This window comes from Bos taurus, chromosome 23, assembly GCF_002263795.3.
Source record: "Bos taurus isolate L1 Dominette 01449 registration number 42190680 breed Hereford chromosome 23, ARS-UCD2.0, whole genome shotgun sequence".
NCBI lineage: Eukaryota > Metazoa > Chordata > Mammalia > Artiodactyla > Bovidae > Bos > Bos taurus.
This window is the reverse complement of record NC_037350.1, coordinates 49,585,155-49,873,512: the sequence shown is the minus strand read 5'-3', so window position 1 is coordinate 49,873,512 and position 288,358 is coordinate 49,585,155. Positions and strand designations below refer to the sequence as shown.

Below are 288,358 nucleotides of genomic sequence, written 5' to 3'. Positions count from 1 at the left end.
CCACGAGGCTAACCTTCGGGAGGGACCCTGTCTGATCCGTGTGGGCAGCGTGGAGGAGGCTGCTTCCCGCTCCTGCCCCTCTGTGTCCGCCGCAGCCCCTCAGGGGTGACTCCCAGTCTCTTTGTGTCCGAAGCACCTCTGTTTATCAAGTGTGAGATGGAGGAAGTGACACAGCACCCCTATTCCTGACGCACGACTAGGGGAGCCTCACCTGACATCCCTGCAAGCCGCACTTACAGGATTCTTATTGGAGACAAACCACGGTTTCCAAATTAAAGACAGCTCTGCAGTCCCTACCCTCAGAAGGGAACATGCGCTCCCGAAGGTGGAGAAGGAGGAGGAAGAAGATGGGGAGGAGGGGAGAGAAAGAAAAGGCAGGCAGGGGAAGCAGGCGGCTAGAGACATCCCCTGGGGCAGCCAGAGGCTCTGCGGGCACCCGGGGCAGCGGAGGGCAGGGCCGGGCTGGGCACCTGTGCGGATTCCCAGGGGTCGGAGGGGTCAGCGGGGAGCTGGGGGTCCCTCCTGCCAGGAGGACACGTTACACGTGATGCTGGATGGAGGGCAAGGTCAGTCAACCCCTCCCCAGGACTCGGGGCCGGGAACGCAGGCCGGACTCCCACCTCCCTCCCGCTGGAACTGAGGTGGCGGCGAGCACACACGGCTCCCGCTGTGGAAGGCGGACGTGGGCTGGCTCTCCACGCACAGAGGCCGCTGCTGGTGGGGCCCGGGAAACCACCCCGGGAAGCTCACTTGAAAGGGCTCCGACTGGAGGGCGGGAGGAAGCCCGTTCCTCTGCAGGTGGCTTTCTGACACCCACACGCGAGGCGCAGAGGACTTCCCGGGGAGGCAGCTCCCCCAACAACCAGCCCCTGGCCCCGCCGCCCAGCCCCTGCCGTCCATCCCCCTGCCTCCACGTCTGCACCCGTCCGTCTCCCCGGGGATGTGGCAGTGACCGTGGTGGGGCTGACCCAGCCTGGCGGCCACTTCCCGACCCAAAGGAGGACCTGCTGGGTGAGCGCCCAGCACCCAGCTCCAGGGCCTCTCCTGGAAGGTGCCACCGCGTCTCCTCATTTAGGAAGTGTTTTCTAAAAGGAGCGAAGAGCAGGTCTCCTGGCAGGCTCGCCCCATTCTTGCTGTCCCCACGACTCGACGAGAGACGGTCAGAAGGCAGAGGGGCCAACAGGTCCTGAGGGGCCTTGGGGACAGGATCCTTGCTGGGGTGGGGCCACCTCCCCAGGGCGGAGGACGTCCCTGGGCTCAGTGTCCTAGTGGGCATCCTTTCCTGGGCACAGAACCCCGAGGCCCTGCTGGCAATCAGCCCTGTTCTCAGTAGAGAGGCCCAGCATCATGGCACCTCTGGGTCCAACCTCACGCCTCGCCGGCTGAGGCCAGAGCTCAGGGAGGGGGCCTGGGAGGGGTGACCACTTGCGGACCCTGGGCGTAGAGGGACCCGGGCACCAACACGCTCAGCAGATGCCCTCCTGCAAACCCACCCATCGGAGACTCCTCTCCCCCGGGACACAGTCTGAGGCTGCAAGGTGCTCATACCTCGTGCCCTCGGCTCCGGTCAGAAGCCCCCGAATGAGACCTGTTAGTGAGGGGCGGGGAGTAGAGAGGGGTCTCCTGGGGGAGGTTCCCACCTAGAAAGGGCAGGGCCCTCCTCCACCGCAGGTCTGGACCCCCCAGGACCCAGGAGAGGAGGGCAGGTGGGCAGCTTGCCTCCAGGTCTAGCGTGCCTACGTAGTTACCGCGAGAAGCTGGGCTGACATTGCCAACACTTGTTCGGGGGGTACGTCTCACCTACCCCCATTCAGACCCTGTCTCCTCAGGTAAGTGACGCACCCACACTTCAGTCCAGCTCAAAAGTGAGACCCGGACCAAGCTTCAGGGAGAGAGGGAGGGGTGGACAGATGTCTAGTCTCTGGGCATTTTCATGGGGTATCATTCAGGAGTCTTCAGAAAAAAATAGAATGAATAGGATGTGAATGTCTATACTTATATCTGTAGGGTCTATATATGAAAAGGATGGAGAGAGACTTATTTTAAGGAACTGGCTCACTTGATCATGGGGGCTGGCGAGTCCTAAATCTCCGGGGGCAGCTGGCAGCCTGGAAAACCCGGTGAGAACTGAGAGCTCAGGCTTGAGTCACAGGGGGTCTGGGAGAAGAACGCCTGCCTTCTCGGGGAGCCTTGGTCTTTCCCAGCACTAAACCAAGAATCACTTTTGCATCAAGTAACACCCAACCATAGCTCCCAGAAGCAGCCCTCAAACCTCAGCTTGGCGATCGTCTGTGCAGCCGAAGAGCAGAGAGCCTGAGCGATGAGGCGTGGGGTGGCGACAGTGCAGGAGAGGCAGGCTCCATCCCTGGGTCGGGAAGATTCCCCTGGAGGAGGAAGTGGCAACCACTCCAGGATTCTCGCTGGGAGATCCCACGGACTGGCGGGCTGCAGTCCGTGGGGTCGCAAAGAGTTGGACGTGACTGAGCAACTAAACAACAGCCACTGGGACAGTGGCTCCCACGCTACCCACTTGACCAGACGGCCGAGAAGTGCCCGTTTCACGAGAGACGGGGCACAGTGCCCGGGGCAGAAAGGGCCCTGCTCACGCTCTTGAGATCCACCTGCCCCTTGACAGCAGCATTTTCCAGCCCTGCTCAAACGCCAGCCTTCTGAACACTTTATCACCGGGCAGGAGTTCTCTGCTCTCATCACAATAAATTTTGAATTAAATAAAAAGCCCGCCTGGGCTTTCATCCTAAGTGAAGCCGCTCTAAGGGTGGAGGAGACACAGCGGCTCTGGCTTGAGTCTGTTTGGCTTCTGCCCGAGGCCTCCAGGGCTGGCACAGTGGGTGTGATTGCCGACGCATTGCCTGGCGAAACAGGGGTCCTTCCATCCACCCTCCGTCCCTGGGGAAGTGGGGAGAGCTCGAGGCTCAGGGAACAGGGGGTGCTCCCAAAGGTGCCCAGATGTTGAGATTTTGGCCCTCAGCCCTCCCCAGCCTGTGGGTCATGGTGGAAAAATCTCAGAGTCCTCACCACAGGAAGGGCCACGGAGTAAGTGGGTGTCAGGACACATGCATGGGACACTGTGCAGCTCCAGAGGCGGGGCCTGGACCCTGCCTCCACGCGCCCGGGCAAGACTCGCGCCTTCAGCTGCCTCACTGCGAAAGGGGGAGACGAGTAACAACCCCTGCTCTGGGTACCAGGTGGGACTGACAGTGACCATGAGCAGTAAGGGCTTGGTCCCCTCTAATGTACCTTGCAAATAGCAGGTGACGCTATGAAGTTGGAATTTTTCCCTCTTTCCTTTCATTTTACCGTGTTTCCTCCATCCTCTGTATGGAAATTCAAAGTCATAACTGTAACGTTTATAAAATTGAGGAAGCAAGACCGCATGTCACCAGAATGCTGCTCAGAGAGCATCCCCTGGGTGCCTTCTTGAACCTACCCCCCTGCTCGTGCCCACACGTCCTTTTGATGCTTAGGACTTGGCGGCAACTATGGGGATAGGGGGCTTTGGAAGGAGGCCAAGGAGTTAGAGGAGAGTAGCCCCACCTGGAATGCTGCCTGGGATGGTCCCCAGCCCCATCCATTTCCCTTGCCCTGACCCTCCACCTGGAGCCCCTCAGCTGGCAGGAGAAAGGATAGCATTGATGTGTGGTTACAGGCTGCATCAGTCAGCGCAGGCTGCTGTAACAAGCACCACAGCCTGGGGCCTTAACCACAGAACTGTGTCCCCTCACAGCCCTGGAGGCTGGGTGTCCAGGGTCAAGGAGTCGGCCTGCTTCCCCTCAGGCCTCTCCCCTGGGCTGGTGCACGCGAACTCCTCTCTGTCTTCACCAGGCTTTCTCTCTGTGCCTCCCAACCCCATCCTTTTATGAGGTCCACTGTCCTACCAAGTTAGGGCCCACCCACATGACCTCATTTTAAAAGAACCACCTCTTTGAGGATCCCAAATACTGAGGCCCCAAGGGTTCAGGCTTCAACACACGAATGTGAAGGGTTGCACAGCTGAGCCTGGGCTTCCCTGGTAGCTCAGAGAGAAAAGAATCTGCCTGCGATGTAGGAGACCATGGAGATCCCCTAGAGAAGGAATGGCAACCCACTCCAGTATTCTTGCCTGGAGAATTCCACAGACCGAAGAGCCTGGAAGGCCATAGTCCATGGGGTCACAAAGAGTCGGACACGACTGACCAACTAACATACACACACACACACACACACACAGAGTTAAGCCTGTAACAGACGTCCGGAGAGGTGGTAGTCTCATCAGAGAGGCAGTGTAGGCGTGGGAGGTAAGGGACAGACTGCCCTCGTCCTTACAAAAGCTGTTAGAAGGAGTACATCAGGTCACACATGTTTGGTATACGGTCACTGAACAGGAATTAGAGCTCTGCAAAGTCTTCCGGCTTTTCCTGTTGACGAGCTGGTTTTTCTTGCTGCCCCCTTCCTATATCATTATGACCCCAGGAGCAGGAGCCAGACCTGTTTAGTCACCAAATTACAGAGCACTCACTTCACCGCTGCTCCTTGAAGATGATTGTATCCCCAGCCGAGATCTTTATCTCTGCAGCAAATGAACCAAGGGCCAGAGTCTTCTCACCACCCGAAGGCAGGACCCTGGTGGGTGGGCCTGCAGAGAGGGGAGCGGGGCTGATGGGGAACCCGAGAGGGAGGAGGGGTCTCTTTCCGGCCATTGAAGGAAGCTGGTGAGGGGCCCACAGATCACAGGGAAAGACCGAGGCAGCCTCCAAGAGCCTCTGGAGAGGACACAGGCCTTCACTGCAAGGACCAAGTTGGACAGGGGACTCCCAGGGCTGGGCCAGAGGGCCTAGGAGGGTGGGGTGACCATGGAGAGAGGTCCCTCAAGGCTGGAGAGGCAAGTCGTCCACTCAGGAGCAGAGAGTCAGGGGGCTGGGTGGACGTGATGTAGAAGGGGGGCACAGCAGCTGGACACAGAGAGGGCCGTGCCCCAGGCTCCTCACCCTGGTCTCTCGGGCTCATCTGGTCCGGAGGAGGGGAGGATGGGCTGGGTTCAGGCCTGAACTCCTTGTGGCTGCTCGGGACAGTGGGGTCGGGACTGGAAAGGGACCTCTGCACACACAGCCGTGCACACGCCTTGCACTATCTTCTTAGTTCCTTGTTAAGAGTCTGGTTTTATTTCAACTGAAGAGAGACGGAAACCTGCTTCATCTCTGTTTCCGGCGGGCTGGGGTTGCTGTGGGGAAGGGTCAGTCCTGTTTTGTGGCCCCACAAGACGGGGCCCCGATGAGCGCCTGTGACAAGCGCATCGGTGGGGTGAGGCGGCAGGATCCAGGGGCAGGTGTCGGAGCCTGGGCGCTTCCGGGGCAACCGGCGCCCACCTGCCGCTTCCAGGGGGACCAGTCGGAGTAGCACTCCCAAAGGGCAGACGCTCCCAGAGGGCCCAGTCCGTGTGCAGCCCCTCACAGCCCAGCGTCCCTGGGGCTCGCCCTTGTGGGAGTGGGTGTGTAGGAAGGGAGGTGAAAGAAGGACCCTGGAGCCTCCTTGGAGCACAGGCACCGAGGGGCTCTGGGGGCCACAGAGCAGTGGGGCCGCCAGGGCCCCGGAATGAGGAAGATCAGGTACCGGGAGGTGGGGGTGGTGAGCGGAGGCCCACCTTGCCCCGCTGGCGAAAAGCCCATGTCCAGCAGGAAACCCTGGTTTTCTCCTTCATCAACTCAGGAAGTGGGGCACCCAGAGGATGGTCGTTAATTAGAAACTGAGCCCCAGACAAATCTGGTTTCAAGACCCCAGGATGGCCAGGACCCAGAACCCCACAAGTGCCCAGGCCATCTTTTTATGAGCCTACAGTTGGGTTGCTGGATAAAACGCAGAATGCCCAGGCAAAGCTGGATTTCAGATCCTCAAGGAGTCGTCATTCAGTGTCAGGATGTCCCGTGCAACATTTGGGCTTCTGTGGTGGCTCAGACGGTAAAGAATCTGCCTGCAACGTGGGAGACCCAGGTTCAATCCCTGGGTCAAGAAGACCCCCCTGGAGAAGGGAATGGCTTCCATACAATACTGGGGACATACGTATGCTATAAAAATCACTCATTTCTGCATCTGAAATTCAATTCAGCTGTGCATCTTCTGTGTTTACTTGCTAAATATGGTAGCCCTAGCCTACAGGGTCACCAGCCATCATCATTTTTAAGCTGGAAGAGTCGGATGTGGGCTGGACAGGCTGTTGCTGCAGGCGGCCAGACAATGTGACATCACAGATGGTTAGCAGGGCTGATCCAGGCTCGCTCAGCCCTTCCTAAATGTAGCGATTCTCTTGGCTGCCATTTATAGAAGGATGTCTGATTCAACCAGTTTAGATAGAAGGGCATTCACTGTGCCTTGTAACTGGGAATCCAGATGCAGGGGATCAATGGTGTGTGACACGAAGGACCATCAGCTTGTCCGCTCTGCCCTCCTCTGCGCTGACCCTACCCCGTGGGCTCAGAGCGAGGCGGGGGCAGCAGCCCTAGTATCGGCCCCAGACATGACCAGGCCCCGTCATCATCGCGACTTCTAAGCTGCAGTGGAGGAACAGGGTGAAGGTAAAGGGCTTCCCAGGATCCCACGATGCCCCTGAGCCCTGTGGCCAGTGAAGAGCAGGGCAGTAAGGCCAGAATTGAGTTGGGGTCCACATGTCAGCTGGGGGAAGTTATCTGACATATGTACTCACCTATGAAGAATTACAATAAAAGTGGGAGGGACTCCCCTGGTGGTCCAGTGGTTAAGAGTCTGCCTTCCAACGCAGGGGGAGTCGTGGGTTTGAACCCTGTTCGGGGAGCTAAGAGCAACTAGGCCTGAGTGCCCGAGTGCTGAACCCGGGTGCCTCAGCTTTGTGCTGCAACTGGGACCCGATGCAGCCAGAAGGGAATAGATATTTTTTAAAAAGACAATAGAAATGGGAGCAGCAACTACATTTAAAGATTGCCATTGACTAGAGAAGAGCGTAAGAAGCAGGATGCTACCGGGTGGTGCCAACAGCATCCTTACCTTGGTTTCTAAAACAACACAGGACTCCCATAGAATGGACTGAAACATTCAGTCTGCTGCATCCCACTCTGGGGATGTTGCTGACAAACGCACCGCGTTCCAGACTCAGAAGTAGTCTCCGCTTACAGAGGAAAGGAGTGCAGGCGGTTTATGGAAATGCTTTCCTGCTGGGTCGTCTCAGCAAATCAGACGCCACGTGAACTTGGCCCTCACGCACTCTGCTATTTGGTCTCTTTTTTAAGTCCCTTCAGAAAGCAGAAGACTATTTGTCTAAGAACAGAACTACGCGAACAGTGTAGATGCTGCTCAAATGGCAATTAAAAGCGGTTATTTGAAAAATATTCCTGAAGCCTCCACATTTTAACACAGTGAGAGAAAAGACACACTGGCTGTTGTGAAAATGTTAGCTGCTCAGTCGGGTCTGACTCTTTACGACCCCGTGGATTGCGGCCCTCCAGGCTCCTCTGTCCATGGAACTCTGTCCAGGCAAGAATACTGGAGTGGGTAGCGATTCCCTTCTCCAGGGGATCCTGCTGACCCAGGCGTCGAAGCTGAGTCTCCTGCATGTTGGGCAGATATTCTTTACCATCTTAGCCACCAGGGAAGTCCAAAAGATGTTGTACCCCCCAACTTTTTCTTGACTTCTCTAATAATAATAACAAATATATGGAAGACCATGTCAATTTTTGAAATAACAAATCTGAAGTCAAACTTATCAGATTTGATTTCCAATTTTCTATGAAATAAGAGGGCAGAACTAATTTAGAAAGTAAATTCTAAACAAAAACCCTGGTATTTTATTATCTCTTCATAATAACATAATGAACATAAATATATATTCTTCTCTAACATAAATATCCTTCTAAGAAGCTCACATTTATAGTAGGACATACACGATAAAAGTAAAACCATTGTAAGTGTCTTTAGGTACCTTTTCTCCACCAAATCAGTCAGAAACCAGTATTTATCTAGATCTTTGCGTTAGATGAGTTATCAAATCACTTCCAAAAATCTTGAAAATGTATTTAATCTCAATGTACTTTTTTTTAAGATTTTTTTCTTTTGATGTGGACCATTATTTTAAAAGTCTTTAATTTAATTTGTTAAAAATATTGTTTCTGTTGTTTACATTATGTTTCTTTTTTTTGGCCATGAGGCATGTGGGATCTCAACTCCCCAGCCAGGGATCAAACCCATAGCCTCTGCAGTGGAAGGTGAAGTCTTAACCACTGGACCGCCAGCAAAGTCCCTCACGTGTCATCTTTCGATGGTAACATGGCGGGGAGCAGGAAAGAAGCATCCCGGCCTCCCCAGGGCTGGAAGATCACGTCTGCACTTGCTCCGTGTGACCTGGCACCCCAGCCTCACTTGCCCTACGTGCCAGGGGCCTGGGGAAAGGCGTCTTTCCCTGACACTCTACAGCCCCCAGTGAAGAGGAAGTTCAGCTGGGAAGGTAGGAGAGGGAAATGGGTGTTCAGTTGGCAAACAGCAGCGCCCACCGTGTGCCTCAGATGAAGTAAGGGTCCCGAGCGCTCCGATTCCGCGGCTCGTCCATCCCTGCTCTCCGCGGATGTGGATGGGAGTGTCCTCTCTCTGCACTGCCTTCCAGGTGCTGGCAGGAAGCACAGACTGCCTCAGACAGAACTGGCAGGAGAGTAAATCCTGACTGCCTGGACCGCTCGCCCTCGGCTGGCTCTGGACAAACTGGGAGCTGAAACAGAGCGGAGAGCTCCCTTTCTCCTCTGGTCCCAGCACTAGCAGACGACGGGTCTCACCGAGGCCTGAACTGGAACTTCTGTCTGTTACTCTCTTCTCCCTTCTCTGGCTCTGGGCTTTAGAAAGCCTCCCCTCTCCCGGGGTCCACGAGCTGAGGGGATTCCTCTCGGAGGAAAGAAGATGGGATCACAAGTCCAGATCTTTTGTGGCCCATGAGGCAGACCTGCCTCCTTCCACCCATCTCCCAGGGGCAGTGACTTAGCAGGAGAGTTTTCCAGGTGGCCCATTTCTATATCACTGTTTAAATAAAAGCTCAGTGGAGAACCCGGGGCCCTTCACCTACTGCTGCTGCCCAGAGCCGGCTTTCCAGGCCTTCGGGAAGCTCCAGGAAAGTCACATCCTGAACACCCAAGCCCTCGGGGCTTCCCTGGTGGGCCAGTGGTTAAGAGTCCACTTTTCAGAGACACATGTACCCCAGTGTCCATCACAGCACTGTTTACAATAGCCAGGACATGGAAGCAACCTAGATGTCCATCAGCAGACAAATGGATAAGAAAGCTATGGTACATATACACAATGGAGTATTACTAAGCCATTAAAAAGAATCCATTTGAATCAGTTTTCTAATGAGGTGGATGAAACTGGAGCCTGTTATACAGAGTGAAGTAAGCCAGAAAGAAAAACACCAATACAGTATATTAATACATATATATGGAATTTAGAAAGATGGTAACAATGACCCTGTATGCAAGACAGCAAAAGGGACACAGACGTAAAGAACAGACTTTTGGACTCTGGGAGAAGGCGAGGGTGGGATGATTTGAGAGAATAGCATTGAAACATGTATATCACCATATGTGAAACAGATTGCCAGTCCAGGTTTGATGCATGAGGCAGGGTGCTCAGGGCTGGTGCATTGGGATGACCCTGAGGGATGGGATGGGGAGGGAGGTGGGAGGGGGTTCAGGATGGGGAACACATGTACACCCATGGCTGATTCATGTCAATGTACGGCAAAACCCACCAGAATATTATAAAGTAATTAGCCTCCAATTAAAATAAATAAATTAATTAAAAAAGAATCTACCTTTCAGTGCAGGATACGTGGGTTCAATCCCTGGTCGGGGAACTAAGATCCCACATGAGGCGAGGCAACTGAGCCCATGCACCTCAACTAGAGAAGACCCAACACAGCCAAAAAATAATTCATTTTTTAAAACTCCATTTATACTAGCACAAAGAAATTAAAAAGAAAAAGAGGACCCACGTCCTTACACGTGCTGATTTTACTTCTGGGAGCTAAGCTTAGGAAAAATCATTCCAGCTGTGGGAAATCTTCGTGCACGAAGATGCTCACTGTGGCATCTGCTGTGAGAGCACGCTGGGGAGACAACCCACGCAGTCAGTGACGGGAGCAGGCAGGGGTGCCCTTCCTGAAACACAGCGCCAACTGTGGCGGTCACAAACACCAGTGCTCATCAGGAAAGAAGCTTCCGTGAACGTGGAGGTGAAAACTGCAAGATGCAAACTCAGAGCTAACTTACCATTACAGCCCTCAGTATACACACAAGGAAGAAACACTTTAAAAATGGTCATCGTGAATAAAGGGTTATACGAATACGGTGGTCAGATTTTAAAAGACTTGTTTCTCATTAGTCTTCAGATGTTTATGGATGCTTCTAGGACTTTTTAATGGAAAAAATAAATTCATAATTTGGAAAGTGCAGGGAAATTGAAGGCTTTGTGACACACTTTACCTTCTCTACTGTGAGAGATAAGTTCTGAGAACACATAACAATCCAGTAAGCAAGTCTTTTCACTGGTACGGTTTAGGAGGAAGATGGTAGGAAGAGATAGAAGCAGAAAGGTAATGCTTTTCCTGAATTTTACCAAACCTGAGAGGACTCACTTTTTTTTTTTTCCTTAACCAACTCTGAGTAGTTTAGAATTTGAGAAAGCTCTTTCCCTCTACTTAAACTCCTAAATTCCAAAGCCCATTTTTCTGCATAGAGCAGACTATTACAGTGACAGCCTGGATCTGCAGGCCACCGCTGACTTCCTCTGATTCATTTGAACAAGCAAAGCAAAATATTCCCTTTTAAGCCAGCTGCAATTTTATTTTTCAATGGAGAACAGGTTTTACCTGTTTTACCCTTTCTCTTTTCACCAAAACTGCCTCAGCAAAGCTAGCCAATGAGTCTGCAAGCTGTGTTACTTCCACACTTCCCCAGCCTGCCCCAGCCTGCCCCGGCGATCGTGCACAGAAGGGAGGCTGTCCCACCCGTGGATGGAAGTCAGCTCAGCCTGCAGGCATGGGGGCCTTAGTGTTCCGAGTCTCCCCTCGATTCCACTCCCAAGTCAGCCCACAGAGTGACCTTCTCAGCGTGCTGCTCTGATGAATCAGGAAATCGGTTACTTGTTTCCAGAACACCTGCCTGGTTCAGAGATCTGAGCCCAGCCTCCCACTGTCGGGACACAAGAATGGTGAAGCCCCTGCCTTCAAGGGGCTTACAGTCCAGTCAAAAAGGCAGACGGCCGCAATATATCACACACACACAAAACACGCAGCCACGAAGAGGAGGAGCTGGCTGGGGAGCTAAACATGGGCTGGCAAGAGACTCAACCTCAGGGCTTTAGGTTCAGACACAGGAGACAGAGCACAGACCACAAGGGACAGTTTTCAACCCCATTCTGGAGGTCGTGTCCAGGACGTTCACAAATTCTCTATATCGAAGCATCTAGAGCAGTGGTTCTTGGAGTGGGCAGGGGAGAAGGCTGGACTCTGAGAATCGGATGAGTGTTATGGAGCACTACCCCAGGAAAGCACACGCCCTAGACGCACAAATACGTGCGCATGATTCCAGAAGATTCAGACTCACCCTTCCAGCACCGTCTATTGGCCTCCAGACAGCACAGGACAATGCCGATGAATGCTGAGCACTTTTTGTATGTTAGGATCTGAATGCATGCTGTGCCTACATTCTTTCCTTCAATCCTGCAACAAAAATAAGACACACGAAGCTTTGTTTCAACAGTATACATGAAAAACTGAGGCTCAGAGAAGTTACCCAAATTAGAAGGCCGACTAAAGGGAAGCAGCCAAATCTGTGCTCTTTCAAACAACAACTGGCTGAGCAGATACTGACTGTCACCCACCTCCACGACCACCACTGTTTTACAGAAGACGAAACAAGTCTCGGCAGGGTAACTCCCCCATCCCAGGCCATGTGGACCGCGAATTCAGAGCTCTTGACAAAGAAGCAGGACGAAGGTCAATGCTCTGAAATCCCAAGTGGGGCGCGCTTGTAGGGAAGCTCTTGAAGCACACAGCATCACATCTGGTCGCCTCCAGAGCAGATGTTTCTCCCTGCTGGGATGCAGAGGGAAAGAAAGCTGCGAGGGACCCTGTCCCATCCCTGTGGCCCTAGAGCGGCCTGCGACACTAGGGAGGCCCCACCCCCAGCCAGAGTGAGCCAGAGGGAGCCGGAGTGGGTGCCCTGTGAGAACCACACCCAGCCTGGACGTGCCGGAGCTCAGGCAGGAGCTCAGTGCCCCGTTTCAAAGGACAGAAAGAAGAGAGCCGGGCAGGGGCGCTCGGATCTGCTGGAGACGCCAGCGCGCCCCATGCAAACCATTCATCAGGGCCCTGCTCAGCGAATCTCCAGGCTCTGCCCGCCACAGGGGAGACCAGCCCCTACTCCAGGGCCAGGGGTGCAAAGATGCTGTGGGGACGTGAGGAAATCATCGCTCCCCGGGACCGTGCCCACACCTGCAGGGTCCCCGCACGGCCGGTGTCTCCAGAGCGTCAACACGCCCTTCTACTGTTGGATAAAGCATTTCCAAAGGCCTCATTTGTAAACAATTCTGAGCCAGTACTTGGATCTCAAAACGTTAATTCAGACTGAAAGTGGGATTAACCACCACATTCACCAAGCTCGGTGCCAGGATTTATGCTGTCTTTAGAAGTCAGGTTCACTAGCAGAGGATAAACATCTCCAACCTCAAGGACAGTTGAAAAATACAGCTCTGAGAACAAGAGGTTGCTTCCCATCAGAGCCATCGGAGATGCCTGTTTTTATTAATACTTGGGTTACCAATACTATCTCTCACGTTAAACTGAAAGGAGTCAGGATACAGCAGTGCTTAAATGACAAGCTCTGATAGCAAAATATCCCTGTCCAGTCTCTGGTTGGTTATGTAACTTTGGCCACATTCCTGCAGGCTCAGCTTTCATTCATAAAATGGAAGTAACACTGATTATTTCAAAAGTGTTGTTGGGAGGATTCAGCACAATTTTGTGTGCCAGACCTGGCACAGGACGAATCCTCAACAAAGTAGGAGCTATTATTATTACTAAAAATTTTGAGAATGGGCATTATGCCCTCAGAATGTGCAGGTCAATGCCAGACACTCACATATCTAAGAATAAAGACATTATTGTGCAACTTAGAACACTTTCTCCCCCTAAGTTATATTCTTTTGGTGTATCCATTTTAGCAACAGCCTAGCACTCAACTAACCAGATTTTTTTTCAAGCCAAAGAAAACCTTGTGACTATGATAGGATTATTCCTGAACCTGTTTGTGTATGTGTGTGTGTGTGTATGTATGAGGGCATTCTGTGACGCTCAGAATTTGCAATTATTTCCAGTGAAAGCAGAAATGAAACAAAATTCTTTCCTGGTAGCAGAAAGAACACTCCGAGACATTCTACCAGCTTTCTTTTTGTCTTGTTTTGATCTCATCAAATACACAGAAAAGAAAATAAGCAAAACAGAACACTTCAAACGTCCCATTGCCGTGGACTCCAACTGCGGGAAAGCCTGGAGTGGAACAGAACGTGGTGCCTCCTCGTCCAGCTCTTCTGGGGAAAATCATTTGGAAGCAGACATCACACAGCTCCCATGATTCTGCGTCCCCAGCACCCAGCACAGTACCTGCCCAGGGGGAGCCCCAGCACATGACCTGGGGTAGAACCTTATTATTTAATGGCCGTGCTTTAACAAGCAGTGTATGGTTTTTACGTGGAAAAGCCCGGGGAAGCCAGGGCTAGCTTGCTCCTGCCTTCCCCTCCTCCCTGAAGCACTCTCCAACCACAGCAAGGTAGCCAGCAACCGTCTAGGTTTGTCCTACAAGGAAAGCTCGGCAGCATTCCCCTGTAAGATCTCAGTTTGTAGAGACTGGGGGTTCCTGGCTCCTCCTCCTTCGTTCAGAGGGCCTGCTCTTGACAAGATGGACCGTTCTCATCCTGCATGCATCCCTGGGCCTTCAGAAAACAGCCTGGAAAGTAGATGCTTCTGCCGAGGGGAAGTGGGGTTTCTCCGACAGTAGGGCGCTGCTGTGTGTCTTGTGTATAGGAAAGGGGCGGCTCTGTGTGGGCCCACCTTATGGTCACTGACCCTCGGTCTGAAAGGCTGAGCGTCTCCTCTGCGAGCACAGCACCTTTGTCTCTTCTCAGCTTCACTCGTGTTAATCTGTCTCCGGGTCCCTAAGCCCCAAAGCCATTTAGAATTCTAAACCGGCTGGATCTCTGTTCAAAACGAACGTTCAGCATAACCCCCATCATGCCCCCACCCCTCTGCCCTCTCTCTGCTCCAGGTGCCAGCGTCCCCAGACTGGACTGCGGCAGTAGCCTCCCAAGCTGTCTCTCTTGCTCGTCGCCCAAGGCCAGTGCCCACACAGAGGCCCCGGCAGTCCTGTTCACGTGTTAGTGGGGCCCGTCTGCCGCCTGTATGGTGGGCCTGCCCCCACAGAGGTGATGGTGCCTTTGGGGGAGGAGAGGCAGTGATGTTATCCGAGGGCCTGGCTAGCTGCAGGGGACGAGGACATGATGACAAAGGGGCCCGTGGTGAAGGCGATTGGAGAGGGCCAGTGGGAGTGGGTGCTGAGCCTAGGCAGAGCCCCCAGGGTGGACGGGAGGCTGCAGTCTCTCCTCTCACTGGGCCTGCAATCTGGGGACCCCCACCCCCTGAGTGAATCAGGTATCAGAGGCTGAGCCATCTTTATTAAAAGATCACGCAGCGCCGTGATGGGGCATCTCTCCCAGGACCCACAGAGACGGCTGGGCAAGGGAGGCTGATGCCTTCGTGGGCACAGCACTGCTGACCTGGCCCCGATTTGTGGGGGAGGAGGAGGGACGGATGGGCAGGCTGACTGAGCAGGGATGTGGCCCTGCCTGACCAGCCCCCCGCCGCCCGCTTCCTGACTCCCTGCTGCTGGCCCAACAGCCCCAGGAGGTCAGCCGCATGCTGGGCGAGGCCCCGAGAAGGGCAGAGGTTCCGTCCTTCCCCGGAGTCTATCCAGATCTCTGAGTTTGGGGTAAACAGGAGCCACGCCCGACACTCGCCACCAGCTGTGCCTTTCTCCTCAGGCGCCTAGGAGACCCTGCTGCCCACGGGGGGCCTCACTTAGTCCCTAGACCCCCAGTGCAGGTGTGGCGGCACCCAGGCCACCCCAGCCAAGGCACGGTGGGCGATAGACAGCCTGGAGCCCCCAGCATTCCCAGAGCCCCTGCAGCGTCCCTTCCTGTGGTCAGAAGGGAACCCGGATGACAGAGGCTCAGAGGGAGAGGCCTCCGCTATGGAATCCCGCAGCCCACAGCCCAGCGACTGCACAGCGGAGTCCACGATGCCCCCAGCCCCCAGAGGGGCCTCGCCTGCCCCCGCCCTCTGGGAGACAAGGCGCAGACACAGCTTTGCCTCCAGGTCCTGACTCTGGTCCCCAGGCTGCCGACCGGGAGGCACCCCCTCCTTCCTCGTCTCCGCTGGACGCAGACCCCTGTCCAGGCCACAGACCGAGCAAGGGCGGGATTCCCATTCCCTCGGGAGGCCCAGTGGGGACGATGGGTGCTTCGATCTTACTGGTGGACAGACCAGAAAGTGTGCCATGTAGACCCAGCAATTCCAGAGGTCTGAGCTCTGGGGAGAGGCCCCCAAGTGTTCTGGGAGACAGGCAGGGAAGGCTGGTAGGAAAGTGGTTTGTAGCAGCAAACACAGGGAACCTGAAACACGCCTGACCAGGAGAGCAGAGGGCACTGGGGGGCAGAAGAAAACATGCATAACAGTTCAAAGACGAACCCGAAGATGCGTGGTGAGGGCATGTGTTTGCAACAAGAGTAGGGAAGCAGGCAGGACCGAGACCACCGCCTGGAGCGTGGACTCGTGTCGGGCAGGGAGAGGACAGGATCGGGAGGCGCCCACAGCAGCTTGCACGGAGTGGAAACAGAGGGCTGCTAGGCAGGCCGGTGTTCTTCACGCTTTACCATCCCCGAAGTCAGGACAGCTTTTAAACTCCTGGCAGCTAGGCGGATGTGCTTGCCTCGCCTTAGAAAGACCTCAGAATCTCTTGACATTGATGCCAGCTTCTCCAAGATAGAACATTCTGGAAAGAAGAAGACTCATTTCAGTGAAAATCTCACGATCTGCCTAATCACAGTCCAACCTGATTTTCAGAATTGATTTCTTGATCACACTTAGCATCGCCGACTAGAGAGGAGCTGACAACTGACGCCTCGGTGGGGTGATCATACCCCACCTCCCTGGTGTTCGTGCCAGAACCGTTTTGCTTGACTCTCATCATGAGGACACCACCAGATAAATCCAGATCGTGATGCATTTTATGAAGCAACTGGCCAGAGCGCTTCAAAAATGTCAGTATCGTCATCAACAAGGAAAGGCGGGAGATGGTTCTAAACCAAAGGACAGTGAAGCAGCCTAATCACAAACGCAGGGAAGGAAGCTTGGTTCAGCTCTGGGGGAGAAATCTACAAAGGGCCACCGGGAGATGATCCATCAGGAATGTTTGAATACGGACTGCAATTGGATTACATTGAATTAATGGATTTCTGAGGTGTGATCCAGGCATTAAAGGCACATAGGAAGCAGTTAGTGCTTAGCATATACGTGTAGAGGAGGAGGGAACATCATGATGGCTGCAATTTTCAAATATCTCAACAAAATAAAAAAGGGTTGGCGGGGAGGGGGAAGCAAACGTGACCAGCTGTTAACAAATAAGGAATCTGGGTAAAAAGATGTTTCTTGTATTAGCTTTCCAAATTTTTATGTTTGAAATTTCTAAATAAAAAGTTTTAAAAAATCAGTTTCTTCTATATCAGAGCAAAATATAAACCTAAAAGGAAGATTTATAAACCCAAGAAATATTGTGGCGTTTGTAGTATTCTTAAATAGCTCACATAATTTGAAGAATAACAAGCAAAGTGAATGCCACAGACGCACAACATGTTCCCTCCGAAGCTGACAGACGAGGAGAGTGAGGAGGGAGACGCCGATAGGACTCTGATGCCTGATGTCTGAGCGGGAATCCCAGCCTTTCACCTAAAGTCTAGTCTGACTCCCGTTCAAGCACTACAGTTTACTTCCGGCAAGAGTCAGCTGAATGAATACATTTATAATGCTTTGCAGCTATCAGGATCTTTTTTATTTTGCCAATATATGCTTCCAGTAGAAAACAAAATGACTCAACATTAAAATTTATTTTAAAACTACTTAAGGTCTACAATGTTGTAAGAAAAACTGTAGAACTGGGCAACCGTTTCTACATTTCAAAAGTACTGAAACTAGTAAGCACTGAAAAACATCCTTCAAAAAATGGTTTCTATGACAGCAAGAGTCGTAATGATTTTATAACAAAATATTTAAACTCAACATTCTCTATTTATTGTGATTTAAAATATGAACTACCATGTCATATGTAATACTTTTATTTGTATAATTCATCTAGGATAACTTTGCTCTAATTATTACTAAGAAGAAATAATATACTCCTTTTTTCTTACTTAAAAATAGAAGAAGGACCTCTGTTTTATCCTTCACACAGTATCACTCTATTGTTATCAGCCCTGGCTAGATTAGGTGAGTAAAGAAATAATAACTGCAAAGAGAGTGGCAAGAGTAAAATAGAGGAATAAAAATACAGACAAAGGAGTAACAGACTCAAACCGATGTTATAAGCACATTGATATCCATTTTAAAATCAAGTACCAATTAGCTTTATCCTCTTTGAAATTCTGCATGTTTTATCTCCTCAACCCAATTGAAACAACCAAGAGTACTTGATAATATTAGTCTTGTGAGCACCTAAATTAAATTTGCAATCAACATTTAACTTTGGGGGAAATCAAATTTATTAAATTCATAAGTTCTTTTTCATTTAATCATTGTGTGACTGGTGTCTGAATATTAAGATGGAGGTTGATTGTTTGAAGATTAATACATTGGACATTCAACAAAATAAAAACAGCATTGGGTATGTCTCTCTGTGCACAAAACACCCGAGGAAATTTCAAGTTCCACCGAGATTCACCACATTCCAGGATGTGATGCCTGGACTGCACGTAAGGGGCTGGTCTAGGCCTAGGAGGGTACCTGGCGTGGGAACCCTGCCCAGGAGGCACACTCGACACTGAGCAGGGACTGGCCAAGGCACTCAGTCCTCCCCCTGGAGTCTGAGACAGAGTCGACTGTCCATGTGGAAAAGCAGACAGCAGCAGCAGAGCAGAGAGATGCTCTGCAAGACCAGGGAAGCCCCTGCAGTGAGCACCCCACCTTCTTGCCGGGGAGCAGCAAGGAGGCTGCTGGTAGGTTCCCAGCTCTGCTGGGTCCAGGGCTCCACCACCTCCCTGGGGAGTTCCTATGGGCTCCACTCCCCCGGTTACCCCCGCAGTGCTGAGCAGGTTCATGACACCCGGTGGGGTCAAGTCGAACTCAGCCTCCAAGCCAAGCAGGAAACACGCAGGGAGCGTCTGTCTTCGCCGCCGGTGCTGGTCTCGGCGCTGAGGGTGAACAGAATGCGCCCCATTCGATCTCAAGACACTTGTAGTTTAGCAATTGAAATACAGCCTCCAAGGGCTTCCCGGGTGGTCCAGGGTTAAGAGCCCACCTTGCAACGCAGGGGACGCAGGTTCGATCCCTGCTTGGGGGACTAAGATCCCACATACTGGGAGGCAACTAAGCCCAAGCCCCACAACTAGAGAGACCTTGGGCCACAATGCAGGTCTCGTGTGCTGCCTAAGACCCAATGCAGACAAATAAATAAGACATACATAAATATTTTAGATGTATGTATAAATGTAACACCCAAAAGGCACCAAGAGCATCTAGGAACTAAGTGCACAGACGCCACCTAGAAGGGAATGATGGAGGCCTTGGAAGCCTGAGTAGGAGGAATTAAGGATTAGAAAAGTCTCCAACAGGAATGGGACATTTGGGTTGGCCTTGAAAAGAACAGTAAGGTATTTTACCAAGATGCAAAAACTGGGAAAGGGATGCAAACCAAGAGCACAGGGCAGTGTAGTCGGGGCGCCAGGGGACAGGCTGTTCAGTTGCCCACTTTTAACACCTAACCTCACAACTTACTACCTGTGTGACTTGAAGCAAGCTACTCGCCATCACTCGTTCAGTTCAGTTCAGTCACTCAGTCATGTCCGACTCTTCGTGATCCCATGGACTGCAGCACACCAGGCCTCCCTGTCCATCACCAACTCCTGGAGTTTACTCAAGCTCATGTCCACTGAGTAGGTGATGCCATCCAACCATCTCATCCTCTGTCATTCTCTTCTCCTGCCACCTTCAATCTTTCCCAGCATCAGGGGCTTTTCAAATGAGTCAGCTCTTCGCATCAGGTGGCCAAAGTATTGAAGCTTCAGTTTCAACATCAGTCCTTCCAATGAATATTCAGGACTGATTTCCTTTAGGATGGACTGGTTGGATCTCCTTGCAGTCCAAGGGACTCTCAAGAGTCTTCTCCAACACCACAGTTCAAAAGCATCAAGTCTTCGGTGCTCAGCTTTCTTTATAATCCAACTCTCACATCCATACGTGACCACTGGAAAAATCATAGTCTTGACTAGACAGACCTTTGTTGGCAAAGTAATGTCTCTGCTTTTTAATATGCTGTCTAGCTTGGTCATAACTTTCCTTCCAAGGAGCAAGCATCTTTTAATTTCTTGGCTGCAGTCACCATCTGCAGTGATTTTGGAGCCCCCAAAAATAGTCTGTCACTGTTTCCATTGTTTCCCCATCTATTTGCCATGAAGTATTGGAACCAGATGTCATGATCTTAGCTTTCTGAATGTTGAATTTTAAGCCAACTTTTTCACTCTCCCCTTTCACTTTCATCAAGAGGCTCTTTAGCTCTTCTTCACTTTCTGCCATAATGGTGGTGTCATCTGCATATCTGAGGTTATTGATATTTCTCCTGACAGTCTTGATTCCAGCTTGTGCTTCATCCAGCCAAGTGTTTCTCATGATGTACTCTGCATATAAATTAAATAAGCAGAGTGACAATATACAGCCTTGATGTACTCCTTTCCCAATTTGGAACCAATCTGTTCTTCCGTGTACAGTTCTAACTGCTGCTTCCTGACCTGCATATAGGTTTCTCAAGAGGGAGGTCAGGTGGTCTGGTATTCCTATTGCTTGAAGAATTTTCTACAGTTTGTTGTGATCCACACAGTCGAAGGCTTTGGCATAGTCAATAGAGTAGAAATAGATGCTTTTCTGGAACTCTCTTGCTATTTTGATGATCCAGCGGATGTTGGCAATTTGATCTCTGGTTCCTCTGCTTTTTCTAAAACCAGCTTGAACATCTGGAAGTTCACGGTTCATGTACTGTTGAAGCCTGGCTTGGAGAATTTTGAGCATTACTTTACTAGCGTGTGAGATGAGTGCAATTGTGCGGTAGTTTGAGCATTCTTTGGCATTGCCTTTCTTTGGGATTAGAATGAAAACTGACCTTTTCCAGTCCTGTGGCCACTGCTGAGTTTTCCAAATTTGATGGCATATTGAGTGCAGCACTTTCACAGCATCATCTTTTAGGATTTGAAATAGCTCAACTGGAATTCCATCACCTTCTCTAGCTTTGTCCATAGTGATGCTTCCTAAGGCCCACTCAACTTCGCATTGCAGGATGTCTGACTCTAAGTGAGTGATCATATCATCATGATTATGTGGGTCATGAAGATCTTTTTTGTACAGTTCTTCTGTGTATTCTCGCCACCTCTTCTTAGCATCTTCTGCTTCTGTTAGGTCCATACTGTTTCTGTCTTTTATTGTGCTCATCTTTGCATGAAATGTTCCCTTGGTATCTCTAATTTTCTTGAAGAGATCTCTAGTCTTTCCCATTCTGTTGTTTTCTTCTGTTTCTTTGCACTGATCACTGAGGAAGACTTTCTTATCTCTCCTTGCTATTCTTTGGAACTCTTCATTCAAATGAGTATATCTTTCCTTTTCTCCTTTGCCTTTTACTTCTCTTCTTTTCATGGCTATTTGTAAGGCCTCCTCAGACAGCCATTTTGCCTTTTTGTGTTTCTTTTTCTTGGGGATGGCTTTGATCCCTGTCTCCTGTACAATGTCACGAACCTCCGTCCATAGTTCTTCAGGTACTCGGTCTATCAGATCTAATCCAGTGAATCTATTTCTCACTTCCACTGTATAGTCATAAGGGATTTGATTTAGGTCATACCTGAATGGTCTAGTGGTTTTCCCTACTTTCTTCAATTTAAGTCTGAATTTGGCAATAAGGAGTTCAAGATCTGAGCCACAGTCAGCTCCTGGTCTTGTTTCTGCTGACTGTGTAGAGCTTCTCCATCTTTGGCTACAAAGATAATCAATCTGATTTTTGTGCTGACCATCTGGTGATGTCCATGTGTAGAGTCTTCTCTTGTGTTGTTGGAAGAGGGTGTTTGCTGTGACCAGTGCGTTCTCTTGGCAAAACTCTGTTAGCCCTTGCCTGCTTCATTCTGTACTCCAAGGCCAAATTTGCCTGTTACTCCAGGTGTTTCTTGACTTCTTACTTTTGTATTCCAGTCCCCTATAACAAAAAGGACATCTTTTGGGGGTGTTAGTTCTAAAAGGTCTTGTAGGTTTTCATAGAACCGTTCAGCTTCTTCAGCATTCATGTTTGGGGCATAGACTTGGATTACCGTAAGACTGAATGGTTTGCCTTGGAAAGGAACAGAGGTTGTTTTTCAGATTGCATCCAAGTATTGCATTTCAGACTCTTGTTGACTATGATGGCTACTCCACTTCTTTTAAAGGATTCTTGCCCACAGTAGTAGATACAATTGTCCTCTGAGTTAAATTCACCCATTCCAGTCCATTTTAGTTTTCTGATTCCTAAAATGTCGATGTTCACACTTGCCATCTCCTGTTTGGCCACTTCCAATTTGCCTTGATTCATGGACCTAACATTCCAGGTTCCTATGCAATATTGCTCTTTACAGCATCGGACCTTGCTTCCATCACCAGTCACATACAACTGGGTGTTGTTTTTGCTTTGGCTCCGTCTCTTCATTCTTTCTGGAGTTATTTCTCCATTGATTTCCAGTAGCATATTGGGCACCTACCGACCTGGGGAAGTCATCTTTCAGTGTTGTATCTTTTTGCCTTTTCACACTGTTCATATGGTTCTCAAGGCAAGAATACGGAAGTGGTTTGCCATTCCCTTCTCCAGTGGACCACGTTTTGTCAGAACTCCCCACCATGACCTGTCCTAACTCCATCGCTCAGTTTATAATAACAGTATTAATCCTTCCTCAGAGGGGCTTCCCAGGTGGCTCTAGTGGTAAAGAACCCACCTGCCAATGCAGGAGACATAAGAGATGAGGGTTCGATCCCTGGGTGGGAAAGATCCCCTGGAGGAGGGCACAGCAACCCACTCCAGTATTCTTGCCTGGAGAATCCCATGGACAGAGGAGCCTGGTGGGCTACAGTCTGTGGGGTTGCAGAGTCGGACACGACTGAGTGACTGAGAACTAGTGCCCTCATACAATTATTTTGAGGATTAAGTGAGTTACAGCATGTAGTGTCCTTAGATCACTGCTTCACCTGTGATCAGCACTCAGTACCATCAACTACTATTTCCACATCCCGTGCTCACATGAAGCCGCCAACTCTCCCTCCTGCCTTCTGCTCTTGGTGACTCTGAGCACACTTGGTGCTCTGTGTTCAGCCCTTCTAGGTATGTATGTTTCGGCATGGCCCGTTCAGGCCACCTCCGCCCAGGAGGGCAGTGTGCTCATGCGGGTGTTCCTGGCTCTCCTGTCTACATGCATGAGACCCTGCATAGACTCGTCCCAAGCCTGGTCCTCCACCAACCTTGGTGGGTCAGAGATACCTTCCAATGGGAGCTCTTGGTCTTGAGTTGGATTCAAACCCAACTTTATCCTTGGCTCCCTTGTGCATATTAAACTCTCCAAATCTTTGGTCTTTTGTCTGTAAATGGAGGGTGGCAACACCTACCTCACAGGTGCTACTGTAAGGTTTAAGTAAAATGAGGTAAGTATGCAGAGCTGTTTGACCCAGTACCCAACACAGAATAACTGCCCAATAAGCAGAAGAACTGAGTCTTTCGAACTGTGGTGCTGGAGAAGACTCTTGGGAGTCCTTTGGACTGCAAGGAAAACCAGTCAATCCTAAAGGAAATCAACCCTGAATATTCACGGGAAGGACTGTTGCTGAAGCTGAAACTCCAGTAGCTTGGCCACCTGATGTGAAGGTGGCCGAATCATTGGAATAGACCCTGATGCTGGGAAAGATTGAAGGCAGGAGGAGAAGGGGACGACAGAAGATGAGATGGTTGGGTGGCATCACCAACTCATGGACATGAGTTTCAGCAAGCTCCGGGAGACGGTGAAGGACCGGGAAGCCTGGTGTGCTGCACTCCATGGGGCCACAAAGAGTCGGACATGGCTTAGCACCCGAACAACAACAGACGAGCGTTAATACACAAACAATAGCCTTGCTGTGGTGCACAGGTTGTTAGCATTTGCTCATTGTTTTCAGAAATAGTCATCACTTTTATCAGATTATCAAAGAGGTCCTTCTTGCCGTCTGGTGTCCTCACAGCGTGGAGGGACTCTGGCTCAGACTGGAATGTGTAGGCTGTTGTCATTGGCCAGGACTCCCCTGAGTGTATAAAACACGGAAAAGAAAGCTTCCCTGGCCTCGTCTTTGTTTGTGGAGTTATCTTCCCAGAGGGATTCAGGGAAGACAGACGTTTCTATGGAAAATAATTGGTAAGCGAGCTGAACGGGGCGCCCACTTCTCCTTTCTTCTTCTTCACACCCTTACCCCCATTCCCAGGGCACCCAATTTGGCCAACTTCCTACACCAGCTGCACTTGTTCCAGACAAGGATCTGAGAAATTCGCTGGTACTGAGGCCACGATGAACAAGAACACAAGAGTCCCAGGAATACCTGCCTTTGATCCATTGGGCGAAGCTAGAGCCAAAGGGAAGAAGGTCTAATTAGGGGATCACAGGGCTCGGGAATGCCGGGGAGGAAAATGCTGTTACTGGGAGGTGTTCCCAGGACACGAGGCCTGTCCCAGGCATGGCAGCTGTGGCTGGCCTGAACAGGAGCGCAGGAGGCAAAAACACAAACGGGTGCCTGTTCCAAACATCCTGTGTGTGTGCTGAGTCGCTCTCAGTCATATCTGACTCTTGGTGACCCTATGGACCATAGCTTGTCGGGCTGCTCTGTCCATGGGATTCTCTAGGCAATACTGGAGGGGCCGCTTCTTTCCAACCCAGAGATTGAACCCGAGTCTCCTGCATTGTCAGGCAGATTCTTTACCGCTGAGCCACCAGGGAAGCCCCATACATACATGTAGATTTGTGCATAAATGGAAAGTTCCAGAAAGATACAGAGCTAATTGGTAACTATGGCTATCTCTTTGGAGGAAGCCTTGGAGGGTTGGAAACCTGGAGTGGAAGAAAGGTTTGTTTCTACTGATACTTTTTACCACTTCTTTTACATCGCTTATTTTTTTAAGCATATGTATGTATGACTCTTTCAATTTAAGAAATAAATATGAAAAGTCAGTGTGAGTAAATTCGGTGAGCTATGAAATCTTTTGATAAATCCGACAGCATGAAATATTACTTTTAAAAATTCACAAGAGACCACAGTTAACAAAACAGATGCCGTAAATCAAGCCCACAGTCAAAATATTTGCTAGGATTCAGAATTCAGGTAAATTCTGTGATGCAAAGTGTCCTTGAAGGTGACTGAGGATGTACTAGGAAAATCGAGAGAAATAGGCCCGATACTGGAGCAGGCTTTCTTAACAACGCGGGTTTTTACTTTAGAAAGAACATCCATCTCCACACCTATTCTTGAATGAAGAGAAAGGGTTTCAGGAAGTTGTGTTCTTCACTAGTTAAATCAGCCCCCTCCCCATAAGCCTGCTTTGGTTCTGAGCCTGAGAACCACACTGCACACACCAGCTGACTCAATCCTTACAGACAGCATTCTCCCAGGAAGCTTGGAGTGGTCAGTATTAAGGTGGGAGGCCAGAAGCCACGCAACGTTTGGGTATGGAGTGGGAATCAGGCCTGGGCGTCACGCTCCGGCTTCAGGGCCCCTCTGAGGGTCTTTGCTCGGTTTCTCACGCTTCTGCTTTGGGATTTGATGATTACGTTTTTCTGACAGAGAAAAACAAAACTAAAGCCCCACAAGTCCTGAAAATTAGAAGATCTCCCAGTGGAACATTCTGTTAAGAAGGAGGAGAAAAATATTCACATGTGCACCAGCCAGGCACCACCATCAATCCCCAAAGGCATTGAAAACAGCAAGAGAAAGTGCTCCTGCAGAAATTACAGAGGCATATTCTGCTTCCCCAAGTACTTCACAACTGAAAATAAAGTAAAACAATTTTTTTAAGTTGGCTTTGGAAACACACTAGTAACATCCAAAACACTCCTATGCTCTAGTAATCAGGAAAGCAGTGTATAAATCTGTGAACTAAAAAGGCAACTGACGAACAGAGAAAGGCAGATGGGTCTACGAAATCACACGGAGGGTTCCACGTTACAGGCGGTTTCCTGGTGCGTTTCTTTAAGCATGTTGGCTCAGACAAACCTCTGACATTTGTTAAGAGAGAAAGATCCAGAACCAGATTAATCTGCCAGAGTCTCCTGTATTTGGCACAGTTGGATGTAACAGGGAAAGTCTCCATCCTTAAGGAATTACTTCATTTAGAAAGAGATGTATAAATGCATAGGATTAGAATAGCACCATAGTGTAAGTAAGAGCAAAGTGAAAGCCGATTTTTTCACATTAACATCTATAAACAGTTTACAGTGTGTGCCAGGCAGTATGCTTCCTGCCTCGAATGCATTATCTTGTTTAATTCTCACCCACCTGCATGAGGCAGATGCAACTGCTGTCTCCACGTTGCAGATGATAAAACAGAGGCTTACTTAGAAAGATTGGTAAGGACCAGCCCCAGAGCCCAGGCCCTTAACCAACCTGTTCTATTTCTTCTGCTCATCTCATCAGAAACAGTTAACAATCAGCGCGGCAGAATGCCCAAGCCACACATGTCCAGGCACCGGGTCTGTCTTCAGTTCTCCGTCAGCATCAAAGGTCAACTTCCTAAACTTGCTCGGTTTCCTATGCTCTGTCGGCTGTGCGTGCGGCTGTGCCACGGCTGGAACTGCCGTGTGAGTCCTTCTCAGTCGCTTTAGAAACAGTCCTGCTTTGCTCGTTTTGGCAAAGTAAATAAACGGCCCGACGGACAAGGCACAGGAATCGGAACCAAAGCCGCTCTGTGCTACCAACATCTCAGAGGTCACTCTTGTAACACTGAGGTCATATAAATTTAACTTCTTCCTTGATTCGAAATGTTCCCTTACTTATACAAGAAAAAGTAGATCAAACCAAAATACGTTCATCTCCTATAATGAATGTGTTTCGAGAAAGTAATGTATAAACAGAATTGTGTGTTAAATACACAAGGGAGAATTGGCTATTGGAAAGAAGTTGGTAATGATTCATTCTGCAAGAAATCCTTTTGTATGATTTATTTATCACGCACCCCATACCAAACCCATGTTTCAGGCAGCTTAGAAAAGTACACATAATCCCAGATAAAATAAAATTTGAAAACAGTAATGGATTTAAGGCAAATGGAACATAATGACAGCCAGGGGTAAAATGAGTGCACAAAATCCACAGGATCTTGGGCCTTCACGGGGCGGGCTCCCTGGTAAAGCCCTAAACTGTCCGGCGGCCAGTGTCTACACGGAAACACCATCACTCCCCAACTCTACCTACGTGGCAATCGCTCTGACAAAACTGGCAGATGTTTTCCAAATGGTTCCGGGGCCGCGCGACCTTAAGGAGACCCCTGTCTGCTCCCGCACCTGCTTCCCCGCAGCCGCCTCCGCGAGGCTGCTGTCTCTCCCGAGTGGAAGCCACCCTCAAGCTACTCTGTTCTTTCCAGACCACTTTGCAAATACACTTTGCAAAAGCTTCTGCTGCTATCATCATCTTCCAGTGCCCGCTCCCTTCCCCTCGCCCCTCCAAGACCGCCCCCTCCTCCCCTTCCTCTCAGGCGCCTGCACGCATCATCCGATGGGAGTGGTGGCCGCCCGCCCAGCCCGCCCTGTTGCCTTCCTTGCCCTGCCCCATCCCGCCGCATCAGCCATGCACTGTCACCTCTGCACCCCGCCTTCCTCGTCCTGCCCCTGGGGGCCCCCACATCCACCTTCCAGGGCCGGTTCCCCCGCCCGCTGCAGCTGCAACCACCGGGCCCCGAGCGCCTGTGCCTGGCGCCTCCAAGAGTCTCGAGTAACTGACCCAGAGCAGGGCCCAGGCGTCCGACCATTCGTAGAGCGTAGTCCAGCAGGCCACCTGAGCTGACGCTCCGGCGCCGGGCCCTGGCTGCCGTCAGCTCTTCTCCCTGCTTCGTCCTCTGACTCCAGGCTCCTTCAGTCCTCTGACCCGTGTCTGCTCCCGCATCACCACCGACGCCTCTCCCCCTTCCCGCCCTCATGCCTTTTCGCCTCCTACCCAGTCCTAATCCCATGCTACCATTTCTCTCTGCCACTCTTTTGCCAGTGTCTTAAACTCTCTTGACCTATTGTATTTACATAGCAACTACAGAAATAAAAAACAAACAAAAAGCTCCAATCGAAATGAATTCAACTATTTCCTTTCTTAGCGCCTGCAACTTCTGAGCAGTGCTTGGAGAAAAAAAAAATCAATATTCTTCATGTAAATTAAAAGTGAAAAGAAAAATCTTAGCAAATTAAAGATAGAAGAGAACTTCCTTAATTTAGAAAATGGAATTTGCAACAAACATTTTAAACAGAAAAGCTCTAGATGAACTTAGGTTAAATTATTACAATTAAAGAACAAACTTTGCAAATTTTCTGGACAGACTGTTGTTGTTCAGTCACTCAGTCGTGTCCGGCTCTTTGCAACCCCATGGACTGCAGCGCGCCAGGCTTCCTTATCCTTCGCCATTCCTCAGAGCCTGCTCAAACTCATGTCCATCGTGTCGGTGATGCCATCCAACCATCTCATCCTCTGTCGTCCCCTTCTCCTCCCACCTTCAATCTTTCCCAGCATCAGGGTCTGTTCCAGTGAGTCGGTTCTTCCCAACAAGTGTCCAAAGTATTGAAGCTTCAGCTTCAGCATCAGTCCTTCCAATGAATATTCAGGACTGATTTCCAGACTGATGGACTGGTTGGATCTCCTTTCAGTCCAAGGGACTCTCAAGAGTCTTCTCCAATACCACAGTTCAAAAGCATCAATCCTCCGGCGCTCAGCCTTCCTTATGGTCCAGCTCTCACATCCAGACATGACTACTGGAAAAACCATAGCTTTGATTACACGGACCTTTGTCAGCAAAGTGATGTCTCTGCTTTTTAATATGTGGTCTAGGTTTGTCATAGCTTTTCTTCCAAAGAACAAGCAACTTTTAATTTCATGGCTGCAGTCGCTGTCCACGGTGATTTTGGAGCCCAAGAAAATAAAATCTGTCACTGTTGCCACTTCTTCCCCCATCTATTTGCCGTGAAGTGATCGGACCAGATGCCATGATCTTAGATTGTCAGTGTACAGAACTCAGTTGTATTTTTCTATTATAGCAATGAAGAGTTTGAATATGCAAAAATTAGGATGTCATTTATTTCATCAAAAGATATCATGAACTCAGAAATAAATATGACATTGTTTAAACTGCCCAACTGAAATGAGAAACTTATATTCACAGAAAAACCTATGCATAAAATTTTATAGTGGCTTTATTCATAACTGCCAAAACCTGGGAACAACCCAACCGTGTCTCCCGTGGAGAGTGGATAAACTGGGATACACGTTTCCAACAGACACTTACTCAGCAGTGTAGGGAAATGAACTCCCCATACACGCACAGGCAGGGGTGACCCCCAAAGGCACTGGGAGAAATACAAGCCAGACCCAAAGACTGGTTTTCATTTCCATGACATCCTGGAAAAACCAAGTTATACAAGGTGACTGCCAGAGGCGGAGGTGGGAAGAAAGGTTTACTAACTTGTTAGGCAGGGGGATTGCTGGGACTGTTCTGGATCTCGAGGCTTTCTCCTAGCTTTATTGTTAACATGCAATGTTATGTATATTTAAGGTATACAGTGTGATGATTTGATAATATGTATATATATTACATCACAATAAGGCCCGTTAACACATACATCGCCTCACCTTGTGTGTGTGTGGTGAGAAGCTTGAAGATTTACTCTCTTAGCAAATGTCACGCATACAATGCAGCACTGGCAACTGCAGTCACTGCGCTATGCCTCGTCCCCAGACACACTCGTCTTACAACTGGGCACTAGACTCTGCCACCTTCACGAACTCCCCCACCGTCCATGCCCTGCAACCGCCAAACTACTCTCCATTTCTGTGACTTTGGGGTTTTTTTTTAGATTCCACAAACAGATGAGATCACACAGTAATTGCCCTTCTCTGCCTGACATATTTCACTCAAAGCCTTCAAGCTTTGAACACGCTGTTGCAAATGGCAGGATTTCTTCCTTTTTATGGCTGAATAATATTCTCCTAGAACTGGACTTGGAACAACAGACTGGTTCCAAATAGGAAAAGGAGTATGTCAAGGCTGTATATTGTCACCCTGCTTATTTAACTTATATGCAGAGTACATCATGAGAAATGCTGGGCTGGATGAAGCACAAGCTGGAATGAAGATTGCCGGGAGAAATATCAATAACCTCAGATATGCAGATGACACCACCGCTATGGCAGAAAGTGAAGAGGAACTAAAAAGCCTCTTGATGAAAGTGAAAGAGGAGAGTGAAAAAGTTGGCTTAAAGCTCAACATTCAGAAAACAAAGATCATGGCATCTGGTCCCATCACTTCATGGGAAATAGGTGGGGAAACAGTGGAAACAGTGTCAGATTTTATTTTTCTGGGCTCCAAAATCACTGCAGATGGTGACTGCAGCCATGAAATTAAAAGACGCTTACTCCTTAGAAGGAAAGTTATGACCAACCTAGATAGCATATTAAAAAGCAGAGACATTACTTTGCCAACAAAGGTCCGTCTAGTCAAGGCTATGGTTTTTCCTGTGGTCATGTATGGATGTGAGAGTTGGATTGTGAAGAAAGCTGAGCGGTGATGAATTGATGCTTTTGAACTGTGGTGTTGGAGAAGACTCTTAAGAGTCCCTTGGACTGCAAGGAGGTCCAACCAGTCCATCCTAAAGGAGATCAGTCCTGGGTGTTCATTGGAAGGACTGATGCTAAAGCTGAAACTCCAGTACTTTGGCCACCTGATGTGAAGAGTTGACTCACTGGAAAAGACCCTGATGCTGGGAGGGATTGGGGGCAGGAGAAGGGGACGACAGAGGATGAGATGGCTAGATGGCATCACCGACTCAATGGACATGAGTTTGAGTGAACTCCAGGAGTTGGTGGTGGACAGGGAGGCCTGGCATGCTGCAGTCCATGGGGTCTCAAAGAGTTGGACATGACCGAGCAGCTGAACTGAAATGATTTAAATTATTTAATAATTTAAATTTATTTGTATTTAGATTGTCCAGATTTTTAAATTTTCAGTTATTTATTTAAATTATAATTTACTATAATTACAGTTGTGACTTGTTTGAAGACTAAAGAATAAACTAAGAGAATATACTATTACATCAGAGGTTCCATTTGGTAGTTACCTGAACTATACCTTTGGCACACTGTTCAGATTTATCAACATCGATTTCTTACAGAATATTTTTAAAGGATTTCTGTGACTATTTCCATATCTGCCAGTTCACATGAAAGGAAGGTTTGAAATTGAAATTAACAAAAATATTTTCAACCAATCATTAGAGAAGATGGATTTTAAAATGTAGCTACACTATCTTGAACATGGGTATACTGAAATCAGTTTTGACAGCCATTGACAAGTCTGCGGAAGGGCTGAAAACGGGCGGTGGGAAAGGATGGTCTTCTCCATAAATGATGCCTCCCGTGTTGGAGCACATTTGCCTGCCCACGCCCCCCCACCCCGCCTTGTGCCTAGAACTTACCACCTCCCCACACTCCAGAGAACGGGCGCACTGTATGCACTGTTGGCTGCCTTAACTCCCCGTGAGAACGTAATCTTTCTCCTCGAAGGCAGACGTCTCAGTCTATGTGGGTCCCCTGTGTGTCCTGAGCGCCTGGAACGCAGCTTGGCAGTGTGTAAGGCCCAGTGAATGTCTTTGACACAGATGAGCGAGCGAGCGGATGAGTTGTGGGTGTGAGACAAGCTGCAGGGCAGTCGTGCGAGGCTGAGGGTGAGAGCTGTTTGTGCGGAGTCCTGTGAGACGAGGAGTCCCTTTGAGCAGGGGACCAGGTCTCGAGAATTCTGGCTATGAAGTGACTGCGTGCATGCTGGGCCGCCGCTGGGCCATGAAGTGCCTTCTGTGTGAACCAGAAAGCACGGCCCTCCTTCCCAGCTGTGTGCTGCTGAGGGGCTGTAAAACAGTGTAGCTGCGCTGGAAAACGGTATGGCAGGCCCTCAAAAAATTAAAAACAGGATTACCGTACGACCCATCAGTTCCACGTCCAGACGTACGCCTGAAAACATGGAAAGCAGGGCCTTGGAGAGGCATGTGCACATCCGAGTCTGCAGCAGCAGCATTCACAGCAGCCCAGAGGCGTCCACCAACAAATGAACGGATAGACAAAGTGTGGTCAACGCACGCGATGCAGCATTGCACTGCATCCCTTAAAGAGGAAGGAAATTCTCAACACAGGTGCTTGAGAAACCTTGAAGACACGATGCTCAGGGAAACAGGTCAGTCACAAAAGGACAAATACAGCGTGATTCCACTTCCAGGAGGCTGCTAGAATATTCAGGTCCTTAGACAGAAGGTACAATGGGGCTGGCAGGGGCTGAGGGGTTCGTGTCTAATGAGGATGGAGTCTGGGTTTGAGAAGATGGAAGAGGTTGATGGACAGTGGGGGTGGCTGCAGAGTAATATGAATGTGCAGGTCACAACCGAGCTGCACTTAAAAAAAGCTGAGATGGGTGATTTTATGGTATGTGTGCTGCTGCTGCTGCTAAGTCGCTTCAGTCATGTCCGACTCTGTGCGACCCCAGAGACAGCAGCCCACCAGGCTCCCCCATCCCTGGGATTCTCCAGGCAAGAACACTGGAGTGGGTTGCCATTTCCTTCTCCAATGCATGAAAGTGAAAAGTAAAAGTGAAGTCGCTCAGTCGTGTCTGACTCTTAGGGACCCCATGGACTGAGGCCCACCAGACTCCTCCGTCCCTGGGGTTTTCCAGGCAATTGTGCTGGAGTGGGTGCCATTGCCTTCTCCGTATGGTACATGTAGTTTACCAGAATAAAACAAAACCTGGGCGAAAACGGCCCTCTGACTGAAAGAAGACAGCTCTGGCCTGGGAGAAAAGGGAGGTGAGTGCACTCCAGTTTGGCCTCATTTTGATGAGATGCAGGTATTTTCAAAACCTAGTCTTCAGTGTCACAAAGGAGTGAAGAAACGCAAGGCCGGCAGTGTGTCCACTGTGATTTCCTTCCTGGAGGACAGCGAGGAGGTCCTGATGAAAGGTCTCACACGAGCACGACCCCGGATACGGTAATCGCACTTTTAGGCGCTTTACTGCAAGAAATAATCCTAGATATTCGCTAGATGTATCTGCAAGGATGAACATTTGTTTACAATATCAAACGACTAGAAAGCACTTAAAAAGCGGGGCACAGTAAACAAACGAGCATGTAGCACTGTCCCCACACAATTCATAAAAACCCTGCTGCCAGAGAATGGTTAGTGGCGTGGGGAAATGGTCTCAACAAACCACTAAATGTGAAAAAACTTACACAACAGCAAGACCGCTATGCCGGAGAAGGCGGTGGCGCCCACTCCAGTACTCGTGCCTGGAAACTCCCATGGACGGAGGAGCCTGGTGGGCTGCAGTCCATGGGGTCGCGCTATGCCGGAGAAGGCACTGGCACCCACTCCAGCACTCGTGCCTGGAAAATCCCATGGACCGAGGAGCCTGGTGGGCTGCAGTCCATGGGGTCTCGAAGAGTCGGACACGACTGAGCGACTTCCCTTTCACTTATCGCTTTCCTGCATTGGAGAAGGAAATGGCAACCCACTCCAGTGTTCTTGCCTGGAGAATCCCAGGGACGGGGGAGCCTGGTGGGCTGCCGTCTATGGGGTCCCACAGAGTCGGACACGACTGAAGCGACTCAGCAGCAGCAGCAGCAGCAAGACCGCTATGCATATACTTTTGCTGAAAAACTTTACTCAGATAGGTAAAGAGAAAGACTTATAGCACAGCTGATTTTGTCTTCATCTTTCTAATTTTGTTGATTTTCTAAATTCTTCATACTGTACATGTATTCTTTATGTGACTGGAAATAAAAACACTGTGTAAATATTTTCAAGTTAAATCTGAGTCTCTTTGTTTCTAATTGGTAAACACTGGGACCAATTTAGGTTGAAATTTACCTTTGTCAGATAAGAAAGAAGAGGAGGAAAAAAATGCCTCCTTTTTTTTCTTTTTATTGCCCTGTGTCAGGTTTTACTGTCAAAAACCAGACTGTAAAAGAGGGTTTAAAATATTTAAGGGGATAAATTCTGCAATCACTCGAAAAGCACCTGTTTGCATGAAATCCATTGGTATGCAAATCGCCAATCACTCCTGTCTTATTCATTAAAACCCGTCACCCAAGTCTCTTACCAATCAATAGCTGATGCGGGTGGGGAGCGCAGAGGAGGAAAGAAAGGAGAGGCTCCAGAACCTGGAAGTAGAACTGTTGCTACTGCTAAGTCGCTTCAGTCGTGTCCGACTCTGTGCGACCCCATAGACGGCAGCCCACCAGGCTCCCCCGTCCCTGGGATTCTCCAGGCAGGAACACTGGAGTGGGTTGCCATTTCCTTCTCCAATGCATGAAAGTGAAAAGTGAAAGTGAAGTCTCTCAGTCGTGCCCGACTCCTCTCGACCCCATGGACTGCAGCCTACCAGGCTCCTCTGTCCATGGGATTTTCCAGGCAAGAGTACTGGAGTGGGGTGCCAGTGCCTTCTGCAAACACTTCTTCAACACCAGTGCTGTATCTGAGACTTCAGATTCTCATTTCCACGACTCCATCGTCCGCGATGTTCACCCCGTAACTTTTGTGCAGCCGTCTGTGTGGGTCTGCCGGCCCTGTGCATTTTTTCTTCTAATTTTTATTGGAGTGTAGTCGCTTTACAATGTTGTTAGTTTCTCTGTGCAGCCAAGTGAATTAGCCTCACTACACCTGTACCCCCTCTTCTTTGGATGTCCTTCCCATTTAGGTCATTTAAGTGGAGCTTCCTGTGTTGAACAGTAGGTTCTCATCTGCTGTCTAGTTTACACGTAGTATCAGTAATGCACAGTGTCAATGCCAATCTCCCATTCATTTCACACACCCCCCTCCCCCTTGGTAACTTTGTTTCTACCTCTGTGTCTCTATTTCTGCTTTGCAAATAAAACCATCCTACCATTTCTCTAGATTCCACATATATGCACTGACATGTATTTGCTCTCTTTTCTAACTTACTTCACTCTCTTTGACAGTCCATGTCTCTGCAAATGGCCCGGTTCCATCCTTTTGATGACCGAGTAATATTCCATTGTACAGATGTACCACTTCTTTACCCATCCCTCTGTTGATGGATATCTAGGTCACTTCTGTGCCCTGGCTATTGTGAACAGTGCTGTAGGGAACACTGGGGGCACTGGGCATGTTTCATTTGTCACAACCCCAGCGTGGACTGGATTAGGGAGCTTCATTCCAGTGCGCCTTGCCAGACAGTACCTGGATGCTGAACTTCGGTCCCTGCAGAGGGACGAGGTCAGAGAGGAGGTGCAGAGACTCAGCAATGCTTGCAGCTGAAGGTGTACCGTCACAAACGCCATTACCCAATTTTGAGGAGTTTCAGCTTTTGTGTCTTCCGGTGTATCCAACTTAATGGATTTAGGTTTGTAAAGGAACAAGCCTTGATAAGGCAGTGTTCTTTCAGGGCCTTTGCTTTATCTGTTCTGTGCAGCCTGGACTCCAGAATTTTGTCAGAAGTTGTCCCTTAGGCGCAGTCTGACCAGGTATCCATGCTTAACAACATCCAGAAAGTCCTGTTATGAACTGAATTATGTTCCCCCAAATTCATGTGTTGGTCCTAACCCCATCCCTTCAAACCGTAACAGGAGACGGGATCTTTAGAGAGGTCCTCAAGCCACAGTGAGGTCAGCTGGGCTGTGTCCTCATAAGAGAGGAAATAGGACGCACACAGAGGGACGGCCCCATGAGGACACAGCCCGGAGGCAGAGTCTGCAAGCCGAGGAGGAAGACCGCGGGAGAAGCCAGCCCTGAGACACCTGGTCTGGGACCGCAGCCTCCAGACCGGGAGAACACACGTTTCTGTGGTTTAAACCCCCAGCCTGTGGTCTGTCCCAGCAGCTCTAGCTGACTAACACAGGTTCTCTCCCAAAATAAATCACTGAGGGACGACTGAACCTATACAGGAAAAGCAGGAGAAAGCCATGCAATTGACTAAAGCATAAGTTTTCACCTATCAAGCCACGATGCACACAGCAGAGTTCTGTGACTGATTTCTAATTTTCCTCTCTGGGAAATTGGACCCGGCTGGGGTAAGCACCTCTGCCTTGGTTTGGCTCAGATACATTAATCCTCTCCTACCGTCTGGCGCTTCTCACAATCGGGATTTTTAACAACTGTCACAGGACACCTTTCATTTCATCGTCTACCATTCTTCAAAGCTCTGTTTTTAAGTGCCCAATTTCCATCACTATCTGTCTAGGTTCTGGTGAAAGCAAGACCCATGCGATGCTGAAATGCTCAATGCTCTGAGATCGCTTCTCCTTCCTTCAAGGGGTCGGCTCCTCCCCGATCTAACGACGCAGTCACAGCTGCTTGTTCGCTGGGAGACTGAGTCTCTATTCACATGTCTTGCTTGGGCCTGTGATTTGGGGGTGGGGGTGGGTGTTGAAATACGACGCCAGAGTTTTGGTGGGAAGAAAGAAACTTCCTGTTTTCTGTCTGTCGCTGACAACTAGACAACCTCCCACTGTACCCCAGGCTTCCTTGACTCCGTCGTGTGTCTTGCTTGTCACCTTGCTCCGCCTCCAGTCTGCTCCCCCGCTGGGGTATTTGACTGTTTACACCCCCTCTGCACAGGCTGCAGGGACTTTGTCAGACCATCCTTGCTGCTTGTTTTAGAATCAAAGCATTTGCTGGAAAAAAAAAAGGAGAATCCGGTGAAGGAGGGTGGGGGAGCCTGGTACAGCTGTTGAGGGGTGGTCTGCAACAGTGACCAGATGCCCCCACCTCCTTCCTGCACAAAGCCTGGACCTCTCACTCATCATTGAGGGGGACGTCATTTAAATAAATGGGTCATAATTACCAAAAAGAATACATTAGAAAGATAAGAATATATTTTGTTTGTAAAATAAACTGTCACAGATAAAAATCTAGAAAGTTCAAAAAGTAATACCTAGATGGCTTCCCCAGTGGCTCAGTGGAAAAGAATCCACCTGCAATGCAGGTGACTCAAGAGGTGTGGGTTCTATCCCTGGGTTGGGAAGATCCCCTGGAGAAGGAAATGGTAACCCACCCCAGTATTCTTGCCTGGAGAATTCCATGGACAGAGGAGCCTGGCGAGCTATGGTCCATGGGGCTTCAAAGAGTCGGACATGACTGAAGTGACTTAGCAGCATATGCTAAAGCATCATCTCAAAAGGATAGAACAGAGTAATTTCATCCTTTTAGATACAACGTTTGCTAAAGGAGGAGGAAGTGGCAAATACAAGAGGAGGGGAGGACCCAAGGGCCTGGGGCTGGAAGAACCCCTCTTGGGGGACCCGAGGGGCTGCCTCCCCGGGACGTGTCTGAGGCCCAGACGCCAGAAGGCAGCAGCATCCGAGGGGCATCGTCCCCGTGGACTAAGGAGTCCGGTAAGCCTGGGGCCGTTCTGAACGCTTTCCCTGGGGCCCGGCTCACACGCAAATCCAACACGCCGTTGGCAGGAAGGATGATTCCTCCTCACACAGACAGGACACCCACCAGAAAGGGGTGAGCCCCCAGAGGGGCTCACGGGGGAGCTGTAAAATCTGCTGTCGGGGCCCGTCCAGGAGAGGGACACACAGACAGCCCGGGAGCAGGGATGCACGGACAGTCCAGGAGAGGGGCACACGGACGGCCCGGGAGGGGGGACAGGCCTGTGACTCAGGAAGTGCTTAGGCTTCAGGAAGAAGGGCTCACGGCCGCGGGTCTGGGCAGGCTTCCGGTCCTGCCCTGTCCCTAAGCGGCCATGGGGCTCTGGGAAGTCTGCTGCTGCCTGCGTGTCGCCGCGTCCTCTGAGACTGAGGGTGAACCACGGGGCTCTGAGCTCACCCCTGAGTGCCCTGGTGTCGGCCCAGATCCACGTGCTCTCCTCAGTCTGGTCCGGGCCACCCCCGCACAGAGCAGGCCTGCGTCCCGCCCTTGGGCCCTGGTCCCTCGCAGAGTGACTCCCAGGGCCCATCCCGTCCGCCCAGCGGGGCAGCCTCACCGCAGGCCGAGGAGCGAGGCAGGACCCGCAGCAGCTGAGGTCAAGCGCGGTGGGAAGGCCCGGGCCTGGCCAAGGAGGCCAAGCAGAGGGGAGCTCAGGTGGGACTCAGGAAGGAACCTGCGGGGCCCGGCCAAGGACGGGGCCTGGGGGCAAAACTGCGCTCGGGGAAGGGCGGGCCCCACGAGGGACAGGGCGCTTCTGGAGACGCCCGTGGACAGGATCGGGCTGTCGGGGCCCTGGCTGCAGGATGAGCCCCGCACACACACTCTGACCTGGGTGCCCCTGGTCGCGGTCACCACCGAGAAGCCCGCCTGGCCTCCCTTTGAAGAAGGACGTGCCGCTCGGCCACGGGCACTGGGTCGGCGGAAAGGCCTCCCTGACCCTCAGCCTTCGGCAGCTTCGGCGCTGGTCCTGAGGCTGACCCAGGCCCGGCCGTCGGTCAGCCCGGAACACAGGACGACCCCGAGGGCAGCAGACTCCTCCTTCTGCCCAATACTGCCTCCCCACCCACTCCGCCCCTGTGTCCTGAGAACCCGCTCTATCTCTGAATGGCCCCCAGCTAGTGGGCTGCATCCCCTGGGACCCCCTCCACGAGAGGTCTCAGATGGAGGTGAGCTTCAGCTGGCGCACATCCGCTCTCCAGCCGCATTTCTTCCAACTCTGCTCCATGATGGAGGCTGGGAGCCTGGCATCGGCGGTGGGAGCAATCACACCGTGGAAGCTGGCAAACACTGCAGATCAGGGCTCTTTTTTTTTTTTTTCCTGGAAAGCTGGTTGTTAACCATTCAGCAGCACACCACTACTCCTGAATAATAGCGGGGCTAGACTCTTCACGGGCTTCCCTGGTGGCTCAGACAGTAAAGAATCTGCTTGTAATGCAAGAGACCCAGGTTAGATCCCTGGATTGGGAAGATCTCCTGGAGAAGGGAATGGCTACCCACTCCAGTATTCATGCCTGGGAAATCCCATGGACAGAGGAATCTTGCGGGCTATAGTCCACGGGGTCACAAAGAGTCGGATGTGACAGAGTGACTAACACTGGATGGAGACTCTTTACAGAGACTCAGATTACTCCATGGCGTGATGATCAGAGAGCAGAAGTTTGGAGAGGAATGAGCGTTAGAGGAGATGCCAGAGAAAGCTGCAGATGAGTTCTTCCAAGAGCAGATGTTCTGAGGGGGACTCCTGGGTGCCCTGTTCTTACGGGGGTGGTGCTGATCTGGCAGCAGGTCAGAGCCCCGAGCGTGGGATGTCCACCACCTAGAAGAAGTCTGTTCCGGTTCCTGGCATCCTGAGTGCAGCGGGCAAGACTGACTGACTCGGCGGACTGAAGACTCCAGCGCAAACCTCAAAGGGCGCTTGTGAGACTGTGCCCCCAGCGCAGAGCCAGACAGCCGCCAGCACACCCAACACCCTCCTGCTGTCTTGCGAATCGTCGTCTGGCCTCCCCGTCCTGCTAGCAGGCGGACACGCTGGCTCCTTCCCGGTTTTCCATCCCTAGCAGTTCCAGGAGTCCTCCCACGCCTCCTGTGCGACTAGGGAAGCTAGGTCTCCAAGTTGGCATCTTATTTGTAAAGTGTTGCTGACCTAATATACTCCAATACGAGACTGCCGAGCACAATTTGTAGAAAGAAAGTCGATCCTTTAAAAGTCTCTTCAATGAGGAATACATGTTTATTTGACACATATCTATCCGGTGCCCACTGCAAGGCATTTTTGCCAACACACATTATGTGAAGGGTGATGAGAGCTAGCCGATGGAGGGCTCTAACTGGCTGGGTCCAGATGCACAGAAGACAACGAACCTCTAGGCACTGGCCAAGGGGCGGATATATTTGCAAATACATTTGCTGTCCTTTGAATAACTGTAAGAGTTGGCCCATAAATAAGGCTGAGTGCCAAAGAATTGATGCTTCCAAATTGTGGTGCTGGAGAAGACTCCTGAGAGTCCCTTGGACAGCAAGGAGATCCAACCAGTCCATCCTAAAGGAGATCAGTCCTGAAGATTCACTGGACAGACTGATGCCCAAGGTGAAGCTCCAATACTTTGGCCGCCTGATGCGAAGAGCTGACTCACTGTACAAGACCCTGACGCTGGGAAAGACTGAAGACAGGAGAAGGGGTGACGGAGGATGAGACGGTTGGATGGCATCACCGACTCAATGGACATGAGCTTGAGCAAACTGAGGAGACAGTGAAGGACAGGGAAGCCTGGTGTGCTGCAGCCCATGGGCTGCAAAGAGTTGGACATGACTTATTGAGCTCAGCTGGTAAAGGCTACCCACTCCAGTATTCTGGCCTGGAGAATTCCATGGGCTGTATAGTCCATGGGGTCACAAAGAGTTGGAAACGACTGAGTGACTTTCACTTTCACTATCCACTGAAGAGCAACAAGGAGAATAAAGTGGTCACGTGGCCCAGCATAGCAGGGGAGTGCACAGGCTCTGGGGCCAGGTAGCCTGGGTGGGAGCCTGGTCTGTGCCATTAGGACCTATGAGAACTTGGGCAGGTGGAGGGGCTTCTCTGAGCCTCAATTCTCTTATCTTCAAAATGAGGATAATAATAGGATCTTCTGCAAAGCTTCGTTTGTGTGAAGTGAGTAAATATTTGCAAAGTGCCAGGTCCAGAGCAAGGGTTACCTAAGTTCTAGATTAAGATACGTACATAAGACGCAGGGCTTTCCCTCATGGCCCGGTCACCCCACCCTGTCAACCATGACCAGTCTCTAGTAGACATCTGCATGTTTGGTGCAGACTTTTCCCAGAGCCCAGCTGTTTGTTTCCAACTGTCTATCGGTTATCCTGACTCGTCCCACCAACACCTCAAGCACAGTACGTCCAAAACTGAATTACCCTGCCCCACCAGTCTGCTTCTCCACCCGTGTTTCCTTCTTGGTCATGAGCATCACTGTCCACCCCAGGAGAAGCCCGGAGTTCAGAGCCCATGTTTCACCACACCTGCCCAGGCCCCAGCTTCCTGGGGCTTGGTAACTAGGTAACCTGAGTCGGAGGTCCTCTGACACACAGCTCCCCCTCCCAGCAAGACCAAACCTTGACTACTCTTCCCGCCTCTGCACCTCTGCTCTCCACCTCCTCCACCATCCACGGCCTGGGTCCAGGCCTCTGCGAGTCCCTCAGGAGGATGAGGCGAGGCTGGACGCTACGTGAGCAGGAACAGTGTCCACCGAGGAGCAGTGCAAACACATCCCGTCACTGAAAACAAAACAGCTCTCAGCCCAGCAACCGCATCCAACTGACGGCAGGTCTCTTGCATCATCTTTGCCTTGATGGGAAGCACAGCTCCTTGGTGCTGGAGCCAAAGGACGACGTAGTCTGACTGCTGAGAGAAGACGGATAAAATAAACAGCCGCCATGAGCAGGAGACTATGGGAACAAGGCTTTTGGAGTCAGGCCCGGGGCTTACGTCAGGGCAGGATAAATATATTCTGAAGTCACCACCTATCTCAGTCCCCCTTCTGTTTGCTCTTTCCCATATAATGATTTGAGTTAAAATGTATGTCAGCTTAAAGTGCTAAAGATGTCAACAAATTCCTATATCAAAGGGAGAGATTTTTCACTCCCACCAAAATCTTGACAGATTCAAGTTTCTCCAAACCTGAGCCAACATTGGGTGCCACTGGACTTAAAAATATTGCCAATCTGACAGGTGTGATCGGCACACTTCTTCGTTTTGATTTGCATTTCTTTAATTGCAAATAAAGTTGAACATCTTTTTGTACCGTTATTTTCATTTTTTCTATGAATGCTTATTTACGCCTTCTGTCCACTTTCACTCATTGAATTGGTTGATCTCTTTCTTACTGATTTGTAAGAGCTCTTTGTATATTGAGACAATTAACTCTTTGTAATATGAATTGCAAATATTTTTTTTCATCTTGTTTCCCCCCCCCACCTTTTTTGTGGTAGATTTTTCCAGAGAATACTTTTTTGTTCCTATGTTATAAAATATAGTAATTCTTCTTTACAGTGCATTGGTCTTATCTTTTACTTGCTGAGGGCTTTGAAGATCTGAAGAATTAAAGTCTGTCATCTGCTGACTCGGTAACTAATCCACCTGCAATGCAGGAGACCCAGCTTTGATCCCTGAGTCGGGAAGATCCCCTGGAGAAGGGAATGGCTACCCACTCCAGTATTCTTTCCTGGAGAATCCCATGGACAGAGGAGCCTGGGGGGCTTCAGTCCATCGGATCCAAGAGTTCACACAACTGAGCGACTGAACCAGCATCACAGAGAACGGAGCTGTAACCGCTGCCCTTCCGGTTCCTCTGCCCGCCCCAGCAGCCCGGCTCCCATCCCCGTGATCTGCACTTCCTCCAGCAAGGCTGACACTCTGGGTGATTATTTCTGGGAATTCCTTGGCAGTTCAGTGGTTAGGACTCTATGCTCTCACTGGCAGTGGCCTGGGTTCGATTTGTGGTCGGGGAACTCAGGTTCCACAAGCCACACAGTACAGCTGACAGAGAGAGAGAGTATTCCTTTGTCGTAAACTGAGAGTCTGTCAAATGCCAGGTGATGTTTGACTCGGACAGGATAGGAAGATTCAGAGATGAGTTACAACTCGGTAGTGTTGTTTTCGAATTGGAGGCAGTGTGAACTCATGGAGACTGGTATCAGATCAGATCAGTCGCTCAGTCATGTCCGACTCTTTGCGACCCCATGAATCGCAGCACGCCAGACCTCCCTGTCCATCACCAACTCCTGGGTTCACTCAAACTCACATCCATGGAGTCGGTGATGCCATCCAGCCATCTCATCCTCTGTCGTCCCCTTCTCTTCCTGCCTCCAATCCCTCCCAGCATCAGAGTCTTTTCCAATGAGTCAACTCCTCGCATGAGGTGGCCAAAGTACTGGAGTTTCAGCTTTAGCATCATTCCTTCCAAAGAACACCCAGGGCTGATCTCCTTTAGAATGGATTGATTGGATCTCCTTGCAGTCCAAGGGACTCTCAAGAGTCTTCTCCAACACCACAGTTCAAAAGCATCAATTCTTCGGCGCTCAGCCTTCTTCACAGGAGACTGATACAGATACAGATAAAAATACAGATAAAGATGTCAGCATAGAAGTACAATAAATGCAGATATAAATGCAGGTATACAATCCATGGTCAGGGAACTAGATCCCAGTGCCGCAACTAAGACCCAGTGCAGCCAAATAAATACTTTAAAAAACTATATCATAAACATAAAATATTTTTTAAAGGAACTTATTTCCATATTGTTTGCAGTAGCAGGAAGTTGGTCTCCCAGGTATCCTTCTCTAAGGGAGTACATGAGTGAATTTTTATAAATACATAGTATGGGATACAATGCTGTCCATCAGAAGCAACTTACTGATGTGCATAGAACTAGGATAAATCCTTACAATACAGCATAAAGGGGAAATAAAAGTTACAGCACAATGCCATTAAAATATGTATTAAAGCACATACACATATATATTACACATACATATGTATGTACATTGGAGAAGGCAATGGCACCCCACTCCAGCACTCTCGCCTGGAAAATCCCATGGACGGAGGAGCCTGGTGGGCTGCAGTCCATGGGGTCGCCAGGAGTTGGACACAACTGAGCGACTCCCCTTTCACTTTTCACTTTCATGCATTGGAGAAGGAAATGGCAACCCACTCCAGTGTTCTTACCTGGAGAATCCCAGGGACGGGGGAGCCTGGTGGGCCTGCCGTCTCTGGGGTCGCACAGAGTCGGACACGACTGAAGTGACTTAGCAGCAGCAGCATACACCCCAGGATACAGCCCTCACTCTGCCCGCTGAGAGAATCTAGAAGCAATACACCGAGCAGCAAGAAGAGTACTTCACATCCAAATTTTGATTCTAAATATTATTCTGGACTAAATGGAACCAGGGATTCTTGGAGAAATGGCCAATTCAGTGATCCAAGCAGAGAAAGAATAATATGAGTCTGGAACATCTTATTCTATCAGAAAGTAAGAAAGTACCCCCCAGTTAGGAGACATTTCAAAAAGATACAGAAAATAAATTAAAGGGGTTCCTACTGACCAAATCAGGGATAATCTGATCATCAAAACAAATAATGATAATTACAGATCACAGGGGATTGAGAAAAAGAGAAATTCATGAGTTTATACTGATATAAATATACAGATAAATAAATATTCAAAATTTGATGACGTGGTATATAATCACACTGCCTCAATATACTTCCTACAAAATACTTATTCATTACAAAAGAAAGTAAAGTACCTCCGTGGTGGAGAAGTCTGGCAGACACAACTTTAATCCAGTGATCAAAATAAACACCTCCAATGAGTAAACAAATGGAGACCATGCAGCCGGTGACCGGGCGCATGAAGAGACGCAGCATCGCAGCTGTGCTGTCCTCATCAAAGACACAAGGCCTGAATCCAACGAGGAGACGCCGAAGAAACCCAAGATGAGGCACCTCCTATAAAATGCCGGCCTATTCACTTTGAAAATGTCAAAGTCAAAAAGTCAGGAATTCTACAAAGGACATTATTGGGACTCATAGCAAAACCTGAATAGAGTCTGTGCATGAGAATTCGCAGGAGAATGTGTTTGTTCATAGGAAATATACACTAAATTATTCTGGTGAATGGAACTTCAGGGTTTTTTTTTTAGCTCTCCTATAACTTTTTTAAAAATTAAAATTTTAATTTTGAGATAATTATGAATTCATACGCAGTTGCAAGAAATAACGCAGAAAGACCCTGTGTACCCTTCATCTAGTCCTCCCAATGGAGCATCTTGCAAAGCTGTCACACAGCATCACACTCAGGATACTGGCGAGGATACAGTCAAGACAGAATGTTTCCACCACAAGGACCCCTGTGTTACCATTTTATAAACACCCTACCCCAACCTTCCCTTCCTTCCCTCCCTTTCTTTCTTCTTCTTTCTTAGAGTTGTTCATTTCTGCTGCACAGCAAAGTGATTCAGCTACACATCTAGGGGCTTCCCAGGTGGCACTAGTGGTAAAGAATCTGCCAGCCAGTGCAGAGACTCAAGAGACGAGGGTTCGATCCCTGGGTCGGGAAGATCCCCTGGAGGAGGAAATGGCAACCCACTCCAGTATTCGTGCCTGGGAAATCCCACAGACAGAAGAGCCTGGCGGGTTACAGTCCGTGGGGCCGCAAAGAGTCAGACACGACTTAGGGCTAAACCACCACCAGTTCAAAGAAGAAAAGGGTTTTATACTGTTTTGTTTTGTTTTTTTTTTTTTGAAGATTTTCTGAGAGTCTGTTTGTGTCAAAACAAACAAAAAGAGAAATGTAAGCAAAGAAATAAAAGTTTCTTTAAGATACTAGGAGACAGGAAACTTTCAGCAAAGTTCTTTCTTCTCCTGCAGAGATTCTGGAAAACATTTTTCTTTCTCTTCTGGATACTGTGAGGCATTGAGGTGGGATCCAGAGCAGCGTGGTCCTCTCAACCACAAGGCTGAGAGGAAGCAGAGCCCAGAGGATCACACGCACATGGTCCAGAGTTCCTGAATTAAGTCAGCCTGGGACCCAGCCTTCCTCTGACCTTCCAGCTGCAGGCATCGTTACAATTCCTCGTTAGTCTTAAGCTAGTCATGCTGGGTTTTCAATTATTTGCCACCAAAAGCTTCCTGAATGATTCAGTCATTGAAAAAAGATACCAGAGCCCTCTCACAATAAATCCCACTCCAAGCATAACAAATGTTATTGCTCCTGGGTGAACAAAATGTCTCTTGTTTACCAGCATGGACTGCGGGGAAATACACACGCGGTGTCTCCTAGAGACGGTTCACTCTGACCCTCAGATTCCAGGTAGAAGGCTGACCAGGAAATGAAGGAATGTGCTTGGTTTATCACAGACGGAGCCCAGTAGGCCGGGAACCAGAATCGAGAGAGCAATTGTGCAACTAAGTCCTGAATCAAGACAGCTTTTGTGAGTCTGCAAAAAGTACTCCTGGTCTTCCCTTTTCTACCTAAAACCTTATGTATTTCTATTTACATTTCGATTAGTTTTTCTCTTCTGGTTAAATCTTCTTATTCTTTATTCAGTGACCTTGAATAACTCAACAGTACCTGAAAGAGAAAGTCTTTTATCTCATCCTAATATTCAAGGAAAGTGAAAGAGGAGAGTGGAAAAAGTTGGCTTAAAGCTCAACATTCAGAAAACTAAGATCATGGCATCCGGTCCCATCACGTCATGGGAAATAGATGGGGAAACAGTGGAAACAGTGTCAGACTTTATTTTTTTGGCCTCCAAAATCACTGCAGATGGTGATTGCAGCCATGAAATTAAAAGACACTTACTCCATGGAAGGAAAGTTATAACCAACCTAGATAGTATATTGAAAAGCAGAGATATTACTTTGCCAACAAAGGTCTGTCTAGTCAAGGCTATGGTTTTTCCAGTAGTCATGTATGGATGTGAGAGTTGGACTGTGAAGAAAGCTGAGCACCAAAGAATTGATGCTTTTCAACTGTGGTGTTGGAGAAGACTCTTGAGAGTCCCTTGGACTGCAAGGAGGTCCAACCAGTCCATCCTAAAGGAGATCAGTCCTGGGTGTTCATTGGAAGGACTGATGCTGAAGCTGAAACTCCAATACTATGGCCACCTGATGTGAAGAGTTGACTCATTGGAAAAGACCCTGATGCTGGGAGGGATTGGGGGCAGGAGGAGAAGGGGACGACAGAGGATGAGATGGCTGGATGGCATCACTGACTCCATGGATGTGAGTTTGAGTGAACTCCAGGAGTTGGTGATGGACAGGGAGGCCTGGCGTGCTGCGATTCATGGGGTTGCAAAGAGTTGGACACGACTGAGCGACTGAACTGAACTGAATACTCAAGGTGCTTCCTTGGCAGACCCCGAACCACTGTGCACATCTGTGCTGTCTCTCAACATACCGCGTTCTCCAGCCTTACTGTCCACCTGGGGCTATGCTGCAGGCTGAGGGTCTGTGTCCCCCACCCAACCCTAAGATGCATGTGTTGAAGCCCAATCCCCAATGTGACAGTCTCGGGAAGTTGGCCTTTGGGGGTGATTAGGTCATGAGGGTGGAGCCCCCATGCAGGGGTTGATGCTCTTATTAAAGAGGTCCCACGTGTAGAGCTCCTCTCTCCCTTCTGCAGTGCGGGGACCCGGTGGCATGACTGTCTATGAACCAGGAAGTGAGCTCTCAGCAGACCCCGAATGCGCTGGTGCCTTGAGCTTGGACTTGCAGCCTCCGGGACAGTGGGAAATAGACATCTGTTGCTGATCCGCCGCCCAGACAGGCGTAACTACCATGCTGGTGGTGTTGTTACAGCAGCCCAAACAGATCAGAGACTCCATCCCACCGCTGAAAAGGGAGTCACAAATAGGGAAAGGGGGAACACTAGACTGAGCCCTGAGGGCCTGGTTGGGATCGAAGACAGGAGCAAATGGGTCGATTTCGGAATGTGCAGACGGACAGACACAGAGGCGCAGACGTGAACACAGGGGTCCATCAGGAGCCACTCCCCGTCCACCGAGGGACTTAGAGGCAGTGATACTCTGGCCGTCGAGAGAACACCTCCTTCACAGGCGGCCTTTACTCTCTCCAGATGCTTGTCTGTGCCTAACCGTGAAGTTTCCTACCTTAAAACATCTTCATCATGCTCTATCAGAACTCCCCTGACACGGAATCACGGCATGTAAGCACTGCGTGTCTGTCATCAGTGAGGATGTATCCCTGCCTCCACCAAGGACAGGACAAGGACGAGGCAGAGCACACAGGACTCAAACGCCTTTTGGGTGAACCAAGTCTGAATATAGACATAATGATGTCCAAAAGTGATAGTGAGGGTCGCTCAGTCGTGTCTGGTTTGTGGTGACCCCGTGGACTGTACAGTCCATGGGATTCTCCCGGCGAGAATTCTGGAGTGGGTAGGCAATCCCTTCTCCAGGGGATCTTCCCAACCCAGGGATCGAACCCAGGTCTCCCACATTGCAGGCGGATTCTTTACCAGCTGAGCCACCAGGGAAGCCCCTCATGCCAAGGTCGGGCTCAGATGTCGTCTCTCCCGTGAAGCATCCTGGAATGTGCGGCAGAGAAACACCCCGTCTCTGCACGGGGGGACCTTCCACACCTTGCTGTAGCACCAGTTCATCCTTCCTTCCTCTTGGGCTCATCTCCCCACTCCACTGTGTTCATCCTTCCTTCCTCTTGGGCTCATCCCCACTCCACTGTGTTCATCCTTCCTTCCTCTTGGGCGCATCCCCCACTCCACTGTGTTCATCCTTCCTTCCTCTTGGGCTCATCCCCCACTCCACTGTGTTCATCCTTCCTTCCTCTTGGGCTCATCCCCCACTCCACTGTGTTCATCCTTCCTTCCTCTTGGGCTCATCCGCCACTCCACTGTGTTCATCCTTCCTTCTTCTTGGGCTCACCTCCCCCCTCCACTGTGAATATTTGTGGGCAGGATCTGACTCTTTTTCTTGGCCCCCAGCCCTCGGTTAAGGCATTTTGGATTAGATGGCGTCTCTCCATGGACCGCACCGGCCTGCCTGCAGAGCTAATCCCTGCCATTGGCATCGTTGGCTCCAGGCTCGACTGGTGGAAGCCAACCGTTCACAGGGAATCCAGAATGAAAGCAGCAGAGCCCTTTGTTCCAGCCCTATTTCTGCAGAAGATGGTTGCCCTTGGCTAAGCAGGAGGCAGTCTTCAGAGAGGTGACTCACCTGCTTGATAGGTCTGTGTCAGAAACGTTTAACTTGATGCTTTGCTTTTGGTGCGAAAGAAGCCCGGCTCTACTTTGCAGCTGGAAGTGGCGGGCTCGTGAAATGAGTGTTTGCCTGTTTCTGACGGCTTCCCTGGAGGCTGGCTGGGCAAGCTCCCACAGGGCGATGAAATGGTGATGATCCGGTGCACCAGGAGGGCTGCGGAGCTCCCGACTCGCTGCTCTGAGGAGGCACCCACGCTGGCAGAAAGCTGCTGTGAGAGAGACGAAAACCCCGAGCTGTAGGCTCAGAAGTTTCCTCACAAACCACGCAGACAGGGGCGAGCTGTAGAGAGGCGCTTTGCCGTTGAGAAACTTGGCTAGAAGAGGAAACAGCAGATCTTCCCAAAGGCTCCGACCTCGACAAAGCCCAGCGTTCATTTTTATTGCTGCCAGAACAAATCACCGCAAATTGAGTAGCTTGAAACCACACCATTCCTCATTTCACAGCTCTGCAGCTCGGTGGTCTGGGTGCAGCGTGGCTCCACTGGGTCCCCTTGCAGAGGCTGCGGGCTGGAATCAGCAAGGCTGCAGTCCTGACCAGGGCTCTGAGCGGAGAGTCTGCGGCCAAGCTCGCTCAGGCTGCTGGCCAGGTGATTGTGCAAGTGGGGGCCCTGCTCTGTTGCTGGCTGTCAGTTGGGGGCACCCTTAGCTCCCAGAGGCCTTCCTGGAATCCTGGCACAAGACTCTGACTTCTCAGAACCAGCAAAGGAGCCCTGAATCCCTCCCGGGACTTGAATCTCCCTGACTCCCCTTTCTGCCGCCTTCCCTCTAACTCCATCCAGAGAAAGGTCTTTGCTTTTTAAGGGCTCAGGTAATTAGATGGATAATCACAGCCTTCCCTGGTGACTCAGCTGGTAAAGAATCCGCCTGCAATGTGGGAGACCTGGGTTCGATCCCTGGATTGGGAAGCTCCCCTGGAGAAGGGAAAGGCTATCCACTCCAGTATTCTGGCCTGGAGAATTTCATGGACAGAGGAGCCTGGTGGGCTACAGTCCAGGAGGTCACAAAGAGTCAGACATAACTGAGTGACTAACATGTATATGAGCACCGTGGCCCAGCCAAAGTGACACATAAAATTAAATATCACAGCTTCTAATTAGGATGCCCTCTTTCCCGTCATTGTCAAAGGCTTCGGGACCGCTGGCTTTCCTCCCCTCTCTGTGACTGTCCCACCTCTGGGTCCATTCGAGTCCTTCCGCCTCTAGGCCTGGCTGAAGGAGGCCCAGCCTCCTCTGCTCGCTATGCTGAGCGCAGGCATTCAGGCTTACTTTCCGTGCATGGTTTTCCCAACCAATCATGACAGAAGCAAATCAGGTGTAACAAAAACTACAAATGAGAAGGTTCGAGGCTTAGAAAATTATGCTTTCTTCCCATCCAGCACCCAGGTATTGATCTCCTTTCTGAGATGGAAATTGGAAATGTCAGGCTCTTTTGTCCATATATACCATTGAAGGTAGATCTCACCCAACCCCTGGTCTTTGAACATTTAAAGTTCCAACAAGGCGAAATAGAAGGCGCTTGCAAAGGCCTTTAATCTGAAGAGGATTGTTTGCATTTCTGAGGAAGTTTTAACTCTCCGCTTTGGCCCTGTTTTTCAAGAAGGAATATTCCCTTGGGCATAGCCTCCCTGGAGGCTTATATCCCTAGAGAGGAATTTTTAAGATCTTCAGAACACTGTGTAACCATTTCAAAAAGCCCAAGTGGTCAAAGTTTTTAACTGGGCAGGGAATAAAAAGTTATTATCTTTCCTCCTTCCTCCTCGTCTACCTCTCACTTCCCTGGTGGCTCAGACTGTAAAGTGTCTGCCTACAATGTGGGAGGCCTGGGTTTGATCCCTGGGTTGGGAAGATCCCCTGGAGAAGGAAATGGCAACACACTCCAGTACCCTTGAATGGAAAATCTCATGGACAGAGGAGCCTCGTAGGCCACAGTCCACAGGGTCAGAAAGACTTGGACACGACTGAGCGACTTCACTCTCCTCTTCAACCTCTCACCCCACATCAGAAAAATCAGGAAGCCCCACCTTTTCCAAAGGAAAGAATCACGTGGCCATGGTGCCAAGGCCCTCAGTCTACGCTCTGGGCCAGCCTGCTCGCCAGCCACGGCTCTGTGCCCCCCACGCCCTGCCCCTCCTGACTTCCCACCAACTACTCCACAGCCAAGCCAGATGGTCAGAGGGAAGCTGTGGCCTTTTCTCTACTTCTTAACTGTTTGGAAACTGTTAAGGACTTTTCCTGTTGTTATTCTGGAGAAGGAAAATATTGGCCGAATCTTTTGTTTAACTGTATATACTGATTGTACATTTTTTTGAGGGGGTGGTGGTCTAGTTACAAGACACAGGATCTTTGGTCATAGTGTGCAGGCTTCTCTCTAGTTGTGGCTTGCAGGCTCCAGAGCTTGAACAGGCTCAGCAGTTGCCCTGCACAGGCTGAGTTGCCCCAGCGGCATGCAGGATCTTAGCTCCCCAACCAGAGATCAAACCTGCATCCGCTGTGTTGGAAGGCGGATTCTTAACCCCTGGACCACCAGGAGCATCAGAAGTGCCGCAAGGTGAAAATGTCTGTGGAGCATCTGTTTAACTCAGTCCACCTGACCGTGCCCATCTCATTACCATGGTAATGAGCATTAGCGTGCTCATCTGATGGCAGATGAGCCTAGAACCGCACCATCTGATGCCTTCACGACCCCAGTTGCCCCCTCACTGGCCTCCATCTGACTTATAAATCCTGTACCCTTCAACCATGCTCCCTAGGACTCTCAGGCTATTCCTTCCTAAAACACCCCCCTTCACACAGATACGTTCCCCCTTCGAAATGTTCAGTGGGTTCCCAGTTCTCGCCCAGACCCTCCACAATCTGAACATAACCTGCCATTCCCAAGACATCCACCCGCTCCCCCATTCATTCATGCACCTGATGGCCACACCAAACATCTGTTCTGTGCGGGCCCTAGAGACACAGGTCAGGCTGAGCTAACTTGGACAGTCTCTGCTCTCAGGGGCTTACTACCCGGCTGGGGGAACAGAGGCCTCAACAAGGCGTTCCAGTGAGCGTGACGAGATGAGGAGGAGGAAGACCCAGTGCCGCCGTGCCCGCCCACGTCCACCTGGGCTGACCCTTGGTTCCCACTTGCCGGCTTCCTCAATGACCACTGAACACGCACGTTCCCTCCCTCCCGCACTGGCTCAACCACCCTATGAAACTCCCCCGCCAGACCCCTCTGTCCTTCAGGGGCCAGTCGTGTCCGCCTTCCCTGTTTTCCTGATCCATGCAGCCTATGAGGAACTTTCCTTTGTCTCCACGGCCAGGTGCCAGGCAGCATCTTCTAAACCCTACAGACTCTGCCTTCTGCATTCGTTTGTCTTGAGAGGGGTACTTGTCATCCTCTCAACCCTGGTAGCTCACATCAGGGACACAAGAGACCCCACAACCCCACCCACCCGTTGTCCAGCCCTCAACACTCCAGCTCTGTGCAAATGCCGCCTGGGTCTTCAGAGCTGCCCTGCAGGGGTCTATCCTCCCTGCTTTCATGGTGGGATGGCGGCATGGCGGGGGGCGGGTGGGGGCGGGTGGTACTAAGGCCGCCAGGGTAAGGTAACTTGCAGAGCTCACCAGGCAGTCTCCCAGCCTGCTGTAGGACAGGACCCCACCTGTCCCCGGCAACTCTCACCCCTCCCAGCAGCACCCCTCCCTGCTTGGCACCCCGAGGGTCAGGGACTGGTTCCCCTCCCAGGGGCAGGAGCACAGGGGGAATCCCAGGGCCCCAGCTTGCTGCCTTTCTCATTGGCCTGCAAGAAGGCGCGGCTTTCAATGACCCCTCCAGCCCCTGGGCTGTAAGAGACGGGCCGGGTTCTCACGTCAGGAGGGTAAAGGCTCAGGACTGCTGTTCAGGCTCCCCTGTCCCTGGGATCTAGCCCGCACTGCCACTCATCTCGATTCAGATGCACTCAGCACAGCCCGGGGCATGGCCGCGGGGCCCCCAGAGGGTGAAAAGGAGCGGCGGCCCGGCGTGGACCAGGGCACAGGCAGCGGGGACGTGGGGCAAGGGTCAGGCTCGGGTTCCAGCCCGCTTCCCGTGTGCTGAGAGCCGCCCTGTACGAAGGGCTCGAGTCTCAGCGCTGAGCTCACCTCTTCACACGTCCTGCCTCATTCAGTCCACTCGTCACCGGGGTCTGGCATGAGATGAGGAAGCCGGCGCCTCCAGAAACATCCTACTCCACCCGGTGCCCGGACGAACACTTCTCAGCCTCCCTGCAGAGCCCCGGGGTCAGGCCGTCAGGTGCCTGCCCAGCCCCAAGTCAAGGGTGAAGAAGACACGTCACTGAAGGTGAACCACCGTCCAGGGGCTCCAAGCCACGACAGAGGAATTCTCTCCGCCTCTTTCTAAAAATACACACACATGCCACCAACGTCGCCTGCGCCCTCCACCCGGTCTTACAGCTCTTAGCTGCTTCCACATCTTCTTCATTATTCTGTGAGGCCCCAGAGAAGGTGGGGGTTCCACCCCAAGTCTACATGTGCACATGCATCACATGGACGCACGCACACACACGCACACGCACGCACACACACGCGCGCACACACGCACGCACACACGCACACGCACGCACACGCACACACGCATGCACGCACACGCGCACACGCACGCACACACGTGCACACACGCGCACACACACACGTGCACGCACGCACGCACACGCGCGCACGCACACACGCACACACACGCGCGCGCACATGCACACACGCACGCACATGCACACACGCGCGCGCACACACACGCATGCACACGCGCACACACACACGCACGCACACACACACTTCATCTCTCAGAACAGCAGAAAGGGAACACGGGTGGGATCTTTAGAGATGCTCTAATGGGAGCCATACCAAAAAATTCTTCCTATCAAGAAGTATTTCTCCTGGACACTAATCCATCTGCAAAAATAAAATTGGGAGTTTGTACTGGCCTGTCCTAAGGCTGTGTCTCTCCTACACTATAATCTCTATCTTCCCGCGAGTCTCTGAAGGCAGGACGATGGTTTATGCTTCTTGCTAAAGCGTTATAATCTGGGTTTCCCTGGTGGTCCAGTGGTTGAGAGTCCACCTGCCGATGCAGGGGACATGGGTTCAATCCCTGGCCCAGGAGGATTCGGCTCTGGAGCAGCTAAGTCAGTGCGTCTCAAGTACTGAGCCTTTGCTCTAGAGCCTGAGAGCTGCAACTGCTGAGAGCCTCCCGCCCTGGAGCCTGTCCTCCGCAACGAGGAGCCTCCACAGTGAGAAGCCCAACCGCCACACAAAGAGTAGCTCCCAGTCGCGGCAACCAGAGAGAGCCCACACACGCAGCCAAAACAAATTTTAAAAAGCGGTATAATCTACTTTTCACATCCATCGTCTAACTCTAGAGAACTAGCCCAGCCCAGGAGGGCTTTGCCAGTTGAAGGGAAGCCCACGCCAGGTACCACTCTGCCTCTTACTACCTCTGGATTCAGGATCGGCTTTTATTTTTTCCAATTTTATTGAGATGTAAGTGACAAATAGAATTGTATATTTATCGTATATAGCATAATTGATTTATGTGTACATCATGACATGATTACCTCAGTTAAGATGATTGACACATCTATCAGATCACACAGTTCCCATTGTTTGTGTGTCTGGGGGGTGATGATGCTACAACTCTACTCTCCTCGGTTCAGTTCAGCTCAGTCGTTCTATCGTGTCCAACTCTTGCAACCCCACAGACTGCGGCACGTCTGGCTTCCCTGTCCATCACCAACTCCCAGAGTTTACTCAAACTCATACCCATTGAGTCAGTGATGTCATCCAACCATCTCATCCTCTGTCGTCCCCTTCTCTTCCCACCTTCAATCTTTCTCAGCATCAGGGTCTTTTCCAATGAGTCAGTTCTTCTCATCAAGTGGTCAAAGTATTGGAGTTTCAGCTTCAGCATCAGTCCTTCCAGTGAACACCCAGGACTGATCTCCTTCAGAATGGACTGGTTGGATCTCCTTGCAGTCCAAGGGACTCTCAAGAGTCTTCTCCAACACCACAGTTTAAAAGTATCAATTCTTTGGCACTCAGCTTTTCTTTATGGTCCAGCTCTCACATCCATACATGACCACTGGAAAAACTATAGCCCAAGAATACTGGAGTGGGTAGCCTATCCTTTCTCCAGGGCATCTTCCCAACTCAGAAATCAAACTGGGGTCTCCTGCATTGCAGGCAGATTCTTTACCAACTGAGCTACCAGGGAAGCCCATAGCTTTGACTAGACAGACCTTTGTTGGCAAAGTAACATGTTTGTTTTTAAATATACTGTCTAGGTTGGTTATAACTTTTCTTCCAAGGAGCAAGCATCTTTTAATTTCATGGCTGCAGTCACCCTCTGCAGTGATTTTGGAGCCCAAGAAAATAGTCTGTCACTATCTCCATTGTTTCCCCATCTATTTGCCATGAAGTGATGGGACCAGATACCGTGATCTTCATTTTTAGAGTTGAGTTTTAAGCCAGCTTTTTCACTCTCCTCTTTCACTTTCATCAAGAGGCTCTTCAGTTCTTCACTTTCTGCCATAAGTGTGGTATCATCTGCATCTGGTGTCTTCTGAGGTTACTGATATTTCTCCTGGCAATCTTGATTCCAGCTTGTGGTTCATCCAGCCCAGCATTTCACATGATGTACTCTTCATGTAAGTTAAATAAGCAGGGTGACAATATACAGCCTTGATGTACTCTTTTCCCATTTTGGAACCAGTCTGTTGTTCCATATCTGGTTCTAACTGTTGCTTCTTGACCTGCATACAGATTTCTACATACAGGAGGCAGGTGAGGTGGTCTGGTATTCCCATCTCTTTAAGAATTATCCACAGCTTGCTGTGATCTACACAGGCAAAGGCTTTGGTGTCTCTATGAAGCATACAGGAGGCAGGTGAGGTGGTCTGGTATTCCCATCTCTTTAAGAATTTTCCGCAGCTTGCTGTGATCTACAGAGGCAAAGGCTTTGGTGTCTCTATGAAGCAGAAGCAGCAAATCTCAAATGTCCATCACAGTGCTGTTAACTACAGTCACCATGCTGCCCGTCAGATCCCAGAACTTACTCGTTTTGTAACTACAGTTTGTACAGGTTGACCAACATCTCCCCATTTTCACCCCTAGCTCCTGTCTACCTTCATGCCACTATTTCTACAACCTTGACATTTTTATTAATAAATTTATTTTTAACTGGAGGATGATCGCTACAATACTGTGTTGGTCTCTGCCACACACCAGCATGAATCAGCCATAGGTATACACATGCCCCCTCCCTCTAACCCTCCCTCCCACCGCCACCCATCCCAGCCCTCTAGGTTGTCACAGCACCGGGGCTGAGCTCCCGGCGTCATACAGCAAGTCCCCACTGGCCGTCTGTTTCACAAACAGTGATGTACATGTTTCAATGCCACCCTCTCAGTTCGTTCCGCCCTCTCCTTCCTCCACTGTCTCCACAAGTCTGTTTTCTATGTATGTGTCTCCTTTGTTGCCCTGCAAATAGGTTTCTAGATGCCATATATATGCATTAATATACAGTATTTGTTTTTCTCTGACTCACTTCACCCTGTATAATAGGCTCTAGGCTCTTCCACCTCATTAAAACGGACTCATACATGTTCCTTTCTTATGGCTGAGTAATATTCCATTGTATGTACATACCACAACTTCTTCATCTATTCACCTGTCAATGGACATCTAGATGGTTCCCATGTCCTATCTATTGTAAATAATGCTGCAATGAACGTTGGGGTATATGTGTCTTTTTCAATTACAATTTCCTTAGGGTATATGCCCGGTAGTGGGACTGTTGGGTCTACAACCTCAACTTTTTTCAGTTCAGTTCAGTTCAGTTCAGTCACTCAGTCGTGTCTGACTCTTTGCAACCCCATGGACTACAGCACGCCAGGCTTCCCTGTCCATCACCAACTCCCGGAGCCTGCTCAAAGTCATGTCCATCGAGTCGGTGACGCCGTTTTTAGGAAGCCTGTTTATTTATTTATTTGGCTGCAGGTGGGGTCTCCGTGGCGGTGCACCGATTCTCCAGTTGTGGCGAGTGGGCTCCAGAGCTCGCGGGTTCAGGAGTTGCAGCTCGGGGGCTTTTAGTTTCTCGGAGGCAAGTGGGATCCTGGTTCCCCAAGCAGGGATTGACCTGGTGTTCCCTGCATTTCAAGGCAGATTCTTAGCCACTGGACCACCAGGCAAGTCCTTAAACTCCAACTTTTTTTCAGATCCCACCTATAAGGGAGATGCTACAGGGTTTGTCTGGCTTTTACTCAACTGAGCATAACGACCTCCAGCTGGAGGAACGTGGCGGAACCTCTTCCTTTTTCGTGCTGAATAGCATCCCGTTGTGCACACGTATCACTTGTCTCCGTTCATCCTTCGAGGGGCATTGCGGTTGTTGCCGCCTTCGGGCTGCTGTGAACTTTGCTATGCAGTTGTCTAAAATTCTGCTTACCAATCCTTCGGGTGTACACCCAGAAGTGGAATTTCTGGATCCTGTGATACTTCTGTTTCATTTTTTCAAGCATGCTGTACTTCAGTATTTGGTTTTCATGTGAAGATTGTGTAATTTCAGAAAACCTGCAAGCCCCCAGCCCATGGGCTCCAGTCGTGTGTGCCATGCTGTTCCTTGGGTTCCTTGGAAACTGGTCTTAGAGCCTAGAGGGACCTGATGCCAAGCGGGGAGAGGCCCTGGAGGGTACCAGGCCCCTAGCCTCACCGCGCGGCCCAGAAGGGACGTGTGACTTGCCTACAGGCACGGCCTCTCGGGAAGACAGCCTGGGCGGAGCCTGGACCCAGACGGTACAGCTGAGGAAGGGTTGCGAAGCCTCCATCGTCACCAGGGGCGTGCAGCCCCGCGGAAGCCCACGCTTTGCATCGAGCCTGCCTTGCCCAGCCTGGCTGCAAGGCTAAGGTCTCGCCCCTTGCACAAGTCAGCTTCCCCAAGGCCTGGGTGCTCTGCCCTGTCAGGCACACACCCAGGGCCACCTGAGACGCTTGGTACCAGCTAGTCCATCCACACGAGGAGCCAGCTCAGCTCGAACCTGTTTCCTTGTTTTCCTTCTGGGCGTCTCCTGCCCTGCTGGCGGGTCTGTGCTATTCTTGTCGGTGGCCCACCCTCCTGCCGAGTCGGGAACAGGCACACGGGGGCTGGCGGACGGTTTGCTGTTCTTCACCACCCGTCTCGGGGCTGGCTGAGCTGGCTCCTGGCAAAACTTAGGAGAACTGAAGCCTGCCTTTCCCACCTGGTGGTCTCTCCTCCACACTCACCTGCCCTCTCCAAATTCCCAGGCCCTGGGCTCGCCCTCAAGACCCCAGTAGCTTCACCTCAGCACTTTTCTCCTGCAAACTCTGCCCCTCACCGCCCGCCCACTGCAGGAGAGGAAAGCAGGTCCACAGATTTTCCTCCACTAACAGGAATGAACAGCTCACACAGCGTCAAATGGGCTTCTCTGTACAAAAATCGACTTCTCGCCTGCCATCGCCAATGATCCCAACCGCAGTCCTGTAGAATTACAAGGGGAAAAGATGGAAGTGTTTGCTTCTTTGATGAGAACACTGATCCTCGGGAAGGTGAGTGACCTTCCCAAGGGCACACAAGTGCAAGTCCAGACCTCAGAGCACGTTCTCACTTTACCTGGGGCTCTGCAAGGGGTCCTATGCAAAGTTTAAAGTTCACGGCCAGAAAAGGGACCCTGAGAAATCTGGGGTGCAGCGCCTTCAAAACACCGCTCCTCCAAAGCAGCCAACCAGAAGCTTCTCTGCTCCATCTGTTTGGGGACCAGTCTCCAGCAGTTCATAAGAGCACCTCACAATCAGAAGGGAAAGTGCAGATAGCACTACCCCGTTCTGTCTGCCGCTGCAGAAGCAGGCGGTCCTGTGTGCCTGTAGGGCGGTGGACCCTCCTGCCCTCAGCCCCCACTTGGAGCCCTTCCACCTCAGGGAGGGGCGTGGCCCGACTTCGCTCCAGATGGTGGGAAGCCTGGCGAGTGGTGCGAGGCTCCGGCTTCCGCTGAGCTGGGAAAATGAATGACTCTAATGTGAGTCTCTTTAGCCATTTGACTCTCTGCCCCTTCCTTCATTCTTGACGTCCGGCCAAGATACCCTCCTGACTCTCCAACCATCCTTCTGTAACAGCCTAGGAAATCAGCTGTCTTCCACTCACCAGAGCGCATGCAAGTTTATGCCTGATGAGTGGAAATGAGTGCTGATTTCATTCCCTTTTCAGGGAAAATGTGCAGGAATGAGGAGTCAATTAGACCTGCTGAAAACCCTTGCAGGCCGGTCATTTCTGAGTCGTACGTACCTGACGCTGAATTGCCTGGTTGGGGTTTAATTGCACAGCTTGGCCTGCTGCCTCTATGGTTGGCTCTGTTTGATGATGGAGGCCACAAAAATAATGATCAGTAGCCACTGCAGATCAGACCCAGGGGCAGCAAAACGAAGAGGAAAGCAAGGGGCCATGTTAACCACTAAAATAGCCAGCTCGATGCTGTGTGGGAAACGCAACCTGTAGAAAATCCGGGAGATCGATTCGTTTGAAACATGAAATCGTTCGTATTTGACTGCTTGACATTGTTTAAAAATGGAGGGTTTGCATCGTTCAACCTCATAGCTATGTCCCCTTGATCGTCACCTCATCCCTAACTGGACTTCTCAGGATTGGTCGGCTGGGAGTCAGGAGAAGGAACTAGTCTGTCTCTCACCGTGGTCCTGACATGTTCTTCTTCTCAAATACAGTTTAGAGGAAAAAAAAACTTTGGTCTAGGAGTCGGGAGACCTATATTTTAGCCCCAGTTGACTTCCGATATGGCTGTGAACAAGCCCTTCTCCTCTAAGCCTCGTTCTTGCCAACTGAAGCTATCCCATAAACATTATCATGACACCCAAATGAGCTGATGGATGGGAACGTGGTTTTTTAAACGTGAAAATTATGCCGTAGATCATTTATAAAGGCTGCACACACTAACCCTATTGATATGTGTGTGTGTGTACTCCCTCCAGAGAGAATAAATTTCGAAGGCAATCGTAGCCGATCACCCTGTTGTTCCAGTTATTTCTGATCGCAAACAATGCCAGGATGGTAACAACTTGCCATTGTATTTTCCATTAGTCATCAGAGTGTAAAGATTTGATAAATAGTGAGAAAACCCACGGACTCTCGGGGAGGGGGAAAACCCGAGTTATTGACAGCAGCAAATTACGTTTCTTTGAAAAGGACGGTGTCACAGTTCTTGGGGATTATTTGCTTGACATGAGGAGACCCCGAGCGGCTTCTGGAGGCCCTGCCTGCAAGATGAGCGGCCCGGCATCCCCTCCTGTCCCCTGGTTCCAGCGTTTGCACGACACGGCTGGGCAGCTCCTTGGGATGGCCCGGGGCCTGTGTTGGGGTGGGGGCAGGAGAGGAGGTTCGGGGTGCTGGCTCCACATCCTCTGCTCCCGCCCCCGTCTCTTCGTCTCTGCAGCTGCCTCCGGTCCTCCTGCTGCGGCAACAGCCTGGGCAGATGGCCCCTTGGAGAGGCTGCCAGCCCCACTCCACTGGCAGCTGCTGCACAGCCCCGGGGGAGCGGCGTGACCACGGGCACCCACCCGTGAGCAGACACATGTGCGGCGCATCCTGCCCCTGGCGCCAGGCCTGCGGGCGCAGCTCCCTGCCATCCGGAGGCCTCCAGCTGGCTCAGCGTAACACGGCCCCCTCCCTTCACCAGGGAGATGCGGGCCTGCGAGCGTCCACCTCTGAGATGTCCGTCTCTGCGGTGAGCAATGCAGTGTTGCCCAGATACATACGTGTCTTTAAAACATTCGTATTAGAGAATATGTATTAAAATTTTCTTGAGGATCTTTCCAAAGTTTAAGCAGGTTAACCCTCAGATGTTAAGAGGAAATGTTATTTTAAAGATGGAATAAAAGGGTACCAAATCTTTGAGGACATCACGCTCGGTGGGATAAACCGGTCACTGAGAGAAAAGCAAGGGGTGACTCCGCCTCTGTGAGGCTCCTGCAGTCCGAGTCAAGCTGACGGAAGGTAGATGGTGTCTGCCCGGGGCTGGGGAAGGCGGGTAGCGGCTTCCGTCTTACAAGAGGTAAGAGTTCTGGAAACTGGTTATACAACAGTGTAAACACGCCCGACACTACTGCACTGCACACTCAGAAATGGTTAATGTGGCCAGTTTCCTGTGCATGATTTAATTTCTAAAAGAATTTTTTACAGAATCCTAAATCTGAAGTAATGAAGTTCTCGGAGTTACATATCCCAGAATGGCTAGAATCCACGAGATGTAAAAAATAAATAAAAACAAAACCTTCAAATAGAAATGTCCATTATCATCCACAATAAGAAGTTCCATCGTTACCCACTGGAAATTTTCTCTAGGAAATCTGCTATTTCTAATTGCGTTAATAAAAACGGTTATAAACACACAAAGTCAAAACGTCGGTGGACGTCGGACTTCCCTGGTGGTCTGGTGGAATTAAGAATTCGCCTTGCGGTGCAAGGGTGCGGGTTAGATCCCGGGCTGGGGAGCTAAGATCTCACGTGCTGTACCGAGCCCAGGCCACAATAAAAGATCCGTCACGGTGCGCTGAAGGTCCTGCATGCCACGACTAAGACCAGACGCAGCCGACAAATATTAGAAAAAAAAAGAAAACAGTAGGTAGATGCTGTGGTCTCAATGCTTGTGTTGCATGTTGAAATCCTAACCCTCAGAGGTGATGGTGTTGGCAGGCAGAGACTTTGGGAAGTGATGAGGTCATGGGAGTGAAGGCCGTGTGGTGGGATTAGTGTCCTTATTAAAGAGACCTCCCCAGGGCCCACAGCCCCTCCACCAAGGAAGGACATGGAGCGAGGTCTGTATCACATCAGAGGGTCCGCACTGACCCCGCAGAGGCTCCCCCCCACACCGCCCCCGGTCTCAGAATTCCCACCTGCAGAGCTGTGGGAAGTGTCTGTCGCTCACAAGCTCTCAATAGCAGCCCAGACAGTCTAAGAAGGCATCTCATTCCATCAGCGGACACCTGGAGGGGGAGAAGCATCAGACCCTTCTCCACGGCTGCTTCTCCTCCCCTCCCGGGGCGCAGATTAAGAGACCGGCTCCAGGAATCTGACTCCCGATCATTGTTCAACTTGTACCAGGAAGCAGCTCCTCATTCACAGGCCAGATTAAAGGGGGGCCTCGCTTCTCATCTAGCTCTGCTTCCCTCGGGATCAAAATTACAGCTCTTCTCAGTGTTGGGTCGAGTCCTTTCATCTCAGTCTTGACCAAAATGGAAACCAGGATCACGAGAATTCCTCGGGGCCAGTGTTGAAAGGAATTTCCCCTGCTCTTCTTGCCAGAGTCTCGAGGGGGGCACTCTTCCCCGGGTGAGTAATCGCAATTCCATGTGACGGAACAAACAGCATCTCCTTTTCAAAGGAGAAGGACATGCAAGGAAATCAGCCGAAGGAAGTGGAGATGAAAGCCTGTCTGGACGCAGCGTCCGGATGAGATGTTGCCTCTCGACATGCAGAGATCTCTCAGAAGTGACTCCAAAGCCTCGAGTCCCCTCGGAAGTTAGGAGGACTTCTCTGAGTCCATGCTCCAGGAAATAAACTAAACAAAACCCCAGAAAAGGCTCAGACTCCACCCAGATGAGTGCCAGACCTTCACTGTAAACCCCTCACCAAGCTCAGCCCTGCCCAGGGCCCAGCCTCCGCCCCTGGTGACCTGTGTTTCCAGACGCCTCTGCCTGGCGGTGAGAGCACGTGGGGCCATCTAACCAGGCCAGGAGGCCGCTCTGTGTTCACAAGTCTTCCCGGACGAGCGGACACTTCTCTGCCCGCTTCTGGTCCTCTCCACCCCCTCAGTCCTCCGGGACCTCTGTGGCCCTCACTCTGGCCCACAGCCAGCTCTGTGCCCGACCACACTCCATCTCTGGAACCTGGCAATTAGGCTTCCATGTTTCCAGACTCAGTCCTCCCTCTGCCTTTTCTGAAGCCCCTGCCTTGCTGTGATGAACTTGGTCCCGATTCTATGGACTAACTCTGCAAATATGACCGTGGCTCATGGCTTCATGTCACACAGAGACAACAAAAATGAAGAGAGAGAGAAGAGATGAGAGAAAGAGGCCCCACGATCAAGTTTTTCCCTAAATTCATAGCTCCAGTTGGAAGTTATTATGAGCAAATAGAGAAGGAGCAATCAAGACTTAGTTCCAAGAATGAGCACCAGCAACGAGCCACACCCCTCATCCCGCCCGGGCAGTGAGCATCACCCAGAGCTCCCACCCACACTGTGCTCTTGTCCCGTGATCACCGGTTAACCATCAGGCTCTGCGGTCCTCCTGATCAACCACCTCCTGGTGAGCCCAGCACATCCACAGAAGGTGACACAGAGGAGCCGTTCATCCAACACTTGTCAGCAAGGCGACCGTGGGCAGACTGCAGGCCCAGGATGTGTCAGTGCCAAGCCACTTCTATCAGAGCAGGGCCTCGGGGTCCCGGCATCCTAGACCATGGGTCCAGGCCACCAGCAGATTTTGCAGCCACCGTTTTCCAGTGAACAGACTGAGTGCCTGCCTGCCGTCCTCTTCCTCTCTGATCTCACCCACACTTGCTCCGTCCTGCTGGTGTTCACTGTGCTAACTCAAGAGGATGGTTTATAAAGTGAGATTCTTCTCCAAGCACAGAGCAGACTCTGGGCCTGTTGCCTCGATGAGTGTCATTCATGAAACGCTCCTTGGGCCACACCGAGAGGCAGGGGGCTGAGGTCCTCTCCCGTTCTTTCCATTGTGAACACTCACTTTCAGAAGTTTTCTATTCATCCAGGTTGGGGTTTTGGAGGCAGTGTGTTGTTCCTCCACTTTAGCAATCTCTTACCCGGGACCGGGCATTTTCAAAGCCCCGCTCTGGGGGTGCAATGGAAGGCGGGGGTGGGGGTTGTGGCTTAGATGCTGCCATGGGCTAAAGTGCGTCTCCTTCATTTCAGAAGGAGCTGCCAGAGGAAGGAGGACTCAGAAAAGGAACTGTGACCTCGTGGTGATGGCATCTTAGAATTATTGCTCTAGAGAATACAGAGGGAGCTCATAACTTCTCATAGATTGCACCCCATGCAAATGAGCACTCGGATCACCTGTTCAGTGACTCTGAGACCCTCCCACGGTGGAGCGCAGGAGTGAGTCAGCATCACGGTGAACACGGACTCACCATCTGAGTTCAAGTCCTTCAGGCACATTCTGCAGACTCATCACCTAAGCCAGGCAACCAGCTGGAAAACACTGAGGCAACACCAAAGAGCATTCCAAAGTGCCGCCCTCTGCAGCTCAGGGCAGGGCATCCAGCTGAGTCAGAAAGAGACACGGGAAGGCTCAGGGCTATGGAACCCTGTCTTCCCAGAACGGAGCCTCTGCCCAGCAGACAGCAGGGCAGCCAGTGCTCCACCCACAGCCGTGAGCTGGCCCCCTGCTGGGAATCTTGGCCTGACCTGAAGTTTATCTCCCTCTTCTTCCCCGTCACCCAGACCGTGGCCCAATGCCTCTCATTCTTCCTGTGGCTGCCCTAGAATGCTGATGTTTGAATTCAAGCAGAGCGAGGTACCTGCTGAGAATCAGCTTCAGGGGGCAAGGGATGGATGCCCAGCAACGCTTAGTCCCGGGCCCGGTCTCGAGGGCGGGTTCTGGGCTGCGGTCACTCATCCCCTGGCTTCAGGGAGTAGCACCGTGGGGACCCCAAGGCTCACGGACATTTTGTTAAAATTCCGGTTCCATGATGTTTCCCCCATGGTTGTTGTTCAGTCGCTCAGTCGTGTCCAACTCTTTGCGACCCCACGGACTACAGCACACCAGGCTTCCCAGTCCTGCTCTATCTCCCACAGTTTGCTCAAACTCACGTCCATTGAGTCGATGATGCCATCCGACCATCTCATCCCCTGTCGTCCCCTTCTCCTCCTTCCCTCAGTCTTTCCCAGCATCAGGGTCTTTTCAAGTGAGTCAGCCCTTTGCTGATTTCCTTTAGGATTGGCTGGTTTGATCTCCTTGCTGTCCAAGGGACTCTCATCAGTATTCTACAGCACCACAGTTCGAAGGCATCAATTTCCCCTTATCCTAGAATGTTCCGAAAATGGAGTCCTTGACTGATTAACTTAGGGCCCTGGGGTCACAAAGGGTCAGACACAACCATGTGACCGAACTGAACTGAAAGACAGTCCTCAGGGAAGACGTTCTGTGTCCAGAAAGCATTAAATCATAAACCAAAATCTAGTAATGCCGGGCTGGATGAAGCACAGGCTGGAATCAAGACTGCCGGGAGAAATATGGATAACCACAGATATGCAGATGACACCACCCTCATGGCAGAAAGCAAAGAAGAACTAAAGAGCCTCTTGATGAAAGTGAAAGAGGAGAGTGAAAAAGTTGGCTTAAAGCTCAACATTCAGAAAACTAAGATCATGGCATCCGGTCCCATCACTTCATAGCAAATAGATAGGGAAATAATGGAAACCGTGACAGACTTCATTTTTTTGAGCTCCAAAATCATTGTAGATGGTGACTACAGATGTGAAATTAAAAGACACTTACTCCTTGGAAGAAAAGCTATGACCAACTTAGACAGCATATTCAAAAGCAGAGACATTACTTTGTCAACAGAGGTCCGTCTAGTCAAAGCTATGGTTTTTCCAGTGGTCATGTACGGATGTGAGACTTGGACTATAAAGAAAGCTGAGCGCTGAAGAATTGATACTTTTGAACTGTGGTGTTGGAGAAGACTCTTGAGAGTCCCTTGGACTGCAAGGAGGTCCAACCAGTCCATCCTAAAAGAGATCAGTCCTGAATATTCATTGGAAGGACTGATGCTGAAGCTGAAACTCCAATACTTTGGCCACCTGATGCAAAGGGCTGACTCACTTGAAAAGACCCTGATGCTGGGAAACATTGAGGGTGGGAGGAGAAGGGGACAACAGAGGATGAGGTGGTTGAATGGCATCACTGACTCAACAGACGTGAGTTTGAGTAAACTCTGAGAGATAGCGGAGGACAGGTAACCTGGCATACTGCAGTCCATGGGGTTGCAAAATGTCAGATGTGACTGAGCGACTGAACTGAACTGAACTGAATGCTGCCATAACAAAGCACCACAGACCAAATGGCTTAAACACGAGAAACTTCACTGTCTCACAGTTTTGGAGGCTAGAAATCCAAGGTCGTTGGCACAGTCGGTTTCTCCCAAGGGCTACAAGGGGAAATCTGTTGCATGCTCCCCTCCTGGGCTCTGATGGTTTGCTGGCAGTCTCGGCATTCCTTGGTCTGTAGATGCATCGCTGTGATCTCTCTTCTTTGTCACATGCATTCTCTGTGCATGTCCATGTCCAAATCTTTCCCTTTTATAAGAACACCAGTCGTATTGGATTAGGGCACACCCCACTCCAGTATGAACTCATTTTAACTAATTCTTTCCGCAATGACTCTGTTTCTGAATAAGGTAGCATTCTGAAGTGTTGTGAGTTAGGTCTTCAACACATGAGTCTGGAGGAGACACAATTAACAGCCCACCCTCTGCATAGTTAATGCACGTCCTTCTCACATGCAAAATATATTCACTTCATCCCCACATTTTCAGAAGTCTTAAATCATTACAGCATCAACTTGAAGTCCAAAATCTCATCTAAATACCATCTACATCAGATATGGGTGAGCCAGCGGGGTGTGTCACCCTGGGGCAAAATTCCCTGTATCTGTGAACCCATGAAACAGACAAGGCGTCTACTTGCAGAATACAGCAGTGAGGTAGACCCAGGATAGACATTCCCATTCTGAAAAGGAAAAACAGACAGAAAACAGAATCATGGGTCCCAAGAAGGTCTGAAACCTAGCAGAGTAAACCCCATTAAATTTTACAGCTTGAGAATAATCCCCTTCGGCCTGATGCTCTGTGGTTGATCCCAATACTGGGCAAGGCCGTTTCCCTTAACAACACACTCTGTTAAACCTATCAGGAAAATCTCGGGTTTTCCAAGCATTCACAGATCTTTTGTTGGGCAAGCTGAGGAATCTCAACATATAACCAGTGCTTTTGACACTTCCAGAGAATTCTTTTCACCTCCAGAATCAGAGTGGGAAACCATGGCCGTCTGAAGAAGCAGGTTGCTATTTTTTTTTTTAATTAACTTTATTCTTTGAAACCACTGGATCGCCGGGGAAGCCCCATTTACTATTTTAAATGGTGTGAAGTAGATCTGTGCTCTGCTTCTCTTAAATTCACATTCAAAGATGTCAGGGCCTCTCTGAGATGAAATGGATACCTTTCCACGGACATAATATCCTGCTGTACACTGATCACCGAGCCTGATAATTGTGGTTCAGAAGCAGCTGAATGTACTGACGGTATACTGCCAAGTGGAAGAGGAAAATGTTCATCACCTGCGGGTCTAGCCTGGGGTTCCCAGAGGTGTTCCACAAAACAGCTGCAGCAGAATCTCCCAAGCCGCATACGAACAAGTGAAAAGTGTTCGTCACTCAGTCGTGTCCGACTCTTTGCGACTCCACAGACTGTAGCCCGCCAGGCTCCTCTGTCCACAGAATTTCCCAGGCAAGAATACTGGAATTGGCTGCCATTCCTTCTCCAGGGGAAGTTCCCAACCCAGGGATCAAATCCAGGTCTTCTGTGTTGCCAGGCAGATTCTTTACCATCTGAGCTACCAGGGAAGCCCAACTGCAAATGGAAAATGTATGTTCCCTGGCCCTCCCCCAGGTCAACAGGAGCAGAATCTCTAGAGTCAGTGCCCATTTTAAACCAGCTCCCAAACAACTGTAGAGCTCATGCTAAGTCGCTTTCAGTCATGTCTGACTCTTTGAAACCCCATGGACTGTAGCCCACCAGCCTCCTCTGTCCTTGGGATTCTCCAGGCAAAAACACTGGAGTGGGCTGCCATTTCTGGCTCCAGGGGATCCTCCCGACCCAGCGGTCAAACCCCTGTCTCTTGCGTCTCCGACGTTGGCAGGTGGGTTCTTTACCTCTAGTGCCACCTGGGATGCCCTAAACACCTAAATAAAAGTAAACTAGCTCCCACTGACTGGTGATCCTTATGGGTGAATCAGCTTGAGAACCACGGGCCTTTTAACAGTCCAGCCTTTAGTGTCAAACCAGCTGAGGCCTCTGAACCAGCTCTGCCTGTAAGTAACTATATACCCTTGAGAAAATTATGTAACATCTATGAGCTTCAAGTTTTTTTCAGTTGAAAAACAGGAATAATAATATGTGGCCCAGAATTCTCAAGACAGTTAAATGAGATAATGCATGTGAATGATAAAGAAATACGTTGTCAAGAGCATCTGAGAGTCATCAGACCATGGTTTTATAGACTGCTTCATAGGGCTGTTTTCAGAAAGGGAGATGAGGCGCGTGCAGCATTTCAGGGCTGCAGGGATGGAGTTTTGCAGAACCTACCCCAGGGGACTGTTCCAAGAAGTAAGTGAGACACGGCCAGCAGAGCTCTTACACAGCATCTGGCACACTCAGATAGATGATAGTGGCTCAGTCGTGTCCAACTCTTCGCGACCCCATGGACTGAAGCCTGCCAGGCTCCTCTCTCCATGGGATTCTCCTGCAAGAATACTGGAGTGGGTTGCCATTTCCTTCTCCAGGGAAAGTAAATGTTAGCTGTCGGTGCTCCAGCCGCCAGCACTGCGAGGCCAGGACACCAGCGAGGGCCCCGCGGGGGCGGAGGCAGCATGGCCATGCATGGGGCGGGCCAGACAAGGCGACTGCAGGCCAGGCATGGCGAGTGCGACAGGACCTGACCCGGAGGAGGCTGGGAGATCAGAGGAGGCTGGGAGATCATCGTGAGAGTGTTCGGAATCCCCTGGCGTTTTTGAGCATAGGAATGATGAGATTAATCTGGCAGAAGGAGATATGAGGAAAAACTCTAAGGTAGAAAAGCTAGGCTAGGAGACCAGTGTATAAGCCAGAGAAGTTTGGAGCTAAGCAGTCAGTCCAGGCACAGCTGGACACCCGTGTATGAACTCAGAAAAAGATTGCCCCCTCCAGGTGACGTCCCCTGGAGGTGTGCAGGCCATGCCAAGCACAGGGCCTGGAAAGGACAGCAAAGGTGAGCCTCTGCCCAACTGCCCTGCTGGCCAGGGCCCTACTACAGCGATGAACAAACATGACCACACACTGCGGCCTCAGTGCTAGTAAGACCAGAAAGAAGGAGCAAACATTTATTACCATGCTAATCCATAAGCCCTTCACTCTTACACTCCCGGAGCTACCAGAACTGCCTCAGGGACCTCCCTGGTGGTCCAGTGGCTAATAACTCTATGCTCCCAAGGCAGGCGGCCCTGCTTCAATCCCTGATCGGGGAACCGCATGTCTCAACTAAGAGTTCAAATGCCACAACTAAAGATCCTGCTCCTGCAATGAAGACCCCGAGCAGCCAAATAAATAAGTATCTCAAAACGTGTCTTAAATTCTCATCTTAACTCTGGCATACTGACATACAAACTCTGACATTTTAAATGACTGGACGTTGTCCTCCAGAGGAATACGCACGAACTAGCTCCTTCCTAAGGAGCTCGACACACTGTAAGGGCTCCCCCTGGCACAGGATGAAGTTAGCCGATCAACAAGCACTGTGTTCCTCCAGTTATAAGTAACCACCTTTCACATCCCGCACAAGGACACAGAATACACGTGAAGCTCCTGCCGTGGGTCTAACGTGCCGGATGCTACAAATTCATTGCCGGTAGGAGGGGAGAACCCCTGCCTTCAGGCTTGCAGGGAAGACAATGAGCAAAACCGTGAGTAACCACAAAAGTGCGGGAGCCAGGCAGACCTGGTGGGAGACTCGCTGTGCCGTGGGCTGTATGGCTGCCAAACCCAAAGGTCTTTCCTCCCTGTCCCCTATGGGAAACGTGTGCCCACCCCTGATTTAGAGGGTACCTTTTCTTGGAAAAAGTTGGTAATTAATTAGCCATCTGTCTTCCACGTGCTTTAGGTAGACAGGAAGCTTTTCCAGGACATAGTTTGGAAAGTTGACTTTTTTCCCTCGCTGTAACAAGGTCACTGTTACATGCAGATATACAACGGATCCATCGGATACTACTTAATACAAGTTTTCCCATTTCTAAGAAAATTATTTGCAAATATTCACATGCAAATACATAAATGATTCCACTTGGAATACATTTAAGATTTCTAACCATGGCTTCCATGTCTCAGCAAGACTCATTCTTCTATTAGTTTATCCATTGATTACAGGATTCAGCCTTTCCGATTTTTTGACTCTCAGACTCCTATGTGCTTTCTGACTTCTGAATCTGCTATTCCCTTTCCCTGGATTGCTTCTTCCTCAAATCCTTTAATGATCGACTCCCTTTTATCATGCAAAATTCAACTCAAGGGTCATCTCCTTAGAGAAGCCTTCACTGATCATAGTAGGTAGAGAAGTCGACTTTTTAAAAAATGAATATGTGAAACCAAAATGTAGTGTATGCATACAACGGAACAGTATTCAGCCTTAAAAAGGAAGTCTTGGGGAAACGGAGCAGGACCCTGTGGTCCTTGCCCGCTTAGTGTCCTCTGCTTGCCTTTTGCTGTTGAAAACTTTCAAGAGTAAGTTTAATCAGAGAAATGAGAAGTGCAGCAACAAAGGAAAACAGTCAAGGGAGACCAAATAATAACGCAGTCATCAAGCATAGTCAAGGACCTTCAGTTCCTCCCCCAGGACTACAGATAATATTCTGAGCCATAGCCTGTGAGCTGTCGTGTAGGTGCTACACCAGGTGGAAGAAGGGGACCACATGATGGCCAGACCGCGCCCAAGATGTGAGCTGCCCCATTCCCGAGAACCGGCCTCAATGAAAGGGGACAAATGGACCCTGGAACTGAAGACTAACTGTCCCTAAAGCAAGACGATGCTGGTCAGACCATCGATGATCAGTCTGAAGATGACTGTCAGAGCTGACTGTGCTGTGAGCTCTTGCCCACTGGTTGCCCGTGGAGAGAGTCGGCCTTTGGACAGATGTCCACCCCCCAGTTGCCCAAATCTGAAATAAAGTAAACTTCCCTTTCCACCAGCCTGGTCTGTTTATTGGCTGTTGAGCAGCGAGCAGCCAGTACCCACACCTTTCTGTAACATGGGCACGTGCTGCAGCACAAATGAACTCTGAGGACATTAAGCTGAGCGCAGTCAGTCACAGAACGAGAAATATCTGATTCCACTAATTTGACGAACCCAAAGTGGTTCAATTCATAGAGACAGAAAGCGCGATGGTGGTTTCCAGGAGCTCGGGGAGGGGAACTTTGGGAGTTGTTATTTAACGGGGATAGTTTCAGTTTTGCAAGATGAAAAAGCTCTGGAGATTTGTCTCGCTGCAATGTGAAAGTACTTACTACTGAGCTGTGCACTTTAAAATGGTTACAACGGTAATTTTTAAAAAGATTACTTTAGTGAGACCAAAATCAGGTATGGTGATGTATTGAAAAGACACGGGACTGTGGATTTGGGGCTTTCCATTCCAGTCTCGGCTTTGCCGCTTATTTACTGGAAATGAGGGTGGTCCGCTGAGGTCAGGGAAACACCAGGGGTGGGATGGAGCAACAGACCACAGATGACCTGTGCGGCCTCCCCTTCTCCTCCTCCTGGTCCGTGTCTTCCAGAGTCAGGAAGGACAGTGGTTCAACTCTGCAATTAAGAGCATCGAGGTTCCCCTGTTAGAACCTCCCTAAATCAACTACTGAACTTGTTTTACAATAGACTCTTCCTGTTGCCATCTCCACAATAGTTGTAGCAAGCCTGTGGACAGGCTTTTGGGTTTTGGGGTTTTTTTTTAACCATCAATTTTTTAAAAATTGGTTTTAGTTTAAACGAATTTCTGGAACCTGGAGACAGGATACTAAAACATTTACGTTTGTTTAGTGTTTCATATGAAGCATCAAGCTGAGTTTGACGATTTCTTCTCTTTCTGGATAATTTATCATGAAAATTGGATGGAGAAATAGTAATTAGATCTCTCGATGCTCTTGCCAGAGATGCACACAGTTATTACAGAGTTGCATTCGCAATCATAATCTTCATCAGCAAACAACGCCTCGGTGTGACAACCCGCCCAGCTGTCCTGGACGAGGCTGGCCGGGCACCACCAAGCCTTTCCTGGACACTGTCTAAGTTCAGCACTGACCACTGCCCTTCCCCGCAAAGGGCTCCCTTCTGCTCCTGGCCCCGTGACCCACGCCCTCCCAGGTTTCCACCTACTGCTTCAGCTGAGTCCTCTCAGCCTCCTCCAGTTGTTGGTGCTTCTCAAACCCAGACATTAAGCTTGTGGTCCCCCGAGGCTCCGCCCTGACCCCTCCTCTCTCCCTCTGGACGATCTCCTCCACACTCTTTCCTTATTCCTACCTGGTAAGAGTTCTCAAACTTGGGACCTCTCTGGTGCTGCTGTGGGTGAGAAGCTACAACGCAAACAATGCAGGTTCGATCCCTGGTCGGGGAGCTGAGATCTCGATCTCGCAAGCCACGGGGCGACAAAGGCCGTGCTGCAACTGCTGAGCCCCTGCATCCCAGTGAGAGGATTCACGGGCATGGACAAAAACCCATGTGCTGCCACGGAGACCCAACATGGCCAAATTAAAGATAAATAAATAAATTTAGAAAAAATAAGAATTCTCAAACTCCTGCCACTTTTCCAGACTTTCCCTCTGAGCCCCAGAGTCACGAGTCCAAATGCTCATGTGACATCTCCCCACGGATATTAGGTGAACTAAGACACAGAGAGACCCCCGAGGCCATGTCTTTACAGAGGCGTAGCTCCCCTCACATCACAGATGACAGGCAGCCGACCTGACGGAGGCTCCCAGCTCTGGGCCCAAGATGGTCATTCCTGCCCCATCGCCCGGCCAGCAGGAAGGGCCCCAGGGTGAGGGGACGCCCTCAGAAGCTGTGCACAGCGCCTCCCCTGGCCAGAAGTTAGGCTTACGGACACACCCAGGGGCAAGGAGCGCTGGGAAGTGGCTTCTCCAACAGCAGCTTCACCCTGTGCGTGGTGAGATTCGGGAGGGCTTCCGATCAACAAGCAGCCGCGGCCATGTGGTACCCGTCCCTGCGCCACGTGCCTCAAGGACTTCCAGTCTGACATCCCCGAAACCAGAGTCACGATCGGAAACCAGAGTCATGATCGCAGCCTGCGCGGCCTGGACCTCTATCGGCGCGGGGTGAATGGCCCCGGCGTCTATCCGGCCCGCTTCAGAAACCCCCGCAGGGGCCTGCCCCCTCCTGCCCTCACCCCGAGACCCTGCCCACCACGCAGCCCTGCCAGCTGTGAACCGTGAAGCCTCCTGAGCCCCTATCCTGCCATCCTCGGCCTCACCTGGACCGAGGCCCAGCCTCCTGAACGGGCGCCTCACGGTCACCCCGGTGGCCTCCCCTCCTCTGCGGATGCCACGGCTGGTGCAGGGGCCTTCCCTGACGCCGGTGGTAATCCAGTCTCCCCGTTAAAACCTTCCATTGGTCTCTGTTTGTAACACAACCTACAAAACCCTGCGTGGGGCCTCTCCCTGTGCGGCAGCCCGCCCGGCCCGGACCCTGCTCCGCCCTGAGTCACACCCAGCTGCTCGCCCCTCTGGGCAGCCGGCTTCTCCCAGCACGGTCCCTGGAACCCGCCTCTGCTGGTCAACGCCCAGCTTCCCTCAGGGCGCAGGGCACTGGCCACTCTGGAGGGAGGCCTTTGTCACCCTCCCCACTGGACCAACGGCCCCTGCGAGGCTCTCACGAAGCCACGTGGCCACTCCCTGCGGCGTTTCCTCTGTGCCGCTTGTACTGGGGGCCTGAGTCCCTGAAGCCTGTCCTTCCTGTAGGACCTTCCGCCACGTGGGGCCGGACGCTGAGTCTCCCCCTCTCTCCTTTTTACCATTCCATTCCCACGCACATAGCCCAGTACCTGGCAAATAGCAAATTCTTAAAAATACTGGATGAATGAAAGCCAGAATTCAGCACGACTGGAAGAAAGTGGGTCTGAACTGCCTCATCTGCATCTCAGCATTTCAGGGAGTTCAGCAGCTTTGCTGATGAGTACAAGCTCCTGAGTTGACGACACGGGGCTACACGAACTGCTTCTGTGTGCTCAGAGTTGCTGAAATACTGAAGTCTGGGAGGGGAATGGGAAGGGGGCAAGACTTGGTCTCTGTTCCCCACCAGGACTCGATGCGATTCACAGAGCAGTTATAGCAAAAAGCGAAAACAAAACTCATAAAATGGTAATTTCCAAAAGACAGTGCATGACTCAGAGAAACGCTCACACAGAATCTAGTGGAGTTCAGATGCAAGAAAGGTCAGCACAGCCCAGAAGATCCGGGAAGTCTGTGAACAAGGTCATGACCCGCAGCGGACCGTGAAGGGCAGGGTGGGGGTTAGGGTGATGACATCCGAGGCACTTGGCAGGAGCGGGCCGGGCACCCATGTTGGGGGAACTTGGTCCTTGGCAGGCATGATGACTGCCCCGTTTTCAGGGAGGGCACAGTGGGAGCTGAGCTGGGGACCAGGCTCTAAAGTCCCGTGGAAGCACGTTTGTTCTTTATCCAGAGGACGGTGAGAAACTTCTAAATTTGGGAGTGAAGTGGCTGAAAAGAAAGTTTGAGAAGGACTGGTCCGGAACGTGCAACGTGAGCTGGAGGCTGCCACCTGGGGTTTCTCAGCTGAGAACTGTCACCCAGCGAGGAGGCACTGTGCCAGGCTGGCCTGCTCTGCAGGATTGTGTATCCAGGGGCAGGGAAACCACGCCAGGACTCAGGCTCTGGCTGAGAAGGGAGGGCTCTGTCTTCCCCAGAGACTGGGGGTGGCACTGGCATCACCGACTCAATGGACATGAGTTTGAGTAAACTCTGGAAGTTGGCGATGGACAGGGAAGCCTGGTGTGCTGCAGTCCGTGGGGTCGCAAATAACCAGACATGACTGAGCGACTGAACTGAACTGACTTGGGGGTGGCAGGAGGGGTCATTTATGCTGCCAGTGTCCACCTTCCAAGCGCTGACCTCTAGAGCTGAGCCTGGGCGCTAAGACCTGGGTTTCTGGGTGAATTGTCAATGGACAGGGAGAGACCTGCCCTCCTTCTCAGCGGACAGGGTCCTGGCACACAATCTCAGGCCAGTTCGACGCACAGAACATCTGAAACGTAAGCCCTTACTTCTTCCAGTCCTGGGATGCAGCTGTGTCCCATGGGGACTTTTGTAGATGGACAATTCTTTTTTTGTATTTCCACCGAATGTGCAACCATTTATTATCAGTCATACGCTGGCTGATTGTGACGCTCCAGGGAATCTGGCCTCTGGCCTCCTGCCTTCCTACCAGAAGCTGCCATGGACGGAGCAGTTCTGGGGGGAGGACAGCTCCGGTTGACTCAGGAAAGACACACAGAACTCCATCAGCAGTTTCTCTTTAAATCAACAGCAAAGCACACAGAGACGCAACTTCTGTTTCTAGATGAACGATTCTTGAGAAACGGTCAGGGTTCTGTAATGAGCATGAGGACACTTGGTGAAGAAATCAGCCCTATTAATAAAGTTTCTCAGGAGTCCGTGTGTGTGTGTGTGTGCGCTAAGTCGTTTCACTTGGGTCCAGCTCTTCGCGACCAGTATGGTCTGTAGCCCGCCAGGCTCCTCTGTCCGTGGGATTCTCCAGGCAAGAATACTGGAGTGTATCCCTCCAGGGGATCTTCCCGACTCGGGGATGGAACCCGTGTCTCTTACCTCTCCTGCGTTGGCACCTGCAAAGCCCCTTCAGGAGCCCACCAGCCTCCAATTCAAACACGAAAAAGGATTAGCCAGGGCTTACAGTTACAGAAGCACAAGAAATACTTGGGATAAATAACTGAGACCTGATTCTATCTCTAATGAACAGAATTTCTTCCTAGGCACTCAGGCGCCATGTGGCAAGGTGCTCTCAGCAATGAAACTGATAAACTGCACTTAAGCAACCAAACCACTGAGCACAGTGTTTGATTTCTATAACCTTATTTGTATATTTTCATTTTTAGGTGAAGGCGTGTCTGAATCATAAGAAATTTATGTAAAGTCAGAAAGCAAGAACTTCTTTTCTGATAACTCTTGACAGTTTATAAATCTCCAAGAGACTTTACTTTTAAAGGGTGTTAGGGCTTGGGGGTTATTTCAGAGAAGTTCATTCAATGACTACACCATGTTTCTTAAATCATCAGATAGGTGAGAAGGTGACTAAAGTAATTTTCTAATAGGAAAATAGGCAAAACACAAAACCCTGTAAGGCATTGATAGGGAAATTAAGTCCTTTAAAGAAAAAAAACAACCCATAGGAAATCTGGCAAAGGATACAAACAAGTGATTAATAGAAGACAAAATTTAACTCCCAAAAAAAGGATGCTCAACACCTATAGTAGCAAGAGAAATGGAAATTTAAAGGAGATATCGTTTTTTACTGGCAAAAAGAATGATAATATTCAGTGCTGATCATGATGCAGGAAAAAGATATTCTTGTATATTGCTGGCAAGACCACAGGATATCTGAGTAGGGCTGTCCAATAAGATCAACTATCTTTAGCTTGTGAAAGATGAATTAATCACCAAATTTAGAATAACCAAATGTCTCTAAGCAAAAGCCCTTGGGACACGTATGTTATTTCTGCCCACAGTCTCTGAGCACCCATCATGGGCAGACACCAGGCTTCTGAGCCAGGCACACCATACAGGGCACAGCGGGCTTAGGGATGGACACGCTGTTGAGGGACTTCCCCGGTGGTCCAGCGGCTAGGGCTCCCAGCTCCCAGTGCAGGGGCCCAGGTTCGATCCCTGGTCAGGGGCCTAGAACAGGCCGCAACAAAAGATCTCACATGCCACAACTAAGCCCCACGCGGCAGCCAGATAAATACATAAATATTAAATAACAATAACTTTTAAAAAAAGAGCATGCTGAACTAGGGAGAGAGACTGGGCCATGTCTTAAGTCTGCTTGAGCTGCAGCGGCAAAATACCACAGACTGGGCAGCTTCAAAAACAGACCCATTGCTCACAGTTCTGGAGGTTGGGAAGCCCGTATGTAGGTACCCCGGATTTTGTTCTTAGGGAGGACCCACTTCCTGACTTGCAGGGGGCCCCCTGCCCACTGAGTCCTTTCATGGCAGAAGGGGGTGAGACCAAGCCTGTTGATTCCTCCTCCTCCTACAAGGGCTCTAATGCCCCCCTGGGAACTCCACACAAGACTTTTTCTAACTCTAACTACCTCCCAAAGGCCTCATCTCTTAACACCATCACAGTGAGGGTGAGGGGTCGAACACAGGAATCTGAGGGGACACAAACATTCAGCCCATAAGCGTTCAGTCAGCTGTGGTCACTAGCTAATAAACGGATAATCTCAGATACATCATCTGCATTAAAGGGTACTCCTCAAATGTTTAAGCCCTCTTCCCAAGTCTTATCTACTCTACTAATTTATTTCACAAACCCTGTCTTAGCAAATAATGCAAACAGGGAACTTAACAAGAATAAGTGAAGTCTAAATTAAAGCAAGTTTCTTCCATCAATTTTTATTTCCATTTTTTCAGATAAGGCAACAGAGAGTCATATGCAAGAGTGCGGCCATGAAGAAAACCAACTGAAGATCTAACCGTCTCTGATTTTCTTGAAAACGAAATATGGAAATATCCCCATTTGTGGAGAAATAAGTGTGGATCCTCAGAAGAAAATAATCAATTAGAAAATCACTTAATATTGATTGAGGGTTTAATATGTGCCAGATGCTATGCTAAAGCAGGCTTCGTGCACTATCTCGTTTAATCATCACAAAACATGAGGCTTTATCACAAGGCCCACCTTACATATGTGGGCACCAAAGCTCAGAGAGGTTAAATAACTTGTCCAAGGTTACCCAGCTAAATACCGAAAGAGTAAAGGTTAAATAAAACTCAGGTCTGAAAGCTCATGCTCTTAATCAAATGGATAGGAATAAGAATATAAATACAGCTGTCACTTACTGAGTGCTTACGGTATGCCAGGAGCTGTGTCAAGAATCTCATACTAAATGAGTCATTATCTTCTTCAAAGTTCTCTGACATTCACTCACTGGAGCCTCTCCATTAAATCTGAGGACGACAAAAGGAGTGAGTCCAGGAGAACAGGAAATCCGTGGACAGAAACCCTTGACTTGATTCGGTTATGGGACTTTAGGGCATTTTGTCTTAGCTGCTACTTTAACAGCACATCTTTCCATTAAGCTGCATTCTGTTACAGAAAAGAGCAGGAGTTTCATCCTACAAACCACGAAATGAATAATCAAGGGCAAAGGGTCCCCGACCTGTCTGAGCCTCAGCTTCTTCATCTGTAAAATGGTGCAACAAAAACACCCCCACCACTTCCCTCACAGGTGTATTGTAAAAATTAAAAGTGACAAAGGCTGAAAAAGCACTTTTCAGTTCAGTCGCTCAGTCGTGTCCGACTCTTTGCGACCCCATGAATCGCAGCACACCGGGCCTCCCTGTCCATCACAAACTCCCGGAGTTCACCCAGTCTCATGTCCATCGAGTCAGTGATGCCATCCAGCCATCTCATCCTCTGTCATCCCCTTCTCCTGCCCCGAATCCCTCCCAGCATCAGAGTCTTTTCCAATGAGTCAACTCTTCACATGAGGTGGCCAAAGTACTGGAGTTTCAGCTTTAGCATCATTCCTTTCAAAGAAATCCCAGGGCTGGTCTCCTTCAGAATGGACTAGTTGGATCTCCTTGCAGTCCAAGGGACTCTCAAGAGTCTTCTGCAACACCACAGTTCAAAAGCATCAATTCTTCGGCGCTCAGTCTTCTTCACAGTCCAACTCTCACATCCATACATGACCACAAGAAAAACCATAGCCTTGACTAGACGGACCTTTGTTGGCAAAGTAATGTCTCTGCTTTTTAATATGCTATATAGGTTGGTCATAATTTTCCTTCCAAGGAGTAAGCATCTTTTAATTTCATGACTGCAATCACCATCTGCAGTGATTTTGGAGCCCAGAAAAATAAAGTCTGACACTGTTTCCACTGTTTCCCCATCTATTTGCCATGAAGTGATGGGACCAGATGCCATGATCTTCGTTTTCTGAATGTTGAGCTTTAAGCCAACTTTTTCACTCTCTACTTTCACTTTCATCAAGAGGCTTTTGAGTTCCTCTTCACTTTCTGCCATAAGGGTGGTGTCATCTGCATATCTGAGGTTATTGATATTTCTCCCGGCAATCTTGATTCCAGCTTGTGCTTCTTCAAGCCCAGCGTTTCTCATGATGTACTCTGCATATAAGTTAAATAAGCAGGGTGACAATATACAGCCTTGACGTACTCCTTTTCCTATTTGGAACCAGTCTGTTGTTCTATGTCCAGTTCTAACTGTTCCTTTCTGACCTGCATATAGATTTCTCAAAAGGCAGATCAGGTGGTCTGGTATTCCCATCTCTTTCAGAATTTTCCACAGTTTATTGTGATCCACACAGTCAAAGGCTTTGGCATAGTCAATAAAGCAGAAATAGATGTTTTTCTGGAACTCTCTTGCTTTTTCCATGATCCAGAGGACGTTGGCAATTTGACCTCTGGTTCCTCTGCCTTTTCTAAAACCAGCTTGAACATCTGGCAGTTCACGGTTCACGTATTGCTGAAGCCTGGCTTGGAGAATTTTGAGCATTACTTTACTAGCGTGTGAGATGAGTGCAATTGTGTGTTAGTTTGAGCATTCTTTGGCATTGCCTTTCTTTGGGCTTGGAATGAAAGCTGACCTTTTCCAGTCCTGTGGCCACTGCTGAGTTTCCCAAATTTGCTGGCATATTGAGTGCAGCACTTTCACAGCATCATCTTTCAGGATTTGGAATAGCTCAACTGGAATTCCATCACCTCCACTAGCTTTGTTCGTAGTGATGCTTTCCAAGGCCCACTTGACTTCACATTCCAGGATGTCTGGCTCTAGGTCAGTGATCATACCATCGTGATTATCTGGGTCATGAAGATCTTTTTTGTACAGTTCTTCTGTGTATTCTTGCCACCTCTTCTTAATATCTTCTGTTTCTGTTAGGTCTATACCATTTCTGTCCTTTATCGAGCCCATCTTTGCATGAAATGTTCCCTTGGTATCTCTAATTTTCTTGAAGAGATCCCTAGTCTTTCCCATTCTGTTGTTTTCCTCTATTTCTTTGCATTGATCCCTGAAGAAGGCTTTCTTATCTCTTCTTGCTATTCTTTGGAACTCTGCATTCAGATGCTTATATCTTTCCTTTTCTCCTTTGCTTTTCGCTTCTCTTCTTTTCACAGCTATTTGTAAGGCCTCCCCAGACAGCCATTTTGCTTTTTTGCATTTCTTTTGCACGGGGATGGTCTTGATCCCTGTCTCCTGTACAATGTCACGAACCTCATTCCATAGTCTATCAGGCTCTCTATCAGATCTAGGCCCTTAAATCTATTTCTCACTTCCACTGTATAATCATAAGGGATTTGATTTAGGTCATACCTGTATGGTCTAGTGGTTTTCCCTACTTTCTTCAATTTAAGTCTGAATTTGGCAATAAGGAGTTCATGATCTGAGCCACAGTCAGCTCCTGGTCTTGTTTTTGCTGACTGTATAGAGCTTCTCCATCTTTGGCTGCAAAGAATATAATCAATCTGATTTCGGTGTTGACCATCTGGTGATGTCCATGTATAGAGACTTCTCAGGGACTTCCTGGTGGTACAGTGGATAGGGATCTGCCCGCCAGTGCAGGGGACACGGGTTCAATCCCTGGCCCAGGAAGATCCCACATGCCTGTGGGCCACAGCTACTGAGCCCACGAGCTGCAGTTACTGAAGCCCACAGGACTCGAGCCCGTGCTCCACAACAGGAGAAGCCGCCCAATGAGAAGCCCGCACACCGCCAGGCAGAGGAGGCCCTGCTCTCCACAACTACAGACAGCCCACGCGAGCCACGAAAGCACAGCACAGCCGTAAATAAATAAACAGCTACAAGTTTAAGCCGAAGGCCCAAAATTGATTCATCATACTGTGATATGTACGTGAGCTTGACCACTCAGATGCTATAAACACCATGTATAAGAGTGGGCATTAATAATTAAAGCGCTGGTGCTGGCATGAGAATACAGAGCACATACATGGATGGAGGGACAGAGGCTGGAAACAGACCACCCACATATGGGGATTTGGTGGATGATAAAGCAGAATTCAAACCGCTGGGGGAATGAAACACTTCAGTGAGTGTGTCAGAACAACTGGGCATCCAAGTGGAAAAAGCGTCAGTGTGACACTGACTTTATCACTTATTTTAGCAGAATTTCCAGATGTTCCAAAGATTTAAACATGGAAATAATCGAACTGCAAATCCCTAGGAGAAAACACAGGAGAGTTTACTTATTTTTAGAAATGGCTATCTTTCCAAGGAAGACACACAGGTACAAAAACTATAAAAGAAAAGATGTCCAAATTTGACTGTATTAAAACCTCCTGCAAAGGAAATAAATACCACAAACAATTTCAAAAAGCAGATGCGAAGTTGGGAGAGAATATGGCAACATATATGACAGACGAGGGACTAAATCCCTTAGTAATTAATTAATAAACTGACAAATGTTTAATGAGCAACTCTTACATGCCAGGCATCATTCTAAGCTTTTGGGGATTCAAACCAATTAAAACTTCCTGCCTCTTTGGAGCTCACATTCTGTGGGAAAGTCCACAAAGGGATCTTGGATATTAGTAGAAAAAGAATAAAAAATGAGCAAAGACCATAAAGAGTTTGCACAGTTGATTATACAAATGGTATTTAAACATATGAAGTATTTACTCATCCTCATAACAAACGAGATACCAGTTAAATTTTAATAGGGTACCATTTCATCCACCAGATTTTTCAAAATCAAAAATGTGATAATTTACGTGTTGACAAAGGCACAGAGAAACAGGCACCTTCTTGTTTTAGGTGGCAGCGTGATTGGTCCAAGGTCTTTGAAAAGCATTTTGTTGTCGTACGTGATCATCCAGGGGGGTGGGTGCTCAGTCACTGACTCTTTGCGGCCCCCGTGGGCTGTAGCCCGCCAGGCTCCTCTATCCATGGGGTTTCCCAGGCAAGAATACTGGAGTGGGTTGCCATTTCCTTCTCCAGGGATATTCCCAACCCAGGGATCGAACCCACATCTCCTGCACTGGCAGGCGATTCTTCACCATTGTGCATCTGGGAAGACTGCTTTGTCATTGTCGATCACAATTACAAATGCACCCACTCTTTAGCCCAGCAATTCTGCTTCTAAAAACTGAGGCTACGGGTTTATTTGTGTATGCATGCTGTGGCATGTATATAAGAACGTTCGCTATAGCATTGCTTCTAAGAGTGAAACTCACAAACAGCCTAGATACCGATCAACAGGACCGTGGTTAAACAAATATTAAGTGAAAGTGGAAGTCACTCAGTCATGTCCACCTCTTGCGACCCCACGGACGGTAGCCTGCCAGGCTCCTCTGTCCATGGAGTTTTCCAGGCAAGAATACTGGAGTGGGTTGCCATTTCCTCCTCCAGGATAAACAAACATGGAACACATCTAAAACAGCACAAACTGTTAAAAAGAATATAGTTGCGGGAATTCCCCGGCAGCCCAGTGGTTAAGACTCTGCTTTTACTGTCCGGGGCCTGGGTTCAATCCCTGGTTGGGGAACTAAGATCCTGCAGGTTGCAAGACTTGGCCAAAAAAAAAAAAAAGAATATAGCTGCTGAAAATAATGTATGAAAGATTCTTCAAAATACATTGTGAATAAAAGTAAGGTTCTAAACAGTTATATGCAATGCTGAGCTGATAAATGTTTAATAATGTAAAAAAATGTATGTTTATATTATATAATTACAAATTATACTAAACAAAGGATTTTCATGTACAGATAATAGGATAAACAATATTCTTCATTGTAAATACCATCCTTTAACACCAATGAGATGTGCTATTTCTTACAAAATCTATTGTCAGTTTTATAAATCTATCGCCAATAATCACGTCACAAAATCAAACCATGAATAAAGCTTGAGAACTATTCAGTCAGCAAAGAAATCGTTCAAATTGAGAATGCGTTCAAACATGACGGTCAGTTGATAGCTCAGTTTTATTTGTGAGGAAAACAAACAGGAAACAAGTGTGTGTGTTGAAATTCACCATTCATCAGCGACGTGGGCCACTCGGCCCAATCAGGTCACAGTTTCTGAAAATTAAAGAATATTTCCTGGGGCTTCCCTGGTGGTCCTGTGGCTAAGACTCCACGCTCCCAACACAGGGGGCCCAAGTTCCATCTCTGGCCAGGGAACTAGATCCCATATGCCACAGCTAAGACCCAGGGCAGACAAATAAATTAAATAAACAAATGAACATTTTTTTAAAAAAAGAATATTTCCTCACCTTTCTGTTCTTCACAACATAGCAGAGTCATACCCAACACTCTTACACTGAACCTGTATCTCTACCATTTTCCCCACGGCTGTCTCAAGTCTAGAACAGGAGTCAGCCAAACCCTTGAGCCACATCCAGCAGGCGTCTGTCTGCAAATGCCGTTTGGAGCACAGCCCCTCTGCATCACGTACCTCTAAGGCTGTTTGTGTTCTCCAGCGACAAAGTTGACTATTGCGACAGAGGCTGTGTTGCCACAAGCGCTCGGATATTTACTATCTGGCCCTTCGAGAGAGCGTGTGCAGACACCTGGTCTAGATCTCCAGCAGAGCAACAAATAACACTCTGATTTGCCGTGTCTGCTCATTCCCAGGCTGTAAATATTCCCACCATGACCAGTTCCGAGCCAGCAATGCATCCTCACAAAAGGCAGAGTTGGGAGAGTATGTGTGGCCTCTCCACTGTACAGACAACAGGGGTCAATGACCTCAGGAAGGCAGATAACAGTAACACGCAGTAAAATAATTAGGAAGCCATGAGTTGTAAGTATTTGTTTTAATATGATTTCCTTAATAATAAGGTCACACAATTTACTTTTTGATAATGGCTGTGTTTGACAACCAGCTCACCAAATTCCTGAAAATGGAACAGTGGTCTCCTGTGAGCCGACAGGGCTGGCCCCAGCACACCGCTGGACTGGTGCACAAACGTGTGAGAACGTGTGAGCCAGGGCACGGCCTCCCGTCCTTGTATGCTTCTAAGTGCACAGAATATCTGAAGATGCATGAGAAGCTGAGGTGGACCACGGGTCCAGGAGATGGAGTGATGTGGAGATTTATATTTTTACTGTAGCTTCTTTCTGAATTTTTATGCCTATGTGACCCCTAAAACCCCAATTTGTTGTTTTTCGGCGGGCTATTAAATCCCTATTTCCTGCATCTCCCTTCGACCCTGGAGAGTTGGCACAGCTGGTGGAGCCCTCAGGCACAGCCACACCCCCGCTGGGACCGGAGGGCAGCCTCCCTAGGTCCGAGTGCACCGGAGCGAGGAGCCCTGGAGGCCACGTGGCAGCCTGTGAATCAGCACGTTTCCCAGATGAAAACCCTGCCGGAAAGACATCTCAAGAGCGCCGGCCCCACTGCGTTGCCCTGACTTCTCAGTCTCTGTCTCTGTTTGTTCATCTTTCCTGGAAAAAAAATAAGCAAGCTTTTCCCCATCACCAATTTCCCCGGCGTTTTGCAAGGCGGGCCACGGCGCCCTGCCTGCCAGCTCCACCCCACATGGCACAGCTTCCTGTCTGTATTTACTCCATGATCCAGTGCCCTGGGCTGTGTCTGCGCCTACAGATGAGCAGGCGGGGGCATCTGCCAGCCCAGGTCCGCCCTCCCAGCTGGGGCCCCCGGGCATCTCTGCTGGGAAGACCAGCCTGGCGGTGCCTGGAGCTGCGTCCTCAGGAACCAGCTGGAAGACTTAGCCAAGAAGAGGAGAGGTCGCCTCAGCCCATGGGGCTTCTGAGGGGCTCTCACCGGCTTTGCCAGCTTCCTGACTCCACCTTGAGCTGGCCCCTGGTGCTGGTCGCCGGTTCCTTTTTGTTCTCTGGTTTATGAACCTCTTTCTGCCTCACCTGGTCCTCACCTGGACACCGGCCTCGTGGTAGAACTCCTCCCGTGAATCCCACGTGGACAGACCGTCTCCTCCCAGAGGCCCACCTCGGCTCCTCGCAGTCCCTGCCCCGTCCTCTGCCCCCTCGGTCCTGGCTCCCTCTCTCCCTTGACTCCATAATCAGGTCACCTCACTCGCCAGCCTACTGACTTGGGGCCAAGGACACACCCAGGTTTGTTTCCCAGGGGAAGACTTGCTCGGGGATAACATGACAGGCAGCAACAAGTGTGACTACGCACTCCCTTCCAGCTCCTGGAGATCCCTCCTCTCAGACCCAACGTCCAGGCTAGATGAGGCTGGGGGTGCCTTAGTTAGGCTCCCCTGAGGCTGTGTGTGTGACCAGGGTTTACTGGGCTGTGTTCCCCAGAGACGTTGGTGGGAGAACGAGAATGGAAGGAGGCCAAGCCAAGCAAGAATGCAGCGCTCTGCGTTCCGGTTTCTGTCGCTGAGTGACAGGCATCCAGCTCGGTGGCGGAAATCAGCTGCTCCTCCCTCGTGCCCACAGACTCCGCGGGTCAGGAATGTGGACACGCCAAACGGGACAGCAGCTGGTTTCTGCCCCACGTGTCTCGGGCCTCAGGTGGCAACACTCGAAGGCTGGATGGCTCAGTGAACAGGGACTGGGTCCATCTAGAAGCTGCCGAGCTGCAAGTGTGGCTGAACTGGGATGTGTCAGCCCAGGGGGTCCACACATGGCTCTGGGCTCCTCACTGCATGGCTGCTGGGTTTCGGGAGCAAGCCTTCCAGAAGGCGAAGTCGAGGAGAAGAGTTGCAAGAGATCACGGCAAACGCTGCCAGACTTGTTCTGACCCGGTTCCAAGTCAGCAGCAAAGTTCTGCTGATTCAGCTGCATTCCGTTGGTCACAAGTTATCACTCAGCCCAGTCCAGATGCACGGAGAAGGGACCTGTGTCTAAGCAGCAGTGAGCGTTAGACAAGATCACACTGCAGAACACGGCGTGGAGGCACTCTGTGCTCATCTTTGAAATGGCCATCTCCCATGCGCTCCGAGGGTGCCTCTGCTTGAACCCACGTGAGGAGCTCCGGAGAGACTGCAGGTCACACCTCGGGGTCGCCCAGTCTGGGGCTAGGGACCTAGACCGTCTATACCCACGCACTCATGTGCCATTGGCCACAGGCCGCCCTTGGGAGAGCACAAATTTCCAGACACTTCTCTGTGAGCAGAAGGAGCAGACTGGCAGGCTGCGGGCAGCCCCCATGACCGTATGTGTGACAGAGACGCAGGCACTGGCCTTGCCATTGAAAGCAGCATAAGAACAGATGAGCATAAACTGGAAAGGGATCCCCGGTGGTGGGGGCAGGCTCCATCCTTTCAGCTGCTGTAACAAAGGACCCTGCACAGTGGAGACAGGAGAGGGGCTCATAGTAGCAGAGATGTCTCAGAGTCCTGAGGGCTAGGAGTCCGAGATCAGGGTGCCAGTGCCGTCAGGCCGCGGGGAGAACCCCGTTTCAGGCGCAGATGGCTGTCTTCCGGTCATCCCTCAAGCGGCCCAGAGCACAGAGGGGACATACCCTCTCTGTGATGTCCGTCCGGCATAAATCCCCTTCCGAGGGCTCTGCCTCGAGACCTCATCAGATCCTAGTCACCTCCCAAGGGCTTCCCCTTCAAACATCAGCACAGCGGAGGGTGGGGCTTCCACACCGCCAAGGGCTAGCTGGGCTGGGGCCTCGGTGCAGACCCCACGCTCAGGAAGCAGTGTGGAGTGGTGGTGCCCTGTGAGACGGCTCCAGGCGCCACTGTGACCACTGTGCAAGCTCTTTGGTAACACAGGGGTAATAAGCGTGCTCACTGCACAGGACGGTGGTAAAGATGAAACGGCGTTGCGCGGCAGAACCATGAACGCAGGGCTTCCGGCACCCGGCGAGGGCTGAAAGCGCCGACAGTTGGTCCTGTTATTTTGGTAAAGGCACAAGAAAGGGAGCTATCCACCCAGCGGGGAGTGGAGCAGGGGCAGACCGCGGTCCCTTCATGAAGATCTGACAGAGCTGGGGTGTGACGGCGACGAGACGCTGCTCCTTGGGGTGCTGACGAGGTGTCGGCGCGCCTAACGCGGGCGCGGAGCCGGCTGCGAGGGAGGCCCGCCGGCCGAGGCGGGTCGTCCACGTCCGCGCCCTCCCAGCTCAGTGCAGCCGGCCACCCTCTGGCTTTCTCCGGTCAGTCCTAGCTTTTCTTCTTTTTAAAACTTTATCTATTGTTTAATTGGTAGAAAATTGCTTTACGATTTTGTGTTGGTTTCTGCCATACAACAAATCAGTCATAATTATACATATATAATTATGTAATATGTAATATACATGATATATAAAAGTAAGGTGTGTGTGTGTGTGTATATATAAGCACCTGTTCTTGCTGTCCCATTCATTTCCCAGCTGCCAGGAAATGTAACACTTGCATTTCTTTCTATTTATCTGGTCACAGTTGTTTGGGGTTTTTTTTGTTTGTTTGTTTTAATAAAATAGTTCCTAAATACCAAAAATGTGTACTTGTGTACATAACACAGATTTATAGTTTTTTTAATAATAAAATTAGCATACAGGTGCTAGATACCGAATTAAAAATAAATAGGCAAACCACCAGCAGCATCTTTAAGGTATATGTGCTCCCCTGACTAATTTCTTCTTGTCTCCACCCAAGAGGTTACCATCATCCTGAAATTTACACTGATCATTCTCTTGCTTTTTCTCCATAGTACATTGTATTAGTTATCTACTGCTGTGGAATAAATTATTCCCCAACTTAGCAACTGAAAACAACACACGTTTATTATTTCTTAGGTTTTGTGGTCAGGAATTTAGAGAAACTTAACTAGTGGTTCTGGGTCCAGCTCTCTCATGAGGTTGCCATCAAGACTTCAGCCAGGGAAGGGGCCGTCCCTGGAGGGCCAACGGGTAAAACTCCACACTTAGAATGAAGGTGCGCAGGTTCAATCCCCGGTCAGGGAACTAAGATCCCACCTGCCAGGCGGTGCAGCCAAAAATTTACAACTCTTTGAAACGGACGTCAGCCAGGGCCAAGTCATCTGAAAGCCTGGCTGGAGCTGCAGGTACATTACCAAGATGGCACACTGGCATGGCTCTTGGCAAGCGGTCCTTGCCACACGAGCTTCTTGAGCGTCAGGACACCTGGCTTCCCCAGAGCAAGTGACGCAGGCAAGGGCATGAAGGAAGCCACACAGTCTTCTATGACCTAGTATCCAGCGTCACACACTGTCACTGAGGCTTTATTCTGCTCATTAGATGTAAGCCATTGAGTCCAGCCTATATTCAGGCAGAGGGAAATTAAGCTCCGTATTTCAAAGGAGTGTCAGAATGTAAGAATTTGGCGTGTCTGTGTCTGAATGTGCCTGTGTTCCTAAAATACGTATGTCTTTTTTTTTTTTTTAATTTTTACCTAAATGGAATCACACTGTTAGTGTTCTGTGGTTTGCAATTTTATCCAGCCTTCTGTTTTTGAGACCCATTCATATTGGCATTGTATTAGTAACTAGGGCTGCCATATGAAAGTGCCATCGACTGGGTGACCTGCACAGCCGAATTTGCTTTCTCAGAGTTTTGGAGGCTGAAAGTCCGAGATCCAGGTGCCGGTGGGGCCGGTCTCCTCTGCGGCCTCTCTTCCTGGCTTGTCGATGGTTGCGTCTCCGTGTCTTCACGTGGTCGTCCTTCTTCGTGTGTTTCTGTCCTGATTTCCTCTTCTTACCAGGGCATGGGTCACACTGGAGTAAGACCCACCCTAATGATCTCATGTTAGCTTAATTTCCTCTTTAAAGACTATATCCAAATACTGTCACACTCTGAGACACGGGGTGTTACAACTTGAACATATAAATTTGATGGAGCACAATTCAAACCATAACATACATAGCGTTGCTGTTTGCTCATCCTCACTGCTCTATAGTATTCCATTGCATAAATAGACAGAAATAACTTTTTCTATTCTACTACTGATAGATATTTTAATTCCAGTTTTTGTTATTATAAACTATACTGCCCCACACCTTCTGGCACCCTTGAAGATATAAGACAACTTCACATTTACTAAGCTAATGCCAATATTTTTTCCCAAAGGTTACACTAATTTATGTTCCCATATCAGGATATAGAGTTCTTCTTGTCCCCATTCTTTTCAATATTTGATATCGTCTCTAAATTTCCTAGTTTCATGGATGAGAAATTGCCGGGGTCCAGCCCCGGTGGATCCAGGGGTTTCGAAGGGGAGACGGCTTCGGCGATCAGGAAACAACAGCTTACTTAAATGTTAATTAAAGATGTAAACAGTGGTTAAATAAGGATAGCTCAGTGAGGAAATTCAGTGGAGAAAAGAGGCTGAATAATTCAGCCAGAAGGTGCGAGAAAGAACGACATGGGGGGAAGGGGTAGAGTCATGCAGTAAGCCAGGCTTTCTTCCTCCAAACTTACCATATGCAAAAGTTTAGGTGATTTGCATCATCTTCTGGCCTGGAGGCCTGTTAACATTTTAAGACCCTTTCTTCAGAAAACTTATTTTTCTCTAAAGGTGATTAGTCAGGCGCCACCCTCCAAAAGCATTAAAGTTGCATTCCTATAGGGCAAAGGTGTGGTGGGCTATAACAAGAAAAAGAATTAACTCAAGGGTCCAAGGTTACAAACATTAAAGCTACTACTTACACCAATCATATTAATCAATACACTGCCAGGGACACAGCAGGTAAGGGATATGGAGACTTAGCAGCAAACATTGGCCCAACAAGTGAAAAACCCTTCACCAATACAATTTCTAATCAATCTTTTAACTGCTCAAAGGAATCTGTATTTAGACAGTTTAGAACATCTCATGCCTCTCACAGTTGGGAGGCTCTGACAATCACATGTGGCCGGAAAAACCTATTCAGACAGGCTAGAGGACTTCCAAAGGAGTTTGTAGGTTGAAACACTATCACACCCAGGAACTTTATTAACTGGAGCTGTAAGTTAACTCTTTTTTCAGAGAGAGGTAGTGGGGGACAGCCCCCCATAAAGTCAGAGGTGTAGGTGAGAGCACAAAGCAGAAAGTAGGCAGACTCTGGTTTTGGGGGTAGATGCTCGAGAATTTCCAGGGGGACTCCTGAGGCTCGATCCCACCTTTGCGTATGCCGAGCCTCCTTCCTCATGACCTTTGCCACGAGTGGAGCTCCTCACCGCCGGCTCCCGTCAAGAAATGATATCTTTTGTGGCTCTATTTAGCATTTCTCAGATCACCAACGGGGTTGAGGACCTTTTTGTTTGTTTATGAAATGCCTTTTCCCTTCTTTTGTCCGTGTATCCATTGGGGGGCAGGTATTAACTTTTACTGTATTGATTTGTCGAAGTTCTTCACATATTAGCACCAGACCTAGTGGCTCAGACAGTAAAGAATTTGCCTGCAGTATGGTTTGGTCCCTGGGTCGGGAAGATCCCTTGGAGAAGGGAATGGCTACCCAGTATTTTTGCCTAGAGAATGCCATGGACAGAGGAGCCTGGCGGGTACAGTCCGTGGGAACGCACAGAGTTGGACATATTGGTAATGTACGTACTTTCTGCCAGCTAGGGCTTGTCTTTTTACTAATGTTTTCTCTTACCAAATTGCATACGTCTGGGCTCTTCTTCTTTCACTTGCCTCTTGCTTGTGTTTCTCTCAGGTCCTGTTCTCTCCTTGTTCTACATACTGTCCTTAGTTAATCGTCCGAGGAATGAACTTGTCATCTACAAATGTCACTGAATCCTAAACTGCATCCTCAGATAGCTCTGCTGAACATCTTAAAGTTCACTGAACACTGCATGCCTTTTCTAACTTGTGAGCTCTGGCACATGCTTGCACTCAGTGGAATAACACCTGCCAGCTTCCCCTGCACTCCTCCACACACCTTTTTCACTAACTCTTACTAACCTTCGAGTCTCAGTTTCAGCTTAAGGTTCTTCTCACTGCGCCCCCACGGGGGCCACACAGTTGCCCTGCCACTGCGCTTAGCACACGGTATTACAGTTTATCTTTTTACTTAACTGTCTCCCGGACCGGACTATGAATCCCTATGACACTGTGCCTAGGACTGTGTTTCTGTTCATAACTGACATGCAATAAATACTGTTAAACTAATTAATACTTTTCATTCATTTTCATGCTCAATAATACAACTGACATAAGTATGTAGAGTCATTTGTTATTAAAATATGAACATAAATTTTACACATTAATCATCAAAATAAAGCTAAAATAACCTCTGAACCTTGGTCCCTCCCACCAAATAAAAGTATAGTAAACATGTACAACAATAGGTTGATCAACAGCTTCTGTTCAGCCAAGACCACGACCGTGGCAAGAAAATCCATGTTTTCAGGATCCTTCAAGATGTCACCACAGCCCTCTGTCCCTCCCCAGCCTTGGCCAAACTAGCTGCATCTCCTCCAGAGAGGAATGGGAACTGGAAGGATTGCCTAACCTGGTCACACCCGGGAAGGTGGGAAGTCGTCACACACCCAGGGAAAAATTAAACAAGTTACCCGGATGACAGTGCTTCTTGGCAGGGGTTCAGTGGCGTGCCTTCCCTGAAGCCATTTGTTTGGCATTGATACCTTGCATAGTCTTCTGTGTATCCTTGCCACCTCTTTTTAATATTTTCTGCTTCTGTTAGGTCCATACCATTTCTGTCCTTTATTGTGCCCATCTTTGCATGAAGTGTTTCCTTGGCACCTCTAATTTTGTTGAAGAGATCCCTAGTCTTTTCCATTCTATTGTTTCCCTCTATTTCTTTGCATTGTTCACTTTCGAAGACTTTCATATCTCTCCTTGCCATTCTAAAGTTGCCCTGTGTTTTGCCCCCTTCTCACATAAGGGCTGCTCAATCAATAGATTATTTTAATAAACAGAAGGCATGAGCCCATTGAGCTGAATGTTTAGAAATGATTCTCTTCTAAATTCGGCCTTTGTTCACACGGATCATTTTACAGCCCTGCTCAAAAGTGGGGAGTGACTCCCATCAACAGAAAGTTCACATTCTAAGCCACCTATTTCAGGAGCCCCACAACCTGGGTTTGGAAACTTTGGGAGAATTATGCTAAGCAAAGACAGAGGTTGGACATTCTAGGAGAGATGGCATTGGCAAAGGTGGTGATGAAAAGGGGAGAGACATTTCCGTGGGTGCATAGACCATGGCAACGGGAGGGGAGAGTTTCTACCCAGGAGCATCCGAAGATTCGCTTTAGCAAAGACCCACTCACACCACTCTGGGGACCCTTCCCTGATCTCACCAACCCGCATGGCTGTGCCTGCCTCTAGCTTTCTGCCAACTTGTGTTTCCATCTCTATCGTCACAGTTAACTGGTAGGAAGCACTGCTTCCTACTGCTAACCCCTGTCATTTTTGCGTAGTATCTATAATGTATTGTTTCACTTCAGTGGTGAATCCCTAAAGAACAGTAACAGTATCTAGGGCAAAAGGGTACACAGAGCAGAGGCTTGGAAAGTTTAAGTTGAAACAACTGATTCCTTAGAAAACAAGGAGGGGTTGCCCAAATTAGATAGTTGGGTTATATTCACCTCTGGAATGAAAAAAGTTGGCTAAACTTAGTTGGAAATCACTTATGCTGATTAGCAGCCAAGGAAATAATATAGAAGTTTATCAGCTTTACTCAAAATTTAATTTAAAAACCATTCTATTATCCAATTAATTTAACAGTCTGGTGGCATTGGAGTAGTTTTCACACTAAGTGGGGAAAAAACAATGTTCCTTTTCTTGGTGGAGAAGATAAGACCAGACAAATGCCTGCAAGTGGTCACACGCATGTGATCGTCTGAATCTAGATCTAGCTCTGGATTAGAGCCAATGTCATTTCCCCCGAGCCCCGACCAGTCACATTCCACAGAGAACAACGTGTGTCTGGACTCCTTACTTTGCAATCTCACAGTGACCTTTGAAATAGCCTCTTATTATTGGATGAAAGCTGCTTTGCAGCAAGGGACACTGATTGTAAATGCCATGTTTAGGAACCAGGCCAAGTTCGTCTTCACAAAAGTTCTACCATATTGTTGACAAACACGAAATAGTTGCTGCATGTGGCCGCTGCAACCAGACGCGCGCCGGCACCCACATCCGCGGCGGGGTGGGGGGCCTGTGTGATTAGAGGGGCCCACCCGCACCCACATCCGCGGCGGGGCAGGGTCTGTGCAATTAGAGGGGCCCACTCCACGCTGGCAACCCCACGACTGCACTGATTCCAGCACTGTCCTCTGAACTCCTCACGGCTTCTCCAGCCTCTGGGCTTCTCCAACCTCTGGGCTGGACTCCTTCACCTGCAAGATCTTCTCTTCACAATTATGGCACCTCAAGACATTTGAAAGTGAGTCAGTCTCCCTTTAGAACATTTACATGTTTTTTCTTTTAAACAAACAAATGTAATTGTTTACTTTTTCAAACAATTAACCAAAAATGGCAAAGGTAGGCAAATTCATGAAAGAAATAATAAAGGGAAGATTAAAGAAAATCGGTTGAAAACTTTCAGTGGACAATTACACACATTCTTCCGTTAGTTTGTTTTTATGCCAAAAACAGATTTGAGGCACTTTACAATAAAAAATATTAATAGAAAGTAAATTTTAAAATGGGCCTCCCTGGTCCCTTAGTGGTAAAGAATCCACCTGTCAGTGCTGCACACACAGGAGACGTAGGCTTGATCCCTGGTCGGGGAGGTCCCCTGGAGGAAGATATGGCAGCCCCTCCAGTATTCCTGCTTGGAGAGTCCCATGGACAGAGGAGCCTGGCAGACTGCAGTCCATGGGTTGCAAAAGGGCGGATGTGACTTAGTGACTAAATGACAACAACAAATTAAAGAACAAGAGATGAAGCATGAAAGGGAGTAAAAATTCTAATAAAACCCTAAGTAAAAGGAAGTATCTTAGCCCATTCCAGTTGCTAAAAGAGAACGCCACAGACTGGGAGGCTTGTAAACAACAGAATTTTGTTTCTCACAGTTCTGGAGCTGGAAGTCCAAGCTCAAGGCACCTACAGCCTCAGTGTCTGTTGAGAACCCTCTTTCCTCTCGCTGAGTCCACGCCTGGTGGACGGAGGGAGAGAGCTCCCAGGGTCTCTTATAAAGATAAAAATCCCATTCATAGGGGCTTCGTCCTCATGGCCTATCGCCTCCCGCAGACCCCATCTCCTAAATCCGTCACATTAGGTATTAGGCTTCAACATCTGAATCACGGGGCACAAACATTCAGTCCACAGCGGGGAGCTGTAACTGACCGTGAATCTCAACTCGGTGAGGCCAAAGTATCTGGGCACCCGGGGAAGGTAAAGAGCCCCAGGAGAAGCCCCTGAGCCCCCTGTGCTGCAGATCCACAGAGGGAGGGGGCACTTCCAACACAGTTATCTGACCCTCCCTGCACTTAACTGAATCAGAGTCCCCAAGCAGGAAGCCCAGATGTCTGTCTAATAGAAGGAACCATGAAGAAAGACAACCTTTTTCTTCGCTCTGAGACTATCCATGACAGATGGTTCTTCTAAAGCCCACGGGACAATGAAATGCACAGCGTGGATCTCATGGCTGTTCCTCACGCTGACCTTCAGCAGAGGTTGAGACGTAGCCTGATCACAGCGGGTGAAAGATCCAGGTGCATCTCACCGGCGAGGCCCCTGGACCAGCAGAGAAATGGTGCACTCGGGTACGTGGCCTCTCCTTCAGGGGGCGGTGAGGAGCCAGTAGGGCCATGCTCGTGTGAATGTGTGTGCTGACTCAGTCGTGACTGACTCTTTGGGACTCCAGGATATAGTCCTCCCAGGCTCCTCTGTCCATGGGACTTGCCAGGCAAGAACACTGGAGTGGGTTGCCATTTCCTTCTCCAGGGGATCTTCCTGACACAGGGCTCAAACCTGGGTCTCTTGTATTGCAAGGGATTCTTTACCATTAGTGCCCCCTAGGAAGGCGTGCATGGAGCCAGTCCCCAATAATAAATGTTAGCAGTTTTTACGGTTATCCTCAAAGGTCACTGTTCTTACTAGACTCTGGCAGGGGCTGAAAATGTCAGATAACCAACAAGAAGCAGCAATAAAAACCATCCCTGCTCTCACTACCCCTTTGTAGCACTGTCGCCTGCAAAGCCTGTTACTAATTCCTGGGGAAATGAAGAGAGAACCTGGTAACAGAGGCAAAGCTTCTTCTCTTGCCCTCTGTGCTGAGTGCAGCTTCACTGGCTCACAGCGGAGCACGTGCAGAGGCCTTGCAGCGGGGCCTCAGACCAGGGTTCCTGGTGGGAATGCCAGGGTCCACACCTCAACTGAGGGCTTCCCAGGTGGCTCAGTGGTAAGGCAATGCAGGAGACGCAGGTTCGATCCCTGGGTCGGGAAGATCCCGTGGAGAAGTGGCAACCCACTCCAGTGTTCTTGCCTGGAGAATCCCATGGACAGAGGAGCCTGGTGGGCTACAGTCCATGGGGTCGCACCGAGTCCAATAAGACTAAAACGACTGGGCGCACACACACACACACACACACACACACCTCAACTAAGGGTGTGGGCAGAAGGGCCACCTGAGACACCATGATTCAAGAGGGCGGCACGGCGTTGCAGCGGGGCGGGAGGGGGTCCTGAGAGCCCCGCTCCGGCATCTGGAGCTGGAGCAGCACAGCCCAGCCCCTCGCTATGAGGCGGCCCCGCCCACCAGCTGATCGGGAAGACAGCACTTTCCTTTGTTCAGAACCACATTCGGTCTGGTTCTATTGGCCCCAGCGACACTGGGCAGGAGGACCTTGATGGGGACCCACTCAGGAGGGCGGGAGACAGTACCACCAACAGCACAGAGCAGGGTCCTTATTTCCCTCAGTTTCACAGCCACCCTGTGAGAGGCACCCACTTTACAGATCGAAAGACCAGGAACGAATGGGTTCAGAGTCATCACTGCTGCATGACGGAACCGAAGGTCCACCTTCAGCACGGACACTCTGCTCTTAAGACCCAGTTCCACAGCTCCGCCCGGGGAAGGGCTCAGGCTGCTGGTTGCGGGGAAAGCCATACGCTGCAGGCACTTGGAGGGACATGTCCAAACGGCGGCTTTGTTGTAAAAATTAAAGCCTGAGCTACATCACCAGAGTCCCTGTATATGCGGCCAAACTTCTCAAAAAACAACTTGAATGGGGTCAAATGTTAAACTGGAGAAGACTCTTTAGAGTCCCTTGGACTGCAAGGAGATCAAACCAGTCAATCCGAAAGGAAATCAGTCCTGAATATTCATTGGAAGGACTGATGCTGAAGCTGAACGTCCAGTACTTTGGCCACCTGATGCAAAGAGCTGAATCATTGGAAAAGACCCTGATGATGGGAAAGATGGAGGGCAAGGAGAAGGGACGACAGAGGATGAGATGGTTGGATGGCATCACCAACTCATTGGACAAGAGTTTCAGCAAATTCTGGGAGCTAGTGAAGGACAGAGGAGCCTGGCGTGCTGCAGCCATGGGGTCACAGAGTTGGACACAACTGAGTGACTGAACAACAAAATGGTAAGAGACGCACAGGTCTCACTGTGATCTTGCCTGGAAGACTTTAGGAACAGGATTTGTCACGCGTCCACATCTACAAGGCAGAACCCGTCAGAAACCCTCAGCTGATTCCCCGGAATCTGAGTCATTGGGTAACCTCATCCACTTTCCCCTTTGTTCGGAACATGGCCAGTGACATCCTTTTTTGAAAATTTCTCAACTCTTTCTAAAGGGCAGTCACCCCTGAAGTCATTTGTTTTAAAGTTTCACATTCAAGCCAGCATAAAAGTGGAGAATGAAACGCTGTGTGGATCTCTTGAACTTGAATCCAGATAGTGAGAGCTCATAAACTCCCACTGGGGTGACCCAGGCTCCCCGGGGGCGGGGGCGGGGGCGGTGGGTCCTAGCCTGGCCCCCAGAGCACAGCCAGCTTCTTGTTCGGTTCCTGAACCTTCATCAAGAGCCAAACACTCGCGAAGGAGGCAGTGGTGTCGGTTTGCGCATCACCTTAAGAGGAGTAGGTGCCCAGGGACCAATCAGTCACCGGGGAGCATCTAGAAGAACCGACACCCCCTGGACATCCTCCCGGATAGAGAGCTTGTCGACTTGGAGAAGGATGACATTTTAAGACCGTAGTAAGGTGAGATGTGAAAGCATTTGAAACTCTAGGGCCCTCGGAGCAGCTGCCGGACACCGAACTCGAGAGCCCTCGGAAGAAGCAAGCTGCCTGGGGATGCAGGGAGCCACGCTGCTCCTCCCACAGCTGTCGGAGCCAAAGCCGGCCTCTCCCCACCCCCTCCCATCTCCGGGAAGAGCAGGAGCTCCGGAAAGAACAGAAAAGGCGAAAACACGGAGAGACGGAACTCAGGAAGGGAGCCTCGGATAGACCCGGATGGACCAGCAAGGATCAGAAAGGGTAAAATTGAATCCAGCGTTGGCTTTGGAGATGACTCTTAGGCATAATGAAAGGCAAAGTTCGAATGCCATCTCGGGGTGTGAGATAACAGCCGAGTCCCTTTTGAATCTCTGTTTACAAATACGTGTAATTAAAACGGTTTTGACAGCAATAATGTCCTCAGGAGGTCGTGTTCAAGGCTGGAAAGACTGGCAGCGAAACCTCACCTTTAAAAGGAGCACACTTGCTCTCATCCTAAAATGTGTTGGCTCCCAGGCCTGGAGAGAATGAAGGGGCACAGCGCTATGGAAACCAGATGCAAATTCCAGGACACAAGTGGCTGACTGGTGCTTACAGAAATTCCGGATCTAGAGACCACTCCCCTGATGTCAATGCCAGGAGGACTGCCGAGCATCTGGGAAGAAAGGATCTCCAGGAGCCGGCGTGGAGCAAGTCACATCAAACTTTTTTCAATCATATTCTTTTTTTCAGATTATAAAAGTGGTATCATCTCACTGTTTTTTATTTTCTAACTGGAGTTTAATTGCTTTATGATGCTGTGTCAGCTTCTGCTACACAAAAGCATGACTCAGCTGTATGTGCACATGTATGCCGTGTCTCCCTCTCCTCCCACCCTACTCCTCTAGGTCATCATCATTATTTTTTTTAAAGCGCTAAAAAAACAAACAGGTGAATGGCCCCACCATTATCCCAACCCTCAGAGATGACTACCATTAACTGATTTATCCACGTTTTTCTCTGCATTTATACTACTGTACAAAAAACAGGACTTATACAGATGTAGCTCGATTCTCACAAGATTCCTGTTCCTGGAAAGGTGATCTCCAAAAGCAAACTAATACTTAAATAATTTCAGTTTAACTTTGACATTCACCTACCCACGCGTCCTCTGTGAAACTGAGTAGTCCAGTAGGAAGACTTAATGTCGTCCTTCTGATAGTGGGTCAATACTGCTGTTCCCATATACAAAGTGTGGATCATTAAATAGCTTCAGTTATTTGCATAGCTAATGAAAATTATCATACTCAGCTGATACTGGGCTGAGGTTGAGAGGTGGGGGTTGGGGGCACAAAGTATCTGTTCCAGAGGGGCCAAGTAGCCAGGCCTTACCCAGGGCAGAAGCCCACAGGGCGGGCTGGGGGACACTCTGGACCAGAGCTGTGCCACTCTCCCTTTGCCCCTCTGGTGAGGGAGAGGAAGGTTGTGGGCTGGGCCAAGTAGCTACCCTGTCCTGCCCCATCCCATCCTCGGCCGGTCAGAACGGCTTTGACGCCTGCTTGAGGATGAAGCCTCAACACTCGAGTGTCTTCATGATGTTGGCCACGTTCCTGCAGTCATCAATGCCGCTGTGGGGCCGGCCTGTGTATTGCAGGCCGAGGCCCTTGTTCATGTCCAGAAGTCCGTTCTTGGGCCAGCAGCCCATGGCGAAGCTGTAAGCCTTTTTCAGGTTAATCCACTGCTTGAAGTAATCTGCTACTGGCAAGCCCCAGTACTGGCACTGTCCTGGGAGCATGACTTTTAAGTCCCAGTCTCCACAGGCGACAAAAATTCACCTGACGTTTGGATCGAAGAGGCCTTTCTTCGCCGTCCACTCATCGCCCCTCTCCAGCACTTGCTGCAGGCTTGGCTGACCATCCACCATGGCTCGGATAATCCCAGTGAGCTCTGTACAGAAGGGAGTACACTGTGGATGGACTACGGGCTGGACATACGTGTGAAAAGTAGACTCAGTCTCCATGGTCCGGCCATTTAGCTTCAGGATGGGGAACTCTATGATTTCCTCCGTGCACTCTGACCCCCTGTTAAAGCATTTTATGTATGTTAACTCTTAAGAAAACCCTATAAGGAAGGTAATCATATCTTATTTCAGGTGGAGAAAAGGAGGCTCAGATAAATTGATGTTCCCAAGGTCAGACAGCAAGCGATTGTGATGTCACTTGTTCAAACCTATTCAAACCAAAGTCAATGTATGTTCCATCCTACTGCCTGCCATCCAAGTAATCAGGTCACGGTTACGCATATATGCGGGTCAATAAATCAACATGCTCAAAGTTGTTTTGTGATGTGACTGTGCATATTATAGAATAATTAGTAGAGGTAGTGAGTTTGGAGTCCATTCTCTGGCACTCAGCACCGGCATGATCTTGAGCAAATCTTTTAACATAAACTCCGCGACAAACTGAAGATCCTATCCAAAGTAATAACGGCCTCACAAGGCGCTCAGGAATGGAAGAGGGAAAATGCCATAGATCCTACAAATATTTTAAAAAATTAGTAAGGAAAGAGTATGAACAAGACTATGTCTCCCAAAAGGTAGGTTAAACAGTAACATTCTTAAAAGATACAGATTACTAAAACAGACATGAGAAGAAATAGAATGTAAGAGTAAGTCCATATTTATTAAACAAATGGAATTGTAATTAAAAACCTTCATAAAAATACATAGCCAGGTCTAGATGGCTTCTCTGACAAATTCCATCAAATATTTAAGAAACAAATAATACAAATCCTACACAAATACTTTCAGAAAATATAGGAGAAAGAAAATTTTAATTTCACTGTATGAAATCAGCATCACCCCAATACCAAACAAAGTAAACCGCAGTAAAACTATGGCAAATACTCTTCATGAACTTAAAGGCCCAAAGTCCTAAAAGAATATCGGCAAGACAAACCAAACAATATTTTTTAAGTGTACTACATCATGTTCAAGTGGGACATTTTCAGGACTTCAAAGTGAGTTCAACATTTGATAATCAATCAGTATACTTTCTGTAAGAAGGGAAAGAGTTGAACAAACACTTTAGAAAAATATGTTATACAAATGTTTACAAGCACATGAAAAGATGCTGAACAAATCACAGAAGCATATGCTGAAAAGATGGACACCACCAAGTGTTAGCAAGTACATGGAGCAGTTGGAAGTTAAGCGTTTTTGATGGGCATGTAAAATGGTGTTCATTGTGGAAAACAATTTGATAATTTCTTATAAAATTAAACATATACTTACTATGACCCGTCAATTCTACTCCTATATATTTACCCAAAGGAAATGAAAACATATGTCCACATAAAAGTCATATTCATCAATGTCCATAGCAGACCTCTCAAAATTGCCCCAAACTGGAAACAACCCAACTTTTCCTTCACTGCGTGACTAGACAAACAAACTGTGGTACATACACACAGTAGAACTCTTCAAAGCAATAAGAAGGACTGAATTACTGGTGGATGAATCCACAAACACTATGCCAAACAAGAGACAAGATCCAAAAGGCTATCTACAGTATGATGCCGCTGATGTGAGATTCTAGAGAAAGTAAAACCGCAGTGATAGGAAGCAGAGCAGTATTTTCCCTGGTGGCTCAGACAGTAAAGAATTCGCCTGCAATGCAGGAGACCTGGGTTCAATCCCTGGGTTGGGAAGATCCCCTGGAGGAGGGTATGGCAACCCACTCCAGTATTCTTGCCTGGAGAATCCCCATGGACAGAGGAGCCTGGCAGGCCACAGTCCATGATGTCACAAACAGTGGGACACAACTGAGCGACTAAACACAGCAGGATGTAGAGAGAATTAACTGTAAAAGGGAACGGGAAACCTTCTCAGGTGAGAACTGTTCTGTATCGCAATTACGGTGTCAATTACACGTCTATTTTCAAAGCAGGCCTTTGTCAGCCCTGGCTCTCCTGACGTTCTGGGCAGCATGGTTTTGGTTCTGGAGGCATGGCCTGTCCATTCCTGGATGTTCAACAGCATCCCTGGCCTCTGTCGCACTAGATGTCTGTAGCTACCCCACCCCTCAAATTGTGACAACCAAAAGCGTCTTCAGACATTGCCAGATATCTATACTGGGAGGCAAAATTGCCTCTGGTTGAGAACCACTAGTCAAAACTCATTAAACAGTAGACTTAAAATTAGCTAATGCTTTTGTACATAAATTGTACCTCCTTAAAGCTGATTTTTAAAATGTAGGTGGCAGTTTGGGACTACATGCCTTACACCCAGGAGATGTGATTTTATTTTTATGCGTTTTACATATCCTTCAATATAATCATTTGAATCTATCTTACTGAAATAATTTTTCTCCAGATTTTTTGAAATGTTATCTAATATTCAACATTGCTACTGAAAAATCCGGTACAATCTTAATTTTTTTTTAACCTTTTGGCCACACCACACGGCCTGTGGGATCGAACCTGGCCCCCTGCGTTGACACTGTAGTCTTAACCCGCTGGGCCATCAAGAAACTCCTCAGGTGCAGTCTTAATTCTTGAGCTTTTGTGACCTTTTCTATCTCTCCGAAACTTTTTACCCACTTTTTGTCAATCATTATGCTAGGTTCTAATGGGTTATTCAAACTGGAAAATTATGTCCTTCCGTTCTAGAATATTTCCTAGCAAGATGTATTTTTAAGATTCCTCCAGTCTGCTTTCTCTATTTCTTTTCCTAAAACTCCAGGAAGATAGTGAACTTTCCAAATACAGACTTCAATTTTCTCATCTTATCTGTCAGTTGTTCATCTTTCTGTCTGTTCATTACTTTCTAAAAGACTCTCTTTATCTTACAAGTCTTACTGGAAATTTGGTTTCGTTTTCAAGTTTTTTATTTCAAAGAGCTCTTTCTTGTTCTTAGATTGTTTCTCTTTTCTAAGGAAATTACTGTAATGCAACTATTTTTTCTTCCAATCTTTGCAATTGTGTCTCCTCTAGAGACAATGTGAATTTCAGTCTCTAATAAACAGGCTATCCTCAAATGTGTAGTCATCCTTAGCTGTGGTTGCATCAAATAATAACAGTTTTAATCCACCAAGAAGAGAGCAACTTTACATAAAAATGTACGTAAAATATTTAGATATAATTGTATAGAACAAGGGTGAATTTAGCAAGGCTTTTTCAGTTATTTGGTCAAAAAGAAAAATCTAGAGTATGGAAAGTAGGCCCCATTCAGTTCGATTTATGACTCACTTAAATAACATCTAACTGTAGAGTTCTTCCGAACATAAAGAATATACATTTTTTTCTCAAGCACATCTGGAATATATACCAAAATCTGATCATGTATGGGCCATTTAGAAAGTCTCAATAAATTTCAGTCTCTATTATAAGCAGACTAGCAACTCTGACCACAATGAAATTAAATCAGAAGTGTAAAATATAAATTAAAAATGTCCACATATTTAGCAGTATTGCTAAATAACTCATGAATTAAAGGGAAAATATCAAAATAAAAAGATTTTAATATCTAAAACTATATATTAAAAAATCTTATATTAAAATTTCTGGGATGCAGCCAGTGTATATACATTGAGGAAAATTTATAGCTAAATATTTACATTAGAATGGAAGAAAGTCTCAAAATGAGTAAGTTAAGTGTTCTTAAGAGCTTCAGGGAACAAAACAAAACAAACACAAGGGAATTAAAAGGAATTCAGATCAGATCAGATCAGTCGCTCAGTCCTGTCCGACTCTTTGCGACCCCATGAATCGCAGCACGCCAGGCCTCCCTGTCCTTCACCAACTCCCGAAGTTCACCCAGACTCACGTCCATCGAGTCGGTGATGCCATCCAGCTATCTCATCCTCTGTCGTCCCCTTCTCCTCCTGCCCCCAATCCCTCCCAGCATCAGAGTCTTTTCCAATGAGTCAACTCTTCGCATGAGGTGGCCAAAGTAACGTAACAATGGAGACATAAATCAGCAAAATAGAAAACAAAAAGACAATAGAGAGGAGACAAAAAGGCAAAAGTTGGTTCCTTGCTAAAACTAACAATATAAGTTTCTCAAAGTTTATCAAATAAGAAAAAAGTTAAAACAAGCAATATTATGAATTAAAGAGAGAGTGAAAGTGAAGTTGCTAGGTCGTGTCCGACTCTTTGTGACCCCAAGGACTATACAGTCCATGGAATTCTCCAGGCCAGAATATTGGAATGGGTAGCTGTTCCCTTCTCCAGGGGATCTTCCCAACCCGAGGATCAAACCCAGGTCTCCCATATTGCAAAAGGATTCTTTACCATCTGAGCCACAAGGGAAGCCCAAGAATACTGGAGTGGGTAGCCTTTCCCTTCGCCAGTGGATCTTCCTGACCCAGGAATCGAACCGGGGTATCTTGCATTACAGGCGGATTCTTTACCAGCTGAGCTATCAGGGAAGCCCTCATGAATTACAGGGAAGAACACGTAAAGTGTACATAATAAATAACCCAACTATGATCAAAAATGATATGCCAACACTTTTGAAAACAGAGAAACTTCTACAAAAATATAACTTTCTAAAACTGACTCAAGCAAAATGTTTTAGTTATGTGATTATCAAAGAAACTAGCACTCTGGCTAGAATTATTTCCCCCTAGACCGAAAGCACCTGGCCCAGATGGATTGACAGAGGAGGTCAAACGTGCAAGGAACAAATCATCTCAAATTGATACAGATTCTTCCAGACAACAGAAGAAGATTGGAACTTCCTGGGAGGTCCGGTGGCTACGACTCTGCACTCCCAATGCAGGGGGCACGACTCTGCACTCCCAATGCAGGGGGCACGGGTTGATCCCTGATCGGGGACTGAGATGTCACGTGCTGGGCAACGTGGCCAGCAAAGAAGGAAGAAAGAGATTCCCCCCTAGCTTGTCCTCCAGGGGAGACGGAGGAGGAGAGCGGGCCGTGTAAAAAGGGAGGGCGCAGGTCGCTCTGGTGCAGCCTCGGCTCCAGGGTGGGCATGGGAGGGGCACGAGCGTGGTAGAGGATTGCTGAAGGGAAGAATAAACCGAGGGAGACGAACCGGAACGGCTCGCATGGTTTAAACTCGGGTGGGCAGGTAGGCAGGCCTCCCGTGTGAAGACGACCTGAAGGAGGGAAGTAAAGGCTGATGGGGGAGGCGTGGGGCGGTCAGGGAGCAGACGTGCAAAGGCCCGGTGATGGGAGCCTGGCGGCGGTGTCCGAGGGGTGAACGGGACGCAGAAACACCCTCAGGACTGGGGGGCCAAGGGGGAGGACAGGGGAAGATGAGGGCCCAGCCCAGGCTTCGCCTCCAAGCACTGGGGGAGAGAGAGTTCAGGACACCCCTCTCAGGAGAGCAGCCCCCCAGAGGCACTCAGGAGGCCCCGAGGGGCCGTTCTAGGCGACGCAGAAGCAGCGTTTTCAGGTGGGCGTGACGCAGCAAGTCAGCAGAGACTGCCCACACGGCCAGAAAGCAAGGGAGTCGAGTTTGACGGTATCCATATTTTAATTCTGTTCACAGAGATGGACTTGCAAGCTGCTCAGTGAGGCTGGCCAGGCGGGGGTGATCAGGCTAACTTACAGATGGGAGAAAGTGAGGTTCAGAGAGGTGATGTGACTGGCCCCAGGTCACACAGCTGGTGAGCGCAAAGCTGGGGCAAAGCCCAGCTTTTCTGTGTAGGGCTGCACCCCTCTGCGGTGCCCCCCAGCTCAGAGTCTACAGGAAGCACCCCTCAGAGAGTGCCTGTCTTCTCCTATGAATCAGCATTCTCCCTCACTTCCCTCCCCCCCCCTTTGCAGTTGGTTTTCCCAGCCCCTGGTCTCGTGTTTGCTTTTACACGTAGCCTCAGTTAACCTCCATAGCTATGCTTTCACTGACAATAAAAGAGCTTTACCCTATGAGCCTCTTTCAACTCTGAACCTTTATTTGTTCAAACTAACATCTTCAGCAACCCAACCCTCCTAACACAAAATAAACCACAGCCACCAGCTACCTGGGTATTTGAGGGTCAGCCTGTGGGACTGGCTGTCTCTGACAGGTAGGCACCCACCACCCCCGACCCTGGGCAGAATCCTGGGAGGGAGGGAGCCCCCACTGAGCTGAGCTGGACACTTTGCTGACTTTATAAATAGCCCTTCCTAGGAACAGGCTCTCAGATTAAGTTCCTGCCAACCTCCTCTTGGTGGCTGTATTTTATTTTTTTAACCTACAGCGGCCACCCTGAACTGACCCCCACCCCATCCTAGAAAAACTCCCATGTGGGACGTGTAGTCTTACAGCCCTCCCCCCACCACCACCCCGACGGTCCCATCTTTCCTCCCGTGCGAGCTGATCCAGCGGCCTTGCCGGGTGGGCATGGGACGCTGACCAAGAGGCCCCTTTGTAGGGGGCATGGTGGGGGGCGGCTCCCAGCCCCTCCTTATCAGTCCTCCCCGCTCCAAGCATATCCACCTCCTGCAGGGGGATCCCATCTCCCCACCCTACATCCAAAGCCTGCTCCTGAAAGAGGAGGGGCGACGATTTCCACAAGGAAAGGTAACACCTGCGTTACAATATTCACGTTTATCCAGCTCACACACAGGGCCTCCGCAGCCCCTGGGACAAGCCAGGCACCATCCTGGGCTCACCAGGGCCCTCGAAGGTCGGTCTTCCTCCCAAGCTCTGGCCAGGCCTCCACCGAGTGCTGATGTGATGGGCAGTCCACCACCGATTCAAGCAGCCTAATTCATCTGCAGACAGCGCTCCCCACCAGAAAGTTCTTTCAAGGAAGCTAGTCCTCAGACCTCATCTGGGCCCCTCGGGGGCTTCTGCCAAGATTCAGGCTCCCCAGCCCTACCACGGTGGCCCCTGGGTCTCAAGAGGAGGACCAGCGGGCGCCCTGCTCCATCAAACATGTCTCCGGAGTCTGGGTTCTGAGCTTCGCACCTGGTGCTCTCTCCTGTCTCCTTCCCCGTTTGTACCGAGTGAGCTCCTCTGATTTGTTCCATCACGAGCTCCCGGCCATGGGCATCTGCCCAGCCCGGAACCTGAGCACCTGCTTGTCCTGTGTACCCATGCGGGGCTCCCACCAGCTCCGTCAGCGGCGGGCTAACCGTCTCTCCACCCAACAGCCAACAGCCGAGGTGGGCGGAAGCTCCACAGTGAACTGGGTAGCCTGACGGCAGAGCCAGTGCCCGGCGCTGAGAAAGCCCAAGGATGTGAAAGAACCAGAAGTAGCAGCATCGGCAGCTACAGAAGGTGAACCCTAAACTCCGAGTTCCTAGCCGGTGGAGGCCATCAAGAGAGGCATGCAAGGAGTGCCCCTGGAGATGGAGTCAAGGATGCTTTGGATTCCACGTGGGTCAGGCAGGCTCCAGAAAGAAGAGACAGAACCAGCAAAGGCACGTGGGGTGTGTCCGGGGAACATCTGCCATTTGAACAAAAATGCAGGAAAAGGATAAACCGGGAGATCGGGTTGGACGGAGCGTTCTTTGACGAATCCCCACAGAAGTCTTGTTGGGCTGGGCTCCCCCCTGCCAAGGCCAAGGTCACGGGTTCTAGAACTCTCGGGGGGTCTGGGGTAGCGAGCAGGTGATGGTTGGCTGCACACTGATTCACCCATCCTTGCTGCCCACTCGTCTGGCCGCCCGGGCAGGAGTCTCCTGTCCCACAGACCAGCAGCCCACCCAGGACATGCCACCCCGTGACAGCAAGCTGGGAGCAGCCCAACAGACTCCCTGGCACCAGCCCATACTTTTCATTTCCTCCTTTTTGCCTCAACTCAGATTAGTGCTGATAAAACCCCAGCCATGAATAGAACAGATACATGAGAACATTTTTACTGCTGAAATAATGTCTTGAATTCACATTCAAAATTGAGGGTCACAGGCCAGCAATCAGCCGACTAGAAACACCATCCCTGGTTGACCTGTTGACAAAATAATTCACAGGCCGTCCTCAGGCCTCAGCCACGGAGCTCTGAACAAGCTCCCGGTTGCTGAATGAACCATGGCAGACGCCAGATAAAACTATTCATCTTAAAATCATCTCAGGACCCGGGAATGCCTCTCAAAGCAAGTTCAAATGGCCACACGCTAGAACAAAAGGCCAATCCTAGAACACCACGTCTCTGCTTTACTGAGTTTTTATACTCTTTCAGCAAGGTGTCTTAGGCCCTGCCGTGTGGCTGAGAGTCTGGGAAGGCTGGTGAGAAGGTGGGTCCACCGGGGCCCCAAGGAAGTGTCACCAGCCAGCGCTGCTGCCATGAAAAGTCCCTCCAAGTTCCTGTCTTGCTTCGTATGTGACGATGCGGTTGCAGTGCTTCAACTGCCTCCCATGCCGGCAGGATTCGCTGAGCCTCTCTCACTTCTCCAGGACATGTGGAAGAGCGTCACCATCTCACAGGTCAGCCACTCCATCCGGGACTTCTCAGGACACACCTCCTGATTTGGGACGGTAGAACCCGCCCTTCCGGGAGGTGTGGGGTGAGCAAAGGTAACTGCGTACTCACCCTGCCCTGCCTGTGTGTGCAGCCCACAGAGGGGATTATGGAACTGTGACGACTTTCATACAAGCAGAGACCAAGAGAGACGGGGTCTGAGGCAAACAAGTAACAGGAGGGAAAGAATAATTGCAACTCAGGAGGGCTCCGGGGAAGAGACGCCCTTTGCCCGTGGCTTAGAGTGTGAGTGGGATTCCCGGAAGTAGGGAGGGGCTGGGAGAGGAGTGTTTCCGCTAGAGGGGGTGGGACTGTGCTCGGCGCACCTAGGGACCCTAGGCGATGCTCCCCTCGGCCTCGGCGTCAACCACCAGGAAGACGGACCGGAAGACGGGGCTGGGTTTCACTGTGCGACGTCTTCAAGGCCGGGACCACCAGAGCCTGGAAAGCTTCTCCGTTCCCCCGTGACCCCGCTAGACCACCCCCCAGAGCCTCCCTCGGAGCCAAGTCCCGCCACATGACCCAGTTCTGCCGACAGAACACGGAAAAATGACGTAACGTGCACGGTCCAGGCCGGCCCGAGTCCCGCCTCTTCAGGCCGTGGCCGGGCCTCCATCCGGGCACTTCCGCGGGCTCTGCCTGTTTGGACGGCAGTGTCCGCGGCCACGTGGAGCCACACCGTGGAGACGGCCGGACCTCCGCCACCTCCCCTGCCCGTGATGCGGGTCATGACACCCCACCCACCCTGCCTCTGTCCCCAGGGCTGGGTGAGAGGCCCCCGCACGCGGCGCTGGGCCCCGGGTCCAGAGTGGGCTCTGAAGCCAGCGTCTCTCCAGCGGGGAGGCCGGGCCTGGGGGCGCGTGCTCCCCTCGGCCCCGAGAGCTGGGCTGAGGGAAGGTGGCGGCGTGGGTGCTGCTGTGGACCCAAAAGGAAACCACGGCAGACGCCTGGCTCGGGAGCTGCTGAAAGGCTGGCGAGGGGGTGACTGACAGAGGGAGGGACGTCGTCCGCCGGCTTCCTCCTGTTCGCTGCGCCGCCCATCTACGGGAGTGGGCCGTGCCCAGGTCTCTGGTCTTCTCTCTTCGTTAGCATCGGACACCGCTGACCCTCAGCGCTTCGCCGCTGTGACCGCCCCCTTCCCGCCCTCTGCTCCCTCTGCCCCCGCCCTTCCCACCCCTGGACCCTCTTTCTCCCTCCACCCGCTCTTCTTTTTGCACCAGGCCCTCTACACGAGTCAGCCGGTGGCTTCCGGCTTCTCTCATCCGGACGCATGGAGCCCCTGGGAGTCTCACTCCCCCATCTGGTCGCTCCCTTCCCGCCCCACGACCCCCGAGCTTCCTCACCAGGCCCGGTTTCCCTCCTGAGCTCCAGATCAAGCTGTCCAGCGCGCCAGCCGAGCGGCTGCCTGCCCGGGACAGAATCCCGTCCCCATCTGTGCAGCTCTGCACTCGCTGCTCCCTGGGCACAGCTGCCCCTCTGGCTGTGGCTGTCTGAGACCAGGGGGTTGGGGCCAGCGAGTCGTGAAGAGTTTAATCGTCTCCCTGAAGGTCTCACTTCCTTCCGCTGCAGAGACAGTCACACTGTGCCTCCCCTGCCCACCTCCACGTCCCTTCTCTTCCCTGACCCAGAAGGCCACCCTCTTTCCTCTAGAAACAGTAACAATAACAGTAATACCCAACACTTAGGGTTGAGGCAGCTTTATATGTATCCATGCATGACGTCCCGCTATAGTTCTATGGGACTTATTACTATTCCCATTTAACAGACGTGGAAACTGCGGCCCGGGGAGACCCAGGAACCTGCCCATGTCACAAGGCAGTCTGTAGTGAGCCTGCGTGAGAACCCTTGCTCCAGGAAAGGGGTGACAGGGCGTCGCTGAGGAGCTGCCAGGCTTTCGGCCCTAAGCGGTCAGGCAGGTGTGGCGGGCTCTTGATGAGAGGACTCTGCTCACAAGGGGACCGGGAGCACTTCGATGTGGAAGCCAGACCACCCGCTCCTGAGGGCCATGCAGATGACCGCACCCAGGCCACCGCGAGCCCTGCCTGTTCAGTCTTCTGCTCCTGCTACTGTTTCTCTCGTGATGAGAACTTAACTCTGTGATGACGCAGCCGCCCGCCGACCGCCTGGGTACGCTGACCACAGCTCCGGGAGGACAAGCGGCCTCGGAGCGATCTGACTTTCCCCGCAGTCTTCTCCCAAAATTTATTTCTAGGTGAATGACTAACGTCAACTTCCCTATGAGGTTCAGCAGTAAAGAATCTGCCTGCAGTGCAGGAGACCCGGGTTCATTTCCTGGGTGGGGAAGATCCCTTGGAGGAGGGCATGGCAACCCACTCCAGTGTTCGTGCCTGGAGAATCCCATGGGCAGAGGAGCCTGGCGGGCTACAGTCCCCGGGGTCGCAAAGAGTCAACACGACTGAGCACACACAAGGAATGGCGGAGCGTGAGAAGGAGGACCTGTTCGAAGGGCAGTAGATTTACTAAAACAACACATGGACGGAGGGAGTTTCTGCGGGTGGAGAAATGAGGGGGATGCAAGAGGGAGCGAGATCCTTCTGTGGCTGGAGGAAGCCCCACCCAGGGAGGGAGCAAGGTGACTGAGGCGCATTCAGGACTCGGAGGGATCTACCTGAAATTTCCTGTCTCACCTTCCCTTCCTCCAAAAGGTGGTTTTCTCTTTTCCGGACTAGTTCCTCACACCTCAGTCTCTTCCTGCCAAGTTGATTTTGTAACTTCAGCCTGTGCCAGAGGACATGACGCCCTCTCAGCCTAGGCCTCCCGCTTAGCTCCAGGGTCCAGCGGGGCCGCGGGGTCACAGACGCGGTGGGGAGCACGTCCTGGGAGTGCGACCCCTCAGCAAGACACAAATCCAGGGGAGCGCCCGGAGTCTCCAAGCTCGGTTACCTTGGCAGCACATTCAAAGCTCAGTGCCTAGATTGCATTTTAATGGTCTCAGATTAGCACAAAGGACTTTTTCCCCCTGTGGTGAATAATTAACCCAATTCTCCCAGGCACCTTTTTAAAACTGCGGAAACCATTCGTGTTCATTCAAGGTGACAGAAAACCATCAGGGCCCTCAAATATTGCAGTTTCTTTATCTTCTTGCTCCACCCCTGTAACCTCGATGTCGGGACAATGTACACCTCATGCGGGACATCTGCCAAGACCGGAAGGAGGCCAGCCCCCTTGTAACCTCCAAAGCGCAGAAACATCCCGCAGAAACCTCGGGGAGGGGCTGCTCAGGGTCAGCAAGTCTCAACCAGCAGGACTTGTCATGGAATTACAAAGGGAGAACACAGGGCGTGTTTTCTGTCTTGTCTTACTTTGAGATTTGCAAAGTGGAAAATTTGCAAGAAAGAAAGGAGCGGGAAAGCAGAGCTGAGGACCAGAATCCCGGAATCTCCCAAAGGAAGGAGGAAGGGATGGAGCGAGGAGGAGGGAGGACGAAGCAGGGAGGAGGGAGGAGGGAGCACGCCTTGACTCAGCTGGGCTTTGCTTTTCTACAGTATCTGTTCTTTAAGATTTTTTTTTGGTGCAGACCATTTTTATAGTCTTTACTGAACTTGTTACATTGTTGCTTCTGTTTTAGGTTTTGTTTGCTTGCCATGAGGCATGTGGAATCTCTGCTCCCTGACCAGGGAACCTGCACTCCCTGCATTGGAAGGCAAAGTCTTAACCATTGGACCACCAGGGGGGTCCCTCTAGTGTCTGTCCACTTCCCAGGAGCTTTCCTGTGCTCATCACGACAGCCTTACAAGGTCATAAGGGCGAGGAGACAGATCCCTGGTCACAGACGACCCAGCAAGGTGACGAGACCTCTCCCTCAGCCAGGCTGGCGCTCGCCGGTTGTGGCCTTGGTTCTTAGTTGACACGTCCTCTGTATAAGCCCCGAGTGACCCACTGCAGCCCCACGTTCTTCAGGACTAGCGAAATAAGTAATTTGTAAATTTGAACGGATGGATAATGATGGATTTTAAAAAACATTTTGTTGAGGAAATTTTAAGCTTATAAGAGCTGGAGAGACTAGTGTGAAGAATTCCCTTGTACACAGTTTCAGCCATCAGCTGTCTTCCTTACTAGTTTTATCTACCCTCTTCAACAAGCACTCACCCTTTTTTCTGGAGCTTAAAACACATGCCAGCCACTGCACCATCTCGCCTGAAAGTACTTCACTGTGCATTTACAGCCATTGCCCCATTCAACAAAAGCAACAGCAGTCCATGTTAAATTTCCCCAATTGTTTCAGAAATATCTTTTTCCAGCTGGTGGCTGATACTCAGAGGAGTATTGACTTTCTGGAGAATCAAAGCAGAAACAAAAGGTTTTGCCTTGAACTTCTTGGCTGCCTGTCCATTCCTCCCGACCTCTACCCTCCCATCACCCTCTAAGCAGAGCCAAGGGCCAGGGTGACACTTTGAGAGTTGGTGAGCAGGTGTCCCAGAGCCGTGTAGGTAGGCCTCGGAAAGGTGTGGTCCTGACACCAAGTCCTCCTCCAGGAGATCACCTCCTCATCAGAAAAGATGGACTCTCTCCATCCGCACTCTCCACGTGGGGCCAAGAGGTCAGAGGTCCAGCTTTTCCTGAAGAGCCAGAATCCACTGCAGATCTCGTGACTCCACATGGACTGCAATCAGGAACCGGGTTCTGAAGGGTGAGGGGAAGGGACACACTCGATTGTTCACAGGAGCGAACGCGTAACTACCCCACTCTGAAACACTTAGAGCGCTCTGTGTGTGCAGAAGCACTTGGGCACGAGCCTCAGAGCAGACGCCAGGGGAAGACGCCAGGGAGTCAGGGACTTCCCTGCCACAAGCAGAGGCCACATGCGACAGATCCCAGGGGGTTCCTTCCTGGTGTTCTGTGCCCTTAGTAACCAGATCTGCCTTCAAGCCACGAGTTCTAATAGGAATCATACTATGTGTTAATTATAGGTTTAAACAAAGAAAGGATTTTGTATAAACTTGACCAGCTCATCTGATAAAAATAGTTCTTGACACTTCAGTAAACCTCATTTCCAGCCTGTTTGCTTCCCCACGTATGAAAAGTTAACTCATCTGCTTACAGATATTTTAGGAATCCTCCCCATTTTTATCAATGAGCTCTTGGTTCCAGAGGGATAAATCCTGAAGGTAGTATTACTGGGGATTAAACTCAAGGCTCTGGGATCGGATGCCAGCACCGATGCTCCTAACAGTCCTTTCACCTCGGACGATCTAACTAGCCTCTTTGGTGTCATTCTCCTGCCTACGAAATGAGGCCAAGGTTATTGCCACCCCACGTGACAAGATAACACGTTCTCAGTCAACAAACCCTTACTGAGTGCCAGGCAAGGTTCTAGGTGTCAAAGACACTCCCGTCAACAAGTCCCACGGGGTCTTGCGCTCTCAGAGCTTTCATTCTGGTTGGGAAAGCAAAAATCAAGAGAAAAGGAAATATCAGAATGGGCATGAGCTCCATTCTGACAATTTTTTGAAATGCTGTGCCATAGAGCAGGTCTAAGTGACCCTAGGGAGGCTTCATCGAGGTGGTGGTAATTAAACAGAGACCTGAATGATGGATGAGGAGTCGGCCATGCAAAGATCTTGGGGAAAAGCATTTTGGGCAGAGGGAACAGCAAACTCCAAGGTCCAAGGGAGGTGCAACTTTCGTGTGCGGAGAAGCAGAGACCGAGGGGCACGGTGTTCCGCGTGTGGACGGCGAGGAGGGCGGGGCCTGACTCGGAGTCTGCAGGACTTCAGGAGACCGGACTCGCTCTGTCACCCGAGCCAGGAGGAGGCTTGGAGCACCATGTGCTGCTCTGACTTACGTTTCAAAACGATCTGTGTCTGGTACAGAGATATGTTGGGGAAGGGGAGGACTGGTCAGGAGAGTGTTGGAGCAGACCAGCTAGGAAGACAGTGGCTTTGACTAGGATCTGAGCCTTGCTGATGGGGGAGGTGGTCAGGTTTGAATATATTTCTGAAATAAATCTGCCAAGATTAGGTGGCTGAATGAAAAGAGCCAAAGAAAGGCATCAAGAATGATTCCTGTGGGAAACATTTGTTTCAAAGTTATGTGTGTGTGTGAGAGTAGAGTTATGTGTGTAATGGGTTCCTTAGAGAAGATCATTACCAAAATCTTTAAAAAGGATACGGCTAGAAGTAAAAAGTTCTTAAGATCATAAACAGAATAATCCATTTTGCCCTAATTTTCATTTATTCTGTTAAGTGCATTTTTCACTGCTTCAATTTGATCAATTTAAATGCAACGAACTGTGGATATTTCACATGTGCAGTCTGATGTTTTAGCATATGATTATAATAACATGCTTTGTAAAGATACTTAATAAATAGTACATGATCATTTGTTTACCGAAAAAAGAGAATGATTCCCGTGAGACCTCCCTGGCGGTCCAGTGGCTAGGACTCTGAGCTCCCACTGCTGGGGGTTTGGGTTCTATCCTTGGTCAGGGAATGAAGGTCCTGTAAGCCACATGGCACAGCCAAAAGAAAAAACAATGATTCCTGGGTTTGAGGCCCCAGAGAGTGGGATGGAGGTGCCATTTACTCAGTAAGACAGAGAAAACCCAGAAGCCACTGTGAAAGGGTAGAAAAGCAAGGATTCATTCTGGCCACCTGAGTCTGAGATGCTTAAAAAACACCTCTGCGTAGGTGCTAAGTTGAAGAAGGAAATGGCAACCCACTCCAGTATTCTTGCCTGGAGAATCCTGTGGACAGAGGAGCCTGGTAGGCTGCCGTCTATGGGGTCGCACAGAGTCAGACATGACTGAAGCGACTTAGCAGCAGCAGCAGCAGGTGCCAAGTGAGCAGGAATCTAAGACCCGGGGGGAAGTTAGGCTACTGGGGTCTTTGATGGGGTCTGTCGGTGGTAGAGGAAGTCAAGACTGCCGATGAGCTCATTGGGGAGAAAACAAGGAAAAGAGAGGGGTCCCAGAGCTGAGTCCTAGAATATTCTAGCATCTAGAGGTCACACACACACACACACACACACTGAGAAACAGCAGCCAGCCAGGTGTCAGGAAAGCCAGCAGAAAGGGATGGGGTGGAAGCTCAGAGAAACGTTTCCAACAGGAGGGTGTGGTCAGCCTTCCAAACACTGCTGAAAGGCGCAGTACAAGGAGGACAGCATCAGACCACCGGGCTCGGCAGGTCAGAGGTCTCCGCTGACCTTGATGACGACAGTCTCGGTGGTCCAGAGGGGCTGGAAGCCGGAGGAGAGGGATGGGGAGAGAGGGAGGTAGACAGGTGGAGCAGTGAGGTGGCGTTTTACTGGGAAGGAGAGCAGAGACGTGAAATGCTTGTGAGACCAGCATGGAGAACACAGGGGAGCCAGGAACATGTCAACGCGCCCCGGGGAAGGCTGGGCATGACGACGCTGGACGGAAAGGGCGTCTTTGCAAAGATACCATTTCGTTAATAATTTGGGATATACGCATTTATTTATTTAAATGTATTATATATATATATACATATATATATATACACACATATATATATACACACACACACACACACGCATATATATAGCCACACTGCACAGCTTGTGAGGATCTTAGTTCCCCAACCAGGGACTGAAGCCCTGCAGCCCTTGGCAGTGAGAGCAGAGTCCCAACCACTGGACCGCTGGGGAATTCCCTGTATGCTTTTATTTATATTGTTTATTTCGCCTAGGTATGTTTTTTAGCTTAGAGAGTATTTCTCTGGTTACTAATATAGCACCGGAGATATATGAAAAAGTTACCCTTTTTAATAGGAAGACTATCTAATCCTCCATTTGTGAGAAGATGCCCCAGAGGACTGGTTTAATTGGATATATGAGAGCCTTACACATGGAAATTCTCACAGCCCTAAAATTATTCATTTCCAATGTTCTCTACACACGACAGATAACACGCGGTCACTCCCATTTACGACCCAGCCTCTGACAAGCTGAATTACTCCCAAGTCCCTGAAGGCCGCATTGTTCCGGGCTGCTGTGCCTTGTCCCCTCACACCCCCGCGGCATGTCCACCCCCGGAACACCCTCCCGTCACGTTCCTGGAGAAGCCTCCCTCCCTTGGGGCTGCGCTAACCCCTGCAGGCTCCTTGTTTTCTTTTTGTAAAGGTAACGGGGGTCCCCAAGAGAGTGTTCCAACCAAGGATTGCAATTAAGCCAACTCTGTGAAACAGAGGTCCATTTTTTTAAAACACAATAATGATTTATTTAAAAAGAATTATGTGCATGCTTGCGAAACATACAAGCAATACTACAGCAATGAATAAAGAAGGGACAAAAATCCAAGTAAGATCCCACCCTCAGAAACAACCATCATGACCATTTCGCTCAACATCCCGTAGACTCTGTAATCCCCCCTCTCCCGTGTAGCTGACACCCGTCCAGGTGGAATGACTCCTGCTGGATCTGTCTCCAGCTTACTGACATGACTGCCTCACTCCAGTTTCTTTTGTATTCCCAGGGTTTAGCACAAACCCTGGCACCACAGAGGACTCATGCACACCTATGGAATTCATGAATAAGAGCATAACAGGCTGCAAAATAGCAAGAGCAAGAATGATGCCTTTCCCTGACATCACTGACCGATGAAGACATAGAGACTCAAAGAAATAGGGACTCACCTGTTCTGAGGGGGAGCACGGTATACTGAGAGGTTCATGGTCTTTGCTCCGAAATATCCAAATAAAAGTGATGCTTCAAGTCAATGTGGAAATATATAAAATAATATTGTTTAAATAAACAGTAAATAAGAAAAAGACTCAAGTTAGAGCATTATTCCATGCCTTATGAAACCATGTAAGAACTAAAAGACCATGTAGGTAATAAGCACAGCCTTGGGGTAAGAACAGAGTAACAAAGATATAGATATACAAGAAAGAACCAACTGCCTAACAGCACAATATGAAAAAGATCTTTAAAAACTGAAAGGCAGCAGGAAAATTATTTTGAAGTACTGTGTCATAGCCTTGATATATTCTTATGAATCAATAAAATAAAAACACTAATTGGAAATAGGCAGAAAAAAAGAGAAATGTAATTCAGAAAAGAAGAAATACAAACTGACAGTTCACACCAGATTTTATAGGATTGTGTGTAGTATAGGACTTGAAGTCATTAGGGTTTGTGTGTTGGTTGCTCATTCCTGTCTGACACTTTGCAACCCCATGAACTGTAGCCTGCCAGGCTCCTCTGTCCATGGAATTCTCCAGGGTTGCTATTGCCTCCTCCAGGGGATTTTCCCCACCCAGGGATCAGACCCAGGTCTCCTGTATTGCAGGTGGATTCCTCACTGCCAGAGCCACCAGGGAAAGATTTAACAAAGGCAAATTTAAAGGGGACACGTTTTTTCCCCCTCAGTTTAGTTCAGTTGCTCAGTCGTGTCCGACTCTTTTCGACTCCATGAACCGAAGCATGCCAGGCCTCCCTGTCTATCACCAACTCCTAGAGCTTTCTCAAACTCATGTCCATTGAGTCAGTGATGCCATCCAGCCATCTCATGCTCTGCCGTCCCGTTCTCCTCCTGCCCTCAATCTTTCCCAGCATCAGGGTCTTTTCAAATGAGTCAGCTCTTCCCATCAGGTGGCCAAAGTATTAGAGTTTCAGCTTTAACATCAGTCCTTCCAATGAATACCCAGGACTGATCTCCTATAGGATGGACTGGTTGGATCTCCTTTCAGTCCAAGGGACTCTCAAGAGTCTTCTCCAACACCGTAGTTCAAAAACATCAATTCTTCAGTGCTCAGCTTTCTTTATAGTCCAACTCTCACATCCACACATGATTACTTTTTTCCCTACAAGACTGCAAATGTTTTTTTTTTTTTTTGCAAATGTTTTAAAAAGAATACTAACCGTTGTTGATGGCAACATTTAAAAAATAAGTGCTGGTTGATTGCGTATGGCAATAACTTTTCCTTGGGTCACCCTGGCTGCTGCTGCTGCTGCTAAGTCGCCTCTGCTGCTGCTGCTAAGTTGCTTCAGTCATGTCTGACTCTGTGTGACCCCATGGACAGCAGCCCGCCAGGCTCCCCCGTCCCTGGGATTCTCCAGGCAAGAACACTGGAGTAGGTTGCCATTTCCTTCTCCAATGCAGGAAAGTGAAAAGTGAAAGTGAAAGTGAAGTCGCTCAGTCGTGTCTGACTCTTCACGACCCCATGGACTGCAGCCTACCAGGCTCCTCCATCCATGGGATTTTCCAGGCAAGAGTACTGGAGTGGGGTGCCATCGCCTTCTCCGGGGTCACCCTGGCAATATATGTCAAAAGTCTTTAGCATGCACATGCTAGTTTATCCATCATTTTCAAAACTGAGAATTTATTGCAAAGAAGTTATTTAGAGTCACATGCAAAGGTGCTAACTGTGGTGACCTCTGATGAGATTTGGGAAGTGGGGGAGGGTCCCCTTTGTCCTTTTCGTTATTTTCTAAGTGCTCTGAATTGAACTTGCATCTCTTAATTTGAGATTAAAAAAAAAAAAAGGCCGAACTTCCCTGGTGGTGCAGTGGGTGAGAATCCGCCTGCCAGGGCAGGGGACACTGGTGCCATCCCTGGTCAGGGAGGATTTGAACGTGCCCAGGGGCAACCAAGCCCAGGTGCCCAGCTGCTGCCTGAGAACCTCAACTACCCAGGCCGCTCGCTGCAGCTTCCGAAGCCCACACGCCCTGGAGCCCACGCACCCTAGCAAGAGAAGCCACCACAGAGAAGCCCAGGCCCCGCAAGGGAGAGCAGCCCCACCCACGGCGGCTAGAAAGATGCCTGGGCGCAGCCAAGAGGACCCAGGGCAGCCATGAATAAACAAAAAATGAAAGTTTAAGTGACGACTTTCACTTAAGGATGACAGACTAAACGTTAATATTTACTTCCATTTCCTCCCTAAACCTAAGTAACGGTAAAGTGATCTTCAAGGCGTAGACCCACGAGGACAGAGGGGCTAGGGAGAGGCAATTTTGGAAGCTAGAAGGTGAAGGAGGAGAAGACACCGATTTAGCAAACCTGAGCCACTGCGGGGAGAGTCAGGATTCACACCACAGACCTGCAAAAGGCTCAGGAGCGGCGCCAGCGTCCTTTAAAAGTGGAGGAAAAGATGGGGCTGAAGACAGGTTTGGTTGCAAGGCTGCTTGAGACTTTGGAATCACGTGTGGGTTCAACTACCAAGTATATTGGTCACTAGCTTGTGTGACTGTGGCCAGCCCTCAGCTTCCTCATCTGTAAACAGGAATGAAAACAGCCAACAGCCTGGGGCGGTTACAGGATAAAGTGAGCCAATACCTTTACAGCAGAGTCACCTCATAGTTCCTTTGCGAGTTCTCCACATTCTTTCAGCAGTTGGCTCCGATCTCCACCTTCAAAAGTTTGGACTTTGAGAAAACCATCTATGTGTGTAGGGTAATTTAAGAAATAAACTCACACTTTGTGTTTCAGAGTTTTAAAGGAAAATTTACAGATTTGTGGTTTAGTTCCCTGGTTTCAGATATTCAGCGCATCCAAACAGCATCTCACGGCTTCAGTAACTTCATCCGTTTCCTGATAATTGCCTAGTGCCTGCCCTACCCAGCCCTTCCCTGGCTTCAACACCAGAAGGCCCCCAGAAGCCCCAGTCCTCGCACTTACCCACCCTATTAACAAAACGGAATTCAAGAGCCCTTTTTGCTCACAGATAAGCTGGAATTACGGGCTTCTCAGGTGGTGCTAGTGATAAAGAACCCACCTGCCAATGCAGGAGACATAAAACATGTGGGTTTGACCCCTGGGTTGGGAAAATCCCCTGGAGGAGGGCATGGCAATTCACTCCAGTATTCGTGCCTGGAGAATCCCATGGACAGAGGAGCCTGGTGGGCTATATTCCATAGAGTCGCAAAGAGTCAGACACAGCTGAAGCAACTTAGCATGCCAGCAGGAATTACAAGGAGAAAAGGGAGATTTTTTTTTTAAACCATTTGCTCCTCAAGGGGGCAATTAAAAGAACAGTAAGAAAATGTGTGGAGAAGAGAGGGCTTTAGAAGATATATGGAGAGTTCTGAAAAGGGTTTTGTGTTGGCGACAAATATTAAAAGACTTTTCAGGCCGCCTATGGGATGTGATCGGAGAAGGCACTGGGGACCCACTCAAGTACTCTTGCCTGGAAAATCCCATGGGCGGAGGAGCCTGGTAGGCTGCAGTCCATGGGGTCTCGAAGAGTCAGACACGACTGAGCGACTTCACTTTCACTTTCCACTTTCATGCATTGGAGAAGGAAATGGCAACCCACTCCAGGGTTCTTGCCTGGAGAATCCCAGGGACGGAGGAGCCTGGTGGGCTGCTGTCTACGGGGTTGCACAGGGTCAGACATGACTGAAGCGACTTAGCAGCAGCAGCAGCAGCATGGGATGTGATGGATCCACCACTGGCCAGCACCTGTCAAGTGTGATCTCACTGCTGTGTCTGAACCTTCCATGACCTCTCCACCGCAGTTAGCACAACGGACCACTCTCTTCCGGCAGCACTTCCTGTCCTGCCTTCAAGACGCGCAATCCCCTGGTGACCATGCCTCATGTCACACTGTCACCCCCACCCTAACCTCAGTCTTAGCTTAGACACGGCAGGAGAAGGCTCCTCGAGGCTCCCAAGGGCCATCCTTGATTATCTCTGGTCCGTCTCCACTCAGCAGGGAGCGCTGACCGTTAAACACATAAACCAGGGCATGACCCCCCACGACGGTTTCGAGCTGCAGTTAAATCAAAGCCAAACCTCCTACACCTGGTCGCTCTGTGATCTGTGCCTTCCCCTCGGACCCCCTCCCACGCCGTCACACTGCTGGTACCAGATCTCTGTCCCGTTCTAAAAGAAGCCTTCCCAGCCACTGGCTACAGAGGGCCCCCGCCTCGTGGCTGACTCTCACGTCACCCTGCTCTGCTTCCTTCATGACATGTACACAAACTGACATTCCTGTTTATCTTGATCATTTCGCCCTCTTCCCTACTGTGCAAGCTCCATGGGGGTAGGCACCTAGCCTGTCTTGCTCAATGTCTGGCTCAGCGAAAGAACTAAGTAAATATCATTCTGAACAACTAACTGATATTTAGAGGGGGAAAATTAACCATGCAAGAGAGATGGAATAAGATGAACAAAAACAAGATACCTAGAGGAAGCGGGTGGTATAGCAACAAGAGGAGAGATCTTCAGAACTTTCTAATCAGTATCTCAGAGAAAAGCAGCACGTAGAAGAGGACGAGTAGGAGGAAGAAAAGTTGGAAGGAGGGACAGAGAGTGGAGGAGGGGGAAGAAGCAGCACGGCATGCTCACCCCAAAACTCAGATAAGAAAAAGGCCTTGAATTTGAAAAATATAATCGACAAATAAAACATTCGATGGAAGGGCTAGAAGACAAACATTAATATCTCAGATTATAAATTAAAAACGCAGAGATTTACAAAAAATACATTCAAAAGGTTAAGAGACTTAAGGAGATAAATTCAGGAAGTCTGACATCACTAATAGATGTTCAAGGGAAAGAACAAAAAAACATACAAGACAGGAAATTGTTAGCATTTTCCAGAGCAAAAGAAAGATACATCATTTTGCAGACAACACCAGGTTATGAAAAGGAAAACCACACAACCACACAGAGACACACACACATGGCCCTAGGGCAATCGTCCTGAAATTTTAGAATGACAGATAAAACGTTTACGGAAAGAAAGAAAAAGTTGCCTACAGAGGAACCAGAATCATATTGGTATCAGATTTCTTATCAGCAACATTTAATGCCATTAGACAATGAGTATTGTCCTTAAGTTTTGAAGAAATTTTTTCTTAAACATAAAAGGTTGCATCTTCCTGAGTTTTCAGTCACTGATCATATAAACTCTAGATGTTATGCGTGTGTGAGGACTCAGTGACTTATCACACAGTGACCTTCTCTGAAAGTATTCAAGCAGGTGCCACAGTCAAACAACAAAGAACTAGAAAAAGTGACAGACGAGGGCTGCAGGGAACTTAACCCGGAAGAGAGCAAGAAGAAACCCCAGGATGACAGCCATCCAGGAGGCTTGGAAAGTGGCGGGTCCAAATCAGAGCCTAGAAAAATTCAGCACGTTCTTTAAAAAAACGTGTTCATACAGAAAATTGGTTCCCTGTAGGAAATTATATAATTAAAAAGCTGGATAATTTTATTTATAAGATGGATGAGTAAGGTAGTGATCAAGGTAAGTAGTTACAATACGCTGGGCCTCTTCACTGGAAATCATTCTTCTGGCCCGTTTTTGAGAGGTTCCTCCTTTAAGAACCGGCATTGGTTAACATCAGGTTTCATCTGCTTCTCTAGTTTAACAATCACGTTTATATTATCTTAATAATAAACTCTGGATAAATTATAAACACTTGGCTTTCAGTTTTTAGAACCAAACTACAGGGAAAGCATAGAGGACATATATGGTTATAGAACAGAATCTTATGTTATGAACCAAGACACTGAAGTGTAATGGTATGGATGGCGGGGGTTAGGAGACCGCTGGAGGTGGGAGAAGGAAGCCAAACGTGGAGGGACCAGTCTTCTCATCTTATGTGGTGAGAACTCCAACCGCTGGAGGTGGGAGAAGGAAGCCAAACGTGGAGGGACCAGTCTTCTCATCTTACGTGGTGAGAACTCCAGGGAAACTCAAATCGATAGGTCAAGATCCAGAAGTTCCAAAATGTTCCTTGAATATCTCATATTATTAAATATTATTGATTTATTATTAATGATAGTGTTAAATATCAATATAGTGGTAACCAAGAGAAGGGCTACAAACAAAATGTGACCAGCAGACAGTGGAGAGGAGTAAAAAAAAAGGTAAATTCATCACTGTGGTGGGGAGGCAACAGATACTGTCTGCAAAGTTACAAATCAAGAAATAGCAGTCCTGTAGAATTGTGGCAGGGGGTACCAGAAAGATTGAAAAGAGAAAGTTTAAAAAGTTATCTCTAAGGAGAACAGGCTGAGGTGACCGGAGAAAAAAAGAAAAAATTTTGTGTATGTGTGTACAACTCTCGTGTCGTTTAAAATCCCTCCTGTCCCTGTGAGAAGGCATTATATTTATAAATCAAAACCCACATGCAACAGTTAATGTCAAGCTTACAACGAAGCTTCCAAATCCCTGGCCTGAATTCATACCTTCTTGGCTGCGGTTCCCCAGTGACTGGACGTGAGCCCTGTCCAGCCCTGACAGGCGGTGATTCAGTGCCCTGGGCCCTCTTGGAGGGTCTGAAGGAGAAGTTAGAAATCTGACTTCAGAAGCTGCCAACACCTTCTCTTCTGGAAGCGCACTGACAGTGCTTCTGCCCAACCCAAGACTTTAGCGGAAGTCTCCGAGAGCATTTCCACGTCCTTCCTCTGATTTCTATACAGTATCACAGAGGGATGTTTCCCCAAAGCCAGCGTTGGCAGGCATTACCTTCCCTATAGGATTTACACTGCACTTTGGCAGGAAGTATCCCGTTCAATGCCCGCGGCAATGCAACAACCCTCTGAGGCAGGAAGAGTATGTACTGCTACCTCCCATTTAACTGATGGGGTGAATCCCAGAGATGCAAGTTACCAGCCCAAGAGCTCTCAGCTACTAAACGGTAAGAAGAGAGCTCAAGCATGTCTCTGACTCCAAGTGCTGGGCTCTCCACTAAGCTGATTGGCTCTAGCATCTGTAAAGACCCAACAATCCAAACCTATGCCAAGTAGGAGACTCAGGCTCAGTCCCTGCATCAGAAAGATCCCCTGGAGAAGGAAATGGAAACCCACTCCAGTGTTCTTGCCTGGAGTATCCCATGGACAGAGGAGCCCAGCGGGCCACAGTCCACGAGGTCACAAAGAGTCGGAAACAAGTTAGCAACTAAACAGCAACAAAGACCCAACAATCCAAACTTATGCAAACTCTTTAGAGAACAGGAAAAAAAGGAACACCTCCCCGACTCAGGCAAGGACCGAACTAGAGAAGAAATTGAAGATCAATCTCATTCACAAACATGAACGCAAAAGTCCTGAGCAAAATACTAGCAAACGGAATCCAGCAACTTAAAGAAATGAAAATAAATCATGACCAAATTGGGTTTATGCTGGGATTGAAAGGTTAGGTCAGCATTAACCCTAATCATGATGGTGTGATCACTCACCTAGAACCAGACATCCTGGAATGTGAAGTCAAGTGGGCCTTAGGAAGCATCACTATGAACAAAGCTAGTGGAGGTGATGGAATTCCAGTTGAGCTATTTCTAATCCTGAAAGATGATGCTGTGAAACTGCTGCACTCAATATGCTAGCAAATTTGGAAAACTCAGCAGTGGCCACAGGACTGGAAAAGGGCAGTTTTCATTCCAATCCCAAAGAAAGGCAATGCCAAAGAATGCTCAAACTAACACACAATTGCACTCATCTCACACGCTAGTAAAGTAATGCTCAAAATTCTCCAAGCCAGGCTTCAGCAATATGTGAACTATGAATTTCCAGATGTTCAAGCTGGATTTAGAAAAGGCAGAGGAACCAGAGGTCAAATTGCCAACATCCTCTGGATCATGGAAAAAGCAAGAGAGTTCCAGAAAAACATCTATTTCTGCTTTATTGACTACGCCAAAGCCTTTGACTGTGTGGACCACAATAAACTGTGGAAAATTCTGAAAGAGATGGGAATACCAGACCACCTGATCTGCCTTTTGAGAAATCTGTATGCAGGTCAGGAAGCAACACTTAGAACTGGACATGGAACAACAGACTGGTTCTAAATAGGAAAAGGAGTACATCAAGGCTGTATATTGTCACCCTGCTTATTTAACTTATATGCAGAGTACATCATGAGAAATGCTGGGCTGGAAGAAGCACAAGCTGGAATCAAGATTGCTGGGAGAAATATCAATAACCTCAGATATGCAGATGACACCACCCTTATGGCAGAAAGGGAAGAAGAACTAAAAAGCCTCTTGATGAAAGTGAAAGTGGAGAGTGAGAAAGTTGGCTTAAAGCTCAGCATTCAGAAAACAAAGATCATGGCATCTGGTCCCATCACTTCATGGGAAATAGATGGGGAAACAGTGGAAACAGTGTCAGACTTTATTTCCTTGGGCTCCAAAATCACTACAGATGGTGACTGCAGCCATGAAATTAAAAGATGCTTACTCCTTGGAAGGAAAGTTATGAGCAACCTAGACAGCATATTAAAAAGCAGAGACATTACTTTGCCAACAAAGGTCAATCTAGTCAAGGCTATGGTTTTTCCAGTAGTCATGTACAGATATGAGAGTTGGACTATAAAGAAGGCTGAGCGTCGAAGAATTGATGCTTTTGAACTGTGGTGTTGGAGAAGACTCTTGAGAGTCCCTTGGACTGCAAGGAGATTCAACCAGTCCATGCTAAAAGAAATCAGTCTTGAATGTTCATTGGAAGGACTGATGCTGAAGCTGAAACTCCAATACTCTGGCCACCTAATGGGAAGAACTGAGTCACTGGAAAAGATCCTGATGCTGGGAAAGATTGAGGGCAGGAGGAGAAGGGGACGACAGAGAATGAGATGTTTGGATGGCATCACCAACTCAATGGACATGAGTTTGAGTAAACTCTGGGAGCTGGTGATGGACAGGGAGGCCTGGCGTGCTGCAGTCCAAGGGGTCACAAAGAGTCAGATGTGACTGAACTGAACTGAAACATGGATCAGTGTAATTTCTATTGTTAGTAGGAGAAAAACTACATTGTGACCTGAATTGATATGGGATAAGCATTTGATAAAATTCAAAAGGGCATTCGTGAGGAAAAAACATTTTTAATTTCTTTACAAACTAGAAAGAGAAAGGAATGTCCTTAATGCTCTCTTCAAACTAATAATGCAAATCTTGTTCTCAGTTGTGAAGTATTAACACATGCTCTTTAAAATCAGGAGTAACAAAAGGACACACTGTGCCCACCTGTTCTCAGCTGGGCACTGGAGATCTGAGCAGTGTACTAAGCAAGGATGATACAGGTTCAGAACAGAAGGAAACCAAACTGTCATGAAACCAAAATGTCATGCAAACATTAAGTTCTTCATAGAAAACTTCCAATTATCTATAAACTCCTAGAATTAACAAAAGACTTTAGTAAGTTTGCTAGACATAAAATTAATATATGGGTCAACTGCATTTCTACATACCAACAAAAAAAAAGTTAGGAAATGCAATTTGTAAAAATATCTTTTGCAATAGCAACAATAAAATAAGGTACCAATGAATAAAGTTAACAAAAGATACGCAAGACCTTTTTGGAGAAAGTTATAAAACTTTGGTGGGAGACATTAAATAAGACCAAAATAAACAGAATGACAAAATTTTTCTATGGATAGGAAGATTGAATAGCTTCAGGATCTCATTTCTATCCAAACTGTTGTATAGATTCAATGAATTCCAATAAAAATCCCAAGAAGAATGTTGTGGAGCTTTGTGATCCAGAATTCTAAAAGGGCCAAGAATAAGTGAAAAGATGAGCCTGTTCCACCAGATTAAAGGCGTATCATAAAGCTTCAGTGATTAGGATGGTGTGTTACTAACACAAGGATGGAAAACAGACCAACAGAAAAAACAAGAGAGAGAGCTCAGAAACTGACCCACACTTAAAAGAGACACATGATCGACCAGGCATTGCAGACCAGAGGGGTTACCCATAAATGAAAATGGATTCCTGTCTCACACCATACATAAAAATCCATTCCAGGCAGATCCGGAAGTAAAATAAGAAAAGTAAAATTTTGAAGCTTTTAAAAAATAATAATAAATAATATCTTAATTATCTTTTTAAATGAGTGAGAAAAGCACAAATCATAAAGAAAAAAATTGACAACATTGATTAACAATAAGGGCTTCTGCTCAGTAAAATCACCACTTGAAAAGGGAAAAGATCAGCTTCAGTCTGAGACGTTATTTGTGAAACACAACTCGCAAAGAATCATTATTCAGAAGGATCCCAGTGAGTAAGAAAGAAAAAGAGCAGGAAATACACAGCAGACATAAGCCTAGCTGTGAAAGGGAACAGGAATGGCCAATATATATGAATACGTATATGTGAAGACACACTCAACCTTATTATTAATCATGGAACCACAAATTCAGATTACAACAAAGTAGCTTTTCAAAAACAAAACCCCACAAAACCCAACATTGGCAAGAATGTAGAACCACAAGTACTCCCCTGCTTTGCTGGCAAGAGACGAGACTGGCTCCACCCCACTGGGAAGCAATTCGACATTAACTCTGAACTAATTTGCTCTATGTTCATTCTGGCCTCCTTCTAGGGTGCCATTCTGTATTTCAAAGCACAGAAAACTGAAGTCAATGGTTCCGAGACGCCCTGGTCGCCGGGCCCCTGGCTGTGACGAAGCCTTGGCCCGTCCCGTGCGTTCAGTGAGACCTGAACTCCACTAAGTGGGGAGCGAGGCAGAGCTTGGGGCCTTCGCTTTACTGGCAGGGATCATAATGGTGGCTTCCCAGTTATAAAAGTCAGTTTCAGGCCAGAGGTAGCCTGGTTCTGGAGCCAGAAGGTCTAAGAGCGGCTTCCTGATTTAGCTGAAGTGGCTTCCTAATTGTACGTGGCGCTCTGTGGCTTTGCAGCCAGAACTACCCTGGCAGCTTTCCAGCCCGAAACATCACTTCCTGATGAAGGGGCAAGTGGCAGCCTTTCCGGGGGCCCGGTCGTTTGGTGTGGCTTTGGGAGTCATTCCTAGAAGCTCAGCCTAGAGTCTGTTCCCTCAACCCTGCCAACACCTCTGCAAATGATCAATAACCTATACTAAATCCCTTTCTGTCTTGATGAGCTAGGCTCTTGTGTTCTTTGTAATGTACCTTGACTGACCCACCTGGCAAAGGTGTACTCGCAGACGCCATCCATACCCCTGCAATTGCACCCTAGACAAACTCCTGGACAAGCAGACCACAAATATGCAAGAAGGTATTTCCTGCAGTACCATCTGTAATAACAAACATGGACAAAATCCAACGTCAATCAAGAGTAAGTGTAAGCAAGCGTTAGTCACTCTTTGCGACCCCGTGGACTGCAGCCCACCAGGTTCCTCTGTCCACCAGATTTTCCAGCCAAGGATACCGGAGTGGGTTGCCATTTCCTTCTCCAATCAAGAGTAGGATGAATAAATAATGCAAGAGAATAGGACACAGACATGAAAATGAATGACCTGTAGCTTCATATAGCAATTGGAAAAATTGCAGAATCAATGCTGAGTGAAAATTATGATTTCATTTATACAAGCTTAGAGCTAAAAAATGTATTACTTGGAGGTATGCATACTTACGTGATAAAACTAAAGAAAACACAGGAAGTAGTCAACACAGCATGTAGGATAACAGAAAAGGTATGGCGGGTATTGGAAAGGGGCACGCAGGAGGTGTCAAAGACACCAGAAGCGCGTTGTCCGATGGCATCAGCTGTATGGTTCTGAAGCTACGAGCAGCGTGAAGGGCACCACATCCCCCATGAGGTGCTGTTGCCAAACATATTCAATTGTAATCGAATCAAGCCTTTGGTTCCTTTTCAGTTCCAGATGCAGGAAAATCAGAGGATAGAGGAACCAGCTGAGCAGGACTGTAAGGAGACCATCCGGCAAATCCAGACTGTGGACATGCAAAGGAAGAGGTCCAGCCGCTTCAACAAATCAGTGTGTTTGGGAGGAAGAAGGGGAGGGGCAATTATTCTAGAAAAAGAGGGATGTTCTTGCCTGGATCTTGTTTTGAACAAACCAGATATGCAAACTATGTGGGGAACAACTGAGGAAACTTAAATACAGACTGTGAAATTATTCGTTGAGTTAGGTGTGATACTGGTATTGCAGTTATGTAAGAGAATGTCATTTTTAGAAAGGAGCACTCAAGTATTTAGAGGTGAAGCTTTGGGGTGTATAAAATTTAACTTTTAAATGGTTTATAAATATATTAAATACTATTATATTTAATATGTATATATAAGGCTTATATATAAAGCAAATATGGGAAAATATTAAAATTATTCAACCTAGGTATATATTACGTGTACCTGTACTTTTCTATTACTTTTTAATTATAATTTTTTACTTTTTTCTAATACTTTTTTAGTATTATTTGAAATTTTTCATAATAAAAGGACAAAGTAAAAAATGAAGGAGAAGAACACAAAATGGATAAAAGTGCTAAATAGTGTTGTCAACCGTTGTTTAACAAATATTTGACACCTACCCATACAAAACATTTTCAATGTTAAATAAAATTTGTCCTAGAAAGAAGGCTTTCAGATGGAAATTACCTCGATGGAGTCGCTGGAGGGAAACATTTGGAAACCACGGCTCTGGGTAGAATACTTTCTAGATCAAATCAAAATAAGGGAGTGCTTGGCCCACGCTGATGGTCCCTGGAAACCTGCTCGTCTGGGCCAAGTTTGTTGAGAGCGCCTCAGCCCCACGAAGGATGCTACAGGCAGCAGCAGGTGATGACCGCTCCACAGCTGGCAGAGGCATGGTGAGGGCACATTACATCACAGAGGGGCCTTCTGTGAGGCAGGGTCCCTGCCCGGTGAGGGACCAGGCAGAGGAGAGGCTGACCAGAGGCCCCGGGGCAGGGACGCACGCCGGGTTCAGTGAGCACCGGTTCCTTGAGCAGAACACCTATCTCTACCCAAGAGCATTCCTCCTGGAAGGCGATGAATTTCCAACGGCAGTCTCTTCAGATTCATCTCAGGGGACCACGCAGGTAGGTAGAAAGCAGGCCGTGGGGTGGCGGGGGCAATGGAGAGGAAGTCAAACCCCACCCCTGATTCACCCAAGATCTCCACTTTCACAGGCTTGGCTTATGGAGCCCCCCCACGCTTTGAACAAAAGATTCCGTTTGAGCAAGGGTTTTGTAGCTTGACGAGAGTTTTAGAACTACCATTACGGGGAGCAGAGTGTGACATAGAAGATGGCAGAGAGACCACAGAAGGCCTCAAACTCAGGCTTTCATGTCAGGTCAGCGGGGACTCCCTGCCCTTAATCTTAGCCAAAAGGCCGGGAAGCGATTGGTCAGCGGGGAATCCCTACATGACAGAGGAAATAGGAAATCCCGAGTTTCCTCGGGAGGCACAGAATAGTGAACACGGAGTTTCAGAGACTAACTCGTAGTTACAGGGCTTGGGACGAGGACCAGAGCTGGGAGATAAAACTGGAGCAGCAAAGGCTCCAAGAATCACATATAAGAAGGTCCTGAATTAGAGGGAAAAGAGAGGGAAAGATGCAAGGGACATTGCAGAGAGAAGATTGCAGAGAGAAGATTGCAGACGCGGTGCCTAATGTGACTAGAGGGTAGAAGCAAAGTGGAAGTCCCAAAGTCCATTCAGGTTTTCAGTGGAATGACTGGCCAGTGTTTGGTCGTGAGCAGGTAGCGCTGCCCTAGGAGAACAACACAGCCTGGGTGGCTGCAGCAACACGCAACTGTCTCTCGCCAATCTGGAGGCTGGAAGTCCAAGACAAGGTGCAGGCAGACTCAGTATCTGGGGGATGGGGTTCACGTCCCGGTTCATAGACCATGTCCTCCTATAATGGGAGGGATGAGGGAGCTTCTGGAGTCCCTGTTTTAGGGGCAATAATCCCACCCATGAGGGCTCTCCGCCTCATGACCTCACTGCCCCCCAAAGGCCCCACCTCCTAACACCATCACACTGAGCATCGGGTTTCAACATTTGAACTGGGGGGACCAGGCATTCCTCTCTAGGAAGCCAGAGAGAGAGACTCAGAGGACTATGGGGACCAGGCATTCCTCCCTAGGAAGCCAGAGAGAGACTCAGAGGACTATGGGGACCAGGCATTCCTCTCTAGGAAGCCAGAGAGAGACGCGGAGAACTACAAAGAACTCCGTTTGGGGCCTGGGGTGACGGCAAGACACAGCGGGCACTGCTTATAGGCCGTCAGTCAATCCATTGATTCCCGCCATCGTTTCTATTGATATTTCAGCACCCAGGACTCTCGACTCAGCTTCCTCATTACCTGGCTCATTTCTGTCTTCAGTACGTCCCATGGAGCTAGCCACCGCCACCTCTCACCTGAACTACACCCCAAAGCACACCGACCCTTCTCTGGCTTGTCCTTAGGGCTTCCCAGGTAGCTCAGTGGTAAAGAATCTGCCTACAATGCAGGAGACAGGGGTTCAGTCCTTGGGTTCAAAGATCCCCTGGAGGAGGCAATGGCAATGCGCTCCAGTGTTTTTGCCTGGAGTATCCCATGGACAGAGGAGCCTGGCGGGCTACAGTCCATGGGGTCACCAAGAGTCAGGCACGACTTAGCAACAAAACAACAATACAACTTGTCCTTCCACAGTAGCCACGTCATGTTTTTGGGCTGAAAATCTAATTTATTTTACCTCTTTTTGCATTTGCATTAAGAAGGAACTCTAGATTAGGAAATGGTTGTTGGTTCCAGGCTCAAAGATCCAAAAGGCAAGATAAAGCTAGCCAACTCTTCCCCCAGCCTTGGCCCCAGGGGGAGCTAAGCACTCTGGAGCCCGCAGCCAGCTGGAAACCCCTACGCTTTCCTGACCTGCCTCTCCCAGCACTGCCCGCTCCCCAGAGCCGCCAGGAGGTCACAGAAAGCCAGGAGTCGCTCCTTAAGACACAGGTCAGTAAGTAAGGGCACATTTATCTCTGTACAGAACGCAGGGCCTCCTCCGAGCAGGCATGAACCAGTCTTCCTGTGGATGAGTCAACAAACACCTGGAACCAGTCTCACCACTGCCCCCTCTGAATCTGCCCCCACCTGCTGCCCACACACGGCTCTGCACACGCTGTCTCCCTGATCCAAAACCCACGTGGCCCCCACTGCCTACACTGGTGACCCGGCCTCAACCAGGACACTTCTCCAACGTGGCGAGACTGTGGTCCCCCCTGGAGGATTCTGATGGATAAGACAGAAAGTGAAGCCACAGCCCTTACGTCTCTCTTACATGCCAAGCATTTCATGTCCAGCACTTTATCTGATCTTCCCATATTCCCCTAAAGGCTTAGTCCAGTCACCTTTGACACTGAGACTCAAGTAATCTGTCTAAGATCACATCACATCATTACCAAAGCGATGGAACTGTAATTCAATGCCAAACCTCTTGATTTTTTTTTTTTTTTGCATCATGTGATCCCTGGCCATCCACATCCCTTTCCTGAGCATTCAAGAGCTTAAAAAATCTGACTCTTAAATGGGTGCCTTGTTTTGTACACAAGAGACACCTTAATTTGTAATAGTTAATATTATCCTCACAACACTTAGTTTTTTGATGACTTCAGTATACCCGTCATCCACTTTGCCCACCAAGCCTTACACACACACACACACACACACACACACCCCCACCCACCCCTTAGGGATCAGGCTGCTCCTCTGCCATTCTTGACACCCGGCCGTCTCCACACCTGACGGTGTGTTTCTCTGGGCCCTCTGCCTCAGGCCTGCCATCCACTCTCCACACTGGAAACACGCTTCTGGGCCCTGCTCCCCCTCCCCCAGGCTGGGAATGAACCAGGTCCTGGGCTCCAACTGAACACCTCATTACTGCTTCCTCATTTTCTGAACTTTTGTCTAAGACGTTATGGGTGTGTCTGTCTAATAGAGCGTAGGTCACTTGAAGACGAGAACTACCTTCGTGTCATCCTTACGTACCCCAGCCTATTAGAAAAGATAAAGAAAGTCAGTGATGGAGGCAATTCTTATGGTGTGATGTGGACACAATTCCTGTGACCAAAAATGACAGCTTTCCACCCTCCTGATGGCATGCTCAGGTCCTTGGCTTGCTTACTCCTTAATATATTGTAACACTTCTTGCACATCGCAGGAAAGCAAGATACTAGATACTCTACAAGACATCTATTGTGGAGAGGAAGAGCAGGTCTGACAGCTGTAGGCACCTTTTCTTTATCATTTTCAAGGCGATGCTCCTTCCGACGCAGTACTAATGATGCCTGTAGCCCGAGCACAGAAGCCAGGCTTGCTCTCCATCCGGACCTCAGGAAGAAGCGACATCCTAGGAGCCTCTGTTCTGACCTGGACTTTAGTAAATTCCTTTTATCGGGACTGTAATTGCAGGTGGTGATCAGAGGCCACAGAGACCACGGAAGAATTTTATGGCATTCCAGACAGGACACAGGCCAGCTTGGAGGAGGAGCAGCAATAAGACTTGGCAATACAGGGAGGGCGTGGAAGTTATTTCCGAGGAGAGACAATGGTAAGACCAACTTAACTGGTTCTGGTGTAGGAGGGCAGAATTCTTAGAGGGGCACCTTTTATATCAAGACAGTGATTTCACTGGTCTGAACTCAGAAGTTGTTCAACACCAGCATTCTGAAAACCAAGCTCTCCTCTTCTTCCGGTACCTTTACATCTTCTCCCATCTGGTGTCTCTAAATTAATTTTTTTGTAGCCAGAACTTCCATTTTATTGCAATGGCTACTTTCGTGTCTCTTACTGCTGTCTTTAATAACTTTTAATGACCTAAGAAATAGTTGGCTGAGTTCCGTTTTCCACTTCCTCCAAGGCCAACGATGGTGCATCCTACGCCCTGTGTGTACAAATAGAGGAGGCAGCGCTCATTCTCCCTGCCTCATCTTCACCCCAGCATGCCTGGACTCTTGACAGGGCAAAACAGAGTGGGAAAGTGGTTTTCCACAGAAATAGCCGGCAAGTCCAGATGTCTCGAGAGCTCCCAACCTACAGAAGTCATCTGTCTGTTGCTGCGTGTACTTCCTTGTTCAGTACCTCCCATCAGCAAATCACGGGGCAGGGTGACTCATGGTGGACAGCCACGAATGAGACAGACCATCTCAAGGAGCTCTCCTTCTGCAAGGGGAATCAGGCAGGTGCTCAGATCTCTACACGACACAGGTAGCAGGAGGTTGATGCCCCAAAAGAGGCAGACAGGGCTGCGGAAGATGGAATGAGAGAGAGATTTTATCCTATCAGGGAAGACTTGGTGGAGGTCCCAGTCAGTCTGGGGGACGTCGAGTTTGCAATCAGTTTGCAAGCAATTCAAGTGCAAGGACTCACAGGCAGTAGGGACATGGGCCAGAAATCAGGAGGAAGAGGGTGTGTCTGGGAAGTAAAGAGCCCAAAGTTATGATGGGAAGAGTTCATTCTCAGTTCCCCAACTTCTGTTTTGACTACAGTAAGCCCACTACATATAACTCTTCAAGTTTCAAACTTCTCAAAGCTGTGAGCGTGCGTCCACATGTCCAACCACGAAAGTTTGTCCGTGTGTCCGGCTTGCGTTGTCGCACGCCTGCACCCTCTCCAGGCGGCTGTGCTTTTGTGTACTTTGCGTGAGCACAGTAGACAGTAGCTGTATCTCAAGCCCAGGACGTCCAGAGCAAGCAGAAAAGCAGTAACGATGCGGCTGGTACTACTGGACTTTTTAAGGAACTGTAGCATAAGCTTTGCTGCTGCTGTCCAGCCGCTCAGTCGTGTCCCACTCTTTGTGACCCGTGGACTACAGCACGCCAGGCCTCCCTGTCCTTCACCATTTCCCGGCGCTTGCTCAAACTCATGTCCATCGAGTCAGTGATGCCATCCAGCCATCTCATCCTCTGTCGTCCCCTTCTCCTCCTGCCCTCAATCTTTCCCAGCATCAGGGTGTTTGCCAATGAGTTGGTTCTTCACATCAGGTAGCCAAACTATTGGAGCTTCAGCATCAGTCCTTCCAATAAATATTCAGACTTGATTTCCTTTAGAACTGACTGGTTGGATCTCCTTGCTGTCCAAGGGACTCTCAAGAGTCTTCTCCAGCACCACAGTTCAAAAGCATCAATTCCTTGGCGCTCCTTGGTGGTAGTTTGGTCGTTAAGTCGGGTCCGACTCTTGCAACCCCATGGACTATAGCCCGTGAGTCTCCTCTGTCCATGGGATTCTCCAGGCAAGAATACTGGAGTGGGTTGCCATTTCCTTCTCCAGGGCGCTTGTTAAAAACGTTTTATTTCTGGGTTCATTCTTTATATATTATTTGTGTGAGAAGTATTATAAACCTATTAAATTACAGTATTTATAACCGATTGTGTTAGTTGGGTACCTAGGTGAACTCTGGTGGAGTTGACACACCAGCTGGACTCACACATGCACTCTCAGAATGGAGCTCCTTTGCGTGTGGGACTCACTGGGGTGGGGCGCCCTCATCCAAACCCCACGTGCAGCTGGGGCTCTTCATTTCCCAGCAGAGAGTCTTCCTCCTGCAGCTGAGATCAAGGACTTCTGCCTAGCAAAGTTGCAACTCGGTGTTTAAAGTGAAAGCTTTTTTGTTTGTTCTTGTTTATTTCAGATTTTTAAGGTACTACCTTTAGTTTCTTTTTTATTTTAAAAGTACAAAATTTCTTCTAAACAGTCATTTATATCCCTGCCACCCAGCAATGATACGCTTCATAGTACCAAAATTCTCTTTTTAGTTAATGCAACTAATGCAAATTAATACCTGCATACTGATTTTTTGTTACTTGCATATTTTTTTAAAAAACACCTAGACACTGGTAGTCATGACTTTTGGTATTATTTTCTCTTTAAGTAGTATACTGTGTCCTTCTTTGACATACACATCTACAGCGCCATTTTGGATTTCTGTAGTGTGTTCTATCTCCTTATTGACAGATATTCAGGCTATGTCAACTTTTATACTGCTTTTGGAGAAGGAAATGGCAACCCACTCCAGTATTATTGCCTGGAGAATCCCAGGGACAGAGGAGCCTGATGGGCTACTGTCTACGGGGTCACTCAGAGTCAGACACGACTGAAGCGACTTAGCAGCGGCAGCAGCAGCTGCCTTTAGATGACGCTGTGATAAACATCCTTGGATGTGTACCCCTGTGTGTGTGTCTGGACATTTTTCCTAAATATAAATTTTTAGAAGTAGAATTACACGGTCCCAGAGAACACAGATCTGTTTAATCTGTATCAAACAGATGTGTTTAATACAATTGAACACACCTTTAATGAAGGAAATTAAAACATAATTAAGAGAATTAAAGGCATGTTTCACTGTATTAATGCACACTGTCCTTAAAATTTAACACCAAGTGGTGTAAGCATTGGTCTCATCTCACTTCAGTTTAAATACTTCCCACCAATCATGTGGCCCCCCTCCCCATCCATACACCCCTCTTGAACCCCCGATTCTTGCAAGGCCTGAGCTATTGGCTAATCTCTTTAATCAATAAGAGACTCACTCTGCACGGCATTTAGTGGCCCATTTTCAGGCACACTAGGATGATGGGTGAAGCCACAGGAATGGCGATGTGACACAGGCAACAGAGGCAGGGAACTGTTACGAGGCAGCCCCCAACTGCCAACCCTCAAAGCGGCCCGTCCCCACCCAGGTGAGGCGTTCTCAGTCAGAATCCGTTCATCAGTGTGAAATATTCTTCATCTTTTATTAGCATAATCTCTTCATTAAAATGGTCACCAGAATTTTCACTTTGGGGCGTTCTTCCCGCTTGCCCTAGTACACCTTCTTTTGCCATCACAGAGAAAGGAAATGTCTCTGCCACCACGGAAACAGAGTTGGACCAAATTCTGCCCACTGTTGGGCCAAGTCACAGGTCCTTTGGCCTCTATCTTCCTTTCTACTGTGCATTTCAGCTCAGGATCAGTTCAGTTCAGTTCAGTCGCTCAGTCGTGTCCGTCTTTGTCGCTCTTTGCGACCCCGTGAATTGCAGCACGCCAGGCCTCCCTGTCCATCACCAACTCCTGGAGTTCACTCAGACTCAGGTCCATCGAGTCAGTGATGCCATCCAGCCATCTCATCCTCTGTCGTCCCCTTCTCCTCCTGCCCCAAATCCCTCCCAGCATCAGAGTCTTTTCCAATGAGTCAACTCTTCGAATGAGGTGGCCAAAGTACTGGAGTTTCAGCTTTAGCATCATTCCTTTCAAAGAAATCCCAGGGCTGATCTCCTTTAGAGTGGACTGGTTGGATCTCCTTGCAGTCCAAGGCACTCTCAAGAGTCTTCTCCAGCACTACAGTTCAAAAGCATCAATTCTTCGGCGCTCAGCTTTCTTTATAGTCCAACTCTCATATCTGTACATGACTACTGGAAAAACCATAGCCTTGACTAGATTGACCTTTGTTGGCAAAGTAATGTCTCTGCTTTTTAATATGCTGTCTAGGTTGGTCATAACTTTCCTTCCAAGGAGTAAGAGTCTTTTAATTTCATGGCTGCATTCACCATCTGCAGTGATTTTGGAGCCCAAAAAAATAAAGTCTGACACTGTTTCCACTGTTTCCCCATCTATTTCCCATGAAGTGTTGGGACCAGATGCCATGATCTTTGTTTTCTGAATGCTGAGCTTTAAGCCAACTTTCTCACTCTCCACTTTCACTTTCATCAAGAGGCTTTTGAATTCCTCTTCCCTTTCTGCCATAAGGGTGGTGTCATCTGCATATCTGAGGTTATTGATATTTCTCCCAGCAATCTTGATTCCATCTTGTGCTTCTTCCAGTCCAGCGTTTCTCATGATGTACTCTGATGGCGACCCCCAAATTACTTGGTCCACTGAACTCAAACTCTGTCACATTATCAACCACGAACATTACATCCTGCCCCATCTGTGGCAAGCTGCAGAAGTCAGGGAGAGTTTATGATGAGAGCCTGGGATCTTATTTCATGCCCTTGCAGCTCACTGAAGAAAAAAAGACTTGTTACTTTTAAATGCTGAGTCAAATTCTTACAAATTTCACAAGAGGACAAAAGAAAAAGATAATTGAGTCTTAAAAATTTAGCCTAAAAAATATATATATATATGAGTATATGTAACGTAATATAACTTTTAAAAACCTAACCAAAATGAGTGGCTGCTGACTTTTTCTTTCCCTGAGTTTGATGTTTGAATTATTACCTTCCCAATGTCAAATTTTATTTTCTATTATCCCCTTACATGCAGTGGGTATTCAATAAATGTTTATTACAGGGGACTAAATTCAATACACTTAGGTCAATATATTTCATGCATTTCTAGTGGTTGTTTATAGTTGGAAAACAATATTAACGACAATCATTTCAGTGTAGCGATAATACCAAAGAGAGCAATCCTGACACACCCAAGGTGAGTTATTAAATTCTAATTTTACCAAAACCAATATCACAAATTTGTAATAACTCATCCAACTCTTAGAAGGGAACAATGATTTGGGAGCAAAAGTAGATCAAGAAAATTGATATTCAAAGACAGGGGTAAAAAGATACATATGTGAAATTCCGGCTCCCTACAGTGAATAGTCAAAAGCTCTCCTACCAGAAAATAATACTTTGAATTGAGAAGCATTCAAATCACAGTAAATTTCTAACCCAATTAAATTTCTTCTCCCAGGTAGCCTATGTACCAGAGCAGTGTGACAGCTGTTAATACTGTCATTCAATAAACATTTCTCTAATGGAAAAAGATAAAATAATAAAGCTATATTCCAACATGTAAACAAAGATTTCTTCTCAAAATGTTAGCTTTGTTTGTAGTTGCTGGGGTTTCCACTGCCCCCCCAAAGTGGTCTATCTCTTAGGAATTAAAATATTACCAGTAAATACTGGCAAACGTATCAGTAAATATGCCAGTAGGTAGTGACACAAAGAAATGAAACATGCTCTTCGTACTTGTATCTTCCTATCTTCTCCACAACACACTGGAAGGACAGGGAAACAGGAAGCGATCAATCCAAATGCCTGCAAGTGTCTTTGAAATCAAGAAGAACTATATTCTAGAAGCCCGGTTTTCCACTGCAAAGCTCTTTGCCACTGTCTTCTTTTCCAACTTCCTACTAAGCCCTACACATTGCTCCTCGGTTCTTACAGTTCCTCAGGTGACTTCCCCTGGAGAGTAACCAGACCTGAGCAGACAGAACTCAATAAAGCACGGTCTCTCCACGTTACACGCTTTGCCTTTAAGAAAAGCATTTCAGACAGATTTTCTCAGAAGTGGGAAATATTCTATTATTTTTAGTAAAACAACTTTAGCTTAAATATCATCACAGAAATCTTTTGAAAGATAATGATCTTCAAAAACCATTTAGAAACGCTACAAGAGTCCATGCCACCGTGAGCACCTCATCGGGTTTGCCCAGAACTGTCCTAATTTGAAGACAAAAAGCCCCAAGTTCCCTCAGGGGAACAATCGAGGACAATTAGTCAACTTACTATAAGCCATCTTTGAATGAAAATATCAGAAAAGCCAGACAGCTCCATTTAATGAAATTAAAAAGCCTTTTTCTGTATTAAATAAAATAGCCGGTGGGAATGACGCAGGGAGCCCCACCTGCGCTCTGTGACAGCCTCGAGGGGTGGGATGAGGCAGGAGGTGGGAGGGAGGCTCAAGAGGGAGGCGACGTGCGGATACCTATGTCTGACTCTGTTGGTGTATGGCAGAAAGCAGCGCAACATGGCAAAGCAATTATCCTCCAATTAAAAATGAGTAAGTTTTCTTAAAGCCTTTTTTCAATGTCCTGCTGTATATAAAGAAGGGGGCTGAATCAGTCAGGGTTCGGTCAGGGTCCAGACAGGAGACAGATGGCACAGCGAAACGGGGTAATTTGAGAAGAGTTTCATTAAAAAAAAAAAAAAAAAATTTTACCTACAGAGCTGTGGGCGGAGTCAGGGAAACCTACAGGATGCGTCGTCTAGTGTCTGGGGTGGCCGGAGACACCAGCACCTGGAGAGGCGGGGCGGGGATGGTCTGCAGAACCTGGAGACCCCTGGGGTCCCCTCCCCCTGCAGGCAGGGGCTGGCTCCACACTCCCTGCGACCACCCTGAGCAGGGCATGGCCGGCAGTATCAGTGCCTCCCATTGGCGGGTCCCCCTGGACGGCAGAGGAAGGGGTCCTGTGGACGGCAGTCCGCCACCCTCAGCATCCTGGCCACTGAGCAGAGTGGCAGCAAGTCTGGAGGGGCCCAGAGAGACGCAATTTTAAAAATGGAAGAAATTTTAGAGCACCCGTTTGTTCTTGCTCAGTTGCTAAGTGGTGTTTGACTCTCTGCGACCCCACGGACGGCAGCACGCCGGGCTTCCCTGTCATCCACTGTCTCCCGAAGTCTGCTCACACTCGTGTCCACTGAGTCGGTTACCATCATCGAGTAGCCATCCACAAAGACATGGGATGGGCTGGGGCAAATATGGTAGCCTGATACACCCTCGGGCAGTGGGGCGCGGTGGAATCCTCCGTGTTTACAGAGAGGAAATCTGAGAGCTCCTCTCACACTCAGCAGCAAGACCCTCTTGCCCATTCGTAGGGGGTTCCCCGGGGGCAGCCTTTTGCAGCCCAGCTGCTGTGGGGAGCGTGAATTGAGACAGAGCAATGGTGTCAGCAACCAACTCATCCCTCTTCACTCAATCTAACCAAGTACTCTTTGCTTTTTCCAAGCCCAGTTTTGTTTTGGGCTCTATCCATCCTTATCCTTCAGCACTGCCAAAAGAAATTAAGATTTTTCAAGTACCTCCTTTTGATACTGCGTTTAATGGAAGCTCTGACTGGTCACGGATTCTCCTTCTTGAATGTTCACTGACAAACTGCTTCCAGCTGCCCTCTCGGGTGGGAGGCCACCACAATAAAATGCAGTGTTAGCTGGGGATTTCAGCTGCCACCTGGGGGCTAGAGGTTCTCAATGGATGCTATTTAGCAAGGCCGGTGATGAAATGGTGACAAATGGTATGCTGGCTTTTTTTTTTCTCGAGTCTGTGGTTTAGGACTGGTTGGTTTCAATCTTGCTGGCTCTTTTTTTTTTTTCTGTTACCAATCTTTTCCACATTTAAAATCCGTTACTGCCTCTCCTACGGGGATATGGCAGCAAGCTTGGTGCTGTCGACAGAAGCCATTTGTTGGTGAGAAGGTTCATGTGTTTAGACTCCTGGCAAGTACTGATTTTTAGAGTTAATCCACACTACAGAATTTATGTTTATTTTCTTATTTTATTTTTCAACTCACAAAATAATTTTCCTTCCAATTGTTATCACTCCACTGACATGAAATGACCTAGACGGTTGCTTCTTTTATCTCTGCTCACAGCCGGTCAAATTAGGCTTGTTGGCATCTGATTAGCCATAGACGGTCCGCATCTGAGCCCCTTTTACTCTCCAAACATCCCTGCCGGCCTCCCTGGCTGGTGGGCCTTGGCTTCGGGCTCTGCCCCCTGGCAGTCACCCTCCTCCCCACTCAGAGCCGCTTCTTTTATTATATTTCTTTTCACACTTAAGCACTTCTTCATTAATACTATAATTTAACACGTCAGCCTTGATGAAAGTCCTCCACACTGTCCCCAAATGTCATTCAATGTTCCGTTACTGTTATTTTTTTATCGGAGCGTCGTTGACTTATGATGTTGTGTTAGTTCAGGTGTTCAGCGCGGTGATTCGGTTACACACATTTCCTGGCCTTCCGCCTTGGCCAGAGCTCTGGAGGCTCCCTGGCACAGCCTTCCGCCTGCATCCTTCCTGGTTCTAGAATACTTCTAACCTGTGCTGATCACTGGCTGAGCTACAAAATGGAAAAAGGAGGGGAGCTGGGCAGAGAGGCCATTGAACTAAACCGTCCAAAGGTCGTGAGAAAGGATGGTCTCCACTCCACGCCTGATGAGAGGCCCCGGACTCCCGCTTATTAAAGGGGAAGGAGGTCAGTGTCACTGGAGTTGCGGCGAGGCTGGCAGAAGATGTCTGGTGCTGGGGTAGCTTTCTGCTTCTAGCAGCAGAGAGAGCTGAGACCATCTCTCCTTCAAAGAGACGTTGTGGGCTCAGGGCCCCTTCTGTGCAGGTCATATCCTGTCCACCCCAGCCCAACAAGGCAGCTGCCATTTGAAGTGGAGAAACGATTTTGCTACAGTCCAGAGCTACTGGGGTATAATCCAAGGGCAACTTAAACTGTTTGCACCACGTCCGTATCTCCGGACCATATATCCTTTTGCCCATCTACCCAGACAATGGCAATCGCATCACATTATATACATGTATTAAATCAACACATGCGTGCATGCTCAGTCACACCCAACTCTCTGTGACCGTGGACCATAGTTACCAGGCTGTGTCCAAGGGATTTTCCAGCCGAGGATAATGGCATAGGTTTCCACTTCCTCCTCCAGGGGATCTTCCCCACCCAGGGATGGAACCCGCATCTCTTGCATTGCTAGGCATATTCTTCACCACTGAGCCGCCTGGGAAGCCTGTGATACACCTTAAACTTACACAATGTTGTAAGTCATGTAGGTTTCAATTTAAAAATAAAGCGAAAGCCCAGACAGAGTAGGGTTGCTCCTGGGTCGTTCACTCTTTCAGAGGAGGGAACAGTTGCCACACCGAGACAGGATCTGACAAAAGCGCTCTCTTAGTCGATGTGCAGAAGGCTCGGTCCTTACACAGTGAGTGACCCCATCACTTTTAGACCGTAAGGGTCACAGGCTAGAGATGGTGATGTAGGTGACCTGAAACATCCAAAGATCCCAGAGCTGCTTCTCTATTCCAAAGGCATCAGGTGACTGCCTTCAGCAAGTGTATTTTTCTGATGATGTGTGATTGAGTCATTTTAGAGTAAACCCCGGGAGTCTGGAAAATGGTCAAGGTGACTTCTGGGTGGCACAGTGAACCGACCCAACCTGAGATGATTAAATGTGTCTGATCATGGAAACCTATTTTTGTGTTTTTCTGAGGCTCTGTGACAGATAATGTACCGTGTGTGCTCCCAAGTGACGGAAGGGGGTGCTTGGGGAGACAGAGCTCCGTGGTTTCAGTAGCGGCACCAAATGTCTTCCTGTTCAGCAAGTCAGTTTTGAGGTTTTGTTCGTGAACTGAGCGGGTGGAACACACAGGGGCTGAAAGTGATGAGTCAGGGACACAGCTAGCATTGGTTCCCTACGAACAGGCGAATCAGCATCACGCATCTACACCGCGTCTGTCCTGAGAGGGAGGGACAAAAAGGCACAGGTTTTCTGACCTCAAGGCTCTCAGGGTCTCAAGGACCTTGGCGGATGGGGATGGAGAGGAGCTGGGAGAGAGCAGCCACTTCAGGAACTGAACCCTGCAAAACCCAGGGGATGTCTGCACACACCTCCTTTCCACGTCAGCTCTGCAGGTCTGCCCCAGCCCCCACCAACCACGAGGGCCCGCGTGGTCTCTGAAAGGACCCTGGAGCTGGGCTCCCCCCGCCGCTGCAGTTAAGCCCCTCCCCCCTCCCCCCATCCTGGCCGTCTGCCTCCTTGCACAGTCTGGGTCACTGCCCTTCCTGCTTTTCAGGTTCTGTTTGGCAAATACGCTGGAAGGACATTCCCAGAAAATGTGCTGTGAATGTTTGGAATGGCGCAGTTACCAGGACAGGCGTTTTCTCCTCCAGTGCGTGTTCACCGAGTGTGGGCGTGGCCCAAGTGTCACTTGGGCCGTCTGACCAGGGTGTTCAGGTGTGAGCGCAGCAAAGCTGGTCTCCCATGTGTCTGGAATGCCACACTTCCGGTTACACAATCTGGACGGTGCTTGTCTTCTCCAAAACTACCTCATGCGTTTGGCTTCAGCAAATCCTGTGGGTCCCTAAAGCCCCCAGGTCTCTTTACATGAAGTGTTGCTAAATCACGAATGTCCCATCCTATCTTCTTCTTTATGAGGAGTTAAGGCATAAATTCTTTCTACAGCAGTAAAGGGTGCCAGTGCGTTAGACTAGTCTAACCAGCAGCATGCCTTAAAGGGAATCACTATGACCTAATTCAAGTGGTGAGAATCCCAGGGAGCGGGTCAGGCCTACCTCTAAAGCGTGTGCTTGGTGAGCAGAATGGGATTTTGAGATTTCTTGTTTGCTCATTGGTTGGTTTACCGAAGTATATTTGATTTAATAATATTGTGTTAGTTTCACGTACACAGCAAAGTGATTCGGTTATTTATTTTTGCTCAGATTCTTTTCCCTCATAGGCTTTTATATGAGATACTGGATGTAGTTCCCTGCGCTACACGGTAAATCCTTGTTGCTTACCTACTCTATGTATAGTAGCGTGTATGTGTTAATCCCGTACTACTCCTAATTTGTTCTTCACCCCACCTGCCTCTCCCCTTTGGTAACCACAAGTTTGTTTTTATGCCTGTGAGCCTGTTTCTATTTTCCTTGTATATAGACTCATTTCTATTTTTAGATTCCACTTATATACAAGTGATAGAATATTTGTCTTTGTGTTGCTCCACTTGGTATCTAATCTCTAGGTCCGTCCATGTTGCGACAATCGGTGATCCTTTCCTCTTTTTGGCGGCCGAGTAGTCCTCCGCTGCACACACACACTGCATTTTCTCGAGCCCGTCATCCGACTTGGATGCTCAGGTTGTCTCTGTCTTGGCTGCTGTGAACACTGCTGCTATGAACGTTAGTAGTGCTGCTCATTCGGTCGTGTCTGACTGTGACCCCGTGGACTGTAGCCCGCCAGGTTCTTCTGTCCATGAATGAAATTCTCCAGGCAAGAGTACTGGAGTGAGTTGCCATTTCCTTCTGCAGGGAACGTTAGTTTGCTCGTATCTTTTTGAACTAGAGTTCTCCAGATGCATGCCCAGGAGTGGGATTGCTAGATCATATGGTAGCTCTACTTCTAGTTTTTTAAAGATCCTCCATACTGTTTTCCCAGCAGCTGCACCAATCTGCATTCCCACCGGCAGGGTAGGAGGGTTCCCAGAAGGACAACTTTGACTACAGTTCCTTCTGCCCACTGTCCTTCCATCCCAGATTCACAAGACATTTCTTGGAATATTACCTCCTGCAAAAGTTAGCATGTAAGAAATTCAAAGTTGTGATAAGCTGTGAAGGGGAGGGAGGGAGATGCTCGTGGTTACTTCTATGGGGTATCAAACACAAGGGGACTGTTTTATTTTATATCCTCTAGTATGCATGAAGTACTACATGATAAAAATTTTAAACATATAATAATTTTTAAAGGAATATGTGAGGTTGGTTTAAAGTGGGGAGAAAATGCTCATTACTTTTTTGAGTTTTGAGTGAAAATAAAAGGTAACGGAGAAAAATGAGGAGAGAGAAAGTGTTAAATAAGCGAAAGGAAGGGGAAAAGATGGAAGACCAAGAAGGAAAATGAAAGAATGAAAGTGATCAGAAAGATGCAGGCTGGAGTTGGATTGGGGGTTGGCGGCTGGGGAACACGGGTGGAACAGATGATGGGGTGGGGAAGGTGTGCAGGACACTTAACCCTACAGGTGGGGATATGGGGCCTCGGGAGCGACCTCACACCCCCAAACCTCGGCAGGTCTTCCTACCCACCGGCCATCGGCCTCGGCCCTCTAAGAGAGCCACCCTCCTCCGTGGTCCAGACAGGGGCCCGTAGCCAGGGGGTCCTGCCAGGCCTGCCCCACAGCCCTGAAACCCACAACCCAGACTGGGACTCGAACCCACCATCTTTATTAAAAGATACTTTTCTTACTTATGTGTTCATGGCTGTGCTGGATCTTCCTTGCCTTGAGTTCTTCTCTCCAGTTGCAGCAAGCAGGAGCTGCTCTTTGCTGCGGCGCTCAGCCTCCTCATCGTGGTGGCTCCTCTTGTTGCCAAGCAGAGGTTCTAGGGCGCACGGGCTTCGCTAGTTGCAGCAGGGTAGTTCAGGCTCCCGGGCTCTCGAGCACAGGCTCAGGAGCTATGGTGCACGGGCTTGGTTGCTCTGCAGCATGTGGGATCTTCCCGAATCAGGGATCAACCCTGTGTGTCCTGCATCGGCAGGCAGATTCTTTACCACTGAGCCACGAGGGAAGCCCAGACTCACTGTCTTCCAACAATCCCCTCCCCCCTCCACTGTCTTTTAATTAATATCACACACCTGATCTCAGGATTTAATGAAACTCAGGTTCCTGATATCTCATTGTAGGAAGAATTCAGTGAGAGATAGTGACAGGTAACATGTGGATTTATTCAGAGAGAAACACTCCCCAGACAGAGTGTGGGCTATCTCAGAAGGCAAGAGGCCCTGAAATATGGTGGGGGGGTAGTTTTCATGGACTGAGTCATTTCTGAGGCTAATGAGTAGGAGAATGATTCCAGCTATTTTGGGGAAGGGGCAGGGATTTCCAGGGCTCGGGCCATTGCCCACTGCTTGGCCTTTTAGGGTTCGCCTTGGCATCTGTGGGCGTGTCACTTAGCCCGTGTACTACAGCACGTGTATAATGAGGCCCAAGATGCACTGGAAGTCGAGTCTTCTGCCGTCTCGGACGTAATCAGTTCTAACCGGTTATTGCCCTATCGACAGTGGCGGTGTCATTCTTTAAAAGGCTGTGCCCTGCCCCTCCCCTCCTAGTCCAGCTCTGGTACAGATTCTGCATAAACAGTGGGTGTCCCCATGTGACTGGTTTGTCCGTCCTTCCCTCCCCCAGGGCCTCAGCAGCAGCCTGGCGCACTACAGCCCACCAGAGCCAGACCAGCCTGGGAAGGAAGAGCGACTCCCCCCCAGGGAAGCCTGCAAGGTAGGTGTGCAGGGCCTGCCTGGGCCTGCCTCGGTCGCTCAGGGACACCTGACTTCAGGGAGAAGGCACGCTACCCTCTACCCACCCCCTCGTCCACAGTATGGCAAAATCCCATTGGTGTTAAAAAGTGACATTTTCAAAAAATGAAAGTGTAAAAATACACTTGACTCAGAGAGGTAAGTAAAAAATATAAGTTCTGTTTAAAGGAAAAAAAAAAGGGAGAAAGGGATTCACGAGTACAGACCAGTACAGATGGGTGGTCTACAGTGGCAGGGAGTATGCGAAATGATGATTTTTTTTCAACCGCTGTCTTCAAATCTTCCTTCCTTGTCTTGTCTTGACCCCTCGGGCTGAGCACACAGCACCTTAGTCTCTGGTTGTAAAAAAGTAGCCTCGTTCTGGTCATTAAGATTCTACTTCAGGTTTTTAAAAGTCAGGCCAGGCTAAGCTGAAGACGGACTTCATGTCCGTTCAAGGAGTTTCCCCTGCGTCCATCTCAGGGGGAACCTGTAGCCCAAGGGTCCTCTGGGAGGAGATAGAGGCCACTTTGGCCTTGTGCTCCTCTCCCTCACCCCGGCTGCTTCTCACCCCTCAGGGCTTTGTGGATGAAGGAAGCAAAAAAGCAAAAACCAAGACAATGTATTTAAAAAGGAGAGACATTACTTTGCCAACAAAGGTCAGTCTAGTCAAGGCTATGGTTTTTCCAGTGGTCATGGATGGATGTGAGAGTTGGACTATAAAGAAAGCTGAGCACCGAAGAATTGATGCTTTTGAACTGTGGTGTTGGAGAAGACTCTTGAGAGTCCCTTGGACTGCAAGGAGATCCAACCAGTCCATTCTGAAGGAGATCAGTCCTCAATATTCACTGGAAGGACTGATACTGAAGCTGAAACTCCAATACTTTGGCCACCTGATGCAAAGGGCTGACTCACTAGAAAAGACCCTGATGCTGGGGAAGATTGAAGGCAGCAGGAGAAGGGGATGGCAGAGGTTGAGATGGTTGGATGGCATCACCAATTTGATGGACATGAGTTTGAGTAAACTCTGGGAGTTGGTAATGGACAGGGAGGCCTGGCGTGCTGCAGTACATGGGGTCACAAAGAGTCAGACACGACTGAGCCACTAAACTGAGCTGATTTTTGCCATGCGTGTTCATGGACACTGTGAATTCTACCCACAAATCCCCGAGGACTCTGGATCAAGAACCCTATCCTGGAAGATTCATTGTTCCGGGGAACCCTCCCCCGACAGCCTTCCTGCCTCTGCTTGTAGGTCAGCAAGGGGAGAGGCGGGGCGGCGGCATGGCCGGTGTGGTGGCCTCTTAGTGAAGCCTGCGGCTCCCAGCAGACTGGAGAAAAATGTGAAACCAGTAGTCCTCAGCTTTGAAACATGCAACTCTGAGACGACAGAAAAAGTGCCCTGAATGACCTGCTGCTGTGAATTCATTTTCTCTCCTACATTCGGGAAAATACACTGGAATCAATACCCGAGAAACTGTTAACATTGATTGGCTCTGAGGAGTGGAGATGGGAGGCTGGGAAGAGGGGAAAGGAATTACTATTCTTGCTAAATTCTTTTGTACTATCTGAAAAATAATAATAACAATAAAATATATTTTGTTTATATAATGGAAACAAATTTTAAAGAACACCTGAAAAGTTTTTCTGAAGGAAACTAGATGTGATTTTAACTGATTCAAGGCTAGTGAGGCCAGCTTTCTAAGCATAAAATTTATAAAAGAAATGATGGGGAAGGTAGGTTTGATTATGCAAAAAGGTATGTCAAACAGTGATATCACAGACAAAGCTAAAAGAGGAAAGTGACAAGCATGAAGAAATATTTGCAATAAAGATTACCGTAAAGGAGCTAATAGTCTTGCAGCAACTTTATAAATCAATGAGAAAAAGAATAACACGCCTCATACAGCTGTTTTGAAGTTTTCAGTACCCCTCTTCCTTGTTTTTGTTCTTGATTCACCATCTCCAGAGAATAACTGGGTAGCAAAAGGGAGAAGGAAAATCCTAAACGTGCAGATGAAATCCCAGGAATCTGTGATGGCTGAGGCCACATCACTTCACTTTTCTTCCCAGTCCAGGTAACGTTCTCTTACTGACCACTGTTGCTTCAGGCCACATGAGGCTTGGAGGATCCTGTACCAAAGTGGACCAGAACTTCCAGAACTTCCTCCCACACTGGAAGAAAAATGAGTTAACCTCAGAGTCTCCATTCAAGCATATCCTTAGAGATACATGATACCCTCACTAAGGATGCAGGAAATTTGCTTGAAAAATAGAGCGTTATGTTCATTTGCACAAGGCCTTCTGTGACGGCATCGTGCCACGTGGGAAGCAGCACGGACTTCGGAGACCAAACAAACGTTTCACTCTCATAATATTAGGAAAAATTAAAAATTCAGTAATACCACGTGTTGGAGAGGACTGTGTGGAAAATAGCTTCTCTGCACTGTTCCTCGGAATGCTAACCGATCCAATCACTTTGAGAACAGTTTGGCGGCACCCAGGAAAGTGAAAAATGGGCACAGTTTCTGACCCAGTAATTCTATTTCTGAAGACCCCATTGCATGTGGGTGAAAAGAGACATACAAAGATGCTTACTGAGGCGTTACTTCACAATAGAAATTAACCAGAACCTGCCCAAATGTCCATCTGTACAAGGATGGGTAAAAAAATCATAGCCCATTTATACAATAAAGACCACACACGAGTCAAACTAAATTAACCAGATTTGTATGTCACAACATGCAGGGATCACAAAAAATACATAATTTTAAGTAAAAAAAAAAATGTTGCAGATGGTTTCATACAAAACGATACCATTTATGTAAACATTCTTAAAAATGCAGAGGAACCCTAAGTGTTGTTTACAGATGATCTTCGCACTAAAAGTATGAAAATCAAGGCCTGAATATACACCAAAATTCAGATGGGAAGGAAATATAGGAGAATTGCTATTAAATTTTCATATACGCTTTTTGAAGCACATTAATCATTTTATTTGAAATACAGCTGATTTACAATATTGTGTTAGTTTTAGGTATACAGCATAGCGATTCAGATATAGATAAGTACACATACAGATAGAAATACATACTGTGTTGCTATTTAGTTACTTAGTCGCGTCCGACTCTTTGTGAATCCATGGACTGTAGCCCCCAGGCTCTTCTGTCCATAGGATTTCCCAGGAGAGAATACTGGAGTGGGTTGCCATTTCCCTCTCCAGGGGATCTTTCTGACCCAGGGATCAAACCCACATCTGCTGCTTGGCAGGTGGATTCTTGCCCACTAAGCCCCCTGGGAAGCCCCGTGGCCTTTATTGCTGCTGCTGCTACTAAGTCGCTTCAGTCGTGTCCGACTCTGTGCGACCCCAGAGACGGCAGCCCACTAGGCTCCCCCGTCCCTGGGATTCTCCAGGCAAGAACACTGGACTGGGTTGCCATTTCCTTCTCCAATGCATGAAAGTGAAAAGTGAAAGTGAAGTCGCTCAGTCGTGTCCAACTCCTAGCGACCCCATGGACTGCAGCCCACCAGGCTCCTCTCCATGAGATTTTCCAGGCAAGAGTACTGGAGTGGGGTGCCATTGCCTTCTTTGGTGGCCTTTATTAGGTGCCTGTAAAACTACGGCTCTGGATACTTTCCATCCAGTAGAGGTAACCAGAATGTATTCCTGTCCTGCCTCCTGATGACACCGGCTAGTGGCTTCTCCCCGCCTAGCACACCAGCTGGCAGCGGGCTCTGTCGTCTTCATGCTAACAACATGAAGTTAGTGTGTTGAACATCATTATTTGGCCAACGGTTCTCAACTAGGGACACTATCCACCCCCAGGGGGCACCTGGCAATGTCTGGGGACATTCTGGTTGTCAGCACTGGGATGGGGGCATTGTTACCGACGTAGAAGGCTGAGCCGGGGAAGCTGCTGAGCATCCTGCGAGGCACAGGGCAGCCCGCACAGCAGAGACCCATCTGGCAGAAACTGTCAGGAGTGCTGAGCTTGAGAAACACTGTGGAAAGCCCATCGAAGGCAAATATCATTGAACTGAATTTAGTAGGGTAAATTTGACTATTTTCCCAATGAGTCCTTCCTCTAAATTACCAGACATGAGAAACCACCCGTTCTTGATAACAGTGGGCACTGGGGCCGGATCAGAGAGAGTGGGTGACAGAGCTGCTCCCACTCAACCCTGACCCCTGATTCTTCCCTCTGCCTCCACACCAGGCAGAATGCCGTCTGCCAGACAGGGTGTCCGCTCTGTAATCACTTTAATTTGGCAAATCACTGTGGAATCTTTTCTGATCCTGAAAATGTTATCAGGCTTGCATCTTAATTCAGTCTAACCCTGACTGTTTCCAGGGCTAAAGGAAGAAGCATATACTTCTTTCCAACCCCCCAAGCAACAGTTCAGCTCACCAGTGGACCAGACCTCCAATCCACATCGCTAATCAACTGCCCCTGATTCTTGAAGTTCAATTGGTCAGATCCCACAGAGAGCATCAATCATGATGAGATTCAGCTTCCTGCATTGGAGGAATTCAAAAGCCTCCAAATACAGTGGTTTAAATAAGATAGAGCTTTATTTAGCTCTCGGTTCAGTGACATCTAGAGGTGGGCAATCCAGGGCTGGTTTGGTAATGCCACGATGCCATCACGCTTCCTGAGCACTCTGCGGCCCGCGTCCTCACGGTCCAAGATGGCTGCTGAAGTCCCTGCCAGAACACCCAGGTTCAAATCAGCATCACGGAAGAAAACTCCCTTGCCCACTGTTCCCACAGCCTTTGGCTATGCCCTCTAGAGGGTCCTTCCTTGTCTGCTTTCCTCCATGGCTCTCTGAGCCGCGGGCACCGAGGATGCGGTCTTCTCTGGAGCTGGTTTCCATGGCCAACTTCTTGTGCAGGTGCAGAGACCCAGGGGGCCTTTTGAGAGCTGAACAATCGTAAGCTTTTGCTGGCCAAGCTGAGGGCTTCTGTCCAAATATAGTAAGCCACCAACCCGTTTGCTTCCAGTGGGTTCCAAGTGTGAATTACCTCAACCTAAAACTGTGTCTAGAAACAGTCTTTAAGCCCGAAGTCACTCATCGTTCATTTTATTTGGAGCCCTTTAAGCCCTGCTCATCCCTTTCCTCTCACATCGACATTGGCTCTCCTTGAGATTGTCAGAAGCTAAGAAAGAAAAGCTGGGTGGGATGCAAGCCCCTCCTTCCATCTGATCTTCTGGGCTTGTTTCATTGTCTGGAAGTGAGTCCCAGGGAAGACGGCTGAGAAGGGCTGGGGGCCGCCTTCTCCTCTCCTGCCAAGGCTGATGGGCTTGCAGCCACTGACTGCCGCCTCAGTCTGCATCAGGTAGTACTGTCAGCCCTCCATACCCACAGGTGCTGGGTCAGGGATTTAATCAATCCCGGATAGAAAATATTTGTTTATTGGAGTGTAGTTGCTTTATAATGTTGTGTTAGTTGCTGCTGTACAACAAAGTGAATCAGCTATATGTATAAATATGCTGCTGCTGCTGCTGCTGCTAAGTCGCTTCAGTCGTGTCCAACTCTGTGTGACCCCCATAGATGGCAGCCCACCAGGTTCCCCCGCCCCTGGGATTCTCCAGGCAAGAACACTGGAGTGGGTTGCCATTTCTTTCTACAATGCATGAAAGTGAAAAGTGAAAGTGAAGTCGCTCAGTCGTATCCAACTCCTAGCGACCCCATGGACTGCAGCCTACCAGGCTCCTCCACCCATGGGATTTTCCAGACAAGAGTACTGGAGTAGGCTGCCATTGCCTTCTCCAATAAATATGCATAAATATATATACATGTACACCTCCCTCTTGAGCCTCCCTTCCACCCACCCCATGCCCCACCCCTCTAGGTCATCAGAGCGCTCAGGTGAAAAATTCCAGAAAGTAAAGCACAACCATGGGTTTGGCACACTCTGGCAACGATTTGCATAGAATTTACGTGGTGCTGTATTAGTTGCAAGTAATGCAGAGTTGATCTGAAGTTCATAGGAGGGTAGGCACAGGCTACATGCAAATACCAGGCCATTTTATAGAAGAAAACTTGGGCATCGGCAAATTTTGGTATCTTTAGGGGGTCCTGGAACCCATCCCCGTGAGGAATTAAGGGACAATGCGTTGGATTTTTCACCCCTGTAAGACTCCCAGGTGTAAGACTTGGTCCATTCAGACCACAGGCAGAGACATCACTTAGCAAAGGCGTTTCCCCACCCGTCTGTGCCAGCAGGAGGGACAGCTCCAGCCCAGGTTCCTGTCTTGGCTAAAAGTCACAAGAAGCAACCAACACAAACCACCATTTTATAGGTGTTCCCTTTCCCCCTGGCTGCATGGTTTTTTTGGCTGCTTCAGCAGGCTATGGTTGGATCAAATGTTTGCTAAGCATCACAACATCACCAGGGCTTCCCTGGGGGCTCAGACAGTAAAGAATCTGCCTGCAATGCAGGAGACCTGGTTACAGTCCCTGGGTGGGGAAGATGTCCCTGAAGAAGGAAATGGCAACCCACTCCAGTATTCTCACCTGGGAAATCCCATGGACAGAGGAGCCCGACGGGCTACAGTCCATGGGGTCGCAAAGAGTCAGACACGACTGAGCAACCAAAACTTTCACAGCATCACAGGGGTCACTAACTTCCCAACTAATGAGCTCTATTTCATGACTATTCAAGTCTTGGCTTTCTCTACAAAGCCAGTGCTACTCTTGGATTTTGTTATATCACCCAGCTCCCAGCTGTCACGTTTCCTATTGACTAGGATGAGGTTTAGCTGCATCGGGGCTTCCCTCGTGGCTCAGCTGGTAAAGAATCCGCCTGCAATGCGGGAGACCTGGATTCGATCCCTGGGTTGGGAAGATCCCCTGGAGAAGGGAAAGGCTACCCACTCCAGTATTCTTGCCTGGAGAATTCCAAGGACTGTATAGTCATGGGGTCCAAAGAGTCAAAGACAACTGAGCGACCAGCTTTCACTTTCACTTAAGCTGCATCAAATATGAAGATGCAGAATAATAGAGGTTTAAACATAGAACAAGTCCTGATAACCAAAGATGTGGCTAGTCCGATGACAGAATAGGCAGAATAGATGATAAGAAACTCATGCATGTTTAGGAATTGTAACAGTTCTAGTACCGAGCACTTAGGACTTAGATGAAACGCCCATGAGCGTGCGTGATAACGGTGCCTTTCCCAAGCTGGAACAGGATTTGAAATGTTGTTTCTCACAAGAAGAGTTACACAGATGTCATGATTGTATTCATCAAATCCTGATTCGGAAGAATTTTGGAACTAAATTCTTTACATATCTTAGTATATACCATTGTATAGATAAGAAAACTAAGACCTAAAGAGGTCAAATAATTCACCCAAGGTCACAGTAAATGGCAGACAGAGACGTGAACTCAGGTGTCTCGGAGACTAAATTGTTAGTTGCTCATTCCCGTCTAGGACTTCCCTTGTGGCTCAGACAGTAAAGCATCTGCCTACAATGAGGGAGACCGGGGTTCAATCCCTGGGTCAGGAAGATCCCTTGGAGAAGGAAATGGCAGCCCACTCCAGTACTCTTGCCTGGAAAATCCCATGGACAGAGGAGCCTGGTAGGCTACAGTCCATAGGGTTGCAAAGGGTCAGGACTGAGCAACTTCACATTCACTCTCATCTGATTCTTTGTGACCCCATGGACTGTAGCCCACCATGCTCCTCTGTCTGGCAAGAAATTCTCCAGGCAAGAATACTGGAGTGGGTAGCCATTCCCTTTATCAGGGTGTCTTCCCAACCCACGGATCAAACCCAGGTCTCCTGCATTGCAGGCAGATTCTTTACCATCTGAGCCCCCAGGAAAGCCCTTTAAGCAATGTGGTATGCTGTTCACAGTGACTGATTTCTGGTTTTGGTTTTTTCCCTCAAAGGAGTAACTTCATCATGTTAAGTATTCAGTCCTAGACAATCATTCATTACCTGCACCATCAGTCTGGTCTTAGGAGGAAGGTCACTCCAGCTCTAGATTATTAATCGATATTTTTAAACCACATATTACAGTGTTAATGAGCAGAAGTGGGGTGGAGAAGAAGAAGACGTTTGCTTTTAGGAAAATAAGTAAAGAGACCAAGAACAATGGGAAGAGCTTTCATCCCACTCTTACCCTTTCCTCCCCTTGCTCATTCCTTCCTTCATCAAGTCGGCGCATCCGCTCTGCATCAGCTGCCAGGAGCATCGCCGCACTCAAAGCCAGCTCTGGGCTCATGGGTCAGGACAGTGGTGCCGGCGGGCTGAGGCGGGGTGCTCCCTGAGCACATGCGGGCAATGTCACATCCCATCTGGTGGACAGTGAGGGGAAGAAAAGGCTTCCTTTAGGGCAATGATGCCTAGCAGAGGCCAAGAAGGATAAATACAAATTAGCCGAGTTCAGGCAGGTAGGAGGGCCACTTGTGCAAAGGCCCGGGAGAGAGAGCGAGCGTGGGTTCTGGGTGCTGTTGGCAACGGCTGTGGGGCATGGCAGAGGAGTAACAAGGGCCAGCCCGATCGCTGCACTCAGATCCTGACGGTTCCAGTGACCTGCTCCCCAGTTTGGAGTTTATCCTGAGGATGATACGAGAGGGACTCCTCAGACGTGGGCGTGGAGAGCTCGCTGCAGCTCCAGGCCTCCAGGAAGGTGGCTGGAAAGATGACTTTCGGTGGAGAACCCCGTGAATGGTCTCCCTCCTTAAAGCAGTCTTGAGATGATTTGGCTAGAACTCAGGTGCCGGCAACAGGAGTAGACAGAACTGGACAGACTGGAATGCCTGCTTAAGGATGGCAGATGAGGGGGACACAGACGCCTGGCCCAGGACCCTGGTTTCCGGCTTGGAAAACTCAGTGGCGGGGTGGAGGGTGCCAGGGGAAAGAAGCGGGTCTGGGTCCCTGGAAAGACCTGGCCTGGGGCGGAAGCTCTGCTGTGCTCTGTGTCCAAAGCCGCTGGAGCCGGGAAGGGCTGAGTGTGTCTGGGGCAGAGGCGGACCTTCTCTCCCGCGCGAGTCCCGGCCCTCCTCACCGTGTACTGCCCCCCAGGGGCCGAGTCCTCCCCCAGGGTGGCCCCTACCCAGGCTGCTCTCTGCCGTCTTACCCCCTTCTTGGATAGTTGCCCTGATCCCCATCCAGAATGAAGTCCTTGCTCTCAGACTTTCCCTCCTACTCAGATGAATGATTTACTGCTAAAAACCCATCGACATTAACGCATTATGACCTAACACGCTTCTGAATTTTGATTGTAGAGAGCCAATAAGATTTAAATCCATCGCAACCTCAGATTTTCCTCTTTTGCTCCTTCTCTCTCTCCTTTTCTCCCTTCCTTCCCCCCTCTCTTCCTCCCGTCCTCCTTCCTTCCTTCCTTCATGTTTGGGTAGGTGATCTGTCCTGAGGCGCCCTGCCCCTTAAGACCCCCCGCCTCCGCCACTGTAACGCCCATTTCCTCAGCCATGGATTTTCCCCAAAATTGAGGATGGGGTTTTTCGCTTTTGAAAGCATAGGTCTAACCTGCCTTTCTGTATCCTGATCCTTTTTTTGTCTAAAGAACATGTACCCACGCTCGGTACGTTTTTTGCAACATGGAAACCTCAGATTGTGGTGATTCTGGCACAGACGAAACAGAATCGGACCACGTGTCTGTTCCGCCGACCCAAAGCCCCAGGTCAGGAACACGGGCAGGGTGTGGCGGAGAAGAAACCACTGCGTTTGAGATGCCCTAGATTCCTCAGGAGTTCCCACAGCTGTATGGCGTTTCTCACACTGCGTCCTAATTCATTTGCTTACAAGTCCATCTTTTCCCCTTTATCTTAAGTTCTAAGAAGAGAAATATCCCTTACCCTTCTATGGATCCCCTGTCCCTGGGCCTTGACACAGTGCTGTGCATAGCAGTGTTCAATCCGTATCTGTTATGCCAATGAATGAGCGAGTCTGCAGACAGAGATGCCGTTCACAGGCGGGTCGGGCAGCTTCCTGATACGCCAAGTCCACGGGCAGCTTTTCCAAGAGGCGGGAGGTTCCTGCTGCTCGATCTGCCCCTGAGAAGAAGTGTAGAGAATGTGTGTCAATAGCACAGGTTATGTGGCGCGTGTCTACTTTGCAGGGGTGTGTGAGGAGGGATTCTGAGTCCACAGATGTGGAGACTGATAGCGAGAACTGAGACCAGAGCAAAACTGAGGCCTGAAGGCTTTGGGAGGGAAGGAAGACAAGGGGGTGGACAGACAGGACAGGGAACCAGGAAAGGGAAAACTCTGTGGCTGGACAGAGAGACTGATGGCAAAGAAATGAAAAAAAGAAAAAAAGGAAATACTGGTAAACTATAAACGTGGTAAATCTCGGTAAACTGATGACAGAGTTGAGAAAGAAAAAAATAAAAGAAAGCATACAAAAGCTAAGTGCCCACCCCAAAGACTGCGACCATCTTATTCCCTCTGCTGCTCAAAGCTTTTCTTTTTTAAAAAAAATTATTTATTTATGTACTTATTTATTCTGTTTTATTTCTGTCTGTAGGCGGGGGCCACCGGCTGTAGAGCAGGGAACCGGCTGTAGGCGAGGGGGGGCGCACCAGCTGTAGGCGGCGGGTTAGGGGGGGGCACTGGCTGTAGGCAGGGAGCACCGGCTGTAGGCAGGGAGCACTGACTGTAGGCGCGGAGCAACGGCTGTAGGCAGGGAGCATCGGCTGTAGGTGCGGAGCAACGGCTGTAGGCAGGGAGCATCGGCTGTAGGCGTGGAGCAACGGCTGTAGGCAGGGAGCATCGGCTGTAGGCGCGGAGCACCGGCTGTAGGCAGGGAGCATCGGCTGTAGGCGCGGAGCACCGGCTGTAGGCAGGGAGCACCGGCTGTAGGCGCAGAGCACCGGCTGTAGGCAGGGAGCACCGGCTGTAGGCGCGGAGCACCGGCTGTAGGCAGGGAGCACCGGCTGTAGGCGCGGAGCACCGGCTGTAGGCAGGGAGCACCGGCTGTAGGCGCGGAGCACCGGCTGTAGGCAGGGAGCACCGGCTGTAGGGGCGGAGCACCGGCTGTAGGCAGGGAGCATCGGCTGTAGGCGCGGAGCACCGGCTGTAGGCAGGGAGCACCGGCTGTAGGCGCGGAGCACCGGCTGTAGGCAGGGAGCACCGGCTGTAGGCGCGGAGCACCGGCTGTAGGTGCGGAGCACCGGCTGTAGGCAGGGAGCATCGGCTGTAGGCAGGGAGCACTGGCTGTAGGCGCGGAGCACCGGCTGTAGGCAGGGAGCATTGGCTGTAGGTGCGGAGCACCGGCTGTAGGCGCGGAGCACCGGCTGTAGGCAGGGAGCACTGGCTGTAGGCCCGGAGCACCGGCTATAGGCGCGGGGTGGCGGTAGTTGTGGCCTCACCGCCCGAGGCACGTGGAATCCTCCCCAACCAGGGATAGAACTTGTGTCCCCTGCATTGCAAGGGAACGTAGACCACCGGGGAAGTCCTCTTCAAAGCTTTTCTAAAATCCTCTTCCTAGAAATCTTTAGCAGGAGGGAAGAAAGCGTCTTAACTCCTATAACAGAATTGTAAGATTAGAAGGAACCTAACAGTTTTCAAGCACCTTTATTTCACACACGAGGCAACCGAGGCCCAGAGGACGGAGGGACGTCCGTGTTGGCAAAATCATGGTCTCTGTGCTTCCAGACCTTTGTTCATTCGCAGCAGATATTCACTTACTGTTCCTATTTCTCCAAACAGAACTGAAAAAAAATGTTTGTTTTAAAAAATAAGTCAATAAACATCTCTGTCTGAAGGAACAAGAAGTCTCGGAGGCAGAGGCTATGTTTCAATTGCTGTTGTATTTCTAGGACCTGGCCCAGGGCCTGGCACAGAGTGGCTCTCAGTAAGGTTTTGTTTGGACAGATGGACAGACGGGAGGACGGAGGGGTGGGTGGATGAGTGTGGGTTGATGGAATGGTGGGTGGATGGGAGGATGGATAGGTGGGTGGATGGGAGGGTGGGTGGATGTAGGGGTGGATGAGTGTGGGTTGATGGAAGGTTGGGTGGATGGATGAGTGGGTGGAGGGTGGGTGGATGGAGGGACGGGGGGACGGATGGACGGACAGAAGGGTGGACAGCTTAGGTGGGTAGGTGGGTAGCGCTCTACCAGGGCTACCAGTACTACCCAGGTGTTAGTGGCCAGACCTGTGTTTCCTGACGGCGCACCCTCTCAGACTCCAGCTCATAGTTGCATGTGGACCGTGCCTTCAGGTTGTTTTGAAGAATGTTCTGTACACATTGATCAAGTGAGTGAATGTGATTATTGATAACCTAAAGGAGACTATAATTTCATTGGAAACCTAAGGCAGGGACACAGCAGAAATAATAGCAGTAATAATAGCAATACAGGACAACAATGTGTTAAATGTCAGGCGACTATATGAGTTGTATGGGCTATATGTAAAGTGATTCTCTGACTTACTTTACTTTTGAAACTGTGATGCTTTTGAGAGTGAAAGGGGTACTTATTAATAAATAAACCAAGAGAGTAGGAACCAACTGGACCATATGGTCAAGGCAGGTATAAGGGTGTTCATTTGAGAGAACAAATTCTCCATGGGGGAGCCTCTGGGCCTTTGCATATACCATTCCCACCATTTGGAACACCTGCCATCTCATTCCTAATTAGGACACTACCACTTAATCTTCTAGAATTAATAAGTATGATCATGCTGTGTGTGCTCCGTCACCCAGTCGTGTCCGACTCTTTGCGACGTTATAGACTGTGACCCGCCAGGCTCCTCTGTCCATGGGATTCTCCAGGCAAGAGTACTGGAGTGGGTTGCCATGCCCTCCAGGGGATCTTCCCAGACCAGAGATTGAACCTGAGCCTCCTGCACTGCAGGCAGATTCTTTAACGCACCAGGGAAGCCCCTAATAAGTTAATAAGTATTAAATGGGAACAGAAACTGTGTGTGAATAATAAAGGCTAGAGGAATAATTTTTAAAAGCTTCTGTACATGCCTCAAGTTTGTAGTAATGAGTTAGCTGTCTTAAACACACACAAATTCAGACATGTCTTTCTAGAGTTTTTAATTACAGACATTTGGCTTTGAGCAAAATGCCTCTTTTAATGATCTAATGAAGGTAATCCAGAATCATTTTTAATGAGCTGGAAATGTTCCTAATAAGGATAGTTTATGCCCTTCCTGTATAACGTGAAGGGGTTTCCCTGGTGGCTCAGTGATAAAGAATCCACCTTCGATGCAGCAGTTGCGGGTTCGATCCCTGGGTTGGGACAATCCCCTGGAGAAGGAAATGGCAATCCACCCCAGTATTCTTGCCTAGAGAATTCCATGGACAGAGGAGCCTGGCGAGCTACAGTCCACGGGGCCCCAAAAGAGTCGAACACGACTGCAGTGATTAAATAACAGCAGCGATATCCAAGGTCCCTGGACCGCAGTGTCAGCGTCACCTGGGGATACGCTAGAAATGCAGGCTCTCAGGCCCCATTCCAGACCCGCAGCGTCAGAATCCGCCTTGAACGAGGTCCACGGGCGGTTTGCAGACACATCAGTGTTTGGGAAGCACTGTTCTGTACCACATTAATTCTTCCAAAAGAATAACATTTATTTAAACACTTAAATATACTTCTGTTTTGCTGCTGCTCTCCTGTATAAAATACATCCAAAGTAAGTTTCCTTTTGCTTTTAAGCCATTTCAGCATTTAGAACGTTAATGATGATAATGGCGATGACCGTTGTTTACCAAGAGATCCATCAAAATGGGGCTGAGACGCCTGATATCCCCACAAATTGCATTCTCCATTTGGGGTAAGGATAGAAAATAAACTCAGATTCACACAATAAGCGACTCCTTTCTGGCAGAGACCAGCTTTTAGCTCTAGCCAACCAATTTTGGTGTAAAAACTTCTCCCAGTGGGAGGAAAAACAACTAAATGACGGAAGAAACCATACTTGGAAATGCAAACGAATCCAGGAAATCTCCACTTTCCTTCATTGTAAATGTTGAACAAAGGGTTTTATCTGGTACAAGTTGAAGGATTGTGAGGGTGCTCTGGGGGTCCCTCGCCCAGTTCTCCTGCCAGCATTGCTGGCTCGGCCGCCACGAATTTGCTAACCCCCGGCAAGGCCACAGCTGCGCACCGGAGTGTTTCTGCCGCCCGGAAACAGCTTCTCCAGGCCCCAGCCTGGGCTGCTGCACATGCGACCCTGTGAACCCCCTGCCGGACGAAGACAGTCACGTGGGGGGCAATGAGACAGCACGCCGGGCTTCCTGGCCACATCTGCAGCATGTCCCGGGCTGGGAAGCATTGAGGTGGGGGGGGGGGCTCTCCTGAGAATTCTTCTGACGCCCCATGACTGTCCTGCAGGCTGGGAACCAGGAGGGACATCAACGGACAGTCCTTCCCAAGGCGAAGGTCGTGCAGGACCACATGAGGGCCCGGAGCGCCTCTGAACACAGGCCTGCACGGCTCTTGAAAGCTCACAGTCTCTTTTGCCTGCTGGTATGACATCTTGAAACATTCCCATGTCCCAACAACAGGCGTTCATCCAACATGGGGGAGGAGGAATCAGAGGTCAGGATAATACTCACAAAGCACCTGCGTGCTGCTCCTGACAAATGCCCTGAGTCTGCCTCCTAGAGGGTGCCTGTTCCAAGAAGCACGGGTGGATGCTGCAAGAATCGAGGCCATGGTCCTGGAAGGCCAGAGAGGCGAGAGGTTTCACGGTGACGATCGTGGGTTCTTAGCCCTCAAAGAGGCTTTGGTCCCCTCTCCCTTTTTTGGCCACTGTCTATCGGTTCAGTACAGTCACTCAGTCGTGTCCGACTCTGCAATCCCATGGACTTCAGCACGCCAGGCCTCCCTGTCCATCACCAACTCCCAGAGTTTACCCAAACCCATGTCCATTGAGTTGGTGATGCCATCCAACCATTTCATCCTCTGTCATCCCCTTCTCCTCCTGCCCTCAATCTTTCCCAGCATCAGGGTCTTTTCAAATGAGTCAGTTCTTCACATCAGGTGGCCAAAGTATTGGAGTTTCAGCTTCAACATCAGTCCTTCCAATGAACACCCAGGACTGATCTCCTTTAGGATGGACTGGTTGGATCTCCGTGCAGTCTTATCAAATGAGGATTAATCCTGCCCTGTCTCATCTTATGGCAGGAAGGACCAAGTCAGGCCAAACAAGAGACTGTCTTTGAAAACCCTTATGTTTCTGGTTTACTTGCATGTCAACCAAAAGAATGCATGTTTTTAAAGATCAGTATTCTTTTAAATTGAGAGAGCAGGTTCAAGGGAGTCAGCTGGTAACTTGCCCACAGTCACTAGACCATGTGCTGCCCATCTGCGAGCCGAGCTGGACCAGGTTGCCTTCCCGAGAGACTCCGGTCCTTCCCCGTGGCCTGCAGTTGTCCAGACGTGCCTGCCTGCCTTCCATCTGATAGGACACCAGCGCTCCGGCCTCGCACTAAAGAATCCAAGCTTGAGCTCTCTACTGGCCAGTCCTCTAGCAAATAGTGATTTTTTGAAAAATAACGTTTGAGAATTCCCTGAAGGGTATGTAAATTATCCATTCTGCTGGATACCCTTAAATTTAACCTGGGATCAAGTCTGGGCATCTGAGCACTGTGCGTTTAGATCAGAGGCACTTGCCTCCTTGTAGAGCGGACTTGACCAAGTTGTGTGCACAGAGAGGGCTGCTATCAGACCCAGCCCAGGAATGTGTCCTACCTCTTAGCTTAGGGACTTTATTGATAGCCGGTCCGCTCTGTCGCTAGATTCCTCTTCGTGCGGATCCACAGGAAAACTCCCCCTGGGAATGCAGGGGAACCGTCGATTTTCCTAAACAACCTTTTAATCTGATCAGCAGTGCGCGCTCACTTCCTATCTGGGAGGTTTCCTCTTTCCTCTGGCCACTGGGAAACTTGGGCCAAATTTGCTTAGCAAATGGAACATATTACTCTGAAATAATTTTATCCTTGTTGCATGCTGCAATTTTCTGATCCCCCTTTCCCTCTTAAAATTTCTTCTATGTCTTTGTATCGCCTATATTTTGTAAATCAACTCATTTTTATAAATCAGCTGTTATCAACTTCATAAATTTCAGTTGAATGGAACAGAGTCCCTAGCCTTATTTGCTGGCGAAGCCTTTACTCAAAGCCTTTATGCCAAGTACTTGTAGCAGTTGGGCCTTGGCAACCATGCTGAGCTATGATTTTTCTTGGACCTATGGCAATCATAACGCAGCTTAAATACACAAAGTCGACAGATCTTCATGCAGAAGCTGTGTTCACCTCTGTGCTGCTGCTGCCGCTGCTGCTAAGTCGCTGCAGTCGTGTCTGACTCTGTGCGACCCCATAGATGGCAGCCCACCAGGCTCCCCTGTCCCCGGGATTCTCCAGGCAAGAACACTGGAGTGGGTTGCCATTTCCTTCTCCAATGCATGACAGTGAAAAGTGAAAGTGAAGTCGCTCAGTCGTGTCTGACTCTTCGCAACCCCATGGACTGCAGCCCACCAGGCTCCTCCATCCATGGGATTTTCCAGGCAAGAGTACTGGAGTGGGGTGCCATTGCCTTCTTCGTAAGATCTCTTAAACATACAGACAGGTACTGAAGGGCGGACAAGGCACTTGGTCTTTGACGTTCAGTTCTTGGACTCACCCACCTGCTAAACAGTAAAATCCCAATCAGATTGTATCATTTGAAATTTGTGAAAATTTGGACAAAGAATGGTTGAAGTTGACTCTTTTTTGTTCTCTGGGTTTATTAAACAAATGAAGAGTATAATTTGTAAGAAGGAGTAGATGAATATTAAAGAGTTATTTCCCAACAATTTTTATTCTTATGTGTATATTAAAATGTCATTAGATTATCTTCATAAGCAGCACTGCTCTGGCTAGTACTTTAATATGCTGATTACAAAGTCTTCCTCTCTCTTCAATTAATATTTGATTACTCTGATTAGAAAGTCTATCCTTGAAGGTGATAAATAAGTACTCTTAAAAAATATCCTAGTAGTTAAATCATTTGTAACGTATATGATCTTCTTAAAAAATTCTATTTGCCATCATTTTCACTTGCCTCCGCTTTTTTCCATCTTCTGTTAGATTTGATCTTTGTCCTCTTTCTGTTCATCACTGAGTTAGAATTAGTAGTGATAGTTGCTCAATCTTGTCTGACTCTGTGACGCCATGGACCGTAGCCCACCAGGCTCCTCTGACTGTGGAATTCTCCAGGCAAGAATACTGGAGTGGGTTGCCATTTCCTTCTTCAAGGGATCTTCCTGACCCAGGGATCGAACCCAGGTCTCCTGCATTGCAGGCAAATTCTTAGAAATAACATATTCTATTTCCACTATATTAGTGGTTATCCCTAAAATTTAACACAAACATTTATTTTTTCACTTTTTAATTTAATTTTTATTTTATATTATAGTTGGTTTACAATGTTGTACTAGTTTCAGGTGTAGAAAGTGATTTGGTTATACCTCTCTCTCTCTCTCTCTCTCTCTATACACACACACACACACACACACATATATATCCATTCATCTTCTGATTCTTTTCCCATATATAATGTGAATGATCTTGATAGTCATGCCAATTCTTGATATCGCTCAAGAATTTAAGTAATACCTACCTTTTTGATGGAGAAGGCAATGGCACCCCACTACAGTACTCTTGCCTGGAAAATCCCATGGACGGAGGAGCCTGGTGGGCTGCAGTTCATGGGGTCGTGAAGAGTAGGACACGACTGAGCGACTTCACTTTCACTTTTCACTTTCATGCACTGGAGAAGGAAATGACAACCCACTCCAGTGTTCTTGCCTGGAGAATCCCGGGGACGGGGGAGCCTGGTGGGCTGCCGTCTATGGGGTCACACAGAGTTGGACACGACTGAAGTGACTTAGCATAGCATAGCATACCTTTCTGACAACATTTGGAAACGTTCACTACTTCTTTGTTGAAATCACCCCCCTCTTTTTTCTCTGTTGGCTCCACTGGGTCTTAGCTGTGGCATGTGACCTCTTAGTACAGCATGAGGGATCTAGTTCCCTGACCAGGGATTGAACCCCAGGTCCTGCATTGGGAGCGTGGAGTCTTAGCCACTGGACCACCCGGGGATTCCCTCACCCCTGTCCTGAACTCTGTAATATTGCATCCTGTTTCTCCTCTCTCCCTCGCTGATTAAGCCTTTGTGAAGCTTTCCTCTTCCTCCTCGCAGCCTCCCGCTTTGGGTGTCCCCTAAGTTCTGCACTCAGGCCACGTCTTCTCCTTTCGTGTTTGCTAAATAACGAATCCTCCTTCAAGCATCAACTATCACTTGGAACAGATGACTCTCCAGTCTGAACACTCATTTAGTTCCAACCTCTCCACTCAGATTACCTACTGGATACTTCCACTGACACATCAAAGGCATTGTGTCAGCCATTAATAATGACTGTCAATTTAATTCATTAGCACCATAATAAGGCTTGGCAATGGCAAAAATAAAAGTCATTTTATTGATCATATACAGGCTACCACCAGTGCTTTGAAATGAAATGTTATTTTTTAACCCTCCGAAGCATCCTAGAGGTGGGCCACCTTCGCTTTACCTAGCAGGAGACTGGGAAAGAGAGAGGCACAGAATCTTGATTTCACCAGGCTTGTTCAACATTACGAAAATAAAATGTGAACTCACGTCTGTCATGTGAAGCTGCCTCCCAAAATTTATACCTAAAATTAAATTGCTTTATTTTATCCCAAACTTTTGCTCTGTCCCTATTTTTGCCTATAGTACCATAATTCTCCTAGTAAATATGAAAGCTTAAAATTTTGGGTACTTGATTGGTCCTCCCTCCTCATCACCCTTCATGTTGAATCCATCACCAGGTCCTGTAATTGTGCTTCTTCCTAATTTTTCTTTCCTCCTTCCTCGAATTCATACACGTACCCATTAGCGTCTCCAGTAAACTGCTGCCCTCTCCCTCTGTCTGACTCCTCTGCACACCCTCCTTCCCCGGATCAACACCAATGAAACTTCCAAGGGCACCACTTGCCCATCCTTTTATCTGATCGGAAGCCTTCAGCCGACCACACTGCTTCAGGTCCTGAGCCTGACAGGCTAGGCTTCCACAATGGGACCTAAGCTGTTTCTCTGATTTTATCAGCTCCAGCAGCCCAGCACTCCTCTGCTTCCTGGAACGGAGATTTGATTTTCCTTCTGAGCTTCTGTTCATAGTGTTTCCTCACTTGAATTAAATATTCTTCTTCCACCTCTTGCCCCTGAAAGGCACAATTCAAGCCTTTGATTTGGTTCTGTGGTTTTTACCTTCCTCTAAATTTCAATTCGGAGAAGGCAATGGCAACCCACTCCAGTACTCTTGCCTGGAAAATCCCATGGACAGAGGAGCCTGGTAGGCTGCAGTCCATGGGGTCGCTAAGAGTCGGACACGACTGAACGACTTCACTTTCACTTTTCACTTTCATGCATTGGAGAAGGAAATGGCAACCCACTCCAGTGTTCTTGCCTGGAAAATCCCATGGACAGAGGAGCCTGGTAGGCTGCAGTCCATGGGGTCACTAGGAGTCAGACACGACTGAATGACTTCACTTTCACTTTTCACTTTCATGCATTGGAAAAGGAAATGGCAACCCACTCCAGTATTCTTGCCTGGAGAATCCCAGGGACAGGGGAGCCTGATGGGCTGCCATCTCTGGGGTCGCACGACTGAAGTGACTTAGCAGCAGCAGCAGCAAAGTTCAATTACTTTGTTTATTTATTGGCTGCTCCATCCGGCTTGGAGGATCTCAGTTCCCCAACCAGGGACCAAACCCAGGTCCAGGAGTGAAAGTACTGAGTGCTAACCACTGGACTGCAGGGGAGTCCTCCAACGACTGTATTTATTATTCACAGTACTCATCCAGCTCAACTGCATGTTGCCTCGGTCATAAGGGGTGTGTGTGTGTATGTGTGAGTGTGTGTGTGTGTGTTTGTGTGTGTGTATATCTTGCATCCCCGGTCAGATTTTAAATTCCTCAGAGGGCAAGGATTGATCTCAAATATCTTTTATGTCCCTCAGAGGTTTGGAATGAGTTATTATGTAAATCATCTATGAACCATATAATATTCAAAGGAAGCAAATAAATTTGATAGAGAAAATGAAACAAACATGGATTCTAGAATTAAGAATACCTGATTTCCAGTCCAGTCAACCATGTGAATTCACTTTCAGATTCTTTGAGAGGAAGTGGAGTTGTTTTTGCCTACCTCATAGCTTATTGTGCTTTTCAGTGAGGTATCATATGTGCAGGCCAATTCTTGGCATCAGTGTGTAAAAATGAAACTATGATGCCTGTTTGATGACTGAACAGAGCCTTAGCATTGTGAGCTCTATGTGAGCATCAGTGATTGCTTTGAAACACCACTGTAGCCATGATTCATTGACAAGAATAAATGTATAGTTTATAAGCTCAGACTTAAGTTTGTTCCCTATTTCTGTATTTAGAATTATACAATTTTAGAGTTGAAACTGTAGAACTAACACCCCCAAAAAACTAACACTCTTCTAGAACTAACAACCAAAAAAAGATGTCCTTTTCATTATAGGGGACTGGAATGCAAAGGTAGGAAGTCAAGAGATAACTGGAGTAACAGGCAGTTTTGGCCTTGGAGTACAGAATGAATCAGGGCAAGGGCTAATAGAGTTTTGCCAAGAGAATGCACTGGTCACAGCAAATACCCTCATCCAACAACACAAGAGAAGATTCTACACAGGGACATCACCAAACAGTCAATACCAAAATCAGATGATTGACTATATTCTTTGCAGGCAAAGATGGAGAAGCTCTATACAGTCAGCAAAAACAAGACCAGGAGCTGACTGTGGCTCAGACCATGAACTCCTTATTGCCAAATTCAGACTTAAATTGAAGAAAGTAGGGAAAACCACTAGACCATTCATTTATGACCTAAATCAAATCCCTAACAATTATACAGTGGAAGTGACAAGTAGATTCAAGGGATTAGATCTGCCAGACAGAGTGCCTGAAGAACTATGGACAGAGGTTTGTGACACTGTACAGGAGGTAGTGATCAAGACCGTCACCAAGAAAAAGAAATGCAAAAAAAGGCAAAATGGTTGTCTGAGGAGGCCTTACAAATAGCTGAGAAAAGAAGAGAAGCTAAAGTCAAAGGAGAAAGGGAAAGATATACCCATTTGAATGCAGAGTTCAAAATTAGAGATAGCAAGCGAACATTTCATGCAAAGGTGGGCACAATAAAGGACAGAAATCATATGGACCTAACAGAAGCAGAAGATATTAAGAGGTGGCAAGAATACACAGAAGAACTGTACAAAAAAGATCTTCATGACCCAGATAATCACGATGGTGTGATCACTCACCTAGAGCCAGACATCCTGGAACGTGAAGTCAAGTGGGCCTTAGAAAGCATCACTACGAACAAAGCTAGTGGAGGTGATGGAATTCCAGTTGAGCCATTTCAAATATAAGAAGATGATGCTGTGAAAGTGCTGCACTTAATATGCCAGCAAATCTGGAAAACTCAGCAGTGGACACAGGATTGGAAAAGGTCAGTATTCATTCCAATCCCAAAGAACGACAATGCCAAGGAATGTTCAAACTACTGCACAACTGCACTCATCTCACAGGCTAGTAAAATAATGCCCCAAATTCTCCAAGCCAGGCTTCAACAGTACATGAACCATGAACTTCCTGATGTTCAAGCCAGATTTAGAGAAGGCGGACGAACCAGAGATCAGATTTCCAACATCCGTTGGATCATCGAGAAAGCAAGAGAGTTCCAGAAAAACGTCTGCTTCTGCTTTATTGACTACACCAAAGCCTTTGACTGTGTGGATCACAACAAACTGGAACATTCTGAAAGAGCTGGGAATACCAGACCACCTGACCTGCCTCTTGAGAAATCTGTATACAGGTCAAGAAGCAACAGTTAGAACTGGACAGGGCACAACAGACTGGTTCCAGATCGGGAAAGGAGTATGTCAAGGCTGCATATTGTCACTCTGCTTTTTTAACTTATATGTAGAGTACATCATGTGAAATGCTGGGATGGATGAAGCACAAACTGGAATCAACATTGCCAGGAGAAATATCAATAACCTCAGATACGCAGATAACATCACCTTTATGGCAGACAATGAAGAAGAACTAAAGAGCCTCTTGATGAAAGTGAAAGAGGAGAGTGAAGAAGTTGGCTTAAAACTCAACATTCAGAAAACTAAGATCATGGCATCCGGTCCTATCACTTTATGGCACATAGATGGGGAAACAGTGGAAACAGTAAGAGACTTTATTTGTGAGGGGCTCCAAAATCACTGCAAAATCGTGACTGCAACCATGAAATTAAAAGACGCTTGCTCCTTGGAAGAAAAGTTATGACCAACCTAGACAGCATATTAAAAAGCAGAGATATTACTTTTCTGACAAAGGTCTATTTAGTCAAAGCGAAGGGCGGTGGCCAAGAGGAGTTACCCCACGTCCGAGGTCAGGGGCAGCGGCCGAGAGTACCAGACTGTGATGATGCAGGAACAGCCGAGAGGAGCTACCCCATGCCCCCACGCCCGAGGCCAAGGGTGGCGGCTGGGAGGAGCAACCCCACGTCCAAGGAGCCATGGCTGCGAGGGCGCAGGAAGGCCTAGAGGAGCTATCCCACGTTGAAGGTCAGGAAGGGCAGCGGTGAGGAGATACTCCTCGTCCAAGGTAAGTAAGGAGCAATGGCTGTGCTTTGCTGGAGCAGCCATGAAGAGATACCCCACGCCCAAGGTATGAGAAACCCAAGTAAGACGGTAGGTGTTGCAAGAGGGCATCAGAGAGCAAACACACTGAAACCATACTCACAGAAAACTAGTCAATCTAATCACACTAGGACCACAGCCTTGTCTAACTCAATGAAACTAAGCCATGCCCGTGGGGCAACCCAAGACAGGCGGGTCATGGTGGAGAGATCTGACAGAATGTGGTCCACTGGAGAAGGGAATGGCAAACCACTTCAGTGTTCTTGCCTTGAGAACCCCATGAACAGTATGAAAAGGCAAAATGATAGGATTCTGAAACAGAAACTCCCCAGGTCAGGAGGTGCCCAATATGCTACTGGAGATCAGTGGAGAAATAACTCCAGAAAGAATGAAGGGATGGAGCCAAAGCAAAAACAAAACCCAGCTGTGGATGTGACTGGTGATAGAAGCAAGGTTCGATGCTGTAAAGAGCAATATTGCATAGGAACCTGGAATGTCAGGTCCATGAATCAAGGCAAATTGGAAGTGGTCAAATAAGAGATGGCAAGACTGAATGTCGACATTCTAGGAATCAGCGAACTGAAATGGACTGGAATGGGTGAATTTAACTCAGATGACCATTATATCTACTACTGTGGGCAGGAATCCCTCAGAAGAAATGGAGTGGCCATCACGGTCAACAAAAGAGTCCGAAATGCAGTACTTGGATGCAATCTCAAAAACGACAGAATAATCTCTGTTCGTTTCCAAGGCAAACCATTCAATATCACAGTAATCCAAGTCTATGCCCCAACCAGTAATGCTGAAGAAGCTGAAGTTGAACGGTTCTATGAAGACCTACAAGACCTTTTAGAACTAACACCTAAAAAAGATGTCCTTTTCATTATAGGGAACTGGAATGCAAAAGTAGGAAGTCAAGAAACACCTGGCGTAACAGGCAAATTTGGCCTTGGAATACAGAATGAAGCAGGGCAAAGATTAATAGAATTTGCCAAGAAAATCCACTGGTCATAACAAACACCCTCTTCCAACAACACAAGAAAAGACTCTATACATGGACATCACCAGATGGTTAACACCGAAATCAGACTGATTATATTCTTTGCAGCCAAAGATGGAGAAGCTCTATACAGTCAGCAAAAACAAGACCAGGAGCTGACTGTGGCTCAGACCATGAACTCCTTATTGCCAAATTCAGACTGAAATTGAGAAAGTAGGGAAAACCACTAGACCATTCAGGTATGACCTAAATCAAATCCCTTATGATTATACAGTGGAAGTGAGAAATAGATTTAAGGGCCTAGATCTGATAGAGTGCCTGATGAACTATGGAATGAAGTTCGTGACATTGTACAGGAGACAGGGATCAAGACTGCTGCTGCTAAGTTGCTTCAGTTGTGTCTGACTCTGTGCGACCCCATAGATGGCAGCCCACCAGGCTCCCCCGTCCCTGGGATTCTCCAGGCAAGAACACTGGAGTGGGTTGCCATTTCCTTCTCCAATGCATGAAAGTGAAAAGTGAAAGTGAAGTCACTCAGTCGTATCCAACTCCTAGCGACCCCATCCCCATGGAAAAGAAATGCAAAAAAGCAAAATGGCTGTCTGGGGAGGCCTTACAAATAGCTGTGAAAAGAAGAGAAACGAAAAGCAAAGGAGCTAAGGAAAGATATAAGCATCTGAATGCAGAGTTCCAAAGAACAGCAAGGAGAGATAAGAAAGCCTTCTCCAGTGATCAATGCAAAGAAATAGAGGGAAACAACAGAATGGGAAAGACGAGGGATCTCTTCAAGAAAATCAGAGATACCAAAGGAACATTTCATGTTGGCTCGATAAAGGACAGAAATGGTATGGACCTAACAGAAGCAGAAGATATTAAGAAGAGGTGGCAAGAATACACAGAAGAACTGTACAAAAAAGATCTTCACGTCCCAGATAATCACAATGGTGTGATCACTGACCTAGAGCCATATATCCTGGAATGTGAAGTCAAGTGGGCCTTGGAAAGCATCACTACAAACAAAGCAAGTGGAAGTGATGGAATTCCAGTTGAGCTATTCCAAATCCTGAAAGATGATGCTGTGAAAGTGCTGCACTCAATATGCCAGCAAATTTGGAAAACTCAGCAGTGACCACAGGAGTGGAAAAGGGCAGTTTTCATTCCAATCCCAAAGAAAGGCAATGCCAAAGAATGCTCAAACTACCGCACAATTGCACTCATCTCACACGCTAGTAAAGTGGTGCTCAAAATTCTCCAAGCCAGGCTCCAGCAATATGTGAACTGTGAACTTCCTGATGTTCAAGCTGGTTTTAGAAAAGGCAGAGGAACCAGAGATCAAATTGCCAACATCTGCTGGATCATGGAAAAAGCAAGAGAGTTCCAGAAAAGCATCTATTTCTGCCTTATTGACTATGCCAAAGCCTTTGACTGTGTGGATCACAATAAACTGTGGAAAATTCTGAAAGAGATGGGAATACCAGACCACCTGATCTACCTCTTGAGAAATTTGTATGCAGGTCAGGAAGCAACAGTTAGAACTGGACATGGAACAACAGACTGGTTCCAAATAGGAAAAGCAGTTCGTCAAGGCTGTATATTGTCACCCTGTTTATTTAACTTATATGCAGAGTACATCGTGAGAAATGCTGGACTGGAGGAAGCACAAGCTGGAATCAAGATTTCCGGGAGAAATCTCAATAACCTCAGATACGCAGATGACACCACCCTTATGGCAGAAAGTGAGGAGGAACTAAAAAGCCTCTTGATGAAAATGAAAGTGGAGGGTGAAAAAGTTGGCTTAAAGCTCAACATTCAGAAAACGAAGATCATGGCATCCGGTCCCATCACTTCATGGGAAATAGATGGGGAAACAGTGGAAACAGTGTCAGACTTTATTTTTCTGGGCTCCAAAATCACTACAGATGGTGACTGCAGCCATGAAATTAAAAGACGCTTACTCTTTGGAAGGAAAGTTATGACCAACCTAGATAGCATATTCAAAAGCAGAGACATTACTTTGCCAACAAAGGTTCGTCTAGTCAAGGCTATGGTTTTTCCTGTGGTCATGTATGGATGTGAGAGTTGGACTGTGAAGAAGGCTGAGCGCCAAAGAATTGATGCTTTTGAACTGTGGTGTTGGGGAAGACTCTTGAGAGTCCCTTGGACTGCAAGGAGATCCAACCAGTCCATTCTGAAGGAGATCAGCCCTGGGATTTCTTTGTAAGGAATGATGCTAAAGCTGAAACTCCAGTACTTTGGCCACCTTATGCGAAGAGTTGACTCCTGAGTCAACTCTCAGGAGTTTGAGTAAACTCTGGGAGTTGATGATGGACAGGGAGGCCTGGCATGCTACAGTCCATGAGGTCTCAGAGTCGGACACGACTGAGAGAGTGACCTGAACTGAAAGTTAAATGGTCTTCATCTAAATTAATGATTTCCAAGCACAACACTGCAAGAAAATGGGAAAACATTTTTATAACAATTTTTTGTAAAAGTAAATAATACAATTTACAGAATTACCCAAGGGACTTCCCTGGCAGTCCAGTGGTTAAGACTCTGGCCTTAATTGTGCTTCCGCTGCAGCGGGGTTTCATGGCGCAGGTCAACCCCTGGTCAGGAAACTAAGGTCCCTCAGGCCATGCACCAAGGCCAGAAAAAAAAATCCCGCAAGGAGCCCAGTGCAGCCAAAATTAGTTAATTAAAAAAACCCAGAATTACCCTGTACTTTGTAGTTATCGCTCTCCTACTTTGTTTAAGTTCAGGATAAGTTAAAAGTCTTTTGTTTTATGAAACAGCTATGATGAGACGTGGTGGAGGGTGGCAGTTGTGGGTTTTGCTGTTGACTAATGACTTTTCATACTCAAACAGAGAGGTGGCAACCTAATATTGATTTCCACATTTTTGAACGTGCTATAGGACCATGTTACCCCAAATGCTTGGAAACCCTAACCTGGCTCCAGGTCTTTGTTTCAGAATTGAAAATTATTTGACTTTCAGGAGTTAAATTGCTTGTCCAAGGACACACGACCACTGCACATCCACTGTGAGAATTCAGCTCTCAGCTCTCACAACATGCCTCATTCTTTAAGTGCAGAACTTTCTTTCTACTGAAGGAAAGAGGAATCTAGTTTCCATATAACTTTTGAAGAAAAAGTAAAAGTGAAGTCATTCAGTTGTGTCCAACTCTTTGCGACCCCATGGACTGTAGCCTACCAGATTCCTCTGTCCATAGGATTTTCCAGGCAAGAATATTGTATAAGTTTTATTCATTTATAATAAACATATTACAATCCTCCCAAATGATGACTTTACAGAAAAACTTGATTATAGATCTTTTAAAGATTTTAAAAATAGGTTTCCTACATTTAAACATTTCATATTTTCCATTTATTCTCAAATAAATTTATTTTCATTAAAAATAATATTGTTTGCAAAAACTCTAGAAAATATAGACATAAAAGCCCTGTAATTCCAGAGAGAATCATATTGCTGCTTTAGTATAGTTCCTGCTAGATATTTTTCTGTGTCCATTTTGCACAGTTGAAATTATATTGCATATTTCCTGTTTCTTCATTTTACTTATTTCAATTTTTAAGAAGTAGTACATTCACATAATTTAAAGCTCAGTGAAGAGCATTTTCTGACCTCTGCCTTTCTATCATCCAGTTCTTCTCCCTAACAAAAATTAATATTTCCAGTTTTTAAACTTTTTGATATGTACATCCTTGTAGAGATATTTCATGAATTGTGCTCAGGTTCTTTTGCTTAATATTAAGACATATGCATTTCCCAATCTTTCGTAAAAATCTTATTCTTCAGGGGCACATAATACTTCATTATGTAAATATACCACAATTTATTTAGTCATGGTTACATATTAGACATTAAAATTATTCTCAGCTTTTTTTTCATAACTTTGTATATCCTAGTGCTTAAGCTAAAAGAATGCATTGACCTTTTCCTTTTAGAAATTTTAGGACTTTGGCAATAACTTTCCTTGAACCGATTAAGTTCATTTTACCTCTATCCCCAAAAGCAAGTCTATTGCTTCTTCTGCTGAAATTAGTCAGCCAACCTGGGGTTGAAACAATCTTGTACCCAAATGAACTGACCTCAGGTGGATACATCACAACATCTATACTCAGGGAAAAACATCCCCTGCTCAGTGTTCCATGAAAGGTGAACACTGGTAGAAAACACTTTGCAGGAGAAGATGGACAAGCTCTGAGCATCTAATGTGAAGCACAGTGATCACAGCTGCTGATATAGTCGGGCTTCCCGGGTGGTGAAGAATCCACCTGCCAATGCAGAAGTGGGTTCCATCCCTGGTCGGGAAGATCCTCTAGAGATGGAAATGTCAACCCTCTCCAGTATTCTTGCCTGGGAAATCCCATGGACAGAGGAGCCTGGCAGCTACAGTCTGTGGGGTCGCAAAGAATTGGGAAGGACTGAGTGTGCACACACATATAACAATAGTTAGACCAGTTTACATTTCTGTATAATACTGAATACACATGAATTAGAGTTACTAGGCTTATACACGCCTAATACATATGATTTATGAACCTCATATACTGATTAATGGCCAAGTGTTTCTACTCAAACTGAGACCTCACCAGAACCAATTAATCTTAACGATTTCAACTTCCAGTTAAAAAAGGAATACGTTCTGGGGCTCTGATATAGAGTAAGGCCACTACATTTAGTAACAGTGTCAGTCAGTCAGTCAGTTCAGTCGCTCAGCCGTGTCCGACTCTTTGCGACCCCATGAATCGCAGCACGCCAGGCCTCCCTGTCCATCACCAACTCCCGGAGTTCACTCAGACTCACGTCCATCGAGTCGGTGATGCCATCCAGCCATCTCATCCTCTGTCGTCCCCTTCTCCTCCTGCCCCCAATCCCTCCCAGCATCAGAGTCTTTTCCAATGAGTCAACTCTTCGCATGAGGTGGCCAAAGTACTGGAGTTTCAGCTTTAGCATCATTCCTTACAAAGAAATCCCAGGGCTGATCTCCTTCAGAATGGACTGGTTGGATCTCCTTGCAGTCCAAGGGACTCTCAAGAGTCTTCCCCAACACCACAGTTCAAAAGCATCAATTCTTTGGCGCTCAGCCTTCTTCACAGTCCAACTCTCACATCCATACATGACCACAGGAAAAACCATAGCCTTGACTAGACGAACCTTTGTTGGCAAAGTAATGTCTCTGCTTTTGAATATGCTATCTAGGTTGGTCATAACTTTCCTTCCAAAGAGTAAGCGTCTTTTAATTTCATGGCTGCAGTCACCATCTGTAGTGATTTTGGAGCCCAGAAAAATAAAGTCTGACACTGTTTCCACTGTTTCCCCATCTATTTGCCATGAAGTGATGGGACCGGATGCCATGATCTTCGTTTTCTGAATGTTGAGCTTTAAGCCAACTTTTTCACCCTCCACTTTCATTTTCATCAAGAGGCTTTTTAGTTCCTCCTCACTTTCTGCCATAAGGGTGGTGTCATCTGCGTATCTGAGGTTATTGAGATTTCTCCCGGAAATCTTGATTCCAGCTTGTGCTTCCTCCAGTCCAGCATTTCTCACGATGTACTCTGCATATAAGTTAAATAAACAGGGTGACAATATACAGCCTTGACGAACTGCTTTTCCTATTTGGAACCAGTCTGTTGTTCCATGTCCAGTTCTAACTGTTGCTTCCTGACCTGCATACAAATTTCTCAAGAGGTAGATCAGGTGGTCTGGTATTCCCATCTCTTTCAGAATTTTCCACAGTTTATTGTGATCCACACAGTCAAAGGCTTTGGCATAGTCAATAAGGCAGAAATAGATGCTTTTCTGGAACTCTCTTGCTTTTTCCATGATCCAGCAGATGTTGGCAATTTGATCTCTGGTTCCTCTGCCTTTTCTAAAACCAGCTTGAACATCAGGAAGTTCACAGTTCACATATTGCTGAAGCCTGGCTTGGAGAATTTTGAGCATCACTTTACTAGCGTGTGAGATGAGTGCAATTGTGCAGTAGTTTGAGCATTCTTTGGCATTGCCTTTCTTTGGGATTGGAATGAAAACTGCCCTCTTCCAGTCCTGTGGCCACTGCTGAGTTTTCCAAATTTGCTTGATTAAACTCCCCAATAAAAACACTTAAAGGTTGTCATATGGAATTTAAAGATAAAATTGCTGCTTATGAGAGACATATCTAAAACATAAGGATACAGAAAGTTTAAAAATACAAAGATGGAGAAAGATTTATCTATCATATAAACATAAATTTTTAAAAGTTGGTTATAGGTATCTGAATATAAGCCAAAATAGACATAAAGTCAAAAGCATGATTAGTATCTTGGACTTCCCTGGTGGCTCAGATGGTAAGGCGTCAGCCTACAATGCGGGAGACCTGGGTTCAGTCCCTGGGTTGGGAAGATCTCCTGGAGAAGGAACTGGCAACCCACTCCAGTATTCTTGCCTGGAAAATCCCATGGATGGAGGAGCCTGATAGGCTACAGTCCGTGGGGTCGCAAAGAGTCAGACAGGACTGAGCGACTTCACTCACTCACTCACTCAATAATAAAATGCTTCATTTAGTAGCAAGATATAACAGTTTATACTTGTATATACCTAATAAATAGCTTCAAAACATGTAAAGTAAAAAATAACTGGACTAAAAAAACATAAAAACAGATTCATAATCAAATTTAGGAAATTTTAACACACCTATCCTGATAGATGATTTGAATAACATAAATACTAAACCTGAATATATATTCATATATAAAATTCATTATAACATATATCCAAAGGATTGAAATTCTATAGATTATGTTCTTTGACTACAATGCCATTAAATCATAAATCAAATAACAATAAAAAACCTAGAAAATTTCTCTATTTTAAGATTAAAAGGATACTTCTAATAACCCATAAGTCAAAGGAGAAAACACAGTGGAAGTGGAAATCAGGTTTGAACTTAATGAAAATTTAAATTATCAAGACTTTGGGGATGCAGAGGAATTTATAGGTTTAAAGACATGCATTTGGAAAGACTAAAAGTCAATGAACAAAGGCATTTAAAGAAATTAGAAAAATAATGGCAAATAAAACGCAAAGTGAAAAGGAGATAATAATGGAAAGAGCGTAGTGAAATAGAACAGAGACTAGATTCTCTGATAGCCAAACAGAATCAAAGACGTCCAAAGTCGGTATTTTCAAAAGACTAATAAGTGAATACAGCACTGGCGAGACTGATAAAAGAAGTCACACAAAATGTGAAAAATGAAAAACAGACTGACCCTAACAATATTAAAACCTTCTGAACAATTTCATGCCATTAAATGTGAAAATTTCGATAAATGGATACATTGACATAGGAAGAAATAGAAAACCTGAATATTCCTTCATCAGTAAATTTGAATCTATAACTTTAAGCCTTTCAACAAGAATGCTCCAGGACAGATGACTTTACAAGCGCATGCATACAGATGATAAAAGAAGAAATAATGGCATTTATACAGAAACTGAACGCTGGGAAGGAGGAAGCGCATGTCAGCTCCTCTTCTGGGAGATGTATAACCTCGCTGTCAAATCCTGACAGGAACATATGAAAGGACAATTCCAGGCCAAGCTTCCTCATGAACACGGATTCATAATCCACATCATTAGCATAACAACATTAGCAATGTATAAAAGCATGATACAGCCAACCCGAAGTTTTGGTTTATTCCAGAAAGAGAAAATTGATTTAAAATTAAGAATAATTAGTGCAAGTCAACATGTTTATAAAATGAAGGGATGAAATCATATGATCATTTCAACAGAAGATAAAATTCAATATCCATTCACAATTTTAAAAGTTTAGAAAATTAGTATCAGAAAATAATTTCCTTAATCTGATTAAAGATGCCTATAACATTTCTTTAACAAATATCACTCTTAATAGTGAAAACTTTCCCCCAGTAATTAAAATCAAGAAAAGATGTCCACTCCAGCCACTTCTATTCAGTGTTGCATTGGAGGTCCTAAAGGTGCTGTTCACCACCTCAGATCAGGCTGGGCATGCGCTGGGTGTCAGAAAAGCATTCAACAAAATTTATTTGGAAATAAGCTGATACCTAAAAAATAAGCATTGAAGTTAAGGTAATAGGGTAATCATTCCCTACCTACTTTGCCCCAGCCACCTGTTCTTCACAGAGCCAAGCTTTTCGAAAATATGGATCAGATCATTGCTCAAGACACCCAGGGCGTTTTCATGACCCCCCAGACTTGCCTGACTGCTAATTCCATTCTACGTTCTTCTTCTGGTTCTCTGCATGCCAGCCCCAGGAGCTCTTTTCGGATTCTCAAAGACCTGCTCCTTCCACGTCTAGACCTCTGCACACATTCTTTCCTCAGCCTGGGGCCATCTCCACCATCTTCTTACCTAGTTCATCCTTTAGATTCTAGCTCGTTAGCTTTGTTACCACCTAATCAAAACTCAAAAAAGTCCCAGTAGTAATGTGCATACGTGGCACCCAGACCTTGCTTCCTATTAATGATTCTTCAGAAAGAGGAACCATGGCTACCTGGAAAAACGGCTGGTTCTAGAACTGGTGCAGAACATATGCAAGTTGAGCCTGGAGCATCTAACAATGTCAGGAAGTAAAGGACCACACACACACACACCCATCCCACAGGAGCCAAAAAGAGCTCCAAGTGGCCCAGGTTGGAACAATCAGAATAACACCACAAGTAAGGGAAGTGTGTATTACAACCCTGAGTACAAAATAAACATCTGGGAATTCATGATCAAAGAAACGACTGAATAAATTAGGAAGTGTGGGAGAACTCTGTGCAGAAGAAGTCCAGGTAATTTTTGCAGACATCCTGCCTTCGAGGAGGAGGATGGGTCCTTGCTTGTTGCGTGTGTGTTGCCCGTTGTAACTCCTTCCCAAACAGGCAGAACTGAAAGGGCAGGGGTGGGAGAAGTAACTTTACTGGGGAAGCCTGCCAAGCCCTGTGTTAACCAGATGATCAAGGTCAACATCAGCAGTGAGACGTTGTGCTGATAGTCTGTGCTTTTGATATGATGAGAAAGGCATTGTACCTCTGTGGTCTTCTCTTCAAAACACATAACCCAGTCTAATTATGAGGAAAACATCAGACAAATCCCGTTTGAGGGCCATTTTACACAATATCCAAGCAAGACTCTTCAAAAATGCCAAGATCATCAGAAACAAGGGAAAAAAAAAAATCTGTGAAACTGTCACAGCCTAAGGGGATGCAATCATCAAGTGTATGCAGGGACTTGAATGAGACCCTGGAACAGAAAATGGGCATTAGGAAAAACTAGGGAAATCGAAATAAAGACCTTAGTTAACAAAAATGTATCGGTGTTGGCTCATTAATTGTGGCAGGTGTGCCATGCTAACGTGAGGTGTTAATAATACAGAGGGACTTCCCTGGCAGTCCAGTGGTTAAGGCTCCTGGCTCCCAGTGCTTAGGACACAGGTTCGATCTCCAGTTGGGGAACTACGATCCTCCATGCCACAAGATGCGGCCAAGAAATAAATAAGTAATAAAAATAATAATGGGGGAAATGCTGTGGGGAATATGTGGGAATCTTCATACTATCATTGCAATTTTTCTGTAAATCTAAATTCATGATAAAAAAAAAAAAAACTATAAAAAACAGCTGCATGCGTGCTAAGTTGCTTCACTCATGTCTGAGTCTTTTCAACCCTGTGCACTGCAGCCCACCAGGCTCCTTTGTCCATGGGATTCTCCAGGCAAGAATACTGGAGTGGGTTGCTGTGCTCGCCTCCAGGGGATCTTCCCAACCCAGGGATCGAACCCAGGTTTCTTACGCCTAACCTGCGTTGGCAGGTGGGTCTTTACCACTAGTGCCACAGGGGAAGTCCTGAACAAGCCCCGAACACTAACAACATATGGGATACTCCCCACCCTCCATAAATTATTCCATTGTCTTCAAGTATTGGCTACAATAAGGAAATATTCTTAAGCTGGGGAGTGGGTACACAGGTCTTTTAAAATTATTCTTTAAGTAATTTCAGTTCAGTTCAGTTGATCAGTCATGTCTGACTCTTTGTGACCCCATGAACCGCAGCACGCCAGGCCTCCCTGTCCATCACCAACTCCCAGAGTCTACCCAAACCCATGTCCATCGAGTCGGTGATGCCATCCAACCATCTCATCCTCTGTCGTCCCCTTCTCCTCCTGCCTTCAATCTTTCCCAGCATCAGGGTCTTTTCAAATGAGTCAGCTCTTTGCATCAGGTGGCCAAAGTATTGGAGTTTCAGCTTCAACATCGGGAGAATTTTGAGCATTATTTTACTAGCATGTGAGATGAGTGCAATTGTGCCGTACTTTGAGCATTCTTTGGCATTGCGTTTCTCTGGGCTTGGAATGAAAATTGATGTTTTCCAGTCCTGTGGCCACTGCTGAGTTTTCCAAATTTGCTGACATATTGAGTGCAGCACTTTCACAGCATCATCTTTTAGGAATTGAAATAGCTCAACTGGAATTCCATCACCTCCACTAGCTTTGTTCGTAGTGATGCTTCCTAAGGCCTACCTGACTTCACATTCCAGGATGTCTGGCTGTAGGTGAGTGTGAGTGATCACACCTTCGTGATTATCTTGGTCATGAAGATCTTTTTTGTACAGTTCTTCTGTGTATTCTTGCCACCTCTTCTTAATATCTTCTGCTTCTGTTAGGTCCATACCATTTCTGTTCTTTATTGAGCCCATCTTTGCATGAAATGTTCCCTTGGTATCTCTAATTTTCTTGAAGAGATCTCTAGTCTTTCCCATTCTATTGTTTTCCTCTGTTTCTTTGCATTGATCACTGAGGAAGGCTTTCTTATCTCTCTTTGCTATTCTTTGGAACTCTGCATTCAAATGGGTATATCTTTCCTTTTCTCCTTTGCCTTTCACCTCTCTTCTTTACACAGCTATTTATAAGGCCTCCTCAAACAGCCGTTTTGCTTTCTTGCATTTCTTTTTCTTGGGGATGGTCTTTCTCCCTGTCTCCTATACAGTGTCATGGACCTCCGTCCATAGTTCATCAGGCACTCTATCAGATCTAGTCCCTTAAATCTATTTCTCACTTCCACTGTACAGTCATAAGGAATTTGATTTAGGTCATACCTGAATGGCCTAGTGATTTTCCCCACTTCCTTCAAGTCTGAATTTGGCAATAAGGAGTTCACGATCTGAGCCACAGTCAGCTCCCAGTCTTGTTTTTGCTGACTGTATAGAGCTTCTCCATCTTTGGCTGTAAAGGATATAATCAATCTGATTTCAGTGTTGACCATCTGGTGATGTCCATGTGTAGAGTCTTCTCTTGTGTTGTTGGAAGAGGGTGTTTGCTATGACCAGTGCATTAAGTCATTTAGAATGTGTAATATTTCATTTTTAAAGGCTAAACTATAAGGCAATCGTGTGCAAGTAAAAATGTTGATTCCTCCCATGATGGCTACTTCGATGTGTTTTTTTGGTGGGTATCAAATTGTTTGAACATAGCTTTTCCGTAATCCAGCTCTTCTGGTGTCTGAGCGTGTCTGGAGTGTCCACGGGCTGAGGGACACTGTCTTTGGGGAAGCAGCAGAGCAGACTCATGGCCAGGTCATGTGTGCTCACAATGCAATTTCATTTTATAACCATAGTTTTTCCTGACAATTTAAAGCTTATCTTTTTTTTTTGCAATAGAAGATTAGTTGCTTGAGAGCAGGGATGATTGTATATACACTGATTAGCAAGGAGCCTGGCACACAACATGTGCTTAGTCGCTCAGTTGTGTCCAACTCTTTGGGACCCCATGGACTTCAGCCCGCCAAGCTCCTCTGTCAATGGAATTCTCCAAGTAAGAAAACTGGAGTGGGTTGCCACTCCCTTCTCCAGGGGCTCTTTCCAAGTCAAGGATTGAACTCTGCATTGCCGGCAGATTCTTTCCCAGCTGAGCCACCAGGAAGCACCATGGCACACAGCAAGTGGCCAAGAACTATTTCCTGAATGAATGACTGAAGGGTGGTAACAAAGACGCTGAGCTCGGACAGCAGAGGTACCCAGGTGCTGCTGTGCTGAGTCGTGTCCGACTCTCTGCGGCCCCGTGGACTGCAGCCCGCCAGGCTCCTCTGTCCATGGGCTTCTCCATTCAGGAACCCTGGAGGTGTTGCCATGTCTTCCTCCAAGGGATCCTCCTGACCCAGGGAGAGAACCCGAGTCTCTTGAGTCTCCTCCACTGGTCCAGTTCGGTTCAGTTCAGTCGCTCAGTCGTGTCCGACTCTTTGTGACCCCATGAATTGCAGCACACCAGGCCTCCCTGTCCATCACCAACTCCCAGAGTTCACTCAAACTAACGGCCATAGAGTTGGTAATGCCATCCAGCCATCTCATCCTCTGTCGTCCCCTTCTCCTCCTGCCCCCAATCCCTCCCAGCATCAGAGTCTTTTCCAATGAGTCAACTCTTCGCGTGAGGTGGCCCAAGTACTGGAGTTTCAGCTTTAGCATCATTCCTTCCAAAGAAATCCCAGGGCTGATCTCCTTCAGAATGGACTGGTTGGATCTCCTTGCAGTCCAAGGGACTCTCAAGAATCTTCTCCAACACCACAGTTCAAAAGCATCATTTCTTCGGCTCTCAGCTTTCTTCACTGGGGGCTCAGACGGTAAAGCGTCTGTCTACAATGAGGGAGACCTGGGTTCGATCCCTGGGTCGGGAAGTTCCCTGGAGAATGAAAAGGCAACCCACTCCAGTACTCTTGCCTAGAAAATCCCATGGACGGAGGAGCCTGGTGTCCATGGGGTCGCAAAGAGTCGAACACAACTGAGCTTTCACTTTCCTTTCATGTTTCTTCACAGTCCAACTCTCACATCCATACATGACCACAGGAAAAACCATAGCCTTGACTAGATGGACCTTTGTTGGCAAAGTAATGTCTCGTTTCTGAATATGCTATCTAGGTTGGTCATAACTTTCCTTCCAAGGAGTAAGCGTCTGGCTGCAGTCACCATCTGCAGTGATTTTGGAGCCCAAAAAAATAAAGTCTGACACTGTTTCCACTGTTTCCCCATCTATTTCCCTTGAAGTGATGGGACCAGATGCCATGATTTTCATTTTCTGAATGTTGAGCTTCAAGCCAACTTTTTCACTCTCCTCTTTCACTTTCATCAAGAGGTTTTTTAGTTCCTCATCACTTTCTGCCATAAGGGTGGTGTCATCTGCATATCTGAGGTTATTGATATTTCTCCCGGCAATCTTGATTCCAGCTTGTGCTTCTTCCAGCCCAGCATTTCTCATGATGTACTCTGCATAGAAGTTAAATAAGCAGGGTGACAACATACAGCCTTGACGTACTCCCTTTCTTATTTGGAACCAGTCTGTTCCATGTCCAGTTCTAACTGTTGCTTCCTGACCTGCATACAGATTTCTCAAGAGGCAGGTCAGGTGGTCTGGTATTCCCATCTCTTGAAGAATTTTCTAAAGTTTATTGTGATCCACACAGTCAAAGGCTTTGGCATAGTCAATAAAGCAGAAATAGATGTTTTTCTGGAACTCTCTTGCTTTTTCGATGATCCAGTGGATGTTGGTAATTTGATCTCTGGTTCCTCTGCCTTTTCTCAAACCAGCTTGAATATCTGGAAGTTCATGGTTCACGTATTGCTGAAGCCTGGCTTGGAGAATTTTGAGCATCACTTTACTAGCGTGTGAGATGAGTGCAATTGTACGGTAGTTTGAGCGTTCTTTGGCATTGCCTTTCTTTGGGATTGGAATGAAAACTGACCTTTTCCAGTCCTGTGGCCACTGCTGAGTTTTCCAAATTTGCTGGCGTATTGAGTGCAGCACTTTCACAGCATCATCTTTCAGGATTTGGAATAGCTCAACTGGAATTCCATCACCTCCACTAGCTTTGTTCGTAGTGATACTTTCCAAGGCCCACTTGACTTCACATTCCAGGATGTCTGGCCCTAGGTGAGTGATCACACCATCGTGATTATCTGGGTCGTGAAGATCTTTTTTGTACAGTCCTGTGTATTCTTGCCACCTCTTCTTAATATCTTCTGCTTCTGTTAGGTCCATACCATTTCTGTTCTTTATTGAGCCCATCTTTGCATGAAATGTTCCCTTGGAATCTCTAATTTTCTTGAAGAGATCTCTAGTCTTTCCCATTCTATTGTTTTCCTCTATTTCTTTGCATTGATCGCTGAGGAAGGCTTTCTTATCTCTCCTTGCTATTGTTTGGAACTCTGCATTCAGATGCTTATATCTTTCCTTTTGTCCTTTGCTTTAGGCAGATTCTGTACCACTGCCTCACCTGTGAAGCCAAAGAAGGCAATGGCACCCCACTCCAGTACTCTTGCCTGGAAAATCCCAGGGACGGGGGAGCCTGGTGGGCTGCCGTCTGTGGGGTCGCACAGAGTCGGACATGACTGAAGAGACTTAGCAGCAGCAGCAGCACCTGTGAAGCAGAGTTACCTGGACCTGTAAATTCTAGTGTCCCCACTTACCAGAACTGGGGACAACCATTGTGCCTATTCCAAAAGGTGATTTATGGAAAGATAAGGCTTCTTTGTAAATGTTAGCTATAATTTTTATTAGGTGCTATTGAATGAAAGAGGTTAATATCTGCAAAGGGCTTGTAACAGTTCTGGCGCAGGGCAAGTCCTTTTTGTTTGTATTTATTCATTTTTTTAATATTGCTGTTTACCAAATTAAACTGTATTCACTTTGCACAGTCTGCTAGGGATATTCTTTGGAAATGCTTTTACATTCTTTGGAAAGAGAAGGCCTAAATCCTCATTAGTTCAAAATATATTACTCTATAATACATGTTAATTCAGAAAGGAGCCTGGTGTGAACACCTTTGTAGCATTTATGGAGAAATAATTTGTTCTGCAAAAAGGGGATCATTAAGAAAATGGTTTTAGAGTACTTTGGCTACACCATTCATATATAATTAACAATCCAACTTTGCAGGGGTTTGTTATTCATCTGCCAAACAGTGGTTTTCAAATTCTTTGGTCCTGATCAAGTGTAAGAAATGTCTTTTACATTATGACCTAATGTATAATAATATATGTATGTACGAATGTGGGTGTGTATATACCCATATGTGTGTATATACATATATATAAACATATACGTATTTATCTATATTTCTAAAATATGTGTTTATTTAATGGAAGCAATAGTCCCCTGGGAAGATCCCCTGGAGAAAGAAATGGCAACCCAGCCCAGAATTCCTGCTTGGGAAATCCCACGCACAGAGGGCCTGGCGGGCTACAGTCCGTGGGGCCACAAGAGCTGGACGTGACTCAGCGACTATGCAAAAACGTCGTCCCTACTGGAGCACGGACGCACTCTCACTCCTTTTCCAAGTCCGTCCCATTCTATCCGTCCTGTCTCACTTCAGAATGCTAATCAAGACCTACTAAAAGAATCTAAAGAGCCACTACTGGCTTGAAATCTGTAGCTTGATTAAAAAAAAACAAAAACCCCACCACCACCACAAAGAAAACTGCTCTAAACCAGTTCTTCTCAAACTTCAGTGTGCGTCAGAATCGTCTGGAGAACTTGTTAAACAGATTGCTAGGTGCCAGTAGGCGGCTGGTGGCAGAGAATTTGTCCTTCTAATAAGATTCAAGGTGAATCTGTTGCTACTGGTCAGGGGACCACAGTTTGCACACCTCTGCACTGGGCAATACTGGTGATTGAGAAATATCAAGCCCCAGGATGCGTTTCTGTTTGTGGGCGTGGTCTGAGTTTTATTTTCAAATTCATTTACTCTTTGCTTTCGGTTTCAGCCCCCACCTGCTCTGTTCCTTAGCATATTCTGAGTCCCACTGCTTCCTTTGCACCTGGTGTTACCAGTCAGACTGTATGTACTCATCCCTGCCCACTTGCTCTTATTGATAATCTCTTTCTCTCTAGAAAAGGCCAGAAGGTAACAAGATTACTGGGATGGTCTCCCCTGAATGACAAACATAATGACCCAGCCATCATAATAACTCAGGGAACATTTACATTTGACGTTTTTTTCAGGAATCTAAAATGAATTAGTTACTGCCCTGTTATAAAGTCAACTGGGATGGTCTCCCCTGAATGACAAACATAATGACCCAGCCATCACAATAATTCAGGGAACATTTACATTTGATGTTTTTTTCAGGAATCTAAAATGAATTAGTTACTGCCCTGTTATAAAGTCAACCGAATGTCAAGGCAATGTCTCGAGGCTGTGTACTCGTTATGAACTTTAGTTCTGTTCTCCTTCCAGAAGGTGGAACAATGTATAAAGTTACAAATGAGAAATTTTATTAGTCTTGATCAATTGCTTCCATCAAAGAAAGATACCAAAGACATATAACAAGGATTCTTTTGGTAGAATCAGCTTTGGCTTAAAGATAAAAAGGAATTGTGGTTAAACACTAAATCTAGTTGAGGAAGAAAATAACCCTTGACTGTAAATTGATGAGGTTTGACCAATGGTGGAACCTCAGCCTAAGAGGAAATTGGTGAAACCAGATGTGAAGAAGTCTTAGAATTGCTATCGCTAGGGCGAAGAAATCAAATAGTCATAGCATTTGGCCAGGCAACATGGCAGCCGGATTAGGCACTTGTTCCCACATGAAGGAGAGAATAAAACCTGGAATGAAGAAGGACGAAGGCAAGGAGAAGTTTCTGGTTGAAATGGGGAAACTGACGATTTGGCCAGGGAGGGAAACAGCAGCTGTAATCAGAAAACCGAGGTTGCTGGTTGTCTAGAAAAGCAGAGGCCACTGGTATCCAATTCAAGCTTTCAGGGAAGGCTTGGTTGGCTCTAAATTCAGAGAAGGGCCTAGCACCTGAATTCATTTTGTGAGTTTCCTGTGTTTCTCTGTTTTGCTTTGTAAGGCCTGAAATTGTCTTACTTTCTTTTGAGTGATTGAGATAGGAATTTCCCCAAGTTTTATGGATGAATACTCTATAACAAGAATGGCATTTAACTTCTCTTTCGGCTCAGTATGCACAAGCCAATGAACTTAGGTCACTTCTTGATAAAAACTACAGTTAAATTTTAGGTTTTTGTGGAGGTAGCCAAGATAGATTTTGCTTTGGGGGGTGCATAATGAAGGGGATCATTATCGGCCCTTTTTCAAGCCACCCAACCTTAAAATGCCTCCAACTCTGAGAGCAGTGGTTGCTAGAGCTTGGCTTCTTTTGTCTTTCCTGTCCCATCCCCCATCTCCTTTTGGTAGACTTGGGATTCAAATGTAGATGAAATGCAGATTCTTGGGAGAACGGAAGAAGTGATTGGTTGGGATATCGAGCGGGGAAAGCAAAGAACTTCTAATTTAAGATATTAGCCATTGTTCTGCCAAGATGCGGAGTGGCTTTAACTCCTCATCAGAAGAGTCTTGAGTGGTGCCAACTGTCCGTTATCCATTGTCCGTATAAATTTGGAAAAGGAGTGAGCTGGTGTCTGCTGGTATCCACCACACACTCACCTCAGGTAAGAACTGAACCGGTAGATGTGTATTTTGATCACACGTGTCCCTCTTCTTCCTTCTCGACATTTCAGTAATATTTAAGATTTGTGTATTTCACTAGTACAAACTGTTGTGCCGCGTGTATTTTTGGTACAATGCGGATATCTTCCTTGATGAGTTTAGGGGATGTGATTGCACTTTTATTCTCAATTCACCGAGAAAGGACTTTCACAGCACCCACACACGTGGTCATGGTAACTACTGCAAAACTTCACTTTTTGATAAAAGGTGGTATAAATTTAAAGCCATTAAATGATCTTGGACATATTTGCTTCTGTTATGGGCACCACTAAGATGTTTATATTTAAAAAGAGAGGGGAGAGAGTAGAATTTGCTTAAAAGTAAGACAGATTGAACTAACGAGGTGAAATACACAAACAAGACAGTATTAAACAAACCAGTGGTGTTTCAGGTGGATGAGAGGAACAAAGTGGACAGCTGACCTCAGTTTCTCAGTCACTGGTTGGGCACTTCAGTACAGGTCCTCTCTGCCTTGTTCTTAAATTAAGATGGAAACCGGCTAATCATGGGAGGAGAGAGAGAGATGAGTTTAGGGGAATGGCTTGCTTACTCCTGGTGTGTTACCGAGGTGACTTCTACCTAGCGGTTACTCTTAATATTTATGCTGGTCACAGCAGCATAAATAATCCAGGTCATCAGGATTGAAGGTCCGTATACATCCGCTTTTTGGAGTTTTTTTTTTTTTTTTTTAATGCTGTAATCCCCCCTTCCTTTTTCCCCACAGTGAGGGAAGTCTTGTGTTAGGGTCGCATGTGTATCAAATGGACTAGCCCCAAATCTGAGAGTAGCAGTTGTGGATGTCTTCACAGCCTCCTGTCTTCCTCCCCTTCCCTCGGTAACAGTGGGGGCTTTATATATATTTCGGTCTGTGACTGTATAGAGGTTTCTAGTTAAGATGTGTGTGTTCATTTTATACTGAGGGTCCCTCTTTTTTTTTATTCGTGTTTTATTGGGCTTGTGTGACTCTGAACCACCTCCTGCAAGTCTGGAACCACTGGCATAGCTGGGCGACCACCCCTTTGAGACTTGGAGGCTACAGGGTGCTAGTCCTTGCCTTCAAGGAGCTTACAACTACGGTTGATGAATTTGTGTGCCAGAGAGGCGATAAGCAGATGTAGCAAATAACACGTTCAGTGAAAGGAAAAGAGATGCTCGTGTTTGGAGGGGAGAGAGAATTGGCTGGGCGGTCGAGAAGGTGGAAACTTTGCGATACTGTTGTCAAGGCGTAAGATAATGGAATCAGAGCTGTATTAGGTGTCAGGGGCTTTGCTGTGGACGCCCGGATTCCAATTCACAGAATAAAAACCCTGTTTTGTAGGTACAGTGTGGGGGCTGGAGAGTCAAACTTGAAGATGCGATTTGGGAGAAGGTCGTAGTCTAGAAACGGGGGATGGGAGAGAAGAGTGGACAGAACAGAGTCCGCAGAGGTGAGCGCCGAGAGGCTGCGGTGACTCATTCGGTCCTGGAAGTCAGAAGGCTTTGCTTTTGGGGTGACGTCGGAGCAGGAGTTCACGGTTGAAAGGGGGGGGGCATTCCAGGCAGAGGGGGTGCAGGCGGCGTGGAGACAATGGTGATTCGACTTGAAGTGACTTAAGGGCAGGCGCTGCGCTCGTTCGTGGGCGTGGGAACGCTGGAATTCCAATTCACGGGGGCGGGGGGAAGCTTCTTTTGTAGGTAGAGAACGGTGTGGCAAGGACAGCGGGGTGTGTGAGAAGCCTTTTGGTCGTTAAACTGCGTACGGGGCACCATCGAATGGGGTTTGAAGAAGGAAACTTTTGTTTTTCGGAGGTCGGTTTCTAGTTCACCGGAGCCCGGGGCACCAGGAACGGGGCGGCCGGGGAGGATGCACCGGGGACGGAGAGGGCTGGGTTCGATGGGGGGCCACGTAAAGCGGCCTGTCCGCAGGGCCTCGCGAGGTCCCCTTCTCCTCGCAGGGAGGCTGGCGGTCGCCGGCCGTTTGGGGCAGTCGGGCCACGCAGCCTCTTCCTCGTTCCGCAACGATGGGGAGACATCCAGGGTCCCGGCAGGTGTGCCCAGGGGGCCGGTCCACGATGTCCCTCTCCCGCGGCGAGTGCAGGGGGAGCCTGCCCATCGCCGGTCACCGAGCTGTCCCCGCCGTCCCCACCCCGCCCCGCCCAGCAGAACCACGACTGACAGCCCCGTTCCCTTGGAACCCAGACTTTTCCCCGGAGCCCGGCCCCTCCTCCCAGCTCCTCTTCTGGGGAGGCGGGCGCTCTAGAGGAACAGGGAGGCCCGGCGCGGGGGAAGCTGCGGGCCGGGCGCAGGCGGCCGCGCCCTCGCGCCGCCCCGGCCCCCGCCCCCGCCCCCCAGCCTGCCGCCGAGCGGGCGCGCGCTCCGGCTCCGGGTCTTGGCAGCGGCCGCGGGGGAGGCGGGCACGTGGAGGGGCGGGGGCTCCACCTGGCCACGCTGCCGGCCCTCGGCTGGCTGGCCCGGCCCGGACGAGCTCGGCGCGCCACTGCCGTCGGGGCGGCGGGCTGCGGGCGCCGGGCGGCGTGGCCCCGAGCCCAACCTTGGGCCAGCCGGTGCCCACCCCCGTGCGAGCCGCGGCCTTCCGCCCCCCACGTCGAGGCGGGCGCGCGGCCGGGTCCGACCTCCGGGGGCCCCCGGGGCGAGCAGGCCACACCCCCTCAGGCCACGCCCGCCTACAGGCCCCGCCCTCGCGCGCCGCGGCCACGCCCCCACGTCGAGGCGGGCGCGCGGCCCAGCCCGACCTCCGGAGGTCCCTGGGGCGAGCTGTCCCCGCCCTCTCCCCGCCCCCGCGCGCCGCGGCCACGCCCCCCACGTCGAGGCGGGCGCACGGCCCGGCCCGACCTCCGGAGGGCCCTGGGGCGAGCAGGCCCCGCCTCCGCGCGCCGCGGCCACGCCCCCCACGTCGAGGCGGGCGCGCGGCCCGGCCCGACCTCGGAGGGCCCTGGGGCGAGCAGGCCCCGCCCCCGCCCGCGGCCCCGCCCCGCCTCAGGCCCCGCCCCTTCCTGCCCGCCCGCCTGGCCGCCGAGCCCCAGCGCGGCCCGCCGCTCCCCGCGCCGCCCCGCCCGCCTGCCGCCCCGCCTCGCCCCCCCCGCGCGGGCGGCCCGAAAACCCGGAGCGCGGCTCGGCCGGGCCGGGCAGCCGCACTGGGCATGCTCAGTAGCCGGGGCAGGTTTTTCGGCCGCAAGTAGGAAGCTTTCTGCACTACCGCGGAGAGGGGGAGCCGCGGAGCCCGCGCGCCGCCGTGCACCGCCGCCGCGCCCGCCCCAGCCCGGCCCGGCCCCGCGGCGGCGCGATGAGCCCAAGCCCCAGCCGGCCCGCCGCGGAGTGAGCGCGGCGCGGAGGGCGCGTTGCGCAGCTGCTCCTGCGCACCGACCCGGCCGGCGGCCCGCAGCGGCGGGAGTGAGCGCCCGCCCGCCCGGCGCCGCGCGGAGCAGGAAGCGCAGGCCACGCAGGGACCCGACTGGAACAAAGTGTGGGCCGCCGGCGGCTCGGCGCCTCGCCGGCCCTGCCCCGCGCCGCGCGCCCCGCCGCCCGCCATGGCCTCCGAGGAGCTGTACGAGGTAGCTCCCCTCCCCCGGCCCCCGCCCCGGCCGCGGGTTGCTGGACGGAAGCGCGCGCGCCCGAGTTTGCGGGCCGGGGGCGTCCCGGCCGCCGGGCCGAAGCGCGGACGGGGCCGGAGAGCCGGCGGCTGGGCGCGGGGGCGCCCGGCCGAGCGCTCCAGGGTGGGGGGCTCTCGCCTGCGTGGTTGGGGGGTGGGGGGGCGCGAGGACGAGTGCGACTGTCTCCCGACTCTGCTGCCGGCCCGAGCGCTGCCCGACACCGCGCCGAGAGGGCCGAGCGTTGACCGCATGCTCTAATTAGGTTTGGTATTGTGACCGGAGCCAGGAAATTTAAACCTAACGCGGATCCAACCGTCATTCATTTTTGCGCCGCGGTGGTGCGAGCTTCGAGAAGGGGGCTCCCGTCGGAACCGCGAGTTCTGGGCCGAGGGTTTGCCAGCGTCGACTTGGAGCGGTGCGGTTGTCGGTTTGGATCTCCAGGCGTGTCTTGTGCGCCCCGATGTAACTTCTTGACTCGTTGCAAAGTCGACTTCCTGGGGAGTGCAGACGCTTGGAGAGCACTCTGTGCTTTCGGGTGCGTGTTTGTAAATACAGCTTCGTAAGAGACTTCACTTGTAGATACTCGGTGGGTTCACCTCCGATGCGTTCAGAGACCTGGATGTTTAGGGACGTAAGGAAGCGTCTGTAACGGGTAGAGCTCCTTTGGCCCCCCGCGATCGCTTAATAACAACCGGCTGAGCCTTCCGAGGTGTCCTCGCTTGCCGGTGCGTTACCGCCCTTGGCACAGCATGCGGCTGTGTGTTGCCATCCGTGGTGGCCTTCTAGCAACTTTTTGTGCAAAAGTTCTCTGGAGGAGGCTGCCTTCCGTAGAATCCGTGGTCTGCCCCACATTGTACGTGGTCATTGTACCTTAGCTGGCACTGAAAGTGTGCCATTCTGTTCAAGTCCTTTACACATTGGCTGCCCCCTACTGTATTCACGATGCTGTCTTGGGTCATTTGGGTTCAGTCGTGTCCACTCTTTGCGACCCCGTGGACTGCAACCCGACCAGGCTCCTCTGTACATGGGATTCTCCAGGCAAGAATAGTGGAGTGGGTGGCCATTTCCTCCTCCAGGGGATCTTCCCAACCCAGGAACTGAACTAGAGTCTCCTGCATTGCCAGGAGGATTCTTTACCCCAAGCCGTTTGGGAAGCCCCATTTAGGGTCCTAAAAGGGGGGGAAAAAAGATCTCCTGTTCTCAAGCCTCCATTCTTTCTAAGAAAGAAAGTGGTGTTTGGAAAAGGCCCGGAGGTAGAGGCTGAGACATACAGCTGGGAGAGTACATAGCACCAGGGCAGGAGGGGTTTTGGTTTCTACATAAGACTGTTGGTGAGGATTTTAGGCCTGAATGCTCAGGCTTCCTTCATTTTTGAGGTTATAAATACACAATCGGGTCACTTGCTCCCTTAGTGTTTGGGTGAGGGTAGCACCTTATACGTGAGTTGTATGTCACGTGTCACCAATTCTTCTGAAGACGGCACCTTCACCACTAGTGCATCGTGAAGCAAATTTAGTTTTTTTGCTTCTTCTGTGTCTTCAGGCTTTCTGCTCTGGTGGCAGCATTCATTTATAAGTCACCTTCTGGGCAGAGCTTGCGTTCATAGAGCATGTCATTGAATGCCTGCCCTGTGGACGCTCCATGGGGAGCCAGGGAGGGACGAGGGACGAACGGGAATGGTTTGTGCCTCCCAAGAGCTTCTGTTGGGAGAATGAAGAACGTCGCAGAGAAACGACCCTCCGGCACGGTGGAGCTCGTCATTCGGAGTTCTGATTTTGGGGGACGGTGTTGCAGGGGGTCCAGTTGAGGTGACAGTCAATAACCGTGGTCAGCCTCTTTCCAAGCGAGTTTTCTCACTTCTCCTTTACTTGTAGGCAGCACTGTGTCTATATTAGGATTGCAAGTTTATCTGAAAGTCCTGCGTAGCGATTGAGAGCCTGGATTTGGAGTCAGAAAACCTAGTTATTGACATCACCTTGAGCAAATTAACCTTGAAAGCTCAGTGTCCTCATCTGTAAAATTGGAACCAAAGCTTTCCTCGTAGCGCTGTGAAGTTTAAATGAAAGAAAACGTGTAAAGCAGACCCCCGGTTCCCAGAGAGAGCACTCAGGAGATGGTGGTTCTTGTGTTGTAACTGATCTAACATGCCTCTCTGAGGTCTGGTTTGGTTTCTAAAGGTATAGCGTTGTCCTGGTGTAATCAAGGCAGTATTCCTTGTGCGGCAGTTGTTTGAAGTAAACACTGCATCTGGCTGCTCGTCAGGTGGGGAGGGGACCCGTGTGGGAAGCACCCAGATACGTTAGTAACCAGTTCCCGGGGCACCAGTTGCCTGGTCTTGTCCAGTTCTGCTTAAATCGAAGTCGAAGTTTCTTGTTTGGGCTCCACCTCCACAATTCCACAGGGATATGTTGACAGAGAGGAAGTTCAGAGTCTTGCTTTTTGAAGTAACTTGGGATGGTAAGAACAGGGCGTCTCCTGTAGCCTCTTGAACTGGGGTGAGTTCCTTAACTTTTGTTTTCTCACCTGAAAAGAAATGAGACCTCTGACACTTAGCACGGTTTCTGGTCTGAAGTGATAGGTCCTTGGTCAATGGTGAAGTGGTCACGGTAGCCGTGCCTCGTGAGTACAGAAGAGAACAGAGCCCAGCGAGGGGGAAGCAGCATCAGCCTTTTCCAGCATTGAAGAGCTCTTGTTGGTTGAGGGGCAGAATCGATTTACCTGCTGCGTCTCCAGCAGCTAGGATCAGGGGAGGCAGATTTTTCTACATTCACCCATCCTGCGAAGTTTATAGTGTACAGAAGAAGTCAGGCATCCTTTAGGTCAGGGACCCACACACTTTGTGTAGAGGACCAGGTAGTTGTTAATACCAGAGACCTTGCAGGCCAGGTGGTCTGTTACCACTGCTCAGCTCTGCTGCTGTCGCTCAGAAGCATCCATAGGCCGTGCTCCAGTAAAACTTTTCCTGGGTGGTAAAATTCAAATTTCATATAGTTTTTACATGTCATGTAATTGTCTTCCTTTTTTTAAAAAAAGAATCACTTGGAAATGTGAAGAAAAATACAGTCAGCCTATGGATTCTGCGAAACAGGCAGTGGGCTCGATCAGTCCTGTGGGTCTTGGTTTGCTGACCTCAGCTTTAGACGGTCAGCTGTTCTGGAGGCAGGGTTTGCACGGGGCTGGGGAGCATGGAGGGTGGGGTGTGGAGCAGTTAAAGGGCTTCTAACCCCTATCCCAGCGCTAGGCTTTAGAGCCAGAAGTGTGGGTTCCAGTCTTCCCTTCTGGGTCAGGAAGGGAAGAGCTGTGTATCTTAAGTAGCTGAATCTCCCCCAAACTTCCTCATCTGTGAAATGGGAATGATGACCACTGCTTCAGAGAAGAGGGAAGCCTGAGTAACATTAGCATCTCAGAGCAGTTGGTAACTTTACCCTATGAAACATCTTTATCTTCTTCCATTCTTTAAAAAAAAAAAAAGAACCACCGCCCGCTCACACCTTGAAAGCAGACTTTCTTTCCTTTGAGATTTCAAAGTGTCAAGTGAATTGATTTTATCACCAAAGAAAAACCCTGAACTCCAGAGGATCTTAATTTATCTAGTGGTCAAATAAGCATTAGGTTGAATTCATGTGGGCTGAGCGAAGACTCTAAAACAATGGAAACAGTATTCTTTTACCTTGATCATTCTTTTTCTCATTGGGTGTGGGCTTTTCTCCCCCTGAAAACTAGTGTAATAGCTAATTTAAATTACAGGAAGACCTCAGTTATCTGGTCTTGGCCTTCTGAGAGAATATTTATCCAACACATGGGTGTTTCAGGCAATCAAAAATGGAAGTAAGCTTTTAAGAATGGAACTACATCTGGCTTATAAAACATGTTTTCAGGTTGATTAGTTTGGAATGATAATCAAGATTTGGGGGAGAGTTAAGTGTTTGGAGTCTTTCTCCTCCCTTTGGGATAAGATTGTGCCCCTCTCCTGTGCATTGCGAGACTTTTCCATACACGGACCAGAAGCACAGTTATAAATCAGATTGTCCGTGTAGTTCGGATGGAAGTCACAAAGGTCAGGAGACCGTCCATGAACGTTGGTCAAGATGAACCAGCATCTGTAGTGTGTGGCTTGTTGGCTCTTAAGATTGAGATCCCCTGAAATAAGAAAAGAGAGAGAACCTAGAGCCTGTTTTACACAGTGAGGTAAGTTAGAGAAAAACAGGTGTCATGTATTAGACAGACATATAGGAAATCTAGAGAAATGGTACCGAGGAAGAGACGCGGACATAGAGAACACACTTGTGGACACAGTGGGGAGGAGGGGGTGGGATGAACTGAGGGTGGCTTGGAAACACACACTAGCGTGTGTAAAACAGCTAGTGTGACACGGGGAGCTTGGCCCTTGCTGTGTCAGCCTAGAGAGGTGGGATGGTGGGAGGGAAGTTCAAGAGGGAAGGGACGCGCGGAGTCACGTTGTTGTAGGGGAGAAGCCAACATGACATCGTAAATCAATTTTCCTCCAACTAAAAAAAACTAAAATAGAGTTATTTGCTGGAATTGTGTGGTAGCAGAGTCACGTGTGTGTGTTCTGAAAATTAACGCAGTCTGTGAAACGTGAATTGCTGAGGGCGTTTATGCATCTGCCTGGTCAGGAGGATGGAGACATCTCCTGTGCATCTCCTTTGAATTTGCTTCCAGCTCCTGTGTACTTACATTTTTCTGTTCTTGCTGGGATACCTAAGACGTCTTGTGCTCTATAATGATTTTAACCACCGAACGTATTTTCATGATATGTGGGACATGCTTCATTAAGTTTTGAGTGTCTGAGCTACATAAATCCGGGTCTGAGTCGAGCTTTTGAAAGGAGTCTTTATTTGTATATTGTGTGTGTCTGTAGGCACACAGCATCGTCGTGGGTCTTATTAAAATGCAGATTTTGGGCCCCAAACTCTAAGTTTGTAATTTGCTGTGTTTGGATGGAGACTAGACCAGATTTTGGGTCCCAAACCCTAAGCTTGTAATTTGCTGTGTTTGAATGGAGACCAGAATCTCTGCTTCACACACCTTCCTTCTTAAGGGTGGATTTGGGAACCTCCGGATTGCACCAGCCTGTTTTGACAACACCGAGGGGTCGGGATGTGCCTTTGCAGAAGTAGGGCTCCAGGTGGACCGCACGAGTCCATTTTGCAGGCTCTTTGACTGTTGTTGCCCCTGGTTAACCGGGTGGTTCCAGGAAGTGGGCATTAAAAACACTCAGTCGTGAGGTTAGGGACTGTTTCTGGAACGTCTTGTTTTTCTGTCTCCATCATTTGGCGTACTTGTGCACCAGGATGTAAGGTTGGTGTGGGCTGTCCTTAAGAATTCTTTTCTGGCCGTTATTTCCCACAGTTCAGATTTTGCAGCAGTTGTACTGATTGTCGGATTATGTTTTAATGATAGAGTGAATTAAAGGAATGACTTACCTCCAGATTCCTCCTCCCCAGACTTGATGCCCAGGTGTTCCTTTTATACTCAGCCCCTCTTTGGCCTATGTGGTTTTAAGTCTGGGATGGGGAGAATGTCTAACTTTACTGTTTCCCACACAGACTTAACTCTCTCCAGCTTTTTAAGCTGGTCAAGGCCTGGGAGGACCCATGTCTGGGGAAGGTCTTTTGCTTTGGTGTGAAAATTTGTTCAGGTCCTAAATGTTTTTCTGGGGAAGAGGATCAGCAGCTTTTTTCTGTTTCTCAGAGGGATCTAGGACTCCCAGAAAAGAATCAAACTTGTTCTTGAGACCTTTGAGCTAAAATGGGGGTTTCATGCCCCTTCATTGACCACTTTGACATCATTTTTGCCAAACTCTGTTCTGCTTCAGCCAGAACCTGCGGCGAAGCAATGCCCAGACCTCATGACCGGGTGTGAGGCTGTATGCTGTTGGCAGCCTGTAAGTGGCTCTTGGGATTTTACATCCGTGAAGCCTGCAGTTACTATTTCCGCTCCACTTCTGATGATGCAAGGACTTCAGGTCCTGTAGCACTGACCCACCCCGAAACTCGCATGCTGTTCTTTTCCAGCGATCGGCACCCTGTGTGCACAAAACCTCATCGAGAGACCCTTGCTGTTCCACACAGACAGCATTTGTTCAGCTTCACCTGCACCTTTGCCAGTTTCTTTGATTATCAGTCTTATCTCGGAACTTTCCTTCTGGGTTTTTTTTTTCTGCCCCCTTTCTCAAGTATATCCTTCAGAGATTTCTCAAGTGAGGGGTTGTTGGTGGGAAAGTCTCTGGTTTTCTGATCACCTGGAAATGTCTTTATTTTGCCCTCATTTTTATTTAGAATCAAATCAGTTGCTTGAGTATTTTCCTTCAGCATCCTGAAGCTGTTACTCCCGTGACCTCTGGCTCCCCCATTTTGTTGAGGGGGAGGCGTGCGTTCTGCCCCTGGCGCTCTGGGATCCTCTCCTTGTCTTTGGTGTCTCTGGTCTGGTTACTGTGCGTCTCTCCTGTTTATTGACCCTTTGGTGTATGTCGTGCTTTCCTTGTGGACTTGTGCCTTGCCAGTTCTGAAAGATTGTTGGCCATCTTATCATCTGATCCCACTGGGCTTCTAAACTCCCCCCCCAGAACCCCAAGGGGGCACTCACTGGACCTCCCACGTCTTGCTGTCTTGTAGGCATCTCCTTGTTTCTGTTTTGTTTGCATTCTGGGTATGTCCTTGGATCTCACTTCTGGTTCACTAATGAGCTGTGTCTAATCATCCATTAACTCATCCATTGAGTCTTTCATTTTAACAGTTGTATTTTTTGCTTCTAAATGTTCTGGTCCTCCGCCTCCCATCCTCATCAGTCTGGCTGGCTTTCTTCCTCTTTGGTGTTTGTCTACTTTTATGACTGACTGACTTATGGTTGGGTTGGGTTGGAGGAAGTTCCTGGGGCTCATGGATATTTTCCTTGCTTACCGCAAGCCCAGTGAGGTGTTAAGAGTTGTATTTTATTGATGATCTAGTTATTTTGCAGTGAGAGTGCCTTTGGGAAACTTGTTTGCTTTTTTTTTTTTGCCAGGATCTGAAGAAATGGTTCTGATTTGGAATTTGTGGTGTCACAAGTAGGGATCAAGAGCTTGAGCCAACACTTAAGGTTTACCTAAAGATAGAATGCAAAGAAAGTGTGGATTTCAGGGGTAACTATGCAAATGGACGTAAGAGTTAGAGCGAGTGCTTCTGAAAGTGTACAGCACCGTCGCTCTGCCTTCCCGCTCTACACTCGATTCTTGTCTGACTTCCCTCCGCCTAAGGTTGGCCTGTGGGCTTGGCCGGAGCCAGTGAAGCCACAGCGTTTGGCCTGCTTGGCCCACCTCTGCCCTGCCCCCGTCCCTCCCCTGCCTCTGTGGTGCCAGGACACGGTGGCTTCACCAGCTGGGCAGCCCCAGTGCCCATCCTCATTCAGAAGCTTATCAGAATAGGTCACCGTTAGCAGGAAACCTCCCTCCTCTTGAGACTCTGGGTGACTCATTTCCTTTTTGTTTTGCGATACTGATGATTTGTGTTTGTTTAAGCATTACTTATAGGTAAGTAACGCATAAGTCAGTCAAGTAAGCATTACTGCCCAGGTGGCTCAGATGGTAAAGAAACCGCCTGCCAACGCAGGAGATGCTGGTTCGATCCCTGGGTCAGGAAGATCCCCTGGAGAAGGAAATGGCAACCTACTCTGGTGTTCTTGCTTGGAAAATGCCACGGAGTCCGAGGAGCCTGGCAGGCTAAGTCCATGGGGTCTCAGAGAGTCGGACACGAGTTAGCAACTAACAACAACGGTGCGTGACTTTTTCTAGGTATTAAATATGATGAATGTTTTCTCCTGGTAAGATTGGCTGTCTGTTTTTGGGGTTATGTTAGTGCCTCATCTGAGGGTATGAATCTGGTGAGCCGTTACTAATTGCTGACTTTCAGCTGAAATACAAGTGTTGTATAGTGACTGGAGTCGCATCATTTGAAATTACACCGTTTATGTGAGAATTGTGCATTTAGGTGTCTTGTTTGAAAAGCCATATGGTGTTTTGGAGGAAAGTTATTTCTGAACTTGATACAAATAATTTGAAGGAAAAGTGTGTTCCTGGAAAGCGTATTTGAAATATTGGCCACAGCGTTTATGTTTACCTGCTGGGTGCAAAGTGTGTGTGTGGGGGGTCTAACCAATAGTGTCCTCTAGTTGGAGAAGTGAGCACGGTATTTTGGGAAGTAGCTTTACTTTTTGTTTTTGCCACGTGAGGCTTTCAAGAGGTTGGTAGTTAGCAGCCTTTGTTGGTTGACAGCCCGGCTTCCCCACCCCGGGTTGGTTGCAGGTCAGGAATGCCTTTGGTTACAATGGTGACGTTTTTCATCAGTAGATGACTGTTGGGAGTTCAGAGCAGCCCAGAGTTGCGGGCAGATTGTCTTAGCATGTAACTGATCTGGAAGCCTCAGCTGCTCAGAAAATGTGAGAACCAGGGCCGAAGTGCTCCTGACCATAACAGGTTGTCACACCGCAGACGCACCGAACGCTCCAGGTCTCTCTCGGAGGCCGATCCCCTGTATTTTCGGCACGATGCGCTTGGGCTCCCTGGCTTCCTTAGTGTGTTACGAGCAGAGAGCTGCAAGGGGAGAGGGAGCCGCTGAGGGCAGGTGAGCCGGCCTGAGGGAGTGGCTCTCGAGACAGGCTGCAGAGGGACACTGGCGGTGGCACCTGTGGTCACAGATCACAGGGACTCCTGAGCCCCTCCAGCTGCCGAAGAGCCTGTTTACAGAGAGAAAAGCCCTGGGTTGAAAAGAGAGATCAAAAATGACTTGTAAGAAGTTGGGGGATGTAAGCGACAGAGCTCAGTTTAATTCTGTGGTCATTTCTCCAAAGTGTCCCGCTCAGGGATTCCTGACAGTGGAGGAGAGAGCAAACGTCGTCATCAGGCAGGGAGGGAAGGGGGTTGCGGGCCCCACCTGGCTTTCAATCTTCTCATCCTCTGGAAACTTCTGTGGAGCCAACAGTGTGCTGCACGGAATGATCTTTGGCTTGACAAGTGTTTTAAGAGTGATTGCCAGTTAATGCTGCTCCATAAATCTTTGGGCCGGTTTGATGCTTCAGGAAGACGAGCCGGGAGTTGGTGTCTTTGTTCAGCTCCTCACCAGCCCCTTAACCCCGGGTTAAGGGCAGGGACAGGCCCTGTCCTCTTCCGTGGCGGCGCTGGGTGGCAGAAGGATTAGCTGATTTTGGTGAAATGTGAATGAAAATATTTGAACTGAGTCACCAACAAACAATTTAAGAAATCTTGTTTCAGCCCTTGTTTGTAACCCTTGATGTTGAAAAGACATTTAGTTTCTGTCTGAAGTCGTCTGGGTGTTGAATGAAGGTGCAGGGACAGTTTTCTCCTCTGCTTCTCCGAGGAGCAGGGTGCTGGCGCTGGGCCCGCCTGCTGCGTGCCTCCCGACTCTGGGCTGGCCAGAGCCCACAGGAAATGTCCTGTCTCCCGGGCTCCGTCCCTCATTGCTTGCTCCCTCCATCCTGCATCTCCCGTCCCCTCGGCTAGGTTGGTCCCTGCAGCCTGATTTCCATCTGCAAAGAGCCCTTGGAGGCCCTTGACCCAAACAGGCCCTGGCTTGTTGCTCCGCTCGGAGCTCTGCAAGTGGGCGTCCAGCTGCCCCCTTGGCTCACCTCACTTCTCATCCGTGCGGTTCAGAGGGAACCCCCTGACCTGCCTGACACCTCAGAGTCCCGAGGAGGCGGCCCTGGCTCTCCAGTCCCCCCACCCCCCAGACTTAGTCCTCTGACTTCCCTCCTCTCGCGGGTGTACCCTTTGCACTCACAGCAACAGGTATGACTGTTGTGTGATCACTCTTAAGGGAGGAGCAGCGTGTGCGGAGGTGGGGGTGCTGCCTTGACCAGGACTTGCGGAGCCTCCTGTCTTGGTGTATACAGGTGTACATAGGCAGTCAGCGTAGACGCTGATCGGCACAGACGGGAGAAGGCCCCCTCCAGAGTTACCTGCACCACTGGCTTCCGCTCCTCCTCGAGCTTTCTGAGACAGTAGCGTTTCCTCCAGCTGGGGGAAATGCCGGAGTCGACCAGCCCCCCTTTCTTGCTGGCCCGGCTGTGTGACCTGACAAGCCTCCCCCAAAGGCTCCTCTGTGTCCCCCCGGGGACAGAAGCCTCAGAGAGTCGCACTAAAGCACCCGCTGCCCGAGGAGAAAGGGGCTTGAGATCCTCGTGTGGGTGCAGGTGGGCTTCAGGGGCCGTGTGCACTGGGGGCTGGTGGCCCCGGGGGTGGCTGCAGGGTCTGCTCTGAATGGAAGCTCTCGTCTGATCTCTCTGTCTCCCTGGGTCAGGGGACGGGAGCCGAGGTCTTCTCCTCCCGCCTGCTGCTCTGCTGTGCTGTCCCCTCCTGCACATCAGGCAGTGCAGCGTTGAACTGTTCACGGAAGTTTAATGAGAGAACCGAGTGAACAATAGTATCGCTCTGTCTTTCCAAACCAACTTCTGAACTGAATCCAGCTTTGCTTGCCGCTTATCTGTCGTCCCTCCCCTTTCCTGGAAGGTTTTGTCCTGAGTGGGAGACGGAGTTCTCAGTCCGGTTGGACGTCGTTCTCGGTCTAGGCTGGGTCATCGGTCAGGTTTCTGCTTGTCTGCTACGTGTAGGAGGTTAGTAATGATACAAAAACACGGGGAACCAGTGGGGAGGTTTACCCTTCTCTGTGTTCCATATACTTGAGCAGGGGTTAGTGAGGAGCTATTTGGTTAACATTCTTAAACGATGTATGGGTTTGTTAAAAGTGGCATTTGAAAAATTTCTTCAAGAGAGTTTATAATGATACCCTTTAAATGTGAACCTTGCTTAAACCTTAAAAAACTCTTTTAAGTTTGGATGATCGGTTAACCATGATGTGACATTCTGTCTGTGTATGTGAAGGTGGTGCCCGTGATAAAGGACCTGCCTGCTAGTGCAGGAGACACGAGAGACGCAGGTTTGATCCCTGGAGGAAGGAATAACAACCCGCTCCAGTGTTCTTGCCTGGAGAATCCCATGGACAGAGGAGCCTGGTGGGCTACAGTCCATGTGGTCACACGCCTGAAGCGTCTTAGCACACACGCAGATCTTTTGCAAGCTTTATAAAAGTTTCTCAGAGTCTGGGAGGCGTTACCCCGGGTGAGTTAGGGTTTATGTTAAGGTGTTAGAGATTATTCTCCAAGACACATGCTAGCTAAAACCTTAACAACAACAAAAGGAATCCAGTAACTGTTCTTGCCACGAGCACTGGAGTTTTAAGGGTTTCTTATTTCTTGAACTCATGATAGTATAAGTTAACAGACAGTGGTGGTTCAAAAAAACAAGCAGGATCCCAACCAGCATCCTCCCTTGCCTTTCTCCCCAAGGCCTCCATCCTTGGGATCACTAAGTAGACGTAGAGAAGATGTGACTAAAACAGCAACATTTTCTCATGTGGCTCCTGGGAGCTCCCGGGAATTACTGTGCCCAGCAGCGTGGAAGTCTCTGTATGGACCTCAAACTGGTGACTAATTATAGGGTAGAGAATGAACCGGCTTTGTATGAGATTAAGGGAATTCGCCAGGAGCAAGAACTTAATGCATCAACACAGATAACAGTTTTTGAATATCATCAAGGATTGTAGGTTGAACAGTTGGCTATAACGAAGCACAAATCAGTGATGGAAAGAAAGGTCAGAGGTTCCACTCGCCCAGAATTTTGTCCAAAAGACAATTTGAAAGTGTGCGGGAAACCACTCTTGATTTACAGCATATCACCAGCTTAACTCACTAAAACTTTATAGTTTAGAATTACTGATTCTTTCTCAGATTCATTTTCTGTGAATTTTTGGCGCCATGGGGGATATTCAAAAGGCTGTCTGAGGGCAATCCTAAAAGAGGAGAAAGTCCCGAGAATGTTTGGTGTTGTCAGCAGCTTCTTTGAAATAAAGAGTTTGGTCTCTTAAGGTCACTTCTACTTGAATTAGCTGACGCTCGTTTGGCAGGCAGGTACTTTGAATTTGATGGTCTCATCACCGTACTCACGGTTTGTACATAAAGGCTCTGTGCGTGTCTAAGGAGAAAAGAAGGTGGAAGTCAAAGGGGGAAAAAAGCATCCCCTGCTCTAACAACCAGGTTATCCAGCATAAACCATAGAGGCCCATCTTTAGGGACAGCTCTGTGCATGAATGCAGATAGAAGGGTGCATTTACAAGTCACAGTTATTTCATAAGAACAGAATTATATCCGTGCTGCTCAGAAGACACACAGACGTTAGCACTGAAGGAGTTGTGTATCACGGTATAAAAACCTTTTTATGTTAATCGGTTCATTTTTCTTACTTTTTTCTTGACTTGTTGAAGTTCTTTGTAATTAATCCTCGTTGTTATTTGTCTTGTAAATATGCATGCATCCTCACTCTTAAAAGATTTTAAAATCCGTAACATACGTATTTCACCCACAAAGTTAATGAAAATTTACATTTTAATGTGATCCAGTTTTTCTTCCTCATTTCATTTCTCATTTAGGAAATGCTTCCTATCCCCAGATCACTGTCGTCTTCTCATCCACAACTTTTGCATCTTATGGTGAGAAAGCCCTGCGGTTTGTTTTCATGGTGTGTGCTGGGATCTGGTTTGTCTTTCAGCTGTGGATCGTCTGCTGGGTCTGTTGAACCGGTCACCCTCTCCCCGGACCTGTCTGCCCCTCTGCCGTGTGTGAAGTCTCCGTGTGTGTGCACACGCGTGCGCCAGTTTCTTCTGTTTACCTGATGTTTGTCTCGCCCTGATCACACCTGACTGTTGTATTCGGTACGGCTTTATAATAAGCCTGGGAAACTTGCCCTGCCGGATACGCTGACCTTGTTCTCTTTTCTGAAAGATGGCTCAGCAGCTGGTGGCGGCGCGTTCTTCCTCTTCCCCGCCAGGCCGGGGCTGCGTGCGTGGGTCCCTCGGTGGCACTGGAGGTGCACAGTCCCACCCAGTGCTCAGCTTCTCGTGGTGCCAGCAGGCTAAGTGGGGTGGCAGCCGGGGGCTCGGGTTGTGGGTTCATTTTATGTTGTCAGAGAAGGCCCCACCAATACTGTGACGTTTGGGGCTTGAAAAGGAAGGAATGCCCCTGGAGGCTGGTGTGTCTGGAGCTGGAGAGACAGCTGGTACCTGAGGTCGGGGTCTGGGGTCCAAGCAGGGGCCCTTTGTAGATGTGCCCAACACTCTGAGTTTGGTCTTTACTGAGGCGGGGAGCCTTGGGAGGGGTGACATACTCAAATTCACATTTTTAAAGGGTTGTATTGGATGCTGTTATATACAGAGAACCAGCTGGGGCCGGACTAGGGAGGAAGTAGAGTTGCTGGCGTTTGATACCCGGGGGGCGGGTGGAGTAGTGAGTGCTTGCCCCCGGGGTCTGTGTCGAAGGTGGAGCTGAGCCTGACTCAAGGATTGGGTGTGATGGAAGGAGAAGAAGCGGAAAGAACCCGGGGTTTTCCGGCTTGCGTCACTCGGAGAATGGGGTCGGCCAATTAGTTGTTCAGACGGGCGTGACTGCTCAGGGCTCGGCTTTCGTTTTGTCGCTGGGGAGATCTAAGGGGGTGAATAAGTGGGAGTTGGGTTTTGGACGCGTGAAGTTCGAGATGCCTTTTAGACATCCAGCATGGGTGGGCGGCAGCGGCGGCGCTCCAAGCCCAGCGTGTAGGGCACGTGCTTCGGCGGGAGGTGCTTTGGGGGATGTCCGCCTCTGCAGAGCTGGTGCGATTCCCCTCCCTGACCTGCACTCGGAGTTCGTCCGTCCTCATTGGATAAACCTGGGGCTTCTCAGGTGGCGCAGTGGTCACAGAACTCATCTGCCGGTGCAGGACACACAAGAGACTCGGGTTCGATCCCGGGGTCAGGAAGATTTCCCGGAGGAGGGCATGGCAGCCGGCTACAGCCCGCGGGGTCGCAGAGTCGGACACGACTGAGGCGAGTCAGCCCCCACGGTATAGGACCGTGGTTTTAAAAGCCGGGGAAGGAGGGTCCCCAGGCGGTGAGTGGAGGTGGAGAAGAGACGTGGAAGTTGGATGTTGCGTCCATTCTTACGTAGAGCTGGCGGGGCGGGGGATGAAGATGCTGTGGAGGAGACCCAGAGGCGGTGTGGGCAGCAGAGCAGGAGAAAGACGGCGGCGCGCTGCAGCAGGTGAGGAGCACTTCAGGGAGGAGGGACGACTGTGTTGTGTGCCGCTGGGACGACCTAGGATTGACCTGTAGGTTTGGCAGCGGCTGGTGGGGGAGTCCAGGGACTACACCTGGCCTGGGCTCGTGAGAGCGTGGGAAAAGAGAGACGGAGGCAGTTCTCAGGACCAGTTTTTCCAAAAGGGAGCCAGGAGGGCTGGGTAGGCTCCACAGTTTGTTTGCTTTAAGGTAGAGATTATAGTGTTGTATGATGCTGGGGAGGACCTAATGGGAAGGAGAGATGAATGAATCAGGAGATGGGGGCGGGAGGGTGGAAGCTGTCTCTCTCTCACCGCTCCCCACCTTTTGGTTCTTAACTAATGTTTTATTACCCACTTTTAAAAGTTCTTCACAGCCTTTCTTAGATTTATTCAGTTACATTTTCTAACTAGTTAATAATTTGTGCATGGGAAGGCTGTTTATGCTCCATCGCTGTGTCCAGCCACCTTTTTGAACTATCTCATTTGAAAATATAGTGGATGCTTTTGGATTTATATGTAGATAATCATCTTGTGGAAATAGGGATGACCGTATACTTTTTCTTTTCAAATTTATACCTGTTAGTTGTTAACCTTGTTACTTTGGCTGGGCCATCAGTACAGTGTTGAGTATCAGTTATAAAAACAAGCATTCTTACTTTAAATTCTGAGAGTTCTATAAAATTTTATTATTAAGGAAAAGCTGTAGATAGTTGCTAAGATACCTTTTTTTAAAAAAGAATCTGGTTGAAGTTCTCTTATTTCTAGCATGTGAGGAATTCTTAATCCTGAATGGTTGATGAATTGTATGGGATGTGCTTTCTGCATTTATTAAAGATTGTCATTTCAGCCCCTCGTTCCTTTGAATATTTTAATGTATATTAATATATTATCTGATGTTAAGCCATCCTTGCATTTTTGGGATAAACGGTAGTCATACTGTATTATTGTATGTGTTGTAATAGTCCCTTGAAAGAAAGGTAACCGATTTATTTTTTAAATTATGAAACACTTGCTGAATCCTTGAATTTTCTGTGTTTTGATTTTCTATTTCTGAAATTTTCACCTGTCTATAAAATCATCTGAACTTCTGTTTCCTTTTAAAATGGAAGAGCTATTTGATTATTCATTAGAGAATTACCTTGTATTGATTTATTGGTGCTTTCTATTAAGTCACTTGCAGACTAAAGTTTTTTATATTAGAGTATTTTAGGATATTTAAAAACCTATACATACTGGATCTATGATTATATACCTTGGACATGCTTTTGTTTTTTTGTGCTTTTTTCTTACAAATATTTTATCTCATTTGATTCTTTTTTAAAAGAATTCATTTTTTGTTTTATTGATTCTGTATATCTTCTACCTTATTGCTTGCTCTTGGTTTCCTTCTACCTTCTTTTGTTCTCTGGTTCTTTTCCTCGCTTACTGAGTTGAACATATGCTGTTCTTTAATGAAGGCTTTAAAATTACCTTGTGAGCTCAGCTTTAGCCACATCATACAAGTTTTATTTTTTAAACCTTAAGTCTCTTTAGATTTTTCTATTTATTTAAAGTAAATTAACTTGTTTGCTTGATTAGGATTCTTTTTTCATGTTTTAAGATCCAAAAACTATTAAAAAAATTACAGCCCCACAAGGAGTTTGTCTGTTTTTGAGTACTTAAATGTACTTAAATTTAAATATTCTTAAAGTGAAAATATTTCTTTACTATGTACTTTCTAATTGAATTACCCTGTGGTCTTTATGAAATTTTAATTCTGGAGGTTTCCTTCTGTGATCTTATAAAAGGGATTAAGTTCAAGATTTGTTTGGTTCAGAGTTGTGTGTGTGTGTATATATACTCACACACACAACACACACACACGTGCGTGTGAAAGGTTAGGTGTTTATTGAGCATTGACTGTACACCCTGCAATGTGCAGTGCTCCTTTGAATGAATTTTTTTCCATCAAATTTGTTTCCATATGTTGCTACACTAACATGTTTTGGGTAGTATTTTCTAGTCATATCTTTTTCCTTTTTAATTTAAAAAAGTCTGGTTCTATTTAGAAGTGTCTCTTGATAGCAACATATAGTAAGATTTTTAACACTTCAGTGTGATGTCTTTTATGAGCTTAGTGTTACGCTTTCTGAACCATTTGGGCTTGTTAAAATGTTTGCTCTTTTATCCTTTTTTCCCCAGTCATTTGTTGGTTTGAGAGGTTTTTCTGTATGGATTGGGTATTTCTTCATTCTTCTGGTTGGAAGATACAGATTGTTGACTGACCTTGTGGTTGCCATTAATTTTTTAAAAATCTGCTTAACTGTTAATCCGAATGATCGAATCATTCAGTGATTTCTTCTGAAATGTGACAGGGACATTGTATTCTTTACCTTTTGAGTATATCTTTTCACTGCATCTTATGCTCACTGAGAATGTTTCTGTTCTTTTTAATGTACCAGAAGTGGGATATGCATGTAATATGTTTTAGTTAAGTTTATCTGTCTTCCTTGAGAGCATAAAGGACATACCTCACTATTCTTCATTGAGATCTCCAACCTCACCTCCACTTGATCAAGATTATTGTCTAGTATTTGTTCTCTTTTAAAAATAAACCAATAAAAAAAAAATCACAAGTTTGAATGTTTGTTTCACTTAGCTCTTCCTTGTATGTGGACTGACTTTTGTTCCTGAATCGCATGTTACTTTCTTTCCGTTTTTCTCTTTCTTGAGATATAATTTGGATACCACAGAATTCCTCCTTTTAAAGTGTAAAGATCCATGGTTTTTACTGTATTCACACATCTGTACTCACGTTCAGTCAGTTCAGTCGCGTCTGACTCTCTGCGACCCCATGGACTGCAGCACAGCAGGCCTCCCTGTCCGTCACCAGCTCCCAGAGCTTACTCAAACTCATGTCCATCAAGTCGGAGATGCTATCCAACTATCTCATCCTCTTTCGTCCCCTTCTCCTCCCACCTTCAGTCTTTCCCAGCATCAGGGTCTTTTCCAGTGAGTCAGCTCTTCACATCAGGTGGCCAAAGTATTGGAGTTTCCACTTCAGCATCAGTCCTTCCAATGAATGTTCAGGACTGATTTCCTTTAGGATGGACTGGTTGGATCTCCTTGCAGTCCAAGGGACTCTCAAGAGTCTTCTCCAACACCACAGTTCAAAAGCATCAGTTCTTTGGTGCTCAGCTTTCTCTATAGTCCAGCTCTCACATCCATACATGACCGCTGGAAAAACCATAGCCTTGACTAGACGGACCTTTGTTGCCAAAGTAATGTCTCTGCTTTTCAATATGCTATCTAGGTTGGTCATAACTTTCCTTCCAAGGAGTAAGCGTCTTTTAATTTCATGGCTGTAGTCACTATCTGCAGTGATTTTGGAGCCCCCCAAAATAGTCTGCAACTGTTTCCATTATTTTCCCATCTATTTGCCATGAAGTGATGGGACCAGATGCTATGATATTCATTTTCTGAATGTTGTTTTAAGCCAACTTTTTCACTCTCCTCTTTCACTTTCATCTAGAGGCTCTTTAGTTCCTCTTCACTTTCTGCCTTAAGGGTGGTATCATTTGAATATCTGAGGTTATTGATTTTCTCCCAGCAATCTTGATTCCAGCTTGTGCTTCCTCCAGCCCAGCGTTTCTCATGTTGTACTCTGCATATAAGTTAAATAAGCAGGGTGACAATATACAGCCTTGATGTACTCCTTTCCTGATTTGGAATCGGTCTGTTCCATGTCCAGTTCTAACTCTTGCTTCTTGACCTGCATACAGATTTCTCAAGAGGCAGGTCAGGTGGTCTGGTATTCCCATCTCTTTCAGAATTTTCCACAGTTTATTGTGATCCACACAGTCAAAGGCTTTGGCATAGTCAATAAAGCAGAAATAGATGTTTTTCTGGAACTCTCTTGCTTTTTCGATGATCCAGTGGATGTTGGCAATTTGATCTCTGGTTCCTCTGCCTTTTCTAAATCCAACTTGAACATCTGGAAGTTCACGGTTCATGTACTGTTGAAGCCTGGCTTGGAGAATTTTGAGCATTACTTTGCTAGCATGTGAGATGAATGTAATTGTGTGGTAGTCTGAACATTCTTTGGCATCGCCTTTCTTTGGGATTGAAATGAAAACTGACGTTTTCCAGTCCTGTGGCCACTGCTGAGTTTTCCAAATTTGCTAGCATATTGAGTGCAGCACTTTCACAGCATCGTCTTTGAGGATTTGAAATAGCTCAACTGAAATTCCATCACCTCCACTAGCTTTGTTCATAGTGATGCTTCCTAAGGCCCACTTGACTTCGCATTCCAGGATGTGTGGCTCTAGGTGAGTGATCACACCATTGTGATTATCTGGATCATGAAGCTCTTTTTGTACGGTTCTTCTGTGTATTCTTGCCACCTCCTCTTCATATCTTCTGCTTCTGTTAGGTCCCTACCATTTCTGTACTCATGTTACCATTACCTAATTTCAGAACATTTCCACACCTCAGAAAGAAGCTCCATACCCACTGGCTGTCAGTCCCCGCCCTTGGGCCCCTGGGCCCCTGGGCCGCACTAGTCTGATTTCTCTGTCAGTCTGTCTGTACTGGGTGTGGGTGTTTCAGGTAAATGGACTCATGTACAATATGTGGTTTTTCTGCCTGGTTTCTTTTCTGATATGCTAATGAGTTAGCATAATGTTTTCATGTATCAGTATATTGCATCTTTTATGACTGAATAATGTGCCATTTTGTGACTAAACCACGTTTTGATTATTCATTCATCATTGATGGATATTTGAGTTACTTCTATTTGTGTGTGTGTGTGTGTGTGGAGTAATCCTGCAGTGAACGTTTATGTAGAAGCTTTTATGTGAATACATACTTTCAGTTCTCTTGGATATGTATTTAGGGGTAGACTGTGTCACATCTTTTAATTATTTTAGCAAGGATTTGAGGTAGTAAATTCTTGACGTTTGTACATCTAAAGATAATCTTACTATTGTCATTGTTAATGACTTTTTAGCTGGGAATAGATTTTATTGGTTGACAGTTAAAGTTTATTAGCTTTGCAGCTGATGAAAAATCTGCCCTTTTCTTTCTAAGTCATCTGAGTTTCTGGTGGTTTAAGATTTCTTCCCCATGATAGTTCCGTAGTTTTATTACTGTGAGTCTAAGAGTGGATATGATACACTTTTGATCTGAGTGTGTGAACGATGTGAGGATGTTTGGTCCTTTTAATCTTTGTTACTGCCTTGAGGAATTGTGTCCGTGTGTTCATACAGTAAAATAGGTCTGTAGTTTCCTCTCCTTGTTTTATGTCAGAGTTATGTTTGTATCATAAGAAGAGTTATGAAGCATTCCCTTCTCTCACTTTCTGAAGTTGGTTTTTATTCTTTATGAATGTTTACTAGAATTTATCAGTGGAACCATCTGAAATTTTCTTTGTGTTGAATTAGATTATGAATTCACTATTTTTGGTTTTTGTGTTTGTCAAAGTTTAAATTCTTCATTTTAATTTTTCTGTTGGTTTTCTAGCTATATTTCATTGCTTTTTTTTTCTTGAGGGGTGTGTAGTGGTTGCTCTCTGGGGATTGCAAAATGCATTTTGGCTTTATCCCAATTTAGTTAGTATTGGTATTGAATCACCTTGGGTGAAACCCAGAGTTTCTTCAATAGTATATTTCAGTTTCCTCCCTTTTACCTGTCGTAGTAGCATCATATGTATTTCATCTAAATGGTTTTTCCTGTAGTGTATTTCCATTTCCTCCTCTCATCCTCAGTATTGCGTATGTTACATTTATATACCTTGTAAACACATTGGTAGTGCTGTAATTTTTGCTTTAAGTTGTCATGTTTTATAGAAGCTGAGAAATTACGTATTATATATATACATCTCGTCATCCCTTGGTGTCCATAGGGAGTTGGTTGTAAGACGCCCACGATACCAAGTCTGCGTATACTCGTTTCTTATATAAAATGGTGTAGTGCTTTCATGCAATCTGTGCACATCCTCCTGTATCCTTTAAATCATCTCTAGATGACTTATAATATCTAATAGTGTAAGTGCTATGTAAATGGTGGCCAGTGTATTACAAATTCAAGTTTTGCTTTTGGGGACTTTATGGAAGTTTTTTTCCCTGAATGTTTTCAACCCACTCTTGGTTGAATAAGTGGATGTGGAACGTGTGAATAGTGTACTCACACAGTGACTGTCTCTGGTTTTATTTCTTCCTGTACATTTAAGTGACCATCTAGTGTGATTGCCATTCAGACAAGAGAACTTTTTTTTTTTTTTTTTAGCATTTCTTACAGTCACATCTGCTCGTGATAAATTGTTTTCTGTTAGAAAACGTCCTCGTTTCACCCACAACTGTAAAGAATAGTTTTGCTGGATACCAGAATTCTTGGTTGACAGGTTTTTTTCTTTTTTGTTTTTGCTTCCCCCTGCCCCGCCTTCTTTGGCGGTTAGAATATTTGGTTCCACTGTCTTCAGACTTCCATAGTTTCTTAACCAGAAGTCAGTGTATGTTCTTATTTTTATTGTCTTTGTTTCCCTGTATATAATGAATCATTTTTCTTTGGCTGATTTCAAGCTTTTATCTTTGGCTTTTAGCAGCATGACCAACATGCGTCTTAGTTCTGTCTTTATTCTGTTCAAGGTGTGTTGAACTTCTGGTGGATATTTCAGACATCTTCAGAAATGGTTTCCGTTTCTCTTCTGGGATTCCAATTAGTGTGTTGCTTCCTGCTGTCACACGTCTTTGAAGATTCTACTCATCTTTCAACCCTCTCTTGCCTTCAGGTTATTCTGTATTCAGGGTCACTACAGATGTTAGAAGAAAGCATCCGTTTGTTGTTCAGTCCGTCTGCCGAGTTCATTTTACTGTTTGTCTTGTTCATCTGTTTCTCTGTTGACACCTTTATACGTTTACGCACTGGTTTCGTATTTGCCTTCAAGTCCTTTGAGCTTATTTTCCAAGTCTTCTGAACTGTTTGTTGGTGGCCTTAAATCCCAAATCTAGGCTCACTTGGAGCTGGTTTCTGTTGACTGTCTTCTTATCTGCATGTGGGTTACTCTTTGCTGTGGTTTTGCTTGTCTAGTTGAAAACTAGACATGTTATAGTGACCCTGGACTGTGGCATTCTTCTGAGGATTATTAGAGTTTTATTAGGTTGGTGCAAATACATAATCATGGCTTCAGACCATGAATCTTAAATCATTGTAGCTAGGACATGAGTCTGAGTAACCTCTGCGAGGTAGTGAAGGGTGGGGAAGCCTGGCGTGCTGCAGTCCATGGCGTCACAAAGTTTTGGACACGACTGAGCGGCTAAACAACCAGGCTGAGACACATCGTTACTCATCAAAACAGGAACCATTACAAGCAACACATTACCAATTAGAAATGTTTGTTTATGCCATAGGAATAAAGAAAAAACCCATGCTTCGGGATTCATTGAACTCTAGAAAGCATTTTCTGCATTCTGCTGCTTGTGGAAGCATTTTCCTTGCCAAAAGTTGTCAAGGTGCTTGAAGAGGTGGCTGTTGGTTGGTGAGAGGTCAAGTGAGTGTGGTGGATGGTGAAGCTTTGTAACCCAGTTCGCTCAGCTTTTGAAGCGTTGGTTATATCTAGTGCGGTCGGGTTGTTGTGGGAACGCATTGGGCTGTTTCTGTTGACCAGTGCCAGCTGCAGGCTGTGCAGTTTTTGGTGCATCTCATCAGTTTGCTGAGTATACTTCTCGTATGTAATGCTTTTGCAGGGGTTCAGAGATCCTGTCGTGGATTAGACTGGCAGCAGACCACCAGACAGTGGCCAGGACCTTTTTTTGGTGTAAGTCAGGGTTTGGGAAGTGCTTGGGCGCTACTTCTCAGTCCGGCCACTAAGCTGGTTGTTGCCAGTTATCCTAGATAATCCACTTTTCATTGCATGTCACAATCCGATCAATTTGTTGACCGGTTTGTTGTTGTTGCACAGAATAAGAGAAGATGACACTTCAGAACGACGGGGTTTTTTTTTTTTTTCTGGTCAGCTCATGAGGCACTCTGGAGAAGGAGATGGCAACCCGCTCCAGTATTCTTGCCTGGAGAATCCCAGGGATGGAGGAGCCTGGTGGCCTACAGTCCACAGGGCTGCAGAGAGTCAGACACGACTTAACACACTTATCAAGCCTTTTCACCTTTCGGATTTGCCTCAAATGCAACCATAGAAGGGTTGATGTTGAGTTCTTGAGCATCTTCCCGTGTAGTTTTAAGAAGATCAGCTTCAACATTCTCTCAGTTGGTCATTGTCAACTTGCAGTGTCCGGCCACTACGCTTCTCATCTTCAAGGCTCTCGTCTCCTTGCAAAACTTGTTGAACCACCACCGCATTGTACATTTGTTAGCAGTTCCTGGGCCAAATGTGTTGATGTTGTGAGTTGTCTCCACTGCTTTACAACCCATTTTGAACTCAGATAAGAAAAATCGCTCAAATTTGCCTTTTGAATAACGTAGTTTCCATAGCTTAAAGTAAATATAAGATAAACAGCAAATTAGAAATCGTCAGCAAAAAAAACGTAAAGCAAGAAATGTGCGTTAAACGTGGTTATGTTATACGTCATTTTAAGAATGTGTTCCAGTATCAGATGGCAAATTTCAACAAGCAAAAACTATGATTAATTTTGCACCAGCCTAATATTATAGCAGTTATTAATAAATGCTTGGAGTCAAGCTGTGAAGTTCATTTTTCCTTTGATAGGCATTTTACATCTCTGATCTGTTCTTGCCTTTTTGATGTTTCTTCATTCTCACACCCTGGGCCTCTAAGATTTGGAAGTTGGCTTACCATCCAGGTAGAGATGGCCTTGCTCTCTACATGGTCTTTCTTCTGGGGTTTCCCTGGGTTCTAGTTGCTCTGCCAGCTTTGGGCTTTGTACTTTGACGTCTCAAGCCTTCTACAACCGCAGCTGAGCACAGTTGGGACAGAGCATCACATTCGCAGATCTGGCTCCGTGCTCCTCTTCAAATGAAACGGTTTCTCACTCGTCTCCGACTGCTTTCCCCAGGCCACTGGTGGTTCCCTTTGAGTATATGCAGTTCAGCTGCCAGCTGGAGATTTCAGCACTTTGTGCTCCAGATTTGAGTGTTGCTCCTTCTACGATCCTGGTGCTGCCTAAGAGCCCTGACTCTCTCGTTGCTTTCCCAGCTCTGAACTCTCGTGCCTGGGGCACCTCCAGCTGCTAAGGGCCTGGTCTTCTCCCAGCTCCATGTTTGCAGCCCTAACTCTGGGGATTAGGCAGTGTCCTCAAGCCAAGGAAACACATAGTTACCTTTCTTAGACCTTAGGGTTGTTACTTTTGAGATTTAACCCTTTCCCTGGCTTCTGGATGAAATGGCATCACTGACTCGATGGACATGAGTTAGAGCAAGCTCCAGGAACACAGGGAAGCCTGGCGTGCTGCAGTCCATGGGGTTGCAAAGAGTCAGACACAACTGAGCAACTGAACTGAACTGGCTTCTGTAAGCACTGTCTTTAGGTAGCTTTTTAAATTTTTTTTTCCAGTTCATGTTTCATAAATGTTATCAGTGTTCTCATGACCACCTCAGTCCTCCTGCCATTATAGAGAACTGACTTTTGGTTTGTTAGGAACTATTAGGGAACATTTATGTGTTTCAAGAGCATGTCTTCCTGTGTGCTTTCATTGCTTTTTTCCTTGTTTTCTTTGTAATATGTTTGTGTGAGGTTCAACCACTGTCCTTTTTCTGCTGTCCATTTTTATTTAAAAGTACCCTCTGCACTTCCGGAAGGGGGCGCGGGTCAGGAGAGGGTTTCCCGAGGCGTGGCCCCGAGCTCCCTCTTGTTGGCGCCCGGCCTGGTCCTCCTGAGACCTGGCTCCGCCCTGCACCCTCGCCTTCAGCTCTCACCTGGACTTCCTCTGTCCGCTGCCCCAGCCGTCTGCGTCTGCTCAAGTTTTAGCCGGTCCCCGGCGGTTTCCCTCAGCAGAAGGAACTCTCCCCGCTGGGTCTCGAGAACTCCGAGGGCCTAGCCGGCCGCAGGCCCCTGAGCCCTGGCCTGGATTCCGCGCTCACCTGTGGGTGAGTGTGCAGAGGTTGCCCGCTGTGGGTGTGCCATGCTCTCTAGGGTCCCTGCCGATGGTGCTGGGGCTCCTCCGTTTGCATCCGTCCATGCCCTGTGGCTTCCCACCTGCACAGATCGTGGCCCATTGGAGTCTCGTGGCTCTTCATGATTTTTCCCTTCTCAGGAGTATTTTTGTGGTTTGGGGTCTTCTGGCTATTCCTGAAGATTTTGATAATTTTTTTAGGGCCTTGGGAAAACTGACACCCTCTCCTTTCCCCATCCTCCCTGAGTTCCTGCTGTCTTGAGAGGAGACAGGGCCTTTGCTCTGCTTGAGGCCGGAACGTGGGTCAGAATTCCTGCCCGCTCTCACGCCAGCTTCCTCCTTCGGCCGGGGCTGACGATGATGAGTGTTCCCTGGATGAGTGTTCCCTGGTCGTCCCTCTGCTGGGGGTAGGGCGGGGGGTGGGACGCCTGGCGTCTCAGCTGTGCCTGTGGGTCTCTGGCCTCACGTCCCGCCTCGCAGGTTCCGTCTCCGGGCCTCTGGATCACCAGGCGTCCGTGGGAGCCTTCAGGGAGGCACCAGACTGCAGATCGAGTTTACCCTGCTTCATTGTTGCATTTTCATGTTTGTGTTCTTAAAGGTTTTCCTGCTTGCCCGCTTTCGAATGGTACACTTTAAAATAACTCAGCGTTTCTTTGCTTGTTGAACTAGAAGGACTAGTTAAGGCATTTTGTCCACCATAGTGGCAAAAATGAAAATTTCATTTCTTTTTCCGTGACGTGTGTCATTACTTGGCATGCCTTCTCTGCTCTCTTAGCCTTTCTGATTTTTGAAATACCTTTTGTTCTCTGTGCGTGTTCTAAGAGTTTGCCATCTTCCCCTTAGGAAGCCAGTGTATGTGCCGTAACTTTTGTGAAGCTTGGGCTTTCAGTCACTTAGAGACATAGCTGGTGTAGATAAAAGGCAAAGAACAGTGTGGTTAGACTACTCGCCACATTTCAGAGGCTCATAGACTATTAGTGAGAAAGGTCTTTGGCAGTCACCTTGCCGGATCCACCCTCTTGCAGTTCTCCCCACGAGGATGCAGTAGCTGAGATTCAGAGAAGCTCCTGTTGAAGTGCAAGACTCCAGGACCTCCCCTCAGACATCCTCACATCCCTGCAAAGCGGGAGGTACTCACGCCCTCTGAGAACAATTTATGTTACAGAACAGAGGCCTCGGTCACCCCATCAGGTCAGCGGTCCAAGGGCCGGAGAGACCCGGCTCTGGTCCCGGACGTTTGCCTTCTGCTGTCCCAGGAGGAAAGGCCAGCTCAGGCTGTCGGATCTGCTTGGATTTTGTGTTTCTTCGTGGGTAGTCTTAGCATTGCTCTCTCCACCCGGTGGACAGCAGAATAGCCCTCGCTCTGCCTTTTCTAGCGTGTTTCTCGGAGTTGAGTAACATGCGTTGGCTATTAAAGGGGCAGGAACCTTAGCCCCACCCAGTCTCCGTGCCGTGCCAGTTGTAGGCATGTGTTCCGTGTGTGTCTTTCAGTGGCAGATTAACCCCTAAGAGTAATTGAGCTCAATGATTGAGCTGTTTTTTTGTTAGTTCATCACTTAAATGAAAACACACAGAAAATCCTGCAGAACTCTTGGCCGTGTAGCTCGGATGTTTACTGCATCTCTGTGTCTCTGCCCCGTGTGTCCCGGCTTTCTCCCCACGTGGTACTTCCTCTGCGTTCCCCCTGTTTCCTTGTAGTACGATAGGGAGAAGCAGATTTCCTCGACTCCGTCCTGCAGTCGGTTTCTGCACACCTGACATTGTTTGCACGTTGAGTTCAGCTGTATTTGTTTTGAATCTGATAAAACAGGGAGGAATTGTTTCTTGAAGCTCCATGGTTAACAATGGCTTTAGCTTGAATAAAGGTTTGAATTATATTTTCACACTAGACAAAAAACTAGGCTAGACTAGACCGTGCTTTTGAATGGGAATAATGCCTATATAAACCAGAGTCTATTTCAAGACACTAAGACCTATTAATATGCTAATCAGAGAGTGAATTAGCTCCCACCCGCCCAACATGATGAGTAAATTTTGCTTTTACTTTTAGAAATTTCCGAAAACCGAGTATGATAGCTCGTGTTCATCCAGCTCTTGGCGGTGAAGGTACCTGGTTGGTTAAAGGGGGCAAGAACGTGGTTGCTGGGAACGGCCTGGAAGGCCAGGTCAGGACTTAACCCGGAGTAGGCGGTGCTTCGGGGTCAGATCCCTGGCTTGTCAGGTCCAGGCCTGGAGACTCTTTCCTAGCTGTCACTGTAGAAGGGGCCTGTCTGCACGTTTGTTAATTCTTCCGTAGTTAAGAACGATTTCCTCTGGAAAGATTAATTAGCAGGAATATTTGATAGAGGTGATGCACACAGTAAGCCACGTGAAAAACTTCTGCATTATGTTGCATAGATACGACTTCAGATAAAAATAGCAGCTGTTTATTTTTAATAAACTTACTTTAAAAATTTCAGCAGAGATAGAATACTTGATTTAAAATAGTGTTTGTAAGAGTACCTTTGCAGTGGGGGTGGGCCGTCACCGCCAGCTTAAGTTCCCTCCAAGGGGACTCTTCTGGCCAATTACCGAGCGTCTTCTGAGAGCAGAGCTGACTGCCCCCCCCCCGCCCCCCACTGTGATCTGACTCCTGGGAGAGCCCTAGCATCCAGCAGTGAGACTCTCAGGAGTGGCCTATAGCAGTTTTTTAAACTAGTTTTTAATGACACCACACTTAGCCACATTGTTCTTAGACAGGAAATGTGAACGTTATCAGTAAGGCAGGCGCCCTCTTTCACCCCGGCTCCTGATCTCCTGTCTTCTCACCCCCGCCCCCTTCCCACCCCAGCGACCCCTAGATCAGTCTCCTTGGGAGCTTCCAGAGCATCTCGCACCCTCGCTCCGCTCAGTCGTCAGCATCTCGTGGAGCTGCTCAGAGATGTAGAAGCTGCGAACCTGGGCCAAAACCTGCCTTCTAACAAGACTCCTAGGTTTTTGTACCCTGTGATTTTGTGTGCATACAATGAGCGTAGAAGACACTGCCAGCACATTTACAGTTTACACCAGTGGTCTTACTGTTGCAGCGTTCTCCATCCCCAGAATGCCCTCGGAAGCGTCTAACGGTCTCTGCTTGGTGTCCGGTGGGTCCATCTCTTGACCCTCCTTGTGCATCATCAGGTGCCCGTCACTTCCCCGCTGGAGGACGTGAGCCTGTCTGCAAGCCCTGTGTTTTTCTGAGACGCCCAGCGCCACGGTGAACTCTCCGGGGTGCTGTGTCTCATGTACACACGCCGAGGAAATAGCTGGATGGAGGAGTGTGAGCATTTTTAATTTAAAATTGCCCTCCAGAGTGGCTATGTCAGTTTGACTCAGTTTGTTTTGGTGGCCAATTTGCATATTCTTTATTTATAACATTGTTTTAATTACTGCAGCTTTGTGTTTTCGTATCAAGTTTCATATCAAGTCCTGTCTTTCTTGGGATTCAGAATTATAATGACTTAAATTTCACATTTGTCTTCTATAGGAAATTTAAAATCAGTCTGTCAGGTTTTGTGAAAAGTTCTTTTGGAGTTTCCATGGCAGGAGATTGTATTGAATTCTAGATTCATATGGATTGGAAGTTGGAGCCTTCTGCTGTTCATGCCTGAGCATGGTGTCTCTATTTTAGCTGTAATTTCTTCCGCTGAAGCTTTATAGTTGGCTGTGTGTGTGTCTGTGCATTTACGTACATGTGGGTTGCGTATGGTAGTTTTGTTTTCTGTTAGGTTTATTCTTAGGTAATTTTTCTAGCTGTTATGAATGAGAGTTCTTAAAAGATTAGCTTTTCATTGATTGCCAGCCTGTAGGAAAATCACCGGGGTCCTTTTGCGTGTTGATCTTGTGCCTGGTTCTCTTGCTCGACGCTAATCGTTTTAATCATCTGTTAGACCGCCAGGATCTTCTGAGTAATTACGGTTTTATACATAGGTTCCCCTTAGTATTTACACGTGGATTTCACTTTCTCACCCAAAGTGGGCTGAGGGCTCCTGGGCGGCAGGACAGGGGACACCAGCCATCACTCTGTTCACTCACCAGAAGCATGTCTAACACACCACTGTCAAGAGTGTGTGATTGTTTCTGAAAACATCTTGCAGTAGATCTTTTCCTATCCAGGTTTTTTTTTTTTTAATTTGGCTAAGGAGTCTTTCTTAATTGTTTCAACCCATGCGAGCTTTTCCAACATCTGGTGATAATGTTTGCTTCACCCATACCTGAGAGCTTCCTTGTGGTTCAGCTGGTAGAGAATCCACCTGCAATGTGGGAGACCTGGGTTCGATCGTTGGGTTGGGAAGATCCCCTGGAGGAGGGCATGGCCACCCACTCCAGGATTCTTGCCTGAAGAATCCCATGGACAGTGGAGCCTAGTGGGCTACAGTCCATGGGGTCGCAAAGAGTCAGATAGACGGAGTGACCAACACACCCAGTCCTGCACCTGAGGGCAGGGATGGGTGTTGTCTCCTGAGTTCCCCGGCCGCTCCTGGGACCACGCCCCCTCACCGTTACTCTGCTGCCCCTGATGGCATTCAGTTTTGCTCACTTACATGTTTAGGAAGTTTAGATCTCTGCTCTGAAACAGACCCATCCTGTCTTTTTCACTTTAGGCTATTCTCCTTTGGTTTGGGTATCAATTGTTGTCAGAATGAAATTGTTTCCCAATATTTTGATGGAATTCATCTGAAGATCTCTATCTCAGACTCGTGTACAGAAGCTTTGGTGCTGTGACATTCGTGTTTTTTATTTCTGATAACAATGAGCATTAACTTCAGTGGGTCTGTACCACACTCACACTATTTTCATTTCCACTTTTAGTTAAAATTATTCTTAGCAAACTTTTGGGGACAAAACGCATTTTCCGAAAATGTCGGAGTAATAAGTTCTCTTAAACTTTGTGTGTAAGCAGCTCTTTTTATATTTAGCGAATTACTATAGAGTTGAAATCATGAGGGAAGAAGCAGCCTTTAAGTAAATTAAAGTTGAGCCTCTCAGAAAAGGAAGCTGAACAGCGGCTCAGCCATCCTGCTGAGTTACACGTGCACAGCAAGCCCAGGAAGTCAGAGGCGTCGGTGCTCTTGGAAGCTTTGTTGCGGGTCGCTGAGGGTTTAGGGTTATCTGAGCAGAGCAGACCTCTTGGGGGCGAGGTCCCTGTGGGCTCCTGTCGGCGTGCGGCATTGCTGCAAACGTGCTGGGAGAAGGGGTCCCCTCGATGATGGGATGTCCCAGGGCCAGCTGTCAGCGTCACCATCCATCCTGGTTTACTCTCTGTGATTCAGTGCCCCCTGCCCGCCCCCCCGCCCCCGCCCCGCCCAATCTCAGAGTCAGCTTGGTCACGTGTCAGTCAGGACTTGCGTTGTAATAGTGCCTGCTGAGATCTCAGTAACAATCGCAGGTGGAAAGGGAGCCCTCTGTTTTCTCAGTCTCCCGCCTGCCCTTTTAGAGCACGCATGCACGCCTGTGTGTGTGTGTAGCTGTATGTATTGGAGAGAGACAGGACTTTTACCCAGATGTTCAGTGTTCTTGGGCTTCCCCTGTGGCTCAGCTGGTTAAGAATCCGCCTGCAGTGTGGGAGACCTGGGTTCAGTCCTTGGGTTGGGAAGATCCCCTGGAGAAGGGAAAGGCTACCCGCTCCAGTATTCCGGCCTGAAGAATTCCATGGACTGTATAGTGCATGGGATGGCAAAGAGTCAGACACGACTGAGCAGCTTTGACTTTTTGGACTTCCCTGGTGGCTCAGATGGTAAAGCGTCTTGTCTACCACGCAGGAGACCCAGATTTGAGCCCTGGGTTGGGAAGATCCCCTGGAGAAGGAAGTGGCAATCCACTCCAGTACTATTGCCTGGAAAATCCCATGGACAGAGGAGCCTGGTAGGCCACGGGGTCGCAAAGAGTCAGAGTTGGACACGACTGAGCGACTTCACTTCACTTCATGTGAATACGGCTGTGTTGCTTTTTCTTGTAGAATTGAAGTAGGTCTTATGTATGGATACTGGTCACAGTACGTGTCCACCTGCCCTACCTCTTTGGGAGCCTCCTGGTTTTTGTTCCTAAATATGGATATGCTATATAATTTATTTAACTTTTCTTTGTCGACCTTTAGGGTATTTACCAGTTTTTCAGATAGACTGCTGGGTCCAAAAGTACACAGTTAAAAGTCCTGCGCGCCACTGGACTGCCTTCCAGGTAGTCGCCTGTTCACACGTCAAGTGTCTGTTTTCCTGTATTTGTGTCGACACTGCTGCTTATTAGCTTTATGTCTGCTGCTGCTAAGTCGCTTCAGTCGTGTCCGACTCTGTGCGACCCCTGAGACGGCAGCCCACCAGGCTCCCCCGTCCCTGGGATTCTCCAGGCAAGAACACCGGAGTGGGTTGCCATCGCCTTCTCTGCAGCCTTATGTCTAATGGACCGAAATTGGTTTACAGTTGTCTAAATAGTGAGACCGGGCCTACTTTTCTTTGGCCATTTTAGTTCTTTTTCTTGTCAAAGTCGTGCTCGTGCTAAAGTTCCGTCGGTCATAGACTCTTTGTGCTGTGAGTGATGGCTTTGTGTTGGCGGTGCTTTCTCGTCTCCTGCCAGTTGTAACTTTTAAAAATACATATTTTTTGCTCTACAGAATGTACAACATTATAAATCAACTATACTTCAGTTCTTAAATTTTGATATCTTGGTTTTAAAAATTTTATTTTTTATTATAGTTGATTTACAATATTGTGATAGTTTTAGGAGTATAGCAAACTGATTCAGTTTTATATATATGTGTATGTGTGTGTGTGCATTTTCAGATTCTTTACCGTTACAGGTTACTACAAGATACAGAGTATGCTCCCTGCGCTCTCCGTAGGTCCTTGCTGTTTAGCTGTTTTATATAGTAGTCTGTTTATGTCAGTACGAAACTCCTAATCTACCCCTCCCCTACCACTTCCACAAGTCCGTGTTTTGTAAACAAGTTCATTTGTTCTTATCTCATGTTTGATTGTACTGATCTCATTAATGAGGTCATGTAGGTTCTCATTGACTTTATGACTGTTCGCCTCTTTCTCACCTTTTCATCCCTTGAGCTCTGGTTCCTTCATGGGCCCAGTGAAGTGAGTGAAGGTTCAGAAGTACAGCATGCACAGCAGGGGGCTGACGATCCTTGTCACAGAGGGATTCTTGACGTAAAAGTGTCCTTGGGGATCTGTGTGTTCTTAAAACACTTAATAAAGTACAGTCCTGTACATTAAAACACCCATCTACCTTTTCCATTAGGTAATTGCTGCCATAGCATACGTTCCCAGACCAAAGTTCTTGACTTGCAGTATGGGGACCACCCATGCCGGTCACTTTTCTCTAAATTAGCTTACCTTCTCTTTTAAAAGTAAACTGTCACAGCCATAAATGGAATCCCCTTTAGCTTAAACAGTACATAAAAAAATAGAGCAACAGTATTAGTTTGGGGAGGGAAATGCAATAACTGTAGCAAATTGATTTACAAGATCATATACCTGAATGTTTGTTGGTGGGAATGTAGTTGTTTCTCATCAGTCGGTAATAAAGGGACTGCCTCATGTTCCTTAGTGAGCTGAGATGAGTTTCTGTGTCAGTGACACTACTGATTGACTGTTGGTTGATTAATAGTTTGTAATTTTGTGTGAACCACGCAGGGTCAGTTCACATGTTGAGAGTTGAAAGCGGAAGAGGTATATTTAACCGTCTCACCTGATAGGCTTGAAGGTCAGGAGCTCCTGGTTCAGGTGATGAAAGTGACCTCGGTGTCATGGAGCCAGCAGCAGAAGCCTCTCTCCGCAAACCACTGTGAGCGTGTCCGGTCATTCGGCTGTTTTTTCACACCGTGGCCAGGGTGGGGGCCGGGGTGGGGGTTCCCCTTCCACACGTTGCTACTGTCCAGCATGGAGAATGAAGCCCTCGTTTCGTGGCCTTCAAGTTCTTGTAATCATGGGCAAGATGTTTTCATCTCTCAGATGATACCCAGGTCATGCAGATAGCAAATCTGTGGCCCCAAAGCTCCACTTTTGTGCTTTTGGGTTGGGGAGGGTCCGCTGATCTCACCATGGGATGCTGCGGTGTAAGGATGAACCTGGAGGGCATGAAGGAGCCAGAATCCTTGCAGAACGGGAGGTCCTTGAAGCTGTGCCTCATCCTGCCTGAGAGCCTGTGGGCGTCTCTGCTCACGCGTGCGAGGCTCTTTCTGCCGTGGGGATGGCAGTGTCACCTTGGGAGCGTCAGGGTGAAGTGGCAGTTGGGGTCCTTCCCCATCTGTAGAGAGCAGAGGCAGGAGGATTCAGCATCTCCTTAATAAATGTTAGCACTGAGTTTGCTCCTCTGTGTGAACAGGAGGCTAGCTTCCCTCAGTTCCCACTAGTATTCATATTTCAATGATGACCTTTACCTTTAAGATTCTTAATCTTATCCATGATGAGTTTAACAGAAAGAGTAAATATTCAGAGAACAGTCCCAATTCCATTTCCCAATGATGTATACTCGTACGCCTCTTTGCAACCCCATGAACCATACAGTCCATGGAATTCTCCAGGCCAGAATACTGGAGTGGGTGGCCTTTCCCTTCTCCAGGGAATCTTCCTAGCCCAAGGGTAGAACCCAGGTCGCCTGCATTGCAGGTGGATTCTTTACCAGCTGAGCCACCAGGGAAGCCCAAGAATCCTGGAGTGGGTAGCCTGTCCCTTCTCCAGTGGATCTTCCCAACCCAGGAATTGAACCAGGGTCTCCTGCACTGCAGGCAGATTCTTTACCAGCAGAGCTATCAGGGAAGCCCCATACTTGTACACAGCACTTGTAATAAAACACTGCCAGCTTCTGGGAGTAACGTTTGATCTGTCTCTGCTAAGAACGTCTTCCTTGTCAGTGTGGAGATTCCAAGCTCACGAGTCTTGATCAGGTGCTGGGTATTGTATCTAATCTATCTATACCTTCATTATTTACAGTGATGAAATGCATATAAAATTTGCAGTTATAGCCATTTTAAGTGTGAGACTCCGTGGCACTGAGCAGCAACGTTCAGTATTGTCCACCCGTCACCACTGTCTATTACCAAAAGTTTTCCATCCTCCCAAACAGAAACTGTAACTCAAGTGAACACACCTCGTTCTCTTTTCCTAGTCCCTGAGAAAGAACCAAACCATGCTGCTTTTTGTCTCAGTGAACTGCGCACATTCTGGGTGTTTTACGTCAGTGGACTCACGTAATACTTGTCCTTTCGCGTCTGACCTCCTTTAACATATGGTTTCCAAGGTTTATCCTCAGTGTACCATGCGTAAGAGCTGCGTTTCTTTTCACGGTTGAAAATAGTCCGGTGTATCTTTTGTTCCTCCGTTTGTCTGTTAGTGGACATGTGGGTGACTTCCGCGTTTTGCCTACTGTATGTAATGCCGCAGTGAAAATTAACATGCAAGTTTATCGGTGTCTCTTTCCAATTATTTTGGGTGTACAGGCCCCCCACCCCATTTTTTTTTAAGTTTGCTTTACACCTATTAACTTTTACAAAAGACCTCCCTTACTATCTGCTTTCAGTAATGAAAGAAGTTGGAAGAAGAGTTTTACTTTTCTGGAAAAAGGTGGAAAGCAAAGTGTCGAGTGTGTCTCGCACCTGCCGCGCAGGTAGTGGGCGCCCCAGCCTTGAGAGGGGCCGCCCCACAGGCCCCCGCCCCCAGGACTGCACTCGGCGTCACCCAGATGTGTGAACATCTGGGCTTGATCTCTGCTTATTCTGTGCGTCTGAGAGCAAGACGTGTCTTAAGTTCATGGATCGTTCATCTTGCAGCATTTCAGCTTATGAGCGGCTTCCCAGGAGCACTCTACTCCAGGATAGTAGGAGAGCCCTGTGTGTCTAGGAGCGGGTCATGCGGGTTGCATGGTGGGTCGTAGTTTGGTCATATGGTATCATAATTCTGTGTTCAACTATGTTTAACCACCAAACTACTATATAGCAGTTAACTCCCATTTTACATTCCAACCAGCAGCACCACCACCATTTACTTTCTGTTTTTTCTTGTTTAAAGCGTAGCCATCCTAGTAGGCGTGAGGTGGATCTCATAGTAGTGACGTTCACTGTCTTCTCGTGTATTTATTAGACGTATGTATATTTTTGGAGGAATATCTAGTCCTTTGCCCATGTGTTTTTCCATTGAGTTGTGTGTTGTTGAGTCGGAGGAGTTCTTCATGTGTTCTGAATATTAAACCCTTATCACAGACATGATCTGCAGATCTTTTCTCTTTTCTCCTGTTTGTTGGCTCTCTCTTCATTCTCTTGATAGTGTCCTTTGAGATACAGAATTTTAAAATGGAAGACCAGTGTGTCTGTTTTTTTCTTCTCTTGTGCTTGTGCTTTGGGTGTTGAGAATCCATTGCTGACTCCATTGTCATGAAGATCTATCCCCGGGTTTTCTTCTAAGTGTTTTGTGGGTTTCGTTCTTCCATTAAGATGTTGGTCCGTTTTGAGTTGTTTCGTATATGGTGTGAGGTGTGGGGTTCCACCTTCATTCTTTCAGCGGTGGCTCTCCGGCTGTCCCAGAACCTTTTGTTAAAGGGACTGTTCTTTCCCCACCGAACAGACTCTGGCACCCTCGTCAGCGATCAGTGGGCGTGGGCGTGTGCATGTGCAGCCTCAGTTCAGTCCCTGTGTGTTCACCCTTACGCTAGGATCACAGTGCTTTGATTTCCATAGCACTGGGTTGAAGTTTGAAATTGGGAAGCATGAGCCTCCTGTTAATAGCTTTGTTCTTCTTGAAGGTTGCTGTGACTCTCCAGAAGCCCTTCCATGTGAATCTGAGGAACAGCTTTTCCATTTCTGCAAAAAAATGCTGTTGGAATTTTGATAGCGATTCCATTGAATCTGTAGATCTCTTTGAGTATATCCAGCGCCAGGTGTTTAGAAACACACTGACGTTTGTGTGTTTATCTCGTGTCCTCAGACTTTGTTGAATTGATTTGCTTTCTTAGCTTTCATGTGAGTCCTTTACATATATTTTCTGTGTACAAGATCCTGTCATCTGTGAATAGCAATAGCTTTACTAAAGCTGCTTTTTTAATTTAGATGCTTTTTACGTATTTTTCTTATCTGATTCCTCTGGCTAGAACTTCATTACAGTGTTGAATAGCAGTGGTGAAAGTGGGGCCTCCTTGTCTCACCGTTGAGTAAGATGTTACCTGTGGGATTTTCATAAATGCCTTTCATCGTGTTGAGGTTCTCTGCTGTTCCTAGTTTGTTGAATGTTTTCATCAGGAAAGGGTCTGCTTTTATCAGAACCTTTTCTCATTGACTGAAGTGATCTTGTGTTTTTTTCTTTGTTTTATTAATGTGATTTATTAATTTGTGATATATTGATTTTCTTCTATTGAACTACCCTTGTTTCTGGGATAAATCACATTTGGTCATAGTCCCTTTAATGTGGGTTCAGTTTGGTGATACAGTTGATCCTCATTTGTGTATTCCATGTTTGTGAAATCTCCTACATGCTAAAGTTATCTGTAACCCCAAAATGAGTATCATGGTGCCTTCATGGTTGTTCATGATGCTCTGAAAGTGGTGGAAACTTTGAGTCACCTGATACGCACCTTCAGCCGAAACCGACCAAGGACACTGCCTTCTTGTCTCAGCATAACTGCTGTGGGTGTTGAGAGCCTGCTGTATTTTGTTGAGGGTTTTTGCTTCTGTATAGTCCATGGTATTCAGGTCAGGAAGCAACAGTTAGAACTGGAAATGGAACAACAGACTGGTTCCATATAGGAAAAGGAGTACGTCAAGGCTGTATATTGTCACCCTGCTTATTTAACTTCTATGCAGAGTACATCATGAGAAACGCTGGGCTGGAGGAAGCAGAAGCTGGAATCAAGATTGCCGGGAGAAATATCAATAACCTCAGATATGCAGATGACACCACCCTTATGGCAGAAAGTGAAGAGGAACTAAAAAGCCTCTTGTTGAAAGTGAAAGAGGAGAGTGAAAAAGTTGGCTTAAAGCTCAACATTCAGAAAACGAAGATCATGGCATCGGGTCTCATCACTTTGTGGGAAATAGTTGGAGAAACAGTGGCAGACTTTATTTTCTTGGGCTTCAAAACCACTGCAGATGGTGATTACAGCAGTGAAATAAAAAGATGCTTACTCCTTGGAAGAAAAGTTATAACCAACCTAGACAGCATAGTAAAAAGCAGAGACATTACTTTGCCAACTAGTCATGTATGGATGTGAGAGTTGAACTATAAAGAAAGCTGAGCGCAGAAGAATTGATGCTTTTGAACTGTGGTGTTGGAGAAGACTCTTGAGAGTCCCTTGGACTGCAAGGAGATCCAACCAGTCCATCCTAAAGGAAGTCAGTCCTGAATGTTCATTGGAAGGACTGATGTTGAAGCTGAAACTCCAGTACTTTGGCCACCTGATGCGAAGAGCTGACTCCAGAAAAGCCCCTGATGCTGGGAAAGATTGAGGGCAGGAGGAGAAGGGGACGACAGAGGATGAGATGGTTGGATAGCATCACTGACTCAATGGACATGAGTTTGAGTAAACTCCGGGAGTTGGTGATGGACAGCAAGGCCTGGCATGATACAGTCCATGGGGTTGCAGAGAGTTGGACACGACTGAGCAACTGAACTGAACTGATAGTCTGTAGGGTTGCAAAGAGTCGAACATGACGGAGTGACTTTCATTTTTGCTTCCGTGTTTGTAAGAGATACAGATGTGTAGCTTTATTGTGACATCTTTATCTGGCTTTATTATCAAGACACGCCTCATGGGGTGAATTAGGACGTATTCCCTCTTCTCTTTGGGGGAAGAATTTGAGAAGCTTTGGAGCTAATTCTCCTTCTCATGTTTGAGAGAATTCACCAGTGAAAAGGGCCTGGAAAGCTGGTGGACTTTCAGATGTAACCACGTGGTTAAACGAGAACTCTGCTTACTGCACGTGTGTCTTGCACGTGACTAGTGAGATCGTGGCAGCAGCAGGGTATATACAGTAGAGGTTTTATCAAAACAAAAGCTTAGGTTAATGGTGGTGAACCATAATACTTAGTTAAAAATGAAAAAAGGACATGTGTGAGACCAGATTGGACATGGAGACAGCAGATGTGAGCCAAGACTGTCTTAGGCAAACCAGCACATATGCTTATCCTCTTGAATCTATAAATTAATTAAGCTTCTCTGTAGCTTCTCTTTCTGTTTCCCAGTTTGGGCAGCAAGTAGTTTCCTATAGGGTTCAGCTACAGCCTCATGCCCACACTCTGCTTGTACACAACCACCGCGCAAGCTGGTAATTCCCAAGTCAGGTCATGTCGATCCCGCGATTGAAACCCAGCCTTGACCGAACCTCAGAGTCCCTAGTGGTCCTGCGGGGGGCTGTGCGCGTGGGCAGCATCTGTGTGTGAGGGCAGCTTGCAGTCTGGGTCCTGTCCCAGGCACGGAGAGTCAGGAGGTCTTGGGAAGACACTGGCATGTGGAAATACCCATCTCCTTAGTTCACGAGGTACCGTGGTGCCACCGGCTCTTGCAGGTCCCCGGCGTCCTGTTGGGTGGACTGGATTGCCTTTTTTCCACCTTCTTCCATTGGCCAAGCGGCTGTTACAGATCGAGCATCCTGTGCCAGTCGGGTCCGGGTCTCAAATCACTTTTGTGTTCTAAACCTGACACTCAGTGGTGACTGTTGAGTGATTATAGGTAGAAAATTCAAGGTAAGGGTCTTTCCAGTTTCTTCTTGTCATGAACTGAAGAAGTTAAGAGTGTGAAGTAGGATTTTCTAGTCACTATATGAAGCTCATGACAGACATCAAGTTCTGCCTTTAACACTTTTTTCCCCCAAGATTGAAGTGGTGATTTTTAAATTCAAACTTGTAACATTGTGCCGAAGAATTGATGCTTTTGAACTGTGGTATTGGAGAAGATCCAACCAGTCCATTCTAAAGGAGATTAGTCCTGGGTGTTCTTTGGAAGGAATGATGCTAAAGCTGAAACTCCAGTACTTTGGCCACCTCATGCGAAGAGTTGACTCATTGGAAAAGACTCTGATGCTGGGAGGGATTGGGGGCAGGAGGAGAAGGGGACGACAGAGGATGAGATGGCTGGATGGCATCACTGACTCCATGGACATGAGTCTGAGTGAACTCTGAGAGTTGGTGCTGGCATGCTGCAATTCATGAGGTCGCAAAGAGTCGGACACGACTGAGCGACTGAACTGAACATTGTGCTTTAGAGCAGACAGAAAACAAACCAGCCCTTAAACATTCACAACCACTGTTTTATTTTAATAGCAGCTGTGTTTTTCTGTAACCTGGAAGATGCAGGAAGCCTCCAGCAATCTAGGGACAGAACCAGGAACTATTTGCAGGAGTTTTGGGGTTTTTCCTGCCAGGCTGGGATTGTCTTAAGAATGTTTAGGGAGATCTGCTAAAGCTTTTCTGAGCATTTTTGCCAGCGGACATGTCTCACACTTAAAGGCCTGGGAGGGGTCTGGTTAATGACCAGGGTTAAAATTTCTGTTACTTGTTTGTTCTTTCACTTATACATAATGAAGTTTAAATATAACTTATTTAACTAAACTTATATTTAAATATAACTTATTTAGCCTTCTGATGGTGCATCTCAGTCTTGATTTGATTTTTTAGGGGGTACTCAGTGTTGAGGGTCTTAGGCTTTAACTTGATGGAAGACAATCTGAGATGGTGTCCTTAAAATTTAATCATAATCACCTATTCTTTGAAATTTGGCAGGCTTTTTCCAGAAATAAAGTAACTTCTGTAAGGCAGGATTTTGGGGGTGGAGGCAAAGGAATCCACATAAAATATCCAAGGTCTCAAACAAATAGCAGGCACTCAATATTTGTTTAATAAATTTAGGGTAAAGCTCAAGGATAGCAGATTGATTCCTTGCTTAAAATTCTTTCCTATAGCAGATTTTTATAGAGTTTGGAGAGTTTTGTGAAAACTTTTAGATAGAATTGCCTTTGATATCCTTTACCAAACATTACCAGTCAATTTCACATCAGTTGCTAGTTAGTACCCAGGGCCAGATTTATGTCTCTTGTTAGGATTTTGAAAATGTTCTGTTTCTGACAAATGAGTAAATGAGCAGGACTATAAGAACAAATCACAGCTTTCTTGTTGAAATTGATGACAGCAAAGGTCTCAGAGGCAGGCAGGAAGCTACATCATGAGTGGCTGACCTGAATTTTTCTTGCTGTTTAGTGAAAAGCCAGGTATTTTGACCAGAAGAATTCTTTTTGGAGAAGTAGTAGACCAGGACAGTTTTTGATGTGTGGCTATGTATAGCCTTCTGATGGTGCATCTGAAGTCTTGCTTTGATTTTTTAGGGGTGTACTCAGTGTTGAGGGTCTTAGGCCTCAACTGCGTGGATGACAATCTGAGGTGGTCTCCTTAAGGCTTCCCTGTGAAGCCCCTGAGACACCAGTGCAGGTCATTCTGTTCTTTATTATTTTTGTAAATCTTGTTGACCTGTAGTTGGTTTACAGTGTTAATTTCTGCTGTACAGCAAAATGATTTATTTATACATATAAATACTCTTTTTCACATTGCTTTCCAATGATGGTTTATTTTAGGGTCTTCAATATAGTTCCCTGTGTTCTACAGTAGTAAATATGTGATCGTTTGCATCTGCGAACCCCAAACTTCCAATCCATCCTCCCCCACCCCTTACCCTTGGCGACCACAAGTCTGTTTTCTGTCTGTGAATTTCCATTTCATAGATAAATTCATTGGTGTTATATTTTAGATTCTACATATAGTGATATCATATGGTATTTGTCTTTGACTTACAATGACTTAATCATATTGATTATCTCTAGGTGCATCCATGTTGCTGGAAGTGCCATTATTTCATCCTTTTCTACGGCTGAGTAATACTCCATTGTGTGTATATGTACGTGTGTGTATATACACACACCCCCCACATCTTTATCCGGTCATCTGTTGGTGGGCATCTGGGTTGTTTCCATGTCTTGACTGTGGTGTAGAGTGTTGCTGTGGACACAGGGGTTCATGTAATTCTCTGAATTATAGTTTTGTCCAGATATGTGCCTAGGAGTGGGTGGGATGGTCTTTTGTTTTTGAAGGCGATAGAGGCAAGAGACAGATTACTTTAGTGACTAAGTTGGACCATAAAGAAAGCTGAGCACCGAAGAATTGACGCTTTTGAACTGTGGTGTTGGAGAAGACTCTTGAGAGTCCCTTGGACTGCCAGGAGATCCCAGCAGTCCATCCCAGAGGAGATCAGTCCTGGGTGTTCATTGGAAGGACTGATGCTGAAGCTGAAACTCCAGTACTTTGGCCACCTCATGCAACAAACTGACTCATTGGAAAAGCCCCTGATGCTGGGAGGGATCGAGGTCGGAGGAGAGGGGGCGACAGAGGGTGAGATGGTGGGATGGCATCACCGACTCGATGGACATGAGTTTGAGCAAGCTCCGGGAGTTGGTGATGGACAGGGAAGCCTGGCATGCTGCAGTCCATGGGGTCGCAAAGAGTCGGACACGACTGAGCGACTGAACTGAACCAATTACTGAAACAGATAATAACTAATTTTTGGCAGAATGAGTCTTTATGGAAGTATGTGTGCTCAGTCACTCGGTGATGTCTGACTCTTTGTGGCCTCATGAACTGTATGTAGCCCATCAGGCTCCTCCGTCCATGGGATTTTCCGTGCAGGAATACTGGAGTGGGTTACCACTTCCTTCTCAGGATCTTCCCAACCCAGGGATCAAACCAGTGTCTCTGGTGCCTCCTGCTTTGGCAGGTGGGTTCTTGGCACTGCTGCCACCTGGGAAGCCCTTGGGAAAGCATCCATCAGTGATTATCTGCCTCATGCCTTTTGAGGTTAACAGAATTGTAAACGGAAGTTACAGAAAGTAAGGCCAGTACTGAACAGTGTGATACTTACGTGGTATGTTTTTTTCAGATTCTTTATTTTAAGTGCTCTCTGCTTCGTATGTTGCTTATTATTAATAGTTTATTTGGGGGCAATTATTTAAGTATATTTTCTTTATTCTTTCTCACTTCAGTGCTCCTGAATATAATCTTTACTATTCAAAGGATTTTGTTCATCTATTTTTTATTTTTAACATAAAATTTCCCCTAAATGGTCATTCCAGAACAGAGCCCCTCCCCCACAAGTTTAAGCCCTTAGATCATTCCTTCTGGGACTTCCCTGGTCCAGGGGATGCAGGGCGTGCAGTTCGATCCCTGGTGGGGAAGCTAAGATATCACATGCCTCTTGGTCAAAAAATAGAAGCAACATTTTAACAAATTCAGTTGTTCAATCCTCATTTCCGACTCTTTGCAACCCTGTGGACTGGAGCACGCCAGGCTTCTCTGTTCTCCACTGTCTCACGCCAGGCTTCTCTGTTCTCCACTGTCTCCTGGAGCTTGCTCAAACTCATGTCCATTGAGTCAGTGATGCCATCCAACCATCTCATCCTCTGTCGCCCGCTTCTCCTGCCCTCAGTCTTTCCTAGCATCAGCGTCTTTTTCCACTGAGTCAGCTCTTTACATCAGGTGGCCAAAGTATTGGAGTTTCAGTTTCAGCATCAATCATTCCAATGCACACTCAGGACTGATCTCCTTTAGGATGGACTGGTTGGATCTCCTTCCAGTCCAGGGGACTCTCAAGAGTCTTCTCCAACACCACAGTTCAAAAGCATCAATTCTTCAGTGCCCAGTCTTCTTTACGGTCCAGCTCTCAGATCCACGCATGACTATGGAAAAACCGTAGCTTTGACTAGATGGACATTTGTTCGCAAAGTGATGTGATGTCTCTGCTTTTTGATACAGGGACTAGGTCTGTCAACTCACACACACATCCAAAAAAAAAAAATCTTAAAGAGAATTCCTATTTATTTTGCACCTGCTGTGTGCCAGGCACTTAAAAGTTGAAGGGATGCAGCTGGAAACAAACCTATGAGCTCTGTGCCCCGGTGATACTCACGTGTAGACTCGGCAAGATGGAGCAGTGAAACGTGCCAGGACAGACGGGGCCAGGGTGGGGTATGGGGGAGGGTGCTTCACAGGAGCAGGGGGAGGGCGCACGGCCAGGAAGCAGGGGCCTGAGGGCATGTCCCAGCCCTGCCACTGCAGAGAGCATGCTGGCCAGGGGACCTCAGCTTTCCCTCCGGAATTTGTGTCCTCATGAATAAGCTGGTAAAAGTAACACGTGTTCAACCTACTTCATAGGGTTGTGTGGGTAAAAGGAATATTATTAGTAAAAAGGCTTTATAAATAGTGCAGGCAATAACTGTTACCTTCTTTTAGCCTTAGATAATTGAATCTTCTCAGTCACGCCGCAGCCAAATGCCATCATCGCGTGTCTTTCCTTGATTAACTCAGGAGATACTTACTGTCTGTGTGCCAGGCACTGGGGAGGTAGCTGGCTTTTAAACAGACAAAAGCAGCTCTGCCCTCCTCCTCGTTGAGGTATAATTGAAGATGTAGCGTTCAGTACCTCTTAAAATTGCTGCATGTTTAAAAAGTTGAGTTTGGTGACCTTTGGTTAGATAACAAGTAAAGTTTGTATTTTAGTGAGAAAGCCTGTATTTTAATAAAGGTGGTGATGGGAGACTCAGTGTGGTTTTATTTTCCCATTAATGATTTTGAGACCACTTAAAATATAGTCGTCATTGTTCTGTAAAAATCCGTTTTTAAAGTGTTCATGGAATTCCTTCTGTTATAGAAATTCTATAGCTCTAAATTTATAATGGTGTTCAGGGACACCACTGAATACAATACATTTTGTGATGACACTGTAGATCAGGAAATAGAAATACATCATTTGATAATCAAGAGCAGTTAGGTTATGAAAACCGCACGCTGGAATCTATGTTGGTGAAGTGCTGACTGGTGAATGGGGCGACTGGTCCTCCGTTTGGGAGTGTGGAGCAGGAAGGGTGCAGACACTTGGGTACTTAATAAAGATTTTCAGCAGTTAAAGTATTATTTGAAAAAAATACATTAATGAGTAATGCAGAGTTCTTAATTAAACGAGTAAATAGTCCTGCAGATTACTCTGTAAAGCTTTCGTTTATGGGGGATGGCGCGTCTGGAGCGTCGTCACATGGCTGGGTAGACTGAGGCGGGTTTGTGGCCGCGGTGCTGAGCCAGGTCTGCTCAGCACAGAGCGGCTCCTGGTGCTGAATTGTCCGCAGTTTACTCAGCCCCTGGGTTGCACGGCCGCTTGAATCTGGTTATCCTGACCATCTCCTTGAAATCCAGCAGCCAGCACAGAGTGTATATTCCCCGTTAAATCCCAGCAAGCCTTCTTAGATAATTCAAAGCCCTAGTAGTAAACAAGAAAGGAACCAGGAGCAAAAAAGGATCCAGGTCCTGGTCTCGAGTTGCCAAGCAGGTCTGCGTGTGTCTGGTCTTCTGTTGTTGCCTTCATGTTATGTTAAACAAAACGCTATGGGGTGAAAACTGGAAAGTCTCCTTCCCTGTAATCAGATCTGATCCCCTGCTACAGCCCGTGTGTCCTAGCTGTGAAAGAATGTTCAGTGTTTGTGTGTTGAGGCTTTTGTGGATGAATTGACTGATTTTGATTTAAGCCTATAAAGCAGCCCTAAACCCATTCATAAATAAGACGCCAGCTCTGCCTGGCAACAGCTTACCCTAACTGTTTTACTCCAGCCATATAAACATAAAACCCACAGTAAGTGGTAAGTGTTGTATCGGTTAAAATGGTATTCCCTGCAACGAAGTCAGCTCAGAGCTGCAAACGTGGCCTAATCAGCAAGGATTCCCAAAGCCGCCTTCCTCTGGGGCAGAGCACGGATACATTTGAGTATCTGTCGTCCAGCAGCGCCCTCCGTGTGCAGAGTTCTCCCTTCAGGACAGCTCTTTAATTTTTCTCATCCTTCGTTTATAATTCCTAGACCATGTCCTCATTTACAGCTTCAAAGAGAGTTCCGCAGCAGTAATTTCTGAGATTATCTGTGGCAGCTGTCTGGTTTGACTCGGTGCTAAAGGCCTGACAAGCCTCTCCCGGCTCATCAGCGCCTGATGGTTCAAGCATGAGATGTCTTCAGATGGACCGCGTTATTGAGAACATCATCTTGGCAAAGACAGGAAAAGCAGAGTCGAGCGCTTCTTTGTCCGTTTTGGATTAGCACACGTCAGCCTCACGTTGACAGGATGAGCCCTGTTTATTTGTATCTTCAGCTTCTCCCAGTAACATTTTGACGTTTTCAATGTAAAATTCTTGAACTTCTGTCATTAAATTGATTGCTGATTCCCCAGCATGTTACTCTTTTTGATGATGTCTTGATAATGGGGTTGCTCTTGGCTTATCCCTTGTCCTTATGTAGAGATACGGTCTAGTTTTGTGTGCTGCACTTGCACCCTCAAGCTGGCCAAGCCCACTTACTAGTTCTCATAGTTACTCTGTAGAGTCCTGAGTGTGCCCCAGCATCCGGAATCATGCCATTTGCAGAGACAGTTTTACGTTCTTGATCTGTGTTTGCCTTTTTGTGCTGTGTAGAACCTGTAGTCTGATGGTCAGGAGGGGTGCTGAGAACTGACATCTCGCTTGTAATTTCCAGGGCATCCAGGGGAATGTCTTCAGCCTTTCACATTAAGTACTACAGGAGCTGTAAGGTTTTTGTAGATTTCCTTAACCAGCTGAGAAAGTTTCTAGTTTAAGTTTGGTCATGAATTTATATTTGTCAAATGGTTCTTGATGGTTCAAGATTTGTCACATGGTTCAAATGGTTCTCAGATAGCTTCACTTAGGAACTATACAAAATACATCATGAAGAGAAAAGCAGCAGTGTACAAGCATGTCTGGGCACCAAGATGACCCGGCGGCTTTTATTCTCTAATCTACTAATAAGGTGTTACATTAGTGGATTTTCAGATGTGAAACCAACCTTGCATTTTTGGAAACAGTCCTACTTGGACATGGTGTTTACTCCTGTTTATATGTTGGTGAATATGGCTTGGGATTTCCGTGTCTGTGCTTACTGGAAATACTGTTCTGCAGGGGTTTTTTCTTTGCTTGCTTGCTTTTATTTAGCTTTGTTTTTATGATGTCCTTCTTTGGCTTTTCTGGTCAGTAAAACTGGCCTCACAGAATGAGTTGGGAAGTGGTCCTTCCTGTTCTCCGACGGTGCTTGTATAGTACTGCTTTTTTTCTTACATATTTTGTATAGTTCATAACTGAAGCAATTATCTGAGCCTGTGCTTTTCTTTGCGGGAAGACTTTAAATTACTAAGTAGTTTATTGACTTGTAAGTCTGTGTAGATTCTGTTTGTTCTGGCGCCATCGTGATGGTTTGTATTTTCCTAGGCATGGCTCCACTGCATCAGAGTTGCCTGGTTTGCTGGCATAGAGTTGTTCTTGTTATATACTATTTCATTGTAGTCCTTAAAATTTCTGTCACATATTGATGTCCCTGTTTCATTTCTGTGATTGGTAAATTGTGCGCTCTTTTTTCGGTCAGTCTAGCTAATGGTGTATCCGTTAGTTGATCTTTTGAAGAGCCAGCGTTTGGTTTTATTATTTTTCTCGGTGGTTGTGTTCGCCTGTCGCGCTGACCTCTCCCAGGTCTGCATCACTTACTGCCATCTACTTGTTTGGGCTTGGTTTACTCTTCTGTTCTTGTTTCCAACATGGAAAGCTTAGGTTATTAATTTTTTAGCTTCCTGTTTTCTGAATAGGTGTGTAAAGCTATACGATTCACTCTTACGCGCTGCTTTGACCGCATCCCATAACTTTTGATGCATTTTCATTTACTTGCAAATGCTGTCTAATTTCCCTTGTGCTTTTTTTCTTTGACCAGTGGGACATATTTAGAAGTGTGTTGTTTAATGTCAAGTTTGGGAAATTTTCCAGAATTGAAATTTAACTGCTTGTGGTCAGTGAACAAGCCCTCTCTCTGTCTTTAGCTTTTGATAGTTGAGTGTGATGTGTCTGGGTAGGATATCTTTGTATGTCTTGAGCCCTTCCAGGTTTTCTGAAATTCGTTTCGGGGCCTAGGATATGGTCCACGGTAGTAAATGTTTTGTGTGCACTTCAGAAAGGATGAGTATTCTGCCACAGGACGGCATGTCCAGTGGGTGAGGTGGCCGCCAGCATCCAGTTTTTATAGCATTGCTTATTTTCTTTCTATTTTATTCTCTCAATTATTGATAGCAGGATATTGAAATCGTCACCTGTAAACGTAGGCTTGTCTGTTACCCTTTCGCTCTGCCGGGTTTTGCTTCATGTGTGGGGCTCTTAGGTGCACGCGTGCACTTATGGTCGTCATGCCTTGCTGATTTGCTGGCCTTTATCACCACGAAGCGTTCCTCTCTATCTCTAGTAACATTTCTTGACTGAAAGTCTGTTTTGTCTAATATGAATATAATCACTCTCAAACGGTTACCTGTTTTCGTGTTCTTTTACCTTATTTTTTACCCTTGAATCTAAAGTTGAATCTCTTGTACAGCATGTAGCTGCTTTGTTAAATCTGTTCTGCTCTCCTCTGCGCTTTGTTGGAGTGCTTGGTTCTATGATGTTTCGTGTTGTTATTGAAGTGGTTTTCATTTGTCAGTTTCCCAGTTGTTTTCTGTTTATCTCATTGTTTTTGTTTCTTCTTTACTGCCTTTTTTTTTTTTAAGGAACTTTAAAAACTTTATTTGGGGCTGTGTTGGGTCTTTGTTGCTGCACGAGCTTTTCTCTGGTTGCAGTGCGTGGGCTTCTCACTGCAGTGGTTTCTTGTTTCAGAGTGTGGGCTCTAGGGCATGCAGGCTTCACTCGTGGTGCTTGGGCTTAGTTGTTCCATAGCATGTGGGATCTTCCTGGATCACAGATCCAAACCATTTCTGCTGGTTTGGCAGACAGATTCTTTACCACTGATCCACCAGGAAAGGTCCCTGTTTTCTTTTATGTTAAACATTTTTTGCGTTTATCATATTAATCTCTGTGACTTTTAAAACATCTTTATTAGTGACTTCTCAAAGGATTATAATACGCATTTTAACTAATCACAGTCTGCTGCTAAGTCACTTCAGTCGTGTCCTACTCTCTGTGACCCCATAGATGGCAGCCCACCAGGCTCTGCCATCCTTGGGATTCTCCAGGCAAGGACACTGGAGTGGGTTGCCATTTCCTTCTCCAATGCATGAAAGTAAAAAGTGAAAGTGAAGTCGCTCAGTCGTGTCCGACTCTTTGCGACCCCATGGACTGCAGCCCACCAGGCTCCTCCATCCATGGGATTTTCCAGGCAAGAGTACTGGAGTGGGTTGCCATTGCCTTCCCCGTATCACAGTCTACTTCTGGTTAATATTACCTTGAAAGTGAAAGTTGCTCAGTCATGTCCGACCCTTTGCAACCCATGGAATTCTCCAGGCCAGACTGCTAGAGTGGACAGTTGTTCCCTTCTCCAGGGGATCTTCCCAACCCAGCGATCAAACCCAGGTCTCCTGCATTGCAGGTAGAGGCTTTACCAGCTGAGTCACCAGAGAAGCCCAAGAATACTGGAGTGGGAAGCCTATCCCTTCTCCAGTGGATCTTCCCGACCCAGGAATCGAACCAGACTCTCCTGCATTGCAGGCTGATTCTTTACCAACTGAGCTACCAGGGAAGCTCCCTTTTCTCCCCCTTGTTTTGTGCTATTTTAGTTAAACACATTGTATCTAATGTGTTAGGTGTGTACAGTGCTACGATGTTGGCTTTATATAATCTTGCTTCATTTAGTAAGTTGAGTAGGAAAAGCAACCTGTATTCCCCAGACTTTGTGTTTACCTACATACTTACTCTTTCCAGTGCTCTTCCTTCTTCTTCTGCTGTTGCATCACTGTCTGGAATCTTTCTCTTTTAACCTGTGAAACGCCCCTTGGTGTTTTTGGTCAGGCAGCTCTGCTGGCAGTGTATTTTCTCAGTATCATTATTAGGAATGTTTTTATTTTGGCTTCATTTTTGAAGGATAGTTTAGCTGGATACAGAATTGTTGGCTTTCTTCTGGTGCTTTGAATGTCTTTATCCTGCTTTCTACATTCCATGGTTTCTGATGAAAAGCCAGCGATTCAGCATATTGTTGTTTCCCTGAACACATTAGCTTATTTTCCTTCTAGTTTCAAAATTTTCTCTGGCCTTAGCTTCCAAAAGTTTTAACAGCTGACTCTCTAACTTAAGGATTTCCTTTTATTTATATTGATTAGGCTTCATTGAGCTTCTTGAATCTGTAAACAATCACTTTCATATTTGAAGCATTTTCAGCCATTATTTCTTAAAATATCTTTTTTCTGCTTTTCCTCTTTTCTATGTCCTCTTTAGTATGTATGCCCTTTTAATATTTTTTTCCTCTCTGTTCTTCACTTTGGGTAAAGTCTGTCAATCTCTCAGAGTCACTGATTTTTCTCCCTTCTCATCTGCTGTTTAGTCCATCTAGTGAATTTTTTATTTCACTTACTGTATTTTTCAGCTCTAGAATTTCTGTTCTATTTTTGTAGGGTCTGTTTCTTCCTACTTGAATCAGTGTCATATTTTCCTTGAGTTCTTTAAACATTGTTCTTTTTGGAGGTGGTGATAGGCGTGTGTATTTTGGGGTTTTAATAGATATATAAGAATTGATCTGAAGTCTTTTTCTGCTAAACCCAAATCTTGGTTAAACTGAGAGATGGTTTTTGTTGTTTTATTTTCTGAGTATGACTCATACTTTACTGGTGTTTTATGTGTATGTCAGAATTTTAATTTTTTCCCTGACTTCCTTGTTTTTATTTTGCAGGGGGTGGTGTGTGTGTTTTAAGTCTACTGTGAATGTAACCTGAGGAATCTGGTAGCCTTGTGTTGCATGGCCATGCGTTTCTCTGCTCAGCTCCTTCCACCCCGTCTCTTACCTGGATTTTCCTCTTGGCTTTGCAGAGGTCACTCCTGTATCTGTTTAGTTTGTGGTCGGGTTGTGGTCAGACACCTTGAGCCCAGAAGGCTTTACCTCCACGTTGGGTTTGTGTTTGGGTCGGAGTGCGGTCAAAATGCAGATGACTTGCAAAGCTGCCCTGGGTTTGCTCTAGGCTAGCCGCCTCGAGTGTCCTCTGTGTGCAGGGCATGTGGTCGGTTCGTCACACCCCTCAGGGCCCGTCTCGTTTCCAGGCCCTCCCTTTAAATTTCTGCCTGTTCCTCCACTGTCAGCCACCACTACTGGGGCCTCAGCCTTTTCCTGGAGTGGGTTTTCTAACCTCTGCTCCCAGTCAAGTCAGTCCCGTCGGTCCCCTTGACAGCTACACTTCAGGCGTTCCAGGCCAGCCCCCCAGGGCGGGGCACTGAGTGTGGCAGCCGGCAGCAGGGTCCCCGCCCGCCGCTCTTCACAGACTCCAGCTGATTCTCACGAGTGTACGCTCGTCAATCTGTTGGTCGCCTTTGTTGGATTTCTAGGCCCCGAAGTGGTTGTTTTTCAACTTTGCCAAGTTTTGTAGTTGTTTTTTCCACGGAAAGGATGTGTCAACCTCTTCTTTGCTCTTTCTGGGTCTGACTGGATCCGCTAAGACCGTGAGGTGCAGTGGGCTGGCCTTTCAGACCCCTGGTCCTGAGGCCCCGCTTCCTGCCCTCCTCCAGCACCTCCTTCCTCCCCCTTTGCAGTCTCTGCTGGACTCCCCTGTTCCTGCCGTTTTGTGAATGTTTGACTGTCTCAGGGCCCAGTCCTCAAACTTTTTTTCCCCCTCTCTTTCTTCATACTTAACTCCCTTCATGATCTCGTGGATTTAATGACTTTTAATTCTTACAAATTCCAAATTTCTATCTTTAGCTCACATTCCAGATGTGTGAGTCTCATGACCTCTTCCACGTCTCCTCTTAATGTGTTTAAAGCTGAATTCTTGTATCTTCTCATATCCCAGTAAATGTCAGTTTCATCTTCCAGTTACTCAGGCCAGATATCCTGGTTAGCCTTCTTTCTTCGTTTTTCTCTCCTATTCTTGTATTCCGTCCATCAGGAAATCTTATCAGCACTCCATTAAAATAGACCCAAATCCAACCACTTCTCACCATTTCTTCCACATTGCCAGCCTAGTCCACATCACACCTCCTTGCACTGGGATTAGCACAGCTGCCTTGCCACACTTCCTAATTCCACGGAGTAGCTGGAGTTGTGGAAATGCAAAGCAGACATCATTCTTCTGCCCAGAACCTTCCATGGCTTCCATCTTATTGAGAGCAAGCGCTGAATACAGCTTGGCTGTAAGGAGCTAAACTTACCTCTCTGCCCACCCCCAGCTTTCCTGGTCTGGTCCTTCCCTCCTTCCCCTGCTCCCTCCACTCGGGTCCCCCTGGCCTTCCTCCTCCTGCCGTCATGCTGCGGGTTCTCCCCCGCCCCTCGGGGTCTGTGTCCACCACTGTCTCTGGCTGGCCGTTCTTCTAGGTGTCCACAGACCACCTCCTCCTGACCAGCCTCTCTGCCATTACCCTGTCTTCTTCTGTGGTTTTTCTCTTCTTCGCAATTAAGTGTATTTAATGTATTTCACATTTATTAATTTGTCTGACTCCATTCACTTGAGTTTAACTCCCAGTATAGAAATAAATACTGTTTTTGTTTCCTCCTGTATCGTCAGAAAAAGCAGAAACGCAACATGTTGCAGGGATTTCATAGGTCTTGGTGGAATGGGTGGGTGGGTTGATGCTGGTTAACAGGACTGGATTTTAGAATCCTTCTGCTTCAAGGGCCTACAGCCAGACTGTCAGGGTCTCACCGTCAGAACCTCTACTTGGCAGATTGCAGAGCTGGTTTGTCAGGCTCATAGTCTGCAAAGGTTGACTCCGTTTACCCCTTCCATGATCGTCCAAAGGCTGTTGGGGTTCTGCATAGAAATACTATTTGTTAGTGCCCCTCTGCCCTAAACAGTCTCCCCTAGATGGGGTTCAGAGGAAACAGAAAGGGGTGTGGGACTTTTCTGGCAGTCCAGTGGTTAAGATTCCGTGCTTCCAGTGTGAGGGATATGGGTTCAATCCCTGGTCAGGGAGCTAAGATCCCACATGCCCCTTGGTGCAGCCAGAAAAGAAAAAAATTTATGAAAGGGGCGCTTTCTTACAAACACCCCTCTGCCCCCCGGGACAGCTCGCATGGTCTCTAACGCTCACGTTACAGTGGGAGAGGTGAGCACGGGTCCCGGTTCTGCACTGGGGGCCGTTCAGGGTGGCTTCCATGGCATTTCCATGCAGGAGCTGAGGTTTGGGTTTCCGGCCAGAGCAGTTACATTCTGAGTCCTAAATGGTTTGTCTGCCCTTGGTCTGAGTCTGTGCGCACGTGTGTTGGTGCAGAGTCTCACAGTCTCTTGTGGGCTGTAGAGCAGTTGCATTTCCTCCAGAGAGGGTGGTGGTATTTCTCTGGTGGTTGTACTCGTTCCTGTTAGCGGAGCACCCGGGGGGTTTTCTGCACAAAGCTGTCCTTTCTGTGACTCAGCTTACCATTTATGAGAAAGATTTTCACCAGAGGGCATCACTGAAGTCTGTCACAGATGTTACGTTTACTGAATGCTTCGTGGGCACCTGGTATATTCTTATTTAACTTAAGTTTGGCAAGTTTTGGCTTTTAGGCTTGGCTTTCTTTGTGGAACATGTAGGTTTAGAAGTGAATACTTTGGGAGAGTTCTTATAATTGAGGATATATGGAGGCTTGCCTGTAGGACTGTAGTTTCTAACTTTGCTATTTTGTTAGGAAAAGGAACATTCTCAAAGTCAGAAGTCATAGTTTATCTGTTCTCACTTCCTGAACAATTTCATCTTTGTCTCCATCCATTTAATAACACCAGACAGTAAAGCATTCTGATTCAGAACAGGAATTTCTTTATTATTTCTTCAGGCTCTCTATTTTGCATCTTTGGTCTGTGTTGTCAATGAAGAATAACAAATGCTTTTTTTCTATTTTGAGGTATCTGAATACCTCAAAGACTAATACAGATGTTATGAAATATGTTTTTATAGTTTTCCGGTTGTGGCAGCTGTGCGGGAATAGTTCTGATTCACTCTTGTTTATACAACACACACACATAGAGTGGATTCAGGTTGTGGTTGGTTTGTCACGATGCAAGAAGCAAATGGTTTCATTGGTACCAGATACCATCCTACTCTTACTCACAACAAAATGCCAGAAATGCGACTTAACTGGTGAAATTTCTAAGTGGCTTACTCTTTAAAAATTTTGAATCTATTTTCACTTGTGTAAGTCATAGAAGAAAAAGTGGATGCTGGGGTGAGGGTTACGACTTTTAGCAAACAGAGTCCACATACTGCGTGTGCATGTAGAGTTGCTGACCACCAAGTGAGAAGGGAGACGCTAACAGTGTCTACGGTTTCACCTCCAGTATCTGGTCTTCCCACCAGGAGGGAAGGTGGGAAGTAAGGATGGGATGTTCTGTGCATTTTTCATGGGGCAGATGGAAATCCACATTTGCTGATAACCTAAATCATAATATGTTTGTTTTTGTTAGAAAGTTAACTTAGCATTTAACACGTTGTAAAAACATGGCCATCAAAAATTTTTATCCATCAAAATTTTTATGCTTACATTCTACCAGCCTGCTTCAAGAATAAGTTAATGAGTATATGTAACAGCAGAAGTCAGTCAGTCCCTACTGAAGAAGGAATCAGGACTGACTCTGTGTCTGTGGGTAACGTGTGGTGGCAGAGTGAGCGGGGCTCCTGGCCTGCCTCTGAGGGGTGGGGCATGTGCCTTCTCCAGGCACCTGTACCTCCCCCCACCTGCTCTCTGTCTGCCCCTGCCACTGTCTCGGGTCGTCTGCTGTGTTATTTCTTGGAGCTCATTTCTCAGCTGGCAGCGCTGTGCTGATTTCTCAGCACGGGTTGCTTTTGCCTTCCTTGGGACCTCGTGCAAGCGGTGTCACGCGGTGTTCTGTCTCGTTTCACTGGGCATGGTGACGTTTGGATTCGCTTGTGTCGCACAAGTCAATGCTTGTGCTGTTTTGTTGCGGGCAGCAGTTCAAAGTGTGGACATACCTTGTTTCCTTCGATCGCTTTCCTGTTGACGGACACTTGTGTCAGCTGTTTCTGTTAGGAAGAAGCTGCTGTGTCCCTTCTCCTACAGGTCTGTCCATGGACATATGTTCCCGTTTCTCTTGGGTAGATGTGTAGGAGCAGGATTGCTGAGGTAGGTATGTGTTTAAGGAGCTGTTACACAATTTTCCACACTCACCCATGTTGACCTGAAGCAAATAGCCAAGTATTTCTCTAGCAGAGATGGATTTATCCAGCATCAGCAGAGAATTACAATTCAGGGTCTCATCTGTGGCAACCACTTGTAAGTCTGGACCTCAAGTGAAGGAGCAGCTTTTATAGAGGGGACAAGGGAGGGGGCGGGCCTGGTAAACAGAGCGTCGGCTTCTCATTGGCCAATTCCTGACCGGAAGAAGGAGCGTCTTCTCCTATCCGCTCTGCAATGGGTGCAGGGGTGAGAGCTCCCCCTGCTGGTCGCCCAGCTCTGTTTAAGTGGATTTTCTGGTAGCATTAAACACCAGCATGTATGAAAGTTCCAGTTGTCTTGATCCTCATTGGCATTTACTCTTGTTGTCTTAATTTTAGCCCCTATGGTAACTCTCAAATTTAGGTGATATAAGCCCTCCAACTTTGTGTTTCTGTTTCAAGGATCTCTTGGCTTTTTTAGATACAAAATTTTAGCGTTGTCAATTTATATAAAAGAGCTTTGGGATTTTTTATTGGGATTCTGTTGTGTCTGTGTATCAGTTTAGGACAAATTGACAAATACCGAGTGCTGACTTATAAACGGTGTATCTTTCAGTTGATAGGTATTTGATTTCTCTCAGTCTTGTTTTGGCATTTTCAGCATGGATATTTTAGATGTTTTATTGAATGTATTTGTGATATTTTGCTTTTTGGTTATATTGTAAATGGAGATTTAAATTTTTCAGTTTTATTTAACACTACTACATAAAAATACCTAATTTAAAAACATTTTTTGACCTTCACTGATTTTTTTTAATTTAATTCTGTGACTACTGAACTTACTCATTTTTCCTAACAGTTATTGTGGTTTCCTTTATTTCTGCATTTTTAAAATCAAGAATGAATATTGAATTTTTTTACTCAACATGTTTTAATTACGGGAATTTTAAACATCTGAGTTGAAAAGATTTTACAGTGAGCATTCACAGGCCCACTGCAGACTATTCCCTGAGCATTCTGCTTGTCATCCTGCCATCTGTCCATCAGCACATCTTAAGTGTCCACATTGGAACACTCCCCACTAATAAACTTCATTTAGCACACAGTTGATTAACTTGAATTCCATATTTGTTATGGCTTTTTTCTATTGATGTAAATTTTTCTAATAGCCTTAAATACTACACTATAAACACTTAAATAGTACTGTTGTTGTTCAGTTGTCCAGTCGTGTCTGACTCTTTGTGACCCCATGGACTGCAGCATGCCAGGCCTCTCAGTCCCTCACCATCTCCCGAAGTTTGCCCAAGTTCATGTTCAGTGCATTGGTGATACTCTCCACCCATCTCATCCTCTGACGCGCTTTTCTCCATCAAATCTTTCCCAGCGTCAGGGACTTTTCCAGTGAGTCAGCTATTCACATCAGATGATGAAAATACTGGAGTTTCAACTTCAGCATCAGTCCTTCCAAGGAGTATTCAGGGTTGATTTTCCTTAAGATTGACTGGTTTGATCTCCTTTCTGTCCAAGGGACTCTCAGGAGTCTTCTCCAGTACCACAGTTCAAAGGTGTCAATTCTTTGGTGCCTTGACTATACAGACCTTTGTCGGCAACGTCTGCTTTTCATCATACTGTCTAGGTTTGTCGTAGCTTTCCTGCCAAGAAGCAAACGTTTTCTGATTTCATGGCTGCAGTCACTATCCTTAGTGGTTTTAGAGCCCAAAAAGAGGAAATATATCACTACTTCCACCTTTTCCCCCTCTATTTGCATGAAGTAATGGGGCTGCATGCCATGGTCTTAGTTTTTTTAATATTTAGTTTTAAGCTGGCTCTTTCAGTCTCCTCCTTCACCCTCATCAAGAGGCTCTTTCCTTTTCACTTTCTGCCATTAGAGTGATAGTCATAGTCTAGTAAACTATAGTCAGAGTATACTATTGCGTAAAGACTATATAGCTGACCTCAACAAAGGCATATACCTGCGCAGCCCACAGTCTCCCTGGGCTAGAAAATGTCACCCCAGGCAGGAGGCTAGCTGATGCCCCTTCACAGTCAGTTCCCTAAGAGCCTTTGTTTTGTTCAGTAATAGGGGTGGGGGTGGGATGAGGGGGGCTGGCTTGTTCAAGAATTTTCATTTAAATAGACTCATACAGTGAGCAGTCTTCTAGGGAAGGTTTTTCTCATTCAGTGTGAGGTTTTGAGACTCACCCGTATGTGTGTGTCACTAGTTGATTTCTTTTTGCTGAGCTTACTGTACATACTCGTTTGTCCAGTGACTTGCAAACGTGGACTGTTTCTAGCTTGGGTCCATTATGAACACAGTTTCTATAAATAGTTCTGTACCAGTCTTTTTGTGGATGTATGTTTTCATTCCTTTTGGGTAAGTAACGATTGAAATTGCTGCGTCATAGGGTGGGTATTTGTTTAGTTTTATAAAATGCTGACAGACCTTTTACCAAAATGGGTGTGCCACTTTAAAATCCTGCCGACAATGAGTGTATGAATCTTCCAGTTGTACCTTCTTGGTGTTTTTTTCTTTTTAGCCATTTTAATGGGTATGTAGTGGGATCAGATCAGATCAGATCAGTCACTCAGTCGTGTCTGACTCTTTGCGACCCCATGAATTGCAGCACACCAGGCCTCCCTGTCCATCACCAACTCCCGGAGTTCACCAAGACTCACGTCCATCGAGTCAGTGATGCCATCCAGCCATCTCATCCTCTGTCGTCCCCTTCTCCTCTTGCCCCCAATCCCTCCCAGCATCAGAGTCTTTTCCAATGAGTCAGCTCTTCGCGTGAGGTGGCCAAAGTACTGGAGTTTCAGCTTTAGCATCATTCCTTCCAAAGAAATCCCAGGGCTGATCTCCTTCAGAATGGACTGGTTGGATCTCCTTGCAGTCCAAGGGACTCTCCAGAGTCTTCTCCAACACCACAGTTCAAAAGCATCAATTCTTCAGCGCTCAGCCTTCTTCACAGTCCAACTCTCACATCCATACATGACCACAGGAAAAACCATAGCCTTGACTAGACGGACCTTTGTTGGCAAAGTAATGTCTCTGCTTTTCAATATGCTGTCTAGGTTGGTCATAACTTTCCTTCCAAGGAGTAAGCATCTTTTAATTTCATGGCTGCAGTCACCATCTGCAGTGATTTTGGAGCCCAGAAAAATAAAGTCTGCCACTGTTTCCACTGTTTCCCCATCTATTTGCCATGAAGTGATGGGACCGGATGCCATGATCTTCGTTTTCTGAATGTTGAGCTTTAAGCCAACTTTTTTACTCTCCTCTTTCATTTTCATCAAGAGCTTTTTAGTTCCTCTTCACTTTCTGCCATAAGGGTGGTATCATCTGCACATCTGAGGTTATTGATATTTCTCCCGGCAATCTTGATTCCAGCTTGTGCTTCTTCCAGCCCAGTGTTTCTCATGATGTACTCTGCATAGAAGTTAAATAAACAGGGTGACAATATACAGCCTTGACGTACTCCTTTTCCTATTTGGAACCAGTCTGTTGTTCCATGTCCAGTTCTAACTGTTGCTTCCTGACCTGCATACAAATTTCTCAAGAGGCAGGTCAGGTGGTCTGGTATTCCCATCTCTTTCAGAATTGTCCACAGTTTATTGTGATCCACACAGTCAAAGGCTTTGGCATAGTCAATAAAGCAGAAATAGATGCTTTTCTGGAACTCTCTTGCTTTTTTCATGATCCAGCAGATGTTGGCAATTTGATCTCTGGTTCCTCTGCCTTTTCTAAAACCAGCTTGAACATCAGGAAGTTCACGGTTCACATACTGCTGAAGCCTGGCTTGGAGAATTTTGAGCATTACTTTACTAGCGTGTGAGATGAGTGCAATTGTGTGGTAGTTGAGCATTCTTTGGCATTGCCTTTCTTTGGGATTGGAATGAAAACTGACCTTTTCCAGTCCTGTGGCCATTGCTGAGTTTTCCAAATTTGCTGGCATATTGAGTGCAGCACTTTCACAGCATCATTTTTCAGGATTTGGAATAGCTCAACTGGAATTCCATCACCTCCACTAGCTTTGTTCGTAGTGATGCTTTCTAAGGGTGGTATGGCATTGTCTATTTGCATTTCCTCAAGAACCATGAGGGTTCATCCCTTCTTACTGTGTTTCACTGGCCATTCAGGTATCTTCTTTTAGGAATGTATGCGTAAATCTTTTGCCCACTTTTAAATTACATTTTGGTCTTTTTGTTATTGAACTCAAGGACTTCTTTAGTTATCTTAGGGACCAGTCTTTGGAGATAGTTTTTCCTGGATATTATCTCCCCATCTGTGGCTTGTTTATACATTTTCTCAGCATTGTTTTCTGATGAAGTCTGGCTTACCAATTTTCTAACATGGTTATTGCTTTTTGTGACTTAAAATGCCTTTGCTTACCTCCAAGTCACAGAGATGATGTGTTATTTTTGCTATGAAAGCTTCATAGAGAGACTTCCCTGGCAGTCCAGTGGTTAAGACTTCTGTACTTCCAATGCAGGGAGTGTAGGTTCCCTCCCTGGTCTGGGAACTAGGATTCCACATGCCACAGGCGGTCGGAGAACCTTTGTTTTCTTTCTGTTTTGTGCAACGCTCAGCCCATCCCAACTCATTCCTGGGCCCTGATTGCTGTGTGCTCTGAGGTCAGTGAAAGTGGGCTGGGTTTTGGAATGACCCTTTTTGATTAATTCTACTGCTCTGTAAACTGTCAGAGGACTTTGCTGTGTTAAGGAAGGTTTGGTTTTACTTCTTTCACATTTTGATTTTGTAGATTGAGTTTTAGAAGGAAATCCTAACAAAAAGAACATGTGTCTGCAGTTCTGTGCTTTTATGAAGAATTTGTTTCATAAAAAATGTTTGCATTGAAATTCTGTACTAGAAGTGGATGCTTGTATATATTAACACTTTAAGAAAGTGCGTCGATACTAGCTATCAGAACCAGTTATGAGGTGGATTTCAAGAGGAAGGGACTCAAAACCCAAAGAGTTCTTCATGCATTGTCTTGTGATCAGGTGTTCCTCACCACAGAAGCGGGCTGAGATAATATCGAGCTTCTAGTAGAATCTTCAGAAAAGGCGATGGCACCCCACTCCAGTACTCTTGCCTGGAAAATCCCATGGATGGAGGAGCCTGGTAGGCTGCAGTCCATGGGGTCGCTCAGAGTCGGACACGACTGAGTGACTTCACTTTCACTTTTCACCTTCATGCATTGGAGAAGGAAATGGCAACCCACTCCAGTATTCCTGCCTGGAGAATCCCAGGGACAGGGGAACCTGGTGGGCTGCTGTCTGTGGGGTCGCACAGAGTCGGACACGACTGAAGCGACTTAGCAGCAGCAGTAGAATCTTGGTGAATGCAGGCGATGTGCCCTCTTGTGGGAGATGATTTCAGCCAGAGAAGGAATAAACAACGCTTTACTTTCAAGCTGTCAGAAGGGGGAGGATGTTTGTCCTTGAAGGGGGAGGTCATGTCCCGGTTTGGTGTGAAGTTGTTGTGAGGGGCTCGAGGCGGCGGTGGCTTGACTGACCCACCGTGTGTCCGGGCGCGGCCCGTCTCTGTACCCGCGTCAGCTGCATGTGCTGTCCACACGCACCACGCCCGCGCGAGAGTTGGTGGAGCCGCGCGAGATTGCGCCCTGGGCGCCGCGTCCGCGCGAGAGTTAGAGCTGCACATGCGCGCTCAGGGCACCTGCGCCTGCCTGTTTGTTGCTGTGGCGCGCGCTGGGAGCCTTCCGGGTTTCAAATAGTTGAAGGAAACCAAAAGCGTCATCTTCTAGGGGACGCGTGAAAATGATAAGCCCCGGCCTTAGTGTCCACGAGTGGAGTCGTGTTGTCTCGGTGCTGCAGTGGCGGAGCACCGTGGTTGGCCGCCCGCACGGCCCTTCACAAGTCCTCGTCTCCTGGCTGCGGCTCTTGCCTCCTCCTTCCGGGGTCCGAGCAGCGTCTCACCGTGTTCGCTCACAGCGCTGCCCAGGCCCTGGGGGACCGGCTGGGGGGATCCCGTGGACCTTGATCGTCCCGGAGGGAGCACCCGCGACACGGGGACGGAGGAGGCCCGCCCTTCCTGACCAGACCCGGCGCCAGCTTGAGGGGAACGGGCGGGAGGGAAACGGGCACCCCTGGTTCAGCCTCCCTTGTGCTTCTGGGGTAGAAATTGATACAGAAAGAAAATATTAAACATAGTTCGCTTTTACAAGGTAATCTCTTTAGTCCCTTAGATTTAAAACTTTTAAGTTATTGCTGTCATGAAATTGATTTGTGTGGAATTTTCCAGAAATACATGTTTTGGATGGAAATATTTACGCCCTTAAACACAACTCTTCACGAACAAAGGAGTGGGAGAAGAGCCACTTTGCAAGCTCCACGCGCTGCCGTCTGGACCCTGTGGGTCCACTGAGCAGGCCTGAGGCTGGTGTGATGGGGGGTCATCTGCTGGGTCTAAAGTCTACCTTCTGCTGAAACAGGCCCTTTCTTTACCCTTCATCCTTGTTGCACAGAAGCAGTAAGGTGTTTTTAACTTCAGGCTTTTCTGTAGTTGTTATTCAGCTGCTCAGTCGTGTCGGAGTCTTTGCGACCCCCTAGACTGCGGCAAGCCAGGCTGCCCTGTCCACCACCAGCTCCCAGAGCTTGCTCAAACTCATGTCCATCCAGTCGGTGATGCCATCCAACCATCTCATCCTCTGTCGTCCCCTTCTCCTGCCCTCATTCTCTCCCAGCACCAGGGTCTTTTCCAGTGAGTCAGCTCTATGTGTCAGGTGGCCAAAGGTTCTGTAGTTTTTGGGCTTTGATTCTCTGTGCCCCAGGTAGATACGCTGGAGGGTTTGAGGGGGATGTCTTGACAATAAGGGAGGTGTCCCCAGCTGCACTTAGCTTTTGCTGTTTGGGAATGCTGAGCATTCCCAATGGGCGATGCGTGCTGTGGTGGGCAGGTACACCGTTGTGTCATCTGGCCTAACCTGTGACTTTGCTGAAGACCTTGATGATGGCTCAGACCTATGTCCTTAATTAAAGAGTTGCCGACTGTGTGGCTGAGGCCTCTGCCTACAAGGGATGAGGTGCCTGCTGCCACTGGGGAAGTGGGCTGGTGGTTTCTGTGTAGACCGGAGAGATAACAGCAGACTCTAAGTATTTCCGCAAGAACTTGGGAGACATTTATGTTAAATGTATTTTGTTCACATGAATCATAGGCAGTCTCCTACTAACATGTAGGACATTAATTAAGGTGGTGGAATTTGTCACAGTAATGGTAATAGCAATATGTTTCATGGCAAGGGTGCATGAATTGTTGTGGGATGTGCTGATCGTGAAATTCAGAGATTAACAGCATCTTCCTTTAAAGATGTTGGCGTAAAACTAGTTAAAACCCAGTTTGAAAAGTAAATAACCTGATTACCAAGAAAGCGTTAGGTCCTCTGTTGACCTTTTTGATTCTACCCGAGTGCTTCTGAGTAGTACTTGGAGTACAGACCCCGTTTGCTCAGTGGGCTGGTGTGGACCACCTGGCACAGACCGCAGCGGTGCTGTTTCTGGAGCGCCTGCTGTTGGTGCCACGATGACCAGGCAGAGGGCAGGCGATGCCCAGCACTGCCCAGTTGTGACCATGAAACTGGCTCAGGCCTTCAGGGTTCGTTAGAACAAGTAGAAAGAGGGCCCTCTTTGAATCACACCAGAAAAATAAGCAATGTGACTCACGTTCATATGTTCTGGGCCTAACATTTGAGCACTTTGACTTCATCTCAGGAAAACCGTTAGAACCTCGAGTGTTCTGTCTCTAGACAGGTTGGCTCCAGAGGGGACGACCATTTACATCACCTGTTAACGGTTTTTTTTTGTTTTTGATGTTCCGTTTTCTCCTTGGAAGAAAAGTTATAACCAACCTAGACAGCATATTCAAAAGCAGAGACCTTACTTTGCCAACAAAAGTCTAGTCAAGGCTGTGGTTTTTCCAGTGGTCATGTATGGATGTGAGAGTTGGACTATAAAGAAAGCTAAGTGCCAAAGAATTGATGCTTTTGAAGTGTGGTGTTGGAGAAGACTCTTGAGAGTCCCTTGGACTGCAAGGAGATCCAACCAGTCCATCCTAAAGGAGATCAGTCCTGGGTGTTCATAGGAAGGACTGATGTTGGAGCTGAAACTCCAATACTTTGGCTACCTGATGCAAAGAGTTGACTCATTGGAAAAGACCCTGATGCTGGGAGGGATTGAGGGCAGGAGGAGAAGGGGACGACAGAGGATGAGATGGTTGGATGGCATCACTGACCCAATGGACATGAGTTTGAGTAAACTCCGGGAGTTGGTGATGGACAGGGAGGCCTGGCGTACGGCAGTCCATGGGGTTGCAAAGAGTTGGACACGACTGAGTGACTGAACTGAACTGATGTTCCATTATTATTAGTTACCCTCACAGTTTATTTTTCAGGTAATGTGTTCATACTTTTCTCTTTTCCTCTCTAAACAGGTTGAAAGGATCGTTGACAAAAGGAAAAACAAGAAAGGGAAGACGGAATATTTGGTTCGGTGGAAAGGCTACGACAGCGAGGACGACACCTGGGAGCCAGAGCAGCACCTGGTGAACTGCGAGGAGTACATCCACGACTTCAACCGGCGCCACACCGAGAAGCAGAAGGAGGGCACCTTCACCAGAACCAACCGGACCTCCCCGAACAATGCCCGGAAGCAGATCTCCAGATCCACCAACAGCAGCTTCTCCAAGGCCGCCCCCAAAGCCCTAGTGGTGGGCAAGGAGCACGAGGCCAAGAGCAGCCCACTGTTTGCCGCCAGCCAGAAGTTCCGGAAGAGCCCCGCGCCGGGCCTGGCTGCCCGCAAGAACATGGACCTGGCCCGGTCGGGCATCAAGATCCTCGTGCCCAAGAGCCCCATCAAGAGCAGGACCGCGGTGGACGGCTTTCAGGATGAGAGCCCCGAGAAGCCGGACCCCGTGGAGCAGGGGCCGGAGGACACGGCAGCCCCGGAGGCGGCGGCCGAGAAGCCGGTCGGGGCCCTGCTGGGCCCGGGGGCGGAGCGGGCGCGGATGGGGAGCCGGCCCCGGATACACCCGCTGGTGCCGCAGGCATCCGGCCCCGTGACGGCGGCCATGGCCACAGGGCTGGCCGTAAACGGGAAAGGTGAGTGACGATCTCAGAGGGGCGTGGGGGTCCCCTCACTTCCGCGGTTCTGCCCCAGAAGGCAAGCTGGCCGGCCTGATCCCGGGGGCTTCCACGGGCCCTGCTCCGGACAGAGCAGGTGTGTCTGTGGGAACCCTGGAGAGAGTTCACTGGCCCGTCCTCTCTTTACCGGAAGCCTGGGGCGTCGGCCTCTGAAATCAGCACTGGCTCTGTCCCATCGGCTGCCCGCAGGCTAGCCCACCGCCTGCGGTTGGTTTAAACAACGCCCTCCTCTAGGTAGGTCGTGGCTGGTGTTTCTTTAGTTTCTGCTTTTATGCATCTTAACACACTGGGTCTCATGTTAGGAATCCATCTGAAATTTCAAAGTGAGCAGTATTGATGAGAAGTCACGGTTCTTACTGTCCCAGCTCATCTAAATAACCAGAAATGCCTTTCAGTGAGGGTATTGACCACAAATAGAGCCTTTGGGACTTCGGGGGGGTCTCTCTGAAAGGGGGGTCTCTCTGAAACAGCTGTTGGGATCTTTATTTCAGAGAAGGGGTCCGTTCAGCACGGATGCTGTTTTCTGTTGTTTTTACGCTGTTCTTGCCCCTGGACTGTGCAGCTCAGGTGGTCATCCTGTGGGCTGCCCGACTGCTGGGTCACGCATCTGGGCATCAGCATAGACGGCTTCCCTCCCAGCGCTTTCCCCAAGCCTGGTGAGCCACCACCTCTAGGATTCTGCTGCATCTTCTCTGATGTAAGCCTTGCCTCACGGTGGGTCCTGGTGCCTTCTCACCTGCCACGGCTTTCTTACCGGTCCCCTTGCTTCTGCCCTCTGAGAGCCCCCATCCACTTCCCATCCGTTCTTGAACGGGACAGGCATCCCCAGTCGCCAGATGGGTTGCTCCACCGTCGCCTCGGTCAGCAGGTGCCTCCGAGTCTGCTGGACCTCCCCTGCCTGCCTGCTGCCTCCGGGGCACCTGCTCTTCTCTGCCGGGAGCTGCCCCGGCCCTCCCTCACCTCGCGGACTCCGGTCCCCTCTGGTCTGGGACCCACTGCTCCCCCACCCCATCCGTGGGCAGGACTGGGGGCGCCCCTCGACTGTGTGCGTGTTCCTCGGGCCACGCTCAGTGGACTAATGCGGAACGGGGCACAGTGATGGCGTGGGGGGCTCTGCTCCTCTGAGACCCCACTCGGCTGTCTTGCCGTGGTGGGTTCCCCCAGCTTGGTCTTGGGGCCTGGATCCCAGGGAGGGGGACAGGCTTGTTTGTCTGACGCGTACTTTGCCTGGGTGCTCTGCCCCTCCCTGCCCTCGGCCTCCGGGAGCTTGTGTGAGCCACGGGCCTTTAACTCGGTCTCAGGAAGGGCTGTAGCGGTTCGGGGGTAGGCGAGACCTGGTGGTGGCCGATAGAAGGCTCCATTTCATGGGGAGGTCAAGTCGCAGAGCTTGTGGGGTTCAAGCAGAGCAGGAATCGGTGCTGTTTCTCAGTTCCTCCCGTCTTGTTCTCTGCACCATTGCTGGCTGCCCCCGCCAGATGGACAGACGGATGCATCCTCCTGCGTGGCAGATGCCGGGCCCTGCTCTGAGCCCGGCTCTGCTGCTGCAGATGGGGCCTGGGCCTGCGGCAGACCCTGTGTGGCCTGTGCAACGTGGCCTGTCACCTGAGAACGGTTTTCACATCTTCCGATGTTTGAGAAAATCAAGAGGAATAATACTTCATGAGCCATGAAATGTAAGAAGCTCTGATTTCTGTTTCATAAAGTTTTATTGGAACGCAGCCTTGTTTGTTCACGCTGATGGTCTGTGTCTGCCTTCCCGCTGCAGAGACAGACTTGAGTCACTGTGACAGAGCCCACATAGCCTGCGGGCTGAAGGGGGTACACACTCACACCCGCCCTGGGTTACACACACACAACACATGCACTCCAAGACCTGGAGTCACTGTGACAGAGCCCACGTAGCCTGCGGGCTAGAGGTACACACACACACACACACTCACTCTAGGTTATATAGACACACTCGTGCGTGCACACACAGAATCTCTGTGACAGAGCCCGTGCAGCCTGCGGGCTAGAGGCACACACACACACACACACACACTCGCTCTAGGTTACATAGACACACACGTGCATGCACACACACACACACATCCCACTCTAGGTTCACACGCCACTGCTCTAGGAAGACACATATACAGAATCCTCGTGACAGAGACATCGCCTTTGAACTGAAGAAGGTGTGTACACACACACACTCACACTCATTCACTCATTCTGCCTTGGTCTAGGCAGCCACGGTCCCGGTGGGCGGACTCAGATTCTGTGGTTGATCGTCCCAAACTAAAAGCTGTCTTGACCCTTCTGTTTCAACGTGCTGCTCTTGGCACAGCTCTGCAGGGTTGGCTGCCCTTAGTAGAAGCCTTAAGTTCTGTGCAGGGTGTGCTGTGGCTTCTATTTGAATTAAAAGTTGGTAACTTCTTTTTTTAGTACTGTGACCAGTTCAAAAATTTTCTTCAGTATCTGTAAGGGTGGCTGTGGTTAAAACCACAAGGGGCATGTGAGCGTAAAATCTCACAGGCCTTTCATCTTGTTCTGTGGGGCGGGGGTGGGTTGGGGTGAGAGTGACTTACTCCCCAGGGCCCCTGGAGCGTCCTCCTCTCCTGCCCCCTCAAATCCACCACAAATTGAGACCCTCCCCTCCGTGCAGATGGTGGGGAGGCCAGCAGCACCCTGGGAGTGTCTGCAGGGCCGCGGTGGGCCCGGCTTGCAGGGGTGTCGGGGCTGCTTGTCGGGGTCGGGGCGCCTCGCCTCCCATCACCCTGATGCGTAGAAGGCGCTAGACTTGGGCTCCAGGAGGGATCTTCTCTCATGGGGCTCAGTGCCCCGCGCCCCTTGGCCGGAGCCAAGCCTGCGTGTGGCGGGTGTGAGTCGGGCAGGACAGTGCTCACTGCAGGAGAGCTGGCGTCATCCTTTGTGGCCCCATCCCCGGGTCATGCTCACGGGAGCGGGTGCAGTTGCAGAGACAGGTCCACGGGCCAGAGCACAGAACCTTCCAGAAAAGCCCGTGCTCGCCCTTGGCGTGTCTCTTTCACAACAAGCTGGGCTGAGGCCCTTCTGAGGAGTTGGTCCGCGTTCGCACATTCTTAACACAGGGTTAATTTTAGAGCTGCACAAGAACACTGATTTGTTTTTCTAAAACTAATTGAAGCGCTGCTCGTGGAGTCATTGGGAAACGAACCATCTCCTATTCAAAACATTAATCGTGTAGGGGGATATTTTTGCTACCAAGCACAACAGATATTTAAATGTCTGTTACCCAAAAGAGTAAATGTTTCTGGAGAATTTTAACACACACACAGTGACTCTTACAGACTAACCATATGTGTTTAGTTTTTGATGATTTTAAGTATGAAACAGAGGTTTAAAAGATGAATATATTGCTTTATTCAGAAATAGAAAAAGTTTTAAATTTAGGCAGTGCAGCTGTCTTTCTAGTCTATTTTATTAATAAGTTAATGATTCTGTTTTTATGCTCTTTTAATTGCCTGGTGAATCCTACAAAAGCAATTGCTTTTAAAAACTATATTATCATTACTTTGTTTTTTGTGAATTCAAATATGTTGTTGATCACCATTCTACAAGTATGACTTTGAGAAAATGTTATTAGCAAACCTTTTTTTCTAATGACATCTAAACTTTATCAGTGTTACTGTGTAGGGTTGGCAGCTGGATTTTAAGTCCAAACTCATTGGTAAAGAACATGCCTGCCCATGCAGGAGATGAGAGTTCATTCAGTCCCTGGGTCGGGAATATCTCCTAAAGGAAGGCATGGCAACCCACTCCAGTATTCTTCCCTGGAGAGTCCCATGAACAGAGGAGCCTGGTGGGCTACAGTTCACGGAGTCGCAAAGAGTCGGCTACTAACAACAGGTTCAGGAGGAAAGTGACTGAGGAGACACCTCAACGGACCACGTTTTCCATCTCGTGAGCATTTTCATTCAAAGCAAGGACCCGGGAGGAAGCTTGCTGCTTCCAGAGAGGTGCACGTAAAGTCCTGCGCTGAGTACGTGAGACAGGTGATGGGCCCTGGCCCCTGTGCCCGTCAGGGAAGCCCAGAGCTCCTTTGTCAGAGGCAGCCTGGGGCTGCTTACTGCGTAAGCGTGGGAAGCACTGAAAGTGGGGGCTGAATCCCAGGGAGGTTAAGAGGCCCGGAGACTGGGGTGCAGAGGGGCCCAGCGGGGCCACCGCAGGGAGTGCCCGCAGGACAAGAGGGCGTTTGAAGCCACACAGCAGCAGACAGTCAGTTAAACGTGCGCCCAAGGGTGCGACACGAGGGGTTTCCCTTTGAAAGCAGCAGATGTCGGTTGGCATCTCCTGTCTGACGGGCCCCCGCGTCCTGGACGCTCCCAGCCGCCTGGACAAGCCCGGGTCCCTGCGGGAGGAGCCCCCGCCGGACCTCTGCACTCTGTGCTCTGCTCCTGGGGGACGCCCCCCCTCACTCTCCTGTGAGGGTCTCTAGGGACACTCAGGGATACCTGGGACTCGGGGCAGCATTGACCAGTGAGCCCACTTCGGGGTCCCTGTGACCGTGTGGTTTCTCTCTCTCTTCCCACTCTCTGTGGTGTCTGCTCCCGTGCCCGCAGTTCTTGGGGTCGTGGTCCCCAGAGCAGCAGCAGCAGCACCCGGGCACGTGCCCAGGCCCCGTCCCACCTCCCGAACTGGACTCTAGGGGGCCAGGGTGCCTCCAGGGGGCTCCAGTGCCATCCTGTGCTGCTTTCCTGTAACTTCGTGGTTTTGTGGAGCAGGATGGGAAATAATTGTCCGCTAATACTAAGTTCATCTAACTGTCCGCTACTTTATTTTAGGTTCTTATAGATTTAGTTCCTATTCAGTCTTGATTAAAATTGTCTTCAGGTGTTCATAATATCTTTTTATTAAGTATTTTAACAGTTAAAATTTTTAAAGAACAGGAAGACATAAAGTATTGGGTTGGCAAAAAAAATTCTGTCCGGTTTTTCTGTAATACCTTAAAACATCTCAAAGGGAAGAAAAAAGGTAAAAGTCCCGCCTCCCCCATCCCACCACCTCCTCCTCTGAGAACTGCTGCTAACAGTCTTTTCCTTCCAGAAACTATACAGACATGCGCATCTTTTAAATGCATCAGTGGGCTCCTGCTTGTCTTACGGTTCTGCCACGTAGGTTTCTTTTTTAACTTTATGACACATCTTGGATGTGTTTTCACACTCAGGTGAACAGCTCTCCATCCTTATTGTGGTCGTGGTTATTGACTGCGTGAACGTCTCTGGTGACGCCTGCCGTCCAGCGGTGGCGGTGGCCGCGCGCCTCTCGGCAGGGGGCGCTGTGCTTGGGCCCCGGCGGCCCTGCTCAGCGTCCTGGGCTCTGCCTTTAGGTGCGAGCCTGGCCTCAGGCGCACGCACGGGCGGTGGTGGGGCCTGCGTCTCGGAGCGTCCTTTAGGGGAGAACCACATTATATAGTTTTTTTCCCTGTAAGTGAATGTATTTTATTGATATCCCTGTCTTAATCCATAAATAAATAAATCCACAAGTTATCCATAAATGCTGTGAATGGGACAAGTACCCTGAGCGGAACGGGACAGTGTACCATCAACCGCTCCCCTCAGAATCCCGATTCCTTCCCCAGAGGGAACGTTCATGATGTGACGTGTGTCAGTCCAGATGTTTTTCTGTCTGCTGGTACTCTTCAGCGTGGAGTCCTGCCCCATAAACGTGCTTGGGTTTGTCTTTCTCACTTGACGTCACATCTTGGAGAACTTTCTATGTTAAGATTCATATCTCTGTCTCACTTCTTTTTAAGCTGTAAGCTTGATTTTTTTTTTTAAATATGATTTCCGCCTTACGGGGCTGCTGGGAGACAGTGCTGGGAAAGCACTCTGCCCTTGATCCGCGTGCTCACCGTTTTCTGTGCTTTGCCTCACTTCCTCGCTCCCCGCCCCCCGCGTGTGTGTTTATACCCACGTGGACGCACGTGTAGACATGCGGCTCTCCTGAGTCGTTTGAGGCTGTACGCTTGCTGCTGTGAGCAAGGGTGGATGCAAGGGCTACAGCGGACCTAAGGTTTTGAGCGATGGGTGCAAATTCATCTCTAAACCAACCTGAAGACCAGGTGCCCATTCACCTGTTAACTCTTCATAAATCTACCTGCCTGATGAGAAGGTAGAAAATGGTATCATTATTTGTTACAATTGCCTGTTTGCTTTCATTTTTCTGTTGATTTTCTTAATATATCCCTTGCCTATTGGGAGGGGGTGGGGGCAGAGGGTGGCTAGTTTAACTTTTTCAAAATGTGAAGACTTTATATCCACGTCAGCCTTACCGGGGACCACGCTTATCTCGTGTCTGAGCCCGAGTGTGTGCACATCCTCCTGGCCCCACACAGGACGGGGGCTCCCACGCCAGCGGGTAGTGTGCGTGGGCCTGTCTGGCGTCTGCCTTCAGGGGTTTACGGCAGCTGATGAGAGTCCCGGTGCCTTTTCTCCCATCACCTGCTTCATCCTGAGGGGGGTGCGGTCAGGAGCCTTAAAGTTTGATTTTGAAAATTAAACACTTGGCTCCGTCTGGGTCAGGGGTGAAGGCCATGGAGCCTGAAACGCGTCCTCTGTCTGGAAGCCCCTCTCTTCCCCAGGGCTGGCAGCTCGAGTGGGGGTCCACTTTCGACAGCAGCCTTCTCTCTCCAGCCCACGGGACTGATTCTCCTGATAGCTGTCGTCATGGCAATTTCTGGGAGTCTACAGGGATCAGAGCCTTAACAGGAACAATCTCTGGTTCTAATTCAACCCTCAAGTCAAGTAGTTAACGAGACGTGGTATACGTCAGGAGGCATGCCCACAATTGTGATTGTTCCATGGGTTTTGCATCTCATCCCGTGAGTGAGTCCACCTGTCATGTGTCAGACGGGGCGGCAGGACTGAGACGTCAGCGCGGTGCTCGCACAGACAGTGGTACCACGAGAGGTGGGAGAGTGTAGGACGGCCGGACGCCCCCTGACCTCGGCCTCCATGGGACCCCGCGGGCTTGTGAGAGGGGCGGTGTGGCGGGAGCAAGGCTCCTCTTGTTCCCTGTCTCCAGGCTCTTGGCATTAAGCCTAATCGCCGTCACCACGGAGGAGGACAGGTTAACTGTGCTGCTCAGTTTTACGAATGAGAAGTTGCTGTAACTGCCAAGTATTCCCTTTTAGTACAGGTCTTGGAGTTTTGGAAACCGTGAGATAGAAATGGTATAACCGTTTCTGTATATAATGTGGATATATAACGGGGCTTGGCATACAGCCAGGGGAGAGCCAGCGTTGGGGGTGGGGTTTGAAATCAGGTGACCAATGCTGGGTGGCTGCTGCTCAGCCTGAAGTTATCTGGTTTTTAAAATATTGTTAGCTCACATAAAAATTGGACCCAGCTTTTCAAGTCCAGCAGTGACATAGACACATCGGTATCTCACGGTGGTTGGTACTTACTTACGGTTGACCCTTGATGACCACCGCGGGGGTGTTGGGGGTGCCAGCCCTGCACACAGGTGAACGTCTGCGTGTAACTTACAGGTGGCCTCTGTGTCCTCAGCTCCTTCGTGGCCACAGTTCTGCCGTGTCTGCAAGTGGTGAATTCTGAGGTGTTACACAGCAGGTGTGTGTATGTACACACCGCACAGCTCTATACGTTTATCCACGGGCTCTTAGGTTTTTCCCTGTCTTGGCTATTGTAAGTAACGCTGCTGTGAACAAAAGGGAGTGTGTATCTTTCTGAGTTAGCATTTTTATTCTCTTCAGATAAATACCTAGAAATGGGAATTGCTGGGTCATATGGTAATTGTACATTTAAAATTTTTGAAGAGCCTCCAAAATGTATTTCCATAGTGGCTGCACCTGTTTTTAGCAAAAGTTGTTGATTTTAGAACTTTGATCGAAGGATCCAGTCATACGAAGGATCCAGTCATAGTGGGCTTTAAAGTCCTCATTAATAATCAGTGTGAGAGTGCCTCTTCTAAGCGTTGAATAGACTCTCGGTTTCAATTTTGAGAAAGTGGTTTTGTGTCTTTAAAGATGACATGGCTGTTAATATCAAGAGGGAAGCAGTTACTGGCTTGATTTGTCTTGCTTCCCCAAGTACAGAAAGGAAGCCTGCCTCTTTCAGCGTGTGTTATGGAAAGTTACAGAGGATCATAAGATTGTTGGAGGGGACAGCCAGGCGGCGAGGACTCTGAAGTTAGGAGTAAAAAGCTGAGATACAAGAAGAAGCTTTTGAGCAGATGTGTAGGTGTCTCAAGGAGTATGAGTGAGTTCTCATCATTTGAGAGCGTAGAAGTTACTCTACTCCCCGGAAACGTCAGACTCTTGCTGGGGGTGGTTGAGAAGCAGCAAAACCACGTGTGATTCTGGGGATGTCCTCTGTAAGGCGGTCCTGTGAGCCAGGGTTGTTTGTTTTATTTTTGCTTTCTCTTGAGTTTGGGGAAAATAAGCAGCCCCAGTATTGACCCTGATATTTTGTGATCAAAGTCAAAATTATATGGTTTCAAGATGAATTTTTTTTCTCCTAAAACTACCATTGCTTTCATTTGTTTTTAATCATCATATTCATTTTGAAGTTTCCAATACAATTAAGACAGCTCAGAGGGGAGCCTAGGCTATTGTTTGTTCGTTTGTTTTCAAAGCGGGAGAAATAGCGGTGGAGGTGGCCAGGAGGAGCGACTTCCCTGGTGAGGGGCTGTGGAGGCGGCTGGGCCTCACTCTTCACAGGAATGTTACACCCGCCCTCAGAGAGGTGTGTGCGGAGTGCAGACAGCGTGGTGTCAGGATGCGCGCGCGGGTAATTTCCCACCGAGCTGGGGGCGCTTCACCCCTCGGCCCTGTCAGCAGCTGCCTGTGTCTGCTCCGCTCAGATCAAGGAGAGAGATCACTTACAGGTGTCTGTTTGGAGCAAACGTGGCTTCTTTCAAGCAGCCCCAGAACTGCTTTTTTAAGTGAATTGTTTCTAAACACAGGCCGTGATTCTCGTCTTAAGTAGTTCACTTCGGTGATTCTATGACATTGCCATACTTCTTGCTTTTCACCGAGGACGCAAAGTCTGGTTGAATAATTCTCGGCTCGGAAATAGTCCTCGTACTGAACGGTGATCCCCTTCAGGCCTTCCAGGGGATTCCCTCTCTCCTGGGTCTCGCTTGGTGAATACTCTGGACCAGAGAGGGCAGTCTAGCCTAGGGGGTCAGCACTCTTCTGCTGTGAAGAGCCAGGTGGGAGGTGTTGTGGGCTTTGGGGCCAGATGGGCTCCGATGCCACACTCGGCTCTGCTGTGAGGGGGCCGCCGGCAGCGGAGATGAGACGGGTAGCTGGGCTCGTGCCTGGGTCTGGCCTGAGGGCGCTGTGGGCAGGCCCCTGGTCGCCCATCCGCTGGCCTCCAGGCTCTTTCCTCCTCGCCCTTACCAGCCCCTTCCCCTCAGGGAGCACAGTCTGGTATCCTAGAAGCAGGGCCCTCACCCCTGATGGTCCTGAAAGCACGTCGACCTTCCTCACATCTCCACGTGAACAGGACCTGGCGTGACATTCCAGTGGCTTCTAGTGATCTGAGAAGCCCTGTGTGTGCTCTGTGCACAGTGCCTGAGACAGGCCTCTGTGGGGGCTATGATGTGGGCCTTTTCCAGTCTGCGGACGAGTTCTTAAGTTCTCTGATGGTGTTTTGATGAACAGGAGTTCTTAATGTTATGTACTCCAGTTTATCCGTTTCTTCTGTTGCTTTCTGTGCTGTTAAATCCTTTCCTCATCTCCAGACCCGCTGTCTTACGCTGTCTTCTAGAAGCTTTCGTGTTTAGGGCTCTCTGCCTTGGAGGACGTGTAGCTGTCAGGCTCTGTACACCGTCACCCTTGCTGCATAAGCACCTCTGGTTATACCCGGGGCTGTCTCTGCAGGTCCGTCTCCAGGCTTCTAGTCTGTTCTCTCGTCCTTCAGCCAGTCCCACGTTGTCTTAACTGCAGTGTCTTGAGGTCTCGGCGTCTGGTAGAGGAAGTCCTCCCCCGTGTCCTTGTTCAGGAGGGCCCTGGTCACTCTTGGCCCTGTCCATGTCCACGTCCAGGGTAGGGTCAGGTTTAGGTTTCCACTCCCCAGGAGAACAGAGCCCTCCTGGGGTCTGAGCTGAGGTTGCGGTCACTGGTCATTTAGGGGAGATTGGTATATTTACAGTCAGTACAAGTGTCTTTTAGTCTTGTGAGTAGAGACGTTATATGTCTTGCATTAGCTGATTCCTTTGGATTCTCTTTTAATACTTTTGGATGTTGTTACAAACGGCATCATTTAAGTTCTTGTTTTCATGTTCTGTTTGCTGTTCTTTGTTCTAATTCATGGTTTTATCATTAAGGTTGTTTGCTGTAGAGTTATGTCGGGCACGTCACTTAGCTGTCATCATGAGGCCGTTAACATGCGATCTGAGAACCTCGGGGCGGCTGGGTGGGCGTCTGTGATCTCAACGGGGCTCCCTCCAGGTCTGCGTTCAGCTGCCTGTCCAAGAGCCACAAGACAGGGAAGTGCTGAACGTTTCCCGGGACCTCTTCTCTTAGATCTGACTTATTTTTAAATAGGAACATATTAGTGCTGAATTCAACCCTGAGTTTTAAAGGTGTAATCGAAGGATAAAAATAGTGATACATGAAGCGATGTTCAGCGTCACTAATTACTAGGGAAATGCAAATCAGAACCACAATGGGGTAGTACCTCGTGCCCATTAGAAAGGCTGTTACCAAAGAGGTGAGAGGTAACACGTGTTGGTGAGGGTTGGCGAAAAGGGAACCCTCCTGCACTTCCGGTGGGAATGTGACCGGTGCAGCTGCTGTAGAGAACAGTGTGGAGGTTTCTCAGAAATAAAAACAGAGCTGTGATCCGTCTGTGCTACTTCTGGGTATTTACCCAAAGAATGTGAAGGTGCTAAGTCAGAGACATGCACCGCTGTGTTCGTTGCAGCATTTACAGTAGCCAAGGTATGGAAGCAACCTAAGTGCCCACCAGCAGATGAATGGATAAAGAAGATGTGAGGCATAAACACAGACGCTCACACTCACACAAAGGAATACTAAGCCATTAAAAATCTAATCTTGCCATTTGAGACAACATGAACTTAGAAGGTAGTGTGCTAAATGAAACAGATGAAGAGAGACAAGTATTATATGATGTCATTCGTATGTAATATTTGTGTGTGTGTGTGTGTGTGTAAATGAACGGACAACATAGAACAGGGTGCTGGTTACCAGACAGGAAGGGAGGTGGAGGAGGGCAAGATGGGCAGACGGGCAGCGGCGTGGGACAGACGGACACAACGGGCTCTGCTGGTGAGCACGCTGCAGGGTGCACAGAAGGCGGGTGATAACATTGTGCACATGAAACTTAGAATGTTATAAACTGGTGTTACCTCAGTTTAAAAACTACAGCCACAGTCTTGAAAGTTACTCTTTCCTCATTCTAGGCTTATAGAAGATGGACATGTTTGGTACTGAAACATAGCTGAGGAGATGAGAAATACAGCAGTTAGGTCCAGAGGCGGGTTGAAAGAAGCACTGCACTGCTGTGTGTGCAGTAAGAGTAGCGTGTTTCCAGTGTGTGCGGGATGCACGTCAGGGCCTGGGTAGGTGCTTCACGTGCGTCGGTCGCCGTGTGGGGCAGCTGCCAGTGAGCGGGGGAGCCAGGAAGGGCTCAAGGCGGTCTGACTCGGGAGCCCAGCCTGCAGCCACTTCAGATGAGAGTGAAACTGAAAATCCTTGTTGGGGCTTGAACGGCCTCAGCCAGAACCGCCGGGGGCAGCAGCTTGGGCCTCTTCTCCTCCGGCTGATCTGGTCTCATTCTCGTGGCGGTATCCAGGACACAGAGGGGCAAGCTCCTGTCCACAGTCCCTCGGGTCTCTGTTCCAGCTTCAAGGCTGCAAGAGTCCACCAGTCCACAGCGGGAGACCCAGGGACGGCAAAGGGCGTGGATACAGTGGAGTTCAGAATTGGGTCCGTAGTTAGTTAAAAGGTTCACTCTATTTCCAGCAGTGTTTTATCACGAGTTAATATTGCATTGCCTACATCTGTTGAGATTTTTCTTTCCCATTTGTTCCTTTAAACGAGTCAGTTACTCTGGGTTCTGCTCCTTCCTCATCCCCTCCCCCTAAACACCAAGTCAGCCTTGAGTTCCTAGAATTAAAATTAACTCAGCTTGGCTATGATACTTTATGCTGTTTATACACGGTTGTGTTTGCTTTACTAAATAATATTATAAATGTAAGATCCTAACTTACTATTGGCATTGACCTGTAATGTTCCCCTCTTGGAATAGTAATCTGACTGTTCAGATTTCACTGTTTTTAATCTTACGGTAACTTATGTAATTTGAATGTAAACATATATGTTATATCAACAACTATCTATTGAGGTTCTGTTATTTGAATAGGTAATTTTTTTGTGTCTGGAAAAATGAGATAGAGATCACATACCGTAAAATGCGTGCTCTGAAAGTGCTGTACTTCAGATTTTATTAAACACATCCTCCTGTTATGCAGCCTAGCCGCTGTTCCGATCCTCAACATTGTCTTCACTTCAGAAGGAGATTAGTCTGTTGGAATCCTGCCCCTGTCCACGCTCCTCCCAGCCCCTGGCGACTAGTAACTCGCTCTCTGCTCTGCGGGTTTGCCTGTTCTAGACAGTTCACGTAAATGAAATCGCCTGGGTGGATTTTCTGTGTTCTTTGTTTGGCATGTTTTCAGAGTTCATCCGTGTTACAGTGGTAAGTGGACGCCTCATCCCTTTTTCGGCTGGATAATACTCTATAGTGTGAATATTGCACATTGTTGGTGGACGTCTGGGTCACTCCCTTGTTTAGCTGCTGCGCGTAACGCTGCTGTGAACACGTGTGTGCGTGCTCTTGCGTGGCCATGTTTTCGGTGTTCTTGGTTAAATCCCTGGAGCGGGGTCACTGGGTGGGTGACTGTGTCTTCAGTACAGACAACGTACTTTACCCTTCTTCCGGGAGGTGATTCTTCACACCAGATGTTTTGAACGTTAAAGATATTCTGTGTTCCTATGAGTAAATTTCCTTTAGGTCCTCATGAGAGAAATCTTGACTAAAAAGAAGCTGAATCCTGAGTGAGCGTCACAGGGAATGCTTCCTGAAAGTTCCCTGTGGGTTGAATTTTTACCCAGTTCTCGTCTGAAAACTCCCTGAAAGTGCAATCAGAGCCTGTCTGGAAGGGCCAGTGATGAGCCCGGGGCGGCCGTCTCTGGCGCCAGGCCCACCCTGCGGCCTGTGTGACCCTCCCCTTCCTCCGGGTGGTCACCCTAGCCCAGTGGCTGAGCTCTGAGGACAGGCATCAAGTCCTCACCGCCTGTTTGCTTTTAAAATAAAACCATACCTTCTCATTTTCTCATGGAGCGTCCTAAGTTCAGGGACACTCAGTGTCTCTGCGGTGGAGGTCCAGCCCCATGTCCATGCCGGGCGGGTCTGGGGGCCAACGAGGGGCTGGCACATCCCCACTCCTCCCCTCTGCCTGGATCAGCTCTGCGTCTGAGGCTCCGTTTTGGAGTCTGTTCAAGGAGGAAAACCCTCGTGTGTGTGGGGGAGCGCGGGGAGAGCCACCTCCTTGGTACACTCGGGGAGCCACTGAGTGTGCGGTCCGCTCTGTTGTGTGCTCGGTCATGTCCGGCTTTCTGTGACCCCATGGACTTGGCTTCCCTGAGAGCTCAGCTGGCAAAGAATCCGCCTGCAGTGCAGGAGACCTGGTTGGACTCCCGGGTCAGGAGGATCCCCCGGAGAAGGGATCGGCTACCCACTCCAGTATTCTTGGGCTTTCCTGGTGGCTCAGCTGCCTGCAGTGTGGCAGACCTGGGTTCGATCCCTGGGTTGGGAAGATCCCCCGGAGAAGGGAAAGGCCACCCACCCCAGTGTTCTGGCCTGGAGAATTCTGTGGACCATGTGGTCCTTGGGGTCTCAAAGAGTCAGACACGCCTGCGCGACTCTCACTTTCCTTCTGCCGTGTGCTGTCTCTTAGCCTTTGCTGTTTCTTGTTCCTTCTGGTTTGGGGAGCCCTGCGTGTGCGTGTGTTTGTTTCTTGATCTTTCCAAGACCCTCAGGGAGGGACTTCTCTTGGGTCTTAGAAGTACCAGGTCATCGACTTAAGCAGTGCATTTCTCATTTAGAATCATCTTTCACTGGGGTTTCCAGCCTTGCCCTGGCCTCCAGGAAGCCCAGAGCGAAGTCTGTGTTCTGCTCTTGCTGACCAGGTGCAGGACCTCAGCTTCCCGCGGTGCTGTCACCCAGCTTCACCTTGTTGAGGGCGAGTTGTGCATTCAGCAGCTTTGCCTTTGTGGCTTTACTGATCTCTCCTGCCCATCGAGGTCTAGACACACACTGAGCTGCGAACCTCGAGTCGTGGTAGCGTTTCAGAACACAGTTGAAGTTGGTGCAGGTGCTCTTCTGATTTAAGCTGTTGCTAATTCAGAGATGAGGTGAGGGTTGGGAGAAAGTCATTTCACATGAAGAACCCAGGTCTCCCACATTGCAGGCAGATTCTTTACCAGTGAATCCGCCTGCAACGTTGGAGACCTGGGTTCGATCCCTGGGTTGGGAAGATCCCCCGAGAAGGGAAAGGCCACCCTCCCCAGTATTCTGGCCTGGAGAATTCCGTGGACTGTATAGTCCGTGGGGTCACCAAGAGTCAGACGCGACTGAGCAGCGTCGCTTTACACAAGGGAGGAGTGCTGCTCTGCTGTCCTCTGACGCGTGGTTCGCAAGACCCAGGCTGCGACGGGGCGTGCGGACGGCACGGGAAGTCCCGATGACAGAGGTCACCCCTGGTCCCTAGCTGTTGGCTTTGCAGGTGGAAGGCTGAAGTAGGCCTCCGTGTGAATATCACAAACACCTTGACCTCGTGAGCCTCACTCTGGGTGATAGCGTGTGATCCAAGAAGGGGTGTTGGCGTCTCGGCCTCTGTGAGGCGCCCCTGCACCACCACTAGGAAATCAGCACTGGAGCGTTTTAGCCAGGAATGTACTGAATGCAGTAAATGTAGACTGAGCTGATGGTATCTGGAGTGCAGCCTGGGTTGTACTCTACATATATCTGACCACAAGTATGTCTTCCTTTAATATGTAGGATTTAAAATTATTGGGCAGGCACTATTAAACAGGGAAATCAGATTATAATAGATTCCTTACTTCTCTTACTGAAGCAGTAGTTGCAAAAGCTGGTTCTAAAAGTCAAGGCAAGTTTTATAAAGAAAAGCGTTGAGCGAATTCAGTCCTGTGTGAAATAAGGTAGGGTTGTTTTTGCAAGAAATAAGATTTCCGTAGGTAAGATGAATAGTAAGCTTCCACTGCTGGAGACGCACAACGTGTGGGTAGCTGTTACTCTTCTTGTAGTTGTTTTTCTTCAGAATCCTTTATTTCAGGACTAAAGAGTATGGGTCTGATAATTTTCTGTTCCTTTTTTGAAACTTTAAAGTGACACAGCATAAAGATTTTTGCTAAGCTTTTTTCTCTCCAGCATATGACTTAAACTGGAAGCTGTTAGTGAGAAACTAAAGGGCATTGCATTAAACCATCACCAGTCTTACTGGATTCACTTTAGGAACTTATCCTGATACGTGTATTTAGAATGATAGAATTTATATTGGTGGTAGTTTTTCCTTTTTATTTTACTTTTTCATAAGTAAAACGAAACTAAATAGCTTGAGTTTGCATCTGTAATTAAGATTTGACTCCCTGCGTGAAAGTTTCCCATCAGCCGCTTCAGAGAGTGCACTTCCCCAGTGAGGGTCTCCAGCCCTCAGTCTGAGACGCTGCTGCCAACAGCTTTGGGACGTGTGACTGCCTTTTCTGCTGAGCTGAGTAAAAGTGACGCTCAGACTTCCCTCTGATCACTGAGGGCTCCCTGCTTCTCTGGATCCAGGAACCCAAGTCCCCTGAGGGATGAGTGCCCTCTGGGCAGCTCAGCTGAACCCCCAGGGAAGATTGGAGCCGGCAGTGGGCTCTTCTGCACAAGACAGGCTGCAGAGGACTGACCTTTGTGCCAGGAAACCTCTGAACACAGCACAGACTCTCTGTGTCTCTGGTTGTGACCTGAACTGATGGTAGATGTTTGCAGAGTTTTTGGTGACATTCAGCAATACGTGAACTGTGAACTTCCAGATGTTCAAGCTGGTTTTAGAAAAGGTAGAGGAACTAGAGATCAAATTGCCAACATCCTCTGGATCATCGAAAAAGCAAGAGAGTTCCAGAAAAACATCTATTTCTGCTTTATTGACTATGCCAAAGCCTTTGACTGTGTAGATCACAATAAACTGTGGAAAATTCTGAAAGAGATGGGAATACCAGACCACCTGACCTGCCTCTTGAGAAATTTGTATGCAGGTCAGGAAGCAACAGTTAGAACTGGACATGGAACAACAGACTGGTTCCAAATAGGAAAAGGAGTACGTCAAGGCTGTATATTGTCATCCTGCTTATTTAACTTCTATGCAGAGTACGTCATGAGAAACGCTGGGCTGGAAGAAGCACAAGCTGGAATCAAGATTGCCAGGAGAAATATCAATAACCTCAGATATGCAGATGACACCACCCTTATGGCAGAAAGTGAGGAGGAACTCAAAAGCCTCTTGATGAAAGTGAAAGTGGAGAGTGAAAAAGTTGGCTTAAAGCTCAACATTCAGAAAACGAAGATCATGGCATCCGGTCCCATCACTTCATGGCAAATAGATCCCACCCTCGGAGAGGCAGGCGGCCTCCTGTGTACCTGCAGACTGCAAGGCTGGCTGGGAGAAAGGGAGCCCTGGCCATAGGGAAACAAATACTGTGTTTAATAAGGATTTTGTCTCTAGATCAAGAACTCTAAACCGGCTACAGATGCTTGTACAGTTTGTGTTTGATTGTAGTAACCTTTCTAGCGTTTGTCTCCTCCGCTTCCCTATCCCAGGAAAACCAGAGAAACTTAGCGAGAAAGTGGAAGTCATCACAGTCCAGTCCATGACTTGGATCTTCTCCAAGAGTTTGGTTATAATTGCTAATCAAACTCAGTCTAGCTAATTTAGGAAAATACTAAATACAACTTCATAAGATTAAACATAGAATTACCATATGGTCTATTTTTCTGTCAACAGATACAGATTTGTATATAACCATGGAATTACTAATTCTGCTTCTAGGTTAACATCCAGAGAATTGGACGTAGGGTCAGGTATTTGTCCACTCGTGAATACGAATGTCCATACAGCGTTATTCACAACAGGCAAAACGTGGAAGCAACCCAGATAGCCGTTGGGGAATGAAAGTGAAGTCGCTCAGTCGTCCAACTCTTTGCAACCCTCTGGACTGTAGTCTGCCAGACTTCTCCATCCATGGGATTTTCCAGGCAAGAATACTGGAGTGGGTTGCCATTTTCTTCTCCAGGGGATTTTTCCAACCCAGGGATCAAACTCAGGTCTCCAGCATTGCAGGCAGACTCTACTCTCTGAGCCACCAGGGAATCCTTGAATAAACAAAATGTGTTTTTTTTTTTTTGGAATGGAGTATTCTTCATCCTTAGAAAAGAATGATGTTCTTACACAGGCTACAGCAGGGATGCACCTCGAAGATATTATGCTAAATGAAACACGTCAGACACAGAAGAACAAATATGGAACGACTGTGCCTATGTGAGGCGACTGGAGCCGTGATGTTTGTGGACGCGGGAAGGAGGGGGACGGTTGCCTGGAGAATGAGGGGTGAGCGTTCCGCGGCTCACAGGCTCACCTTGGGGAGCGGAGGGTTCTAAGATGGGCGGTGGTGGTTGTCCATCGTTGTGGGTGTACTGAGTGCCACCGAACTGTGTGCTCAAAATTGATTAAAATGGTAAATGCCGTGTGATTTTGCCATAGTAAAAATTATGTTCCAAATTATGTTTGCTAATATTTTATTTAAGACAGAAGTGTGTGTGTGTGTTTGTGTCAAAGCTAAGCTGAAGCTGTTTCTCTGAGTGCTTAGACTGCCCCTTCCCCATGCCTGGCCTGGCAGCAGGAGTTCCAGGTGACAGACAGCCCCGAGGTTTTCCATTGGACAGGCAGGTCCAGTGGGGAGTTGCAGGCACCCTCTGACCTTCTGGATGGGGACTCCGTGACCTCAGGAGGGCAGCTGAACGTCGGACCTCAGTTTTCATCTTGTAAAACCAATTCAGTGAGACGCCCGGTACCCCGAGTGCCAACAGGCCCACGATGTCTGTCGTCCCCCTCCGCCTCCCCGTCGTGACTTCTTGAGACACTCTCCATTGGTGACTGGCGTTTCCCCCTCTTGCTTTCTGGGAAGGATGGGGAAAAGGATCGTCACTGAACGGGAAGCCATCTGACAGCAGGTGTTTGCGCTCCTCCGTGGCATGAACTGCAAACGGTTTCAGAATTGTAAACATAACCGTTGGGCTACTGAGCTGTGAGCGTGGGAGGGCAGTTCTGATCGGGCCACGGTGAAGTCGCCATTCCTCTGGACTGCCAGGCTCCCCACTGGTTCCCCGACCCCGCCTCTGGTTCACTGGTTGCCGTGGCTGACGGAGAGGCGCACACTCGCTCGTGTGGACTGCTCTCTGCATCTCTGACCCCGGTTGACACTTCGGCAGCTCCCATCTCCCTGCAGTCTTCCGGTCCGTGTCCTTCACTGCTTGGTCTGTGTCACGTGGTCGGTCTCTCTTGATTTCCCTGTTTGTCTGTTCCAGTCATCTGGACATTAACGACCCTCCTCTGATGGGGAGGAACCATTCCTGCTGACTGGTCTCCATCCTCTGATCGAGGCCGTTCCCTCTGGGGACCCGGAGAGTCCTGTTAAGACGGAACTTGTGCTGGTCAGGCAGTGGGCGTCAGAGTCATGCAAGGGGACTGCTTACCCGCCAGGGACCCCAGAAACCCCAGGTGGTGGGGAATGGCCCCAGGAGCATGGTTTTGAAGCTGCGCCCTGATGCTGCCGTGAATCAGTTTGAGAATCTGTGGGCGGAGGGATGTTGCACTTCTCACATCAAGTGTCACACGAGTGTGAACCTCGCAGTTCAGAATCTTTGGTTTAATCAGGCAGATCCTATGTAGGTTTTAGGAAATTTAATTGGCTAACATTTATTTAAAATCGCATGGTCTTCATTAATTGCCACTTTTTCTCGCAAGACAGTATTTATCTTTTTAAACTCCTCATTGCTTTTTCGTACTTAATATTCCTAGATCGATTCCCTCCAGAAACAAAGTAACATCAACTGAAGGAGTCACAGCTGGTGTCGTTTTTGCTGTTGGCTTTCAGAATGATTCTTAATTCTGGTACTCGGTACGTTTTTATCTAATTCACTGTTTTCCATCTACCTGCCTTCATGTATCTCTGGCATTCGTGAGCTGTTTCGTCATTTCGAGGAATTCTGTGTGTGCTTCATACAGTACAGCCGCTTTTTTGCACCCTCCATCCTTTGGCGTTCTTTTACTCTTTAAAGATAACGAGTTAATTGCGTACAGATGCTGTATGCACGTGGCTCCTCAGTACGAAGTTTCGGAACCCCTTGGCCCGGGCTTAGTATGGCTCCAGCGCATCTCAGGAAGCGGGGATGCAGGTGGTCCTGCCTGCATCCTGGAGCATGTGGTGGTACCTGATTGATTCCCAAGAGGGGGATGTCAGAGACACAAGAGAGACCCAGCTTACAGAAAAACCAGATTATTCACCTGAGGCATTTTTATTTAAGTTGACGTTTTAAAGTTTCTCGTTTTGTAGGAGAGGTACTTTCATGAAAGGTTGGAGGTGCACTGTTGTGGCCTTAGAGTTGGACACAGGCAGTGAGTGTATGACTTGACTACAGCTAACACAGCTAGTTATCCAAACTAGAAGGCAGAGAAGTGGGGAGGCTGATGGGGGTCAAGTGAGAGGAGAAAGACTGGAAGCGGGGCAGATAGAGCAGGGTTGGGGTGCCAGACGAGATGTCCCACGCATCTCTAGCTGACAGTCAGGACAAGTGTCCTTCTCTCCCCTCCAGCCACCTGCCTCCCAGGGTGGTACCAGCCAGGGGGAGGGAGACCCCGGTGATGCTGTTGAGAAGGCGGGAGGCGCGTGGGCCCAGTGCTGCGTACTCAGCGCTCAGGCGTGTTCATCTGTAGCGTGTGTCGCGGCTGTGCTGGGTGCCCCCCTGCTCCGAGGAGTCAGTTCTTACAGCCCACAGGTGGCAGGGGCCCAGGGGGCTCTGCTTGGGGGGGCGGGGGGTGCACACTGAGTTGGGACCAGGAAGCGCAGCCCAAGCTTTCTCACGATGGGCATCGGGTGCACAGGTGCTCGGATTGCTCCTGGCGCACCAGTCACGCTGCAGCGCCTGCTGTGTGCCAGCGTCCCCTGTGAAGACGCCCAGAGCCAGCCTGTGAACCGTGAATCCAGAGGCCCCCGTGGGCCAGGACCGTGACGGAAGGGGCTGGAGGAGAGCCGTGTGCAGTGACTGACGGATAAAGGGCCCCTTGGGCGTGCTGTGGAAGCCAGCGGTGAGAAGGTTTAAAGCCTGTCTACCCCTTAGTACATGTTTACTTGAAAAGCTTTCTCTCAATGAATGCAGCATGCAGATTATATAATCGGAATAAAATGATAAGCTTTTATATTGTTAAACAGGACTGGGTTCAGTGAGAGTGTGGATAACAGTGGTTTGAAAAGTCAGACTCTGTAAAGGAGGGCTGAGGAGTCTGTCCACTCTCTTGCTGGCTCTGGCTTTAGATCACAGAGAGGGATGGCCGTGACTGTCCGAGACACCCAGGCCCTCCTCTTCCAGCCTCCTGGGCCGCCTCGCCTCCCATTTGCGCGCCCGGGTTAGCCTTTGCCCGTAGCGTGGACGCAGCCTCCAGGCAGATGGCTGGTGAGTCGTGGGCTCACCGTGTCCGCCTCCTTCACGCTGGCAAACACGGTCCTCGCTGCCCGGAGTCCGCTCTGAACCGGTCGTGTGGTGGGTTTTGTTCCGTTTTCTGGGTCTCGTGGGCCAGTGAGGAAACCCAGAGACTGATTCTCTTGTGGTTGGAAGCACATTTCATTTTAGAAATACCCTTTTGTAGCAGTGAATTTTAACAGGTCAGCAGTACCTGTTTGAGGGTATCTCTTTTGCTCTTAGGACGTTCTAAAATAAAACTTGTTTCGGGGCGGCACTAAAACGTGGGTTTTCCTGGCTGGACTTCACAGCGGTGCCTCCGAGGAAAGCGGCTGGTGGTCTCGGCGCCGCCCCCCCCCCCCGCCCCCAGGAGCTGTCGGCTCCTGTGTCTCCGTCAGGCGGGGCTCACGTCTGAGGCGGGCTGCGCCTGTGTCGCACGGGCTCTGCCGTGGGAGCAGCTTTGCCCTGGGTCTCAGCGTCTGCCTCTTCGCTGAGTCCTGAGCCATGGCTTCTGCTCTGCGGTGCGGCTTTCTGGTCCCCGCTTGTCCTGAGGCCGGGTAGCCCTTTGACCCTCCCCTCGGAGCGGAGGGGGCTGGGCTGAGGGGTGTCAGGGTTCTCTCCCCTCGTTTGTTTGGTCAACGGTGACCATGTGTTCTGAGCGCTGGGGGTGCGTCAGTGAGCTCGATAGAGGGGACCCTGCCTTCAGGAGCTTGGTGGCGTCCAGCCACAATTTGTTAGTAAAAGTCAGATGAGACGAACAGAGCTGGGGTGAGGACTGAAAAAACCAGAATTGGCCGGCACGTGGATGGTGCCAGGAGGGGCCGTGGACGTGGGTCCAAGAGGAGGCGGCGTTGTAGCTGCCGTTGAGATGAGCAGAAGAAAGCAGCTGTCAGAGCTCCAGGCCCAGAACGTTCCAGGCAGAGGGAAGAGCGAGTCCAGAGGCCCCAGGGGAGCACGGGCCGGGCACAGACGTCAGGAGGGAGGTGGCCCCAGACTGGTGCCTGTGCGCCCAAGGTCAGCCCTGCTGTGAGCACTTCTCCACCCAAAGAGGGCAGTCACAAGGCCCCTGGGGTGGGGGTGGGGCTCGAGCCCCTGGCGAGATTGCAGGGCCCATGATGTCCACCGAGAGCCAGCAGAGTGTCAACAGGGAGGTGAAGGCCAGTTCAGCAGGGCTGGTCACACGAGCCAGCAGGAGTCCACGTCTGAACATGCAGAACCATGGAGAGCTCCGCAAGACCTGCCGCCTCAGAGGTGCAGAGCTTGCCGCCAAGCTCGCGTGTCCAGGCTGGTGGACCCGTAGCCTGGAAGTTCCACCTCTGTGGACAGGGGTCTCCGGGGGGCCCTTGGAGACGTGAGGAGCAGGTCAGGGTGGGAGGGCCGGCCCCGTGCCAGTTAACAGCTCGGGTCCTGACAGCCTGGCTGCTGTCCCCCTGCTCGAGTGAGCCATGGGCTCCCGCCCCTCCGGGTGGCGTGGCACCTCCACCATCCACTCACCTCCCTTCCGTCTCCTCGCCCCCAGCACCTTAAAACTGCATTGTAACAAGTGCAGGATGGGCTGAAGGTTAAAAGAAACAGGAAGGGCACCTGAGGGCTTCCTCAGAAGACCCAGCAGTGCCCCCTCACTGGTGACCGCTGGTCAAACGCTCTTCCGTTAGAAACACTCAGCTTCCGAGTCCATCAGCAGTGACCCTGAGGTTTGCTGGCACGTCGGAAGGAGCAGCACAGCCCGGGGTACACGCTGCGGCTTCAGCGGCAGCATCAGAGGGTCGCTGGTGAACAGCGTTACAGACCGCCCATTCAGGGGACCACTGAGCAGCCTTAGAAAAGCGCAGGAGACTGAGCTGGTGATGGACGACAGCTCCTGAGACACTGGTGAAGGCGAGCGAGGCAAGCCGCTGGGTCTCGAACGTCACTGCGCGGGTCTGTCAGCGGTGGGTGAGAGGGAAGCGTCGTGTAGTATGTGCTGCTGTGTGTAGAGCCTGTCTCTGAGGAGACCTGGAAACCAGACTCCATGACCCGGGTGGTGATGGGTCCCAGGCTGATGGGGGGAGGCCTTTTGCCATGCGCTTTTTTAGTCTTGTACTGTATATGTATTACCGCTCCCAGATTTTCCCCAGAGTGAATCTGCTTTTAACTTCAGAAATCTCCAGTTCCACCAACTGAATGCAAGTCTGCCTGTTTTAACAGGGAGATGATCTGACTGCTGAACGTCCACTCCCCAATCCTCCAGCGGCTCCAGCTTGTCTTCTTTCACATTACAGGAAATATTTGACTCATAGTTCATCATGTTCTCCAAGAACTTCTCTCTCATTGCGTTACTAAAGTCTCATCCAGTTTTCTTAGGTCTCTTTCCCTTCCTTCCTCCACCCAGAGGCTCTATACATTTATTACCAGGTTAGATGATATTCAGACGGTTCACACCAGGAGGAGGATAACTGTTTGCCTTAACGTTTGAACTCTGTTTTCAAAAATTACCCCTTTGGCTGTGCAGGGTCTTGGTTGCAGTGTGTGGGCGCTCGTTCTCTGGCCAGGGTTCGAGCCTGGGCCCCCTGTACTGGGAGCGAGGAGTCTCAGCGGGATGGGCCTTCCGGGTGGCGGGCGGGGACACTGTCTCCAGCCGCCTAGGAGGCTCTTTGAAAACGCAGCAGAACCAGGACTGTGGACAGAGGCCCATACTCCTGTGGAAGCGGCCCGGGGGCCGCGGGCCTGCAGAAGCTGGGGGCTGCTTCACGCGTCTGTCTGAGTGGACCCTCACCCGGAAGCAGTCTCGGCTCAGTGCCAGACGGCCTTGGCCCTAGTAATATTTCTTTGAATCCGTTTCCTTTTTTCTTTCAACTTCTCACGCCCAGGACATGTCCTCTTCACAAGAGCTGTTCTTGTTGAGTTCCGTTCTTCAAAAGTCTCAAGTCCTGCAGCTTCCCCCCAGCTTGTTCCTTCCCGTCTGTCTTTGTTAGGAGGGAAGGCTGAGGGCAAGCTCCTTGTCAGACGTGTGGGGACAGCAGACGCCCTTGAAAGCAGACTCTGCAGAGGTTCTGGTCTCTCACCTTGGACTGTCGGTCAGCCCTGGGTCTGTCGTGGGCGTTTCTCCCCAGTCAAGGGCAGGCTGGGGGTGGGTGCTCACCACTGTGCTCCTGGGCCCCTACAGGCACCTCCCCGTTCATGGACGCGCTGACGGCCAACGGGACCACCACCCTGCAGACGTCGGTCACGGGCGTGACGGCCGGGAAGAGGAAGTTCATCGATGACAGGCGAGACCAGCCCTTTGACAAGCGGCTGCGCTTTAGCGTGCGGCAGACGGAGAGCGCCTACAGGTACCGGGACATCGTGGTCCGGAAGCAGGACGGCTTCACCCACATCCTGCTGTCCACCAAGTCGTCCGAGAACAACTCGCTCAACCCGGAGGTGAGCGCTGCCGCGGGGGCCACGGGGGCCACGGGGGCCACTGTCTCTGGGCCCGCAGGCCAAGCCCCGGCTCCCCTGGGCCCTACTCCTCCGCCCGCCCGCCCAGGGCCGGGTCCAGCTACGAACTGGGAGGTGCAGGGTGCCCTGAGCACCCACCTCCTGGCCAAGAGCCCCTCATCCGCCCAGATTGGGGGGTGGGCCTCCCTGGAATCACGTGTGAGGTGTGTGCTCCCAGAGCTCTCGGTTCAGGTGTGGTTAAGGCCCCCTGGGGTCCAGCCCTGCAGAAGCTCACCCCACCTTCCTTCCCTTCAGCCTCCAGCTCCACATGGAGTGGCGCTTCAGCTGCGGTGATTCCTACACGGTTATTGCTGGTCGTTAAGTAGCTTCCAGGGGGTGAGGGAGACGGGTGCTCCCAGAGGCTCAAAAGCTTAGTTCTGTGACATATCTAAAATCAGAGGTGTTTGAACCTGAGCTATTTCATGCTTAAAATGGTAAGTTCTGATAGTTTGTTTCCTACTTGTGGATGGTAGGTCAGGCTTTCAGCTCGGGTGTCGGCCAGTGGTCAGGGGGCACCAGGTCCAGGCTGGTCCCCGGCACCTCATTAGAACGTTGGTGTTTGTAAATGCTTCGTAGGGACCGTTTTAAATGGTTTGTGTCCACTGAAAACACCTCCATGCTGTGCCTCCTCTTACTGCACTTGGGCACCAAACTTGAGGTTTCCGTCCCAAGAATGGGAGGCTGGTGTCAAAAAACGAAGCAAAACCAGACCAGCCGCTTCTTTGCACTGGTGGCATGTGCCACCTGCTGTCCAAACTGCAGAAATGCCAAGAGGATAGAACAGAACTCGCCCACCGGGAGCCACGGGGACAGCACTGCTTAGCGACTCAGATGCACATTCCCCCCGAGTTACACTGCGTTCCCGACGGGCTCTGTGACGACACTCGGTCCCCACTGTTCCACACCCCCGGCTTCAGAAAAGAAGGAAATTGCGAGCCACTCGGTAGACGCGGGCAGCAGTGTCAGGCCGTGAACCCGCTTCCGGTGAATCGAGTCGGGATGGTGCAGTGAGGAGACGCTCTTGGGTGCCTTTCAGGTGATGAAGGAGCTGCAGAGCGCTCTGAGCACGGCCGCGGCTGACGACAGCAAGCTGGTGCTGCTCAGTGCTGTGGGCAGCGTCTTCTGCTGCGGCCTGGACTTCATCTACTTCATCCGGCGCCTGACGGACGACCGCAAGAGGGAGAGCGCCAGGATGGCCGAGGCCATCAGGTACGCACTCCGGTCTGCAAGACGGCCGGCGTGAGCCGGACCCTGCTGGTGGGGGTCTCCTCCCCTGAGAAAAGTGATGAGAGGAGTGAGGGGTCTCCTCTCCGGAAGATGGCTAAGGCCATCAGGTACGCATCCTGGTCCGCAAGATGACTGGCATGAACCAGACCCCATGATGGGTCTCCTCCCCTGAGACCTGCTGCTAGCAAGAGTTAACACATCTGTCTGTTCTGTGGGCAGCTTGCCTCGAGCAGGTAGCCGATGTCAAGGCTGGCTCGAGCCCAGCATGTGTTGGAGCGGGGTGGGGTCCGGGGGAGAGCCCAGGGCAGCACATGGCTGGCGTATCCACCATGTGTGTTCAGGGCCTGCAGCACAGATGCCCCCTCCTTCATGTGATAACTTACATTTGGTCAACTCCAGAATCAATCAACTAGGCTTTATGACACGCTAGTTCTATAACGTCACACAAGAAGGGTGCAACTCAATGGACATGAGTTTGAGTAAACTCCAGGAGTTGGTGATGGGACAGGAAAGCCTGGCATGCTGTGGTCCATGGGGTCACAAATAGTCAGACACGACTAAGCGACTGAACTGAATGTTCTTTTTAAAATACAAACACTCATGCCTCAGGTGGTGGCTGCATGTTTTCCATAAGATCACAGTGAATTTCCACCTCATGGTGTGATTTGGGAGCTGGTTTCTCTACCTCAGTTCCGGCCCCCGGCCCCGCCCGTACATGGCTCTCTGAGGCCCCCCGTGCCTCCCCCACCCCATCCCAGGCGGGGTTGCCCTTGACCGTGGCACAGGCTTGTATTGTTGGGATCAGACAGAGCTGAGGAAGAAAAATCAGCAGCCATCTCGTGTGTTGAACCCCAGGTGCTTTAAATGCTTGTTTTCTTCAGCGACCCACTCCATTTCTGAGACTCCAGGGTGCCCCACAAAAAGCTGGGTTGGTCGTCTAGGGAAATGCCAAATCTTGCTTTAGGAAAATCCACTCAGTTTTTCTCTAAATGATGTGTTTTGTCGATGTGAAGTTCTGTTAATGCAGGATCTGAAAAATTGTCACACCGGATCGACTTAACCTTTATCTTGGCTCATTTGCGCTGAAATTCATGTTTTGTGTGTAAAGTTGGCTTATTCACACAAAGCTATTACTGTGTATATTTTTTGTTTGTTTCTGTGATGTCCTGCCTCAAATTCCTTAACTCTTTGGGCAGAGAACAGCACCGCTGAGTTTCCAAAAGGAAGGTAGTAACTAGGAAGGTCAGGCATAGACTGTGAGCTTCTCGTGTGTCTGTGGGGCTAACCCTGGCTGGGATTGGTGGTGGTAACCAGTTTGCAGATTAACTGTGATAAAAATATTCAGCACATGTGTGATAAAGTTATTAGAGATCAGTTTATAGTGTTAGACTTTTGGAGTCCGTGGAACCAGGAGGAGCTGAGGCTTGAGGAGGGAGCAGAGCCCGTGAGGAAACGAGCCCTTGACCCTGACCTTGTCGCCTTCAGTCCTGGCCCAGACCCACTTGTGCAGGGGAGCTCAGCTGAGAGAGGGCGGGACTGGCCCTGGGTAGCTCAGTTCCTGTTTCCCCAAAGCGTTTCTCAGGCTCACCGTTTGTAGGGGGTTTTTAACCTTTTTGGTGAGGTCTGGGATGGCAAATATTCTCCAAAAGAATGGATAGAACTTCGATTTTGTTGAATGGTCTTTTTAAGCTTTAAAGGTCTTCCTTGTAGCTCAAACAGTAAAAAATCTGCCTGCAATGCAGGAGACCCAGGTTCGATCTCTGGGTCGGGAAGATCCTCTGGAGGAGGGAACGGCAATCCAGAGTATTCATGCCTGGAAAATCCCATGGACCAAGGAGCCTGGTAGGCTACAGTCCATGGTCGCAAAGAGCGACTTCACTTTCACTTTTTTTTTTTTTTGAATTGAATTTTTTATTAGAAAAAATGCCATATTTTATAGATCACCATTTATGAGAATCAAGCTAACTTTGTGGCAAATATAATCTCTTTCCTTCCCACTGTTCCCAGCATAGCCTTTCACTCAGTTGAGAGGAAACTGAAGTTTAAATTCAGTGAATTGTATGGGGCACATCTGAATGCTCATGCATTTTTATTTTAAGGTTTAAAATACGCTTGCATTACGCCCCCCAAAGCAGCAGACAGACGGTCCCGAGCATCCGGGGCCCAGGCAGCTCCCGCCTCCCACCTCCGGCAGCGCGGGGCTGAGCCCTCGTGTTTCTGCTGAGCAGAAGAGCAGTTGTGTGAGCTTCTATCTGGCAGCTTTTGTTTGTTTCTAACATGAAACGGATTTCTCTGCAGACTGTGCTCGCTCTGGCATCTCAGGGTCCTCGGCACGGCGCGGTCGCGTCCTCTGAGGAGGGGCACTCCCAGGCAGGCTGGTCTGCTCATGCTGCTCCCGGGAGGGGCCCCAGGTGTAGAGAAGGCTATCATCCCAAGCAAAGAGAAAAAAGAAAACTCGTCTTCTTAGGGGGAAAAGTTCAGCTCCAAACACTTCTCCAAACACACAGCATGAGAAGGATTAGTGCTGCTTGGAGTACCCCTTCCCTTTACCATTTCTCTGTCGTCACTTCAGTCGCTCAGTTGTGTCCAACTCTGTGACCCCATGGACTGCAGCACGCCAGGCCTCCCTGTCCATCACCAACTCCCGGAGTTCACTCAAACTCATGTCCATTGAGTCGGTGATGCCATCCAACCATCTCATCCTCTGTCGTCCCCTTCTCCTCCCTCCCTCAATCTTTCCCAGCATCAGGGTCTTTTCCAATGAGTCGGCTCTCCGCATCAGGTGACCAGAGTATTGGAGTTTCCACTTCAGCATCAGTCCTTCCAGTGAATATTCAGGACTGATTTCCTTTAGGATGGACTGGTTCGATCTCCTTGCAGTCTAGGATTCTACCATTGCTCTCTAGGATCTCTATTGTTACACTGGTTTGATGCCCTCTTCCTTGTGAAGCTACCATCCCTGTCCGTGGTTCCCAGTTGTCAGTATTGGAGCCGTCTCCACTTTGCCCCCGTTCACAGCAGCTGAATGCGGGGCCACTTGGGGAAAATGTCTGCTCTAAGTCAGGGAGACAGCTTGGCAGTTACTTTGTCGACAGTCATCTGTAACTGAGCATAGATGATGCATTTCCGCCACGGTTCATTGATCCTCAGAAGGTGGCAGAACTGAACAGCTTCATGGAGATGGTCTGGGATTATTTCAAGGACCTGTTTTGGAGGTTATCTGGCTCTCTTTGTGTCCTTGAATCCCAGGGTGATCTTCCTGATAGGACCCCACGCTCTCATTCATTGGCGTGAGTTAATTCTCAATCCCCCCAACCTCCGGGGACCCTGAGTGGGCTGAGGGCTGACTGCAGAGGCCTTGGAGAACAGTCCCCCGAGTGAGGTGTGCAGCTGCCAAACACTGAGGCCCCCTCCCCCCACTGTATACACACCCACCCACCCCCCTACATCTCCTCCTGCCAGAAATCCATGCCTGCGTCTGCAGAGGAGGGGAGACCGCATGCTAAGTTGTGACTTTCAGAGCCTATCTGAACAGATTAAATCGCTGAATTGTCGGGACCAGCACCCAGACTGTTACCTTTGGTACTGCATCTGGGGCTGTAGGGTTTAGAATCTGGAATTCTGTCCTTCTGAGCCTTCAAGGCTCAGATGGCCTTGAAGGAATTATCTTGTATTCGTTTCCAGTGTGTTTGTCCTTTTCTTCACTGTGTTCAGTCTTCACAAGACGCAGCCTCTGAACGTAGTTAAGATTCCAGCGTGGGGAAGAGGCTGCACCAGCCAGCCCTAAACTGAAGAGCAGCCTAGCTTTCCAGCCTGATCCTAAAACAGAGGCCAGTGGCGTTGTCTGGGCTGTGAGACCCCTCGCCCCTGTGTGGGGGAACCCAGGCCCCCTGGGAGGCCTGGTCGATGGTCATCGCGAGTGGCAGGAGGTGCTGTGCAGACGTGTGTCGGGCTGGGGGGTGCTCTGTTGGGTCTTGGGTCTTACACCAGCCTCTGAGCATCTCGTCTCTGCGTCTGAGTCACTCCATCCTGTCCATATAAACTCAGGAATATCCGTGTTTTCAGTTTATCAGTGAGCTGTCTGAAATCACAGACCAAGTCCAGACCCAGGCCCTGAGGCTCCTGCCCCATCCCAGGCTGTCCGTGTGGCCCTGCGCCCTCTTTCCTGCAGGAGAGCTGCTGGACTGGTCTTCAGCCTTTCAGGTTTCCTGGGCTCCTCCCTGTCATCAGGGAAAGAGGGGTTCCTGGAGCCCAAGCTGAGAGCACCCTCTGCTGTGCCGCTCCCTGGGAATTCACGTGGGTCCTGTAGCGACAGGTGCTTGCCCGGCCTCGAGGGCGCTGCTCAGCCTTTGCAGCACAGCAGTACAGGCCAGGGCCCTTCGCAGCCAGAAGGCCATCAGTTACGTAACTGGCCGTCAGCCTGTTACGGTCAACGCACACGGCCTTCACGTCCTGATGTACTGAATTCCATACAAGTAGATTTCTTTCTGTTGTTCAAATATGCAGTGTTTTGAGTAACCCTCCATTTGTTTTCTGTTTTAGAAACTTCGTGAACACTTTCATTCAGTTCAAGAAGCCTATTATCGTAGCCGTGAATGGCCCGGCCATTGGGCTAGGCGCATCCATTCTGCCTCTCTGTGACGTGGTCTGGGCCAATGAAAAGGCGTGGTTCCAGACGCCCTACACCACCTTCGGGCAGAGTCCAGACGGCTGTTCCACCGTCATGTTCCCGAAGATTATGGGAGGAGCATCTGTGAGTACCCCTTCTGAACACGTCGTCCTGGGAACCGTCCTCGGTTACCGCTTCTCTTAACTGTAGACAGGTGTCGCTTTATGGGCGGTTCCCATCAAACACTCGCATCATTCAGCTCTTGTCCTCATTCGTGAACCCGTGGGAAGTTGTCATGCTTTGGTTCATAGCCTGTTTATTGACACCGTTTGGCAAGGTGCCGCCGTGTCTGCATAATTAACACTGATCCTCCCCAGTGGTGAATACCTGGTCTGTAACCCAAACCAACCAGAGTTTGCAGCGGAAAGGGCCTTGACCTGATAGCCTGGTAGATGCACTTCTGGGGGACGCCTCAGGGGCAGAATTGCTCTGCTGCATAACCCGCCACACCAGGAGTCCGGGCTGTAGCTCTGGATCTCTGGAAAGGCTGTGTTGTGGTCCTTGCTCCTGCGACCAGGGCAGGAGGCCGAGGCGGGGGCGGGGGGTGGGGGGGGCGGCGGTGGCTATAGAAGCCGTCACTGGGGGAGGTGGGCGTGGAGAAGCCAAACTGAGGCGGCCCCGCCCACGGGGAGCTCCGGGCACCTCGCCTGCCGTGGACCAGAGCGGCTGGTGGCTTTGTGTCTTGTTGCTGAGCGCAGGCTCCAGCTTTGCCCTTTGACAGAGTCCCTGGGGGTCCGGGTGGCTGTCCTGATGGCCTCCAGCAGCTGGGCAGCCAGGGACGGGGGCGGCTCCACCTCCGGCCTGTGTGCAGGGCCGCTCTTCTGGGTTCAGAACTCGCCTTCCCCTGCCTGGGAAAGACACACAGGAGGCCTCGACGGGATCCCTGCCTCAGGCAGGAGGCCCCGCCAGACGTTAAAATTAGTAGGTGAAAAAAGGGGCAGGAAACAGACGACCCATCTCCCGCCACCCGGCTGCCCCCTGTGGGCCTCGGGGGCCGTCCTGGTGAGGCAGGAGGACACTGGTTGCTGCCTGTGGCCATGGGCAGCGGTCATGGATCTGAGGCCCATGGGACCTGCCACTCCCAGAGCTGCGAGGAGAGACGTGTCTTCGGGAGGGGCGGCCACACCTGCCCCCCTGGGTCCCAGCCTATGGAGACCTGGCCCCCATCACCCCCAGAGGGCCTCTGCCTGGTGCCACCCAAGGCCCTGCTGCATCCGCTGCTCCTCGCATGGTGGGCGCCCCCTGCCGCCTCAGCTCGGCTCCCTGCCCGCCTCATCCAGGCCCGCCCCCAGAGCCGCGTGTCGCTGCAGCTTCAGATCTACAGCAGATGGACCTTAGATTTCTTGGTTAGTCTGTGTGGTTCTGCTCTGCATGAGACCCTTAGGTTCCATAAGAGTCCCCGGCCAGTGCTTGCTTCACCCTTGGGCACCGTCTGAACTCGGAGCAGAGAGTTTCCAGGCTGGGTCTCCCTGCCACCTCTCCCCGCGCTCACACGGCCTCTGCTCTTCTTTCTTCCAGGCGAATGAAATGCTGCTCAGCGGGCGAAAGCTAACAGCACAGGAGGCGTGCGGCAAAGGGCTGGTCTCCCAGGTGTTCTGGCCTGGGACCTTCACCCAGGAAGTCATGGTCCGCATCAAGGAGCTCGCCTCCTGCAACCCCGTCGTACGTCCAGCTCCTGTTCCGCCCTTTCTCTGCAGGGTGCACGCAGAGCCAGACGCCAAGGCTGGGCCTCTGCACACAGCGGGAGCCAAGGGAGCTCAGTTAGACGTAGGAGCTGAGAAACGTCCCGTGGAGGTGTACAAAGAGCATTCTTGCTAAATTCTTGACCGTTTCCAAAGCCTTGCACTTCTCCACGTGTTTTCTCCCCTCAGTGAACGTAGGTTTGTGTTTTGTTGGCGTGTGTCCAGCACTTGCTAAAGTGCATTTAGCAAATGAGAGGGTGAAACGTTATTTCCTTTTAACTGACACAGCTCCCGTGTAAGCTGTCCCAGACATCGCAACAACCCATTACAGAGAGTAAGTTCTGGTTAGAAGTCCTCTCGGCGGGCTTTCCCAGCGAGCCTTCCAGGGGTGAGCATCACCGGTGGGGTTCCTGCAAAGCTAGCGCAGGCCCAAAGCTGGTCTTGCTGCCAGGGCAGGACTAGGGTGTGGAGAGCATGGCTGTCAAAAAATAGCTTAACAGCCCTTTGAAGTTGAGAGTTTGCCCCGCACCCACAGCGGGTGAAATGTGTGTCACACGCTCGTCAGGCCTGGCACGCGTTACGAGAAGGCGCTCGGCCCTCTTGCTGGGTGGCTCCTCGGGTCTGGTGTTTGCTTCCAGAAGTGTAGGGGCTGCGAGGCACCAGCGCTTGCAGCCACAGTCCCCACTCACTCCTTGCTTGTTGTCTGGCGCAGGTGCTCGAGGAATCCAAGGCCCTTGTTCGCTGCAACATGAGGCTGGAGCTGGAGCAGGCCAACGAGCGGGAGTGCGAGGTGCTGAAGAAGATCTGGGGCTCGGCTCAGGGCATGGACTCCATGCTCAAGTACCTGCAGAGGAAGATCGACGAGTTCTGACGGCCGGGCTGCCCGACCTCACCGCCCGGGCCAGGCTCGCCTGGAGCTCCTACTGGGAAGCAGGACTTGAGACAGCCAAGCTATTTATTGCCAAGGAGTTTTTAAGTACTGTAACTTTAAAATAAATAACTACAAAACTCCTTTGTCCAAACGTCATTATTTTATACTTAATACACACACAAGTGTAAAAGTATAAAGGTGAGCTCTGGGTTGCTCTTTGAGGCTCTAATTTCTGTTATCTTCAGCTAGTACTGTATTAAAAAGTGTGTTTTCTTGGTTTGGGTGTCAGAAAAGTCTGAAACAATGTTTGTTTTCCTTGTTTTTTCTCCTTCTAGACGAAAAGAAAGAGGTGTTAGCCAGCCTCGCCATCTCTGCCCCAAATAGAAATATGGAAAGATATGAGATGTATCCTTATCTCTAAGAGGTCCAAAGCCTCAGAGATAGAAAATTCTAAATCAAATGGAAGACTTATCTTTTTGGATAAGTATTTCTGATTAAACACCCCCTGATGGATATACCCCCAAAGTAAAATACGCCTAGGATTCATGCTGAGATAGCAACTGATTCTTCCTTTTTTAAATGTGTGATTCTTACCCAGTTAACAGGAAGAAACCACTCTCTCTAGGGGAAGGCTTGTTTTGCAGTATTAGTGAATCACTGACTAGCTTCAGTATGGTATCTTAAGTTATAAGTTAATCTTAGCAGGTTTATAATTAGTTTTTTGACCCTTTTGAAAAATAACTACATAAATGCTTCTTGTTGCTGGGTGAGAACTACTACTTTATATACCGTTTTGGTTTTCTATTTGCAGATATGATCGATGTATTACACCAAAAATAAAAAGTATTTTTATGTTTATAAAGTGTAATTTTTAGGTTCACTTAGAATATATTTTATTTAATAAGTTAAAATTCTTTTGGCACACTATTAAATGCAGGAACTCCTTGTTAAGAAAACTACCTTATAATATCGACGTTTCATGTTCTTGGTCTCTGCTTTCTTGTCTACACAATATACCAAGTACAGGATGCTGTCCGAGAGTGCCCTGTGTAAATAGACGTCCGCATTCCCGCCAGGGGTGGGGACGACTCCAGAAGCCTGTTCCCCCGGCAGGCTTCTGAGCTTGCAATCATAATGAATGTATGAAGAGTGAAATAAAATCAAACCTTATTTTTGTACAGTTTTGAAGTTTCTACTTAGAACCGACCACCTCCCGGCCTCGCGGAGAGCTTACAGAGTGTAAATCTGCCTTTACTTGGATTGGTTGGTGCAGTATTTTTGCATCTGTGGGACCTACTTTTTTCGTTCTGTAGTTTGAACTATATATAAACTGTACAATCTGTAAAGTTTTTATAGAATAAATATTCAGCTGTGAAAACTGGTTAAATAAAACTAATATTTCTTAACACATTTAAAATGTTTCTCTTAATTCTTTTTTCACTTCTAAAGTTTCTCATGTTTACTTTTTGTGTGAAATAACAGGCACAGGCAGGCATTTGTACAGTTGAAAGGAGCTGGACCCATCCACCCAGGGACCTCGGTACCGACACGTTTAGTAATAATGAACATCCTCAAGGAGATCAGCCATGATGCTGTAGAAGGACCCCACGCTCACCCGTCATGGGCATGCCAAAAACAAAACTGTGTGCAGAACTACCGTCCGTGAAAAAGCCCGGAACCTTCCAGAAAACATCTCCTCCAACTACAGGTAAAAAGAACGGTCAGCGTGTGTGGGAGGGACAGTTGCAACATCGTCGGGTCCTCTGCCCCTCGGTGGGCAGCCCACACACCGGAGTGCAATCAGAGTCTCCTGCAGGAACAGAGTCAGCCCCGCGCTGGGCTCCCAGTCCGGGTGTCTGCAGCTGTCACTGGCAAGGCGCCTGGCTCCGGCCTACCCGCTGATCCTGGAAAGGCGGGCGGGGGGCAACCAGCGCTCACCCTGGGGCACAGACACTGTGGCAGTGGTTTGGACCCAGGTGCTGGGAGTGCCATTCGGATCCCCCTCCAGCTCACTGGCCTCGGGACCCAGCCCCTCCCTCACCCACCAGCCTGTGGACACCAGGACTGAGATGCCACTGGCCACCCGGCCCCACCCACCAGCACACACACCGAATGCACAGCCACCCCTGGACAGAGCCCTGCCCACCCGAGGGCCCAGGACCATGGGGACCTGGCCCCATGCATCAGTGCACAGGTGTGCCCCTGGGGCCCTGCAGCCAGAGGCCCAGCCCCCATGAGCAGCAAGCCTGCTTCAGCCTCAGGACCAGCCTCACCCAGCAGCAGGCAGATGCCAGCCCTGGGCCCCCACAGCCCTGCAGACTCGCCAGCAGGCTGGCACCTGTCCTGGGACCAGCTGGGCCCTGAGTTCTGCCCACTCGCAAATGAAAACAATAAACAACGATCTGAAAATCTATACAACGCAGCAGGAACAGCTCTGGGAAGTGTATAGCTATACAAGCTTCAGGAACAGGAAAAATCCCAGCCCAACCTTACACCTACAAGAACTAGAAAACAGAACCCTAAGGAAAGAGAGAAAGATCAGAGCAAAACAAAAAAACAGAAAAGATCAATGCAACTACGCTAGTTCTTCAAAAAGATAAATGAGATTCATAAACCTTTAACCAGACTCATTAAGGGAAAAAAAGCCCAAATCAATAAAACCACAAAATGACAAAAAGAACTGACACTCTAGATAAACTAGAGATAAGAGAAGACTACAAACTGTACCAACTCAGTTTAGCTGGTCAGTCGTGTCCGACTCTGCGACCCCATGAATCGCAGCACGCCAGGCCTCCCTGTCCATCACCAACTCCAGGAGGTCACTCAGATGAACAACCTGGAAGACACTGATAACTTCCAACATGAACTTCTAAGACTGAAGGGAAAAACTTCCAAACCTCCAGGAAAAAAGAATAAATACGAGGAAACCAGTTAACAGTGAGGAAATTTAATACGTTTTTGGCCGTGCTGTGTGGCGTGTGGGATCTGAGTTCCCCAACCAGGGGTCGAACTTGAGCACCTGCATGGGAAACATGGAGTCTTAACCGTGGGACC

The 288,358-nt window shown here is 48.4% G+C and overlaps 1 protein-coding gene and 1 pseudogene across 7 annotated transcripts; one reads left to right on the top strand and one right to left on the bottom strand.

Annotated features, from left to right (window-relative positions):
* Window positions 1–94,974: 94,974 nt before the first annotated feature.
* LOC789352 (ERI1 exoribonuclease 3-like) lies at window positions 94,975–98,791 on the bottom strand (annotated as a pseudogene).
* Window positions 98,792–128,148: 29,357 nt separating this feature from the next.
* Window positions 128,149–286,714, top strand: CDYL (chromodomain Y like). Of its 7 annotated transcripts, none has more exons than XM_024983678.2 (9): window positions 128,473–128,562; window positions 131,913–132,051; window positions 145,161–145,250; window positions 251,881–252,547; window positions 276,542–276,798; window positions 277,892–278,064; window positions 282,625–282,835; window positions 284,270–284,413; window positions 285,146–286,714. In XM_024983678.2, the coding sequence occupies exons 2-9, from the start codon at window positions 132,049–132,051 to the stop codon at window positions 285,302–285,304; spliced, it is 1,704 nt and encodes a 567-aa protein (XP_024839446.1). In that variant the 5' UTR covers window positions 128,473–128,562; window positions 131,913–132,048; the 3' UTR covers window positions 285,305–286,714.
* The last annotated feature ends 1,644 nt before the right edge of the window (window positions 286,715–288,358 follow it).

Bases quoted from the DNA above. Each gene is read 5' to 3' on its own strand.
- CDYL (XM_059880405.1), top strand. From the start codon at position 128,218: ATGGTCCCTGGAAACCTGCTCGTCTGGGCCAAGTTTGTTGAGAGCGCC. The intron at 252,548-276,541 runs GTGAGTGACGAT...GGGCCCCTACAG, and splicing joins GCTGGCCGTAAACGGGAAAG to GCACCTCCCCGTTCATGGAC. The intron at 284,414-285,145 runs GTACGTCCAGCT...TGTCTGGCGCAG, and splicing joins TCGCCTCCTGCAACCCCGTC to GTGCTCGAGGAATCCAAGGC.